Source organism: Dermochelys coriacea, chromosome 26 (assembly GCF_009764565.3).
Source record: "Dermochelys coriacea isolate rDerCor1 chromosome 26, rDerCor1.pri.v4, whole genome shotgun sequence".
NCBI lineage: Eukaryota > Metazoa > Chordata > Testudines > Dermochelyidae > Dermochelys > Dermochelys coriacea.
In genome coordinates, this window is record NC_050093.1 from 1,276,968 (window position 1) to 1,522,044 (window position 245,077).

Genomic DNA, 245,077 nt, shown 5'->3' on the forward strand with positions numbered 1-245,077 from the left:
GCTCGTGCCGCCTCACCCGAGCTCCGCCCCCCGACCCGAGCTCCGCCCCCGGCTCCTGCCGCCTCACCCGAGCTCCGCCCCCCGACCCGAGCTCCGCCCCCGGCTCCTGCCGCCTCACCCGAGCTCCGCCCCCCCGACCCGAGCTCCGCCCCCCGGCTCCGGCCGCCTCACCCGAGCTCCGCCCCCCCGACCCGAGCTCCGCCCCCGGCTCCGGCCGCCTCACCCGAGCTCCGCCCCCCCGACCCGAGCTCCGCCCCCGGCTCCTGCCGCCTCACCCGAGCTCCGCCCCCCGACCCGAGCTCCGCCCCCGGCTCCTGCCGCCTCACCCGAGCTCCGCCCCCCGACCCGAGCTCCGCCCCCGGCTCCTGCCGCCTCACCCGAGCTCCGCCCCCCGACCCGAGCTCCGCCCCCGGCTCCTGCCGCCTCACCCGAGCTCCGCCCCCCGACCCGAGCTCCGCCCCCGGCTCCTGCCGCCTCACCCGAGCTCCGCCCCCCGACCCGAGCTCCGCCCCCGGCTCCTGCCGCCTCACCCGAGCTCCGCCCCCCGACCCGAGCTCCGCCCCCCGGCTCCTGCCGCCTCACCCGAGCTCCGCCCCCGACCCGAGCTCCGCCCCCCGGCTCCTGCCGCCTCACCCGAGCTCCGCCCCGAGTCCGGCAGGCTCCTGCCGAGCTCCGCCCCCCCCGCGCTGCCGCCTCACCCGAGCTCCCCCCCCCCCCGATCTCCGCCCCCGGCTCCTGCCGCCTCACCCGAGCTCCGCCCCCCGACCCGAGCTCCGCCCCCCGGCTCCTGCCGCCTCACCCGAGCTCCGCCCCCCCGACCCGAGCTCCGCCCCCGGCTCCTGCCGCCTCACCCGAGCTCCGCCCCCCCGACCCGAGCTCCGCCCCCGGCTCCTGCCGCCTCACCCGAGCTCCGCCCCCCCGACCCGAGCTCCGCCCCCGGCTCCTGCCGCCACCCGAGCTCCGCCCCCGACCCGAGCTCCGCCCCGGCTCCTGCCGCCTCACCCGAGCTCCGCCCCCCGACCCGAGCTCCGCCCCCGGCTCCTGCCGCCTCACCCGAGCTCCGCCCCCCCGACCCGAGCTCCGCCCCCGGCTCCTGCCGCCTCACCCGAGCTCGCCCCCCCGAACCGAGCTCCGCCCCCGGCTCCTGCCGCCTCACCCGAGCTCCGCCCCCCCCGAACCGAGCTCCGCCCCCCCGAACCGAGCTCCGCCCCCGGCTCCTGCCGCCTCACCCGAGCTCCGCCCCCCGAACCGAGCTCCGCCCCCGGCTCCTGCCGCCTCACCTGAGCTCCGCCCCCCGACCCGAGCTCCGCCCCCCGGCTCCTGCCGCCTCATGGGTTCCCAGCACAATCCGCGACCTTCTGGTCCCCCCGCCTCTCCCCGTAGCTTCCCCGTCTCAACTGCCCCCACCCAACGGCGATGGCACCGGGGGTCAGGGCCCCCCATTTTTAAAAGGGGGAGAGTCACGCCCCCCAACTTTGTAATTTGGGGTTAGTTTTGGGGAGCAGGGTCACCCCTGACCCCTCCACCTGCGAGCCTTTGCAGCGGGCAGCAGCTCCCCAAGGTTTGCCGTTGAGGGGGTACGGTAGCACTGCCTCCTGCCCCCTAGACTGTTAAAAGTGGGGGGCCTGGCCCTCTGGCCCCCACCCAGCTACAAAGGCTACAGCCCCTTGCACCCACTCCCCCCGGAGGCAGCGCCAGCTGGTACCAAGCGTGCTGGGGGGTCCAGGTGCCTGGCAAACCGCCTCCTGCTTCTCACGGGTACGGGGAGCCCCCGCCGCGGCTTTCAGCTGCGTCCCTCAGGGCCAGTCACAGACCCCCTGCCCCAGTGTCGTCTCCACCTCCTCCCAGGCAGCTGAGCCCCTGGTGAAAGGTGGGGCTGGCTTGGCACAGGGAGCCTGTGAGAGGGTGAGGCCACAGCACACAAAAGACGCTAGCTTTGTGCAGGCCGTGCCCTCGCTCTCGCCTCCCAGAGCGTAAGGGAGAGACAGGGCCACCTCTGCTGTCTCCTCTCCCCCCTCAATGCTCGGTCATGCCACAGCCCAAATTCTAAAATTTCCCATATTGCGTATGTAATAGACGGTACATCCGCAGCACTGATTTTAAGGTGTAATTGTAGCGGGGACGGGCCGGCATACCCAACCCAGCTTTAATTTACGCAGCGCAGGTAACAATTGTAGAGAAGATTTAGCATCAGGGGTTCCAGTGCAGATTAGCAACCTCAATACCTAGCCAGGGTCCTCGGTGCGCTTGCACGGGGGCAGCCAGGCCATACTCCCAGATCTATACTCCATTGTTGCCTCGCTCGCTGGATTAAAGCTAGTGCAGGTATACCTACCCCTGCCACAATTGTGCCTGGTGTTAGGGTGACCAGATGTCCCGATTTTATAGGGACGGTCCTGGTTTTTGGATCTTTTTCTTATGTAGGTTTCTATTACCCCCCACCCCCTCTCCCGATTTTTCACACTTTCTGTCTGATCACCTTATGTGGTGTAGATGTACCCTTAGCCAGGGTTCATGGGTATGTCGCCCTGTATATATTGTGTGAGATAGCTCCTTATCGGCATTTAGAAAACTTTGATTTTCCCTTTCAATGTTTGTTTTACTACTGGTTTTAATGTCTCTAAAGGCAGGGTATTAGATTTCTTTTTGCATGATCAAATGTATAAAGAGAGCAGCAGAGGTTTCTTCATTTTGTGGCCACTGAAGGTATAACTGTACTAGAACTGGAATGTGTAAATTCCAGCTCGAGACATACCTGCACTAGCTCTGATTAAGCAGCGTGTTGAAAATAGAAGTGCAGCCAAGATGGTGCAAGGCGCTGGTTGCCCTGAATATGTACTTTTGGTCTCTGACTGGATCATACTTGGAGTGGCTAGTCCTGCTATGGCTACATTTCTCTTTTGAGTGCACTAGCTAGATCAGAGCTAGTCAGGTATGTCTCCGTTACCTGGAAGTTACACCTTCCAGCTCTAGTGTAGACAAACCCCGAGTAAGGCCTTGTTTACACTAGGAGGGTTTTGCCTGTGTACTTATACTAGTATAGCTATACTGAAAAAACCCTCTGGTGTGGATGCAATTATGACAGTCTAAAAGTGCTTAAATTAGTAGAACTTATGCTAGTTTGAGAACATGCTCTGTTCAATTGCCCAGTCTTCAGCTACATGGTTCTCAAATTATTGTATTCGGCAGATCACCAGAAAAGGCTCCTTTCACCTCATTTAGAGAAATATTTAACATCAGTAAAAATAATCCAAGTCAAAATGGTAACATGAACTTCTGGATTTACCTAGCTCAAATAAGATATGTAGCTGTTTCCAGATTAAAAAAAAGAAAAAAAGAAAAAACTTAATTTTGTAATTAACATCCAATTGAGAATTAGATAAGGAGAAGACTCCTCCAAAACAAAATTAAAAGGTTACGAACATTTCCTAGGCAAATTGAGAATCCATTAAAGTTCACAGCTGACGGGCAGGAAGAGAAAATATTCCCCAATTTTCATTGCAATAGCCCACAGAAACAAATATAATGAAGTCAGGTCAAAAAACTACTCAAGTCTACAGCAATTATTATGAGAAATCAAATTACTATCCTTTAACTAAATTATTTAAACTACAGGAATTCCTAAGGGCTTATACATGCCTTCTAGGCACTAGCCTACATGAGGCAGAATAGAAAAGGAGGACTTGTGGCACCTTAGAGACTAACAAATTTATTTGAGCATAAGTTTTCGTGAACTACAGCTCACTTCGTCGGATGCATCGGATGCTGTAGCTCACGAAAGCTTATGCTCAAATAAATTTGTTAGTCTCTAAGGTGCCACAAGTCCTCCTTTTCTTTTTTGCGAATACAGACTAACACGGCTGCTACTCTGAAACCTGTTATGAGGCAGAATGGAGTTCTCACTGGGAACTCCTACATTCCCTAAGGAGGATGCAGCATACTCTCCCCAAATGCTTGCCAGCTCTGCTGGCCAGTGCTTGTGGTGACGCAATCCTGCCTCTTCCGAATCCTCACCTTGTGGGGTTTGCTCCTTAAGTTGTTTATGAGAGAACAGTTAATTGAACACCCTTTTGAGATGATTGTGGGAGCTCAAACCTCTAACACCAAGCTATTGTTTCAGGCTGCCTAGAGTCAGACTCAGAGAGCACTATGACAGGTTTCAGAGTAGCAGCCGTGTTAGTCTGTATTCGCAAAAAGAAAAGGAGTACTTGTGGCACCTTATGTTGATTATATCCGTTGGGCTGTCTTTGCAACTAGGACTAGAAACATCCCACCCTCAAATGAAAGCTTGAATTCTGCAGAAAGTGAAGTAATTCTCACCCCCAAAAGCTTCAAACTCATCATCAGCAAATGGGAAAGTGCAATTTTCAAGCCCTATGACTGGCATGAATTTATAACACTAGCTATAGATCATTAAATATGTTTAATGGTTATGTACAGGAAAATGTACATAGACAACAAATTTAAGCTCAGTCTTTGCTTTACAGTACTATTACTTTTTTTTCTTAACAAACAACAAACCAATCTTTATGGGGGGACAGAAATAGTTAACCTGAATAATTAAAAAAACAACTCCAAATTAAAAGCTCATTATATGTTGCACTGTCCATTCAGAGGTTCCATGCTGGAAGTACTTTGCCATCTGCTTTAAACTGACTGCTTATATAATTTCCAGCCTCTGGTGTTTTTGGCTATACACTGTGGCAGACAGAATAAGGGAAAAAAAACATATTGCTGCTAACAGAATCAAGAATAAATAAAACATAGCAACGTAAGCAAATTATTTAGCTGGGAATTTAACCATAATAAGTATGTCTGTTGTCTGTCAGAAGGCAGACTCAAGCCCACTTCCATCATAAGGTAGCTTTCACTACTACCAGTCTTGCCTCAGACAGCAAACTATATCTGATGTTATAACTGGGCTTGAGTTTACCCTCTTACAGACAGACATATTTATTATGGCTGAATTCAAAAGATACGTGGTGGTGAACTTAAAACAGGATACAGTTCAGGACTAAAAATACAGCAACAGATGACTAATATTGATGATCAGATTAATTTTGAAATAGTTTAGTAAATATCTTCAGACAAACAGTCAAGAAACAGGCTAGATTATTACTTTAATGATAGGGGTGGAGACAACTCTCAGACTGACAGTGTTTGAGAGTACTGTGAACACAGCTTGCTCCACTTTTGAAGGGTGAAGTGTACCTTATCACTCAGCTGTTCAGCAGCGTGCAGGAAGCACTGGAAGGGAAGGGGAGGAGCGGGGCCAGGGCATACTTGGGGGAGAGGGTGGAAAGGGGAGGTTGGGTCTTGGGGAAAGGGGTGGAGTGGGGGCGGGGCCTGGGGCTCAGCGGGGAGCTTGGGGGTCCATGAAAAAATTTTAAATCAAAATGGGGGTCTTTGGGTTGCTAAAAGTTTGAGAGCCGCTGCATTAGGTGCGTATCTGCATCTTTAGGCACCTACATACCTTTAAAAATCTGGCCCAACACCACTATTCTATAATATGGTAGAGGAGCTATTTACAGAGACTGCTAACTTTTCTAAATAATTTAGGGATGAAATTTATCTTTCTTAATCACAGTTGGTAAATTTAAAGAACATGGTTTAACCACACAAGGTCTCAATGCATTGAATTTGATTGCTTATTTTGTTTCTTTCAAACTGTACTTTAAAATCAAGTTGGCAATGAAACGTTTCGATGTGCCTCAAAGTCACATTGCAACTATCAAATGCAGATTTTGGCATGTAAATACTAAGCATATTCTAAATAAAAGAAAACTAGATACATGTTCTACTGCACTGACATGTGAAATTTACCTTGCATTTTCTGACTGATCCATGTCTTCTAATCTAGATTTAGATTATAAAACAGAGTGCTATGAGTAAAGCATACCATACACACAGACTTGTAGCACTTCAGCATACAGTAAATTTATTGTGAAGATTACTTTTACCCAAGTATCAGAGTAGCAGCCGTGTTAGTCTGTATTCGCAAAAAGAAAAGGAGTACTTGTGGCACCTTAGAGACTAACAAATTTACCCAAGTAGTTTGGCTTTCTCTTTAACCAGAGGACACCCTCTCATTCTCGGTAGTGCTAAAATGGCCTTACATTTTCTTCCATGCTTCTCTTTACCTTCCTATTTAGCCCTGTGGGTTTTGGTTGCCTTTTACACTGTTTCAGTTTTTATTGGAACATGTAGGCTTTGTTTGCATCTTGAGTACCATTTTTACTTTCCCAAGTGCTTTTTGCAGGTATTACTGAATTCAAACAATTTTCTTTAACTCCTTTTGCATTCTCAGAGAGTTTTATTTTCTGAAGTCCAGTATTTTTCTCTTATTTCAGAGTAGCAGCCGTGTTAGTCTGTATTCGCAAAAAGAAAAAGGAGGACTTGTGGCACCTTAGAGACTAACAAATTTATTTGAGCATAAGCGTCCGATGAAGTGAGCTGTAGCTCACGAAAGCTTATGCTCAAATATTTTTCTCTTATAATTCTTTCTACAGAAATTCATCAGAATTTACAACCTGATGAAATTATGATTGATTCCATCTTGAGAGGATAGCAGCGATAAGGCCAGCATGTCCCTACAGCCCATGCCGCTTCTTCACAACAACATTATTTTTACAAGGTCTGGGTTATCTGTAGAAACACTTTCTAGTCTCCCATCTAATTTCTCCAAGAAATTAAGAGAACAACCAAGGATCATCTGTTTTTATCTTATTCTTCAATCCAAATGGTCTGTTCTGTGTAACCAAAACACTAATCAAGAATAAATAAATGTATCCTAATGTTTGGGGAGACACAAAAATAGTTGGTATAAACGGGGTTTGGCCCTGGAGTGCAGTAAAGTAAAAGTATCCCATCCAACTTTGAAAACCTCAAGGATATAACTGAGCTTCCATTTAGCAGGGTTGTATAGCATCTCCTTCTGTAACAAAGGTTTCCTGAACTGCAACCCCTCATCTTGCTTTGTTTTTATGCCCCTTCAGTAAACTTTATTTATTATTAATTTCATCTCCCTACTGAATGTCTTGGTTTAACCGAGTCTCTATCATTCTGGTTATATCACACTTCCTGAAAACATTCAATATGCTACTAGCATTTGTAGCAAGCACATTTATCCTTTACTTCTTTCACTCTTTTCTACATTTTTTTACTGGTTTCATTTTACCTTAAGAAAGTTGCCTTTGTCTCTGGACCAACCTTTTGTGTCTCTCTCACATCCACTGCTGAAAGAGTCAGCCTGGAAATTCCATCTATTATGCCCTACACACTTTAAAAAACAAGTACTTTCCAATATGCACCTGTGATAGGCTGTCTACCTCCCTATACAAAGCCTTTTGCTGACAAAACGGGAAGTGAAGGAGTACTTGTGGCACCTTAGAGACTAACAAATATATTGTTGGGGTTTTTTTGCGACTACAGACTAACACGGCTGCTACTCTAAAACGGGAAGTGTACACACTACAAAGCTACTTTTGGTGGCAAAACTCCACTGTTTTGCTGACAAAATAAAACCACCTCAACGAGAGGCTGTGATATTATCTGATTAAAATATGACCATATAGATCATTGTTGTAACCACTGTTATATATTTGCAACAAATCTTGTACAAAGGTTATCAGGTAAGGTGCCTATGGAAAGGTTATGATTTGCTGAATATGATTATGCTATTTGTATGTATCATTTTTGTACTTGAAGTTATGAGTATTGGCTCTATGCCTGTATTTCAAATGTTTGCTCCTGGGGTAATGCCCACAAGGTGTTTAGCCTGCACATCTTGAAGGAACTATTCAGATAGAATGGCCCATTAAAGAACACTTCACTTAATGGGCTTTCCTGCTGTGACTAGGCAAAATCATGCATGGACATGTGACTTGTCCATGTGAATTCAACCACCATCTTGTTACTGTAATTTTCCACAGTAAGAACAATGGGATTCCCTCCACATGGCAGAAGATATAAAAGGCACTGAAAACATCTCCATTTTGTCTCTATCCTGCTCTTTCTTGCTCAAGCCTCTTGGACTATGAACTTATAGTAATGGAGGCATTTTAACCAAGAAATTGAGGACCTTCCAATGATTTGGAAGCAGCCAGAGACTTGACTTAAGCCAGCATTGGTTCACTGCTACAAGCCTAAACCAAGAACTTTGCAATTAATCTATGTTTTTGATTCAATTAACCGACTTTAACTCACTTTTCTCTTTCTTTCTTTCTTTCTTTCTATAAATAAACCTTTAGATTTTAGATACTAAAGGATTGGCAACAGCGTGACTGAGTAAGATCTGAGTTTATATTGACCTGGGTGTGTGGCTGGTCCTTTGGGATCAAAAGAACCTTTTGTTTGATGAGCCTGGTTTTAAAGAACCACGCATCTTTAAATCCAGTGTTTTTGGTGGTGATGCAAGGACTGGAATGCCTAAGGAAACTGCTTTCCCAATTTCTTGTTAGCCAGTGTGGTGAGACAGAAGTTGACTTTCATTGCTGGTTTGGTAGATCCTCTGGAGGAATAAAAAACAGTTACTCACTTCTCGCAACTGTTGTTCTTTGAGACGTGTTGTTCATGTCCATTCCAATCAGGTGCATGCGTGCGCACGTGCACGTTGGCCAAAAGATTTTTCCCCTAGCAGCATCCATCGGGGTCGGCCTGGGCGCCCCCTGGAGTCGCGCCATCACGGTGCCCAATATAGAGCCTTGCCAACCCGCCACCCCTTCAGTTGCTTCTTGCTGGCTACTCCAATGAGGGTAGGAGGGTGGGTATTGGAATGAACATGAACACCACATCTCAAAGAACAACAGTTACGAGAAGTGAGTTACCGGTTTTTCTTCGAGTGCTTGTTCATGTCCATTCCAATCAGGTGACTCCCAAGCCAAATTTAGGAGGTGGGATCGGAGCTGTCCACCGATTGGAGTGCTGCCCTTCTGAAGGCCGCATCATCTCTGGGCTGCCGGGTGATTGCACAATGCGCAGCAAAAGCGTGTACAGAAGACCATGTCGCCACTCCGCAGATTTCCTGGGTGGGAACTTTAGCCAGGAACGCCATCGACGAAGCCTGTGCCCTGGTAGAGTGCGCAGTGATCAGATGTGTGGGAACACCTGCCAGGTTGTAGCATTCACGAATACACGACACGATCCATGATGAAATGCGCTGGGACGAAACCAGCTGACCTTTCATTCTCTCCACCACTGCCACAAAGAGCTGGACCGACTTTCTGAACAGTTTCATTCTCTTGATATAGAAGGCCAACGCTCTGCGGACATCCAGAGTGTGGAGTCTTTGCTCCCTGTCGCTGGAATGAGGTTTAGGGTGGAAAACCAGGAGGAAGATGTCCTGGTTGATGTGAAACTGTGAGACAACCTTCGGAAGGAAAGCAGGGTGAGGTCTGAGCTGAGCCTTGTCCTTATAGAACACATTGTAGGGCGGGTCTGAAGTCAGGGCCCTGAGCTCAGGCACCCACCTGGCCGAGGTTATCGCCACCAGGAACGCAACCTTGTAGGAGAGAGCATGTTGCTAAAGCTCAAAGGGGGGCCCCTCCCATGAGCCTAAAGTGGACCAAGTTGAGGTCCCAGGCAGGGACTGGTTGACAGACATGAGGGTACAACCTGTTGAGCCCCTTTAGGAATCGGCCAATCGTGGAGTTAGCGAAAACCGAGTGGCCCTGTTCGCCCGGGTGGAAGGCCGAGATGTCAGCCAAGTGCACTCTTATAGAAGGCAACAAGAGACCTTCATACTTCAGATGTAGAAGGTAGTCTAGAATGTGCGGCACCAAGGCTAGCGTCGAGGGCAAGTCGCGCTGCGCTTTTCCAATCTGAAAATCTCTTCCACTTCTCAAGGTACGTGGCCCTCATTGAGGGTTTCCTACTGCCAAGGAGGACCTGTCTGACCTGGTCTGAACAGGAAAATTCTGACGGATTCAACCATGGAGCTTCCATGCTGTAAGATGGAGCGACTGTAGTTTTGGGTGTTGGAAACGTCTGTGATCTTGTGTGAGAAGTCTGGGGAGAGCAGCAAGGTAATCGGGGCTTCTACCGACATGTTTAGGAGGGATGTGTACGAGTGCTGATGGGGCCAGGCCGGTGCTATCAGTATGACCTGAGCACGATCTCTGCGGATTTTGAGCAGGACCTTATGAACGAGCGGTATCGGTGGGAAGGCGTATAGGAGAGCTCCTCCCCAATGGAAGAGGAACGCATCCACGGTGGAGCCTGTGCTGTGATTCTGGAAGAAGCAGAACTGCTGGCACTTCATGTTGCGTCGTATGGCGAATCCATCAGGGGAAATCCCCACCTGTGGAAGATTGAATTTGCAACGTCCGGGCGAAGGGACCACTCGTGGCTGTGGAACAACCTGCTGAGGTGATCTGCTAGCTCATTCTGAATCCCGGGGAGGTACAACACCTGTAGGTGGATTGAATGTTCTACACAGAAGTCCCAGAGCATAAGGGCTTCCTGGCACACGGGAGAGGAGCGTGCACCCCCATTTGTTGATATAGAACATTGCAGTCGTATTGTCCGTCATGACTGATGCACATTGTCCGATTAGGTAAGGGCGGAATGTTTGACACGCCAGGCACACCGCTCTCTGATATTGATGTGGAAACGCAGATCTGCTTGCAACCAGAGGCCTTGATTTCTGCAGACCCCAAAATGAGCTCCCCAGCCCAAGTCCAATGTGTCCGTCACCAACAACAGGGATGGCTGTGGGGCAGCAAAGAGAACCCCTGAGCACACCTGCTGGGCATCGATCCACCACCGGAGCAAATCGAGGATAGGGCGAGGCAGGGTCACAATCCTGTCCAAGCTGTCCCAGGCTGGGTGATAAATTGATGCTAGTCACGACTGGAGCGGCCGAAGCCTGAATCTGGCGTGTCATACCAAGTATGTACAGGCTGCCATGTGCCAGAGAAGCGTCAGGCAGTTTCTCGCAGTAGTGGTGGGAAACTGCATGACTCCCCAGATCATGTTGTTGAGGGCTTGAAACCTCACCTGTGGGAGGAGTGCCCTGGCTTGGGTCAAGTCCAGTACTGCCCCTATGAACTCTATCCTCTGGACGGGAGACAGAGTCGATTTTGCTTCGTTTAGGAGCAGACCCAGGTTCTCAAAGGTAGCTCTGATAAACACGACCTGAGTTTCCACTTGGATCCTGGAGCGGCCTTTGATCAGCCAGTTGAGGTACGGAAACACCTGTACCTGATGCCTCCGCAAGAACGCAGTGACGACTGTTTTGCGCTTGGTGAATACTCGAGGCGCTGCTGACAGGCCGAACGGGAGGACAGTAAATTGGTAGTGGGAACCATTGACCACAAATCTGAGGAACTTCCTGTGGTTGAGAGATTGCAATGTGAAAATATGCATCCTTCAAGTCGATGGAGGCCAAAGAGACCATGCGGAACCTGAGTTTTTTCACAAACTTGTTGAGCTCTCGCAGGTCCAGGATAGGCCTGAGGTTGCCTTTGGCTTTCGGTATTAGGAAATACCGGGAATAGAAGCCCTCGCCCCTGTGCTCCAGAGGAATCTCCTCCACTGCCCCTAGTGACAGGAGCGACTGCACCTCCTGTATGAGAGGTTGCTTGAGAGAAGGTCCCTGAAGAGGGACGGGGAAGGGGGGTGGAACAGCGGGACGGCACAGAATTGGATGGAGTATCCCCTCTCTACTCTGCAAAGCACCCAGCGGTCCAAGGTGATACGGGACTATGCACGGTAGAAAGGGGATAATCGGGAGGAAAAGGTAAGGCAGGTTAGATCCAGTTCGTGATCTGGTGCACCGTCCTCAACCGCATCTTCAAAAGGCTGGTTTAGGGCCAGAGGGCGGTTTGGGCAGGCCAGAGCCCTGGCTCGAGGATGGGTGTTGCCTCCTCCTGCCACTCCTGTTCCTCCTCCGAGAACCGTCCTGTCGGTTCTGCTGCTGGAATCTCTGAGGAGGTTGCGGGCGGAAGTGTCTCCACTGCGTGGAGGGGGTATACGGGCCCAAGGACTTGAGGGTGTCTGAGTCTTTCAGGCTGTACAGCCTCTTATCTGAATTTTCAGGGAAAAAAAAAAAAAAAAAAAAAAAAAGTGTGTCACCCTCAAATGGGAGGTCCTGAATAGTTTGCTGGACCTCGTAGGGTAACCCCAAAAACTTGGAGCCAAGCACCCCTCCTCATAGCTACCCCTATCGCCATAACCCTAGTGCTGGCATCTGCATTGTCTAATGCGGCCTGTAGGGAAGCACAGGAGACTAGCTTGCCTTCCTCCACCAAGGCCGTGAACTCAGTCCGGGAGTCCGAAGGGACGAGCTCCGTAAACTTTGCCATTGCCGCACAGGTGTTATACGAATACCTGCTTACAATGGCCTGTTGGTTCGCGATATGGAGCTGTAAACCCCGTATGGAGTAGACTTTTCTCCCCACAAGGTCTAGACGCTTAGCATCCCTGTTTTTTGGGGAGGGTCCTTGGAAGCCCTGTCTCTCATGCTGGTTAGCTGCATAGACCACCAGCAAGTCAGGAGGTGGGTGAGAGTACAAATGCTCGAAGGCATGAAATAATGCCTGGAGGGCACGAAATAATGCCTCTCGTTGTGCTGGGCAGTGGGTGGCAAGGAAGCTGGCGTCTGCCACAGGGTCTTAGTGGTGTCCACAATGGTCTTTATAAGTGGAAGGGTGATACGCGAAGGTCTGGAGGGTACTAGGATGTCCACCATGGGATCAGCCTCCTCTATCACCTCCTTGGCCTTAATGCCCAGACCCTAGGCAGTCCTATGCAGCAACTGCTGCAACACCCTGTTGTCCTCTAAAGCAGAGACTATGGCTGTCCCCGCCAATGCTTCATCCGATGACAAAGAGGAGGAAACATTTACTGAAGTGGAAACTCCCCGTCATCCACCCCTGACGGGTCAAGAGACTCTTGGGGAAGCATTGGTGATAGTGGTGCCACCGACAGTGCCAGGGCTGTAGACAGCGGCGCACACATTGGCCCTGCCATCAGTATGACGGAAGGGAGCTGTGTCGGCATGCTCACAGGAGCCAAGGGAAGTGGAGGGCCTGGTACTGACATCGGCACTGGGGCTGCCGGTACTGGCATCGAGGTCAACGTCGACAACGGTGCCAGAGTGCGAGACGGGTGTGAAGACGCTGCCAAGGGCGGTGCCGAGGTCAGAGCCGAGCACGGTGCCATAGTCGACGACGGTGCCAGAGGCAGAGGCGTCGGGATTGCAGGTGCCAAAGGCAGATGCACAGTGGATGGCGGAACGAAGGTGTCTGAGGACACAGAAGACATCGCAGAGCAGTGACCCTGGGTTCCTCCCTGTCCTTGGTGAAAGGCCCAAGAGGTCCAGAAGGGCCACTGAGGTGGGTTCTGCCGCTGCGGAGGCCATGTCTGGGGCTCTCTCCTGTCTCTCCCGGACCTCGATCTGTGACTTCTGCTCCTCCCAGAGCTATAGGAGTCAGACTCTGACTCTGAGGTCTCTGAGACTGAAGACCACAGAGGAGCCAATCCTCGGTGCCTCGAATGTCGAGAGGTCGGGGAGCGGGTGGGCTCTCTGTCCGAGTGAGTTGGCGCCAAGGGGTAGGGCGAGGGGGAGCACCTCGACATCATAGCCGGCTTCCCCTTCCACTGCACTGGAGAATGGGGCGGGTCCACCGGCGTTGAAGGTTCCTCCCTCCTGGTGGGCGAGAACGGCACCGTAAGATGCAGGAGGTCCCGAGCAGCCTGATAAACTTCTGGCGTCGAAGGGAGCTGTAGCTGCTGTGTAGGCACTGGTGACCAAGGCAGGGCCGGACTCGACTGCCTCACTTGGGGAGGAGTCTACACGGCCCTGGCAGGGGATCCAGAGGAGTGGCCTGCCTGGGGGTCTCACGTCTCTTGGTTTAGCCAGAAGGGAGTGATTGTCCGGCTTCTTCTTTAGAGGCACCGGCAAGTGGGAACGGTGCCTACAATCAGACGGGCCCCGTGAGGAGCCATGTTGGTGCCGAGCATCTCGGGAAGGGTCCTTTCTCGGCACCGAGCTCAACGACGGTGCCGGGGCGCTCCACGTTGAGGATGACGCATTAGGGGTCGGGTTCCCTGAGCCCAGATCGGAGTGGGGGTGTACAGCTGCCTCCACGAGGATCACCTTGAGCTGCTGTTCCCTTTCTTTAAGAGTTCTCTGACGGAACTCGCCGCAGATCTTACAGTGATCTTTTTGATGGGTCTCCCCCAGGCACTGTAAAGATGACAAGTGCGAAACTCTTTGGCTTGCGCTTTGCGCAGGCCACAGTTTTTAAAACCCGGGGACCGCAGCATACCACGGTTCCAGGGAGGGGGGGAACCCCAACAATCTCTATACTAAGAGCATTAACTAACTAACTAACCGTATACAACCAGAGAAAGAATGAGCTTGCTGAGCAAGAGCTAAGGGAAGTTCCAGCCACCATCACTGGCAGTAAGAAGGAACTGAAGGGATGGCGGGTCGCCAGAGCTCTATATTAGGCCTCATGAGGGCGCGACTCCAGGGGGTGCCCTGGCCGACCCGACGGATGCTGCTAGGGGAAAAATCTTCCGGCCAATATGCACACGCGCGCGCACACACACCTGATTGGAATTGACATGAACAAGCACTTGAAGAACCAGCAGTTTGGGGTGAGTCTGCCCTATTTCTCAGCAGTTTGTCCTGAATTTGGATCTCAGTTGTGACCCACAAAGGCATAAAGCTCTGTGCGGCAAAGTGTCAGTGTAGTCACTGCAGTTTGTTTTGTGAACGGAACGGGCTTCCACCAGTATCCCACAATGCCTGCCGTGACTGCTCTGCTCACTGTTTTGATCTCTGTGGCCCTGCAGGCATGCACCCCACCCCTTTCAAAGCTCTCAGAAATACCTGACAGCTGAGCTTGCTGCTTCCTTTGGGGAACAAAGAGCAAATCAATAATGTGGAAGGCTCCTGTTCTTCCCTGCACTAGGAACACAGGAGCAGGCAGACTGCTGCTGCAGGGAGCTGGAGAAGCAGGGGGAGGGAGAAAAGGAAGGAAACGCTGTGCTGCTTCGACATTCCTCTGCACCGAAAGCTCCCAGAGCTGCTCAGGATGCCGCTCCCAGCAGCTGAGGAGATTGTGGGAGAACTCGGAGGGAATCACAGAGCCACAGGCTGGCAGAGCGGGCTGCTTCTGGAGAGACTGCTGTGCCGCGGCCGATGTGGGGAGGTCCCTCTCCCCCGACTCAGAATAGGTTGGTCAGCCTGCTGTCTTCCTGAGCCTAGGCACACCATTCTCCTCTCCCTCCCCCACACACTTCAGGTGTGAAAGTACCTGACAATCTATTAGGATGCCCCTGGAACAATGGGATTGAGAAACCTGCATCACGTAATGTTGTACCTGCCCCGTGGGGCATTGCAAACCCTTCCCAAAGCACCCTGCCGCCAGTTGCATAGTGGGATAATTACCACAGTGCACTGCTCTCTGAGGGGATGCAAGAGCTGTTAGTAGGGATGCACTCAGCTGACACAAGGAGCTAGTGTGGACATGCAACGGCGGTTTAAATTAAAGCGGCACAACTTTTGCCAGCAAAACTTTGTAGTGTAGACAAGGCCTTAGAAAGAGAGGAAGCTGGAAGTAGAAGAAGATGGCTGCAGGGAGGAGCTCTAAAGTCACTCTCTAGAGAAGGGAGAGTTGGCTAAGTACAAGGAGGAGTTCTATAAGGGCTTGCATCCATTGCTGCTCTTCGGTAACTGTAGACATCGGCAGTCGATTTAGCGGGTCTAGTGAAGACCCACTAAAATCGACCGCAGATCGCTCTCCCGTCAACTTCTGTACTCCACCGGATCGAGAAGAATAGGGGGAGTCGATGGGAGAGCATCTCCCGTCGACATCGCATAGCGTGGACCCCCGCGGAAAGTAGATCTAAGCTACGTCGATCTGAGTTACGCTATTCACGTAACTTAAATTGTGTAACTTAGATCGAATTTCCCCTGTAGCGTAGACAAGATCTTAGTCCTTCAATCCTGCCTTGAACTACAGACTTTGGCAAGAAGATGGGAGGGGTTAGGTAAGCATGGGGGAGTGTAGGAAGTACTAGTGTTAACCAAGAGGTAGTCCAGAAGATTGAGAAGAGAGGTAAGAGGGAATCCAGGGGAACAGCAACAGGGTCGGAGTTTGAGCAGACTGTGGTTGCTGGGCATAGAGTCCCTGGGTTGGGACCTGAAGTAGTGGGCAGGCACAAGTTCCCCTATCAGCCACTGGGAAAGTGGCACAGAACTGGATCAGAAGACTGCCTGAGACTTCAGACAGTTTGTCCAGTGGGACTTTGATACCCCTGGAAGAGGAAAACTATAGTGACCCAGCAGGAGGGCTGAGTCACAAATAGAGCGCTGGAGCTGCCACGGGCCAAACGAGCAATGGAAGGAGGTGCTAGACTGATAAGAGCTGATCCCTAGACCCAGCCATGAGGAGGCATCACAACAAGTGTGCACATTACAGCACCACTCAACTATTCCACTCCTATGGTCTTGCTCATGAACTCACCACCTTCCCCAGTGCCCAGGAAGATTCCAGATCCCTAAAAGAAAGGTTAGAATTAGATAGATGAACAAAATAAACTTACTCATCAACTTGTGATTCTTCCTTAGTGCAGCATCTATTCAATTCATTTCGTTTTATAATCATGATGATAGAACAAACAAGGACAGGCAGAAAGAGACAGAAACTTAGCAGAAGCCAGTTCTTCAAAGTGTTCCAGTGAAGTCTGTCAATGATTGCATCTGGCAAGGAAAAAAATATATCACAGATCTTTATGATCTGGGAAGTGGGGCCTCCAACCAGAGGAGACATTATCCTGTATTTACCTGTTAGTGATAGAAAGGAATGGAACAAAAATGTAAATATAGCAGACACTTGAAACCTGAAAACATGAAATTCCCCAAACTGTCACACTTTCAAAAAGGATGCTTTGAACAAGCAAGATACTTTGATACTTTAAGGAATGATTGCAAATAACGTTCAAAACATGATACAATTGCCAGCTGGTATTCAAAAGTAGTTCAGGACCAGAATAGCACACTATTCCATTGTAGGACTGAAATGCACAGCTACGATCAACAAAATCACTTAACATGTAATTGAGATTAAATTTTAAATCAGATCTGTCATAGTAAGAGTCTTAGATTCCACATTGTTACTTTATAACAGCCAGTTGACTGTATGTAATCAAGATAGTACAATACATGATCACTTTCTTGTATCCAACAGCAATTTGTTTATTAAAATGCTGTTATCCATACTATTAAAGTAATAAAATAAAAAGAAAGAATAGTATTGAACTCTTCTCTTCTTTTTCACTTTTAAGATGTAGAACCTCAGTTTATGTATTTCCCCTTACGACTCAAACTCTTAACTGTTCCATGGTATATATTTCAGATATTTTTTCTTTTTTAGTGATTGAAAAGTACAGAGAAGGGCAATAAAAATGATTCGGGGTATGGAACAGCTTCCATAGGACGAGAAATTAAAAGAACTGGGACTGTTCAGTTTATGATAGAGATCTATAAAATCATGAATGGTGTGGAGAAAGTAAAGAAGGGAGTGCTATGTATCTCTTCACATAACACATGAACCAAGGTCACCTAATGAAATTAATAAGCATCAGGTTTAAAAACAAACATAAGGAAGTACTTCCTCACACAACGCACAGCCTACCTGGGGAACTCATATATTTGGGTTCAAAAGAGAATTAGATAAATTCCTGGAGAATAGGTCCATCAGTGCCTATTAGCCAAGATGGTCAGTGATGCAATCCCATGCTCTGGGTGTCCATAAACCTCTGATTGCCAGAAGCTGGGACTGGACGACAGGGATGGATCACTCGATAAATTGTTTTGTTCTGTTTACTCCCTCTGAAGCTTCTGGCACCGGCCACTGCTGAATGACAGGATACTGGGCTAGCTGGATGATTGGCCTTAATGGGTCAGGACATTCTTATTTTCTTAAATGTTGCACTGGGAAAAACACCAGCACCACAGAGTACAGAATTTGCCAAGATAACTAACCACTTCTGAAAGTGCTGTCAATACTCCCTCCATATCCTTTTGATGAAATTTTGCAATCTGGTGGCAGCCAGCCAGACCTACAGTGACAATTTCCTCTGTTGTTGCACACCTGAAATAAAAGGGGGAAAATACTGTTTAATTACTTATTATACTTTCTAGTTGGAAGTCTCAAAATATGGGGAAATCCCATTATACATGCTTTTAGGAAACAGTTTCTCTTCAAGATCTCTCTTCTTTATAACCACATTCTCAGTTCTTAAAAAAAAAAATCAATCAACAGTCTATTTCAGAAAATATATCAAATGTAAAGTACCACAGACTATTGTCTATAAAGAAAACCCTGAATATGACTCTAAGTATCAGGAAAAAGCAAACCAATCAGCCACGGCACGAAGACTTTGCATGCCAAGTGTCAGCCCAAAGTAGCTTTTTCAGTTGACGATTTATAAAGAAAATATCTGCAAATCCAAAATATTATTAATCCAAACAGTCTTATTATAATAATAATGTTGCTGTTACTTACTCCATGGTCATTGCATTTTTTCTTTACATCACAATTATATTTCAGGACAGCAGCATCTCCACATTTCTGGTTCATACAAATCTAAAACCCAAACATACATACAGTTCAAGGTCAACAGAAAGCATGGAAAAAAATTCTCTAGGTTTGAGGGTCCTTTTCAGGCTGTTTAAGAGCAAAAAGCTGTTTACCCGATCCTATTTTACCTCAAAATATTTGGAAATAGTTCTTGGTTAGTTTAGAGTAAATCAGGGGACAAAACAGTTAATCTTATAACTCAGTAAGCCAGTGCGGCTCATCATTGCTCCAATATTAGTAGCAACTTCTAAAAAGTGTATGTTTACATGGAAAACATTTACATTGCTAACCGTTTAAAAAAGATTTGTTACCTTTTGCTTACCACAGACAGTACCATCCTTCACCAACATTGGATCCTTCACTCTAGGCCCCTTCATATAATCTAAAGTTATGCATAAGGAATTCTGCACCCTAGCATAAATGACAGCAGCCTTTTCCTTAATGAATGGTCTACGACTTGGATATTGACAAACTAACTTCCCACATTGGAGATCTCTACAAACATATGAGAAGAAAATTAAAACTACACATTTGGCATTTGACAGTTCAGAATATTAGATATTCAAGCATACCATAATTTCTGTGAGAAGGGTTAACTATATTCTGTACAGAGGGCTCAATTTTGGGGATTCCTTAGGTTTGCTTTGGTCCCTTTATGCAAAACACCAAGCAAAACACCAAGCTTGGGTGGATTCTCCAGGAGAATCCACCTCAAGCTTGGTAAGTTGTTTCAATGGCTAATTATCCTTACTGTTGAAAATGTGTGCCATATTTCCAGTCAGAATTTGGCTATTCAACTTCCAGCTATTGGATTTTGTTACACCTTTGTGTGCTAGATTGAAGAGCCTATTATTAAATTTGCATTCCCCATGTATTACTTAAAGAAGTACTGCTATGACATATATAAAACACAGACAAAGAGACTGTTGCACATGTGAAATATTCCATGCACAGTAAAAAAGGGGTTTTAAAAAATTAGTGTCTAGGCTCCTCCTCCACGTGAAGCACCTTCCCAAAGCATCCCGATACTGTGGCAAAACCAGAGGGACACCTGAGAGAACACTTCTTCCCACATGATACCACAATGATAGCTGATATTTGGGGATTCCTTTGGTCCCTTCCTTAGCTGATATTTTCTTGCCAGAAATCTCTAGATTTACATATCACTGACTGATGACAGGCTGTTCTTACTAGAGGGACCACAACGCTGGAATTTGTTTCCTGTGTTGGCCCAATGAAGCGTGAATTTTACTCCTGTGGGCATTCTGCGCCAAAAAATTAAAAATTCTGTGCAAAAAAAAAATGCCGTGCACAATATTTTAAAATTCTTCCATGTGGGCAGGCAGAGGCTCAACAAGGCAGGATTCAAGTGTGGAGAGGCTTAGTGTGGGGGGGACGCAGGTGTGGTTTGAGAGGGTTCTGTGTGGGGCAATCTGGGTGCGGGTGGCTTTGTGTGGGGAGGATCTGGATGCACAGGGAGGTTCTGGGTGCAGTGGTAATGGGACTCTGCAGGGGGTCCAGAGGAAGGTGGTTGGGGCTCAGTGGGGGGAGGGGGGTCTGGGTGGGGGAGATTGAGCTTGGCAGGGGAGTCTGGGTGGGGGTGGCTCAGTGAGGGAGTCCAGATGCTGGAGGAGTAGGGTGGGGATCTTGGTGAAGTGGGGTGGGGATTTGGGTGCAGGTGACTTGTCAGGGTGGTGCAGGGGAAGTGAGGCTCATCAGGGTGAGTTCTGAGTGCAGGGGGGTGAGGCTTGGCAGGAGGGTCTGGCTGCACAGGGGTTGGGCAGATGGGAGAGCAGCTTCCTGTACAGGGATCCCTCCCCCTGCAATTAAGGAGCTATGGGTGCAGGAAGTGGTGGTGGGGGGAGGAATTTGCAGAGTTTCCTGCAGCTGGGGGAGAAATCTGGGGGTGGGTCTGGCCTGGGTCCAGATCGTGCATGGGAAGAGGAAGTCCCATCCTCACTAGCCCAGCTGGAACTTGCAGCAGAGCACGGTGCAGGGTAGGAGCCACCAGCCAGGTCTTCCCCAGTCCCACGTCCTGCCCCACAGTGATATACCTCTCTACCAGTTCCCTGGGTACCCCGAAACATACAGCTGGGGAGGGTTGCATGACCAATCTTTTTGGCTCCCTTTGCTTCCCCATCAGAAAGTCATTTTTCTGCAGGGAAGCAAATAAATCTGCAGGGGACATTAATTCTACAGTGGCGCACAATTTCCCCAGGAGTAGAATTTGCTAGTCTTGACTCTTCAGGGTATGCTGCAAAGTCCACCAATCTACTCAGACTTCTGCTTGAAATAAAGTGGTTATGTTTGCAAGGACTCTCTGGGTCACTGGTTAGGAATGACGTTTTTCACTTCCTTGTTTTTTTATCATGGTATGGAGTTAGTGGTCAGTTTGTGATTTTCTTATGCAGCCAGTTGTCTGATTAATTGTTTTTTTTTTGCCCACAGGATTAGATAGTGGATATAAAAATTTTAAATTAAAATAAACTGCACCCCTCAGATCCCATTAAAATGAATTTAGAAGCAGATTTTTAAAAAAGTTTTAAAGCATCTTTTGAAAGTATTTTATCAACAATAAAACATTCCAGCTTTAAGTTAATAGTTTTCTCTTCAATTTTAATTTCTGTAGGGCAAGAGGAAATGTAAAGTTTAAAGTGTATAGACTACAAATGTTCTATATCAAAGCATTTATCTTAAAGCAAAAAAGGGTGAACTGAAATGCCTGGCAAGTGAAGAGAACCTACACAAAACAGGAATTTCTGAACCATGGTGGGATGACAATAATCAATGGGATTGATATTTACAATTTGTGTTACGGTAGCGCTAATGCCCCCATTTGGTAATGAGAACCCTATTGTACTAGACACTGTACAAACAAGTTAAAAAAGATAATATCTGCCCTAGAGGGATCACAATCTAGATTTCTGCTGAAGCAAACAGAGAGAAGGAGCTAACAGTAAAACAAGGACATTTTGCATAATAAACAAACAGTCATTAGTTCTCCCTCTACCTAGCCTTTGTCAGACAGGATACTAGGTTTACCAAAAGTATAAACCCTACAGAAGAACAGAATAGGTCAGAGAGGAGAATGAAGTAGAAGTATACTGTGTAACAGGGTTCCTTGCCCCATTAGGGTCCAAAAAGCCTGGGGCTGACCAGCCCTGTTCAATTTTCAGACCCTGCTGAAAGGAAGGAAGTGATTATAAAACCAGCAAGTGGCTCAGCTGAAGAGGCGCTTCAGGTGGGCGAGAGGCTCCTGCAGTAGACCCTGAAGCAGAGGGACTGAAGTGCATAGTGTGTCCTCCTTTCAGTACCGAGAGAACCAAGTGGGGGAAAAGCCTGTAGGAGCTGTAGCCTATGGTGGGCAGAGAAACTGTTTTGGTTTGATACTTTGCCTGAGTTTTCTGCTAAAGAATAAAGCTGTGCCCTGAAAAAAAAAACAAAAAACGTGGGCACAGCAGTGAGCTCTTCCTGAGCTGGGAAAACAGGCCAGTAGCTGTTTACATATACTTAAAAGATTCCATGGTTTTCAATTAAATAACGTCTCTGAGTGGAGAAGACCATACAGATCCTCAAAGATATTTATTTCAGAGTAGCAGCCGTGTTAGTCTGTATTCGCAAAAAGAAAAGGAGTACTTGTGGCACCTTAGAGACTAACAAATTTATTAGAGCATAAGCTTTCGTGAGCTACAGCTCACTTCATCGCATCCGATGAAGTGAGCTGTAGCTCACGAAAGCTTATGCTCTAATAAATTTGTTAGTCTCTAAGGTGCCACAAGTACTCCTTTTCTTTTCAAAGATATTTAGGCACTGATAAGAATGGATGTTAGGTACCTAAATACCTTTGAGGATCTGGGCCTAGAAGCCTAAATCAGCATACTGGTAATCTGCCACTGGGCAAGCAGGCTACTGCCTGTTCCTTTTGGGCAGTAGTGGTGGAATGTCAACTGGCAATCAAGCTGCAGTGAAATTCCTCCACCCTGCCTAATTCTTCTGAACAGTTTCTCCATATGCTGGTATGCTGGTTGGGTAAGAAGACAGAGAACATTTTGATCAAGATGCCGGTATGAGAATTTCTCTTATTACAGTAATATCATCCAGCAATTTCCCGGCTACCTAGTATGTCAGATGAAATGGACCAGCAATCTAGCATGTCACAGTCCAGTGCCAATATGCCAAAGGAAAGTAGGCAATTTAAAGACCACTATCAAACACTGTAACACAGGAAAAATTACTTATTTTTTTAACCACTTTGTTTCTGAACTCTGCTGTACAGAAGCAAAGTTCAGAAACAAAACGGATAAAAATTTTCAAAATCCAAGTTACTTTCAACACAATCAGCCAAGATGCCATGCTTAATCTTGTACTACTCCTATTGGGAGACATTTCTATTTCTCAAAACATACTTCCATTTGCAAGTCTGGTAACCGTCCTGATTGGAGCCGCAGTGTCCCATCCTATCCTTTTGACTATTAATTTCTTCATAACACGCGAGAGAGCCACTTTTTGAAGCTGCAAATACAATAACATTGATTAGACTTTGTCATAGACTTATAGTAGTCAGAGTTGGGAAATGCTTTGTTGGAACATCTAGCACATGCCAGTGCAGAATTGTTCTCTGCCATGTCTTCAGGTGCATTGTCAAGTCTAGTTTGCAGGTCATAGACACAGGGTTGCTTCAAGCCAAACTCAGACTTCCTTCACAGCTATTCAGTCATGGCCTCCTCCTAGAACAAGTGGGCGACCTTCTCTTTTTCATAAGTCCCAAAATGCTCTGCCAAGGCAGACTTCAAAACACAGGCAGTTGCCTAGAGCAGCAAAAATTAGTGGTAGAAAAATGTACAGTAATTATTTATTTGGGTGACTACAGAATGGTAGAGGTATCTATTTACCTAGATCAGCAGAACCTCTAAAGCCAGTCCTGTGCTCTACCATAGGAAGGTATATGTGTCAGGTATGGTACTGAGAGTGTTTGACAACCATTGGAAATGTGTCAAAAACGCGTGTAAGTTGTTTCTGGAGTTAAAGGAATAGGTATGGAGATTTCCTATTAAACAGAAGATAACACACTTAAGGCCACTAGAAACTCTGTTCAGTCACATACATAATAGGAAATGTTCTAATTTACAGGCTAACCTGGAGTATCCGCAGCAAGTTTCTGAAGCTAAATTAGCTTCACAGTGAATTAACCAGGCCTTCATGTGGAATCTGTGATGTGTTCCAGTTAGGGGCAAGGAGAGGGCTCCAGTCGTTATCACCAGAGTCGGCATGAAGCAGCTTTTATTCCATACACCAGGAATAAATAACCTGTCCCTGATGGAGTAGGGGGCCTTGTAGCTGCAGGTTGACAGCATTTTATGAACCAGATCAGCCTGGACAAGGATGGCAAAGAACCATCAGATCATCTCATTAGGGTTACTAATATAGTAACGTTTACAACAACTGCTATAGTTATGCTTGCAAAACTCTTTGCATGATAGCTTTAATGTGTGGTATGCATCTTTCTAATCTTCATAAAATGTGGGTGTAAGATAACACACTTAAGGCCACTAGAAACTCTGTTCAGTCACATACATAATAGGCTAAATTAGCTTCAGAATGAATTAACCAGGCCTTCTAATTGCTCCAAATCAACCAACGCAACTTCACAAATGATTTTAGAAAGTCCATGATATGGTTAAAAAAAACAAAAACTCTTCACACCAAAATACCACTGCCATTATCTCCTCTCCATTCCCCCCAACAAAAATGCCATCTGGACTTAGGGGAATGTGCAGGCTGCTAGGATACAGGTAGTCATGAGTTCTAGTCTCACCCTTTACACTGACTGATCTTAATAAATCTCTGCATTACATACATGTATTTTATGTAGGGAGCTTCACAGCACCACCAGCGGTATAAAATATAGTTATCCATATTTTACCCATGTAGTCACTAAAGAATAAAAAGGTTAAGGGAAATACGCAAAGTCACCTAGAAAGTTTGTGGCTGAGCTGTGAACAAAACCCTGATCTTTGATGCCATAAACCCAAGTCTTATGCAGCAGACCACAGTGCGTCCAGGCAAGTTGCCTCAAGTATCTGTGCTTAATTATGTCATTTGTGACAAATAATAATTATCCAACTTCATAAGGTAGAAATATTGATGATAGCATTCTCTAGAATTAGATTTTGGAAACAAATAACTATCATTATTACCTTTACCAAAGAGTTTTTTACACTGTTTATCAGCAGTTTGGCACACTCCTTTGAAACAATAGGCTGTGTTACGGTTGCATGGGTGTCCATCCATGACCCAGAAGTCAGGTGTACAGTGTGCAGAAGAACCATTGCAATACTCTATTAGATCACACTCATCTTCGCTAGTGCTTCGACATAATGTACCATTTCGAACAAACTAGTAGAAAAAACAACAACCAGAAATAGGGGGCCTGTGCATGATATATAGAAAGTTTATAACTAGAGCTGTGTGGAGGATAGAAATTTGCAAAGGATTTCAAGATTTTGATACCTGTCTTCTGATTAGGAACAACATCCCTACACTTCAAATTTCTCTATGAAAGAAAATAGCATGGGGAAAATCATTTAAAGTTGATCTAAATGTTTCATTTTGATTTCACAATTTTTATTATATAATATAATATCAAATAAAAATATTAAAGACAAAATTGAAATTATATTGTCAGAATTCTTTTCCCTTGTTTTCTCTTTAAATTTAGACAAAATTTACATGATTTTGCAAAGCATTTAGACTTTGACAGAACTGCACTCTCTGGCTGAAAATGATTTCATTGACATTTTTCCAATCAGCTCTAATTATAACTACTAAGGAACAGAATTTATGCAAATCACAATATTTGATATTTATACTGATTAGTCAACATAACCGGAAAACCTAACAACTAGAAACACTTTTTTTAAATATAAGAAAGCTAAGTCTTTCAGCTTTTTGTTTTAAAAAAAAGTTTTTGCTTTGATGACTTGAATATCAAAAAGCTGATCCCATGAAACAAAGTGAAGACCAGCTCCCTTTTTGGTCATTTGAGTCATTGGCCTCTGCTTAACTCCTATGGCATGTGCACACTCAGACAGAGTATTAAATATGTGTTTATACAACTGCTTCCATCAGGTGTCATTTACAATATTGCCTTGAATTATCAACATCATTTTGACAATATTTTAGGTAGCTCGATATGTCAACCGTGACTTGTTCTCTGGTTCTTTCTGTATATAAGTATAGTAAGCAATAATATATAGTATGCACAATTTGCTCCAATCCTAAATACTGAACTGGATTATTCACATACTTAAAGTTAAGCATTGTATCGGGGCTATTGTTAGATATGTGGGTTATAGTTAGAAAATGTGCTAGGTTCTAATCACTCAGAATTTATAGCTTACCCTACATTTCCAACAACAATCTCCAGTGATACATTTGATGTCTCGTCTAAATTTACAGGTGCGTTGGCAACATTGATCCCATAGACATTCCTGAAAAACAAATAGAAACATTATAGATTTTAGAATATACCACATTTTAATCCTGGCAAAAGATATCAGTTTGGTGGCCCTGGAAACTGAAGTCTCCCCACCCCCCCAAGGAAAGAAGTTAATTAAAAGTCCCTTTCTGACACGAGGCGTTTCAAAAACATTCTCAAGGGGGTGGCTTGGAGGAAGTTCCCAAAGCCTCAGCTCATGGCTTACTGAATAATGCCAAGGACCCAGATATCTGAGGTAACTAAGCTTTGGCAGAAGGCTTCTGGAAGTATCAGTAATAGTAGCAGTTCCATAGGTTGCATGCTGTTGAAGTTGACATTTTAACGTCTGCACTTGAGGCCACAGTGATATTTTAATCCCTGTACTGAAGCATGCAACATGGAAAGCACTGATGCGTTCATCTATCTAGACTATAAGCAGAGTTCAAACAGCCACAGCGAACCAGACATTATTTGACAAATAGGTCTTCCACCTCCTGTATGAAATCCAGGTCTCAATTATGAATGCTAAAATACCATTGCGCTGAGACAAAGTTCATGATTTATCAAATCTGTGTACTACTTGTATTGCTATATAGGTCAGAATCCTGGAGCCTCTTGCAGGTAGACTTGGAGCAGCTAGAGGCATTCCATATGTGCTGTCTGAACCAAATCCAAGTACAAAGTGGTTTGACTTTGTGTGAAATGTCACAATCTCACAGAGATTTCACCTTCCTTCAATAGCTCATTATATTCAAAAGCAACATTGCATGCTCTTCGGCCAAGACACCAGAATGGATAAAACCACCCCAGCACAGCATGCTCTCAAACTCTCCATTGACACATGAAGGGGTGTACATCCTGACCTACCCGGCGCCATCCATGAGGCCACCTCAGAAATTCATGGATTCGCATTACTGAGCCAGATCTGGGAACTTCACTATACAATGTCTGGTGTGATGCTATCAACCATGATCACTCTGGCTGGTGCAACAGTCCTCCACAGACTGTATGTGTTTGACCATGATGGTGAAGCTCGCTCCTTCCAGTTCTCCCATCTTCCAGCCAGCAGTGGTTGACAAACAGCCTGATTCTTCACCCAAAGTCTCTTCTTCTAGGGACTCCAAAAGGGAGTGATGGCAGAATAGCTCATCTTCTCTTTATTCAACACACCAATTAGGCCTAGTTTCTGACACTCCAATTTTCATTCATTACTTTCTGGTTCCACACTTCTCTTGTTTGCCAGACATGATCTTAACACAGTCCTTTAATAGGCTTTTTTGTTTGGACTAATTTAGTCATTCTGTCTCCTTTTACACATTTTTCCAACAATATTTTGTTGTAGGCATTATTACATTTTATGAACTTTCACTTCTCACAGTTAAGTCCACAAATAAGGTAAATTTTAATTTGTAGGCCCAATTATTACAACACCTCCTGCATAACACAAGCTATAGAAATTCCCAATATATTTCCTGTTTGAACTACAGCAAACCTTTTAGAAAAACATCCAGTATTGATTTTTAAATGGACAGTGATATGAAAATCCACCATCACTTTTGGTAAGTTATTCTGTAGCAAGGTCGAGACTCACCAGTGTGGTGTCTCCTGCTGGTCGCCCTGGGAATTAGCTCTTTTCCAGCCTTGGAACGCCCTCTGCCAGCCGGTGGCTCAACCTGCTTCTGGTCTCCGTGTCCCTTCCATACCCTGGTGCCCCTTTACCTCGGGGTTCTGCCCCAGCAGTACCCCCACACTCTGGGTCTCCCCTCCCAGGGGAACCCCCAACTCTCTAACGCCACCTTGCCTCAGTGACTATTGCCAGTCATCATCTAGCCCCTGTTCTCTGGGGCAAACTGCGGTCTGTAATGGTCGCTCATCACTGGCAAGGGGGTAGGACCAGCTGCCTCTGCCTATCCCTGGGCTACACCTCTGTAGCCCCAGTCCTTGCTTAGGCCTTAACCAAGGCCTCACCCTGGAGCTCCCCAGCTCCTCTTGCCTTTCCCCAGCACTGTTCTGCGTCAGGTACCCTGTGGCTCCCAGGCAGCTAGACCCTTCTCCCTCCAGGGCTGGAGAGAGACTGTGACCCAGCTCCTCCCTTAGGCCTTCTTATACTCCCAGCCCGGCCCTGATTGGCTGCCTCAAACCCGCACCTAATTGTCTCCCCCGGGCAGCCCTTTCCCAGGACTGTTTTTAACCCCTGCCACACCGGAGCAAGGTGACCGCCCCTGTACATATTCCATTGGTTAATTATCCTCATTGTTAAAAATATGTGCCTTATTTCCAATCTGAATTTATCTGGCTTCAACTTCCAGCCATTGTCTTCAAGACTGAAGGCCCATTATTAAATATTTGTTACTCATGTGGGTACTTATAGGCTGTGATCAAGTCACCCTTGAACCTTCTCTTTGTTAAGCTAAATAGATGGAGCTCCTTGAGACTATCACTATAAGGCATGTTTTTCAATCCTTTAATCATTCTCTTGGCTCTTCTCTGAACACTCTCCAATTCTCAACATCCTTCTTGAATTGTGAACACCAGAACTAGATACAGTATTCCAGTAGTGGTCACACCAGGACTAAATACAAAGGTAAAACAACCTCTCTACTCCTACTCGAGATTCCCATTTATGCATTCAGGTACTACATTAGCCCTTTTGGCCACAGCATCGCACTGGGAGTTCATGTTCAGCTGATTATTCACCAGGCCCCCCAATCATTTTCAGAATCACTGCTTTCCAGGATAGAGTCCCCTATGTAAGTATGACTTACACATTCTTTGTTCCTTGATGTATACATTTACATTTGGCAGTATTAAAATACATATTGTTTGCTTGCATCCAGTTTACCAAGCAATTTCAGCCACACTAGTTTAAGTTTTGGTGAAGTTAGGAGGCGCTTATAATAGAATCGTGCAGTAGCTCCAACCTTAACTACAGAGAGGCTACTGACTCTGAAATAAGCAAGAAAGTCACTACACTGTTTTAAAACTTTAGTACTGGAGAACATTTGCTGACCTAAAAGTATCAAACCAAATACTATTAGAATATAAAAACAGTTATGGTTGTTACACATATAACATACCTAATACAAAAACACAAAAGCAAGGAAATTAAAAGTCAAGTCACCTTACAGTACATATCCTCTACTCTTCTACCCACAGGCACACATTTTATCTTCATCACAACCGCCATACACCACAGATCATGAATGCATCCAATGAAGTGAGCTGTAGCTCACTAAAGCTTATGCTCAAATAAATGTGTTAGTCTCTAAGGTGCCAAAAGTACTCCTTTTCTTTTTGCGAATACAGACTAACACGGCTGCTACTCTGAAACCTATCCTTAAGTCTGTCTCCTCAACCTCCCCTTCTGTGCACATCCTTTTACGGAATTTCCCCATACCAATGCTATTAGTTGTGAATGTCTAATATAGTATATTTTTGTGTTTGGAAGGAGTAGATTAGTAATGGAAGGCTGTCATCCCTAGAAGGGGCAGATAACATTGTGGTAGATGGTCTCTGCTGTATACTAATTGTAGTAGAGTAAAGGTGTGTGCTTGTGGAGGTAGGAATGTTTTGTTGGGAGGGAGGAGGTTGGTGAAGAGTGTGATAGAAAGCCAGTACGTGATAACTGTTTTCACAATGAATTTTTTTGTATATTCATTTCCTAGGGCTTTTATGGGGCTTGATCCTGAAAGGTGCTGAGCTCTCTGATCTGAGCCAACAAAATACTTAATCAAGTGTTTAACTTTAATTACATGAGTAGTTTCATTGACTTTTTCATATTTTTAAAGTTAAGCACATGTTTAAATGCTTCCCTGGATTGGACCTAGAGTACACAGTACCTTGTAGATACATTGAGATTGACACTTGTCTTAACATTTCAGAGAGGAGACAGATGAGTGAAGGAAAGGTATGCCTGTAGGGGTGGTTCCTGGAGCTGTGCAACAGGAAGAATAGCTGCCAAAGGAAAAGATTTTATCCGTCAGTAGCTGCACATAAAACATACTTAGATATGGGATAAAATATGGCATAAAAGCGTAGTTAATGATGGCAGTTTTATCTGTCAGCTACCTGTCGGCGAATAAACTGTCAGTTAAAACAAACAACATTTGTTGCACGAGCTTCCTTCAAGTTTATCCATTTTGAAGATGTCACTTAACAATCAAAAAGGCAGAATGCCATGGTCAAATTTCAACAACAGTAATTTCAAATGCTTTCTATTATAAATTTAAAAAATCAAATAAAGCTACATTTGAAATTCAAAGAGAAATTTCACGTTGAACGTCTATCTACATTTAGAAAAAAACAGAAATTTATGTTCCATTTTAAAGCCCATTTCAGAACACAACCCTGACTATGAGGTTGAGAAAAAGCACCTCCATAGCATTCCAAAGTTGAATGGTTTTTCTCAAGGGCTCCAGGTGGCCTTTCATCCAGAGGTCTTGTTAGCACCTCTTGGACCCATAAGATATCTCTTATTTTTTTAATTTTCTCTTCAGGCTCAAGGTATGGAACTGTGTATTATTTATTCGTATCAAATTTCAGGAATTTATTTCCTAACCTTTCGTGTGCCACAGTCACAGTCCTCTCCTTCCTCCACTATTTTGTTGCCACAGACGGGAGCCCTATAATATGCATTCAGATACGGTTTGTTCAAAAGGCATTCTCCTTCTCCACTTGCAATGAAACTTTGAAAGTCTCCTATACTGCAGTTGCTAAAGGCCTTTGTCCCACTGGAATGTCTAAAACATAAAGTACAATATCGTCGTTAAAATATTCTCCATGCTTTGTAAAATGTATATCCTTTCATGCCACTGAAATACTTTAACAAAAATGACTTTGGTTGCAAAATTAAGGATTTTTAAAAATATGTCAACTGTCTGCCTTGTGGGTGAATGCGGCTATTAACCTGGCACCTTAAGTGCATTCACTTGCCTTCAACATTCTTCTTGGCTGAAATAAATTAAATAGAACTGGCAACCTCAAATTAACATAATTTCTCCAAATTGGAGGCCTCTGACCCAGTATGTCTGCCTCAATGAAAGAATAAATATAATTTTTTAAAATATGTTTGCAAATTTGTGCTAGAATGGTGTTTGGGTCCCAGGTAGACTGCATGCTGCAGCCAACTGAGGGCAAGAAGCAGGCAAAACATGCAAAGGAGGATGCCCTCGTTAAACTAGGGAAACACAAGCAGAGCAGCAAAACCTTTCTAAACTGTTATTGTCTCAATCTCTCCACTAAAGATACTGCAGGCCATTCCTTTTCTGTCTCTTCCAGAACACTTGTTTATTCTCCTCAGTGAAAACTTGACAGCAATTGAGGTTAGTTTAATAGTAATTAACCTATAACATAAATATCAGGGTTTTTTTTCTTTCCTGTCATCAGCGGTTATATTGAATTGAGTGTATTACCACATACAAGCCCACTGAGAGAAATTTGGAGCCCCAGTACATCATGTTTGCTGTGGCCCCATCCCCTCCCATTTCACCCCAGTTCCAGACATTCCAGTTACAAACACTGGGGGGGTGGGGCTGAGCTTATGGGGCTGGTACAATTGTCTCCCCTTTCCCTCCTCTTGTCATCACAGACAATAAAGCATCTCACAAGAAGACAGAACTCTCAGTAAATTTTATTTTAATGACAGATTATATTATACTAATATTAGAAACATTTAGGCCCTTGAGTAATTTTACATAATAGAACTAGTCATGTGAGTAAAGTTACTTACATCCATAAGAGTTTGCATGATTGGGCCCATAGTGAGTACACATCTGTACATAGGATAAACTGGAAAGCTTAAAAAAATGGTGGAGAAAATGGAGAAGTGTGGACTAGTTTTAAACTAAGAGTGATTGAACATTTTAAATTTGATAATAAAAGACCTTATGATCTCTGAAGGTCCAAGTTAGGGCTTTTCCTGTATTCAGTGGCACGTAATGAATTAGTGTATTTAATTTCAAGACTGTAGCTCAGCGGGAATATAGACATTAAAAGTCACATTGTTATCAACAACGGCTTAGATAGAGAAATAGGACTTAAAAGATGAGGGTAGGAGAGAGATTTTGTACTTAAGTGAAAAGTGAAATATTTCCTGTAACTGTTAGTCTCTGAAAGTACGATTTATTTATTTTAGATTTTTAAATTAACTTCGTGTTCATGGCAAGTACCTGACTGACAGGCAACTTCAGACTGAATTACTCCCTTTAGGCACATGACAAGCAGCAACAGTGCAAGCTTTCCTGCACTATGTCACTAATCTGCTTTAAATCTTGTGGGACCATCTCGGAGATGAGAAAGTAAGTCAGTCTGTTGGCTCTTCTGCAGAGATTCCCAGCTGATGACATTTGTGTTGGTATAATTTGGTTATACGGAAACATATCAAAAAAGAGGAGGACTGTGATCTATACCTATATTTATCTAGATATGACCTATATCTATATCTAACACGGCAATCACTCTGAAATCTATATCTATCTAGATAGCCATCCATTCATCTATAGGTCACAGTCCTATTCTTTGTTGGTATGTTTCCATATATCCAAACTATCCCCACACACACAAGTGCACACACACACAACTTCCAGACACTAATGATCTGGGATGGATTTAAAACAGTGATATACAGGTACAAAAGTCTACATACATCCTAATATGGCATTATTTAGAATGATAACACTTGTATGCAGATTAAAATGGTTCTAAATATAATAAATAATGCAATGCTATGTGAGGTACATAAATTAATATTAATTTAAAAAAAACTTACACTGCTTTGGTGTGCATTATGCAGGTGTATCCTGAACACTGACAGTCCCTAGAATCATCATATGCTATTCCCAGACCAAGACCAAGCAGCTGTGCAATGATGACTGAAAATGTCTCCAGTGATATTGTTCTTTGATACTAATACAATAAGAAAGAAAGTGCTAAAAGTTCATTCAACTGTGAAAACAAACTGTGATAAAAATCTAAATTTTTTGTTTTCTGCCCTGCCTAACATACACAAAGATATCTGTACTAGACATAATATATGAATGCAACGCATACTCCATTGTAAGGAAACTGCTCTGTCCCCTTCCAGGACTAGAAGGAAGTTACAAAGAACATGTGTAATCGTGAATTCAAACACTCATTAATGTACTTTTTCTCCGGAGGCTGAATCCTCTGTGCAGTGCCTAGTCTAAGTAGACAAGATGAGTGCAGAGTAGAAGTGCAGGGGCAAGAATCTTTCCATCTGATCCTATGGAGTGGCTACCGAGCCCAGTGGCTCTAATAATCTGTGATGCCTTTTTGGAGCCACCACCCAGAGCAGAAAACCAGAGGACCCCAGACAAGGATTTCCTTTGGCTCCATTCCTATTTCATCATCCCCTGCATGCAGCTCCGAGACAACGCTCCTCTTCTCATAGTGTTTAACCTCTGAATAGCCCTGCTAAATTCTGTGTTCCCCCAGCACAGCATAGCTGCACTGATTCTGTTGCCAGGGGACTCTTCTTAGTAGCAGAGGTGGAGGCAAGATTTGCCCCTACAAGCAAAGATCAGAACTGTAAGTAACCGATACAGTATATTACTTGTACAGGTAAGTAAATTCTATTATATCATACCAGAGCAACCCCTCCAGAATAGTTTCTCAGACACAGCTTTCCTGCAAAAGATGCCCCTACATAATTTGGTTGGTCCCTGTAACTAAAGCACAAAAGATTCTTGATCATAAATATATTCTTTCTAAAAGCAATGACAGTCCAGAAGATTTCTAGTGCATCTTCTTTAATAATAAAGTAATGTTCTTCTTACACAAATAAATATGCTATGTCATGTGGCCGTAGAATAAGATGAATATTTTTCCACTGTAAAAACCTTTGTAATAATTCATCGGCTTCCCCTGTTATAGGAATTTTGTTACTATCTGCCCAGAACTCCAATGAAGACAGCACAATTGTCATATTAAGAGAGGTAAACATCTGAAATGTAATAGAGGAAATACAAGATCAATTACATTATATGCACTGTAGTACTGGAAGATCTATAAGTAATGGCCATCAGTGTAACAAACTATAGATTGGACTGTCACAGAGTGTATAGCCACATATGTCCCCATAATAAAATGTTGTAATCTATGTTAAGGAAAACACAGTACTGAAGGATCCTAAAATCCAACATCTTCGTCCATATCAATCCTTTTCAATCTAGTCAATCAAAATAAATTCTCAGTCAGTGCAGCACAACTGTCAGTTCTTTTTATTAGAGAGACAAGGTGAGTGAGAAGAAAAGGAGTACTTGTGGCACCTTAGAGACTAACAAATTTATTAGAGCATAAGCTTTCGTGAGCTACAGCTCATCGGATGCATTTGGTGGAAAACAAATGCATTTTCCAAAAATGCAACAAAGTACTCCTTTTCTTTTTGCGAATACAGACTAACACGGCTGCTACTCTGAAACCTGTCAAGGTGAGTGAGGTAATATCTTTTATTGGACCAACTTCTGCTGGTGAGAGAGACAAGCTTTCAAGCTTACAAAGAGCTTTTCTTCAGTTCGGTGTGAGCTCAAAAAGCTTGTCTCTCTCACCACCAGAAGCTGGTCCAATAAAGGATATTACCTCACCCACCTTGTCTCTCTAATATCCTGGGACCAACACGGTTACAATGATGCATACAGTTCTTCTTATGACCAAGTTAACTTAAAATAACTAAGATTATGTCTACACTGCAAAAAAAAAACAAACAAACAGGTGCATTCTTAACTCTGGTTAGTTAACTCAGGCTAAAATATCAATGCAGACACAGCAATTTGGCTTTCAACTGAGGTTAGCAGTCTGAGTTCAACCCTAGATCACCCTATATACTTTAAACTGCACTGCTAATCCAAGTTAAAAGTAGAGTTTGGAAAATTGCCCATCTGGGGAATCCTCGTGCCAAGATTGAGGCTCATCATACTACCAATACTGTATATACCACAAACATAACCTAAGGAAGCTTAAAACAGAAAAAGATTCACGGATATCACAACAACAGTAACAAGTGCCCACAATGAAGGTAAAAAGAAAAGGAGTACTTGTGGCACCTTAGAGACTAACAAATTTATTAGAGCATAAGCTTTCGTGAGTTACAGCTCACTTCATCGCATCCGATGAAGTGAGCTGTAACTCACGAAAGCTTATGCTCAAATAAATTTGTTAGTCTCTAAGGTGCCACAAGTACTCCTCTTCTTTTTGCAAATACAGACTAACACGGCTGCTACTCTGAAACCTGTCACAATGAAGGTAGTCAGAATAGTTTTACAATAAAAAAATTCTAAAGGGGGACACATTGCAGGTCCCTTTATTTTCAGATGGCTCAGAGTACCTGGGGTCTCTGATGTCTCTCAGGGGTGAATGATCTAGTCCTGGGGGTGAGGAATATAAAATAGTTTTTAATCTAATTGCTGCAGACTGAGTATCCTGAGGGTGAAAACTCGTATTAAATAATCACCAGAGAATAATATCATCTATAAAATATCTGGACTTCATGTGGTAATAATATTTTCTTCTCCTACTGCAACTTTCATCCAAGGTTCTCAAAGCATTATAAGTCTCACATAACCCTTGTGATGTAGGGCACAGATAAGTATTATATCGAATTTACAGAAGACACAGAGATGTGAGGTGACTTAGCAAAGTCACATACAGCAGGTCGGTGACAGAACCAGGAATAGAACCCAGGAGTCCTGATCCCAGCCCCCTGCTCTACCTGCTAGGCTATGACTACCAGCAAAATGACTCAGAACAGCCACATTTCCCATATGAATATTGAACAGAAAAAGACTGCAACTTACACTATTGACAAAGCCAATAAGCTGGACTATTTTCTCCGTTACAACATCCTTGTCTGAACCCATATAGTCATACTGAAAAATAACACAACTTTTTAGATTACAACAACACATCACTGCTGTGCAATGTTTCTTTGAACGTAACATTTCCCTTAGAAACTGATGCAGTGTCCAAATGAGTTCTTTCTATTTGTGCCATTTCCAGATTGTGGTACCTGCCTTAAAATATTCTCATCCACTTCTCAGAGAAACTTTATCTGTTTTTCTTCACATCATATCCTCCCAGATCATTTGGTAGAATGGACAAAGCAGCCATCATAAGAACATGAGAATGGTCATAATGTGTCAGGCCAATGATCCAGCTAGCCCAGTATCTTGTATTTCAACAGTGGCCGGTGCCAGATGCTTCAGAGGAAATGAACAGAACAGAGCAATTTATCGAGTGATCCATCCCCTGTCATTCAGTCCCAACTTCTGGCAATCAGAGGTTTATGGACATCCGGAGCATGGAGTTGTGTCAGTGACCATCTGGACTAATTGATGGACCTATCTTCCAGGAACTTACCTAATTCTTTTTTTTACCAAGTTATGCTTTTGGCCGTCACAACATCCCTTCACAATGAGTTCCACAGATTAACTGTGCATTGTGTGAAGTACTTCTTTACATTTGTTTTAAATAGACTTCCTAATAATTTCATTGGGTGACCCTGTGTTCTTGTAAAAAGAAAAGGAGTACTTGTGGCACCTTAGAGACTAACAAATTTATTAGAGCATAAGCTTTCGTGAGCTACAGCTCACTTCATCCGATGAAGTGAGCTGTAGCTCACGAAAGCTTATGCTCTAATAAATTTGTTAGTCTCTAAGGTGCCACAAGTACTCCTTTTCTTTTTGCGAATACAGACTAACACGGCTGCTACTCTGAAACCTGTGTTCTTGTGTTATGGAAGGAGTAAATAACACTTCTTTATTCACTTTCTCCAGATCATTCATGATTTTATTGATCTCTATCATATCTCCCCTCAGTTTTCTCTTTTCCAAGCTGAAGAGTTCCAATCTTTTTAATCTCTCACATATGGAAGCTGTTCCATACCCCGAATCATTTTTGTTGCCCTTCTCTGTACTTTTCCCAATTCTAATATATCTTTTTTGAGACAGGGCGAGCAGAACTGCACACAGTATTCCAGGTGTGGGCATATCATGGAGTTATATAGTGGCATTATGATTTTTTCTGTCTTACTGTCCCTTTTCTAATGTTTCGTAACATTCTGTTAGCTTTTTTGATGGCTGCTGCACATTGAGCACATGTTATCAGACCACTATCCACAAGGACTCCAAGTTCTCTTTCTTGAGTGATAACAGCTAATTTAGATGCCATCATATTGTATGTGTAGTTGGGATGATGTTTTCCAATGTGCGTTACTTTGTATTTATCAGCACTGAATATCTTCTGCCATTTTGTTGCCCAGCCTCCCAGTTTTGAGAGATCCAATTGTCACTCTTCAGCTTTGGACTTAACTATCTTGAGTAATTTAATATAGTCTGCAAAACTTTGCCACCTCACTATTTACCCATTTTTCCAGACCATTTATAAATATGCTGAACCGCACTGTTCCTAGCACAGATCCTTGGAGGAGCGTGCTATTTACCTCTCTCCACTGTGAACACTGACCATTTGTTCCTACCTATGTTTTCTATCTTTTAACCAATTACTGATCCATGAGAGGACCCTCTTATCCCATCACTGCCTACTTTGCTTAAGAGCCTTTGGTGAGAGACCTTGTCAAAGGCTTTCTGAAATCTGGATCACCCATGTCCACATGCATTTTGACTCCCTCAAAGAATTCTGATAGATTGATGAGGCATGATTTCCCTTTACAAAAGCAGTGTTGACTCTTCCCCAACATATTGTGTTCATCTATGTGTCTAATAATTCTGTTCTTAACAATAGTTTCAGCCAGTTTGCCTGATACTAAAGTTAGGCAATTACAGGCCAGTAAGCCTATCTGTGAGTCATCTGGTACAGAAGCAGATTTAAACAATAGGTTACATACCACACTTAGTAGTTCTGCAATTTCATATATGAGTTCCTTCAAAACTCTTGGGTGAATATCATCTGGCCCTGGTGACTTATTACTGTTTAATTTATCAATTTGTTCCCAAACCTCCTCTATTTGTCCCCTAAAAGGAATGGCTCAGATGTGGGAATCTCCCTCACATCCTCTGCGGTGAAGACCGATGTAAAGAATCCATTTAGCTTCTCTGCAACGGCCTTGTCTTCCTTGAGTGCTCCGTTAGCACCTCAATCATCCATTGGCCCCATGGATTACAGAGCAGGCTTCCTGCTTCTGATGTATTTGAAAAAAAAATTGCTGTTAGTTTTTCTGTCTTTTGCTAGTTGCTCTTCAAATTCTTTTTTGGCCTGCCTAATTATATTTTTACACTTGACTTGCCAGAGTTTATGTTCTTTTCTATTTTCCCATTTCTGGTTTTTGAAAGATGACTTTTTGTCTGTAACTGCCTGTCTCTGTGGATAGACTGAGCCCAGCTCCCCTGGACTTCAGCAGGTGAGCCCAATCCAGCTAGTTAAAGAGGGCTGGGCTACACCTCAGCCTGTAAAGGGCTGCTATGCTAATAGGCACCTGGAAGGAGGAAGGACTGAAACAGGCTGAACCCTGGGGAGGAAAAGCCACACTAGAGTGGGAGAGGTCAGAGGAGCAGAACTGACTGAGGCTGGGAGGCTACCAGGAGCTGGAGTGCCAGAGACCTCTGGGAAGGGTGGCCCTGAAGCCTGGGGCCAAGGATGGAGTTAAGACTATTTTCTGTTTGCTTGATAACCTCTGTTTAAAGAAATAAATCTCCTTGAAAAGACTGGGTATCACACACATGCTTTAGAAGTGGGGAGAAGCAATGGCCCTGGTGATCTGGCATCTCTTACTCTGTTGTTTAGCCATGGTGATATTTTTTGGTCCTCCTACAGATTTTTTTTTTTTAATTTGGGGTATACACAGACTTTTGAGCCTCTGTTGTGGTGTTTCATCCTCATAGGGGGGAAAATACCAAAGAAACCCACCACAGTAATATTTAACTTCTAAAAGGGGAACTACACAATTGTTCTCTAAAGCATGGAGGATGCCATTAAATGTTTGTTGCTGGGATTAAAAGTACAGTGACATTGTGGTGGGGGAGATGACGTACACACCTGGCCACAAGCCAAGCAAGTGTTAAGGAACTCCTGTGGTCATAATCAACCCCACCTGTCAGGCTTTTGCACTTGTCAGGCCTGAAGACAAGCCCTTGAAAGAGAGGAACTTGTTGCAGTTGCAGTGGCACTCAGAAGCAAGCAGGCCCTGGCTCAGGCACCAAGACTGGAGGCCCTGTGTTACTAACTGACCTATAGTTTGTGAATGCTACCTGCCTAAGCCCTCTGAGAAAGGAGACAGGTGGGGCTGATTTTCCTTGTTGAAATCCCACCAGGATTAAGCCCTGAGCTGTGTTCCCTCTAAGCTGCATGGTTGGGCAGCCACCCAGTAGTGATTCAAGGGCCGTGCACATCCAGCAGTGTATGTTCAGGTGCCCCTCCTCCCTATTACTTTGCATTCACTTTGCTCCTGTAGCTGCTCCCATGACCCTCCTGCTGGCTGTGCAAAGTGGGGGGGGACGAGAGGGTGTGGATGTCAGGGTGTCCTCGCCCTCTTTCCCCCATCTCCACAAAGCCGGGGAGAGGGAACAGGGCCCAGGACTCAAGCAGGAGAGAGCTGCTGTGGTTGGAGGTCTGAACTAGCTTTCGGGGTGAGTGAGTGTGCCTTAAAGGGACAGCACATGATCTCTGAGACTTCCCCAGCAGCCAGCTCACACAATTTCTGTCTCTGTCTCTCTCCTGCCCACGTACTCCATCTCTGCAGAGTCGGGGAGGGAAGACAGAGCCAGGAGACCTTTCAGTGAGTGCCTTAAAGACACAGTGCATGGTGTCTCTCAGAAACTTCCCCAGCAGCCAGCGCACACACAGTCTCTGTGTGTGTGTGTGTCTCTCTCACACACACACACACACACACACACATAGAGTCTTTCACACTTCCCTCCCAACACATACTTGTATGATTGTTGTTGTTACTTCTTGGTACTTCCTGCAATGCACATATATTCTCTGTAATTTTATTCTTTCAAAGTGTGTTGTTTTAGTTTTTGACTGGTCTATGCATTTCATAATGTTTTATTTCTCTCTTACACTTACATTTAATTCTTTGAGTGGTGAGTTCTAAAATGCCTAACCTGTCCTGGCTGGAGTAATTATCCCTATGGTAACTTTTAAAAAATATATATTATATCTAAGTTTTTTGTTTCTACTGGTGGCGCACATCCGCACATACCTTGCTTCACATAACAAAATTTATTCCATGCATGGATGGAAAAACTCAGAGGAAACATTGGCCGTGACCTTTATTTGCACTAAGGACTGGGAACTGAAACTGTCTGAAAGACTGCTTCCCTCTCCCTTGCACAAGGAAGAGGGGCAGGTAAATATTTTCCTTAGTTTGGATTGTTTTGTATCCCCTGAAAGGGGATGGACTCACTAAAGGCACAGCCAGAAGGCTGTACCCATACCCCAGAACGAGACCACAGGGCTGGGGCTGCCCAGAGAACAATATAGGAGTTAAGTGAGGTACCTGCTCTCTCTGCAAGGGGGCAATCTTGGGACATTAACCTTAGACCGTCATAAATATGCATCAATTTTTGAATCTGCCATAGGATTAATCAAAATGCTTAAGTCATCAGTGGGGGTAAGAAAGAAGCCATGTCTACATTTTGTAAAGTGCGCATGCTCCTACTATATGCTGTAGAGACAGAGAGGAAGTTTCTAGAGCTGGAATCAGCTTTTGCAATAAAAATTAAGACAATACTATAGGAAAATATAAATGATTAATTAGTTTAGACTTACCAGATCCTTGTCCAAAATCACATGCATTTCCAGATATCTGGAGTATCTGATGAAACTCTGTTTTGACTTAAGGAAAAAAGTATATTAAGGAATTACTTCTACATTATATCTCTTGTGCTCATTACTAGCAGTGTGAATGAGACACATAGAGCAGAAGTCACAAAATAAGTTAGAGTGAATAGCCAAGCTTAAATTAGTGCTATTCAGAAACAATTAAATCAATCTGTGGAAATAGCCCTGGACTTCTGAAAAGTCACAAATTAAGGAATGTACAAGATTCTAAAATCATCAACAGAGTTGGACTTCTCTTAGTTACTAGAATTTAAAAAAAGGAGAATAGTAATGGGAAAAATTAAATTAATAAGTGATCTCACAGCTGAGAATCCCTTTGACAATGACATTCACTCTCCACTATTAGCAAAACCTCTGAACCAAAGTTGCAGAAGCAACATGTACAGCTGGTTCAGACCAGCAAAAATCTATCACAGACTCTAGAAAAGTGAAAAATCTAGTATTTTGGAGCCAAATTTGTTCAGTCAAAGATTACTTGAACTGGTCCCCCCTGCCCAAGGGAAAAATTATGTGAGGTCAAGACCGTAAACTCTAAACATCTGTGCGGAATCTACACATCCCATTTGGCCTAGATCCATATTTTGCCCTTTGAATGCCACCAAAACACTCTCTCTGGTGGGATAGTTAGGTGTCCTGCCATGCATACTGCACTGGCAAGTCACTGGCACCACCACCATTTAATTTCTCACCTTAGTTCCCAATTTGACCTAGTAATTTGGATCAGCACAAAGTCTGAAGAGATAAAGCTATATTGTTCTCTGAGGGCACGGCTGAAAACCCTTCTCCTAACCAGTCGTGTAGGGGCATTGATGTTGAGAAGTGAAAGTGGGAGGTAGAGATCCAAAAATATCAAAGAAGACTGTCTACATATGTATGTGTACTTAGACTCACACTTTACGTCTAGAACTATCAATTTTCAGGTGCCCAGAGCTATGTCAGGTGCTGAATAGAGTGAGGATCCAGGGAGAATATTTAGGAGTCTAATCTTCAGCCCACTATGTGAGGCCTCAGCAGTGCTGTCCCACTGGTTGTTATTGGGCTTGTGTGCCAAAAGCACTCCCCATCGAGATGGAGATGTCCCCTTTAGTAATATTACATCTCTGAGCAAGGTGGTGACATAGGACATCATGATCTCTCAAACCAGTTCAGGGCACTGGATCACATTCCCACAAGCATCCAAGAATCACTGCTTCCCAGCTACATTCTTTCCTAATAAAGCAATGGCTTCTTCTTGCCGTGGAGCAGCTCCGGTGCTTCAATCCACGGTCCAGGAAGATAATGTGTGTTATCACAATGCCCAACCAGAAGAGGCAAAAGACTGTTCTTACCACAACTGAGTTGTCCAATGTCTAAGTATCAGACATACTGAATAAACCAAAATTACCACCGTGTAATAGCTTTGCCCTGTCCTTCAGACAAAACACAAACTGACAAATTCTGCCCTCGGTAACATCCTCGCAACCCCACAAACTTTATTGAGGATGTACAATTGTAACTGAGAAAAGAATTTGGCTAAAAATACTTGGTGTAGAAATTGTAAAGTAGATCAGATACTAACATATTAAACATTTTCTCAGCAAAGCAAACAAACCAGCCAGCACCTACTTTTATTCCTGTATCCAGCTTTCGTGTCATCCCTTCACTCCATATAACAGAATCATTTTCTACAAAAAGCAGACTCTCTATGTTTTCATTCCATATTTGATAAACTAGATGCTGAAATCCAGGCGTAGAGTCCAAAGGTTCAATTCCATAGCTGACATTCTTTAACTGCAGTATCCCTCTGAAAAAGCCAAAATTATGTGAAGCTATAACATAGTTTGAATGAAACCACAGTCAGTCTGAAAGGTAACAGATACTGTAAACGCACAAACACCTTCTGAATTATTTAATTTCTGTATTTAAATAAAAGTGATGCTATTACCTAAGTCCAGAACAGGTGCTGAGTGTCACAACTGAATTTGGAAAACCTGCAATATATCCTTTGTAGAAACAATCACGCTAGAAAAAATAAGTAAAGAAAAATTAATGGCTTACTCATCAGTAAGGGGAGTTCACCACTCAAGAGCTGGAAATCATTTCAGTATTGAAAAGGACATGCTCCCAATGAAAAGATTCAAAGTATATGGGGACAAGGGGACTACAGTCTGTAAATGTGAGTAGATATGAGTGAATTGGAAAACTCTAAATGATCAACTTTTCTGTCTTTGTACACCTCTCAGGGCTAAATTAACCTTTTGTGGACCCCACCCCGCACTGAGCCCCTGCTCTGCATCTTCCCTCAAGGCCCCGCCCACCCCTCAAACAGAGAGGGGAGGGAGCAGAAAAGAGGGGGGGCAGAGAGGAACAAGCAGTGGGTAGGGGTGGGGTGGAGAAGAACAAGCGGTGGGAGGGGTCTTGCGGGGGAAGAGGCTGAGGGGGAGCGGAGCCTAGGGGCAGAGCACAGGCAGAGTCGGGGGCAGGGCCACAGTCCAGGCACCAAGGCTCCTTCTGAATGTGAGCCTGACGCCACTGTAAACCCAGTACTGTTCCCTCTACTGCAGGGGTCTCCAACGTGGTGCCCCAAGAAAGGTTGGGGACCACTGCTCTACTGAACTGCACTCTTCGGGAACTATTCTCTGTTTATCTTAGGTACTTATATGGCCTCCATCACCATAGTATCTGAGCACCTCAATGTATTTATCTTCGTGGCACTCATGTAGGGTGACCAGATGTACCGATTTTATAGGGACAGTCCCGATATTCGGGGCTTTGTCTTATATAGGCGCCTATTATCCCCCACCCTCATCCTGACTTTTCACACTAGCTATCTGATCACCCTACACTCATGTGAGGTAAGGAAGTTCTATTATCCTCATTTTACAGATGGAGAATTGAGGCACAGAGAGACTAAGTAACCTGCCCAAAGCCACACATGAAGCCTGTGCTGAGGAGAGACTTGAAACTGGGTCTACCAAGTCCTAGACTAGCGCCCTCATCATTGGACCATCCCTCCTCTCCAATATTCCAGTACTATGAGCAAGTACTTTGAGAAGGTACTGTTAGCCTGTCGACAAAATTAAAGAGAAAAGCTTAGGGTGCATGGCTCTTTTGAAACTAGCATCTACCATTGCCACTAACTGCAGATTAAATCCTACTTTGGGGATCTAGGGAGAACAGTTTATGGATAATAAGCTAATGTTATCTATAGTGAAATGCTCAGGATTGTAAGAAACCCATATTTCTTTTACATCTGTGTTTTTCTTTTGATATTACATACAATTGAGATCTTCACAATTATGCTATTGATTTTTTTAATTTCAAAAATGTTCAGCATTGGCATAACTCCACTACAACTAACTTTAATGGGAACAAAGTTAGGTCAACACCAACATCTTTAGAAAATCCCACTCTAAAACTCTGTTATAGTGCCTTTACCACAGATGCTTTCTTGATAAGGCTGTTAATTTAATACAGTTCTAAATTTGAAAATAATAATCTTAGTAATTCTAATGGATATTTGCACCTTTCGCTGAAGAAGCTCATACCAGGATTAGCATAAATAAGAAAAGTCTAAGGTATTTTCCAACAGGAGAGTCATTTTAATACTTAAAAATACAAGTAAAATCCCCAGAGAGTATTTCTAACAGCGAATCTATTTTGAAAAAGCAAAACCTGCAAGACACAGTAAATAAATCTTACCTTAATATGTGGGAAATCAGAATTAACAGACCCCTCTTGGCTGTAAGTATACACCCTGAAATTATTGGGTAAAAAAACTCTATTTAAAAAAAAAGAAAAAAGTTTGAATTTCAAAATAAGTATTATACAGTCCTAAAAAATTAAAGAGCACTCACACTTATTTCACCATGCTGCAATGATTTTTTCCACCCTTCAGTTCAGTTTCTTGAGTGATAATTTAATGTTTTATATTTTCTTTCCGATTGGAAAATTGTTGAGTTACATGGGGTGACAGTAATGATCAGCCTTCAAGGTACACAGCTACAAACCCTTTTGAGGATTCCAAGTTCTTTTCTTGTTTGCCTGTCAGCTTCTCAATCTTCTCCTTAAGGCTTGAAACTCAAGGATCTGTGAGAATATTTCCTACTGAAGAATCTTAGATTCACCAATTGTCAGTGCATACTAATAAGAATAACAGGCTAAAGCAACAAGATGGAAAAGTATAAGTTTGGACTCTTACAGACAAAAAATAACTAAAGATTGGAAAACAAAGGGAAGTTAAAAACAAGTCATCCAATACCAGACAGGATTTATTAGAAACATTTATAATAACAGATCACACAGTACCCAGCCTAAGGGTGAGGAAGAAAGAAAATCACTTACTGTTGCTTCAGGTGAAGGGTATATGAACTCTCTTCTATTGTAATGACATAGGACACCTGATTCTAACGCATTCAGAATGACAGAGAAAAAGAGATTTACTAACACAGTATTTTAACTGGCTCAATAATTCTGCATTTACTAAACATGAACATAAATTTAAAGTGCTCGATGAAGAAGTACACTGCAAGTGTTTCTCAAGAGAAATGGACAAATTGACATTAAAATACGCCAGACCAGGGTTGGCCCCTTCTGACATCTACCAAAACATATTGTGTTGTGCTCTTCCAAAGCTCTATGCAGTGCAGAGTGACTCAATCTTTGATTTCTTAAACTGAATCATATGTTCCTTTTAAAAGTTCCTTGTCTATAAGCAACCACAGCTAGAAAAATGTTAAAAGAAAAAACAATATAACAATTCAAAATATGTAGTTACAATCAATAAACTGTGTGAAATCCTGCTCCAATTACCACAGGGGACAAAGTCATATATCAGTGTACACTATATAATTTACAGGAATATTGTATGTAGCAATACAATTTCTATACAAAATGATACAGCATGGAAAGTTATTTTCATGGAAGCCAAATAATTATACTGGTTGTGCAAGTGAGCACAAACCCACCAGGGTTCATAATATCATGATGTACAGCTATCACAAAAGTGACTGTAAAACCATTTAAAAATAATTAAATACACTCATCAATAAAAATTATTTGATTTTAAAAGACAAGTAACATTATGTGCAAATTATTTACATAAGAATTGCCATAATGATTCAGACCAGTTGTAGTCTAGTCTATTATCCTATCTCCAGTAATAGCCTGTACCAGATATGTCAAAGGCAGGTACAAGAAGTATAGTGGACCATTATGGAATAACCTGCTCATTAATTAAATTTATTCCTAGCCCCCTTTCATTAGTGTTTGGATTATAGCCTGAATAAGGAGTGTTTATATCCCTTATAAAAATTATGTTATCCAACAAAACTTTTGTTTCCTTTTAGCAGTCACATATATGTTGCCTTTCATTTCCACTGAATATTTCATTGTACTTGCTCTTATTTTATACATATCATCATCATGTCCCCTCTTGTTCATCTTCCTTCTCAACTGAACTCTCCTAATCTCTCCTCATACAGAAATTTTCCCATGTATCGAATTGTTTTGTTGCCCAACTCTGGACCTCTTCTATTTCTGTAACATTTTTCAGAGATAAGGTGTCTAGAACTGAATACAATATTCCAGGTGAAAGTGTGATATCCGTTTGTGTAATTGGCTAATAGTTTCAGCATTATTTCTATCCCATTATTTATATACACTTTATTTGTTTTTTTGACTGGAGCTGCACTCTGAGCAAATGATTTCAATGAGATATTCACAATGAACTACAGGGATCTTTCTCCTGAAGCATTACATTAATTTAAAACACTTCAATACATGCAAATAGTTTAAATTATTCCTTCATTGACAAGACTAAGACTTGCATTTGACAAGACTAAGACTGCCAGTACATTTCAAGCCGATACCTGTAAGATTTTGGAATCTGAAACTTTTAAAAAAAATGTTGTTCAAGAGATTTGCAGCTCCCCTTTAAATCTAAAGGTTTAAACGCTCAAGCACTCGGCCATATCTAGCTTAGTATATCAAGATGGTTGACTGTACAATATTTCATGATGGTACACTGAAGTTATAAAAGCCACAAGAATTTGTGCATGGAAGGATTTCTAGTTGTATCTTCAGCTAAGCAAAATTATTATATTCCAGTCCATAATTTTTTAATAATTAAATATCTTAATTATAAGCACTAGTACCCGATTTCCATTTTGATTTGATGTCATTGACCATGGAACCATGATTTGCATAAATGTTCGTTGAGAACCTAGAGAAGAAAAAATCTTCACTAACTATATTTATTAATATTCCCCCTGTCATACATCACCCTTCACTATCTGCCTAAACTGTTCCTTCCTACCCATCCTCCCGTTTCAATTACCAACCATGGCTTCCTCTCCATTTCTGAATGCAATATAAAACTGCCATCTTGGCGTTTGGCATGCTTGACTGACTCTCTCTTCAATCTGCTCTGTGTCCACACCCACCTTATTCCCCATATAAACACACACTACTCCCCTAATCTTGGCTTCCTCTCTTTCCGCTTCATTCAGCAAACTGGAGGAAGCTTTTAAGCTCTTTTGTTTTTGCTGCCTGTTTACCTGGCACTTTCTCCCTCTGAGCCAATCAAGTTTCTTCTTCAAATGCAGGTTTAAAACTTTTCCCTTCACCTTGCTAAATGCCTTGCTCCCTTCCTTGAATTTGTGTCCAATGTGAAATTGTTTTATCAATGCCCTGATTTCTAGCTCTCCCCTTTTCTGCAGGCCCTTGGCTCATCAAGCCCTGTCTCACTGGCCCCAGTTCTATGGTGTCGCTTCCCTTACGGCCTGTTGCTCTACACTGCTTGGAGATATGCAACACAAATATCTTTCCTGGAACATATAATGATGAACCCTGGGTGAGAGAACAAAATCTGCCAGGGCCTGGGACCCAGGATTCAGCTCCCTGAGTACCGGTAATTTGCCTCAGAGGCCTGGCTCTCCACCCAGCCCCTCCCTGCTTCTCTTAGCTGGAGGGTCAGGGATGGGGAGCTGTAGAAGGGGCAGCAGAGGGCGGCTCTTGAGGGAGCAGTGACATGGGGACAGAGTTGATGTTTCTGGGGGTGAAGTGGCATGGAGATGTCTGTCTCCAGGAAGCCAGTGACATCAGGAGAGGTCTCGCAGCACCCACCACGTCGAATGACACGGGGGTCGTTATCCCTGAAGGGGGGGCAGTTGCCAGAAGACCATGCAGTGAAATGGGGTTCTCTCTCCCTGGAAAGAGGGGGCAGTGATATAGGGTAGGTCTCTTTTCTCTGGAATGCAGGAGAATTGGCATGGGGGAGTCTCTCTCCTTCAGTGGGGGGAGAGGTCTCTCCCAGGGGGTCAGTGATGGGGGGTGCCTCCAAGGGGGAGCAGTAACATGGGGGTCTCTCCTGGGGGTTATTGATGGGGGCAGTGACATGGGGGGGGTCTCTCCTGGGGGAATGTGACAAGGGGGGGGTGTCTTCCTGGCAAGGGGAGAGTGATGGGGGCAGTAACATGAGGGGTGTTTCCCTGGCAGGGGGACAGTGACATGGGAGGTCTCTCCTGGGGGGATGTGACGGGGGGTCTCACCTGGCAGGGGCAGTAATATAAGGGGTGTCTCCCTGGCAGGGGGGCAGTGACATGGGGGGGTCTCTCCTGGGGGATGTGATAAGGGGGATATCACCTGACAGGGACAGTAACATGAGGGGTGTCTCCCTGGCGGGAAGGGAGACAAGGAGGTTAAATGGGGGGGGGTCTCTCCCTGGGGGGGCAGTGGCATGAGTCATGTCTCCCGGAGGGATGGGGGACAGTGACAAGGGGGTCTCTCCCTGGTGGGGGCAGTGACATAAGCCATCTCTCCCTGAGGCGTGGGGGGCAGTGACATGGGAGGTCTCTTCCTGGGGGGCAGTGACATAAGGGGGAGGATCTCCCGGAGGGTGGTGGCAGTAACATGAGGGGGTCTCTCCCTGGTGGGGGGCAGTGACATGGGAGGTCTCTCCCTGGGGGACAGCGACATACAGGAGAGGTCTCCTAGAGGGGTAGGGGACAGTGACTGGAGGGGTCTCTCCCTGGCAAGGGGGGCAGTGACTGGTGGGGTCTCTCCCTGGTGGGGGCAGTGACGGGGGGTCTCCCAGAGGGGCGGAGGGCAGTGACTGGGAGGTTGCTCCCTGGCAGGGGGCAGTTACTGGGGGTCTCCTGGAGGGGCGGGAGGCAGTAACTGGGGGGTCGCTCCCTGGCAGGGGCAGTGACTGGGGGGGTCTCTCCCTGGCGGAGAGCAGTGACATACGGGGGTCTCCTGGAAGGGCGGGGGCAGTATCATGAGGGATCTCTCCCTGGTGGGGGGCAGTGACTGGGGGTTGCTCCTTGGGGGGCAGTGACTGTGGGCAGTTTCTCCCTGGCAGGGGGGGCAGTGACTTGGGGGGTCTCTCCCTGGGGGCAGTGACATATGTGAGGTCTCCAGGAGGGGCGGGGGCATGACTGGGAGGTCACTCCCAGCAGGGGGCAGTTACTGGGGGGGGTCTCCCGGAGGGGTGGGGGGCAGTAACTGGGGGTTGCTCCATGGCAGGGGCAGTGACTGGGGGTCTCCTGGAAGGGCGGGGGCAGTAACATGAGGGATCTCTCCCTGGCGGGGGGCAGTGACTGGGGTTGGTCCCTGCAGGGCAGTGGGGGTCTCTCCCTGGTGGGGAGTCAGTGACTTGGGGGGGTCTCTCCCTGGGGGGCAGTGACATATGTGAGGTCTCCAGAAGGGGTGGGGGCAGTGACTGGGGGTTGCTCCCGGCAGGGGGCAGTGACTGGGGGTGTCCCGAAGGGGCGGGGGCAGTAACATGAGGGATCTCTCCCTGGTGGGAGGCAGTGACTAGGGGTTGCTCCCGGGGGGCCAGTGACTGGGGGGTTATCTCTCAGGGCGGGGGGAACAGTGACTTGCTCCCGGCAGGGGTAGTTACTGGGGGGTCTCCCGGAGGGGTGGGGGGCAGTGACTGGTAGGGGGTCGATCCCTGGCAGGAAGCAGTGACGGGGGGGTCTCTCCGTGGTGGGAGGCAGTGACGGGGGGTCTCCGTGGTGGGGGGCAGTGACGGGGGGGTCCCGGAGGTGGGGCAGTGATGGGGGGTCTCTCTGTGGTGGGGGGCAGTGACGGGGTGTCCGGGCGGGGCAGTGACGGGGGTGTCTCCATGTTGGGGGCAGTGACGGGGGTGTCGGGGAGGGCGGGGCAGTGACGGGGGTCTCTCCGTGGTGGGGGGCAGTGACGGGGGTGTACGGGAGGGTGGGGCAGTGACGGGGGGTCTCTCCGTGGTGGGGGGCAGTGACGGGGGGGTCCCGGAGGGCGGGGCAGTGACGGGGGTCTCTCCGTGGTGGGGGCACGGACGGGGGGGTCCCGGAGGGCGGGGCAGTGACGGGGGGGTCTCTCCGTGGTGGGGGCAGGGACGGGGGGGTCCCGGAGGCGGGGCAGATGGGGGGTGTCTCCGTGGTGGGGGCAGTGACGGGGGGGTCCCGGAGGGCGGGGCAGTGACGGGGGTGTCTCTCTGCGGTGGGGGCACGGACGGGGGGGTCCCGGAGGGCGGGCAGAGACGGGGGGTGTCTCCGTGGTGGGGCAGGGACGGGGGTGTCCGGGAGGGCGGGGCAGTGACGGGGGTGTCTCCGTGGTGGGGCAGGGACGGGGTGTCTGGGAGGGCGGGGCAGTGACGGGGGTGTCTCCGTGGTGGGGGCAGTGACGGGGTGTCCTGGAGGGCGGGCAGTGATGGGGGTCTCTCCGTGGTGGGGGCAGTGACGGGGGGTGTCTCCGTGGTGGGGGGCAGTGATGGGGGTGTCCTGGAGGGCGGGGCAGTGATGGGGGGTCTCTCCGTGGTGGGGGGCAGTGACGGGGGGGTCCCGGAGGGCGGGGCAGTGACGGGGGGTGTCTCCGTGGTGGGGGCAGTGACGGGGGGGTCCTGGAGGGCGGGACAGTGACGGGGGTGTCTCCGTGGTGGGGGCAGGGATGGGGGGGTCCCGGAGGGCGGGGCAGTGACGGGGGGTCTCCGTGGTGGGGGGCAGGGACGGGGGTGTCTGGGAGGGCGGGGCAGTGACGGGGGGGTCCCGGAGGGCGGGGCAGTGACGGGGGGGTCTCTCTGCGGTGGGGCAGGGATGGGGGGTCCCGGAGGGCGGGGCAGTGACGGGGTGTCTCCGTGGTGGGGGCAGGGACGGGGGGGTCCCGGAGGGCGGGGCAGGGACGGGGGGTGTCTCCGTGGTGGGGGCAGTGACGGGGGGTCCGGGAGGGCGGGGCAGGGATGGGGGGTCCCGGAGGGCGGGGCGGTGACGGGGGGTGTCTCCGTGGTGGGGGGCAGTGACGGGGGGGTCCGGGAGGGGGGGCAGGGACGGGGGGTCCCGGAGGGCGGGGCGGTGACGGGGGGTGTCTCCGTTGGGGGCAGTGACGGGGGGTCCGGGAGGGCGGGCAGGGACGGGGGGTCCCGGAGGGCGGGGCGGTGACGGGGGGTGTCTCCGTGGTGGGGGCAGTGACGGGGGTCCGGAGGGCGGGGCAGGGACGGGGGGGTCCCGGAGGGCGGGGCGGTGACGGGGGGGTCTCCGTGGTGGGGGCAGTGACGGGGGGGTCCGGGAGGGCGGGCAGGGACGGGGGGTCCCGGAGGGCGGGGCGGTGTGGGGGGCTCACCCAGCGCGGGCAGGAGCTGGCCCAGCCAGCGCCAGGACGGGTCCCATGGCGCGGGCGGCGGCGCCGGTTGGAGCCGGGAGCGGTCGGGGTGAAACGGCCCCGGGGCCTCGAGCCGCCGGCAGCGCGTGACGGACACGGAGCCCCCCCGCCCCCCCAGAGAACAGTCGGGGCCCTGCGGGAGGTGGGGCGCGGTAGGGGGTGTCGGGAGGTGGGCGGGAGGTGGGGGCACTGGGGAGAAGTGTTGGGGGCAGTATGGGAGGTGGAGACGGGGGGTGGGGCGCGGTAGGGGGTGTCGGGAGGTGGGGGTACTGGGGAGAAGTGTTGGGGGCAGTATGGGAGGTGGAGACGGGGGTGGGGGTGCGGTAGGGGGGTCGGGAGGTGGGGGCCTGGGGAGAAGTGTTGGGGGCAGTATGGAGGTGGAGACGGGGGGGGGTGGGGCGCGGTAGGGGGTTCGGGAGGTGGGGGCACTGGGGAGAAGTGTTGGGGGCAGTATGGAGGTGGAGACGGGGGGGGGGGCGCGGTAGGGGGTGTCGGAGGTGGGGGCACTGGGGAGAAGTGTTGGGGGCAGTATGGGAGGTGGAGACGGGGGTGGGGGTGGGGCGCGGTAGGGGGTCGGGAGGTGGGGGCACTGGGGGAATTTGGGGGCAGTATGGGAGGGGGAACGGGGTGGGGAGGTGGGGTCAGCATCAGGGGTGTCTGTGGGATGCCAAGTGCTAACACGTGCCTGTCTCCCGCGATGTCGGCAAGCCTATGCCACATCCACCGCGTGTGGGAAGGAGAACTCCCCTGGAGCGACCTGAAGGCAGGAACGACGCTGCACTTTACGGACTAGTGATATTTTATTCACCAAAAGGAAAACAGCTTATAAAATACATCACTGCAGCTATGATCTAGTCTCATTTTTTCTTCCCCAGGAACCACGATGTCGGCTTCTTTTCCTAGCTTCGGTTTACGCCTGGTCCATTTTAGTCTTCAGGTCTCTGCCAGCTGTTGCTATTACCTACATACTGTGGCAGAAAAGGATGAAGGGAACAGACCTATCACTGCATACAGCAACAACAAATAAATAACCACCAGACCAGACTCTTCAAAAGGGAATTTTGTTCGTTTGTTTATGCATTTCTTAAGGTGTATAGTTTAGCATTAAGCACAAATAGTTTTAACAAAAGGACTTGATCAAATACACTGCATGCCACTGATTATTTATAAAAATATGTAACCATAATATAACATTATGAGGTTTATATTTTTCACCAATACAAATATAATTATGGATATTCCAGAGCAGACGTTTAGAAAACCCTACTGCATAATGAGTAGATAGTATTTTGAAGAATAAACTGGTACGTATTGAAACTACACCACTTCTGACCAGCTTTCCAGAATCTGTGTTTTATCCTCTTTCCTGAATTGTGCTTAACACAATAGGATCCATCCTGATTACAGTCTTGCAGTACTTGTGTAATACTTGTGTAGTACTTGTGTAAATGGTAAATGAGAGAGAGTGTGCTACATATTTGAAACTTACCTTCGATTATCTGATAGGCTCAAGTCTTCTGATCTAGATTTAGATTTTTAAAAAATGAGAGAGAAGATGATTTAAAACGAATTAAATGCTTCACATAGTCTCGAAACTACAGAGTGTATTCAGTTCTGTCTCTTTAAAATTCCAGCAATCCAGAAGAGAATTTCTTGCTATCAAAGGTGAATTCTACTGACGAATCAGAGTTCCTATACAATACATTATTTTCCTGCAGGACAGGAAGACTTTTAAAGTGCAATTTCTGTAAAAAAATATTTATTAGGAAAATGCCATATATTGATTTAGGCCTGTCCTGCATCAGGTTCCAGTAGTCCAAATCCCTTTGTCCTGACTTACATGTAGCCTTGGCAGAATTAAATTTTTGTTTTTTTATAACTCTGATGGATAATATCAATGTTTACTTTTATCTATTTAAATGTTCACAGTTGTGCAATATTATGGGTTTTAAGATTTTTTTTTCCAATCTGTATTCATTTACATTTTCACAGTTCTAGAAAGTTATGGTGGAGGTCAGGCAATAATTATTTAATGACAGCAGACACTGAGATTCAATAATTTCAAACTTTCTGACCATTAAAACAAATTGTCAACATCACATGTCAAACAGCCAAATTAAATACCTTTAAATCACAGCCTAATAACTTCTCAATCATTTTCCTTACTTTGCCTATGGGCAAATTTTGATTACCAGTGATGGAAGTTTTTGTTGTTGTGTGTTCCGTGAAAGTGACATTTGCTGACACCAATGAAAATTTAATCCTTCCAAGCCTACTTACATGGGCCTGAGACACAGGTATAAGGGTCCAAGCAAGTAGATTGAGAGTCACAGTTTGGCTCCATCTTTCGAAAACTAATTTGCACATCTCTCTCTCTCTTCATACAGTTTAAATGCACTTAGTTGTCTCCTACACTGCTCTTCACATTTCCGCTTAGACTGGTAGATTTCATTGCCTTTCAAGTTTTCTAGTTTTCACTGGCATATGGAGCCACAGTTGTATGTATCTTAAATATTAATTTTTCCCTTTTCTATTGCAATTTTCCCCAGTATTACTGAATTCAAGCCAATTTTCTTTAACTCCTTTTACAGCTACAAGCCTGACTTTCTGAAATCAATTTTTTCTGATACTGTCCTTTCTAGTACAACAGCGTATTTTAGCAGTGTGTGTCCATTATTGCCTAGCTCACTTGTTTGCTTACGAAACCGTCTCAGAAGTAAAAGCATACAGTTCCCAATGCACACCATTGACTGTACATTCAACCATCTCATATTCATGATCTTGTTCATGAACTCATCACATCCACCACTGCCTAGAGAGATCCCAGATCTGTAAATGAAGGCTTGGAATTAGTTAATTAGGTGAAAAAAATATTTACTCATCAACTTGTGAGTCCTCCTCCTTTGAGCAGAATCTAGTCAATTCATTCCATTTTACGATCATGATGATAGAACCAAGAAGGACAGGCAGAAAGATACAGAAACTTAGCAGCAGCCAATTCTTCCAAGTGTCTTGGGCAGCTCTTTCTAAAACCATATCTAGAAGGAAAACACATAACAGATTTCACAAGTCCAAGCTGCTCAACTCCCAGCATTCTGTGTCGTTTATAAAGGAGAAAGAGAGAAAGTTATCTGATATTATAAAAGCATACAGTCCTTTCTAGAATAAAATATTGTTTCCATTTGGTTAAAAAATGAAAATTGTGATAACTTTCTGTACAAGTTTACTCATTTCCTGAATGTCCTTTATACTCATGGCTTAATAATAAATGAGGGTTACTTACTGGAATGAAGTCCTTGGAGTATATTGCCTCTGCATATCCACAGTCTGTGGCATAAATATTTAGAGCAGTAAAATTGTTGGGACCACATACAACCACCCTCATAGGGTGACCAGATGAAACGGACAAAATATCGGGACACAGGGGGGAAGCAAAAAAGCCGCCGAGCACCCAAAGCCGCAATATCGGGACAAATGGCATCCTGACTGCGCATCGGTCGGGATGCAGGAAAAGAACTAAAAATCGGGACAGTCCCGATTTTATCAGGACATCTGGTCACCCTACATCCTCAGGACCTAGCATTCAGGACTGAGGTTACTGAAAGTTGACAGACTCACTCGTCCCTTAGTTCCACTCACACAGTTGTAAGCCTGATTGAAAACTCCAGTGAAGTAGGGTGCATGAGTGTGGATGAGCAGAGGAACTCCAGTAACCTTCATTTCTTGTTCATGAAATTGCATAGGCACATCCTTGCTCTTGGAAGATTAATATGCAGTTACTACCCAATTAAAAGAGTATGGGGTAGGATCAACTGAGTGGAAATTGTAATACTGCTCTCCCTAAAGGGGCATCTGATAAAGCTTCCAACTCAAGAAGTAGCTCATATTTCAAAAGGCCTGAAATATGTTTTCCTTGCTTTTTTTTTTTTAGTATATCAGGAATATAAAGTCTTCTGTCCCTCTCCCTTGTTTTTGCTGGAAGTTTCACTTGGAGGACCCAGAGCAGTGGATTTGGGAGCTCAGGAGGATGTTGAATAACAAAGAGTTTTTCTTGTGAATGTTTGTTAGGTGTTTGAAGTAAAGTTTTAAATAGTTTGAATAGAGTCACTTCTGACCAGTCAATCATATTTCACTTCCTTGACATCTGTGACATCAAATGTACTTGGTCATCAATAGTGTCTTCTAGGAAAAACAAGGCTGGTAAGATCTGAATTTCTGGCATAAATTAAAAGGAAAAAATCCAAATCAAACAAAGACCCACCATACACTAACATTCAATTCCAGACCGTCTTTATACATCATAAAGCAGAATTAAGAACCAAGCCCTTTTTTTTTTTTAACCTTTGCAGGTCAACTTTAACATTGAGCTTGTGAAATTTTGACTCCCCATTTGAGACTATATGGTTTAGAAAAAAAACTGACATTATAATAATTGCGGTTTAGGTCGAATTCAATAATCATCTTCAGTAAAAGTTTTAGATTCACAGCAGCACCAATTTCTCCTTCCAGACTGAAAGCTTTCTAGTGCAGAAATTATCTTTATTCATGTACCTTGTACAGGGCTGAGCCCATTGACAATGCTTAACCAGAAAAGAAAAGAAAGAAAATCTGTAAAATGGGGGATTATGCAGTAAAGCTTGGATATCACAGACCCTCCTCACCAACACTGGAATTTTTTACCCAGCTTCTGTTTCAGTTTTGGTTGCAAGTTTTAATTCCACACAATTGTTTTCCCTAAAGTATTTTTTTTTACTTTCTTTAGACTTAACAGTTTTGAAATCAAAGTCATGCATTATGTTTTAAAATTAACTTCAAACAAAGTGAATATTTGTATTTTGTAGTTTAAATATATAGGGATCAATTTTAACAATGAAGAAGAGAGAAATGATTGTGCTAACTAAAATGGACAGAGTGCAGGCAGGGATTATGAAAGCTTTCCATGCAGTCCTATCCTCAGATGACAGATATCTTCCAGATCTCAAAAACATGGTACAATATGGCTTGAATTGAAGAACTAGGCAGTGTGTTGAGAGAGATGATTCAGATCCTGGTGTATTAGCCCAGTGTGCCATCTATCTGCCAACAGAGGCTGTATATTTGTTTATAAGATAATACAATACTTCAGCATTTTCTCAATACAGACACTATTCTTATTATTATTTGTATTATGGTAGTACCTATTATATAAGTAGGTCAGACTCTGCTCTCAACTGTGTCCGTGTAAATCAGAAATAACTGAGGACTAGAATCTGATGCTATGTCATTAAGCAAATGAAGTCTAGTAGTATTATTATTTATTTGTATTTATTAAAAACTAACAGAACATATTGGGACACTCTGGAACCTCAAAAATTCCAATAAATAAAAAAAAATCCCAGCAACCTCAGAGTAATATATTAATATTTAGTAAGCACATAGTACAAAAAAATAATACCCAAATGCCTCATTTCCTGTATTACAAATCTTTTCTTTTTTCACAAAAATATAGAATTTCAGTTTACAGGTTTTCCTCTTAGCTACCCCATCACTGGTGGTGTGATTTTCTGGATATTATGATCGTATGCTTATCTGAGATGCCCATCCCCAGAGTATCCTATCCCCACTCTTTTTCAAAAGAAAAGGATACTTGTGGCACCTTAGAGACTAACAAATTTATTTGAGCATAAGCTTTCGTGAGCTACAGTTCACTTCATCTTGATGAAGTGAGCTGTAGCTCACAAAAGCTTATGCTCAAATAAATTTGTTAGTCTCTAAGGTGCCAAAAGTCCTCCTTTTCTTTTGTGAATACAGATTAACACAGCTGCTACTCTGAAACCACTCTTTTTTCAGTTAGAGAAGAGTCTCTGAATTCAGGTCAGTGAGATACAGGGCATTTGATTTACCAGATTTACTTGGATTACTAACCAAAGTCCAACAATCGAAGCCCACTGTCAATACTTCCCCCCACTGGAGAGCCTTTCGTTTTGCAATCTGGAGGATTCCAGCCAGGATGTACAATGACAATGTTTCTTACTGTTGCATACCTGAAAACACAGGGGAATGTAGCAAAATTACTCATTTAGTGAATTTTCCTCAGAGCTTAGTACTGTTAGGTACCTTCTAAGACAGTGGATTTCAACCTTTTGTCATTGTGTGGACCCCTAGAAAATTTCAAAGGGAGGCGCAGAGGCCCTGTGGAAATTTTAGACATAGTCTGCGGACTCCCAGGGGTCTACGAATCACAGGTTGAAGGACTACTGCTCTGAGATTACACTTTTCTTGTCAACCTCCTTGTTCTAGCTGAGACCTGCTAGAACTCATCCTGCTCCCACTGATATCAATATGAATTTTGGCATTGACTTTAGTGGGACAGGGTCAGGCCCAAATATTACTGAATAGTCTGACACTTCAGAAATACACCAGACAATGAACTGAAAATAAGACAGGCATCTAACCGCCTCAAAAAACTGAATAAATATAAAGCACAAACCCCTTCGAGGCAAGTATGCTATACTGTACTATTCCTTGCACCAGAGAGGTGGACTGACTTGCCCAAGGTCAACACCAAAGTAATGGCAAAACTGAAATTAGAACTCAAGGGACTTCCTAGTTTTCCCTGCTGTCCTCAATCCACTACACCAGAATGGTTCCTCCCATTATCTGCAGCCATGTTAATTTTTTTTATAAATCTACACTACTTTAGGTCATGTGCAGCTCCCTCCTGTTCAAAGATACAGATCTTGGCCCTTATTTGATTTTTTTTTTTTTTTTTTACTAATCTGCCCACGCAATTCATTTCATAGTTATACTGTGCATAACAATCTCTTCTCTCACATTCTAATTTTGTTACTGGTTCTAAGAAAGAAAAATGGCTTAAATTATTTTACTCAATTATTCCCATAAATAACTGACAGTAGCATAGTGATTTTGGACCCCAAGTGTAAGCCCAGAAGGGCTTTTACAGCCAAACCATAGACACTACAAAATGAGGTTTTATAAGAAAGAACTTCCTGAACAATATTAATAGAAGCAGTAACATCAAAATAATAATATTATTGTTACTTACTCCATGACCGTTGCATTTTACTTGTGGATTACAATCATATCCCAGGACTGCATAAAACTGGCATGTGCGGTTTATACAAACCTAAACAACAAATAAACCCACAGCATAAAAAATTCCAATTCAAATAAGTCTGACAATCTTAGCATTCAGTATACGTGCTGCATGCTCTGAAAAGAAGCCTAGGATGGAAAGGCCATAATATTACAGCTTTGTGGAAATACTCTAATGCTTGCCAAAAGGTAACTGGCAATGCAGAATGAAGACAATTTTATTGTTGCTGTCTGTATTCTATAGGAGTTGCAGATTAAGAAGGAGTTGCAATGAAAGAAAATATACTGTTATAACCACATCTACAAATAGCATGTATGTTTATACTTTTAAAAACAAGGCAAAAGCATTTTGATTTGTCAATACATATGTTTTCTTAAACTGAATACTACTGTAACTGCTGGTGTTCCTTCCCTCCTCTGGTATAGTTTATGTTCCATAGGCTGCTGAGTCCATTGCTAAGGGCCACTTTGTGCCTTGCCCTTAGAGGGGTGCATGAGATGTGGGAGGAAGAAAAGGTGCTTTTTTTATTCTGTTGTGCAGCTCCATTATGGGCCACACAAAACTGCAGTTGCTTGCAATGCCGAGTTGGGGAAGGGAGTCAAAGAGTCCAGGGACTCTCTCCTCCTTGCAACCCTGGGGTACATCCCAAAAGGGAAAGAAGGCCATAGCCTCATACCCCCTCTGCAGTGATCTGTGGAGAGAGACTAGTGCACAGGGCAAAAGTGTGGAAGAATATGCTGCACCCATGGGATACAGTAGCAGGCAGCTCCCATGTGCATTCGGGAGCTTCAGGAATTCTGACTCTGAGCCTCCCCCTGGGTGGCATGGATTAGCATCACCCTTTGTTCTGGGCTGTGTTCAATTTCTATCTTTTTTTATCATGTCCCCTCTTATTTCGTTTCTAAAGTAAACAATCCTAATCTTTTCAATCTCTCTTCATATGACAGTTTTTCTTGCCTCTAAATACTCTCATCACCCTATTCTGAATTCCTTCTAATTCTGTAATATTCTTTATGAGATAGGGTGACCAATGCTTCACACAATATTCTAAATAAAGGTTTACCATCAGTTCATATAATGGCATTATAATATTTTCCATATAATTTTCCATCCTATTCTTTATGCATCCTAATATCTTGTTCAGTTTTTTGACCATAGTTGCACATTAAGCAGAGGTCTTCAATAAATTATCCAGAGTGATGCCCAGGTCCCTTCCTGAGTTGATACATTTAATGCAGAACCATGCAGAGTGTATCAGAAGTACATATTTTCCCCACCAATATGTTTTGCTTTGCATTTGCCAACACTGAACTTTATTTGCCATTGTGTTGCTCACTTACATAGCTTGGTTATGTCTTTCTGAAGTTCCTCACAGTCTTCTCTGGTCCTGACTACCATAAATCGCTTTGTGTCATATGCAAATTTGCTACTTCTTTGCTCACCCATATCATTAATAAATATATTAAACAAAATTGGACCTAATACAGAACTATGAGGCATCCCACTGTTAATCTTTTGCTGTGATTAAAACTGCTCTTGCTTCCTGTCTTTTAGGCCAGGTCTATACTACACATTTTTTTTCAACGTAGCTCTGTTCAGAAGAGTGATAGACTTTGGTTTGTGACTGACATACCTACACCAGGAAAAGCTCCTACTGTAGATGCAATATCTCTACTGGCAAAACTGTGCCAGTTTACTTTTGCCAGTAAAGTATATTTCGCTCAGGAGGGTTGGAATAACCTATGCCTGAAAAAGCAGACTTTTGCTGTTATAAGCTGTTTCTACAGTAGGAGTGATTTTTTACAACACTTTGCCTCAAACCCTGTGACTACTTATTATCTTTAGTAGCCTCTTGGGAAGGACTTTGTCAAATTTAAATAAATTATTTCGGCTAGTTCTCCTTTATCCACTACTTTACTGACACATTCAAAGAATTCTAATAGGTTGGTTTTCCTTTGCAGAAACAATGTTAGAGTCTATTATCTCATGATCTTCCAGATATTTTACTATTCCATCTTTAATTATAATTTCAGCCAATTTATCAGGTACAGATGTAAAGTTTACAGGTCTGTAATTCCCCTGGATCACACCTAGACTCCTTTAAAAGCCGCATTGCTACTCTCTGATCCTCCGGTTAGTCGATGCGGGATTTTTTTGAGAGAGATAGCAAATTTTTATGAGCAGCTCAGTCACATTGTACTTGAACTCCTTCATAAATTAGGCCTCTTTCAGTGCCTGTGTTGGCCAGAATTCTGTCCTCCATTTGTACCACTGCTTATTATTTTAGTAAATATTTGTTTTTCAATTATCTTCTACTCTAAAACCACATTTCAACCTAGATTTTATTTTTTATGTTGGTGGAGGAAGGAATCAAAATCAGGCTTAGAACATGATCATGGTCGTACCCTTAAGTAGGGTAACACTATTTTGCAGCTCCCTAATGACAATTACTTAGATTGTAAGCAATTTGTGGAAGGGACTGTCTTTTTATATATGTTTGTATAGCACTGACCACAATGTGAATAGGACCTCTAGGCACTACTGTAAAACAAATAATAATGATGATTAAGTAGTAATAAAGTAATTCTCTAACACAGTTAAAATACATTATAGTGAATTAAAACAAGGCACAGGGATTAGTCATGTGGCGAACACTAAAGGTCTACAATAATCATCCATTAATCACTCCAGACTGAAAATTTTCCTCTGGTGTTAAATGAGAAAGTAAATAAAACATCAGTAATGAATAACCTTGAACTATGTTGCCAAAGGGTAAATATTTCTAAAACTTAATCAAGTTTATAAAGTCCAAATACATACTGACATTTTAGATGCTTATAAAATATTTCCTTACTTTACCAGGCCCACACTTTGTGCCTTCTTTAACCAGTAGAGGGTCAGTCTCTGTGGGTGGCTTCATATAATCTAAAGATATACATACATGCTCTCGCACTTGAGCATAAATGATAGCAGCTTTTTCTTTAGTGAATGGAATGCGACTTGGATATGTACAAACTAACTTTCCACATGTGACATCCCTATAAATTTCAATAGCAAAGGAAAATAAAATGATACATGTGACATCTGATTGATCAATACATTAGAAAAACGAAACTGCAGAAAACAAGTGGGGTATTGCACATATTAGATCGATATAAAGGTCATAAGCAGAGCAAGGAAGGCAGAAGACTGATCTTTGAAATAAGGAGAAAACTGATGCACATCCACCAGATTACTCTTGCCTGCAAATGGGAATGAGGCCACAGTGGGGCACACATAAGAACCTCAGAATGGCTATACTAGGTCAGACCAAAGGTCCATCTAACCCAGTAGCTGTCTTCCGACAGTGGTCAATGCCAGGTGCCCCAGAGGGAATGAACGGAACAGGTAATCATCAAGTGATCCCTCCCGTCACCCATTCCCAGCTTCTGGCAATCAGAGGTTAGGGACACCATTCCTGCCCCAATAGTTATGTGCTTCATGGACATGCAAGGATTACACTTAAGGTCATGGTTTTTTTCAGTTATGTTCATTCACGGCCCATGTTGGATCATATTAAAGAAGTTCTGTATTAAAATCACAAATGAGTTTGATTCCCCCTAGTTTAAATTCCAGGGTATTACTAATTAAGAGGTCTTTTGGTTTTTGGTACTGTTTCTCTCCCTCTCTGTGTGAAACTTGCAAGCTGCTAATTGCGTTAGTATATTCTAAGACAGAGTCAGTTCTCAAAGCAATTCTTTGTAACAACAACTACTCACACAGAGAGAGACTCAAAGCAATACTCTGTAACAACTTCAGTTCATAGCACCCAGAAACAGCACCCGCCCTTTTGTTGTATTCATCTCGCTTGTTAACAATTGTGATTAAAATAGAGATAGAGGATACATGTGGAGAGATGCTTGGTGTGGATAATAACTGAATGATCAGGGAGGTGTCAGCCTAAGAATCCAGTGTCCATCGGCTAAGAAGGAGTCAAGTGGAAATAACCAGAGGACCCCCCGGATGGCAGACTGGAATCTCAAGAATGGGAGAACCAAAGAACAAGATAACATCTGGCAGCACGGAGCCATCAGGAATGTGCCATCTGCTGATTGATTCAGCAACAGCATGATGAAGCAATTCCCACAGACTGGCATAGGAAGAAATTCCTATAAAAATGGACTCTAGAAAGTGAGAACTTTGGGGTCTGATTCTGCAAACCAATTTCCAGGAGCATCAGATGTGCATCTGACAAGGCCCTGCTCCCTCCTCATGTCTAGACCACCTGGCCAGTGGCTTGGCATGAGCAACTCTAAGGCTGGTAACTATGATAACAACCTTGCAGAATCTGTGTGTGTGTGTGGGTGGGTGGGTATGTATGTGTATGTATGAATGAATGAATGTGTGAATAAATATGAAATTGAATGGAATGTTATAGCTATAACTAACTGCTTACTATGAAAGAAAAGGAGTACTTGCGGCACCTTAGAGACTAACAAATTTATTTGAGCATAAGCTTTCGTGTGCTACAGCTCACTTCATTGGATGCATTCCGATGAAGTGAGCTGTAGCTCACGAAAACTTATGCTCAAATAAATTTGTTAGTCTCTAAGGTGCCGCAAGTACTCCTTTTCTTTTTGCGAATACAGACTAACACGGCTGCTACTCTGAAACCTGCTTACTATGATTCTTTCTGTATTCACAATAAATGTGGCATTTTGCCTTTTCCCCTTTAATAAGATCCTGCTGGTTTTTATTTTATTGGTATAACATCCACACCTCAACCTTTGTGTACCATGTGCTCTTCTGGTGGAAGAGGAAGCAGGTGTGCAAGGCACTGAGGTCTATTCTGTCCAGTGTGGAGCATCACACCTAGTCAATAACCTTACTTGGGTCCAAGCACAGCTTCTGCTAATCCTTGCATTTCATGCTACAGGATCACGGTCTAGATGCTCACCAACTGCACATTCTTTGAGAGTGGCCAAGGCTAATGTATACAGAACACCTGAGACTAGAAGGATATCTTATAAAGAAATTAAAGCAGCCTTACTACTGAACAGATAGTAAACGTTTGCACCGTACAGTAGAGGAAAGCAGAAAAGAAATATGTTTTTTCCTTCAAAACATACATCCAACTACAGATCTGAAATCCTTTCTTCGGATCATTCCCACAGTGTCCAAACCTATCTGTTTGACTATTGATTCTTCATAACATGCAAGAGGAGCATTTTAGAACCTGTAAGTTTTGAGATAAGATTGAGTATAATTAAAAGGAACACTAAATCATTTATTAATCTATTAGTACTTCTAACATGCCTATCATTGCTGTACCTAGATGCTACACATGGATTAGAGAAAACCAGGAAGGATAAAAATCTGTATTAAAAAAATCAGATATCTTTCTGTTCAAATTGTATCTTTATTTAAATTAAATTATGTTTTTAGAAAGAAAAACGTAACTTATTTTAAAATTAAATTTCAAATTGTAACAACCTATCTTAATGCCTAAATTTACTATAATCTACTAATCATTTAAATTAAATACAAAATAATATTAAGCAGTACATTTGCTGCTGAAGTTTTAAAGAAGTCAAACCACTGAACTGGTGGAAGTCACTGACTAAGCACCTGAACCAGAGTTTGCTGAAGTCTTAAACAAGCTTTAGACAGCAGTAGCCTCTTCTTCAGGTGCAAAGAGAATAATTTATACATTTCAGTTTATTCAATTAGTTCAGTCCCATAACTAGTTCATTCAAAGTTGAGAAACCAATTGGCAGATGTAAAAGCAGGAAAGCTTGTTTCCTCTTCATATCTAAGAATAAAAAGTAGGTGTGAGAGGATAAGATCTACTAGATTCTAAAATCATGAAGGAAATGGTGACCTGAAGCAATCAATTTGATTCACTAAAATATTTTCTTTGTTTAACAAATCCATTAGTTTTAAAGTAAAACATGTTTTGATAAATTTCTTGTGTATCCAGCACATTTATGGTTGTTTTATTTAACTAATTTTTAAAAATTGTAAATGTTGGTTTTGTGCAGTTTTAATTGAATTCCAATTTTCATCCAAATAGAGCTTGACACAAATCAGAAATAAAAAATTAATCACCATTTATTTAAAAAAACCGAAATGCTCATTCATAATTTCTAACAACAAAAAAGCAAAAATAAAGAATCTGAATAAGTGTATATTATAGCTATATAACTGCTTAAATAAATGTACATATATTGTACATCGCTCCTGATTATCAACAGGTAGTACCAAAATTCAAAGTAAAGGCTATATTTAGTTGCAATTCAACATGTTTTAATGGTTAAATCAGTGAGAAGCAACCCTTCTCTAGGAAACAGTGGAAAAAGTACAAATGCAAAACGTGATTAAATTTGATTATTTAGATCAGGTTTCCTGCTGCTGATTTGAATAATGATTAAATTAAACTACCCTGCAACAAACGTGAGATCTGTTCAGAATTGGTTTTTAGTCTGCTATTTGGTTAGCAAAAAAGAAGACATATTTTACAAATTAATTTTAATTTATAGTCACCACTTCATTTTACTTTACTTCTATAAAATCTAAGCTTCTGGATAACCTCCATGCCTTTATAACAATGTGTAATATCACTGACAACTTCAAACAAGTATCCTGGCAATTCTGTTCCTCATTTCCCCATCATCAATAAAAACGGAATAAACATGGGTTAATAACTGCTATATGCGTTTGGATTATGATGGAAGTGGCTATGTAAGTCTTTATTATTAATGATTATTATTATTATTATTCAGCATTAGTGGAACTGGATTTTAGAACAAATTAGAACATATTGTCTCCTACCTTGCCATAGATCCTCTGACACGCTTTATCAGCAGACTGGACAACGTCCTTTGTAACAAAAGGCAGTATTGTGTTCGCATCTGTGTCCATTCTGAACATAAAGATCAGCTGGACAGAATGCAGATGACCCATTGCAGTACTCATTGAGATCACACTGACTATCAGCCATGGGTCTACATTTCTTATTCTTTGCCTTAAACTAGAAAAAAGTAGAATAAGGAGACTGTGCATGGTTTACAAAGATTATGGTCTATAATGTTTAAATAACAGAATTTATGTAAAGCACAAGAAAAGATACTTACAGCGAATAAGAAAATAAGTAAACACCACCACCACATATATGCTGTTTAATGGGTTGTCACTGACTGTGATGATGTGAGAATTCTTTGTAAAATTCTTATATACTATATGTAGGACTCCAGGTCACTCAGGGTTCTTTTAAATCATTTTCATCAATTTTTCCTTGTCATGAAACATAAATTGATAGACTGCCAGCCCTCTGACAGAGTGGCCCTGGTGATTTAGCATATGGTACTCTTCCCCTACGGCAGTACAGAAAAAAATGTCCCACCATGATGCCAGGAGACATCATACTGTTAGAGGTGTCATCTTTTGGATGACATGTAAAAATATGATCCTTAATCTCAGAAATATTTCATTTTAAACCCTAATCCTGCAAAATTATGCACATGTTAATTTTACACACGTGAATAGTTCCGCTGACTCTGTCTGGAGAACTTGTTCCACTAGAAGCGCAGAAGTGGGATATATACCAATCTGAACTTCAAAGAAAGGAAGAGATCATCAAACCCTAGTGCTAAGGGAACCCTTATGTGGGTGAAGTAAGGGAACTGAGCGGAAGCACAAACTGTAGATAAGGCACTGGACTGGGACTCAGGAGAGCTATGTTCAATTATCATCTCTACACAGACAGCCTTGACCATGGGCAAGTCACTTAATCTTTCTGTGCTCTGTTGCCCCAGGTATAATATGGTGATAATACTTCCCTCTCCAGCCTTTGTCTGTCTTGTCTATTTAGTCTGTAAACTTTCTGGGGCAGAGACTAGCGTCAACTATGTTTTGTACAGAAATCTGTATAATTAAGATAAACACAGAGGTGTTTGCACTCCTTGTGCAGTACTGTTCTCTTATTCTTTAAGTTGTAAAAACTTTCACATAGCACTTCACATTTTCAAAGAAGGCAGGATTATTTAGTGTCATGCAGGAGACTGTGATTGAGAAGATTTGTGTTATAATCCTGGCTCTGACTGGTTTATAGTGTGTCACGAGACAAGCCCATTGTAGCATAGTGCTGACTCACCACCATGGCACTGCCTGCGGGTCATCCAGGAATTAGCTCTCTCAGCCCGGAGTGCCCTCCATGTGCCAGTGTCTCGCCCTCTGTTACCTACCCCTCTGCAGTCCCTTTATCTCCCCCACATGTAGGCCCCACGTCCCTCCTGAACTAGGGTGCCCCTTACCTTGGGTGTGCTGCCCCTCACTCAGGGAACCCACTCCCTGAGCCCACCTCGCCTCAGTGACCCACTGCCAGTCCTCATCTTGCCCCCTTTACTCAGGGGCAAACTGCAGTCTGCAATGGCCACTCATAATTGGCTAGGGGGTTGGACCTGCTGCCTTTCCCCCGCAGCCCCAGTACCTCCTTAGGCCTTCCCGTCAGGCCTCAGCCAGGGAGGTCACCAGGCCTGAGCTCCCCCCTCAACCTGCCCCGTCCCGTCCCGTCCCGTCCCGTCCCCCAGCACTGCTCTGTTGAAGATAGATACCCTGTGCTCTGCAGGCATTTCAGTCCTTCCCACCCCAAGGCTGGAGTGAGACTGCCTGCCTCCTAGCTCACAGCCCTCTTTATACCAGCCCTATCAGGCCTGGATTGGCTGCTACCCCTGCCTCCCCTGATGGCTCCTTGGGGCAAGCCCTTTCCCAGAGCTGGTTTAACCCCTTTCTCTCCAGAGCGGGGTGCTCACCTGCTACACCCATGCAGTACTCAGGAGCTCCAGTGGAGCCCACTGTGGCACTTAAGTTCTACCAAACCCATGGATTTGTTGAGCTTTGACAAAGCTGATGAACTTCACCAGAAGTTTCTAGGCCAAGACATTGACTAAAAAAAGGAATAAAGAATTTTCAAAATAATATTTTTCCCCAAACATCCATATCAGAAAAGTGTTGTCTGACTGAAATTAAAAATGCTCATTAAATTGCTCCCTTTGGCCAAAGACCACCCAGGCAAATGTCAAGTACAAAGGCAGTTTTTCACAAGGTGCGAATATGGGTGCACACAAACGGAAAGCTGGTTTTCATCTTTAACTATGCAGTGAACAGTCTCTCCAAAATTTAGAATTGTGTTAAGCATCTCATAATCCTGAATATACACCTTACCTTACAGTTTTGGCAACATAATCCAGTACCACACTTTGCTCTTGGCTTAAGTCTACATTTGTTAGTACAGCATTTATCTTTTGCACACTCCTGAAAAATAAACCATAGACTCATTAGATATTCTAAAATTTTCCTTCTCTAAAGAGTCTGTCCAAGATTCTCATCCCTTAAGAATACAACTTGAAAGATCCCCAAAGAAAATGAGTGTCAAGCTACAAGGTTAATACCAACATGAAAACTGTTTATAAATATAAGTAAGATCTTCAGTGACTTTCCTAAATTTCAGCTAGGTACTAACTCTCAAAGCACCATTCTTCTAAACTGAGAACAGTGGAATTTTACACTACTTAGGCTTTCTGGTGTTGAGTACAAACCTTTGCTGAGCCACAGTCACACTGCTCTCCTCTTTCCACAATACCATTGCCACAGATTGCCCTCTTGTAGGACAGATTCAAATAGGGTCTGTTAGAGAGGCAGTCTCTCCCCTATGTTTCATAAAACTTTTGAAGTCTTTAATGCTGCAACTGCTAAAGGCTTTTACCCCATTGGAATATCTAAAAATAAATTATCAATGAAAAATTATACCAATTGAAGATATTTAAAGATCCCAGAGTACTTAATATCATTAATGCTACTTTCCAAAATATTCAGCTGAGGGTCTTTCACTTCATTTTGTAAATCTGTATTCAAATAATATTTTAAGAATAAAATTGGCAGAAATTAGCAACTAGAACATCATCCTTTTATTTATTATTGAGAAAGATATTAATATTCCTTCATCAGAGATATCGGCTAACTTAATTGTGTCTTTATCTTTCCAGGTAAAACATGGGATACCTAAATACGTTAGGGTTATTAACAGATAATGGAAATACATTTTCATTTATTTTCTTATAAACTAAAACTTTATGGGAAATATTAACAAAATCACATCACTGGATCATTTATAATTGCCTTAGTTTCCTTAAATCACATATACACAAACATTACATAAATTATAAAGTGTTACAATATCCTGAGCCATTTTATCAATATACAGATCAAATCTCCCTGTACTTGAGAAAAATAAACTGAAGTTGAACAATCTCATTGTAGAGCTAGATTCTGGTGATGGTTTTTGTAACACGGGCATCTAGCCCTAGATTTCAGTAAGGCATTTGATACCGTGCCACATGGGGAATTATTAGTTAAATTGGAGAAGATGGGGATCAATATGAACAAAGGTGGATAAGGAATTGGTTAAAGGGGAGACTGCAAGGTCCTACTGAAAGGCGAACTGTCAGGTTGGAGGGAGGTTACCAGTGGAGTTCCTCAGGGATCGGTTTTGGGACCAATCTTATTTAATCTTTTTATTACTGACTTTGGCACAAAAAGTGGGAGTGTACTAATAGTTTGCAGATGACAAAGCTGGGAGGTTGCCATTCGGAGAAGGATCGGGATATTATCCAGGGATCTGGATGACTTGTCAACTGGAGTAATAGTAATGGATGACATTTAATAGTGAGAAGTGTAAGGTTATGCATTTAGGGATTAATACAGAATTTTAGTTATAAGTGGGGGCTCAATTAGAAGAAACGGAAGAGGAGAAGGCCCTGAGTCTTGTTGATCATAGGATGACTACGAGCTGCCAATGTGATATGGCTGTGAAAAAGCTAATGCGGTTTTGGGATGCATCAGGAGAGGCAATTCCAGTAGGAATAAGGAGGTTTTAGTACCATTATACAAGCACTGGTGAGACCTCACCTAGAATACTGTGTGCAGTTCTGGTCTCCCATGTTTAAAAAGGATGAATTCAAACTGGAGCAGGTACAGAGAAGGGCTACTAGGATGATCCGAGGAATGGAAAACTTGTCTATGAAAGGAGACTTAAGGAGCTTGGCTTGTTTAGCCTAACTAAAAGAAGGTTGGGGGAGATATGATTACTCTCTATAAATATATCAGAGGGATAAATGCAGGAGAGGGAGAGGAATTATTTAAGCTCAGCACCAATGTGGACACAAGAACAAATGGGTATAAACTGGCCACCAGGAAGTATAGACTTGAAATCAGACGAAGGTTTTTAACCATCAGAGGAGTGAAGTTTTGGATTAGCCTTCCAAGGGAAGCAGTGGGGGCAAAAGATCTATCTGGTTTTAAGATTCTACTTGATAAGTTTATGGAGGAGATGGTATAATGGGATAATGGGATTTTGGTAGTAATTGATCTTTAAATATTCAGGGAAACAGGACTAATCCCCCGAGAGGGGATATTAGATGGATGGATGAGTTACCCAGGAAAGAATTTTCTGTAGTATCTGGCTGGTGAATCTTGCCCATATGCTCAGGGTTTAGCTGATTGCCATATTTGGGGTCGGGAAGGAATTTTCCTCCAGGCAGATTGGAGAGGCCCTGGAGGTTTTTCACCTTCCTCTGTAGCATGGGGCATGGTTGACTTGAGGGAGGCTTCTCTGCTCCTTGAAGTCTTTGAACCATGATTTAAGGACTTCAATAGCTCAGACATAGGTGAGGTTTTTCATAGGAGTGGGTGGGTGAGATTCTGTGGCCTGCGCTGTGCAAGAGGTCGGACTAGATGATCAGAATGGTCCCTTCTGACCTTAGTATATATAAATCTATGAATCTATCCATTAAAAACTAGAAAAGATATGCTATAGCTCAACAGAAGTTATTGATTTGATGAACAATTACCAGGTGAGGTTCTATGGCCTGCGTTATGCAGAAAGCAAGAATAGATGAGCATAATATAGTTCCTTTTGGATTTATGAACTCATTTCATAAATTAATTGCCACCAGCTTCTAATGATTATTTGTCACAATTGACCTAGGCCCCAATACTGAAAACACTTCAGCGTGTGAACAATTTCACTGAGTTAGTCACAGGCATCTGTTTCCATAGGGCCCTTTGGCTGGATTTGACTGAGTGACAGCAGGGTTCCTATTGAGAGTCCCTGAGCCACTGGTTAGCTTATTGGCTTGTGAACACTTTCAGAAGATTTCTAGAGTAGTACAGAGTACCTCATTTTTAGCTTGTCTGATCTGATCTGAATTGACTATATATAAGTAATGTCTGGTAAGACATACGTTATTGAAAATACAATTTGAGGCTTAGTCATATGACCTTGTATGTTTTATCCAAAAAATAATTAAAAGCAGTTTCCTGGAAAAGAGCAAAGTAATGCCCAGTGAATGCCATGGGAAATTTTGCATTGTTACATGCATGCAATCCCACAGATTTCAGTGAGATTGCCCCCTTATTGCGACTTGTCCAACAGAGTTTAGACTCTTTCCACCACTTTCAAGGGTTGGAAGGATTTTAAGCACATGACTGCCAGTAACTGTAATGATCATGCCAAATTTTGAAAATTAAACCTTTCCATGCAGAATCACACAAACAGAAAACTAATTAATAAAGCATTACAAAAATATGAACAAGCCAACAATGAATTCTGTTCCACACAAAGCTGATTAATACAAGGAAAAGGTCAAAAATCTATAATCAAAGCCTACTATGAACCTTTCAATAAAACATGAATAATGTATACTTGCATTCAGATGTGAAAAAATTACTTTCAGATATGTTCTTTAGAAATTAGTTTTTTTTGGTATGCATAACTGGCACCCAGACTTCCATTGTCAACAGACAATTTGAAGAATCTCACACTTCACACAGAGCGACCTCACACACACCTTAAATAATCCATGGTCATTATAATGATTGAACTTGCCACAGGAAAACAGTTCATAATAAATAATAATATAATAACGTCATGTTACATGAGGTATATAAATAAAAATCTTACACTGCTTTGGTGTTCATTATACAGATGGATCCAGAACACTGACAGTCCCTAGAATCATTCATATCCTATTCCCAGACTAAGCCCCAGCAGCTGTGCAATGATGACTGAAAATGTCTCCAGTGTTACAGCCCTTTGATATATAAAGAAAAATAACTGAAAATCATCATCAAAGTAACTCAGTTAGCAACAAAAACTATGATAAAATTCTAAACCTTTCTGCTTCCTGCCCTGTAGTCAGGTCATATTTTATAAAAATGTCCGTACTTTTATGTAAAGAATCAAGATGCTTGTCTCAATACAAGGCCAAAGTTCATGCTGACTTACATTGTGGAAACAACTCAAATGAAAGCATGAAGATGCCCAGGGTGTGAAAAACCGTGCAGAACTTGATATGCGATATGAAAAGAAATGCATATTGTATTGCATATGGTACTGTTAAGATTCAATCCTGCAAAATGCTAATTTCTGGCCTTGATGTAGCAAAACGTTTAAAATTGTGCTTAACCTTAATTCATGAACAGGTCCCAAGTTAATGGGACTGCTTAAGTTTTGCTGGATTAGTGCCAGAGTACTCAGCACCGTGCAAAGTAAAGCTCTAAAGTACTTTAAAGGGCTAGGAGGGGACTATAGAGCAAGTAAAAACCTAACCTTCAAAGTTCTACTGCAAATTTTTCTAACCAGTGCCTAAAGTCAAGCATCTAAATGCATATCAAGGCATCTAATACAATGAGTTTTTCACGGTGCTGAGCACCCACCACAACTCCTTCTGAAACCATGCATCCAATGAAGTGAGCTGTAGCTCACGAAAGCTTATGCTCAAATATCTGTTAGTCTCTAAGGTGCCACAAGTACTCCTTTTTTTTTTTGCGAATACAGACTACCGGCTGCCTCTACATCTGAAACCAGGGTTTACAATGTTCACTAGCAATTTAGACCATAATACTATACCAGAGCAACTCCTCCAGCATAGTTTCTGAGACAAATCGATCCTGCAAATGTTGCCCCTAACATAATTAGGGTGGTCCTGTAACTAAACACAAAAACAGATTCTTGAATATACTATGTTCTTCGTAGCAGTGTTTAAAAGAACAATGTTGTTTGTGTCTTATAGTTTAACTTTTACTTTCTATTGTTTACCACATAAACACTCTGAGAAATCTGAAAATATTTTGTAAACACAGTACATCCAGAATTATATTTATAATAATTCATAGTATCTGTTCTATTACTTTTACAAGAGATGTTTGTTGGTCATGTGGAATTGTGTTGGTCCATGCTATGACAGTCTAGAAGATTTCCAGTGTGCCTTTTTAATAATAGAGAAATGTTTTTACTTACACAAAAATATGCCATGTCATGTGGCCGAAGAACAAGGTGAGATTCTTTCCATTGTAAAAACCTTTGTAGTATCTCATCAGCTTCCCCTGTTGTGCGAATTTTATTATTATCTGTCCAAAACTCCAAGGAAGACAGTACAATTGTCATATTAAGGGGTGTAAACATCTGAAAATACAACAGAAGAAACAGATGTTCAATTACGTTTTATGCATAGCAGTATTTCAATTTTATAAAGAATAAGCTAATGGCCCAACTTAGCAAAATGGACATCACACAACAGCTCTTGGTTGCGGGGACACTTCTCTCCAACACCTGTAAAACTAAAAGGGGAATGGTGAGAGAAAAATGCAAGCAAAATATATAGTGCTTGCCCAGCAGACCAAACCCAACAGTTCTGAGAGGAGGGTTTCTGTAAATAAAGAGAGGATTCATAAGTAAAGCATATATTCAAATAAATAACAGGTTATAAGCCCTAACCTTGATCATGTCCACAACACTACAATTTCAGAGGCAAACAAAAACTTTCCTTTTTTTTTTTTTTTTTTTTAGTACAAAAGGCTGAATGATGCGGGGGGAAGGATTTTCTGATTGGCAGCTGTTTAATAAGCCTAGAGATGCATCAATACAGCAATCTCTTCGAAGCTCCTCCTCCTTTGTGAGACATAAAGAAAAACTGAAAACTGGAAGCACTGAGGAGCAACCCTGGCTGGTGTCAAGAGTTTAGTAATATCAGGGCTCTGGACCAGTGATTACAGAGTGGAGATCTGTTACTGTTTGTATCTCTGGAGAAAAGCAGACACCTAGAATCAAAATGACTTATGGCAAACAGAAAAAAAGATAACAAAGCTAGACAAAAACTTTATAAAAGAAAAATACAAATTAGAAACCAAAAACAAAAGAACCAAGTGTCAAAACAAATGCTAAGAGAGGAATAAAACAATTTTAGGGCTTGTCTACAGGGGAAAATTTTCCAGTTATACTGTTATAATTATACTGGTATAGTTAACAGTATAATACCCCTGTGTGGACACTCATATCCTGGAGTAAGGGTGGCTTTTTTCAGTTTAGCTTAAACTGCTAATAAACTAAACCAGAAAAAGGGACTCTTATACCAGAATAAGAGTGTCCACTTTGCGGGGGGGGGGGTTTACACTGGCATAACTTAGTGGTTTATATTCACATGTCACCTTATACTGGTATAACTTCCCCATGAAGACAGGCAGACAGATTTTCACTTTCCTGAGGAACACAAATGGACAAAACTGGGGACGGTATCCTGCAGAGTTCCTATACTCCCAGATGGATGAGAGCACCAGGGTCTGTGGGTGGAATCTAGGGTTGATTATGATTGGCTAACTTTGTGAAAGAGGCTAAACCTGCCCACACTAGGTGCTAATGTGTTTTTAAACAGCACTGAATTAAAACATGTTAAATAACATATCTGTCTGAGGCAACAAGTTTAAAAAAACCACCTTTTTAACCAATCTAGACAAGACTTCAGAGAAATACAACACAAACTTGAGGTGAAGCACTTAAACATTTTTTCTCTAATTGCTATAAAGATCTCCTGGCTGTCATTAGCCAAAAACTTGAGAGCCAAGAATTAAAATCAAGACTAAACAACTCCCTGGAGAAAATGAGAAAATCTAGAAAATCTTTGACCTTTAATAACATTAAAGTAAAACATCCAGATGTCAGTTCAATATGAAACAAAAAAGGCAGTAACTTACACTGTTGACAAATCCAAGAAGCTGGACTATTTTCTGTGTTATAACATCCTTGTCTGAACCCAGATAGTTGTACTGGAAAATAACACAATTCTTTAAATAACAGCTAAAAATCATTACAATACAACATTTTTTTGGTCAGTCATTTCCCGGATGAAGCAGTGGAATGTTCACATGAGCCTCAACTTCTGAGCATTTAAATGTGTCTAATTATTTTAATTCTCAGTTTCCTTCCAATTCCATAAACAAAATATGCATCGATCCTTTGACAAAATGGATACTATATATCTGATCATTCCAGATTCCATTACTTTAACCGACATCCATGACTTCTTTGGCTTCAGCCCGCCACAGCAGCAGGGCTGGAGTAGCTGTCAGCCCCTGCCCAGGAACAATGGCAGGAGAGTGGCCTGGGGATGGAGCAGTCCCCAGGGTCGGAGCAGCAGCCTGGGACATGAGCAGTTACCTCAGGAGCAGCAGCTGGGTCTGGAGTAGCCCTCAGGGCTGGAGCAGTGACCAGGCTTGGTAAGACCCCACTGCAGGAGCAGCTGGGGTTGGAGCAGTGGTAAGCAGTCAGCCCCCGGTGGGGCTCTGACTGTTAGTCCTCCCCACCCTTGAAGGGTATTTTTAGTAAAAGTCAAGGAGAGGTCACAGGCTTACGTGAATTTTTGTTTATTGCCCATGACCAGTCCGTGACTTTTAATAAAAATTCCCAAGACAAAATCTTAACCTTACTGATTATTACATCCCAGACCTTTAGAAGGACAGCCTTATAACGATGCATTTTTATGACAATCTTTAAAAACTAGTGGAGATATATGAAGTAAAGCAAATTTGACTGATATGGACTTACCAAACCCTTGTCCAAAATGACATATGTTTCCAGGTATCTGGGGATTTAGTGACATCTGACATTGACTGAAAAAAAGCCTTCAACATTTTGTAATTATTTCAACATTTTACCTTTTGTATCACTTATTAACACTGTGAATATGAGGTACATTCCTTAACACTAGATTTTTAGCCTGAATACCTATGCTCAGCTGTGCTGCTCAAAAACACCACCATCATCCTTTCATGGAACGAGTTCTATATTTCTGAAAACAATCATAACCTTAAAAACGTACGGTACATTATTTGTTAGACTAAAAGATTCAGTAATACAAATAACAATAACATTCCAAAAACTTCAGCATAATTTGGTCTTAAAATTTCTGTACCACAATATTAAGAAATAGAGATGAGTATAAAACAAACAGACTACACAACTGATAACCCCTTTGATAATGACACTCACTCTTCATTATTAGCAAAACTTCTGAACCAAGGAGCCACAGAAGTAATATGCACAGCTGGCCAAACCAGCCAAATTCCATCACTTTCCAGATACTTGAAAAGTGAAAAATTGGATAGTCTGATGCCAAATTTTAGTCTCAATCAAAAAATTTCCCTCCCACTCCACTCTATGAATTGGTCTCCCTTGTCCAATGGAAGCTTCTAGGGGACCAAGGCCTTAAGCCCCAAACATCTCTGGAGAACTTCATGCCTCCTATGCCATTTGGGTCTTATTTTTGCCCTTTGAAATGCCACCAGTTCTCTGGTGGGATAGTTAAATGTCCCTCCAGTCAGTCTCCACTCTCAACCACTGGCACCAGAAACATCTTGTCTGTTGTCTCTGTGGTCCTCAATACCTTCTTTGACCCAGCAAATAGGATCTACACATGAAGTTCTAGGAGAGGGATTTTTCTTCTGTGGAAGACCAGGATTGAAAATCCATCCTCTAAACAAGCCACGGTAGACAGGCATCAAGAGTGAGTAGTTAAAGTTGAAGTAGGGAGCCAAAAATAAGGCATGACTGTCTACATTTGCAAGTGGAAATTAGACCTGCAGTTTAATGCTGTCAGTGAGACTCCTACTCAGGGAGATTTACAGGCGTTATCCTCATTCAAACACCTGAGGCCGGAGCTGTGCATGTGTGGTTAAAGCCATCCTGACTGAGATAGAACTATTCCCCTGAATATGGGTCGCTATTAGTAACATTGTGTCTGCAGATACCGTGGTGACACAGAGCATCATGTTCAGGCTAATGGATCACACTTCTTTATGAATAACTTATTTCCAGTACTATTGTTTCTTACCAAAGTTATGGCTCTCATATGCCCACTTTCTGCGTATCATGCACATAATTAATAATTAAATCCAGATTCAAGACCATCACAGTGAATTTCCTGTGCCCTGGATTTCAGGTTAGACATAATCTCTATCATTATGATAAAAAGCGGCACTCACTTCAATATCTGTATGCAGCTTGTAAGACACCTTTTCTGTCACCTTTTCTCTCCCTATATCAGAGTAGTTGTTTGCAAAAAGTGGACTCTCAATGTTTTTATTCTTTATTTGATAAATAATGTGGTCAAACCCAGGTGAAGAATCCAAGGGTTCAATTCCATAGCTGGCATTCTCAAACTGCAATAGCCCTCTGAAAAAGCAAATAATGTAGGTTACATAAAGTTATAAAATGATCTGAATTAATCTGCCATCAGCTTGAAACCTTAAATGTTAGATACGATAGTGGGGGCACCATTAAAAACTCAGCATTTTCCAACTGTTACCACACAGTAGTGTCTGGGATACTGAATTTTACTAGAGGTATTATTATAATTAATTATATTAAAATATTTCATTACTTGAGCCCAGAGCAGGTGCTGAGTGTCACAAGTGAATTGGGAAAGCCTTCAATATCCTTGGTAGTAGCAATCATCCTAAATTAAAAAAAATGAAAAATCAAAGAAAATGAATAGCTTGCTTATCAATAAGTATAGTTCTCCAACCAGGCCATCTCTACTTATCCATACATTTTGGAGCTTCCACAGACACTTATATGGAACTTGAAACCATCTAAAAATAGAAGTGTGGAGGTAGAACACATCTCAGTATTATGACGCAAAATCTGAGGTCAGTGCCTGCCAGAGCAACTAGGCAGGGAGCTGGAGAGATGAGTGAGGGACTATAGGAGGAGGAACCTTTCCCCAAGTCTACAGAGTGGCTCCACAGCTGTTCTGCACAGGATACTTCATCCTAATGGTGAAAGTAGTCTCTGCAAGGCCTTTACATGTTTCCCTGGAAGGATAGGAGAAAGGAGCTGGGAAGATCTGCATTACAGATCCCCCAGACCATTCCCCAGCATGTTCATACTCACCCTGGACTCCTCCCCACTTTGGAGAGACGCCAAACCCGTAAAAAGAGTCTTGAGGAGAAAGGAAAAAGATTAAACACTTTAAAAATTAAATGGAGGTGAGGGAATCTAGATGAGATGACCCAATGGGAGAACAACTAGTGACTCTCTTTTCTACCTCTCGGGATCCTTTCACAGATCCACCCTGGAGACCAAAATAAAGCAGTCTGAGAGAAGGAATTAAAGGACCCATCCGGAAAGATGCTGCACTTCCTCAACTCCTTTTGTTTTCAGAAAAAGCACATTAACCTGTGTGAGGAAATCCTAATAAGTTAAGCAATGGATTACATTAGGAGAAAAGGCAGCTAGTGTGACACCAGCCCCAGCTAAATCCTGGAGTGGAAAATCTATGGGGGACAGTTTATGATGGAGGATCTAAACATTACCTTACGTAAATGTATAGGACAGTAGAAAATCCCCAGTTTTCCTGTCCTGGCCTTCCCCTCTGAGTTTAAGCACAAGTGATATGTTTGCTCCTTTAGTGTCCATTCTGCAAGTTAACTACTGTAAGCACATTTCAGTCTAACTAGTCGTTTCTTTGAAAAATTTGGTAATTAGCCAGCCAAAATAAACTTGAAGTAAGTAATCTTATTGTTAATTCTCCATGGAGAATGTTTCCTTGAAGAAATCTCATGCCAAAATTAGTAGAATGTCAGCAATAAATAAGTAAAGATAAGGAGAGATTTTCTGATACTTAAAAAAATGTAAAATCCCCAGAGAGTATTTCTAACAGGAACTCTGTTCTGAAAAAGCTAAGAAGCTGCAACACAAAGTAATTAAATCTTACCTTAATATGTGGGAAATCAGAATGAACAGCCCCCCCTTTGCTGTAAGTATAAACCCTGAAATCATCAGATAAAAATAGTCTATAAAAAGAGAATAAAAAATGTTTGCATTAAAAAATAAAGATTACACATCACTGCAAGTTTAAAGAGCACCCACACTATTTTCAACATGCTGCAATGATTTGCATCACCCCTTAGTTTTGTTTCTTGAGTTACAATTTAATGTTTTATTGCTTCTTTCAGACTGGAAAATTGCTGAGTTATATGCAGCCTTCAGATCACATAGCTACAAACTCTTCTGAGGATTCCAAGTTCTTTTACTGTTTGCCAGTCAGCTTCTCAATCTTCTGCTTAAGTCTTGAAACTGAAGAATACATGGATCTCTGAAAATACTTTCTACTACAGAATCTTAGATTCTCCTATTGTCAGTGCACAATACTAGTAATAACTGAGGCTACAGCAAAGAAGATAGAGAAGTGTCAGCTTGGATTGTTACAGACTGAAAATTATAACCAATGATTGGAAAAGAAAGGGAAATTGAAGACAAATTATCCAATATTTAATAAACCTTATTAGAAGCTTTTTTGAGCCACATGACTGGCTTATAACAGATAAGAGACAAAGGGTTAGGAACAAAGTCAATCACTTACTGTTGCTTCAGGTGAAGAGTATACGGTGTCCCTCCTATTGTAATGACATAGGACACTTTGTCCTAAACCAGCCAGAATGACAGAGAAAAAAAAAGAATTCAGTAACACATATTTTACAAAGCATAGTAATTCTGCATTTATTAAACATGAACATAAATTAAAAATGCACCACAAATGTTTCTTAACGGGAAATGGATGGACAGTAACATGGTTATCAGCGTAGTTTTGACATCTCGACAGCTACCAAAGCAACTGCCCTGTATCCTTCCAGTACTCTGTGGAATGATTGTCTGTGGTTTCTTAAAAAGGCTCATCCACCACTCTCCCTTTGACTGACATACACTGTATTCCACATGTTCAAGATGTGTGTCTATGTTTTATGTCAAACACACAGGAGAATAATTTAACAGCCAATTCCATCTCAAGATATCCAGATGTGTGCAAAGGCAAAAAATGCCAGTGATAGTGACCAGGTGATGGACATTGCAGTGAATAAAATGGGAACTGATATGTCAGAGCCTCAACTGGTGAGGGAATTTGCTGAAAGTATTATAGACCGCTGAAATCTAGAACCCGGAATCTAGTAGACAAATAGGATGGAAGTAGAAATAACACATTTCACCCAATTCAGAAAAGCATCATTCTGAAGTCACATGATGGAATTCATCATTTTAGAATCAGATGCTGCTTCTTACTTTTGTGAACAAACACTTGAAAGCTCTTGTTAATTAGGGGGGAGAATTACTGAAGATTATTGTTCAAGTATAACATGATTTAAGGCCCCTTCCTTAATCTCCAAGACATGTATGTAAATATAAGTTTTCACTGCCACTCTCTATTGTTATTAATACAAATAAAATGGTGTATGTCAACAGAACCTTTCATCCCAGGATCTCGTAACGGTTTATAAAAATTCAAATAGAAAAACTGAAGCACAGAGGTGACATGACTTGCCCCAAAACAGACTATACAATGAGAATTTAGACATTACATGACCCAGTTTGGGAATATTTTAATGAAGTTCCTCTTCCTGTAGCATGCATGCAAAATGCAAACAGTGCAACAAAGAAATGCAAGGCCTGGCTGCCCACATGAAACAACATCTTAAGAAGTGTTCCTTCTCAGGAGGAAGCTGCATTGAAGATGATGAAGGGAACATGTCTGAACATGGTGATGCAGGATCTTCAGGTTGTGACTGAAGATTTTTTTATTTCATACTTCTTTCCAAGGACTGCCTGTCTTCCTTCTGGACTATTCTTGAATTCTCATGTTGGAGCAAAAATATAGTTGTTACTCTTTGGTACTATCATTTTAGATGCAGCTGTGATAAAAAATAAATAGTTGAAATAGGCAGATCTTCCTTTTACAATTTCACCTTTAAAGTAGTACTGAATGTCAGTGAATGCAGAGTACTAAATGAGCAGTATGGTAATAATAATTAAATAACTGCATTGACTTATTTTGTTTAGGAGAATCCATCCTCAACATACAGGATTCTGAAGACTATCCACCTTCAAGATCACCATAATTTTCTGTAGTTTCAGAGTTATCTGCCAATGATAGTGTTTCAGTCACATCATGTACGTCACATAGCCATAGTATACCACCTGTAGCAAAAAGAAAAAAAACACACCCATCATCCAGAAACAACCATAGATAAATTTGTGATAAGAACCAGCAGATTACAAAAAGAGGTAATTGATGAAAAAATTGCCTGGTTTGTTTATGAAACAAACTCTCCTTTCTGTATGATTGAGAACCCACACTTCATTAACATGGTTCAGTCATTAAGACCAAGATACAGTCCACCCAACAGAGCAGATGTTGCAGGCAAATTGCTGGATAAAGTGAAAGAGAAACTGAACAGTGTGCAAGAAGTCTAGAGGATGAAATTGTTAACCTGAGTCTTGATGGGTGGAGCAATGTCCACAATCATCCTATGTATGTGCTTGTGTAACAACAGAAGAAGGGAATGTCTTCCTTACAGAAACAATTGATACCTCAGGAAATGCACACACAGCAGAATACTTACAAGAAGTAGCAGTAAAAGCTATAACAAACTGTGAAAAAAAATTAAAATGTCTAGTATGCAGCTTGGTCACAGACAATGCTGCAAATGTATCCAAGATGAGAAGAAATTATTTAGAAGAGAGTGAAGAGCGTCCCAAGCTAATAACATGCGGTTGCATTGCTCATTTGATGCACCTCCTAGCCAAAGACTTTGGTGTTCCAGAAATAAAGGCTAATGTTGTTGAAATTGCAAACTACTTCTGTAACAACTACTTTGCAGCAGCTGCTTTGAAAAAAGTGGGAGGAACCAAGCTAACTTCCCACAAGATGTTCGATGGAACTCAGTAGTGGACTGTTTTGAGCACTAGATCAAGAATTGGCCTAATCTGATGACAGTTTGTGAACAAAATTGTGAAAAAATGGTACCGTCACAGCCAAAGTTCTCAACACTGGACTTAAGAGAAATGTTGAACACGTGCTGAGTACCCTGAAGCCTATTTCTGTAGCCTTGGACAAAATGCAGGGGAATAGCTGTTTTATGGCTGATGCTGTTGAAATTTGGAAGGAACTGAGTGAGATCTTAAAAAGAGTATGCAATAACAGAGTTAAATTACAAGCATTAAACAAACAAATGGGACAAGCACTATCTCCAGCTCATTTTCTTGAAAATATTCTCAATATTCGGTACCAGGGTCAAACCTTAACTGCTGAAGAGGAGGAGTTGGCTATGACATGGACATCCAGCAATCATCCCTCCATAATGCCAACTATAATGAACTTCAGAGCTAAGGGTGAACCATTCAAGAAATATATGTTTGCTGATGATGTTTTAAAGCAAGTCATACCAGGAACTGGTGGAAGTCACTTAAGCATTTGGAGTCAGAGACTGTTGAAGTGATAATCTCACTTTTAACAACAGTAGCTTCTTCTGCCAGTGTAGAAAGAATATTTTCTTCCTTTGGACTAATTCATTCCAAATTGAGAAATCGTTTGGGACCTGAAAAAGCAGGAAAGCTTGTTTTTCTTTTCCAGATTACGAGCAAACAGAAAAATGAAGGTAAAGACAACTGAGTTAGCTGCAAAAGACAATATTTTAAGTTACTCATGTTGACCTGGCTGACATCGATTTAATTTTTTTTAAATTCATTGAACTATTTTAGTTAAAAACAATTTTAACAAAAACAAACCTGATTTTTAAAAACTTGAATGTTTAAGTAAATTCAAAAATTCATATGCTCGTTTTGTTAAAATATTATATGTTTGCTGTTGAAGAAAAAAATCCAGAATACATAATATGTTGTTTTAGTTAAATAAAACAATTTAAATGTCTGTCTGGTGATGTTCTCCTCCTAATACAGAATGGCAAGAAATCCCCCAAATATTAATGATTAACCTGTTGAATTAGAGATAGTTCACCTCCCAATGACTTCATAAATATCTGCTTCAATTACCTTTGGTAAATGAAATAACCAAACAATCATTCATTTTCTGATATAATTGTAAAACTAATCTGAAAAGTTTCAAAATAAATCATTTTAAAAATGTATAGTGTGTACCTTCTAGAAATGAAACCTACATCTATCTCTGAATTGGAAGAATATGTATTAAGGTTATAACAACCAACAAGAATGCACTTGTATGTAGAAATCCATGATTAAATCGAGTCTTCCTGACTTAATTTCTGCAGAAAAGAACCTAGGGGTTACAGTGGACGAGAAGCTGGATATGAATCAACAGTGTGCCCTTGTTGCCAAGAAGGCCAATGGCACTTTAGGCTGTATAAGTAGGGGCATTGCCAACAGATCGAGGGACGTGATCGTTCCCCCCTATTCAACATTGGCGAGTCCTCATCTGGAGTACTGTGTCCAGTTTTGGGCCCCACACTACAAGAAAGATGTGGAAAAATTGGAAAGCGTCCAGCGGAGGGCAACAAAAATGATTAGGGGACACATGACTTATGAGGAGAGGCTGAGGGAACTGGAATTGTTTAGTCCGCAGAAGAGGGGGCGATTTGATAGCTGCTTTCAACTACCTGAAAGGGGGTTCCAAAGAGGATGGATCTAGACTGTTCTCAATGGTAGCAGATGACAGAACGAGGAGTAATGGTCTCAAGTTGCAGTGGGGGAGGTTTGGTTGGATATTAGAAAAAAAATTTCACTAGGAGGGTGAAAAGAAAAGGAGTACTTGTGGCACCTTAGAGACTAACAAATTTATCTGAGCATAAGCTTTTGTGAGCTACAGCTCACTTCATCGGATGCATTCGGTGGAAAATACAGTGGGGAGATTTATATACATAGAGAACATGAAACAATGGGTGTTACCATATACACTGTAACAAGAGAGTGATCACTTAAGGTGAGCTATTACCAGCAGGAGAGTGGGGGGGGGAACCTTTTGTAGTGATAATCAAGGTGGGCCATTTCCAGCAGTTGACAAGAACGTCTGAGGAACCGTGGGGAGTGGAGGGGGGGGGAATAAACATGGGGAAATAGTTTCACTTTGTGTAATGACCCATCCACTCCCAGTCTCTATTCAAACCTAAGTTAATTGTATCCAGTTTGCAAATTAATTCCAATTCGGCAGTCTCTCGTTGGAGTCTGTTTTGAAGTTTTTTTGTTGAAGGATAGCCACTCTCAGGTCTGTAATCGTGTGAGCGGAGAAATTGAAGTGTTCTCCGACTTGTTTTTGAATGTTATCATTCTTGATGTCTGATTTGTGTCCATTTATTCTTTTACGTAGAGACTGTCCAGTTTGGCCAATGTACATGGCAGAGGGGCATTGCTGGCACAGGATGGCATATATCACATTGGTAGATGTGCAAGTGAACAAGCCTCTGATAGTGTGGCTGATGTGATTAGGCCCTATGATGGTGTCTCCTGAATAGATATGTGGACACAATTGGCAACGGGCTTTGTTGCAAGGATAGGTTCCTGGGTTAGTGGTTTTGTTGTGTGGTGTGTCGTTGCTGGTGAGTATTGCTTCAGGTTGCAGGCTGTCTGTAAGCAAGGACTGGCCTGTCTCCCAAGATCTGTGAAGCACTGGAATGCCTTACCTAGGGAGGTGGTGGAATCTCCTTCCTTTGAGGTTTTTAAGTTCAGGCTTGACAAAGCCCTGGCTGGGATGCTTCAGTTGGGGATTGGTCCTGATTTGAGCAGGGGTTGGACTAGATGACCTCCTGAGGTCCCTTCCAACCCTGATATTCTATGATTCTATGAAATCAAATCCACCCTGCCTGCAGGTTTCACCACCTATAACATTTATGGTATTGTGACTCATTACAGGAAAGACACAGAAACCCAAATTTAAGATTTAACGAACTTGAAGAAAAAACTATTTTCAAACCTTATGTAGCCCATGCTGCCAAGTTACATATTTGAAGCCTGAGCTAAAGCAAGTCAGTAAAGAGACTCCCATTGACTTCAATGGGTTTTAGAATGTGCAAAAGTTATACACATTTAAGTCTTTGCAAGAGTGGTGCCTTAAATTGTACATTTATTTATCAACAGATTGTAATAACTTGCCCTTTTATTTGTAGTTTTGAGTCCACATGTTTTATTATTGATTTAGCAACCAAATTATTTTATAAGCATTTGTAGTTCCACTTTAAGGTTACTGCTCTGAGTGCCAAAGCACTTTGCCAAATATACATCCCTTCTCAAAGACTCATTGGCCCAACAAGGGACTGTAGGATGTTTCACTGCAACACTGGAAACACCTTACACACTATAGCCACAAATGTGCTACAAGGCTTATAGCATTTAAAGGATTTTAACAGATTCTCACTGTACTTCCATCTGCACATATTTAGGTTATATAATTTAATATCTAATTATATATAGGGAACAACTTATTCCTTAACTACAAGTACCAGATCTTCAGTTATATTTGAGGATATCCTCTGTGGATCTGTGATGTGCAAAAATATTTGAGAACCTAAAGGAGGGAAATATGTTAGTTATTATTTTTATTTAATAATACCATTACAAACATACCTAAATATCTGAATCAGATTCAAACCTCCACTGTGCTAGGGGCTGTACAAGCACAGACATAAATAGGTTCCTGCCCCAAAGAATTTATCAACCTGCAAAGATTTACATGCAACAAAAATTAAGCACGTGTAAGTCTTGGTAGGATCAGGGCCTAAAAAGATAAATGATGGGTGCGGGAAAGATACATTCAAATTATCCACTTGGTAAATATATTTGCTTTGAAAATGTATATCTATAAATCAGTAAACAGCTATCTATCCTCCAATGCCCCTCACTTTAGGCTGTGTCTACAGTACTGCCTATGTTGGCAAAATTTGTCATTCAGGGGTTGAATATTTCACCCCTGACCGATACAAGCTACATTGACATAAGCACTAGTGTGCACAGCACTTTAGTGGCAGGAGAGCTTCTCTCCTGTCCACACAGCTTCTGCCGCTTGCAGGGGTGGTTTTTTTATGCCGATGGAAGAGCTCTCTCCCATCAGAATAGAGTGTCTTCACCAGATGTGCTGCAGCAGCGCAGCTGCATTGCTACCGCTGCACTGCTGTACATGTACACATAGCCTTAGTTATCATTAGTTAAGTTTTCATATAAATGCTGCATCAGAAGCAGTCTTAAAGAGAACAGTTTTACAGACGATCAGCTGTCATCCAGCATGGCAGAGAATACAGTGAGAGAGAATTGTCGGAGAAGCAGACACACTGGTCAGAGAGGAACATGGAGGGTGCGATACTATTTATACCATCGGAATCCTCCCACCCTTCCTTCTCTTTCACTGGCACTGCAATAAATAACTCCCAGCCTGTGTTAAAGAGTCTCCACTAACTCCAGTCCTCCCTCCCACTCTGCTCTAGCTCCACACTCACTCACTCACCTTCCCCCCCCAGGGGTGTAGGATTTGGGGGGGGCTTTTTGGGACAGGGGGCTCAGTGAAGCAGGTGACTTTGGAGGGGGAATCTCTCCTTGTTAGCAGTATCAGTGTGTGGGGATGGCTGGGAGGGGGGAATCTTGCCTGGATTCAGAGTATCCAGGGGGGCGGGGGGTTGGTGAAGCAGGTAGCTGTGGGGAGACTAAGCGATGGATATTTCCCAGCTGGGGGTGACTCTGGGAAGGTCTCTTCTCTTGGGGGCTATCATAAATATAAAGGGAAGGGTAACAACTTTCCTGAATACAGTATTATAAAATCCCTCCTGGCCAGACGCACAATATCCTTTTACCTATAAAGAGTTAAGAAGCTCAGGTAACCTGGCTGGCACCTGACCAAAAGGACCAATAAAGGGACAAGATACTTTCAAATCTCGGGGGGCGGGGGAAGGGGGCGGCTTTTGTCTGTCTGTTCTGTGTGCTTGCCGGAGAGAGATCAAGAAAGCAAGCAATCCAACTCCATTAGAATTAGTAAGTACTAGCAAGGAAATGCATTAGTTTACTTTTGTTTTGGCTTGTGATTTTCTCTGTGCTGAGAGGAAGGCGTATTCCTGGTTTTCTTTTTGTAACTTTAAAGTTTTTGCCCAGAGGGAAATCCTCTGTGTTTTAAATCTGATTGCCCTGTGACATTAGCTTCCCTTCTAATTTTACAGAGGAGCTTCTTTTACCTTTTTTCTTTCTAATTAAGTTCTGTTTCTTTTAAGAGCCTGAATGATTTCTCTATTGTCCTAAGACCCAGGGGTTTGGGTCTGTGATCACTTTGTAACCAACTGGTTAGGATATTATTCTCAAGCCTCCCCAGGAAAGAGGGTTAAGGGCTTGGGGAGATATTTTGGGGGAATAGGAACTCCAAGTGATCCTTTCCCTGATTCTTTGTTAAATCACTTGGTGGTGGCAGCGTACCCCCAAGGGCAAAGAGTTTGTGCCTTGGGGAAGTTTTACCCTAAGCTGGTAGAAATAAGCTGAGGGGGTCTCTCATGCAGGTCCCCACATCTGTACCCTAGAGTTCAGAGTGGGGAGGGAACCCTGACAGGGGCGACTGTGGGGGAGTCTCACATTAGGGGAAGCGGGGGTTCTCTCCTAGTGGAGGTAACTAGGGAGCATCTCTCCCAGTTTGGAGTGATTGTGTGAAGGGGCAGTGAAGCAGGTGACTATATGGCAGGGGTCAGTGACTGTGGAGGGGATCTTCCCTCTTGGGTGGCTGGGGGGGGGGTGTCTGTGAGGGGGTCAGTGCAAGGAGGGTCTGTTCCTTAACGGATGATGTGGGGCAATGCAGGAGTTGATCAGGAACTGCGGGCTCAACGCAGGGGGGTCTCTCCGTTGGGGAGGATGGGGGATCAGTGCAGGGGGCTGTGGGGTGCAGGGCTGTGGGGGGCAGTGCAGGTCTGGCTGGGGGGTCTCTCCCTTGGGGAGGTGATGGAGGTCAGCACAGGGTTGACGGGGCTGTTGGGGGTCAGCATAGGGGGTGTCATGGTGTTGTGGGGGTCAACAGAGTGGAGACAAGGGCTGAAGGGGGTCAGGGGGCAGTCAGCGCAGGGGATCTCCCCTAAGGAGGTGATGGGGTGTCAGTGAAGGGGGTGATGGGGCTGTGGGGGCAGTGCAGGGGACGTGGTGGAGGGCCAGTGGGGGGGTGACAGGGAGCAGGGCGGGGGGGTGACGGGGCGCAATGCGGGGCTGACAAGGAGCAGGGCGGGAAGCAGCGCGGGGGGTGACGGAGCAGGGGCAGCGCATAGGTGACAGGGATCAGGGTGGGGGGGTGATGGTGCGGAGGTGACAGGGAGCAGGGTTGGGGGTTGATGGGCGGGGCAGCGCGGGGGATGGCAGGGCAGGGGGCGGGGCGGTGACAGGGAGCAGGGTGCGGGGTGAAGGGGCGGGGGCCAGCGGGGGGGACAGGGGCAGGGCGGGGTAGGGGCAGGGCAGCGGGGTGACGGGGCGGGGGGCAGCACGTGGGGGTGACAGGGAGCAGGCGGGGGCAGCGTGAGGTGACAGGGGTCAGGGCAGGGGGGTGACAGGGCGGGGTCAGCGTGGGGGGTGACGGGGAGCAGGGCGAGGGGTGACCGGGCGGGGCAGTGCGGGGGGGTGACGGGGAGCAGGGCTGGGGCAGCGCGGGGGTGACGGGCGGGGCGGGGCGGTGACGGGGAGCAGCGCGGGGGGGCGACGGGGAGCAGGGCGAGGGGGTGATCGGGCGGGGCAGCGCGGGGGTGACGGGGCAGGGGGGTGACGGGGAGCAGCGCGGGGGGGTGACAAGGTGGGGAGCAGGGCGGGGGTGATGGGGGGGCAGCGCGGGGGGCAGTGAGGTGGCGGGGAGCGGGGCGGGGGAGTAGCGCGGGGGGGGGGTTAGCGCGGGTCCCCCCGCCCTCACCGGGCCCGCCGAGCAGGGCCGCCAGCAGCGCCAGGCGCAGCCCCAGCCCCATGCTGCGCGCGGCCGGCGGGTAACGGGCAGGCCCGGGGGCAGGGCGGGTCCCGAGCGCGAGGCGGGGCGCGCGGCGGGGGCGGGGGCGGGGCGCCCGAGCGAGGCATGGCAGCGCGAGGCAGCGGTTTTTACAAAACTGGGATCTTTAATGTTAAAAAACAAACCAACCAACACAAGCCCCGGCAGGAGCAGCACCTTCCGTGGAGCTCAGCCCTTAGGAAAGCAACTGCGCCTCCACCGCGCCCGGTCCTCGCTCGGACCCCCTGTGCACTGCAAAGGTTGAGACACGTGCACTTTACAAACAAGACTAAGGCAGAAGTTCTGATTGCTCCGAATATGATTTGAACAGAGGGCGAAGCGTTAGCATGAAATCAGAAGTCATCTTCAATAGTCACCCTGTATTTAAGATTTGAGGAGCTACTTCATTTCCATAAAAACAGTGATCTCCGAATTAGGTTTTATTGCATTACTGCCCTCTTCTGCACCTAATATTGCTAATTGCTATAATACCACTGCTCAGGGTAGGCTAGAATGGGAAAACTCTCTTCCTATTACAGGCACACACTTTAACACAGTTGAGCATAGGCATTCACAAGTTTAAATACAATTAAGCAGGCCTTTCTCTAGTGATATTTTCCTAACTGAAATTCCCCTCCCCCGTCCATTGAGTCATTCATGTCATGAACTGTCTACAAAAGACCTGGGAAGAAGCGTACCTTAGGCAGACAGAAAGCCTGGATAACTTTAGATAGGCAACCCCCATGAGAGAGAAGAGAAATAAACCAATGAAAATCCTAAAAAAAAACAAACAACCCACCTTGCGATATCTTTTTGATAAACTTGTACATATTTTAATAGCGTTTAAATCTTATTCTTTATGTTTATGGGGAACCACAGTAGTTCAAGTATTTTATTATTACAAATACAAACTTTATATATATTTATATAAGAATATATACACAGATTTTTTGGCAAATATGGAGAAATTTACAAAATGAGTTTATGCTAAGTGGTATGAAAACGAGAAAGCTTAGCATTATTTTTAACAGTAATTGTTTTTCACCTTCTGTAATTTGTGTAACACATCATCGTGGCAGTCATGCATCGACACTGGGTCAACATAATCTAGTGGAACATAATCCAACTTCACCTTGCTTAACATACCTCAACTGACATCCAAGCATCTTTTTTCAGATACAGATTTAAATTGGATTTTAAAAATAACATGCTTTAGCCAGTGTCAACATCCTGACTGACACTAAAATCAAAGTTTGAAAAGTAGGTTAAAATTATGTACATTGGGGTCAGCAGGGTGCTAGGGTATAAAGTGCTCAAACAATTCTCAAAGGGCCTACATAAACAATACGCATCATTCCTCTTAATATTTTGCAATGTCTCTTGCTGTCAGACTGTCTATAACATAATCAAAACTCAAGAGCACTCCCTTCCTTAAACAAGAAAAGGCTACCATTTTTCGTACCTTTATTTTAATATCCCATTTAAAGTATTAGTGGTAAATTAGTAGAGGTTTCTGGTCTAGTTACTTAAAATTGTGTTTTAAAAAACATTTAAATTAACTGCCCTAGTATCCTTTATTGTCTTAGTGCCAGTCAGCATGAAGTTAAAATTTTCTTTGTTGTTTAAAAAGTGTGTTTATATTAAACACACCAGTAAAAACATATACACAAACATGTTCATAGGGTAAAAAGAAAAGGAGTACTTGTAGCACCTTATGATACAGTTCACAGGGTAGTTCATCTTCCTTTCAAAATATACTGACATCTTATTTCACTTGTGCCTTTAGTTGTATATACAGGAATAATGGTTTCTAGTCCAGGCAAAACAAGAACATGTAAACAATATTTTGTTAAAATCAAGTGGCCTGATTTTCATGGTTCCATTTTTTGACACCTGCCCGGGTAATAGGTTTTTACTCTTCATTATGCATATAGAAAGACAATAAGCTACATGGAATATTTAATGATTGTGTCTCATCATAAGATGGGGGAAACAAAAAGTAACTCCCAAGTGCTGTACTTTAAAATTATTTTACTGCAGACTGATCCACTTCCAACTGGATAGTCCAACTTCAGTTTGCAAAGCCACAATACTCACACACGGAGCTAAGAACAGACTTGATGTATTCCGTTCCTGTAGCTTTGGTAGAGGTATCTTTGTTTAATATCTTACATTCCTTGTGTTTCCATCTCATTTTCCATATCCAGTACTGCAGAATGACGGCTCTCTGGGATAGCATGGGCCATTTGATGCAAAAAGGATAAAGAATTTCAGCTTGGTTTTAGTGAACAGGTCATCTCGTGAGAGGGTAAAAGAAAACTAAAAACTATATGGGAGGTAAAGGTGCAGGTCGAGAAGGAAAATAGCGTCCCTGAGGTACGTTTTTCTGTTGTGGTGGAGGCGGCCTGTACAGGGGACAAAGATGTCAGTTTAGATTATTACATCCATTAAATGCAGATAGAGAATGATCCCTCTTCCTCCTGCTCTCTCTCCCCTTCCCATAATTTCAGCTACCACTTCTGCACTAATGACTCCCATCTAACGCTCTCTCTCTGCACAGGCTTTTTTATTCTATACTATATGAAGCCTCTAACATTTCCCAAGTCACACTGCTTTCCCTAATTAAGCATTTTGGAGTGAATTTTTCCTCTACCAAAACCAATTTAAAAACACAAATTACTACACAGTACAAACTATTTTATACAAGTGTCTGTTTGTGCTTTATTAATTAGCACTTTAAGGACACATGCATCAATACAACATTTTACATTTAAATAAATGGTTAAACCAAAAAAGTTGTGTATATATTATATATTTTTAGAGTGAAACTAAACAAAGATAAAACTGGTGCTCAAAGCTGATAGAAAGCACCCACACTTTTTGTAATAATGTACCTACCATCAAGAGTGTAAGAGGTGTCATCAGAGAACATACATGTTTTATAAATTTCATTGCACCCCTTTTTTATTGTGGCCCTTTCATTCACATGTGTAGCTTTATTATTTGGTGTATACATGATATGAGAAAAGGCCTTACACACATGAATCCAAAGACAGGGTTAGAGTCAGAATGACAAGCTATGAGTTTCCCCAAATTGTGTGCTCAAGTTCTCAACTTTACATTTGCACTGATATATATTATAAAGGATTTTCCCCAGAAACAAAATTGTCATTACAGACCTTGCAGGTATCTTATACTGCTGCTGCTCCTGGTGTGGCTGAGGATAATTGTAAGGCTGGTGATAAGCTGGTTGATGATGATTAACAGCATAAGGTGGCACAGTGAATCTGTTTGCTGGCATGTCCTATGAGAAATAAAGATCATCATCAGATATTTAAAAAAAAAACACACAAACAGGAACTGGAGGAAGATTTTATTCTTTAGTAATTTCTCTGGAATGTTGGGCAACTCACTAGCAGATCTGGAGATGTAATGGGGAAATACAGAAATGCTATTTCATGCTCATCAGCTAAATGGCATTAAGTCAGTTCCGGACAGCTTAAAAGTGACAGAAGTTTCGAGTACTGTAGTTTGAAAATAGAGAAATGCTGATCAAGAACATGTGGCTCTCTATCTAAGAGACAGACTCTGATGACCCTATGTCATTTAACGGTACTTTGATTTACCCCTCTCTGAAATGGAGATAATGCAGAAGGGGAAACCTGAGGTGCAGATGAGTCTGCTCTGGGTATGGTGAGCCACATTGAAAATGAAAGAGTGCTGATCAGGGACAAATTAAAATACTTTCTAGACTGCTTATGGTTTCAGAGAATGCACTTCCAGTTGGCTCTCAAAGACAGTTTAAGCAACATAAACCATAAGAGTCCCATTCCCCCTCCCTTAAATTTAACTACTAAGAAGTTAAGAAAATAATCCATTTCTTCACTAGCAACACCCCTTTCTACTACAGATAGTAAGTTACTACATTCAATATGTAGTTGGCCTATCTATTGATGTTACAAAATGGCAAATCCTGATGTGCTTTAGAAGGTTGCTGCTTGAGAAATGTTTAATGGATAAAACTAAATCATCTAATCCTAGTCCTTCCCACCACCCAAAAAAACTTTTACTTTGTTTAAAATAAAAGCCTCCTGATTAAAATAATCTCATTTCCTAGCAACAGTCTGATGTGATATGTAACAAAAAGAGAACAACATTACTATATTTTGATTTAAGACTTTGCAGTCACCTTTAATAGTTTGGCACAATTAGGTGTAGGAGTGCATTACAGCTCAGTAGAAAAATCTAGACAAGATGTTAGTATGTACCATCTCTATTTTAAAGCACATTTTATATAGATCTTAAACATTTAATGAGACTGCAATCTCTCAGTTGTGCTTCCAAGCTGGTATTTTTACTGTAGCTTTGCAATATCAATAATGCACTATACTTGGAATTACTTATACATTTTCTTCTTTGAAAACTTTTGGGCTTCAGAGGATCTTCCTCATCATTATTATTGGTTGGTTATACAGCACCATAAGGAGTACAAACAAATAAGAAAGGGATTCATCATGCATAGCCTATATATAATTTAAAGGCTATTACTGTAAAATTTTAGGTCCTACAGCAAGCATAGGCATTAGTATTTCTTACAATGTATACATTACACATGGGGGGGGGAAAGAGGGGAAAAGCTGAGAAACTAGATTATATTGCTTTAAAAATCAAAACAAAAACCCACCAACCAAAAATAGGTAGCAATAGTTTTGGATGGTTTCAGAGTAGCAGCCGTGTTAGTCTGTATTCGCAAAAAGAAAGGAGTACTTGTGGCACCTTAGAGACTAACAAATTTATTAGAGCATAAGCTTTCGTGAGCTACAGCTCACTTCATCGGATGCATTTGGTGGAAAAAACAGAGGAGAGAGTTTTGGTAATTCTTGCTTTTATTATCCATTTACCAATTCAACCTTCTATCCACTCTATTACTTTCAAAACAGACAATAATTGCTCTCCAAGACTGAAGTGAGAAAAAGCAAGTCTCACCTACCATGGGTACACTCCTCGAAGTGTAAGGCATGTTCCGCTGGAAGTTTCCTGGGTCTGTCTCTGTGCGAGGAGCTGGAGTTGGCACGCTTGTATGTGATCTGGAATTAGATTTGTATTGACCACATTGACTGGTCAAGCATCTTACTATAATTCAATAGGATCATCATCAACATGTTATGACACTTCTTATAGATACATACTGGCTGGATTTAAGTGTGTGTTTAAAAACTATTATTTTATTCCCTAAATTCGTCAGTAAAATCTATGTCACTCTTTACAGGTGCGTATGTCCAGACAGATTGTCAGCCTTTCTCTTCCAAGGAATAGATAAATAATGTTCCTTTGTCCAAAGAATGTGCCCAGAAAACATCAAATGACACTTATCAATGGACCTCAGGCCATTTCTTTATCAGGTCACTTGCCTCCTGTACTGCAACCGCATGAAATAAACCTGCCTGATCTCCACTCGTGGGGATCTCAGGTTTACATCTCAGGACTACTGACACTCAATTCTTTGGAATCGTCTTCTGTAGAGGACTCTGTGGTCAGTTTATGAAATATCAGCATAAGGGGTGGGGGTGGGAAATCTATTTACCGATGACAGTGTGATATCGTTCTCCTGAACCATTGCTTCAGCGCCTTTCTCTTTGCAAGTGCCACAGCAGCAGCTAAAAGGAGTGGAAGAACCAGGAAAAAGAATACCAGCAACCCATCTCTCAAGGAGGTGTCTTTGTCTGGTAGGGAGAGGGTGAGAAAGAAAATCCGACAGAATTAGTTTTCATAGTACTATCACTACTAAGCACTGCAATAGCGCTGGGTTTTGATAGGACTGATTCTACAATTTTCCTCCATTCTGTAGAAAAGAAAAGCTAAAGTTGAGTATAATTGTGTGCGTGCCCAAAGTATTACTTTTTGGTGGTCATTTCAAAAGGGACAATATGTCAAAGAAGAGTAAAGCATACGTTCTCCAATATCCCTGTGTTATAATAGTGTAGCACAGTAATATAGTAGTAACAGACTCTCTTCGATGTATCATCCGGAAGGGCCTGTCACCAGCTCAAGTTAAATGGGGCTGATACAGAGCTCCCCTCTTCCCCACTCCCCTCAAATCCTCTTCACATCCTCCCTTCTTGATTGCTGTGGGAAAGACCACTATCCTCCCTTAGCTCAGGTTCACAACCTTAGAGTCATCCTCCCCTTCTCCATTCATCCAGGCTGTCCCCAAGGCTTGTGGCATCTTTCTCCACAACAGTTTATGAAAAGTCATAGAATCATATAAATGTGGGACTCAAAGGGATCTCAAGGAGGTCACTAGTCCATCCCTCCACACGGAGCTTTTATGCCCCTTCCTTTCCCTCCTGATAGTTCAGACACTTTTCTATACTCTAGAGTGTGATTTTTCAGCTCAGTAACTACAACTGACTTCCCCTAGACCCCTATTACTCCATCCAAAAGAGCTGTCAATGTTATCTTCCTGACCTATTGCAAACCATGTCACTCCTGTCCTCATCTCTCTCTCTGCTGGCTCCCCATTGCTTACCATATCAGGTCGCTCCTTGCCTTGAAGGTATTGCACCAGTCTGCCCCAGGCTACAACTTGGATCCTGTTTCCTACCACATTCCCCTTGCCCAGCCATGCAAGCAAGCAAGCTTCACAACTCTCTTCAGTTCTTTTTCCAATAGTCTCTTTTACACATGAAATGCCCTCCCAACCCCAGTGCACCAGACTATCACTCTTTCATCATCCATGTCCCTCCTAAAGACATATTTTTTCTGCTAGGCTCCAAACACTAACCCATGTCTGTCTAAACCCTCCAGGAGAGAGATTTCACAAAACAATAACCAAAAAACATACTAAACTGACCATAAGATCTTTGAGGCAGGGACTGTGTTATATATGTTTAGTGCAACACGAAACACAGTCTGCACACAGATGATAAATGCTAATTAAATGGTAATGTAGTATGCTGTGCACAGTACCCCAACCCCCCTTCACGAGGCGTAAGTCACACATTGACACTGCAGGTATATATGCCTGCAGGAAACAGAACATTAAACACCTCCCCGCCCAAGTATTATGGGTGTTTACTCAGACTGTGCATGCCATTGTACGTAAAACAGCTATTTCTATCTGCCGTTATTTCTAGAAACAGGCCTTCACGTTTTGAATGTATAGACTGGAATCGACAGATTCAAATTGGCCCCTCCTTACAAATTTTAGTTCTAGGTTGGATTCAAAACTGGAATGGGTCCCCACTTCCAGTTTGGACACAACTACTCTTGAAAGATTTTGGCCCAGGATGACAGAAGTCATCTAAAAACAGCTGGGATTGCAAGATTTCCAACATTCTAGAGGACGGAAGTCTCCAGCACTACAAGATCCAAAGCCTAAGCTCTTGTGCTCGAAAGAAAACTCACTGCAGTTTCAACCATCAGCACTTTAGCCAGTCTCATTTCCCAGGACAGCCAGACAACTAGGCACTGTATTTGCACACTCTGTCCAAATAGCACCAACAGCACGAAGGGCATGCTGCCCTGAAGTCACCTCATCACTACTTGCCATTATAAGGAGGTCCACTGTCTATGCTTCCTCCGTATCCTTTCGTGTCACAGTAGGGAGGGGCCCAACCTGAGTCACAGTGACAGTTCTTGTTGCTATTGCACACCTTTAAATTAAAAAAAAACAAAAAAAACCCACATATTACTGCCATTGTGACTGTAACTCCACATAAGACTGATCCAGCAACTGGCAGAGGAAATGTTGCAAAGTGTCTTCAAAGGTTACAGCTCAACTTCTAAAACAGAAGGTTCCAAAAAAAGGGAAATGACTGACTGAAAAACAGCTACTGCATCAAAAGAAAGGATACTTACCTTGCCGTTAGAGTTTTTTGAGATGCATGGTCCCTATGTGTATTGCACGGTGGGGTCCACATGGGCTTCGTGGGTCGGGGACTGGAAAAATTCTTGGCAGTTCATTGGTCTGCACCTACACCCTGCGCAGCTTTGTGCTCCAAACAGAGGGTATAAGAAGTCACGGACCAACTAACTCTCCAGTTCCTTTCTCTAATGCAAATCACTCTAGATAGGATACGAAGCAGAGGGGAAGGAGGGCAAATAGAGAGAAATTGGAGGGCATCCCCTAATGCTCTTGGTTCAGAGTACAAGGAGGCAGAGGCGTGGACCAATGCACACTACTAGCATGAAGTGTCTGGTCTCAAAGTGCATGTGTGCCCCACAATGGAATACACACATAGGGACCATCACTTGAAGAAGAACTAGTACTTCGTTTCTATACACAGAATCTTTCCCCACAACCTGCTCAATGTGATCTTAAAACCAGAGCAGTTGTACTGGACTGAAAGCTGTCCTTGGTGCAGCAGTAGGTTGTGAAATGCTCCCACAGCCTCTAAGTCACCCCCTCCAAGACTGTCATTCCAGCAGCAAATGACACTGTAGCAAAGGAAGGTTGTGAGATAAATTATAAACACGTTATCTGTTTACTATACATTTGTGAAGCACGGGGACATAATCTGCTGATAAACCAACATTTCTGATTAAATAGGAGAAGGACTGAGAAGGCAAAAACAGTTGCAATGTAGACGAGGAGTTTAGTTTAAAAAGAACTAAAAATCCTCAAACCCATGCCCTTCAAAAGCTTTAGCCGCTGTTACAGTAACCCAGAGTACTAGAACTTCTCTTCTAACAATGTGAAAGTCCCTGCTTTCCAATCAGTTCTGCATGCTCATGCCTATTCTGAACCAGACAACTGCACTTTCAGCAGCAAGTGCTATGCTTATTAATACAAAGGCAACTTCCACTTCGATGACGAGGGTTATAGTTATGTAGCTAGTGAGATAGTGGCAGACATTTCTCAAAACTTTTTAAAAAATTCGTTATAATGTTCATTTTTATACATAAATTTATTTTTGTTCAGTAAGTGTGTATCTAAGTTGTAACAATTAGTCTCTGAGGTTTTCAGAGATTTTAAGGCCAAATGGCATTGCTGTGATCATCTAGTCTGACCTTGTACATAACACATGCCAGAGACTGTCACCCAGTAATTCCTGCATCCAGCCCAAGAACTTGTGGGTGAGCTACAGCATTTTTTAAAATCAAGATTGAGCACCTTTCTAAAAGATTTCATGTGCTGGAAAATCCACCACATCCCTTAGGAAGTTGTTCCAATGGTTAATTACCCTCATTGTTAAAATTTTGCGTCTTATTTTCCTTCAGTGTCCATCCGCAATAGTAATCAAACTATGCTGGCCACACGGGGTTGGAAACCTGTTTAAACACTGTTTTACCTGCCAAGTATAAATAATCTTAAAACTCTGTTTTATAAAACTCTGTTTAAACAAAATCATTTCTGGACTAGGCAGCCTATAAACAGTTGTATTAAAAAAAAAAAAAACAGTTTTGTCAACAGTAATGCTTGGGTTATACTAGCCAGACAAAACATTGTATTAAAACAGGTTTTAAAACCTGTTCAGCTCACATTATTTAATAGCCAGCGAAGATGGAACATCAAGGTGACTCATGTTAACTGCACGGAAAAGCAACTTTGCATAATAAAGCCCGCCCTTTAGGGCTTTCAAACAAAAAGCAGCATTTCTACATTAAACAGCTTTCTGTTAGTTCAGGGTGGGCAAACTTTTTGGTCCTAGGGCCACATCTGGGTATGGAAACTGTATGGTGGGCCATGAATGCTCACAAAATTGTGGGTTGGGGTGCAGGAGGGGGTGAGGGCTCTGGCTGGGGTGAAGGAGGGTGCTCCAGACTGGGACCGATTGGTTTGGAGGGCAGGAGGAGGATCAGGGCTGGGACAGGTGTTTGGGGCACAGGAGGGGGTCAGGGGTGCCAGCTCTGGGCGGTGCTTACCTCAAGCAGCTCCCAGAAGCAGCAGCATGTCTCCCCTCTGGCTCCTATATGGAGGCACGGATAGGCGGCTCTGCACACTGCCCTGTCCGCAGGCACCACCCCTGCAGCTCCCATTGGCCATAGTTCCCAGCCAATGGAAGCTGCAGGGGTGGCGCTTGGGGCAGGGGCAGCATGCAGAGCCCGCTGGCTGCCCCTACGCACAGGACCCAGAGGGGGAGACATGCCACTGCTTCTGAGAGCCACGCAGAGTGGGGCAAGCCCCCTACCCCGCTCCCCAGCTGGAGTGCCAGATCAGGGCAAGCCCCAGACCCTGCTCCCCGCGGAAGCTTGAGGGCCGGATTAAAACATCTGGAGGGCCAGATGCAGCCTCCAGGCCATAGTTTGCCCACCCCTGTGTTAATTACATTCTTTAGGTAGATATCAATGAAAGGTTTATAGCACTAAAACAGCTAATTATTAAACACAAGTTACTGGGCTGAATACAGAGGTGAGTGAAATTCCATAAAACGAAGTCAGACTCGATGATTTAGTGGTCTGATAACACCTTAAAAATCTACGAATCTGAGCTGTCTTACTGAAGAGCATCCCGAGAAAACGATATTGCCCAATACAAGAAATACCCAAGAAATACTGCAGGACTTTCAGGGAGGAACGTTCAGACCAGGCTGGATCAGAATAGAAAGGGACCTTTATGCCTGACTTACCCCATGTCCATGGCATTTTTTCTCCACATCACAGTCATAGTTCAGAACAGAGACACTTACACACTGGAAGTGCCTACAGATCTAGGGAAGTAAAAAGACATAAGAGTACGCCCAATCCAAATAAGATGGTTTTGGACTAACTAATATTATCACCTCCCACACCTCCTCCCTTCCCGTTCTCCAACACCTGTTTTACCCTGGACTCTTGCTCAGTTTATGAGTTCACTGCCTGTACTACTTCCACGCTACCTTCAATTACTGCTGCACGGCAAGCTCACACCACTTGAAGAATGCACACTCTTCTCTCACCCTGGAAGCTTTAAGACTGATATAAACTTGTTTGCTGTAATAAGGAATTTATAAGGTTTGCTGCAAATGAGCTGCATTTTCATCTAAAATCATTCCCACAAGGTCTTAATACAGAGCAGTAGTATCAGAATCATCCATGGTACAAATGTACAGATAGCAAGGTACCATACCATTGCCGGGGAAGAGTTGGGTGCAGCCCCTATGCTGAACTATAGAAGGAAATAGTTCTCTCTCCTTTTCAGCCAGCTTGATAATTACAATGTATGGATGCAGACCTGAATTTCCACCCATTGCCTGAAAAGCAGTTTTTGTATAGCTAGTTCTTCTTAATCACCGATTTCCAGAGATCCTGGGTCTTAACCAAACTTAACACTTGCTTTTGTTTCTTCTAAAAAGAACTTTCCTTAAAAGGAATTTATTCACAGAGTCCATTTCCAAGGAGAGTGTTACTCATTTAGCGTTGGGGAAGGAGGAGATGGGGAAGTAATGAATTGTTAAGTTTGGCATTAGTTGCATGCACCAACATGAAGGTGAATTAATATGTATGTGTATGCATGTAAACAAGGAGCTGCAAATGATACCACACATCTAACAACTCATTTAGGTTTTTCCTAGGAATATTTTAAAGTTATTAATTTGTTATTGCTTACTTTTCCAGTATCACATTTTGTGCCTTCATTCACCATTCCAGGATCTGGAACATCTGATCCTAGCTGGAAATCCACACCCCAACATGTAGTGCCTCTGATGGGGGTTTGAATAATCGCAGGTTCAATCCCAAAAACAGGCATAGTTTTCACATTCTCACACTGCAGCTTCCCACACATGGCATTCCTACAACAATAGTACAATTTAACGACTGTTATGATTCTGGTGTTTAACTCGTATAGAGGAAAGGATCTTTCTGGCCTTCCTTTCCTAATGGACGATTATTAAAGATCAGATGAGATACACTCCCAAATACTAACGTCACGCTGAAGTGAAGAGCAGAACAAGAGTGAGCTGTGCATCAGTCTAAAACCACAATGAGGATATGGATTTATCCCTTTTCTTGGCAAAAGTTTGTGATCCTCAAACAAAAGCAATACACCCTGCACCACCATTATGTAGCTAATGAAAAAAAAGTCAGCGAAAGAGCATGTCTACATGACACCATTATTCAAAGTGCTTAGGGTGGCAAAAGAACAATAAAATGCAGGTTCGTTATTTCCAAGATGCCTCTTTTTATACATTAATTTATAAACTTTACAGCAAGAACTGTTTGAAAATTCATGCCCATTTAGGTAAAGACTAATATTATAATAGAGTTATAAAATAATTTGAAATTTTTTGTACATTTATGTATTTGTACCGAAGCTCCAATAACCAGATTCAAAATTTAAGGCTTTAAAAGAACTTTTCTAAGCTACTCTATTTTGGTTTTTTGAAAGACACACAAAGCATTAGTGAAGGTAGATTATGGGTGTAGTGTGTGTCTATGACAAATCTCTATTATCAAACTGTGCTATGTATAAAGATTTGACCGCGGGATAATTCTAAGGCCTCTGAATGGGATTTTTGGAGACTTTCTGAATGATACCTGTATACATTCCCTCCCTTATTAACCCAACTCACCAGCTGGAACACTTTTTGTAGTCATAGCCATGGTACCCACAGTTGCCAAACCTGTCGCCTTTGGAATTCACTTCAGCAAAACAAATGTTAGGGGCAGCCTTTGCTCCTGCAAAGACAGAGGGGGGAACTAGGTCAGCTAACAGAGAGTCAGAGAAGCATCTCACACTGTGCACATACTTCTCTCTAGCCCCAAAACCCATGTCACATCTGCAGCATGAATAATCTGAAAGCTTGACCAAATACACAAATGGGTAAACTGTTGGTCCAGACAGGTTCCAAGCTAACAGTACTGAGAGAAAATACAGTCACTTAGAAAAAATTATTATTAGCTGGACATTAAGTGTTGATGAATAGATTTAGCCTTATAATACAATCTGACAACATGAGTGTATCATAACAAGGAAATTAGTAGTACTTGAATCCACAGCACAGCAATGAATTTCATGGGACAATAGAGTTAATTTGCCATAAATGCCAGAAATAGTTTTAAAATCCTTTGCCAATTCCATCTGTTTTTTTCTTATAGACTAAAAAAACCTAAAAATCCATATTCGTTAAACAAATCGGGTGTTTTCTCTCTTTTAGCCCTGGCCCTCCGAAATGTTACAATCATCATCCTTACTTGAGCCGAAGATATCCTGACACTGCGCATTCGTAGTACTGGCAAATCCCATTGTAACAATAGGCCTCATCATTCTGGCATGGGTACCCATTCTGAACAGACACATCTTGCTGACAGGAACTGGGAGGTCCCATTGCAGTACTCTGGGAGATCACATTCATTGGTACTTGCCCGGCACACAGTGCCTCCTGGAAGAACCTGGAAGGGGAGGAAAAAGGAAAAATAAAATCCCAAGTGAAGATGTAAAAAGCTATACATCAATATACATTCTGCAAATAAATCCAAAAACGGCCTAACAGACTGAACATGCACTTTGCTGAAGTCGCACTTTTGTGCTGGACACATGCAAAAGTCTTCCCAGCTCACAGAGACTACTTCCCTCCTGGACCCACTAATCAAGCCTGGCACGCCTTTTTCCTCAGAGTCAGTGGAGAATGCTTTAAGACATGAGATTCTTCCAATACCATCCTGGGATCTCTTACCTGACATTTTTTACAGCAGTCGCCATACGCACATTCAGCCCCTGCTCGGAGTTTGCAAGTATCTGATTCACAGCACGGATCACTTTCACATTCTGTAAATTAAAGTAGTAAGAGTAATTTAGTGAATGATAAACAAATCATATCTGCACCCCTGCAGCAATGCAGGCAGACTGCGTTTAACATAGAATCACATGAGCAACATTGGTGAACTGTCCCAGTACTAACCTTTGGTGAACCACAGTAACACTCCTCCCCAGCATCCACCAACCTTGTTGCCACAAAATGGGATGCTATAGTGGTTTCAATCAGGGGTTGGGAACATTAAGCAGGCAGCTGTCCACCTTTGTTCAGAGTTAACTTCTCAAGTCTTCTGCACTGCAGCTGCTGAAATTTCTGGACCCTCTGCAACAGAATAAATTAGCAATTCTTTACACTACGTCTATTTAGGATTTATTCTTGACCAGCATTCTTGTGCTATAAAGAGTCAGTCTAGCAAAAATTAGAGCCAACAGCTAGAGACAGATGAGGACAATATATTAAAGATACTCTAAATGTGGAATGAGACATAAATCTTTCTGTCATTCATAAAGCAAAATCTTTACTTAAAGGAAAATGGACCACCCCTTAATAAAATATTAAATAGTACCATGAGTTTCAATTATAATAACCTCCTGATGACAAAATAACAAACAGAGTCAAAATCAGAAAAATATACAAGGGAATAGGTGTCATCTAAACAAGGTCTGGGAGCCATGAACTCCGAGTTAAGTCATGTAACCTTTCAGTTCCCAAACCAAGGATAATATAGGGTTGTCCACATAGCAAGCTAATGAAAAGATGCTAGGGTGTGAATTTAAAGTGCAAAGCTATTCCATACTAGCTCCCCATGTGGACATTTCGTATTCTGCCACTAAAAGTGCCTTTGTGCAGTTTTACTCCTGGTGGAATTCTGCACCAACTGCACATGCGCAGAATTTATGTCCCGTACAGATTTCTTTGCTTACCCCACAGAAAATTACTTTTTGACAGGGAGGCAAAGGGAAGCCACAAGAGCGGATTCATGACCCTTTCCAGCAGTACGCTTCGGGTACCTAGGGCAGCCGGCAGAGTGATAGATCACTGTGGGGCTGGGAATGGGGACTGGGAAAGTCCCAGCTGGTGCATCCTACCTGCACTGGGCTCAGCTTGCTTGTCCCAGCTTGGGACTGGGGAGCGACTTGACTTTCCTCTTCCCCTACACGGCATTTGGGGCTGTGTCCGAAGACACACCCCCAGATTTCTCACCCACTGCAGGAGCTGTCCTCAGCTTCCTTCCATTGTTCCTCAGCTGCAGCGGGGGGGATCACTTGTACCGGGAGGCTGACTCCCGCATCTGCCTCCACCTCATACTCAGACCCTCCGCTGAGCCTCAAACACACCCATGCCCCGAACCCCTGACAAGCCCCACTCCCCAGCATCTGGACCATCCAACGAGCACTCGACACCCAGGATCCCACCCTACCGAGTCCCAATCAAGCTGCACCTGGATCCCCACCCCATTGAGCCCTACTCCCTCAAGCATCTGGACCGCCCCCATTGAGCTTCCACCACACCCAGACCCCCCTGCCAAGCTCTGTCTCCCCCCACCCCACACACACACAGACAGACCTCCCCATTGAGCCTCAACCACTTCACCTGGACCCCCTACAGAATCCCATTACTGTTGCCACCCAGACCCCTCCACAAGGCCCCTGTGAATCCAGATCCCCCCCCCAAACACCTGCATCCCCCACTGAGCCACCCCACCCAGATTGCCCCACACAGAACCTTCTCAACCCACACCTGGTTCCCCCCACACTAGCCCTCCACACTTGGATCCTGCCTTGCTGATCCTGCCTGCCCACACCTGGTGCATGTGGCACAGAAGGGCAGGGCCCTGGGGTGTTTCTGGGCAGGCCGGTCTTTGCGCTGTGTCAGGGTTGGGTGCAGCCTCCCGTTAAGTCCATGTTCTGGGGAGGGGAGCTGCACAGTGGCCTGTGCTCCCCAATGCCATGCTGGAGCCTCCCATTATTTGACAAATAAAATTTGCCGAATTTTAAAATACTGTGTGGCAGAATTATAATTTTGGTGCAGAATGCCATCAGGAGTAGCAGTGAGCTTAGTCCACTTTAAGTGGACATCTTAGATTATTCTGCATTAACTTCATGTGTAAGATAACCCCTAATATTTGCCTTTCCTCCTAAGCATGTTGTGAAATTTAATTAGCTGTTTATAGAATGTTTTCAATAGTAACGGTGTCCTATAAATCTTGTTCATCATCTGTGAACATATCCTCCAACCTGGCATAAAGGAAAGTTACTTACGATGCTCCAGAGTTCATAATACAGTTTTCTGCTCCACACTGACAACTCTTTCATCATCATGGTTCATTCCCAGGTTATGACCCAGCTCGTGAGCAACAATTGATGCAAACATCTGCACACTGATTTGCCCAAATACACAAGAGCCAAAACAAAGAGAGAGTGGAATTACCGTCGTGTCTGTACTAGACCGAAGCCCATGTTCCCCCAGCCCCTTCCGAAACTTAGTAGCAGCTTTAGTCACTGCATTAACGTGATCTTCAGAGTCGGGTACCTAGATGGATTATGCTTTCTAACTTTTACAAGTACCATAGCTGACCAGTAGATTGGTAATAGAATATAGTGCCTTGTGTCTCTAGCTTAATGGTTCTCTAGCTCTGGTCCAGGAACTGTGGTGGCCTGTGGAGCACCTACTTGTCTGTCACACAGTGTTCTCTCTTCTCTGTTTCTAGCTGCTACACAGCATTACAGAAGCCAACTATGTCGAATAACTTACTATTACTTTTCCATATACACCAGTCCCAGAGATGTCATGTGATCATGGATGGGCGGAGTCATCTTCACTCTATTAGATCTGGTGCATATTATGGGAACGTTTGAGATCTCTGCTCCAAGTCAACAGTTTGAAAGGCAACTATGGCTAATTTAGTTGCCTACTGAAATAAATTGGGAGATCCCAGTTCAATTTCCACTGGGCAGGTATCCACATTACAAAACCTCAAGGGTGTCATTTAGTGTCAATTGTGATTGTTAGTAGAGAAGCTACCTGAATGTAAAGCTCACAGAGACTGAAGTGCATGAGCACTAACAGAGGAACTGAACCCTACTGCAGCTACAAGGCTGTTCTATAAATCCAGGAGTGACACCAGTTAGACTAAAAACACATGTGGTATCCATCTGCCACCACGTCTGCACTATGGCACAGCTAAAGTTCCAGAGCACCGGGCATTGCTGTTTACACCAGTGGTATCACACCTACCCCTGCAGAATTAGACAGATCAGCCGCCACTGCACTACTAGCCCAGGAACTAAACAACTGCCTTTCTTCACCCCCAGACCAATGCACACCTCCTTCATAACCACACAAGCAGCAATTTGAGTATCTCTGGTGCAAGTTTTCTGTAACTATTCCAAGGAAGTGAGATTGCACAGTGATGACTTTGGTGCTGGCAAACTGTCTAAATGAGGAGTTCTGTTAATTGACTCCTTATTGAAATCTGCTCCTGCTGCTGCTTGTGGAGTGGCTGAAAAGCCCCATCTGCATATCGCTTTAGTTTCTCACAGTCATAGTGCTGTGAATCTCTAATTTTCACAACAGTGATACTGAAGTTACATTGCAGTTTTCATGCAACAGGATAGTTGCCTAGTTAAATCCTTGCCCTCTGATTTGGGAGTGCTCTTTGTGAATCCAAAGGTCATGTACAGACTTGGGGATAGATTTCTAGGGAGCACTCTGCTGTATTAATTTAGATGGGATATATGGGTCCAAAGAGTGAAAGGTGTTAATACAAACCAGGCACTGTCAACATTAAAACAGTATTAAACAAGGTTCAGAGTGGGGTACACAGAGACCTCAGCCTGCTCAGTACCATTGCAGAAGTCCTTCTAATTTTTTATTAAAGATACAGAAAGGAAAGAAAAACAGTTAAAGCACTTGAAATGTGAAGTATTAAAGACGACATTCCTTTTAACATCATTCCTTTTTTTTCTTCCTTTAAGCTGGGTAAAGTTTTTAGAAAGAGAAAAAAACCCCTTGTTTGACAGTCTTTCAGATAGTATGAAAAATGGTAATAACTAACTGTCCTTTTTGGGGGGAAAAAAGAAGTTAATTAGATGGGCTGGAGCGGTCGTTGTTGTTGTTGTTGTTAAAGTCCCAGTCCCATTTCCTAGAAGGCAAAACAAAACACAACGAAGGGAGAGAAAAGAACAGCAAAGATAGAAAATGCAGTTTCTGTCTTTGGTGTTGTCTTTCACTTGCAACTTCAAGGCTGGAAAAACACAGGTCCAGCTCAATTTATTAGCCACTCTGAGACCTGGCAATTTTGCACCAGCATTGGGTTGTTTACAGCACTGCTTTTAGCTGCTTCTTTCTGGTTACTGGCTTACAGCAGTATTTCAAAATATAGTTTTGGCAACCTAAGCCAGACTTATGAAACAAAAGAGGAAAGAGACAGAAAAGAGAAGGCATAAGGTGGGGAAGGAAAAGAACACACAGGGGGAGGGGTCAATGACAAACTTTCACATCCCAGGGGGTGTTGGGGATTCAGCCAGAGCTGATGGAGGTGGCCAAGTCATCTGGCTACTTCTTTCTGGCCCAGGCTGGTCAGGACATCTTTCAGGATTGGGAAAAAGAAAGGCTGGGGCCCGAGGATACAGTTGAGTTGGTAGCCATGATGGCGAAGCTCGCTCCTTCCTCTTCTCTTTCAGTCAGCCAGCCCAGTGCTAGCCAACTTTCCCTAGCAACCTCTCTCTCTCTCTTTTTTTTTTTTAAGGCCCCCACCAATTAGGTCTAGTTTCCGACACACCAATTTTGGTGAATTGATTTCCGGTCTCATACTGTTCTTGTTTACTAGACAAGATCTAACAATGTCCTTGAATTATACCAAAATACCTTTTTGTTTGGACTGATTCAGTCTGTCCCTTTTTTGCACCTTTTCCCCATCAGCATGTTAGTACAAGTTATTGTGACATTTTCTGAACTTTCACTTTTTACAGTTGAGCTCACAATTAGGGTAAAATGTGTAGATCCAATCACAACAACCACCCCATAGCTCCCACTGACTTCAACCAGAGATATGGGTGTTCAGTGTCTCTCAGAAAGGAGCAAGGCCTTTGATACTCAATGCTGCCTGCAGAGGAAGGGCACTGTCAGCTCCTAAAGTCTTAGGACATGACCTAATCTAGGACTCTGAGTTGCAGTATGTATACAAAGGGGAGAGTTAAAAGGAGGCAGAAAGCAGCAGCTAGTAAGAATTCTCTCGCTTCTAGAGGTTAAGTCAGATCCTTAATATTGTCTCCTTTGATATTAAAGATACAGAGTTCACATTAAAGTTTTATTTAAAGGGGTATTAAAGATATCCTACCACATTAATCCCTCCTGCATGGCTTTTGGAGCATACTGTTCCAACATAGGCCATTCCTGCAGTTCCACCAAACCCCTTCTTCCTAGAGCACATTAGAAAGAAAAAAATTAAAAGAGAGTCAACATAACTGTGCTGGAGGCATGACAGCCTACAATACAATGACCATCTGTGCAACTGCTCAGTGCATCTTTCTGTGCCACATAAAAGCAGTAGTGATACTGCTTCTGCTTTCAATTATCTAACAGGAAGTACAGTGCCATGAAAGTATGGCGGATATTAACACCATGCATTTATTTAGACGGTGGTTTATTTTTTAAAATTGGGACCATATAATTTGGAGAGAGTCAATGCCCACTCCACCCCAAATTATAAATGTAAGTAATATACCAGCCCTATTTTTTTTCTTTATGTTTCTATTGTAGTGGCTGCTTTGTTATTCTCCATTAATTTCCCTTTCCTCCGCTTCCCCTTTGGGTCTTTAAATTTTGTTTCTCCAACATTCTTGTAAAAAGTCTGAGTGTAATAGTACAATATGTACAGTGTTTAACCTTGCATAACAGGCAAGAGTACAGTGAAGTCTTAATATCAAACTTTATCATATCAAGCTTTTTTTGTATGAAATAAATTTGCTGGAAGGAGCTACTTGCCAAACTGCCTTCTGACACATTGTAAGTTACCAAGCCTACATCATGTGATCTCAGTACAGTATGCTACAGATTATTTTAGTAACAAGAATGTCCCACATGTGGCTTCCAAATATTAAACAAACTCCAGCTTAAGAAAGTGATGCTAATAGTGAAATGATGCAAAAGTGCTAGTGACATGGAGAAACAAGCTAATTCTACACAGTAGGGCTCAAACCATGTAACTAGCTTCTGGACATTGATTACAGAAACAGCTTGTGCTCCATTAAACCACAACATTCAACACTCCAAGGGTCTTCAAGGGAAAAGCCCTAGATTACAAGTCTATCCAATAAATGATGTGACAAAGGCTTATCTGTGAAGTCACCCACAGCTGTGAGCCTTGTAATAAGAGAAATTAAGCAGCATCAAGTTCGGAACAACCCAAAAATTGTTCTAATTTTAGTAAAAAGAAAAGAAGTAGTTGTGGCACCTTAGAGACTAACAAATTTATTTGAGCATAAGCTGTAGCTCACGAAAGCTTATGCTCAAATAAATTTGTTAGTCTCTAAGGTGCCACAAATACTCCTGTTCTTTTTGCGAATACAGACTAACACGGCTGCTACTCTGAACCTCTAATTTTAGCGATATCCCTATTTGTCAAGAACCAGATGTTTGTCTTCTAGTGGGTGGCAGAGGAAGCTTCTGAAAGATGAAACAAGTTGGTGCTGAATGTTCTCACTGCTTCAGTAAACACCACGTGCAGCAGATTGTTTCTAACTGCTCATAGTAAAGCCGTTACCATGGAATCGTCACTTAATGTAACCCTTTATGTCTGCAGATACATGTTAATACAAGCAAGCAAACTCTCCTGGCAAAGCCCTTTCCTAAAATTATTTCTGGATGGGGGAAAAGATTCCCAGCACTTACAGAACAAACTGGGCACTGTCATGTCGTTGACGCGTGACAAGATTCTTCTCTCGCCACTGTACAAAGTTCCCCAGCACATCGCTTGCACTTCCGTCTGTGCTAATCAAGTTTTCATACTTCCAAATCTCCAAGCCGACCAGCATGATGCGAATATTCAGCATAATGTACATCTGAAAAGGCAAAGAAAAGGGGAATGCAGAGCGAAGCTGAGGATGGTCAGTTCTGAGCATGCCATAAGGATAAATTGTTTTTTAATATTATATATAATCACAGTGCCAAAATCTAATTTTTCAGTTTTCCGATGTAATATGAATGTCAGTTTTCCAAATTGTATATGTCCTGCTAATAAATTTTAGTGGGCTAACGGACTAGTGCCTGTACACCACAGTGATAGGGTGCTATAGAAAAAACAAAGATAGACAAATAGAAAGGATCCTGAACATGAACCAATAATGTCCCCAGCAAACCAAAGTCAAATTAAATCAGAGCACAACAGACCTATAGTTCTTAAGGCCGGAAGAGACAACTGTGATCATCTAGTCTGACGTCACCTGGATAATACAGGTCATCACTCTTCCCTGAATTAATTCCTGTTTCAAAACCAATAGTTGTGGTTGAACTCAAGAATATCTTTTATAAAAACAAACAAACAATCTTGATTTCAAGATTTCCAGTTATGGAGAATCCACCTCAATCCTTGGTAAATAAATACTCCCACCACCTTACCGTTCCCTCTAGCTCCACGGTGAGATGATGTTGGTTCAACAGTGACATAAACATACAGCTAAGGGTAGCATAAAATCCCTCCTTTACCTACAAGGGGTTAAGAAGCTCAAATAAGCTGGTTGGCACCTGAACAAAAGGACCAATAAGGGAAGAAGATACTTTCAAATCTGGGGCGGGGGAAGGGTTGTTTGTGCTCTCTTGTTGTGCTCTCTCGGGACAGAGAGAGGGACCAGGCAGGAAAAAAACATCTCCTAAACCCCTACCTGAAATAAGCATCTAAGATTACAAAAATTGTAAGTAAAGGCAAGGAAATGCGTTAGATTATCTTTTGTTTTAGCCTGTGAATTTTCCCTATGCTAAGAGGGAGGTTTATTCCTGTTTTAGTAACTTTGAAGTTGAGCCTAGATGGGAAATCTTTTATGACCGTGTTTTAAATCTTTTTATTACCCTGTAAAATTACCTTCCATCCTGATTTTACAGAGGTGCTTCTTTTACTTTTTTCTTTATAATAAAGTTCTTCTTTTAAGAACCTGGTTGATTTTAGTGTCCTAAAAATAAAGAGTGTGGTCTGTACTTTTATTAAAGGCAATTGGTTGGTATATTATTCTCAAGCCTCCCCAGGAAAGGGAGTGAAGGGAGTTGGGGGGATATTTTGGGGGAAATCGGAACTCCAAGCGGTCCTTTTCCTGAATCTTTGTCTAAATCACTTGGTGGTGTCAGCAATACCGTCCAAAGACAAAGGAAGGATTTGTGCCTTGGGGAAGCTTTTAACCTAAGCTGTTAGAAATAAGCTTAGGGGGTCTTTCATGCAGGTCCCCACATTTGTACCCCAGAGTTCAAAGTGAGGAGGGAACCCTGACAAACGGTCACTCCAAGGGAAGAGTGCTTCCCACTGAATCATCAACATCACTTCCAACAGGACACTGGATTTCCCTTGTTCATCTACTTACTAACCAGGTCCTGATCCTGCCTAACAGGATTCTGACAAGAAAACAGACCAAGGTGGTCAGTTTATGAAATTAAATATTTAAGTTGCAAGGCTACAACATTCAATATTATTGCCAATTTAGACACAGTATAGCTTTAACTTACACTATCCAGGTAATTTGCTAGATGCACCATCTCTTCTCTCACAGCAGTTTCACTCCTACCCAACAGCTCATACTGCAATATTAAGAGATTTATTAATGGAAATAAGATGTGATTGACATGATTATAAGACACAAGAGGAAGAACAACATATTTTAAGTATTATCGTCAGGCTCCAAGTTTCATGTTTGGAAGATACAGCCTGGAACTGCTGTCAGAAAAAATGCACTAGAAGAGGGCAAACTAGTAGGCAGCACATTTATAGATGCAGTCAGATCATCATCTGTTCAAGAGAGGCGGAACAGGAAGGGAAATATTCTCCTTTGACCAGTAGAATCCTTGACTGTAAAGCTCTGACCCTCTGAAGTTTTACTAAAAAGAAAGGAGTACTTGTGGCACCTTAGAGACTAACAAATTTATTAGAGCATAAGCTTTCGTGAGCTACAGCTCACTTCATCGGATGCATTTGGTGGAAAAAAACAGAGGAGAGATTTATATACACACACAGAGAACATGAAACAATGGGTTTATCATACACACTGTAAGGAGAAAAGGAGTACTTGTGGCACCTTAGAGACTAACACATTTATTAGAGCATAAGCTTTTTTCTCCTTACAGCTTTTTTATCCTTACTGATAAACCCATTGTTTCAAGTTCTCTGTGTGTGTATATAAATCTCTCCTCTGTTTTTTCCACCAAATGCATCCGATGAAGTGAGCAGTAGCTCATGAAAGCTTATGCTCTAATAAATTTGTTAGTCTCTAAGGTGCCACAAGTACTCCTTTTCTTTTTGCGAATACAGACTAACACGGCTGCTACTCTGAAACCTGAAGTTTTACTGTATATCCTATTTTGCAATGGTAGTAACATTGTATATATTTGAATTGTCTAGGTTATGTCTGGTATTGTCCTTTAATAAATCCATTTGTAATAATGAGGGCTGAAAGAATGTTTTAGTACAAAAAGGTACATTATTACTCTGCCTTAAAATGTTTTATAATTATTTGGGGTGCGAGTGTTTAAGTTACTTGTCCCTCCACCATAAGCAAAGAACTAAAGAAAAATCAATATATACTCCTACCCTTTCTTTGTCCACAACTATGAACAGCTCCACATATCTTGTCTGGGGAAGTATAGCTCTTTTCCTCTGCAAACAGGAAGAAAAAAACACATTTTCTTTGTAGTCAACAAGTTCATCTCTATAAACAAAGTGAGCTCATCCTAATCCATGCTCATATTTCACACTCAGTAAAACAAGTGCTTTACGAATGTAATCATAGAAGACTAGGGTTGGAAGAGACCTCAAAAGGTCATCTAGTCCCACCTGCTGCTCAAAGCAGGACCAACCCGTACTAAATCATCCTAGCCAGGGCTTTGTCAAGCCAGGCCTTAAAAACCTCTAAAGATGAAGATTCCACCACCTACCTAAGTAACCCATTCCAGTGCTTCACCACCCTCCTAGTGAAAAAGTTTTTCCTACTATCCAACCTAGACCTCCCCCACTGCAACTTGAGACCATCGCTCCTTGTTCTGTCATCTGCCACCACTGAGAACAGCCGAGCTCCACCCTCTTTGGAACCCCCCTTCACGTAGTGGAAGGCTGCTATCAAATCCCCCCTCATGCTTCTCTTCTGCAGACTAAATAATCCCTGTTCCCTCAGCCTCTCCTCATAAATCATGTGCCTCAGCCCCCTAATCATTTTCGTTGCCCTCTGCTGGACTCTCTCCAATTTGTCCACATCCTTTCTGTACTGGGGGGCCCAAAACTGGGTGCAATACTCCAGACGTGGCCTCAACAGTGTTGTGGCCTCAAATCTCTTCCCTTGATCTGCTGGCAATGCTCCTATTAATGCAGCCCAATATGCCGTTAGCCTTCTTAGCAACTAGGGCACACTGTTGACTCATATCCAGCTTCTCATCCACTGTAATCCCCAGGTCCTTTTCTGCAAAACTGCTGCCTAGCCATTCGGTCCCCAGCCTATAGCAAAGCATGAGATTCTTCCGTCCTAAGTGCAGGACTCTGCACTTGTCCTTGTTGAACCTCATCAGATTTCTTTGGCACAATCCAATTTGTCTAGGTCACTCTGGACACTCCCTACCCTCCAGCGTATCTATCTCTCCCCCAAGCTTAGTGTCATCCACGAACTTGCGGAGGGTGTAATCCATCCCCTCATCTACATCATTAACGAAAACGTTGGCCCTAGGACCAACCCCAGGACACTCCACTTGATACCAGCTGTCAACTAACATCAAGCCATTGATCTCTACCCATTGAGCCTGCCGATCTAGCCAGCTTTCTATCCACCTTATAGTCCGTTCATCCAATCCATACTTTTTAACTTGCTGGCAAGAATACTGTGGGAGACCGTAATAAAAGCTTCGCTAACGTCAAGATATATCATGTCTACCAATTTCCCCATATCCACAGAGCCAGTTATCTCATCATAGAAGGCAATCAGGTTGGTCAGGCATGACTTGCCCTGGGTGAATCCATGCTGACTGATCCCGATCACCCTCTTCTCCTCCAAAATGGATTCCTTGAGGACCTGCCCCATGATTTTTCCAGGGACTGAGGCTGTAGTTCCCCAGATTCTCCTCCTTCCCTTTTTTAAAGATGGGCACTATATTTGCCTTTTTCCAATCGTCCGGGACCTCCCCCGATTGCCACGAGTTTTCAAAGATAATGGCCAATGGCTCTGCAATCACATCAGCCTACTCTCTCAGCATCCTCGGATGCATGCATCCAGGCCGATGGACTTGTGCATGTCCAGCTTTTCTAAATACTCCTTAACCTGTTCTTTCGCCATTGAGGGCTGCTCACCCCTCCCCATACTGTGCCGCCCAGTGCAGCAGTCTGGGATCTGAACTTGGCAGATGTGGTCACTAGGTTGCCTCTCCCATTCAGTAAGAGTCCCAAACTTTCCCTGACCTTCTTCTTGTTGCTAACATACCTGTAGAAACCCTTGTTACCCTTCACATCCCTTGTTAGCTGCAACTCCAATTGTGCTTTGGCCTTACTGATTACACCCCTGTATGCTCAAGCAATATTTTTATACTCCTCCCTAGTCATCTGTCCAAGTTTCCACTTCTTGTAAGCTTCCTTTTCATGTTTAAGATCACCGAAGATTTCTTTGTTAAGCCAAGCTGGTCGCCTGCCACGTTTGGTATTCTTTCTGCACATCCAAAACACACCCAAAAGACAAAGCCAACTAAAAAAACCTCGTGCAAACTAATAATTGCTCTGCATATGTTTTTGACTAAAGACTGGCCACATAACCAGTAAGTCCTGCTAAATTTTCAAAGTAAGGGATTTTTTTTTATTCCCATTCATGTTTTTTTAGAAAGGCAACACATATTTCTCTGCAGATTAAGCAGGGAAAATGGCAGTAGCTGTGATAAATAGTAACTGTTAGTAGCTGCTAACAAATGCTGTAAAGAGAACATACATACATGTTTTTCACATGCCTCACACATTTTATCGCTCCCATCTTTTTAGTCAAATTTAAACTAAGTGAAACAAGAAACCCCAAACAAACTTTGTTACACCATTCTCATAACCATCAAAGTAACAGTCCCAGTTTCAGCAAGGCCAATGCCATTCTGGCTTCTGACACAGAACTCTGCTGATGAGCCTCAATCCGGACAGCAGCATTCCTGCCCTCATCATCCCCCATCATGCAGCTCTGTCAACAAACTTCAATCTATCCTACAGCAACCTTGCTACTTCTTTTGTACACATACAATCTGGAGGAAACTGTAACCATTTTGTTCAAATATGATAGATCTATGGAGTTCTTACAGAAGGTAGAAAAATGCCTGTCAGAATCCTTAACTGTGGTCAGCTCTGAGAGAAACCCGATACACCATTTCCATCTTATTAGTTGAACAGTCATAAAAGCAATTCCAAATTGCAGTGTAGAGAGGACACTAAAATACTCACTCGCAGCAAGTGAGTCATGCTGGGAGGATGCTCATCCTCTGTGTATTCTCTTTCAGGGTCTGTGTTGTTAACTCCACACATCATGGGCTCCTTCTTCACATTCTCCATTCGATATATAATGTGTTTGAGGCCAGAGGAGGAATCCATCGGCTCAATTCCATATGTGACATTTTCCACTTGCAGCAGTCCCCTAATAATCGGATGAATACACATTACCGCCAAGCAACTACTAGACTAAATCCAGAGGCTGTCGTTATCCAGACGTTTGGATGGATGGAGGCGGGAACAACAAACATCTTACAGAAAGAAATATAGAACAAATCTAGGCCCCACTCCTGCAGACACTTGTGCTCTATGCTTAACTTTAAACATTCAAGCAGCCTCATGACTTCAGTGGAACAACCCACGTGTGTCATATTAAGCATATTCATAAGAGTTTGCAGTATCTGGTCTGTCATAAATATAAAGGGAAAGGTAAACACCTTTAAAATCCCTCCTGGCCAGAGGAAAAGCCCTTTCACTTGTAAAGGGTTAAGAAGTTAGGATAACCTCTCCGGCACCTGACCACAATGACCAATGAGGAGACAAGATACTTTCAAAGCTGGTAGGGGGAGAGAAACAAAGAGTCTGGGTCTGTCTGGGTGATGCTTCTGCCGGGGACAGAACAGGAATGGAGTCTTAGAATTTAGTAAGTAATCTAGCTAGAGATGCGTTAGATTATGATTTCTTTAAATGGCTGAGAAAATAAGCTATGCTGAATAGAATGGATATTCCTGTTTTTGTGTCTTTTTGTAACTTAAGGTTTTGCCTAGAGGGATTCTCTATGTTTTGAATCTAATTACCCTGTAAGGTATTTACCACCCTGATTTTACAGGGGTGATTCTTTTTCTTCTATTAAAATTGTTATTTTAAGAAAACTGAATGCTTTTTCATTTTTCTTAAGATCCAAGGGTTTGGGTCTGTGGTCACCTATGCAAATTGGTGAGGTTTTTTTTTTACCAACCTTCCCCAGGAAGCGGGGTGCAAGGTTTTGGTGAGGATTTTGGGGGGGGAAAGACGTTTCCAAACGGCTCTTTCCTAATAAAAAAAACCCAGTTAGACGTTTGGTGGTGGCAGCGAAAGTCCAGGGGCAAAAGGTAAAATAGTTTGTACCTTGGGGAAGTTTTAACCTAAGCTGTAAAAGTAAGGAGGTTTTCATGCAGGTCCCCACATCTGTACCCTAGAGTTCAGAATGGGGAAGAAACCTCAACAGGGGCCTTAATCACAGACTCTGAAAACAGAAATGTTTCAGTTCAGTTAATGTTGCCATTTACATTTCTGCAACAGCAAAGCGGTAAAGAACAGTGACGTGAACATCAATAATGGACAAATCAAGAAAATCCTAACAGTGCCGAAATTATCTCAAGTCAAAGATTTTTTCAAATTGAAGTTGATCATAAAACACTTTAAGTGTAAAGTCTCAGTAAAATTGCTAATCAAGATTTTATTTAAAAACTCCCTAACACTAAATGATTGCATACAATACAAAAATGATCATTTAAATTAATTTTCTATACAAGGTTGTAAAAATACTAAGAACAGATGCAACAATTTCTGTTGGATTTACTGATGGCTGAACAGTGAAGTCAGTTGTTTTGGAGGGGTGGGGAGGAATCCTGGATTGGAATTTTTGAGGACAAATGGTTATAGTTCCACCAATCAAATAATTTTGTCTTAATCAAAGTATTTGTTAGTTTTGTAATAACAAAAGACTTCAAAAACACGATGGTGTTAATTAAACACAATACTCTCATGCAGCCCAGTACCAACAGATGAAATACAGTTTGGCTCAAAACTAATTAAATCAAAGGGAGAATAATATTCTGTTTCAGAGAACTGAATTATAACAATGCATAGTTATGATAACTACATACACAAGAAGAGTTCTGTTACCTGAGTCCAAAGCAAGTGCTGACAGCAACAATGGAATCTGGTATCCCCTCCACATATCCCTGATAATGGCAGTGATCCTAAGGGAAAAAAATAAATAAATGAATTATGTATTATTTCTATACATACACAATGCAACTGACTACAACTGCTGCTGCTATTGTTCACCTTGCTGCACTAATGGTAGGAAGAGATCATCTTCTCTAGCCTGAAGAAATGTGTGCATGGGATGGTACCAAACATGTGTTTATCCTCCACATAGGTAAACATGTGGAGTTATTAATCTAAATACCAGATACTCTAGGACTCTTGTATTATTATTAAAACACAATGAAAGCCAGCCTCCTTGTACCATAACTGCAGGTCCATTTCACAGACCTACAGGACCAGCAATTCAGCACTACTGAATTGTCTAAGGGTACATGTATACTTAAAACACTACAGCAGTGTAGCTACATCACTGTAGCACTTCAGTGTAGACACCACGTACAATTCTCCTGTCAGTGTAGGCAGGGCTTAAATTCAGCTGGAGCTGTGTGGAGCAGAGCTCCGATAAATATTTTCAACTCCCCTGGAGTTTACATGGCATGGGGAGGGCTCTAGGAAACACTCTATGAGAATTTAAGCCCTGGGTGTAGGTAATCTACCTCCCCAAGAGGCAGCAGCAGCTAGATTGATGGAAGAATTCTTCTATCGACCTAGTGCAATCTCCACAAGAACTTTGGTCAGCTTAAATACTCCATTCAGGCATGTGGATTTTTCACACCCCTGAGCAACGTAGTTATGGCAATCCAATTTTCTAGTGCAGACCAGGCTAACTCCCACCCCATTAGCTCGCTTACCTGAACAGTAGCAAATATATTCTTAGGCCTGGCCTCCACTAGAAAATAAGGTCAGCATAACTACATCACTATGGGGTGCAAAAAAATCCATCCTCTAAGCCAAGTAGTTAAGCGAATCTAAGTCCCTGTGTAGACAGCGCTAGGTTGATGGAAGAATTCTTCTGTCAAACTAGATACCACATCTCAAAGAAGTGGATTAGCTACACTGATGGGAGAATCCTACCTGTCAGTGTAAGTAGTGTCTACACCAGTGGTTTTCCATCTATGGCCCCTAGACTCCTTGGGGTCTGCAGACGAGGTCTAACATCTCCAAAGGGGCCCGCACCTCCATTTGAAATTTTTTAGGAGCGTGCAAATGAAAAAAGATTGAAAACCACTGGTCTACACTGAAACACTAGAGAGACACAACTGTAGTGGCACGGCTGTGCTACTGTAGAGTTTTAAGATTTTACAGGTATGTCTACACTGAAGTCTACTCTCCTAATGTCTGTTCTAATATTAATCAACCAGGCTCAGAAACACTATCCGTGAACAGTCTCTGGACTTGAAGCTGAGCTGTCCAACTTCAACGTTGTTTGTTGTCCCCTTCCTACCCCACCCCCAATAAATATTTTAAGCTCAGCCCAGTTGCTGTGAGCCAGTGAGCAGGGCTTAAATTCTCCCCAAGCATTTTCTGGAGTCCCAGGACACTGAGGCTCCTGAAAATATTTACTGGAGCTCCGCTCTGGTCAGCTCCAGCTGAATTTAAGCCCTGCCAGTGAGCCATTCAGCCTTCCAGGAATGAATTGTGCATGATACACCCTTTGGCTTGTGTATAGCCTCTCTCTGGCTAGAGCGAGGTAAACATCTGCTATTATTGCCAATGGACAGACACTCTGTGCTGCCTAAACATGCCTCGACCAACACTGACGAGGCACTGTCAGGAAAACAGAACAATGCCAGATGAAAGCCATTATCCATTGACTTCCAAAGAGATCCCAGGACAAGACACAAAAACGATCCATTCTAATGCAGCATTTCGCTCCCCTGGAAGCGAAACATGTGATTTCACAGCTGGCTAAATACACAAGATTTACATCACGCTCCCATCACAAAAACCCATACAGAAGCATGTCCAACATGCTCTGTACTCTACCTGGCCCGGTTTTCCAAATTATGCTTGGGGGCAAGTACAAGGCAAATGCATTTCATTCTGTGCACACCGAACGTTCACTGCATTGCAGCTGTAGCTCTAAGGTTCTCTAACAGACATATTTTTGGATACCACCATAGTTGTCAGGCAGCTGAAATCATTTGTTCTTTGGCCTGGTGCCTTACAAAGTTCTTAAAGCATGTAATAATCCCCCAGAGCAACAGGGCTTGTCATGGCCTCTGGCTGAACTAAAGCCTCATTATAAGCACAATTGTGTTCCTCTGATTCAAGTACCTGCCTTTCCATAGAAAGGAAAAGGGGGGGAAAAAAACCCCAAACACTCAACTGCTCCATTTCCAAGCAAGAGATACTGTACATCTCACCAGACACACAAACAACAGAGCAGACTTATTTTAAACAAGGGGAGGGTGGAGAAAGTAAAATGTGCATATACTTGTTATGACATGAGGCACCATTTGTGTTTGTTCCATGAAACCAGTTAATCATTCTTTGAAAATGTAATGTCTAATGGTCATGTGGTGAAGCAAGGGGGGTGGAAGCTGTCACAGCAGCAGCTTGCCCATATGGGGAGAAGAGTTGTGCACCCTTTATCTAGTTAAGCAGTTCTGATTATAATGCAGGGACCACTAGTGCTATAAGATCCCAAACATTTAATGATCCAAGCAGTTGAGGGAGGAGTATGGCTAGGAGGGAGACAGTCCATGGAAGTCATCATATTCTATATCTGGTTTTATACTGCATCAAAGTGCCATAAAGAGTTGTATCTGAGAGTCACTAAAGTGAACCAACAGGGTGTTTGGCCCCTTGATTGCTCTGACACCTGGCAGACAGGACTAATGCCCTGCAAAGGGGAGGTGGCATTCAATGAACATTAGAAACATTACGTTGCTCTTGTATTTACAGTTTTGAAACACTAGTAAAACCAAAAGAAAAGACACTCAATGGCTAATCAAAACAACCATTTCCTTTTATAAATTAAAAAAAATTAAGATTGTTAAAAAAAACCCCACACACACAAACAGGAAAAATTCAGTTTTTTTAAATAAAATATGAGCGCACACCCATTCACCTGCCTACCCTCCCGCCCATCACAGAAAAGTGTGATTTTTCTACTGTTACGTGCCAGGGGCCAAATTCAAGGCATCTTCCCAGATGAGGAGTGAAATGTGTTGTGCATTTTGCAGATTAGAACCTACTTCTTTAAAAGACGCTCCAGTCAGTTTCATAATACATTACTCTTTAGCAATGCAGCTGTATGAAGTTCTAATCATCCTGCTTCAACAAGGACACAAAAGAAAGGAAACCCACCTGCACGTCCAGATTTTCAGACTGCAACTTCCCTTCCTCGCTGTAGGTATACACTGTGAAATCTTTGGGTAAAAATTCTCTGAAAAAAAAGAGGGGAGGAGAGAAATACAAAAATGTTGATGCAACAAGAAAACAAATATCCTCGTCAACAGTGGCAGTATTGAAAAATCTGTATTGAAATAAGGAAACTGATATTAAAAAAACCAAACCCATGAACCACTGACAAATTATGCAGTTACTAGGACCTATTCCTCTATGTAACTATACTATGGCAAAACTCAAGGTACTGAAATAGGATATTTAATGCAAGAATCTACCACCTCCTCAGGGATGAAACACAAAAAGACAAGAGGAAACATCAAAACAGACAAAATGCTCACTAGCTGGAAGCAGGGAATAGAAAAGTGCAGCAGTCAGAGGCCGACTGGCTGCAGCTGGCTTCTCTATCTCCAGTTTTGGAGGAAAGCATATTGGGAAATATTTTTTTAAAAGGGTGACCCAATACTAAATTCAGAGATGGCCAAGCAGCCAGAAAGCAGAGAAGTCAAATTCCCATGCTTCTGAGGACCAGGTATCTGATGAATGACAGCCTGAGACCCCACAGCCTAGTGAGTTTGACCACATTGCCTCTTTTGTTTATTATTACAACATGTTGATTATGAGGATCAACAACTTAAAAAAACACTTCTGACTGATTTTAACCTATTGTTGTTACTAGTAATCCTTAAAAATCACTGTACAAGGACTAGAGAAAAAATCTCTCTATGTTCAGTGTAAAAAGAAAAGGAGTACTTGTGGCACCTTAGAGACTAACAAATTTATTAGAGCATAAGCTTTTGTGAGCTACAGCTCACTTCATCGGATGCATTTGGTGGAAAAAAACAGAGGAGAGATTTATATACACACAGACAGAGAACATGAAACAATGGGTTTATCATACACACTGTAAGGAGAGTGATCACTTAAGATAAGCCATCACCAGCAGCAGGGGGGGGAAAGGAGGAAAACCTTTCATGGTGACAAGCAAGGTAGGCTAATTCCAGCAGTTAACAAGAATATCAGAGGAACAGTGGGGGGTGGGGTGGGGGGGAGAAATACCATGGGGAAATAGTTTTACTTTGTGTAATGACTCATCCATTCCCAATCTCTATTCAAGCCTAAATTAATTGTATCCAGTTTGCAAATTAATTCCAATTCAGCAGTCTCTCGTTGGAGTATGTTCAGTGTGTGTTTACTCTGAACATTATAGCATTGTGTGTATAGCCAGTTTCCTCATTTGTGTGGATCTTTAGCACAGCAACTAGGGAGAGAATTTAAAAATAAAACTGTAGAAGTCACAAGCCAGCAGCTAAAAAAGGTAGGTGTTTTGTTTGTTTGTTTCTTTGAAGTGAGATTGTGTCCTTTTAATCCCTGTCCAGATCCCTTTTGGGCAAGAGTCACTTCCTGTACTTGAGACTGATCATCAAAGCAGCTCAGAAAAATGTTTAGTTGGTACCCTACTGTGGGGAGATGGGAGGGAGGGAGACTTAGTCCACTTTCAATTGTTTTCCTGTACAGGTTTAACAGAGCCAATGTGCAAACACACTTCTGACACACCACCTCCGGGACTGAAAACAGCATGTTACCTGGAAACAGCATCCAGGACTGGAAACAGCATGTATAAATCTAATGCAGTTGATAGGAAGTGAATAATCCCAGGGCAGACTTACCAGAAGTCAGAGGGAAAGACGAGTCACTTACTTGTTTTTTTCTAGGTGAATTGTGTGTTTCCTTCCCTCTACGTGAAGGACATATGACACCTTGTCCTGAACACAAAAAAGAGAACACTTACACATTGTACTAACAAAAACACTCTCTCAGCCATCATCCAAAATCCTGGAGTAAACAGCACCCACATGCCCAGTTATTCTAAATGTGCCACTAATGTCACCGCCATCAGCCATGCCATTAACGCCTTATATTCAAGCTGCTATAACTCAGCCATGAGGGTTTACTTAAGGTCATCACTATGCACATTCATTCTTAGTACACATACATTTAGTTCCCAAACACCCGTGAGGCAAATTACTGCCTGCCTTGGCCATTTCTACACCCACAAAACCCAAGAGACTGAGCTAATAAAGACAGGTTTCAGAGTAGCAGCCGTGTTAGTCTGTATTCGCAAAAAGAAAAGGAGTACTTGTGGCACCTTAGAGACTAACAAATTTATTAGAGCTAATAAATAATAAATAAGGTGCCACAAGTACTCCTTTTCTTTGAGCTAATAAAGAAATTCCCATTCTTATTCATTCTGCTGATTTCAGACTGCAGGCATAAACATAATACGGGTGATCCTATTATGTCACATGACACTCCAGACACAAATCCCAGTGTGGTTCTAACTCACTCATTTCAAAATTAGCTTTCTGCGTTTAATTATTCCATCAATAGCATGATTCTAAGTCTCCTGGAAAGAAGCTTAGTGCTTTTCATATAATCTCCTCAGCTGGGAAAGGACAATGTGGTTTTTATTACTGCATTCTTCAGCATGTATGTTCTGGTTCTTTATGGCCTATTCTCTCCACTGCCTGGTACTATCCCAGTAGGTTTGGATCTGTTTATTTAAAGGGACAGTTCAAATTGACTTGTGACTACATTAATTATCACAACATGAGCATGCACTGGCTTACCACTGCAGTCAGCTGCAAGGCATCTGTGATACAGCATCATGCCCTGGTACAGAAATCCTGTTAATCCTGACAAAGTGACAGTTTAAGCCTCGAGTGCCTTAAAGTGCACAGACTCTGTCCTACTCTGGGCAAGTTACATGGCTTGATGGGTCTACGACACACTAACCACCATCATCTGAAAGCCAGCACAATGTCTTCCATATGTTGTGGGAGGCTGGATACTTGCAATCATTTGCAGTTACATTGTTCAGGGGATGGACTAACTGAATTTAGGGCCAACTTTAGACGGAGCTGATTCAGAAGCAGAGAATGATTTTAAACACTTCCAAGTACCTGTACTGAGGAGGAATTGGAGGCTGCTCGCCGCTCTTTTGTTAACCTCTGTGGATGTATAATTTCAAAGGAAGACAAATGAGAGGTCTGCTGGAAACCTAGAAAAGACAAAGCAAATGCTACCACATTCATGTCACTAAGGAAACAAAACAGACAGATCATGCTCGCGGAACAAAACAACTTCTCTTTGGAAGGATGGTCCACGGGTTAAGGTGCAAGTTTGGGATTTGAGAGACCCAGGTTCAATTCCCTAATCTGCCACAGACTCCCAGAGTGACCTAATACAAGTCACTTAGCCTCTCTGTGCCTCAGTTATCTATTGGTAGAATTAGGACAATAGCATTGCCCTACCTCCCCTGGGTGTTATGAGGATAGACACATTGTTAGGTGTTCAGATACTACAGTAATGGGAGCCATAAAAAGTACTGTAATAAACGAAGTGGGGGGTAGCTTCCTTTTATGAACACCCAGCCAGTCAGTTAGCTGTAAAATCCCTCTTGATCTCTGTTCTCTGCTTGCTTTACCTGTAAATGGTTAACAAACCCACAGGTAAAAGAAAAGGAGTGGGCACCTGACCAAAAGAGCCAATGGGAAGGCTAGAATTTTTTAAAATGGGGAAAGAAACTAGTCATGTTAAAAGAAAAGGAGGACTTGTGGCGCCTTTGAGACTAACAAATTTATTTGAGCATAAGCTTTCGTGAGCTACAGCTCACTTCATCGGATGCATTCAGTGGAAAATACAGTGGGGAGATTTATATACACAGAGAATGTGAAACAATGGGTGTTACCATACACACTGTAACAAGAGCAATCAGGTAAGGTGAGCTACTACCAGCAGGAGAGCGCGGGCGGGGGGGGGGGGTACACCTTTTGTAGTGATAATCAAGGTGGGCCATTTCCAGCAGTTGACACGAACGTCTGAGGAACTGCGTAGGGGGGGCGAGGGGGGAGATAAGTTTCAGAATAGCAGCCATGTTAGTCTGTATCCGCAAAAAGAAAAGGAGGACTTGTGGCACCTTAGAGACTAAAAAATTTATTTGAGCATAAGCTTTCGTGAGCTACAGCTCACTTCATCGGATGCTCAAATAAATTTGTTAGTCTCTAAGGTGCCACAAGTACTTCTTTTTGTTTTCATGGGCAAATAGCTTTACTTTGTGTAATGACCCATCCACTCCCAGTCTTTATTCAAGCCTAAGTTAATTGTATCGAGTTTGCAAATTAAATTCCAATTCAGCAGTCTCTCGTTGGAGTTTGTTTTTGAAGTTTTTTTTGTTGAAGAATTGCAACTTTTAGGTCTGTAAATCGAGTGACCGGAGAGATTGAAGTATTCTCCGACTGGTTTTTGAATGTTATCATTCTTGACGTCTGATTTGTGTCCATTTAATCTTTTACGTAGAGACTGTCAGTTTGGCCAATGTACATGACAGAGGGGCATTGCTGGCACATGATGGCATATATCACATTGGTAGATACGCAGGTGAACGAGCCTCTGATAGTGTGGCTGATGTGATTAGGCCCTATGATGGTGTCCCCTGAATAGATATGTGGACACAGTTGGCAATGGGCTTTGTTGCAAGGTTAGGTTCCTGGATTAGTGGTTCTGTTGTGTTGTGTGTCGTTGCTGGTATTTGCTTCAGGTTGGGGGGCTGTCTGTAAGTAAGGACTGGCCTGTCTCCCAAGATCTGAGAGAGTGATGGGTCGTCCTTCAGGATAGGTTGTAGATCCTTGATGATACGTTGGAGAGGTTTTAGTTGGGGACTCAAGGTGATGGCTAGTGGCGTTCTGTTATTTTCTTTGTTGGGCCTGTCCTGTAGTAGGTGACTTCCGGGTACTCTTCTGGCTCTGTCAATCTGTTTCTTCACTTCAGCAGGTGAGTATTGTAGTTGTAAGAACGCTTGATAGAGATCTTGTAGGTGTTTGTCTCTGTCTGAGGGGTTGGAGCAAATGTGGTTGTATTGTAGAGCTTGGCTGTACACAATGGATCGAGTGGTATGATCTGGATGAAAGCTGGAGGCATGTAGGTAGGCAAAGCGGTCAGTAGGTTTCCAGTATAAGGCGGCGTTTATGTGACCATCGCGTATTAGCACCCTAGTGTCCAGGAAAGTGGATCTCTTGTGTGGACTGGTCCAGGCTGAGGTTGATGGTGGGATGGAAATTGTTGAAATCATGGTGGAATTCCTCAAGGGCTTCTTTTCCATGGGTCCAGATGATGAAGATGTCATCAATGTAGCGCAAGTAGAGTGGGGCATTAGGGGACGAGAGCTGAGGAAGCATTGTTCTAAGTCAGCCATAAAAATGTTGGCATGCTGTGCGGCCATGCGGGTACCCATAGCAGTGCCACTGATTTGAAGGTATACATTGTCCCCAAATGTGAAATAGTTATGAGTGAGGACAAAGTCATAAAGTTCAGCTACTAGGTTTGCTGTGACATTATTGGGGATACTGTTCCGGACGGCTTGTAGTCCATCTTTGTGTAGAATGGTGGTGTAGAGGCTTCTACATCCATAGTGGCCAGGATGGTGTTTTCAGGAAGATCACCGATGGATTGTAATTTTCTCAGGAAGTCAGTGGTGTCTCAAAGATAGCTGGGAGTGCTGGTAGCGAAGGGCCTGAGGAGGGAGTCTACATAGCCAGACAATCCTGCTGTCAGGGTGCTGGAAATGGCCCACCTTGATTATCACTACAAAAGGTTCCCCCCGCCCCGGTAATAGCTCACTTTACCTGATCACTCTCGTTACAGTGTGTATGGTAACAACCATTGTTTCATGTTCTCTGTGTATATAAATCTCCCCATTGTATTTTCCACTGAATGTACCCGATGAAGTGGGCTGTAGCCCACGAAAGCTTGTGCTCAAATAAGTTTGTTAAGTCTCTAAGGTGCCACAAGTCCTCCTTTTCTTTTTAAGGTGCCACAAGTCCTCCTGTTCTTTTTGTCCTTTCTCTGTTGTTCTCTGGAGAAGCAGGGACAGAGCAGCAATGCTATAAGCAGTAATGCTGTGTAAAGTTTGAACCAGGTATGAAAAATTATCTTCCATACCTAGAAGGAATCATTTGGACAGGGCACGTTTAGATAAATGCGATCAGGTTTATTTTGGCTTGTGGATCTCCTCTGTGCTAACCCAGATGCTTTTGCTTGCTTGTAACCTTTAAGCTGAACCCCAAGGAAGCTATTTTGGGTTCTTAATTTTTGGAATTGCTCTTTTAAAATCTAGCAACAATCTAAGTTCCAGATGTATTTTTTTCCTTTTTGTTTTAATAACATTTACCGTTTTTAAGAAGGATTTGGATTTTTGTGTCCTAATTGGTTTGTGCATATGCTGTTTGATTAGCTGATGGCCACAACTAATTTCCTTTGTTTTCTTTCACAGCTCTTCCCTGGAAGGGGCGTGAAAGGGCTTGATGGTACCCCACAGGGAGGAATTCCCAAGTGTTCCTTCCTGGATCCAAGGAGGGGTTTTTTTGCATTCGGATGGTGGCAGCCAAGGTCAGAGAGAAGCTGTAACCTTGGGAGTTTAATACAAGCCTGGAGTGGCAAATATTAATTTTTAGAATCCTTGCCGGCCCCCACTTTCTGCACTTGGAGTGACAGAGTGGGTATTCAGCTTTGACAAGTACCTATGATAAATCTGGAACCAGACTGACTCTTATAACTGGCTTTCTATCTAAGACACTTTATTTTTAAATTGATACAAACAAAGGTATCAACAACTGACAGCATACTTAATATCAGGTATGGTATCGTCTTCATACAAATATAGGATACTATCCAACCTTATGCATCAAAGAGGGACAAACTGGGAAGCTTATACTCAGCATTTAATGACCTGTCTAGAGGAAGAAAATAAATTCTGCCAACCAGCCTATTGTTCATGAAAGTATTGTACTACCAAGGCAGCAACATATCTTTAAAGAGATCAACACCCTTCTGAAGAGGGTGCTTCTGACAAGTGCAGGGGAGCACAGGTGAGAACACCACCCACCCAGATAGAAACTTTCAGGCCACAAAATGATTTCCAAATACGCACTGCCACAAAATACAGTGATCACCTGAGAAGTGGACAGTAATAAACTAAGTTATCCAGACTGTCTCAAATAAGAAGCTCATTCAAGATGTGACAATCCGATAGTCTCTTAAAATACAAACAACACCTTACACCTTTCATCATGTTTCAAAGCACTAAACAGAAGCATCAGTATCATTAGCCCCATTATGACGACATGTGGGGAAAATGAGGCACAATGAGGGGTAGGAACTTGCCCAAGGTCACCCAGCAGACCAGTGGCAGGGCTGGGAATGGAACCCCCCCACAACTCCTGAATCCACGTCCAATGGTCTTTCCACTAGGCCACACTGCCTCCCTAGATTATACTAGAGAGGCTCCTAAAACTACTTTTCTCCCTCCCCATGGTGTAGCAGCAGCAAACCCAGGCAGCAAGTCCTACAAAAAATCAGCAATGCCAGTCAAAGCTTTTACATGTTAAAGGCTGTTAAGCACAGTAAGTCACGAAAGGGCATTTTAAGGACTTACTGAATGCATGCAATATATAATGAAAATGTAGCCTCTGTCATGAGAGAGTCTAGCACAGAATATTGTTGTTACATACAGGATTTAAACCAAAAAAAAAAAAAAAAAAAAAAAAAAAGGATTATTTGTGGCACCTTAGAGACTAATTTATTTGAGCATAAGCTTTCGTGAGCTACAGCTCACTTCAGCATCTGATGAAGTAAGCTGTAGCTCACGAAAGCTATGCTCAAATAAATTTGTTAGTCTATAAGGTGCCAAAGTATTCCTTTTCTTTTTGCGGATACAGACTAACATGGCTGCTACTCTTAAACCAGGATTTTTACAGGAACCCCCGCAGCACGATGCAGATGCTTACTGATAAGGACTGCTGGACAACTGAGCTGTTAAGGAGAATCAGTTACACACCAGTTGTGGGATAAAAGCTTCTAATGCATTTACACTATAAAATAAGGTAGCACATGTGGGTTATGATCAGCCAAAAAAAAAAAAAAACAGGGTCTGTGCTTAAGCCAATAGCCACTCCCCTTGGAAAGATGGTGATGGGAGCTACAAAGGGTTTTAAGTACAACAGATTTTACTGGCAATAACGGTGGAATCAATGACCTCACCAGAAGGGCACAAGCTTAAAACCTAAAATAAAGAGGGAGGGAAATACTTCTATTTCCTGTAACAATTCATCTCCAAAACTACATTGCAATTCTTGTAGTTTATCATCACTGAGGATCTTCCACAAGCTACAGTCCAACTGGAGCTCACACTATCTGTTTGCCACAATGGAAGGAAAAGGAATAGAGCAGCTACTCACCAATACACAGCACTTATTTTAAAGCAGCAGCTCAGCTTTGAAGAACAACTCCACTTTCTACTACAGATGTATTATTGCTTTGTACGTCAACTTTGGGTCATCACCATGATTTAAGCACTCTCCCACTGGAGGCCTGCTCCATCACTTGAGAGTAGGCTGGAATTTTCAAAAGGCATCTAACAGAGTTTGAAATTCAATGGGACTTGGGTCACCAACTCTTTAGGCTCCTTTAAAATACCATCCCTCATCATCATCAGTGCAAGCAAACTGCACTGAAATTTAAACATCTGGGGGCGCTCTTTGCTTGGCCACTTGCTGCAGAGATTTTGAGGAAGTTGGGTAAGACAGCCTCTCCACCAGGGATTCACATTAAAATAAGCCAAAACATGTCAAGTTATTATAGCACCATGCCAGTTTAACAGTGCCTCTCCATGCTAATACTGCACACATATCCCCAAAAAAAAAAAAAAAACATTTATTCCAAGCACTGCAGTCCTGTGGTCCAGCTGATGGAGCTCAGCAGGATCGGTTCTTTAAAAGGAAAGCAAATTTTTAACTCTGGAGTACCTTTCCAGTTCAAGTATTTGGCTCTGAACAAATAACAGTCAGTTTTCGGGGTCAGGGTCCATGTGTGCTATACACAGACTAGTAACATTTTGCATTGACAACACTGCCTTGTGTCACCATGGCTACTCTCTAGATCTAAGTTGGGGGTCCCCTGAGACTGCTCTTGATTCAGCACAGGTGTCCCTGTAGAATTATGAGGGCCCTTCACTCTTGAGCTATGTCTTCATTGACAAACAAGCTGTGGTTTTAACATGGCAGCAGCAACCCTGCTGTCAAAGCATACTGGAGACAAGGCTCTGTAGTTTTACCATGAAGTTAACTAGATGAAATCCATCACAAAGGATATAGGGTTCAGCCTCCCTAGGTACTTTACAGTAAAAGCTACAGGTGCCTTGTCTCCACTTGGTTATCTCACTGTAAAATCCTAAGGCATGTCAGTTCTCATTAAAACCAAGAAGCCTTTTTGTCAGTAAAGAAAACACTTTGTGAGAGTTTTTCTTACGAGTAGATTCCTGCACCCGTCCTGCTGTTCTCTGACTGCTCAGAGCACTCCCGCACTGTACACAGAGAAGGACATGGATCTCTCCTTCATGGAGCTCTGTCTATATTAACTTATGCAGTACAATTCAGACATTTCTGACACAAGCCCGGGGGGTGGGGAATCAACTTACCCATGGTGCAATTTTGTGCTTCTCTCTAGTGGATCGTTGTTGAAAGGGTTGCCAAAAAAGAGGGCGCCCTTACTATGAGATGCTTAGCTCTGCCTTGCAAACCTAGAAAGGAACTGTACCATATGTTTAATAATGGATACTTCACTGAGAAGAGAGACACGAATATATCCAAGTCTGTTTTGCCCACACAAAACGATACTCTGGACATCTTTGGCCTTTTTAAAGTGCTCTCGGATAGATGGGTTCTTGCCTCTCTGTACAATGGCAACTAGTTAATTGCTAAATTAAACTTTGGCTTCCATGGCCCAGACCATCTTGTACTCCTCTCAGTGTGTCGACGGGGTCTGGCTTCAGGCAGAGAATAGCTGAATACATCTCTCAGTGGACTGTCTGCAGTTGGCTCGGCCCCTCATGGGAGAAGAGATCTGAATGTGAGGGACTAATCTCAGATCCAGGACTCCAGTCCCCCACAAGGCAATACCTCAAACTGCCTCTAGACTGACAGGCCAATCCAAATCACATTTGTGATACTGCCATTAATAATAAAATCTAGCTCATCAGCAGATCTCAAAGCCCTTTCAAAAGAGGTCAGTATCATTATCCCCATTCTACAGATGGGGAAACTGAGGCACAGAGAATTGAAGCGACTTGCTCAAGGTCATCCAGCAGGCCAGTGGCACAGCGAGGAATAGAACCAGGTCTCTCAAGTCTCAATTCAGAGGTTTTAAACATTACCAGAATCCCATCTTATTCTACAATAATACTGTATCCTGGAAGCTAACTCTCCATTGTACTGTGATCTTGTGAACAAAGTGCTGGTTAAATTTGCCATCAGTAAGACCCTACATAACTCCAGCCCTGGCTATATATTTGTCTACAGCACCACTCACCCTCTCTGCTGTCAGCAATGCCAATCTAGATACCCCCATTCATCTACTTTTCCCCACAGACTCTTCCGTGCATTCTTTACTGCTTTCCCTAAGCCAGGGACACCCTCCCAGCTCCAATCCACTGAGCCACCCTTTCAGATCTCTCCTTAAGACTCAGTTTTTCTCCAATGCTCATGAGAGGGGACCCAATAAATCAGCAGTATATTTATTGGTTTATAAAGTCTTCAAATGTGCACACATCTAAACTGAGCCACCACATGATCCTAATACAGTAGCCTTTATGGAAATACTGCTACATTTCCTCATCCCCTCCTCTTTTCCTATTTTTAATAGGCTTGCTCACGTCTAGATGTATTGGCTTTAAGCTCTCTGGTTTTGTTTCCGCAAGGCATCTCGCACACCTTTGGGCACAGTTACAAAACTAAAACTAACAGTGATCTACAAAGGTACTGAAAAACAAGTCCACACAAAAGAAGACCTGCTTTGCCTATCTTAGGTGGCAAACAGCATCTGGAAGACTCTTCATAGCCCTGAAAAGCTAATCATTTTCCTCACCAATAAATGGACTTATGCCCAGAATTAGTTTTAAAGACCAGACAGGTTCTGTATGGACACTGCTGCAGTGACAAATGAAGACTGGAGCCCAGGGCACTTTTCCACCAACAATATCTAAGTAAAAGCAATTAGAGTATTTTCAGTTCCGGTCTCCCACACCCTGCTATCCACTCAGAGAGTTTCAAATCACATTAGCAAAGTGTAGCCACTCACAGAGCTACAACACTTCTTGGGAAAAAGGAAGGTGTACTGCAGTAAAACACTCTTTAGTTACTCTGATTTATTGATTGGAGGATATGCCAGAAGACTATAATCCCAGCTCACAATAGCCCTTCTTCATAAAGTCGAGAGGGTAAAGAACATCCGACAGTCACATCCTCAGTCAGAAGATAACAGAGGGAAGGGGCCACTTCCTTCCCTGGGATAAACCACCACAATCTACACCCTCACAAGTGACAACTCCCTACTTGCCACTTCTAGCACTTCCATTTTCAATTGCAGAGAGATTCTTTTTCACATCCTGTCCCAGATTTTTGTAAATAATTACTGTCCACTGTTAAACAGTTTCCATATCCCACACCAAGAGGTGGCTACATTGAGTGGTGGGTGAAGGGAACCCCATATACTTTGTGGAACATTTTGGGACTCCTTCAGGATAAAACATTAAGATTCCATTAAACATGGCAGATTTCACAATGTTGCATGCTATGCTGAAGGCACCAGTTGTGCACATAGAACTGAAAGATGAGGGATTGAAACGACGAGCAGAGCTAGAGTAACTGAAGGACGTTGGTGGACATGCGACTCTCGTGGGAAGCTGCATCTCAATGGATCTGAAGACGAGGAGGCGGCAATAAGAAAGGATGATATAATTTTCTACTATATATCCCAATAGGCACTTCTCTCCCCTCACCTTCTGTTCTCCTTCCTCCCCACATCACTCCCCAATTTAGAAATGTATCTTACATACACTGCACTAACCTTCCCTCCCCTATCTACTTTGAAAGGCGTGTATTTTCTGTACAGTCAGTCATAAGAAGTTACGTTCTTTTATTCCTGTCTAGCAGAGTGCTTACTATCAGAACAATGTAAAATTAAAAAAGCAAAAAATTATTTTCAAACAATTGTACAAAAATAAACAAACTGAAATCTCTAGAAAAGACATATTATAGGTGTTATGATGATACTCACTCTCTAATATAGCCCACGAAAGCTTATGCTCAAATAAATTTGTTAGTCTCTAAGGTGCCACAAATACTCCTGTTCTTTTTTCTCTAATATGATAACACCCTGTTAAATAGAAAGATATGATTACTGTATTCCTGTACGTCTCTTTAAACAAAAAGAGCAGTTGTAACTATTGTTTTGTTTCTGATATTTACACAGCAAAGATATGTAAACTCGTTAAAAACTTTCTAAATTTAAAAAAAAAGTTAAAAAGACAAAATATTGATGTTTAATTAAATCAAAGGATCCTACTTTTTGGAGGACAGCTTGACATGAACTGTACATAAATTTGCATTAGACTGCTTCTACGCTCCTCCTTCAATATGCATTTCCTCCCACCACCCCAAACCCAGTTTACTCAGTACGAGTTTACTCCCCGTTTGATTTTAAAGGCTCATCCAGTAAAAGACAAAAAAATACACATATCCACCCCTATGTACAAGATAACCAGAGTTTATATGGCAGAAATCTCCTCAGGAAACAAAAACCAACTCTGGATTTGCTGAAAAAGTGGAGCATTTAATCCCGAAGCAATCCCTGAACAAAATAGTTGATTCTAGCACATACAGTCATCACATTTATTCAAACACGTAAAGAGTCTGACTAGCTACTATCTGAATTCCCCATACAATATTCAATAATATTCATACAATAAAGGTGCCACAAGTACTCCTTTTCTTTTAACTCATGTTAGCTAGTTCACAGGTCTGGGCAAACCTTAGGCTCCCCCACAAACTTTACTTTGACCTGCAATTTTCGTGTAAAAACTACAGACTACCTGGTCTCCCCAAGGATTTTACCCCATGCTAGCTAAGAACACACGACTTTCCCCTAATGAAAACAAAGCCTGAATGTTTCTCAGGAAGTGCTTAGGTGCCTTGGAGGACTGAGCCCCAATCTTGACACTTTCCAGCAGACAGATCACTTCCCAGTCACTACCCCTCACAAGAACTGTGCGAGTTGAAGCTCTATGAACAAGTGCAAGTGAACACTATATCTGCCCACTTGTTTTGAATTAGAGAGTTAACTGTGATAGGAAATAAAGGTTGTAGCTCAGAAATTAGTTACTCTCAACTATTTCATATATAAGAGGACTGTGAAAGGGTATAACTACTTTTATAGGTTTCAGAGTAGCAGCCGTGTTAGTCTGTATTTGCAAAAAGAAAAGGAGTACTTGTGGCACCTTAGAGACTAACAAATTTATTAGAGCATAAGCTTCGTGAGCTACAGCTCACTTCAGCTCACGAAAGCTTATGCTCTAATAAATTTGTTAGTCTCTAAGGTGCCACAAGTACTCCTTTTCTTTTAACTACTTTTATACTGTCTCTCCAATGTAAGTAATTTAATGGATAATTTTCTTATTTTTTTTTATAAAGCATCATAATTTGATTGTCTGCAGCACATTTTGCAGTCATCTGCAGCACTGCCTCTGTATTCTTCTAGTGATGTTGCTTCCTGCAATTGGATCAGGCTGTACTGTCAAGTCCAGGGGAGGGCAAACTATGGCCCGCGGGCCAAATCCAGCCCGTCAGGGCTTCCAATCTTGCTCCCAGGATTGCCAGCCCTTCCTACCCTGGCCCCATGCCGCTCCTGGAAGTGGCCAGCATGTCCGGCAGTGGCTCCTGGGGGTGGGGCAGGGCGGTTTCCCGTTCCCAGCCAATGGGAGCTGTGGGGGGCGGTGCCTCCAGGCGAGGACAGTGCACAGAGCCCTCTATCCCCCGCTCCCCAGGGGCCGCAAGGATGTGGTGCCGGCCGTCTCCAGGAGCAGCGTGGGGCAAGGGCAGGCAGGGAGCCTGCCTTAGCCCTTCTCTGCTCCACTGCCACCCCGGAGCTGCTCAAGGTAAGCGGCGCCAGGCTGGAGCCCGCATCCCGAACCCCTCCTGCAACCCAACCCCCTTCCCTGAGACCCCTAGCCCCCTGGACCCCAACCCCCTCCCACACTCTGCACCCCCTTCTGCACCAACCCTCTGCCCTGAGCCCCTTCCTGCATCCCACACCCCTTGCCCTGAGCCCCTTCCTGCACACCACACCCCCTCCCACACCCTGCACTCCCTCCCGCACCCCAGCCCCCTGCCCCAGCTCTACATTCATGGCCCTGCATACAATTTCCCCACCCAGATGTGGCCCTCAGGCCAAAACGTTTCCCCACTCCTGGTCTAGTCATTTGTACCACACTCCTCATCAAACCTAAGCACCTGTTTTGGTCATTCTTTCTTAAGTGTAATTTCAGTTGTGCCCACATTCCCAAGCAGAAGAGCAGTTGCACCCATTGCAATTATTTTGTCTCATTAATATTATCCTAATGACTTTTTCAATTAACCAGGCTCCAATGGCTAAGTGGAAGATGTGGGAGGGGAAGGTGAGCCACAAGAGGAACTTTGCAAGTGGTCCACCGTGTGTGAAAGTTTGAGAACCATTAATATATAGGTTTCAGAGTAGCAGCCGTGTTAGTCTATTCGCAAAAAGAAGAGGAGTACTTGTGGCACCTTAGAGACTAACAGCAAATGCATCCGATGAAGTGAGCTGTAGCTCACGAAAGCTTATGCTCTAATAAATTTGTTAGTCTCTAAGGTGCCACAAGTACTCCTTTTCTTTTTTCATTAATATATAGCACACAATCATATAAGCTCTGTACAGTTTTAAGGCAGCATTTTAAGTAGTTAGGGCCCACTGCTCCAGCAAGAAGATCTGTAGATGATAACTAGTATCATATGACTTCTTCCACCCCAGCCTTTAGAACCTAGACACATTTACAGATCTTTCTATGGTTTAATTGCAATCAAAACTACAATACAGCATCATATAGTCTGTGTCTACATTAGACGATATGCCCTGACTGTGACATACTGCCAGTGTCTCCCAACTTCTCCCCCGTTCCCTTCAAGTGGTGTTAAAGACCCTGGTGTGAACAAAAAGTCAGCTGAAGCTTTTCTATGATGGGCAACAACTAGCAGTTAAAACCAGATCGTTTTCCTAGCATAGGTCACATCAACTGTGTGATCCATTAGTTCAGGCTGCTGCTAGCCAAATCAGAGCAATAAAGGCAGGTAAAAAACTCACCCCACCTCTCCAAACAAAGAGATCAATAGATGCAGAGATTCTGTCACTGAGAGAAGACCCTACTCCTGGCAGCATCCCTGGATCCAGCAATGCAGTGGAAGGACCAGCAATAACTGTACTGCGTGACTCATGCACAGGGCTCCCCTTTTCCGGGAATCTTTTGGGTCCTGCTGTGTGGATTTATGTATTTAACTATGGGTGGATATATCACCACCTCTTAAAGGGAGAGAAGAGACTAGACTTTGACACCAGCTGATTTTGCTTGCTCCTTCGCATGGTTATTCTGAACTGTATGACACAGAAGACCTCCATTAACACTGCAGCAACTGGGTTTCCCTACTTCAAAGTATCCTACTGAATTTCCAATTCATAATACTGAGCCTTCTGGGAGAAAAAAATTTCATATGGAAGCACATGCAAAAACAAACAGCGTTGTTCAGATGTGCATTGGACTTGCTGTGGGAGTACCTCCAACCCAGGAATTAGCTCATTTACCATAAACTTGAATGACTCAGATACACAATAAATTAAACCTACCAACTCAGAAAACATCACAATTAGCAATAATAATGAGTTCTAACCTACTCAAGATTATTAAAACACATTTATAAAAAAAGATACCTATTACTGTAGTTCCTGGATGCATTAAATACTTAGAAATATAATTAATTACAGTGAGTAACAGGAAAGGTGAACCACACAATCCATTTTATGCTCATGCACAACAATCTTTTCCGTCAACAACATTAAAGCACTGTGGGGGCGGGGAAGGGGAGAGGCCTTATAATTTTACTGCATTCAAGGCCTTCTATGGGATTAGAATACAAAGAGTGTACTTCACAGCAGAAGCAAGTTTACATATTTCATGGCTTTGGGGAAATTAAGATGCTTCAGCTTCGTTTTGAAGATATTGCTTGGGCTCACTTACGTATTATTAGAGATTATACAAACCACATCCTCCTTAATGCAAATGCAAGCTGCGTGGGAGAGCTATACACAATCTAGGATGCAGACCCAGAATGCTGAGAGTTTAACCAGTGTTGTTGAGGAGCCTATGTGTCTCGTGGTCTTCAGCAAATGTGCGATCAGTCTACAGAAATGCACGTAGCATGCAGGACTGTGGTATGTGCGGAACAAGTCTACCGCCAAAGATTCGCCTGTTTCATTTAAAGTCACCAGCTTCCTGCAGCCATACTGATCCCCGAAGCTCACACTTCATAGGCTAGACTGTGCCTAACGCTTACGCAGTGCTGCTCTATCTTCAAAGCACTTTAGAAATAAGTCAGGTTCTCCCCGTGCCAGAAAGAGATTCTTCACTGTCCCCTGCCCTCAAACTTTAATTTTTTTATCCTAGACCAGAAATCTTGGGAGTCTTCCCTGACCCAAAACTTTATTATTTCTTGCAGTATTTTCCCTACTCATATTTTCCTCCTTCAGAAATAATGCTAATATCCATCTTTACCTCACTCCTGCTGAAATCCTGATCCATGCCTTAATTGGTAATAGTCTAGACTGTATACCATGCCTGCTTCTGGCCTTTCTTAATTCCTACGCTAATGTCCAGAAGGCACCAGATGACTACTCTCTTGTACAGGAAGTGGGACTCTTTGCCACCTTCCCTGGCTACCAAGCCATCTCTAAATCCAATTTTTTTTTTTTTTTAAGTTTTCTTCCTGGTTTTCATAACATACCAAGTACCTGCTCCACTGTCTCTGACCTTAGACAGTCACTCTCCAAACTCATTAATCTTAGGTTTCAGAGTAGCAGCCGTGTTAGTCTGTATTCGCAAAAAGAAAAGGAGGACTTGTGGCACCTTAGAGACTAACAAATTTATTAGAGCATAAGCTTTCGTGAGCTACAGCTCACTTCATTGGATGCATCCATTTCACTAATCTTAGACTCTCATCTCCCCCAAGCCCAACATACTAGTATTTCAAACAAATTAAGTATGGTGGCCATTTTTGGTTGCCAAAACAAACTAGACTTCATACAAGTTGAATCACAAGAGAGGATATACACCAAGATATTTAATGTTAACCACATAACTGAAAGTCCCATAAAGCTCAGGTAAAGCCGGCAGTTACGTTTTTCCAGTGTCAAACTACCATAAAGTAAATTTTCAAAGTTCCTTTTTAAAAAAAATAAAAATAAAAATAAAAAAAGCACTGAAAGATCCAATGTTAGCTATTTTTAAGTTTATTCTTCCTCCTTTTATTCCACTACAGGGGAAAACAACCTCTTATCCCCTGACTCTTCTGCTGAGTTCTGTCCCCATATGTGTTGCTGAGATGGAGGGAGCTCTCTAAGGCAGCTCAGCAATTTTCACGTGTTAAACAAGAGAATTCTCAGAACTGAAGATTGCAACTGCCAGGAAAATTCAGAGCATAAATGTTGAGATGCGCTTTGAAAATAACTTTTTAAATTGATAAAATATGTAGTTAGAAAGTCAGAATTGGTATAAGACTCTAAATATCAGGGAAAAAACTAAACCCTGAAAGTCAGAAACTCTAGTAAGCACAAGGCATAGCTCCTCTCCCATGCAATGTTAGAACATTTTATTACTATATTAGACTAATACTTGATCTTTCTAGGGATACAGGTAGGGAAAATAATGCCCAATATACATAACTGATGGCATTTACTAATTAACATACATCTTTTTGTGAAAATAGCTTCCTCAGTGACTAATCAGTTTCCGAGTGACGCTCCAACTTTCGTCTATTTATTGGGGTGTTTTCAAAATAATCATAGAATCATAGAATATCAGAATTGAAAGGGACCTCAGGAGGTCATCTAGTCCATCCCCCTGCTCAAAGCAGGGTCAATCCCCAATATTTGCCCCAGATCCCTAAATGGGCCCCTCAAGGATTGAACTCAAAACCCTTGGCAGCTGTGCCCCGGGAGTCCCCATGGTAGGGGTGCTTCTATCACAGAAAGCTCCCCCTTGACCAAAGTTTTAGGTGTCTACATGAAGTTCGATGTGTGTGTGGGGGGGAGGGGGGGCTTGCTTTACAAAATGCTCCCCTAGCCAGAGATTGGGGAGTGCCAACGGTGGGATTCTGATACATAGTGCTCCCCTAGCTGAGGATTTAGAAGTCTAGATACTAGGGTTTCCCTGGAGAGGGGAACTCCTGTCACTGAGGTCTCCCCTTTGCCTGAAGTCTGCATGCCGAAAGCACCTCCAGGTTGGGAGGTGTGACTGTAACAATTCAGTTCAATTTTATTAGACCACATATGACATTATGTCTTTTGCAAATACAAAAGAAACATACACAAACTAAAAAGGTGACATCCATGTCATACTATTAAAATATCAATCAGAACGCAATAAAAACTCTCTTCTTCAGCACAATGCTAAAAGGGCAAAAAACTGCCACCTATTTAATTACTAGCAGGGACTAAAATACTAAAAACATTACCTTTTGAGAGGATGATAAAGATTCTTTTTCATACCAAAGAAGAGGTAAAACCCAGGATACTCTCAGAATTCAGAAAACTCTATAATCCAGAAGATAATGAGGTAGATCAGCAGTTCTCAAACTGTAGGTTGCGACCAATGTTCCCTCTAATTTTTGACAGGTCGTGTGTGCAAAAAATTTCTTCTGTGCAAATTGTTGTGCTTCTGTGCAAATTTCTGTAAGTACAGTGTTTTGCCGCACGCGCAGGGTTTAGGATCTGTGTGCACACACACACGTGCGCAGCTTAGAGGGAACAGTGGTTGCGACCCTGCTTTAATGGGGTCACCAGGGCTAGCATTAGACTTGCTGAGGACCAGGGCTAAAACTGAAGCCCAAGGGCTTCACCCCTGTGTCACGGGCTCAGGTTACAAGCCCCCCGCCTGGGGCTGAAGCCCTTGGGCTTCGGCTTTGCTCCCCACACACACCCGGGGAGTTTTGGCTTTGACTGACACACACACACCTGTCCAAGGCAGCGCGGGCAGGCTCAGGTTTCTGTGTCCCCTCCTGGAGTCACATAGTAATTTTTGTTGTCGCGGTGCACTGAAGTTTGAGAACCCCAAGGCAGAGCGTCCAACGCTCCAGGTTTACATGGGAAAAAAATGCATCCGATGAAGTGAGCTGTAGCTCACGAAAGCTTATGCTCTAATAAATGTGTTAGTCTCTAAGGTGCCGCAAGTCCTCCTTTTCTTTTTGCGAATACAGACTAACACGGCTGCTACTCTGAAACATGGGAAAAAATGGAGATGTGAAGGATCTTTTCCACATCTGCCTTTAAGGACACCAGTTTCCCTGGTTTGAAAGCTTAACTGAGTACCTGCCTTACGTAAATGAGATTTTGACAACTCATTCAAATTGGGTTCAAAAACAAGGGGCCGTTTTCAAAGCGGAAAACCAAAAGGCACATCTGGAACCACGAATCACAGCTAGATCTTTTCGCTCGTATAACCCAAAGGCCTCCCCTTTGTCCAAGGGGTCTCCTGGGGTCCCCGCGCTCTCTGGGCCTGGGCCCTGCTGCCCAGAGCGCACCCCATGCCAAGGGCCGCAGGGCAGCCCCGGGAGCCAGGACCTCTACGAGATGCTCTGATCCCGGGGAAGAGGCAGGGGCAGGCGGCTGCCCCTGACACACGGCTTCGGAGCCCAGAGCACGGTCCGTGCTGGGGCCCCCCGGGGTTCAGGGCCCCTCTGGGCTGCGACCCCCGGGGGCGGGGGGGGGGGCTGCTGCCGCCCAGCACCGCCCCTTCCCCAGGCTGGGGACGCGATGCTGCGGGACCCCTGCGTGCGGGGAGCCCCGGGGGAGGCGCTGCCAGGGCCCCTGCCAGCCCCACCGCGGGCCCTTCCCGGGAGCCGCACTCACCCGGCCGCTCCGCCGGCAGGCCCGGCCCCGCGAGGAGCAGGAGGACGAGGCAGCTCCCCGCGGCCCGGGCCCGGGCCCGGGCCCAGGCCCAGGCCCAGGCCGTCCCCGTCCCCATCCCCGGCTCCAGCTCCAGCTCGGGCGGCTTCTGGCCTGGGGCAGCGGCCGCTCTGCGTCCTATGGAGCCTGCGCGGCGCGGCCCCCTCAGCCCGGCGCCAGCCGCCTCCTCCCGCCGGCCGGGGGTGGAGCCGGGGCGGGGACACCCCAGGGGCAGGGAGCTGGGGAGGGGCCACCCCAGGGGCAGGGGGTCGGGGCGGGGGAGGGGAGGGGAGGGGCAGGGAGCCGGGGCGGGGACACCCCAGGGGCGGGGGAGGGGACACCCCAGGGGCAGGGAGGGGCAGGGAGCTGGGGAGGGGACACCCCAGGGGCGGGGGAGGGGACACCCCAGGGGCAGGGAGCTGGGGAGGGGCCACCCCAGGGGCAGGGGGTCGGGGCGGGGGAGCCGGGGCGGGGACACCCCAGGGGCGGGGGAGGGGACACCCCAGGGGCAGGGAGGGGCAGGGAGCTGGGGAGGGGACACCCCAGGGGCGGGGGAGGGGACACCCCAGGGGCACGGAGCCGGGGCGGGGCCACCCCAGGGGCAGGGGGTCGGGGCGGGGGAGGGGAGGGGCAGGGAGCTGGGGAGGGGACACCCCAGGGGCGGGGGGGCGGGGGAGGGGCAGGGACACCCCAGGGGCAGGGGGTCGGGGCGGGGGAGCTGGGGCGGGGACACCCCAGGGGCAGGGAGCCGGAGCTGGGGCGGGGCACATCCTGGGGGACAGGGTGGATTACACTTGGTAATTTCAGAAACAAATCCCACAAATAAGTGTTGCACGTTTACCTGCCTATCTGTTGAAATTCAGACAGGTGAACTCCGGATAAGAGAAAATCAAAGAAAACTAAACTAAGTCTCAAAGTGTCAGGAAACAAATCGAGGCTCCTTGCTCACCTCTGCAAAACAATGCCTCCAACAAATGGTTTGCTCGACACAGGTAGAAGAACGGATGAATGCGTCTTCCTATGGCTCAGACTTCGGTATTATAACAAAACAAAAATCAAGGGATATGAGAAAAGCATTGAAGATGAAGACTTTGGGGGAAATTAGTAAATATGAAACTAGGACATGTTTAATTTCTGGGTTCTGGGATTTAAATACAGGTTGTCTGATGCCCTCGAAAGGGTGGGAGTCAGAAGCTGGAAATGTCTCAGGGAAGTGACGTTATGAAGGAAATATGTAAGTTAATAAAAGCGCAATGTGCATGTTGGACATATCGTTCCCCCCCACCCCACAGGAAACCATAGCCGGTGATAATATGGAACTAAACCACATGGCATAGTGACTCCTCTACACAGGCAGGTTTTACCATGCCATAAAACGAGAGCTGTCCCTTGCACTATAACCTAGTATAAAGAAAAGGAGGACTTGTGGCACCTTAGAGACTAACAAATGTATTAGAGCATAAGCTTTCGTGAGCTACAGCTCACTTCATCGGATGCATTTGGTGGAAAAAACAGAGGGGAGATCTTTTTGCAAATACAGACTAACACGGCTGCTACTCTGAAACCTATAACCTAGTATGTTTGCTAGCTTTCCTGGACCTTATGTAAGACCCTGACTAACAGCTCAATGTTAAACATTTCTTATTGGTTATGTTTTCTCCCAAAGTGGCTACTATAATTGATTTATTCAGGGGATATTATCTGACACCTTTGAGAGAAAACAATACCCCCTGTCTGCTTTACTATAGTGGGTAACATCCTGGTTATTGGTTGTAGAGCAAGAGACTCCAGCCTTAAGCCTCAAACCTAAGTGATGGCCCAGGAGACCTGAGGATCCAGTGAGGGCACAAGGATGAAAGCATTATTAGATAATTGGATCCTTCACATCCCACAATTGTGATTTTATAAATACTTTAAAGAAAACCTAAGGAAAAAAAACATTTGTATTTCAAATCCCCATTACTGGGTAAAGTGGGGCACTCTCCTGTATGTTCTTAAAAATATTTTTTTACATGAAATGTTAGGTCTTTGGTTTTCTTGGAGGACCAGAAATTAATTAAATCCCTAGCAGAAGCTGTTGCTAGGAAACACCATCAAGGCATGAAGAACACCTATGGCAGAAGAACAGACAGCAGCATATAGTCACGAACATTGACCCTGATGCTGCAGTCATTAATGTGTAATTTAATTGATAAAATAACACAGGAGAGGGGCTAAGGCTTGCCTCTTCACATTCATTAATCAGAAGGATCCTGGCTTTTATTAGATAAACAGTTCTCCATGAGGCAGCCTAGGGAAACTTAGGTGCAAGTATGTTTTAAAACCAGTATGACCTCTCATCATCCTCAAAAAATGGTGATCCATCAGCTAGGTTCAGCTGAGGGATTGAAGTAGGGAGAGGTAGGGCAGGGAGGAAATTAGGGTCCTCTCTACTTTGACACCTCTTGTAAGAAAGCTGTAGAAAGAGTAAGAAAAGGCACATCACAGAAGTTCCAATGATTATAGCTAAGAAGTAAAGCTATTTTATTTTCTGATGAACAGATGGTTCAATGGGAAGCATGCTTCTTTTGGGGTCACTATCTCAACATGGTAGCAGGGGTGCTGTAAGGTGGTGGTCGTATTTATTTACCAACGGTTGCAGTGAAGGATTTGCCTTCACTGGAAATCTTTCCATCACTATTGGTTGTTTATATAAAAAAATATTCTTGAGTTCAACCAGAACTACTGGACTTGAAGCAAGAATTAATTCAGGGAAGTCCTATAGCTAATGTTATGTAGGGAGTCAGACTTGCCAGGGGTTCTTGCAACAAATTTTTTGGTGGCCTCAGAGTGCAGCCACCAACTCTTGTAGGTGGCCACACTGACACTTTTTCCTACAATTATTTATTTTACCTAAAGTTAATAAAATAATATGCACGTATATACATCCAAATCATTGTAATTTATTAATGTAAGGGTTTTTTTTGGGGGGGGGGGTTGCAAACAATAATAAAAATCACGCAGTTATCTCTATTCTTTACTGGACCTAACAGAATAGAAACACAAATAAGGTGCTTTGCACGTTCTTGTCTTTTTTATTATTGTTTCTTTTGCTTTATGGTAAAAGAGATTGTCTGTATAATAATTCTGAAGTAAATTTAAAAATGCTTTGACATAATAGAAGTCCATATAATAATGAAAAACATATCTTGGTGGCTTAGGTCTGGGGAGGGGACGCACGGCTGCGGCTGGCCTGGGGCTCCTCTGGGCAGGTGGGGGGCTCAGGGCTTCAGCCGGCCCAGAGCTCCTCTGGACGAGCGGGGGGCACGGGGAAAGCACACCAGGTTTTGGCCAGCCTGGGGCTCCTCCAGGCAGGTGGGGGGGGTCCATGGGGTTACAGCCAGCCCGGGGCTCCTCCGGCCACAGGGGTAGGGTGCTCAGTGATTCTCTGGGCAGGGGGCTTGTGGCTCCAGGCGCAGGGGGTCTTGGGGCTCCAGCTACTGGGAGGGGAGCATGGGCAGAAGGAGTGGAGTGGGGGTAGCCTCCCCAAAGGAGGGGTCCACCTGCTACCCATGCCCCCACTGCTCACCTCCTCACCCCCCCGCCCGCCTCCTGTGTCCCTCCTCACTCCCCTGCCACAGACACCCCCCGCCCGCCTCATCTCTCCCCTGCTTGCAGCAAGAACCCCTGGCCCACCTCATCACCCTGCTGCTGGCTCGCTGCTTGCTTCCTCACCCCCTCAGCCTCCCTGCTGCTCACCTCCTCACTCCCCCACTCACAGCCAGCCCACTGCCCACCTCCTCACCCTGCTGCTGGCTTGCCACTCACCTCCTCAGTCCCCCACCAGACCCCCCCCACCTGCTGCTCACCTCGTCACTCGCCTTCTCACCCCCTTCCTCGCTGCCTCACCTTGCTCCTTAAGCATTGTGTGTCCCATCCGTGTCTCCAGAGAGGCTGCACATGCAGGAGCAACAGGGATGAAGGGGAGGGGCTGATGCTCCCCCCCTACCCAGGAAACTGCCGTGGCCCCAGGGAAACCCCTGGTGTCCCCATTTGAGAAACAGTGCACTAACTGATCACAATGGTCTTCTGGCCTTAACATCTATAACTCTGTACTTGAATATCTTGGGTACCAGCCTAGAAGAGATATCAAGGACCCACTGAAAGCCCCAAGTCACAGCAAGACTCGGGCTCTGAAGACCCCAGCTGGGCCCCAGGATCAGGGTCCTGGGTGAATGCTATTGACCCAAGTCAAGCTGCTTTGCTTGGCGTGTGGATGGAAAGAGCTTGGGGCTGAAACCTGCCCCACTGTATAGTGCAGACACGACCTAAGGCAACAACCACTCCGCTCACCCAGAGCTTGTGGCCTTTCCCCGCCCCCTCCTCACCCATTGGTCGCCAGGGCCGGAGGAGGAACCAATCGTGTTACCGTGTGCAGTAGTACCGCCCCTCTCCGCCAGCCAACCCACCTTGCTCATGCCTGTCGCTGATTGGCCGGTAATGTGCGGATCTATTGGTGGAGTGGACTATTCGTCTCGAGATCCCGCCTCCTCGGCAACACTCAGGACTCCCATTGGGCGGGCGGAGGTAGGTTGTGCTCTCTCCGGTGTGGCCTAGCCGGCGTGGTTTTTGGCGGTGTTTCCTAGCGGCGCAGGCCGGGTGGGGGCGCTGGGGCGGCGGGCAGGGCGGGCAGGATGGTGCCGGGGGTCGGGTGGCCGGTGAGTTACGTGCTGCTGTGCGGGCAAGCAGCGCTGCTGCTGGGGAACCTGCTGCTGCTGCAGGGCGTGTCCCGGAGCCACCAGCACAACGCGACCGGGGCGGAGAGCGGGGAGGCCGAGCCCGAGCAGCCCGCGGGCAGCCCGGCCCCCGCCTGTGACTACGGGGACCCGCAGGCGCCGCTTGTGCTCTGCACCTACCTGTGAGCGGGGGAGGGCAGCGGGCTGCTGGGGGAGTGATGAGGGAAGGGGGGGACAAAGTGGGGAGCGGGAGGAGTGATGGGGGGCTGGGGGCGGAGGAAGAACAATGTGGGGTAAGGAGAGGGCTGGGGAATGATGTGGTGCTAAGGCGCAGCGGAAAGGGCAATGCGAGGAGCTGGTCTGGTGCTGAGAACAGGGCTCTACTGGGCAAAGAGCCTCCTGCACAGTGGTCAGCAGAAAGGGGCATTCAGAAAGGGATGACAAAGTGGGATGCATGCAGGGAAGACAAGTGACAGACTGGGATAGATGGGGTGATGACAGGAAATGGGGCACATACAAGAACGGGTGACAGGGCTAGGCGAAGGGGAAGATAGGGGACCTCTTATGAATTACCTTATTCTCCCTCTCCCCCGCTTTCAACTGTGTGAACATGATGGGTTTTGATCATTTACAGGCCAGAGGAATTCATTGAATGTGAGGATCCAGTAGACCATGGTGGAAATATTACTGCTCAGCGAGAATTGGGTTACGGATGTGTTAAGGTGGGCTGAAAAAAAGATGATTTTGTAACTTCTCAGAGAGTATTCACACACTGGGGTGGTCTTGGAGACCCTTAGCCTGAACAGAACTTCTCCTAAGAAGCAGTGGGTGGTTTGTAATAATTGCACACCACAAGTGCTATGCCAGCCTAAGGGAATAGAATACCTCCCCCAAGAGCTTTCTGCTGTAGTTCTGCAGCCAGTGCATTTGGAGATGTGCTTCTCCCTCACCCACAGAAGTTTATGGCTTGTGGAAGTTCCCCTCTCCTGGCAGAAGCAATATTCAGGACATGAAAGGAAAAGGTTTCCAAGGCACTTGCTCTTCCTGATCATGGAACTCTTAGGGAAGAGGTAAAGGTGCAGGGTCCACTTTTCTATCCCACAAGCAGTTTTGTGAGGGTGAAAACTACTCTTTTTTCTTTCTCATCCCTCCACGGTAATCTGCTCTGCTTCCCATGGGGAAAGCAACAGCATTAAAGCACTTGAGGTTTTTCAGTTAGCTGATATACAAGGTGATACATTGTGGACTACTGGCCACTAGAGTACAGTTAAGTCTTTGTCCACTGACAGAGAATTCACAGTGATATGAGTGTGTGGGGAGAAGCGTAGAGTGTATATTAATGAAACTTGCAGATCATACTAAACTCAGAGGAGTTATAAACACCAGTGAGGACAAAAATAACGTAGTGACTGAACAAGACTGCAGGCATTTACTGAACCAACAATAAGTATTAGACACTTAGTACTGAGGGCCCTCTCCCCTTTTACTTTGTGATAAGAAAATATCCTTTTAACTGGCCTTTTTCTCCCTCCCTCAGGTAAATAATTTCTCAATTGTGTGTGTGATTTGTTTCCCCTCTGACAGTTTGGTGGCCAAGCCTATAGTGACGTAGACCACACTCCAGTGCAGTGCAAAGCACTAGATGGTATTGAGTGTGCAGATCCTCGGACTTTTCTACGAGGGAATAAACCATGTATAAAGTAAGGTTTATTTCCTTCAGAAATGTACTACATTTTGGAAGATTGGGTTGATAGCTAAGACATCATTGTAACTTGCTGCTTCAGCTGTTGGCTGGGTTGTTGTAACTTTGTATGTATTTTTATCCTTCCTTTACTTAATGGATTTTCTGCCTGCCTCAAGATACCGTGGGAACTCTGTTGTGTTTTATTGGATAGCGTTGTTCAGTGGCCCATAGTTTCATAAGAGTTAATATGTAAATTCCCCCAAAGTCCATTAGAGGGAGCCACACTGTAAAAATTGAGTTAGTTGACACAGCAAAGGCTCAAGTTGATGAAGGGTTTTTTTTTTTTCCCTCCTTTCCTCAAATGAAACTGTATGTGAAGTTTTAATTTATTCATTCTTCATTTATTGTAGGTACACTGGCCACTACTTTATAACCACTTTACTCTACTCCTTCTTCCTGGGTTGTTTTGGAGTGGATCGATTCTGTCTGGGCCATACAGGGACAGCAGTGGGAAAACTACTAACTCTTGGAGGACTTGGTATCTGGTGGTTTGTTGACCTTATTCTCCTTATTACTGGAGGGTTGATGCCTAGTGATGGCAGCAACTGGTGCACGACTTACTGAACAAAAAAAATACTATTTGAGAACTGACAGCAGGAGAAGTTAATGTGGTATCTGTCCCTCTACGACTGGTTACAATTGTTCTGCAGTGTCAGAACAGCCTGTTTTTCTGCATTTTTTTTATTTTGTATAAATATATTCTGGATTTGCAAAGTGAATGCAGTTGCAGAACAATGCTATGCCTAACTTCTTTGTACATCCCTCAAATTTCATTTACAAAGAAAACTACTCACTGTATATTCTTCCTATTAATTGGGCAATTTTTCCCCCAGAATAACAGATTTGAAACTGCAGTTAAGTATTGTACCTTTCCTTTGGATGTTCACTTTCATGCTAATGTTTCAAGATAGCATGCGCTGAAGTGCTTTTTTTAGCCTCTTCACTACAAAGTGTAGCTGTTCCCATTACAGAAGATTTCAGAGGTTCACTGAATTATAGAAGTACATGATGAAATTTTCCTTAATGACAAACATCAGTGTGCTGTGGAAGTGATCACTTACTTAACTCAAAAAGAAAAGAGTACTTGTGGCACCTTAGAGACTAACAAATTTATTAGAGCATAAGCTTTCGTGAGCTACAGCTCACTTCATCGGATGCATTTGGTGGAAAAAACAGAGGAGAGATTTATATACACACACACACAGAGAACATGAAACAATGGGTTTATCATACACACTGTAAGGAGAGTGATCACTTAAGATAAGCCATCACCAGCAGCAGGGGGGGGAAAGGAGGAAAACCTTTCATGGTGACAAGCAAGGTAGGCTAATTCCAGCAGTTAACAAGAATATCAGAGGAACAGTGGGGGGTGGGGTGGGAGGGAGAAATACCATGGGGAAATAGTTTTACTTTGTGTAATGACTCATCCATTCCCAGTCTCTATTCAAGCCTAAGTTAATTGTATCCAGTTTGCAAATTAATTCCAATTCAGCAGTCTCTCGTTGGAGTCTGTTTTTGAAGCTTTTTTGTTGAAGTATAGCCACTCTCAGGTCTGTGATCGAGTGACCGGAGAGATTGAAGTGTTCTCCAACTGGTTTTTGAATGTTATAATTCTTGACGTCTGATTTGTGTCCATTCATTCTTTTACGTAGAGACTGTCCAGTTTGGCCAATGTACATGACAGAGGGGCATTGCTGGCACATGATGGCATATATCACATTGGTAGATGCGCAGGTGAACGAGCCTCTGATAGCGTGGCTGATGTGATTAGGCCCTATGATGGTATCCCCTGAATAGATATGTGGACAGAGTTGGCAACGGGCTTTGTTGCAAGGATAGGTTCCTGGGTTAGTGGTTCTGTTGTGTGGTGTGTGGTTGCTGGTGAGTATTTGCTTCAGATTGGGGGGCTGTCTGTAAGCAAGGACTAGTCTGTCTCCCAAGATCTGTGAGAGCGATGGGTCGTCCTTCAGGATAGGTTGTAGATCCTTGATGATACGTTGGAGAGGTTTTAGTTGGGGGGCTGAAGGTGATGGCTAATGGCGTTCTGTTGTTTTCTTTGTTGGGCCTGTCCTGTAGTAGGTGACTTCTGGGTACTCTTCTAGCTCTGTCAATCTGTTTCTTCACTTCAGCAGGTGGGTACTGTAGTTGTAGGAATGCATGATAGAGATCTTGTAGGTGTTTGTCTCTGTCTGAGGGGTTGGAGCAAATGCGGTTATATCGTAGAGCTTGGCTGTAGACAATGGATCGAGTGGTATGATCTGGATGAAAGCTAGAGGCATGTAGGTAGGAATAGCGGTCTGTAGGTTTCCGATATAGGGTGGTGTTTATGTGACCATCGCTTATTAGCACCGTAGTGTCCAGGAAGTGGATCTCCTGTGTGGACTGGTCCAGGCTGAGGTTGATGGTGGGATGGAAATTGTTGAAATCATGGTGGAATTCCTCAAGAGCTTCTTTTCCATGGGTCCAGATGATGAAGATGTCATCAATGTAGCGCAAGTAGAGTAGGGGCATTAGGGGACGAGAGCTGAGGAAGCGTTGTTCTAAGTCAGCCATAAAAATGTTGGCATACTGTGGGGCCATGCGGGTACCCATCGCAGTGCCGCTGATTTGAAGGTATACATTGTCACCAAATGTGAAATAGTTATGGGTCAGGACAAAGTCACAAAGTTCAGCCATCAGGTTAGCCGTGACATTATCGGGGATACTGTTCCTGACGGCTTGTAGTCCATCTTTGTGTGGAATGTCGGTGTAGAGGCTTCTACATCCATAGTGGCTAGGATGGTGTTTTTAGGAAGATCACCAATGGACTGTAGTTTCCTCAGGAAGTCAGTGGTATCTCGAAGATAGCTGGGAGTGCTGGTAACGAAGGGCCTGAGGAGGGAGTCTACATAGCCAGACAATCCTGCTGTCAGGGTGCCAATGCCTGAGATGATGGGGCGTCCAGGATTTCCAGGTTTATGGATCTTGGGTAGCAGATAGAATACCCCAGGTCGGGGCTCCAGGGGTGTGTCTGTGCGGATTTGTTCTTGTGCTTTTTCAGGGAGTTTCTTGAGCAAATGCTGTAGTTTCTTTTGGTAACTCTCAGTGGGATCAGAGGGTAATGGCTTGTAGAAAGTGGTGTTGGAGAGCTGCCTAGTAGCCTCTTGTTCATACTCCGACCTATTCATGATGACGACAGCACCTCCTTTGTCAGCCTTTTTGATTATGATGTCAGAGTTGTTTCTGAGGCTGTGGATGGCACTGTGTTCTGCATGGCTGAGGTTATGGGGTAAGCGATGCTGCTTTTCCACAATTTCAGCTTGTGCACGTCGGCGGAAGCAGTCTATGTAGAAATCCAGGCTGCTGTTTCTTAACTCAGTGATGTGTGTAAATGGGAGAAGCTTTGAGCAGCACAACTCTAACTTTTTGAACATTGGTTCCTATGCCTTATACACTGCATTGTACAAGAATACTTTAGACCGGTGAACCTTCTTGCCTTCGTAAAAGGTGTAGCATCTACAAGCACAGAAAGTCAAGCAAATGTCTTAAAATAAAAAGTGTGTGGAAAAACAGGTGCTGCTGCACTTAGTTGCTGTAGGGGGTGTCAGTCTGTTCAACCTTCTCTGCAAAGCTCCACTCGCCCTAGTTTAAGGTTCATTAGCTGTAGGGTAAAAATAGCTAAGGAGACTTTTTGCGTGTGTGGGAAGCTGGACTGAAATTAACTATTAAAGCCACTGGAATTAAAGGGAGGAATTGAGGTCATTGGTATATGTGAATGAATTTGCTGTGCTTTTTGACTTGTGCTAAACAAGGTGAAGGAAAGGTAGAACTGTGAGATAAGTTATAGAAATCCACTGCACAAATACAAGCACTGATTTGTAAATTTTGGCTAGGGTCAGCTTCACCAACTGCAGTGGTAACAAACTTTTGGCATTGATTTCTAGGGGAAGCTGCAGCAGGCTTTCTATGCAAGTGTGTGTGCTCTGAAGACAGCTATAGAATTCCACTCATTTTCAAGGATTAGAGGGGAAGGGGAGGAATATACTAAGGACAAAAACAAAAAAGTGTACTTATGGCACCTTAGAGACTAATGAATTTATTTGAGCATAAGCTTTTGTAAGCTACAGCTCACTTATCTGATGAAGTGAGCTGTAGCTCACGAAAGCTTATGCTCAAATAAATTAGTCTCTAAGGTGCCACAAGTACTCCTTTTCTTTTTGTGAATACAGACTAACATGGCTGCGACTCTGAATACTAGGGACAGTACAGCTAAGAGCCCAGTCCAGGTTTCTCTTCAGGATATTTGTAAGACAGTGCAAGTGGAAAAGAACATCTTCCCAGGTGTAGCTCTATTCTAAAAGGCAATATCTCTAGCAACTTGTATGCTTAGTTAAAAACCATGTAGTATGTTAAAGGTTCACAGCAGTGTAATACACAAATATACCACAAGTGTAATTTTGAGGAGGAATGGGGAGGAGGGTACAACTGGTAGAGGAGTAACTGTAAGGCAGGGGTGGTAGGAGGAGGACCACAGCAGAAACTAAGAACACAAAAACAAGCGAGGGAGACATGAGGTAGCATTAAAGAGTGTATGTAAATGGAATCTGGGCATTTTAGTAGTACAGGAACCACTGGTCCAGCCTCTGAAAAGCATTCCTACATCTGTGATTTTACGATAGTCCACCATTATGAACTCACACAGAGTAGCTGATATTTTTAATAGTCCATTCACACCTTTGGAGTCAAACATTTTTTCCTCATACTTTATCAAGTGAGCATGGTCACAGTTTCCAAGAGTGATAGTAACTCTAGGCTACCTCTGTTTTTGAGGTGGATAGTGAAGGGGCCTGACTTCCAGGGAGAGTGTGCCCAGCACTTTCTGAAAATCAGGCTGTTCAGGCTCTCTGTTTGAGCACCCAAAAAATTAAAGCACCTAAAAATCTCTGCTCAATCTTAAAGCTTTAGAAACAAGGAAACAGCTCAACTCTTAGCTACTGATACACTATACATGTGGAAAACTTATCTACTGGAAAGTGCTATTTTTCCAAAGTCAGTTTTTTATATCCACAAAATGTTACAGAAAAGCAAATCTAGAACAAATGATAGCTAACTTTCAGCAAAAGCGCCAACATTAATTCAAGTCCCTTTGACTTCAATCAGAATTTGACCAGCCCCCAAGTTCTCAGTAATAGGCGATCTGCACTTAACTTCAGTAGTATTTCAAGGTTAGACAATAGAGTTAGCTTTGTCAACATTCTGGACTACAACCAGTATTTTTTGGCTAGCTTTAAATATGGAAAGGGAGAAGAAGAAAAAAATCATACTTCAATAGTCACTTTCAAAAATGTTTGAAGTAAAATACACTGGAAAAAATCAGTTTGATTTCTCTTAGAATTTTAAAAAAAATCCTAACTGTCTAAATATTGCTTTCTAGACCACCTGTGAAAGTTTTCCCTACATTATACTAGAAAAAACTGTGTACAGCGTAAGCTTTGTCTTAAGCCACAGAGTGCAGGTCTGACTTTGTTTAATGAAACTATTTCTAATGGAAGTCAGCCTTTAATCAATTTCATCTGGAATTATATTTAAGATCACATCTTCATTTCCTCGACAAACCACAATTGAAAGAACATCATTGTTTTTAACAGCTTCACTTACATCCTCTGTCGAGGTGACTGTTTTTCCATTAATGCTGATAATCACATCATCACCATCTCTCATGCCAGAGCTGCAACAAAGAAACGAGAGACTTTGAATCAGATGATAAAGCAGGGAGTCACCTCCTGCCTTAGTCACAATGCTGAAATCTATGTAAAAGGCCAATGCTGTTTGTGTAAAGATATGCCTCAAAATAGGTCTTGAATACAGGTGGGGTCTACATAATTAAGGACTTTAAAATTCAACAAGGGCAACTTAAGTCAGTCCACTACTCTAGAGGTAGCCACTGTAAATTAATTCAGATAATCTAGTTATTAGAATTACACACAAACAAACGGTATCACTATGCAACTTATACAGTCATCAACTTCTGCATACAAGAGAAGAGGGAGAAGACAACACCTGTAATAGAAAACACTCCATGCAAGGAGAATCTGCTATGTGCTGATTCTTACTTGTCACTTATCTCAGCGACTCCAAAATTCCTCCATTCTAGAGTGCATGCAGCATTCACAGGCTTGCATAGATCACACCTCAGCTTCTAACCATCTGTATCCAAATGTCAGGGTTATTGCCTCAGAACTACAGCATATTTCCTTGAATGATCACTATCTTTTTAGCATACACATTGGGGATGGGTTTATTAGAGTCACTGGGCTAGCCCCAAGCTGCTAGATACGATGCAATACAACCCTCAGAAAAGGCCCTACTACATAGAAACATGGCGTGCAAAGAGCTGTTGGTTGTTAACTAGATACCTATTCAGTGTAACCAGCAGGACTTGAAACAATAGAGAGCTGCATTGTGGTATTAAGTACCACTATGCAGGGGGACAAGAAATTTTAACTAAGGTTCCAATTTCTACTAATTAAGTTAATGGAAGTTTTGACAGATGTGTACACCCAAAGAGGTACCTGCTGGAAAGGGAAGCAAGAGGGGGAGCAGTCCTTTTAGTTACAGGTGATCTGAATTGTCTGCCATGGAGCATGACTCCACTGTAGGACCACCCATGCCCCAATTCAGTGATAGAAGTCAGATGACAAAGCTGGTTCACTTGAGCTCTGCCTTCTTATGGAGAGGTAGAATGCTCAGCTCCACAGTCAGACTCATTAGCTCTGGGCATCAGCGTATACTGGAGTCACAGGACCAGGGGGAAGAAGAGAAGGATGCATAGGAAACACTATCAAATTGGGACTGTGGATGAACTTCTTAAAAAAAACACACACACCACACAAACCACTCCCCCCCCCCCCCAACAGATGGCTGGATTTATTCCCTTGAATTTTAGCATGGGACAGCTCTAGTGTCTAATATTCTTCCTTCACGCCCAGCACTGTTCTAATATAAGCATAGTCTTAGAGAAAGGACTAAAAATGTAAAGTGACATACACACAAAATGGGCAAAAAGAAAAGGAGTACTTGTGGCACCTTAGAGACTAACATTTATTTGAGCATAAGCTTTTGTGAGCTACAGCTCACTTCATCGGATGCATTCCGTTGCTGTAGCTCACAAAAGCTTATGCTCAAATAAATTTGTTAGTCTCTAAGGTGCCACAAGTACTCCTTTTCTTTTTGCAAATACAGACTAACACGGCTGCTACTCTGAAACACAAAATGGGGAAGCTTTCTGACACATATGCTGTAAACACTCTCAGTCAAGTAAAAATGGGAAAGGAAACTACAGTCCAAATCACACAGATCCCAAAAAATCAGACATCATCAATACACGTGCAAGAAGTTCAGCAATTCTTAATGTGAAATAAAACACTACAAACCTTGGAAGAGTTCCAAATTGCAGACCTTCTTGTTTAGCAGGCTAAATTCTGCATTAGTTACTACGGTTGACTTAAATGGGAATACATGGAATCTTAATCAGCCTAGAATTTTGCCCATCATTTTAAATCCTGTGGTTTCCTGTACTAACTTAATATTTCTGGAGAACTGGGTTCAAATCTCATTTAGGTCATAGGTGATCTGAGCATGGCAGTCTTGAACTAGTCCCCTGGTGGTAGGGTAGATGTTCACCTCATAAAACCACCACACAGTTTAGTCCAGTGGAACAACTGGGCTCAGCAAAGACTTGTACTGAAGTAAATCATGTTGCAGGCCAAAAAACTAGGATATTGATAGAGCTGTGTGCATAGGACCATCTGCATTAACACCTGCCCACATTCAGGCTATAGCTGCTGCTAACAGAAAACCTGATCTTGAAAGCCTGCCTTATATGAGACTCCCATGGATTTCACTGAGATTTCTGGCATGTGAAGGACACAGGATTTGGTGCAGACTCACCTCTTTCACTTACCTTCACAGATTATACCTGTTCTACAGTCAGAGGTGTGATTACAGCATGCATGCTTTCTGGCTTTGATCTAGCTCGAGTAACAGCAACAATGTAGCCATGGCAGTAAAGGCATCCACAGAAGCTAGCTTCTCAACACATACCCAGGGTCCTGGGGTAGGTTGTTCTCAGGCTAGTCGGAGCTGGGCAACTACACAGCTATTGTTACTTGTATTCTAGATCAAAGCTAGCACAGGTGGGCCTACACATGTTGTAATCACACCTCCCAATTGCAGTGTAGACATGGCCAAAGAGGAAAGCAGTAGCATTCATGTGGTTTTTTTCTCCCCATGTGACAGATTCAGCACTCCCTTAGCAATTCTTCTTGAAATGAAATTTTGGAAGTCATTTCTCCATTTCTGGTTCAAAGTACAACAGAATCTACTAGTCTTGACATCTAGACACTTAAGACTGGAAATAAGGCATGAACGGTGAGAGCAATTAACCATTGGAACAGTTTAAAAAAGGTCATGGTAGATCTTCCATCACTGGCAACTTGTAAATCAAGACTGGAAGTTTTTTATAAATGATCTGCTCTAGTAATTATTTTGGGGAAGTTCCCTGGCCTGGGTTATACAGGAAATCAGACTAGATTATCATAATGGTACCATCTGGCCTTAGAATCTATGAATTAATATCATTCTACTCTTCTGGTCTCAGCAGTGCCCTGAACACTGGCAGTATTCTGTAGTCAGGGTATACATGTGTACATACAATACATAATTACAGCTCTAATGTGTACGTTTTATGACTTACTGCTAGTGAGCACCACCCTCAGTCTGCTGGAGGTTATAAGGATGAAAAAAAGTTATAAACTATATAAATTCAACCCTTTTCTACTCAAGAACACAATAAGTGATCATCTTCACAGGATGTTATACAAGTCTCAGTATTTCTAACAAAAATACAAAAAAAACCACGCTTGATAAATCTGTCCTGATTTAAGGCACAATCCTCTCCTCAGGCAAGTCTCCTATTGACAAGAGCCAGAATTTTGCCCAAGTACAGAAAGCACAACAGGACCTTTCATCCCAAACGCACCAAAATCATTTGGTCTTTCAGATTTGAAAATGCTCTATGTATTTTTAGAACAAGGAGGGTGGGGGGAGGGGAAATGGATTCCGACTTGAACTGATCTTGTACTTGTGATGGCCGGCCACAGAAAGCCATCCTGGTGTGGACTGTGTGAGTGAGCAAAAGATCAGCCTCCATTCAGAGATCATAGCATTAAAGAAGATTGTATAGATCTCTTATATGAACACTACAACAGGAGCATTTGAGAGGCCCCTGCAATGCCCATGAAGAGGCAGACGGTGCAGCCTTCATTTTTAGGTTCTTACCTTGCAGCAGCAGTTCCTTGAATCACTTCAAAAACAGACTCCAGAGTTCAGGTCCGGGAAATCTTTATCATAGATTTTCAGTTCACGGATGAGACTGAGAAAGGAAATCATGATGATAAAACTCTTCTCATGAAATACTAATCAGCCCATTATTGCCTAATCCATTAGCTTGCAGGAGGCCTAGGAAAAACAGTGTCTTTTTTAATATTGCCAATTCAGAAATGGATCTGTATTATTCTGTCTCGGTATTGGGACAAGACGACCCAACAGATTTTAAACTGGCATAGCTATAAATGCACAAACATTCCTGTTTGTCCAGAAATGCAGACACTTAAAAAATTCATCCTACAGCAAGGCTGTCAACATTCAGGGATGTTTTTTGAAAGCATAATTAATTGATGCTATGATGTTGACAGCGAGCCTCAATGCAAAGTCCTAAATACAAACATTCACACTAACAACTGGATTCTTATGCTCGAAGCAGCTTTTTTAACCCCTTTCAGACAATCTATTTTTAAAAAGTTGTTTTAATAACAACCATGAAACTTATTATTGGTGTCACTTTCCCCTCAGAGGTATGTTTGCAATTTTCTAAACTGAAAATCATGCTACTATTTCCTGCTGATATTTGAAAGTTCCCTAGGACCCTTGGTATCCCTCTGGATTCCCTAGTCACCTGCCTAAATTGCCATTATTATTAATACTGCTGTAGAACTCAGAGGCTCCAATCTAGATCATGGCCTCATCTTTGGCATTATACAGATGCCAGGAGGACAGTGCCTGCCCCCAAAAGCTTGCCAACTAAATGACTGAGGGTGTGGGTCATAATCAATACATATACATACACATAAAGCCATTATATCTGTTCTATTATAAATAGATGAAGTGTTGGCTTACCCCCAGCCTACCTGCATAGGAGCAAATTCCGCTCTGTTAGAGGAAGTCCTGTAAATGCACCAGAATCTCTCCAGCTCCCAAGAAGAAAGTTATGGCTGAACTACTTATTGACTATCTGCTAGGCTGTCTTGAGCTCTCTGTCCTTACAGTGAGGGTATGTGTTTGAGCTGGGAGAGGGGGCTGGCGGGATGACACACCTGCACTAGTTTTGATTGAGCTAGCACACTAAAATAGCATTTAGCTATGGTGGCGTGAGCAGTGGGAGGGGCTAGCTGCCCCTAGAAAGTACCTGTCCAAGATGCTGGGCACAGACTCAGGGCTGTTAACCCATCCGGCTGCTTGTGTCAGAGCTACATTCTATTTTTATTGTGTTGGCTCAATCAAAGCTGGTGAAGGTATGTCTCCTCGAGCTGGGAATAACACCCCCACCTCAAACGATAGACAGTGTGAGAGACTGCATGAACGCTGGTGATGTGTGCAGAAAATAAAGCTTACTTAAAAGTGAGGGGAAGCATTCGGAATCCCATGCATTTCTTCTTGGGTCGAATCGTCCCTAGAAGGACAGAGTCAACATTCATGAAATCAAGTAAGACACAGCAAAACCATACCTCCAGAAACATCAGGCATTTGCTTGGAATGTCCAAGGGGAAAAGGGGGTTTTAGGAGCTGACAAAACAGCTCCAATTTTAAATTCTGTTGGGTCATTGTGAGAGTAACTTTTAGAAGGATAACAATGTTGAATAGAAAAGCCACATTTACTGTATAGTTTAAGTTTGCTAAAATGTTTACATCAGAAGATGGAACTATGGGCCCACTGAAGCCACAAGAATGGAGAACAGCTATGTTCTTCCATGGACTCCAGTGGGCTTTGGTTCAGAGCCTTCAACAGCAAACCTCACCCCGACAGGGGCCTCGGGAACAGGGCTGTGACTGGACATGCACATATGTGTAGGTCACAGGAGATGCACAGTAGTAGAGGCTGCATATAGGGACAAGGAGCAGGATTCTGACATCTCTTTACAAGTCTCTGTGAAGGCTGTCACTGTCCACCTGTGGATGGACTGATGGAAGGAGGTTTCTGGCAGTTCCAGCTGTGACTCACTTATAATCACACTCACACAGTGGGAAATTTTATTCATGTAGATGAGTCAATGAGCTAATAAAAAAATATAAATCCTAGAACCAGCAAGTGAGGATGCTCTTTTCATGTTACATGAGATGGAAACTCCTCAAGAATGGGACAGACACAGAGCATAAGTGGAAGGAGTGGCTTGGTCGGGTGACTCTAAACTAACATGTTTGTGAGGAACCTGCAGAATACAGTATGCAAAAGGTGCCTAATTCTACTAGAATGAGGGCCAGGTTAAACACCAGCCACTAATAGAGCATCATATCTCACTGCAGCACAGAGAGTACCCAACAGGCAGTAGGGGATTGCAATTTTGCCTTTATTCCCATTTCCCACAGATGTCCCGCACAGCAATCTCTCCTCACTTAGCCCCCTCTCCTTCATTCCTCTAATGCAGCTGCCTCCTCATCACCATTCCCAATGCTGAATCCAGACTGTGAAGAGAGGGGTTCCCTCCCTGCCTCCACCTGTAGGGCACAGCATGATGTCTATACAGCGCTCCCAGGCTGCTTAGAAGGGAGGTACCCAAACATCCCTCAATATGTTGTGTCAATTACCAAGCTGAGCTGGGAGCTCAGCTCCACGGCGACAGTGCACCATGCTATCCCAACAGTTAAGCTGGCCCATAACTCCACCCCAGACTCTGAACACAAGTTAGCAGGTTTGTGAACAGTGACCCGAGTGCATTTATTCCAAGGTCTCCATTCCCAAGGGAATTTGGGTACCAGTGAGAAACCACAACGCCCATGAGTGCACCTCAGCTGCAGCTCCATCAACACAATGCTGATGGCACAACTGCCGGTCTGGGACAGCTTGAAACTGTAGTTCTAACATGGCATGTTGCACCCAAATATACGTTTCCTGTGTCCGCCAAGTCCCCACCAGGGCTGCATTCTTAACATCTTACCACATGATATGGATTTGCCCCCCACCCCATAATATGCTATAGAGAAATTTCATGTCCATCTAACCAACCCACATTCCAGTCACTTCCACACAAAGGTTAGTTAATCTGAATTAACTGACACACTGGGAAGATAACGTTCTCTCATTAGGACTAGTAATGTTGGAGAGGATGACTAATGAATACTAAAATGGTATTTTAGTCTGTGCACAGCTCATGGGAGAGACCTTCCCTGTTTAAAGAATATCAAGCCATTCATTGTAATTGTCACCCAGCCATACCTCCCTCCACGCCCACATCTGGGTCAGAGGAGTGGGAGTGTGGATAAGAGATTAGACAGCATCACAAAAGGTCTCATCTGCTGAACACAAACACTCCTACCTTTCATATGCCAGTTGTGAGATTCTTCTAGGAACTGACGGATTCAGTCAGAGGGAATTGCAAAGGAAATGCCAGCTGTTACCTTCAGCGTATTTATCCCTACAACTTCACCATCCTGTTACAGAGTCCAGAGAACGTAGCAAGAGTAACCAGGCCTGGCTTATACAACACCTCTTACTGGGACACTTTTGGTGCAAGGTTTGCAAGAACCAACCACGTACTGTGTTACTGGGGTGACAAACACTTTCACAGCAAAATTGACCCAGTGCTGGCCAGAGTGGCATTGGAAAATTAGTTGATCATATGACCTTAGGGACATATAAAGGGACCAGAGTAAAGCTATCTATACTGCTGAGTTTAACACTAGACAGTGACACAAGTGCAAGGGAAGAGTAACTAACACCGTTTCCCCCACCATTTAATTCCAATTAGTGAATACAAATGTACAATTAAAAAGACTCCAACTTGAAAATAAAGTGAGGAGAGACTTAGATCCGAGGACCCTGGAACACCTAAACACTGGGCTTTGGGAGGTCCGAGTACAGATTGTTAGGGTAAGTGGAAACCATGGTATTAGCAAGTTCAGAATGGTATAACCAGAGTCCAGACTCCCAGCAAAGTGTTTGATGCAGCCTAGCTGGAATCTAACGCTAGCAAACCATGTGCCTGCAGTAAGAATGCAGTGCAGTGCTAATCCTTTCCATGTCTTCGCCCTGCCATTTACAGGGGAGCCATTCTTTCTGCCTTATTAGCACCCAGGATCTCATCCTGCAGAATGACAGACAAGTTCTACTCACTTAATGGGAGTTGTGGGTGCTCAGCACCTGGCAGGACTGAACACATGTGGAGTAGCTACAACAGCATCCTGCCATTGCTTGTACACACCAAGAAAGGGACAGTATTTGAAGCGGAAAGTTTGCAGGTTGTGTTAGTTACAAAGGCTGCCACGGTTCAGAGGGCACAGTCTGTCAGCTGCGCATTAAGCACATTCAGGGCCAGATTTTCTAAACAGCTCAGCACATGGCCACAGATGTCACAATAGTCACTTCTGGGGCTGAGCTCTTTAGTGTCCACTCTGTAGCGGAGACAGTGACAATGGAACAAGTGAGGTACAATACGCAGACTCAGCTTTCTCACGCTCTTCCGCCCATTGGTTCTCACAGGTGCTCCTTGAATTCAGACGCAGAGGGTCTCCCCGGGGTAGAATAACGTTTGTGATGGGTAGCTACATTTTCAAAAGCATTCCCAGATTAAGACAAGGGCTTTCTCAATATTTCACAGAGCAATAGCTCAGTTCACTTAACTCCAGGGTTAAAAACAGACTCATCATGTGTGTTAGATTGTAAACCACAACACTAAATAAATGTAGAATCAAAGGGGAATTCAAATTAGAATGGGGGCAGGGGGAGAGAAAACCTGATTCTCTTCTTGCTTGCCACGTAATCCCACTAGATTTGATGGAGCTATCCCTGATTTATGACACTGTAGGTAGGGCTGGTGGAAAGTTTTCTGTTGAAACTGTTCTTCAAACAGAAAATTGGATTTTCAACGAAACAAAGATTTTTTTCCACAGAAGAGTCTATTTTCTGTGGGAAAAAAAATCTTTTCACAAAGATTTTAGTCAAAATCTTTTGGTTTCCAATTTTTCAGTTACAATTCAGAGAGTTCTATGGAACATTTTGATGAAAATGAATAGGGGTTTTTTTGTCCAAACTTTTCGTTAAAAAAAAAAAAAAGTGAGACCAGGTTTAATAATCCCCCAGCAAATTAGGTTTTATCCATAATTTGCTGGGGGATTATTAAGGAGAATTGTAGACATCAGTGAGAAACTACTCCAATATGTAAGTGCAGAATAATTTAGAAACTGCAAGGCATACAAACGTGAGCCTTCCCTTCTTGCAAGAAACTCCTCCCCCTTGGCAGCTGCACATAGGAATAGTCAGGCCAAAGGCCCTTCTGGGCATCCTTGCCAGGAAGCATAACTCCTTATCCACAGGTAAATGAGTCCTGAAGGCATCAGGCCCTTTAGCAAGGCCATTGTGCAGGTAGAGTCTCTTTACTGATGAACAGATCTCACAGAACTGACAGGTTATGGGAGGGCCTTGGTCAAACTTGCTGCACAAAGATGGTTGCATCTAACTCCCATTCATGTCAGTCACTCATGAGGCATCCCCCAATGAGAAGCACAGACTACAGCGCCAAGACACATTTAGGGTGATAATGGAGTCTGTGTGCATTGCAGCAGTTGGGTGGCCTGGACTCCGCTTTATTTCCAGACACTTAATGGCAGTGAGGGAAGCGAAAGCCACGCTAAACACTTCCCTAATGTTCCTTTCCCCCATAAGCCATTGTTGTGGTTAGCACAGAGGTGGGCAAACTACGGCTCGCAAGACCCTCCTGCCCGGGCCCTGAGCTCCTGGCCCCAGAGGCTGGCCCCCAGCCCCTCCCCTTCTGTTCCCTCCTCCCCCGCAGCCGGCACAAGGCTCTGGGCGGCAGGGCTGCGAGCTCTTGCTGGGCTGCGCAGCTGCAGAGTTGCAGCCTGACTCGGTGCTCTGTGCTGCACGGTGGGTGGGTGGCTGGCTGCAGCCGGGCACACGGTTGCCTGTGCTGGTGCTCTGAGCAGTGCAGCTGAAGCGCCGCCAGCCACTGGAGCTCCAGGCAGCAGGGGGGGTTGGATAAAGGGCAGGGGAATTCAGAGTGGTGGTCAGAGGGCAGGGGTTTGGATAGGGGTTGGGGTCATCAGACAGCAGGGAACAGGGGGGGTTGAATGGGGGCAGAGGTCCTGGGGGGACAGTCAGGAATGAGAGGAGGGGTTAGATGGGGCAGTCAGGAGCAGAGGTTCCAGGGGCAGTCAGGGGACAGGGAGGGGTGGATGGGGCCAGATAGGGGGCAGGGTCCAGGCCACACCTGGCTGTTTGGGGAGGCACAGCCTCCCCTAACTGGCCCTCCATACAATTTTGGAAACCCGATGTGGCCCTCAGGCCAAAAAATTTGCCTGCCCCTGAGTTAGCACATGGATGTGAGGTGAATGCAAACAGGAGAGGCATCCATGAGACCATCTCTGTTAATTACAGTGTGGTTCACACAATGAAAAGTTTGGGAACTCTTTGGGCATCATTTTCTAAGGAACACAGGAACCCCAGTTAAATCTAACAGGAGAACTCTCTGCTGCTGTGGACATGCCTAAGGTCCCCACCCCTGAAGGGGAAGTCTCTAGACTTGGCACTTACATTGATGATGGCATCTGTCTGAATGTATGCCATGTCAGAGTCCTTCAGGCCAAGCTCCTTGCTGCCTCTCTGAGTGCTGCTGACGATTCCTGTCGTTACGGTGTTTTGTAAAGAGAAGGGACTAGGCAGTGCCACCACAAACTCCCCAGGCCGGAGGTCAGAGGATCTTCCCGGCAGTAGTACAGAGAGGGCAGTCTGGGAGGAGGCAGAACAATGAAACTGGTCACCTACTGCTAGACGCTGATTCCTTAGACTAGTACAGAAGCCCACAGGCTCCAGGAGAGGGAGTTTGCTCTGCTGCCTACAGAGTAGATATTCAAGTGTTATTAAACACTCTGAAGTTCAGGATTCCTAGGTTTAATCACTGAATGCTGACATGAAGGAGAGGTCTTCATACGGCAGGGTTCATTCAGATCAGCACATAACATGCCCTCAAGGATTCAAAGTATCTAAGGGCTAATTGATCCTGGCACATGAGCATATAGGAGGCATCAAATAGCGATTGGATACCAGGATGTCAAAAGAAAGATTTCAACCGAATACTTGCCTTCTCACTAACAACATGGAATACTCCTAGCTCGCGCACCTATAGGACTGCGCGGATCAGAGGCAGGTCTACTCAATTCGCAAGTACAAACATAGGTTTAGATGGGTAAAAAGACATTCTGTGGACAATTTCCAAAAAAATGTGACCCTCAATGGGTCCAATCCCATTGCTCCATTTCATCACAGCACTTCCTCTATTAAGCCCCACCTCACATATTTTGCTAGTGGGAAGTCTTTGAAAGAATTTCCTAATGCTCCCTAGGTGAGAGTGACAGATTCCCTGCTTGACCATATTGTGGCTTGGCTTGTCATATGATGGAGTACTGTTCATGGCATCTGACACTCAAACTCTCTTCAATATTTAAAACACCTAGTAAGAGCTGTGTACTGCCTCCAACAGCCCTGCCAGAAATATTAGCCATTCTCTTCTTTTCACAGTTTGGAAAGAACCTCTGCCCTGCTGTCATTAATGGGATGGTTGTAAGTCATTGCACTGCATGCATCACCGCTCGTCTTCACTTTACCAGTATTTCAATGTGCCATGCTGTGGCCATACTGACTCTCCTTTCAATTCAAAGGGGGCGTTCAGCTTAAAACAATCAAGGTCACAATGACTCAAACCAGCCAACCATTCGGGTTCAGGAGTTTTTAAATACAGCTCCAAAGATAGTTCTCTTATGAAAACAACAAGAACAATTCCTTTGGGTAGATTTACTTCCCCCCTGTGGCTTTGCAAGGAAGATAGTTCCTATTTTTTTCTTTTAAGTAAAGAACAAACAGAACACCCCCAACTAATTGCCACAGAGAGTCACAGAATTCCTTACAGACACACACCTCGTACAGAGAGGCCAACTGGGCAGCAAAATGAAAGTTTACTCCAAGCGGGTGGAAGGTTTGGAGTGTTTTTTTTTGTTGTTGTTGCTGTTTTTAAATACCTATTTGGAGTAGAACTAATTCTTTTATTAGTGTAACTAAAAGTTATTTGGGAAAAAAACCCAATAGTATCTTCCTGCAGCTACTAAATGAGAGCCGCTTGTAAACAGAGAAATAAGGCAGGTACTCGAACTGGGCAAGACCAACCTCTCTGCGGTGGGGCAGCTCCTAAACCCTGTGCCCAGAAAGGTTATAACTATGCTTTTTCCAATATCACTATTAGTCTTATGGAGAAAAGACCACTACCTACCGAACACATAAATATACCTGTTTTGAGTTTAAACCCGAGTTTATTTTCTGCTTCCCTATTTGATGGTCCTCTCCAGAGAACTGTCATACTCACATCAGGATATATTTTGATCAGGGCTATGTCCAACTTATGGTCGACATCTTTGACTTTAGCTTCGTACTGCTCCCTGCTCTTGAGCTCCACTCTGATTCTCTGCTTATTGGTGAGGACATGTGCATTGGTGACAATCAGTCCTTCCTCTGACACTATGAATCCGGAGCCACTGGACACAAGAACTTCTTGGCTTGAGTAGGACACCCTGTGCAATGAACGAGTTATGTTGTTGCTGTAAGTCTGAGTTTGTACCAAGTTGCACACTGAAGAAGCGTGCTTTCTGATATAAACCTCACAATAGTAGCGTAATGTTAATCTTGATCCTAATCCCCTCCTTAAAAAAAAAAAAAAAAAAAGGAACAGTACTGGGAATATCTTAAAAGATACAGCACAGGTTGCCAACATGAATGTCCCTTGTTCAAGCAGGACCCTGAGGGAGCAAAAATTCTATGTCACTACAACTACATTAGATTACTAAAATGGAAAGTTTTAAAATAATGTGTATTTCTTCATAGTTTTTTCCATCACCCTCAGCTTGGTCAATGATACTAATCGGCAACACTTTTTAAAAGTCCCATTTCTAATCAATTTTACTTTCTGGTTCTCATTCTGTGGCCCAGTGCTGCAAAAGTTGGACTGGAGATGCTGCAGGGGAATCTTTGAATTTTGGGGGTTTTTTTTCTTAAAGTCATATAAACATTTATATTAGTTTTAGGTTTCACAAGTGCTTGTTTATACAAAACCTAACTTTTGGGCCAGATTTGACAGGAGCGCCCCTATTAATCAAATAGTAAACAAAATGGCATTGCTTACAAGCATCAGGCTTTCTGATCTTGCATTTTAAGCCTCTCCGGTGACATTTCTATAGGATTGTTTTACTGTCCACAGCAACAGCCCAGGACAATCTACTCCCTTCTCAATTTAAATGATGTTTACATGCCTAACAATAATTAATCCTGATGGGAATTCCCTGTGCCAATATCAGGCACATCCAGATGAAGACAATTTTATGGATTTCATTCCTCCACACAGTGGTCTATTTATTCAAATGTTCATGAATGAGAGCTTGCTCTGCTGCTTCTATACCATAGTTCAGAGATATTTGCAAAAAGAGCTCCCAACCACCTCTACCAGCAAATTCATTAGGAAACAGAATAAAACCAACAGCCTTAATTTGGCATCCATACCTGCGAAAGAGCTCAAGATGGACAACAGCTGGAGCAATCTTCTCCACAACATCAGCAATAAAATTAAACTTGTACCTCAGGCTGTCAGGATGAAGGAGCCTAGGGGCAAAAGGTTTTAATTCCTGTTTATCAGTTTCCACTACACATAGAGATCATTACAGTAACAAGCAGCCACTGACTTGCTTCTCAAACTCTCACCATATAAATCACCATCTGCTCACTTTCAAACAGAACTACAGATCAGACTGCAAGCTGTTTTTTTAAGAGAGACTTTGTCTTCATTTACCTAGCAAAACAGCTCTAGATCTTGACTGGGGCTTTGGGCACAATCACAATTTTAATATTCAACAACAACAAGTTTACAGGTTGTATCTCACGCACAAAGGCTTTTGGGAACCATCTGATCACCAAGACCACCCTCTCTCCTTACCCTTCAGTATTCTGCCCCATATTAGTCCTTTATTCCCAGCCACTGACCAGTGTTTATCTGATTGTTCCCCATGGACCTTTTTATGCTAGAACAGATACCCGAGCTGCACATATCACTGCTCCATCTGCTTAGTCTGTGACCAGTTCTCTGCACCTTCTTAAGGAAGATCTACTTCATGATTTTTATATAGGGTTGATCTTGTTAAATACTGAAATATTCTGAATAGCAGGAAATAAATCAGGTAGACAGTTACTTGGACATAAGCAGAAGTTTGTAGCATAGATAGGATAACATGCCAAGGGTGTGTTTTTTTTCCCAGGCATGTGGTTTTACTGGTCATTATGTTTGAGGTCTGGATGGAATTTTCCCTCTCAAGGGAATGCTGGCAAAGACCCTAGGGATTTTTCACCTTCTCCTGGGGCAGTGGGTGAAAGTATCCTGTGTAATTATTAGATGGAAAATATATAGTCATATATGGAAAATACAGCATTCGGTTACTCACTTCCACCATGTTTATTTTAATATTCAATCAAGGCTGGCAGTGAACGGTGTCAAGAAGCATATCGGGATCCTACAGACTGGATTCCATTCAATGCACTGTTGAAGTAGAATAACTGTTTAGTTGAACTGGCCCACCTTCAGTCTCTGGGAGATGCAATCTGGATTCCCCCAAGCATCTTAATCTTCAGGGAGAAGTGGAGCAAAACATGTATACCAAGAGAGACGAGACCTCAAAGAATTCAATTAAAACTTGGCTTTCCTTATTCGCCATGCAATAACTCATTGCCAAAGAGATAGAAAACGGTTTTCCATCCCATAGTTTTATCAGCACCATCGTGTTAGGCTTTTAACTCTCCAAATCCTGCATTTACAGATTAGATAGGCAGTCCTTCATAGGGTTAAACCTAGAAGTGTCTACCCTTCCATAATACCTATTTCAGTACAGATTTCAGAGTAGCAGCCGTATTAGTCTGTATTCGCAAAAAGAAAAGGAGTACTTGTGGCACCTTAGAGACTAACAAATTTATTAGAGCATAAGCTTTCGTGAGCATCCGATGAAGTGAGCTGTAGCTCACGAAAGCTTATGCTCTAATAAATTTGTTAGTCTCTAAGGTGCCACAAGTCCTCCTTTTCTTATTTCAGTACAAGTTCCCATTTGGACATACTTATTCCAGAACAGCTGCTTCATTAAGCATCCAAATGTAGACTAGTCCTGGAGGAAAAAAAGAAAAACAAAAAAACACCCTCTGGGTAACCCTGCCGCTGAGCTCAAAACCCTGTGCTGATAAAGTCAAGCCTCTGGTCCTGCACCTGGCTGGATCCTTCACTCTGGACTTGCCCAATTAGAACCTTAGGGAGAAATAACATTTCCACACCCTCTGTGAAACTTCAGTCAGTCCAAAAGTAGCTGCAGGATCCCTGCCTCACCCAGGAACGAAGGGAAATGAAAAGCAAACCTGGTCTCACAGAGACTTGACGAGAGCAAAACCGAGAAAGTGACAGCTATTGAACCATGGGAAGAAAGGAGGCAGAAGGCACCTAGCAGACGGACGGCCAGTGCAGGAGAGAAAGAAAGGAGAAGGGATGAGAAGAGCCAGTGGCAGCAGAGAGCAAGACCACGGGGAGGAAGAGAGTGAGCGGGCGAAGGGGGCAGGCAGGTGGACGCTGCGTTTGTTAGGACGGGCCGGCTGCTTGGATGGGGGGCAGGTTACAGGCTGGGTAGCGGAGGAAGGAGCGGACTGGTTGGGGCAGCCGGCCGGGCTCGGCGTTTCCCTGACCCAACGCCCCGCAGGCGCGCCTGTGCTCGGGGGCGGGTATCGGGGGGCGCCCCGAGGCGGCGGCTCCCTCACCTGGCTCCCCGCAGCCGCCCTTCCGCACGGGGATGGCCGGGGGCGCCTCCCGCAGCCGCGCCCGACGCTCCTCGGCCCGCAGCTGGCACAGGCTGCGCTAGGTGCGGCCGCCGCAGCCGCAGCCGCAGCGGGCGGGAGCAGGGCCCCGCCGGGGGCCGCCCCCATGGCCGGGGCCGCACCGCGGAGCGGAGCGCCCCGGCTCCCTTTCAGGGCTGCCCCGTCCGCAGCCCTCCCGGCGGGGAGCAGCCCCGGCGCGGCCCCTGCCCAGCTGCCGCCGGCCCGGGACTGGCCACCTCCCGCAGCGCAGCTGGGCCCGGCCGAGCCGTGGCCACTCGCCCCGCGGCAGAGCGGCCCCGGGGGCACTCACGGGCCGGGCTTCCCGTCGGATGCGCGGTTACAGCGGCCTCTGGGCTGCCGGCTGGGGGTACCAGTCTAACAGGTTCTACTGGCTGGTCCAAAACGTGAGCGAGGCCAAACAGCAAAAATTAAGATGTTTGTACACCGATGCGAGGAGCCTAGGTAACCAAATGGAGGAACTAGAGCTACCGGTGCAGGAAGTGAAAGCAGATATTAGAGGGATAACAGAAACATGGTGGAATAGTAGTCATGACTGGACTACAGGTATTGAAGGGTATGTGCTCTTTAGGAAAGACAGAAGCAAAGGTAAAGGGGGTGGAGTAGCATTGTGCATCAATGATGAGGTAGAATGTAAAGAAATAAGAAGCGATGCAATGGATAAGACAGAGTCCGTCTGGGCAAAAATTACATTGGGGAAGAAAACTAGTAAAGCCTCTCCTACGATAGTGCTCGGGGTGTGCTATAGACCTCCGGGATCTAATTTGGATATGGATAAAGCCCTTTTTAATGTCTTTAATAAAGTAAATACTAATGGAAACTGCATGATCATGGGAGACTTTAACTTCCCAGATATAGACTGGAGGACCAGTGCTAGTAATAATAATAGGGCTCAGATTTTCCTAGATGCGATAGCTGATGGATTCCTTCATCAAGTAGTTGCTGAACCGACTAGAGGGGATGCCATTTTAGATTTAATTTTAGTGAGTAGCGAGGACCTCATAGAAGAAATGGTTGTAGGGGACAATCTTGGCTCAAGTGATCATGAGCTAATTCAGTTCAAACTAAATGGAAGGATTAACAAAAATAAATCTGCAACTAGGGTTTTTGATTTCAAAAGGGCTGACTTTCAAAAATTAAGGAAATTAGTTAGGGAAGTGGATTGGACTGAAAAACTTATGGATCTAAAGGTAGAGGAGGCCTGGGATTACTTTAAATCAAAACTGCAGAAGCTATCGGAAGCCTGTATCCCAAGAAAGGGGAAAAAATTCATAGGAAAGAGTTGTAGACCAAGCTGGATGAGCAAGCATCTTAGAGAGGTGATTAAGAAGAAGCAGAAAGCATAGAGGGAGTGGAAGATGGGAGGGATCAGCAAGGAAAGCTACCTCTTTGAGGTCAGAACACGTAGGGATCAAGTGAGACAGGCTAAAAGTCGAGTAGAGTTGGACCTTGCAAAGGGAATTAAAACCAATAGTAAAAGGTTCTATAGCCATATAAATAAGAAGAAAACTAAGAAAGAAGAAGTGGGGCCGCTTAACACTGAGGATGGAGCGGAGGTTAAAGATAATCTAGGCATGGCCCAATATCTAAACAAATACTTTGCCTCAGTCTTTAATAAGGCTAAAGAGGATCTTGGGGATAATGGTAGCATGACAAATGGGAAGGAGGATATAGAGGTAGATATTACCATATCAGAGGTAGAAGCAAAACTGAAACAGCTTAATGGGACTAAATCGGGAGGCCCAGATAATCTTCATCCAAGAATATTAAAGGAATTGGCACCTGAAATTGCAAGCCCATTAGCAAGAATTTTTAATGACTCTGTAAACTCAGGAGTAGTACCGAATGATTGGAGAATTGCTAATATAGTTCCTATTTTTAAGAAAGGGAAAAAAAGTGATCCGGGTAACTACAGGCCAGTTAGTTTGACATCTGTAGTATGCAAGGTCCTGGAAAAAATTTTGAAGGAGAAATTAGTTAAAGACATTGAAGTCAATGGTAAATGGGACAAAATACAACATGGTTTTACAAAAGGTAGATCGTGCCAAACCGACCTGATCTCCTTTTTTGAAAAAGTAACAGATTTTTTAGATAAAGGAAATGCAGTGGATCTAATTTACCTAGATTTCAGTAAGGCATTTGATACCGTGCCACATGGGGAATTATTAGTTAAATTGGAGAAGATGGGGATCGATATGAACATCAAAAGGTGGATAAGGAATTGGTTAAAGGGGAGACTGCAACGGGTCCTACTGAAAGGCAAACTGTCAGGTTGGAGGGAGGTTACCAGTGGAGTTCCTCAGGGATCGGTTTTGGGACCAATCTTATTTAATCTTTTTATTACTGACCTTGGCACAAAAAGTGGGAGTGTGCTAATAAAGTTTGCAGACGATACAAAGCTGGGAGGTATTGCCAATTCGGAGAAGGATCAGGATATTATACAGGAGGATCTGGATGACCTTGTAAACTGGAGTAATAGTAATAGGATGAAATTTAATAGTGAGAAGTGTAAGGTTATGCATTTAGGGATTAATAACAAGAATTTTAGTTATAAGCTGGGGACGCATCAATTAGAAGTAACGGAAGAGGAGAAGGACCTTGGAGTATTGGTTGATCATAGGATGACTATGAGCTGCCAATGTGATATGGCTGTGAAAAAAGCTAATGCGGTTTTGGGATGCATCAGGAGAGGCATTTCCAGTAGGGATAAGGAGGTTTTAGTATCGTTATACAAGGCACTAGTGAGACCTCACCTAGAATACTGTGTGCAGTTCTGGTCTCCCATGTTTAAAAAGGATGAATTCAAACTGGAGCAGGTACAGAGAAGGGCTACTAGGATGATCCGAGGAATGGAAAACTTGTCTTATGAAAGGAGACTTAAGGAGCTTGGCTTGTTTAGCCTAACTAAAAGAAGGTTGAGGGGAGATATGATTGCTCTCTATAAATATATCAGAGGGATAAATACAGGAGAGGGAGAGGAATTATTTAAGCTCAGCACCAATGTGGACACAAGAACAAATGGGTATAAACTGGCCACCAGGAAATTTAGACTTGAAATCAGACGAAGGTTTTTAACCATCAGAGGAGTGAAGTTTTGGAATAGCCTTCCAAGGGAAGCAGTGGGGGCAAAAGATCTATCTGGCTTTAAGATTCTACTCGATAAGTTTATGGAGGAGATGGTATGATGGGATAATGGGATTTTGGTAAGTAATTGATCTTTAAATATTCAGGGTAAATAGGCCAAATCCCCTGAGATGGGATATTAGATGGATGGGATCTGAGTTACTATAGAAAATTCTTTCTTGGGTATCTGGCTGGTGAATCTTGCCCATATCCTCAGGGTTTAGCTGATCGCCATATTTGGGGTCGGGAAGGAATTTTCCTCCAGGGCAGATTGGAGAGGCCCTGGAGGTTTTTCACCTTCCTCTGTAGCATGGGGCATAGTTGACTTGAGGGAGGCTTCTCTGCTCCTTGAAGTCTTTGAACCATGATTTAAGGACTTCAATAGCTCAGACATGGGTGAGCTTTTTCATAGGAGTGGGTGGGTGAGATTCTGTGGCCTGCGCTGTGCAGGAGGTCAGACTAGATGATCAGAATGGTCCCTTCTGACCTTAGTATCTATGAATCTATTTTAGATATATACATTTACATTTGGCATTATTAAAATGCATAGTGGTTGCTTGTATCAAACTTATCATGTGATCCAGTTTTCCCTCTATCATTGACCTGTCCTACTCATTATTTACCACTCCTCCAATCTTTATCATCTGCAAACTTTATCAGTAATGCTCTTGTACACTTCCAGGTAAATTGCCAAAAAAGATAAATAGCTTAGAGTCAAGAACTGATCCCTGCAGGACTCCATTAGAAACACACCTGCTCACTGATGATTTGCTGTATACAGTTACATTGAGATCTATCAGGTAGCCAGTTATAAATCCATTTAAAGTGTGCCATCTTGATTGTGTATCATATAGTTTCTTAAAATATAGTGCAGTACTAAGTCAAATGCCTTGCAGAAGTCTATTACATCAACACTGTTACCTTTATCATCCAGCCTTAAACTGCCTTTTTTTATGAGATTATAAGACCTATTTTCCACAGATCTACATTGCTTGGCATTATTATTTTCCTTTACTTCTTTATTAATAGAGTCCTGTGTCAGCAGTTCCATTATTTTCCGTGGGATCAATATCAGGGCTGACAGACTTATAATTATCTGGGTTATCCCATTTACCCTTTTTAAATATTGGCACAATATTGGCTTTCTTTCAGTGCTCTGGAACTACCCCAGTGTTCCAAGAATTACTGAAAAAAATCAATATTAATTGTTCAGAGAGGTCCTTGACTAGTTCTTTTAAAACTGTTGGATGCACATTATGTGGACCTGCTGATTTTTAAAGTGTCTAATTTTAGTAACAGGGGTTTGACATCCTCATTACTGTTGGATTAGAAAATATTTCATAATTGTGATATACCTGCACCATCTAGCTTTTTCCCAAATACAGAAAAATATTTATTGAATACTTTTGCCTCCTCTGCCTTATTATTGACAGTTCTATTTCCATCTAGTCATGGACACATACCATTGTTAGGGTTCCTTTTGTTCCTAATATTCTTAAATTCCTTCTTATTGTCCTTACCTCTGCTGGCCTTTCTCCTTGTATTCTTTTTCTTCCCTTACCAATTTTCTACAATTCAGAGCTTCTGATCTGTATTCTTTACATCAATGTCCCCCTTCTTCCATCTGTTATCTCTCTCTCATTTATATCTATCATCTATATTTATCTCTCTATATATATGCTTTCACTTCTCTTCTATGCCAGGTTGGGTTTTTTTAAACTAGTGTGGCCTTCTATCTCATTTGTGGCTTTTTATGCATCTAGTAAAACGTTCTTAAACAGTTCCCAATCATTATTCACATTTTTATGTTTAATTTTTTTTCTCCCAGCTGATCTGACCCAATTGTTTTCAACTTTGTGAAACTGGCCCTTTCTAAAAGCACCAACCGTATACGTTATTGCTTTGGACTTTATTCTTTTTCCACATAACAAATGTAATCAAGTCACAATCACTTGCACCTAAGCTACTTTTAATTCTGTGATTAATTACTATTTATCAGTTAAGATGAGATCTAATATAGAATTCTCCCATGCTGGATGTAATACTTTTTGAGTTAGGAAATTGACATCTCTAAAACTTTTAGAAATTCCAAGGACACTTCAATGAGACCTCCAGCATACATCACTCAGACTGAAGTCACTTATAATAACTCTGTTTTTTTCCTACACATTATGGATGGGTGCTTACATATGTTAGCCATTGCATTTATCTGCAAAAGAGTTTAAAAAGTGGTAATGGTAAAATACAAAAACGCAAAGCACATTCTTTAAAGATTTCACACGGGTTTTTTTTTACTACAAAACGAGCAACAAAAATTTTTCAATACAAGTAAAGTGAGAAGCATTGTATCATTAGAAGATTTTTCACGGACCCAAAAGTCATCTTTACACAAGTGCAATTCACAGCTGAAAATTATTGGTGCAAATATCACAATCAAATGCACAAGCAGCTCACAAAAGAATTAAACAAAAGTCCAAGTTCTAGTGATGTATTGTTTGGTTTCCAAACTTCCACTTCATTCAATCTTACCACATCTGTAACTCGAAACTTCACTCTAAGCAACTGCTTGAGGACTGCTAGGAAAGAGGGAAAAATCTGTAGAAAATATTGTAGGCTCTTTACTAATTCTGTCTTCCTGTATTGTGTGTTACCCCAAAATATCTTCAACATCCCAAGCTATGCACCAGCTGCTAGCCTGAAAAATGACTGGAATGTCACATGGAAACTTATTGTTCACACTTTCCTTTGGGAAAAAACCAATCATTTCATCCCACATTTGTTAATATCAACATGTCACATGATCAAGAGGTCTAGTCTCTAGTCTAGGTGCGAGTACCTCTAAGTAGAAGGACCCTCGTCTAAGGGCACTTGAAATACATGGCAAATATTTACAAAAATGGCTGAAGCCATTTTGGTGCCTTCATATAAAATACAAACAGAAGAAAAACGACGAACATTTTCTCACACCATTCTTTCCATTCAAGTTACCTTAACTCTGCACCCATTTGTCTACTAAATCTGGAGAAACTAATCTTTGTAGTCCACACTTCATTTCCCAGGTGGTCCTTGCAAGACCCCGGTGGTAAATAGCACGACTATGCATCTGTACAAAAGCAAAACTCCGCACAGTGGGCAAATGCACATTTTAAAATATATTAGTTATTAATAAGTGCTGCAAAGCTCCACATTGATCAAGCTGTTTGGCCTCTACCATGCCGTCCGTTGCATTTTGTGGGAATTCACTGTATACAAGGGAAGGATACCAGAGCTGGGGTGAATAACATGAGTGATGGTGGCACTATTTTAGCACAGTGAACAGGAATTAGTTTCCAAGACACATTTTTGTCTGCCACTATCCTGTGGCCTTGGAACCAGTCTCAATGCCGTTTTGAAGTTACGGGTGGGGGAGAAGACAGAGAAAAGGGGAAATAGCAAGAGTACTAAAGCCACTGGTAGCTTCTTCCTTGGATAATCAACCATACTTGTGTAATAAACTCAGACTTTGCCATTCCAGGCCCTTGGACTCCTTTGAATAATAATTCATTAGAAATACTTAGCATCTTTATGGAAGTTTACATCTTCAGAGCTTTGCACAACCTTAACTATGGTTCGCCCTGTAATTAATGTTCTCAGACACAGGGCTCCCTCACGGCAGTAAGTCTGAGTGATGCCACTCAAGGCTTTATATTAATCATCATGTCAAATGGTTACATATAGTCAAAACTGGATGTTTTATTAGCTAAAGAGAAGATCAGCTGAAAAAACAAAACAAAACCCACAACAGTATAAAAGAGAAGATCTAGTGCAAATAAAGCCAAAGGGGGGGAAAAAAAACAAACAAAATCTAAATGTAGACTCCTACAATTCAATAATATAACTTTTGCTGTACCATTTACATTGATTCCAATTCATATTCATTGTTTCAACGTTTCCCACTGTCTCCCATAGAACCACTGTTTGAACTGATTGACCTGAAGTGGGGGACTCCATTCAATATTTTAAATAGGTTGACAGGAAGTATACATTTAGTTGTTTTGTCTAGAACGGAAATGTAAAAGAATTAGGCATGGATTCCTGAAATCTGTCACCCCAAGCATGTAACATTATTAAAACATGCTCTGGCCAACAGTGTCCACAAAGACAAAAGGTGCAACTACATTCAGGCTGTATTACAGTCGTGTTGACCTATTTGCATTCACCAGATATTACTTTAAAAATTCTAAAACTGGCCTCTCTCTCCAAAAGCAGTGCATCCTCAATATGACTAGAATCTGAAAATATGGGGCTTAAGCAATGCATGTAAGCGCTACTTTAATTTCATTCTGTGGTGAGTCAGTACGTACGGATTTTCAAGCTATCCTCCCTTCTTATTAGGCAAACCCTCATTTGTCTTTTAAATGTTCATTACAACCCTGAAGAATATGGTGGACGTCAGACACATATCCCTGGTTCCGTCCATTGTTTTTCTGATTCCCCTCCCCTGCTCCAGTCATAAAAATTGTAGCCTATACTTCTAGTGGTCACTTTTGTTAGTATTACTGTTCCCATCACAGTAGCACACATTATGCACACACCTGATTCTGAACCGTCAGGGCAAAGGGAGGATATGACTAACGTCTATACAATCATGACTGGTGTGGAGAAAGTAAATAAGGAAGTGTTATTTACTCCTCATGACACAAGGACTAGGGGCCACCAAATGAACTTAATAGGGAGTAGGTTTAAAACAAACAAAAGTAAGTATTTCTTCACACAACTCACAGTCAACCTGTGGAACTCCTTGCCAAAGGATGTTGTGAAAACCCAGACTATAACAGGGTTCAAAAAAGAACTAGATAAATTCATGGAGGATAGGTCCATCAATGGCTATTAGTCAGGATGGCCAGGGATGGTGTCCCAAGCCTCTATTTGCCAGAAGCTGGGAATGGGTGACAGGGGATGGATCACTTGATGATTACCTATTCTGTTCATTCCCTCTGGGGTACCTGGCATTGGCCACTGTCAGAAGACAGGCTACTGGGCTAGATGGACCTTTGGTCTGACCCAGTCTGGTCGTTCTTATGATAAGAGTCAGGGAAATAGGTCTGCAGACTGTGGCAAAGGTTCCAAGTTAATCTTTGAGCCCTCACCTCCAATCCTGGCTCTCAGCATAACATCGATCAGAGCCTAACCACCACAGCGATGGGTACCCTATGGAAACCTGAGATGACAGATACTCTTGTTCTACACAAGGGTTTTCAGTCTTATTTAACAGCTGTGCTCAAAGTATGGTTTAAACGTGGTTTTGGCCAGGGCTGAAATGGATTTTGGCTGGCCAGTGTGGGTTGCAAAACAAAACCCTTTGGTACAGGTAGAAATGGAAGCAAGAACATATTATTTCAGTTTAGTTATAACATGATTTGGCTTCATCCATACTCATGGGCCAAACCATGATAAAGCCCCATTTGGCCCCAAACCGACTTTGGGCCAAGCTTCCATATAGTTCCCAAAACAGCTAAATCCTGTGCAGGCCAGGACAAAACAAGGGATTTTCTCCAGTGGAGTAATATTAAGCAGAATTTGTAGGGCACATGGCATTGCTTCATACCGCCAATGACAACCATCAGACAATAAAAAAAAGTAGAAATCTTTGCTATCTCAAGACCACTCCAAGAGATCCCAAACCTACAGCTGCTTCAGTATGATTGGAACATTTAAGACAGAGGTTTCAACTTCAATTTATTAGAGATGGCAAGAGCATGCACATGTCTGCTTTAGGACATGAAATTCCATTTGGAGAATTCGGCAGGGTTTACACTAGCCCTTTTTCGCCTTAAAGATCTCTCACACTTGCTAACAGGAAGTGGCTAGCATAGGCAGAGTTCTAGGTCCCCACCAGCTTTTAACCACCTCATCTAACCCTCTTCAGAGCAAGTCTACAGTCCATGGTAAAAATGCTAGCATGGCTTCACTGGGGGCCATTATCTACAGCAGCTGCCTTCTGTTCAGAACGGTCAGTTTCTTGGAGCGTAGGTAGCACTGAAGCTACAAAATAGCTGGAACTTGCAACCCATTCAGCAATGTCTTAATAAAGCAAGGGATGCTTTTAATTACTTACGATGGTTTGAATTTGCTTTAGCCTTGGATATGGGTTTCTAGCTAGATGTGCTGCTTTTTAGATAAGGAGCACCTCATCCTTTGTGCTTACTCAGACAAAATTCCCAAGGAAGTCACTGGTGGTTTTGTCCGAGTAAGGATTGGAGGAGAGAAGGCTTGGTGCAGAAGCAGCTGGACACACAAATGGAAAGAATGGATAGCTTTTCATTCTGGGTGAAACTCCCCCCTACGCAGAGGCTGGCAAAAGGCCTATGAACCACTGAAGCCCTGGAAATAGCGATGCAAGAGGTGCACCTGCCTTGTACAGGCTTTACAAAGTCTTCAAAAAAAAAAAAAAATCACAGAAAAACCTGAGCCACTATTAAAACCCCCCACAGGAAATAGACAGGAAAGAGAGTTGTGTGGTGTCTATCTGAGAGTGATTACTTACCCACTTCTTAGGTGAAAAAGATCAAACACTCTCTCTGCTGTAAATTGCTTTATACCCTTTGTGCATCAGCTTGTTTTGTTATGGGTTATTGCCACGTTTGCATTGCTTAAAAAGAATTCTGCTTATTTATGTGTAAAGGTCAAGAATGCATGCTGGTTGGATGGCCAAATCATCCAAATTTCATTGTAAATATTCTGCTTTCACTACATATTAATTAATACTTCAAGATTCAGGCATTTTAATTAAATCTTTGTGCCCAAGTTGCTCATACCTGAGAATATTCTTGCCACAGATATTCAGTTACACCTAGTCTGCGAAGAAGTGGTGCTATCCTTGACTCACATTTAAAAAAAAAAAATAAATATACCAGGAAACATGTTTGTTATCATCAACGCATGAAGTGTTACCTAGGTCTGAATAAGGAGCTTTTTCCAGAGTCTGACATCATGTAAAGGCAGTGAATAGAAAAGGAGTTACTACAAAGAAAACAGATCTGTTAATACATTGTTAGTTGGCCACTGTGAAGAGCTGGTCTCCTAGAAAACAGTTTTAAAGTTGCAGTGTTCTCTCTTTTTATAAACACAGCAGATTTCCTAGTGTGACTCACTAATTTCTTTTTGGCCTGTATGGGGGAGACTTTCAAAGGAACAAATGGGAAAGAGTTAAGCATCCATCTCCTACTGAAAGTCCATGAGAACTGGGCACCTAACTGCCCTCTGTGCCCTTGACAATATCTTGTCCTATATTTCCTGTATGATTCCCAAGAATTCAGAACCACGGTATTTGCTAAAGGTAGTGCTGTTTTGTCAGGTTATGCACCGGGGGCTGATGCTTCCCAATTTACACCCTGTGCAGTCATCATTTATGCTTGCACAAAGTGAGCACAAAATGGGTTTAAGGTCACCAAGTCACAGGGATGTCCTCCTAATAAAACAAAGAGCTGCCTTTGCTACTGACAGTTCTCATTGCCTTCCTCCAGCAGCTGCTTCACTTCTCATGCTCACCACTGGCAGCGTGGTTGTACACAAAGAAACCAGGCTGTTAAAGGTGGGCTTTTGGCGACGGGTGGGGAGAGGGAAACTGTCAGAAATATGTGACCTCCACTTCCTTTTCTGGGAAAGCAACACTATCAAGGGAAGTGGTTCTACCTAAAGCTCGCATCACGGGAGAGAGTTGGCAAAAACAGGACAAATTCATCCTGGGTAATTAAATGGAGTTTCACCAGAGATTAATCTGGCCCAATGTGCTTAGCACACATATCCACACTTGTACTGAGGAGACCAGCTCTTTCAGTCCAAAATCTGATCAGTTTCAGCAGACCAAGTACGACACATTGCAATGGTTATTACACAAGTGGAGTGCTAGGCTGGCTCGGGCTAGCCGATACCACGACACGTGTCTGGGGTAGAATCAAGGTACCTTTGCATTAAACAGCTATCAACAGAGTTCATCATTTAGAAAAAACCTGAAGGCGAAAAGAGTCTGGGTTTGGTTACACATCAGAGGTCCGGATGTTCTCGTCGTCCAGGTTAAACACAAATGGCTTCTCTTTAATGTGCTGGGGTTCAGATCTGTGCCGTACACGCCTCTGCTGCATGGCTCCAGCATCACTCTCTGTGAAGGAGGGCACCAACACCGAGTCTCTCATATACCCTGGCATTTCCTCGATCACGGGCTGCTTCCCTCCTGGCTGTGGCACTGGTGTCCAAGGCTGCCAGGATGGTGTGGAAGGGGTTTTGCAGAGTGCTTTCCTCTCCTCCCCGGGGTGTCTCATTCGGGGCAAGGAGGGGATCAAGGAGCTTGAAAGATTGGAGCCCCCAGGCCTGCTCATAGAAGAAATGGATCTCATGAAGGACATTTCCTGCAAAAAGACAGGCAGAGCAGAGGGGGAATGGTGGGGGTTAGTTCCTGTAGAAATTGCTCTAAGCATCCTGGAGGATGATTCTAAAGATCAGGACTTTAGCACTGTATATGCTTCAGGCTTCAAGGACAAGAGAATTAAGTGAACTATGCAAATCTGAATTCAATTAGCTTTTGCTGTTGCTGAATCTTTTGCCCAGGCTTGAGGGAGCATTGCTGATATCATAGCGAAGCTCAACTGAATGATTTCTCCTAACTTGTTGTTTTTTAAACTTTTTTTTTGGATGAGTGGTAGACAAATCCAGAGACAGCATGGTCTCATCCTGGAAACTGACTAATTCACTGAACGTTTGCACGAGCCGCTAAATAAATCATATCAGCTTAAAAATAATGGATCTTTAATTGATGCTAAATGTGAAAAGGAAAGGATATGACCTACCCTTGGGCGGCTTTTCAGGGCCTGCATCGCCCCTGTGATTGCTTTGATCCAGCTGTGCATATCCTCAGGGCTGTCTGCCTGCAAAACATACCAGCCAAAAATGAGATTTCTACCTGCATTTCACAAGTCACTTAGAGCAGCAACAGTTTAACCACGCTATCCATGGGGTTTGGCCAGTGCATCTCTGATGTTAACAAGTACCACATATAGAGCATGTGACGAGCTTTCCTTAGGTCATAGATCTTATGACCTTCTAGTTCAGCCCAGATCTATTTTATAACTAAAAACCCTCCTCAATTTCTGTGAAATTGCTTCACGTGTCATTAGGATTTCACCCACTTGGAAAGTCCAGAATGGCTGAAATGTACCAGAAACAGCTTGACTTTTGTTTACATTTATGAGACAATCTTCAGGGGTGAGTAAATCATGCTTAGCCTGACTTCTAAGGTATCCAAACCCAAAAGCTCAGGAAATCAGCACATATTGGGCCCTCAGGAGGCACTCAACACGCTGCAGGATCAGACCCATTATTAGCAGCTTGCTGCTGTAATTCTCCTGCAGGGTGATTTTTGTCTGATGAGACAATACCATATGGCCAACCTCTTTAAAAACCAAAACAGGGCTATCCCCCACCCCCACCCCCACCCCCCGCAAACAAACAAACAAACACAAAATGTAAGTTACAAACCAACTCCACCAGGGGGCAAGAGCTATACAAAGAATGCGGGGAGCAGAGACGTTTCAGTGAGCATGGCCTCCTCACCAGCCCCTTCCCGCCCCCGTGCTAACCAAGGGAAACACAGTCTTTAAAAACATGAGAACCCCCCTGCCCCCGGCTGCCCAGGGAGGAAGCGCCGTCAAGGCTGGGCAAAGCATTAGGAAATAGACTGTAGGGAACCGTCCTGCACCGCCTCTGAAAGAGGGACATGAAGAGACCAAACAGGCCTTTTCTATCTCCGATTGTTACGGTTCCACTGCAGTCCCGATCTGGGCCAGAGGACAAGTGGCACAGTGCTGTATTTTGCTGTCTTGCAGGAGACCGGCATTCATGTCCCACGCTCCCAGGTCAGCAGGGGTTTGGGGCTTTGCAGATGTAGTTTATTCAGTCCCTGCGTGGCAGGAGGCACCTTATGTTGCTTTCAGGGAGCAGCTGGAGACCATACTGGAGCCAAGACGCACCCACATATAAACTAAGGCTGAGCCTGTCAGCTGAAGCAGAAGCTGATAAAGTCCAGTGATTTTCCAGGCCAAACTGAATTCTGTGCTTCTGTGCTGCAGAACCTCTCCCATGGCTCTGCACTGGCAGAGGACCTTCCGGGGGACCCCGAGACCAGGCACTCTCTTGATTACAGTGGTTCCCTCTCTGCCCGGTAAACTCCTTTCTCCCACATACACAAACAATTCCCAGGCTCCCACAGAACAAAATCCTGCACAACAGCCACACGAAAGAGCTTTGCATGCTCAGGCCTTCTGGGTTCCCTGTATGCTATCCCGGCTATGAACAAGGTGGGATCTGGAAGGGTATTTTGGATACCGACGTGTGCACAGAAGCCCGAGGTGGAAAAGGAGGGTGATGTGAACTGGAGAGGCTGAGAATAGCCTTTGCTGGGCCCTGCCGAGCTCCTGCTTCACCAAGCCTCATATTTGGATTCTGGGATAAAAGGATGGTTTATGAGCCTGCACTTTATGCTTCAAAAACAGAGAGGATACAGCTGCAGTCCTCTGGCATTTGGCTTTACAAGCTGAAGCAATAACCAGTCTGCAGAGCAAAATCAGGCAGCTTGTTATACGAGTCTGTGACCTTGTCTATGGGAGGAAACTGCCTGTCACAGCTATTGCAGAATAAGCTATTCTGCAAGAGCTCCCAACTGTAGACTATTCTGGAGCAACAGTGATTTTTATTCCAGAGTAATCAGCCTGCTTCCAAAACACTTACTTCCAAAGCAGAGTAATAATTCTGGAATAAAAGTGACATTTATTCCAGAATACAGTGTCCACACAGGGAGCCATTGCAGAATAGCTATTGCAGAATAGTTTATTTTGCAATAGGTATGCAAGTCAATTTCCCAATGTAGACAAGGCCAGAGAGAGGATTTGATGCTCTGTTCACCATGGCAGCCTGCTCTCCACACGTAAGCATTCCCTAAGGAAGGGTTCACGCAGGGAGAAAACAGAGGATAAAGATGTGCCCTTCTCCAACAACTGCTAGGGATGATTCCCCTCTTGGTAGTCCCCAACACCCGGTACTGCAGAGGGATGCTGGCCAGTGAAAACAAGCCGGGGGTGGTGCTTTCCTGCACGGAGTTGGCTGCCTGTTTGCTTCTCACATGTAGCTAAACACATTCATGCATCAAGAAGGCAACACCAAGGGGTCTCCAGGGAGCCCACAGGATATTTTCTTTTAAAGATGTCACTCGCTTGGTACAGCAAACACACATACTTATCCACTGCCCTAATCCCAGACAGACATCACCAGCCCACACTCTGCCCCAGCCTTGGACTGTAGGAAGCATGAACCAATTGTCCCTGGGGTCAGAGGAGAATGGAGTCTCTCCAGCCCTTGGGCTCTCTGCCAAGATATCCCACACAGGGCTGAGTGGAGGTGGTGATTTCTTTGACAGAGTTGCCTGTCTGACCAGAAATGGGGCTGAGACACATCCTGACTCACCTGACCCAGAGGCCCCCCGCACAGAGATTTCAGGGTGATGGACATTTATCCCTGGGCTGGATGAGGCAAGGAGAAGCTGGTGGGCACCTCTAGGGTGAGTCAGAAGCTCCACAGGACACCCAGCTCTGAACAGAGCAAAGACCCCGGGGTGTCTATTCACAGGGCCCTGAGCAGCGTCTCACATGAGTCGTTCCAGGCAGCGAGATTCCTTGGGGCATGGAAAGCTTCCCTCAGTCGCCTCTTCTCCCACTGCCCCGAGACCTCTGAGGACTCAGTTCTCCTCTCAGTGCCCCTCCTTCACCCATCCAGAGGGGGCACTCGATAGCAACATGGGGCACTTCCTCTCCCCACAGGCTGAGAGCAGCCACTGACCCCTTACCAGCCTGGCAGCAAAGTGCTGAGCAGATACTGGGCTCCCGAACTGGCCAGGCGTAGCGTGGGATTTCCTGTCCTCTTGCAGGGGTGAGTGATCTGGATTTCGTCCAAGAGGCAGCTGCAGCTGGCTCAGACCCGCCTGGCTTACACAGGCATTTGCAATGCTCAGGCCAGATACTGCTCAGTTTGAATTATTTTGTTTTGAGTACTAGCTCAGCAAATAAACTAAATACACCCAAAGCCTCAGAGCCCTGAGTCGGGGACAGGAGGCAAGCTAGGGCACAAGTTGTCAGAGGTGCACAGATGGGGGCTGTGGAGCATGTGTCCCCAAGGGCTGCTGCATCTCTTGAACTGTTGTAGTGAAAGAAGACAGCTGGCTGTAACTGCTTGGTGGGTGTGCAGTACACACTGCTTTGCATGGTCTCTGCTGAAAAAAAAAACCACCCGTCTGAAGGCATGTGTGTACGTGTGAGAATTAGTCTAAAGGTTTGGGGGAGTGAAGTATTATTTTAAACGGATGTTCATTTTGCAATTTCTCTGGCAGATTGAGTCAATGTGTAAATACTACCCAGTGTAGACACACTCCAGCTCCCTACCTGTCAGCCCTTTCTTTCCTGTCACCCCCTGGAGACTCAGGAGATATATGTCTATAGCTCTATACGTACAGGGCCAGACTCTTCCTGGCCGTTTACTTCATGTGATCATTAACACCATTGCAAAGCAGATGTAAAATAGTCCCAAATCGGGATGGTAGTGTTCTGCACTGGTGTAAATGACTGCTCAAAACACAACGTAATGGAGAATCGGGCCAACAGCCTCCCAAGCATTCGTTTTGGCTGGCGTGGAAAGAAAGAGTTAAGAGGGGCTAGAAGTAGAGGATAACCGGCTGCTCTTAGCTAATGTTTGCACAGTGCCCTGGAGAGGGAAAGGCGAGATCTGAGCATTATCATTGTGTTAGGATCAGTATTTGCCCTAAAAAGCAGTTTGCACCGCTGCAAGCCAGCCCTCCGTTCGCTTTCCATCCTCCATGTGGCACTAGGAGCTGGGAATGATCAACAGCCCTGAGCAGTGGAAGAGGGCTGGCCTGACTGACAGCAAATTTCAGGACAAAGAAGCTGCAGTCATGACTTTCTCCACCTGGATTCTCATCTAAGTGCTTTCGTGTCTACATGTTTCTTCCTGCCCACACAAATAGCTGCAATTATAAATATACAGAACTGGAGAACTGAAACCACCAGGCAGTTTTCTTCCCCCCGCTGCCCACTTCTCTGCCCCCCTCAACTGGAGCTTCGAAGCTGAGCTGAGTTGTACACAAATTTACCTACTTGTGTTTTCTGGTTGAAAGCCCATCAGGGAGCATCCTGTTTAGATGAAAGTGACTCACACCAACTGTCAAGAGCTAAATCTACTGCCTAAAAAAGTAAACTCAAAACAAAACAACGGTCCCCATTATGAGCTCATGTGTGGTACAGATTATCTAACAGTTTCAAAGTCCTCTTAAACTAGGAATGATTTTACCTGGATGTAGAATGTCCTGGAGCTTGTTATGATTTCAAACAGATTGTCCCGCATGAGAAGGTCACTTGAAACAAAAGAAAGAGAGAAGTTACCCTGAATTCAACATATACAGGATAGACTATTTCTTCTTTATGCTCATATCTAGAGAGCATTAATAACAAAATATTCAATGCAGACCTTGGATGTCTTCAGTATTGATCTTAAGAAACACAGACCTCAATTCTATACAACTTATCATACACCTTGTTTACACACGCACACTGCAGTCTGCAAGCCAAATGATTCTCAGACCCACTTTATACAAAAGTTCCATTTATAAATAGTTGATAAAGGATAATAAATGATTAATAGAGGTTTTAAATAAATGGTTAATCAATTGTTAAAGTCTAGCAGGTCAAGGGACTGCTTATAACCATAAATTATAACCATCTACAACACCTTCTACTGATGTGCTTATAACACATACTATTCCTGTCTATTTGATTTATTAACTTTTAATTTATTTGGATCCTTACTTTAAAGTGGGACCTAATTCTCTGAGTCACATGGTTTTTAGAATCCTAGAATATCAGGGTTGGAAGGGACCTCAGGAGGTCATCTAGTCCAACCCCCTGCTCAAAGCACGGCCAGACTCGGAGAGACTGCCGAGACTCATCAAGCCCTCGGATCGTTACGCCTTCCTGCTTCTCCACGTGGGCACCAATGATACTGCCAAGAATGACCTTGAGCGGATCACTGCAGACTACGTGGCTCTGGGAAGAAGGATAAAGGAGTTTGAGGTGCAAGTGGTGTTCTCATCCATCCTCCCCATGGAAGGAAAAGGCCTGGATAGAGAGACCTTTGAATTGTGGAAGTCAACAAATGGCTACGCAGGTGGTGTCGGAGAGAAGGCTTTGGATTCTTTGACCATGGGACGGTGTTCCAAGAAGGAGGAGTGCTAGGCAGAGACGGGCTCCAACTAACAAAGAGAGGGAAGAGCATCTTCGCAAGCCAGCTGGCTGACTTAGTGAGGAGGGCTTTAAACTAGATTCACCAGGGGAAGGAGACCAAAGCCCTGAGGTAAATGGGGACGTGGGATACCGGGAGGAAGCACGAGCAGGAGAACGTGAAAGGGGAGGGCTCCTGCCTCATACTGAGAAAGCAGGACAAACAGCAAGTTATCTCAAGTGCCTATACACAAATACAAGAAGCCTGGGAAATGAACAGGGAGAACTGGAAGCCCTGGCACAGTCAAGGAATTATGATGTGACTGGAATAACAGAGACTTGGTGGGATAACTCAGATGACTGGAGTACTGTCATGGATGGATATAAACTGTTCAGGAAGGACAGGCAGGGCAGAAAAGGTGGGGTAGTTACATTGTATGTAAGAGAGCAATATGACTGCTCAGAGCTCCGGTATGAAACTGCAGAAAAACCCTGACTGTCTCTTGATTAAGTTTAGAAGTGTGAGCAACAAGGGTGATGTCATGGTGGGAGTCTGCTATAGACCACCAGACCAGGGGGATGAGGTGGACATGGCTTTTTTCTGGCAACTAACGGAAGTTACTAGATCGCAGGCCCTGGTTCTCATGGGAGACTTCAATTACCCTGATATCTGCTGGGAGAGCAATACAGCGGTGCACAGACAATCCAGGAAGTTTTTGGAAAGTGTAGAAGACAATTTCCTGGTGCAAGTGCTGGAGGAACCAACTAGGGGCAGAGCTCTTCTTGACCTGCTGCTCACAAACCGGGAAGAATTAGTAGGGGAAGCAAAAGTATTCTTGCCAGTAAGTTAAAGAAGTATGGGCTGGATGAATGGATGATAAGGTGGATAGAAAGCTGGCTAGATTGTCGGGCTCAATGGGTAGTGATCAAAGGCTCCATGTCTAGTTGGCAGCCGGTATCAAGCAGAGTGCGCCAAGGGTCGGTCCTCGGGCCAGTTTTGTTCAATATCTTCATTAATGATCTGGAGGATGGTGTGGGTTGCACCCTCAGCAAGTTTTTTAGACGATACTAAACTGGGAGGAGAGGTAGATACGCTGGAGGGTAGGGATAGGATACAGAGGAACCTAGACAAACTAGAGGATTGGGCCAAAAGAAATCTGATGAGGTTCAACAAGGACAAGTGCAGAGTCCTGCACTTAGGACGAAAGAATCCTACACAGTGCTACAGACTAGGGACCGAGTGGCTAGGCAGCAGTTCTGCAGAAAAGGATCTAAGGGTTACAGTGGACGAGAAGCTGGATATGCGTCAACAGTGTGCCCTTGTTGCCAAGAAGGCCAATGGCATTTTGGGATGTATAAGTAAGAGCACTGCCAGCAGATCGAGGGACGTGATCGTTCCCCTCTATTCGACATTGGTGAGGCCTCATCTGGAGTACTGTGTCCAGTTTTGGGCACCACATTACAAGAAGGATGTGGAAAAATTGGAAAACGTCCAGCGGAGGACAACAAAAATGATTTGGGGACTGGAACACATGACTTATGAGGAGAGGCTGAGGGAACTGGGATTGTTTAGTCTGTGGAAGAGAAGAATGAGGGGGGATTTGATAGCTGCTTTCAATCACCTGAAAGGGGTTCCAAAGAGGATGGATCTAGACTGTTCTCAGTGGTAGCGGATGAGAGAATGAGGAGTAATGGTCTCAAGTTGCAGTGGGGGAGGTTTAGGTTGGATATTAGGAAAAACTTTTTCACTAGGAGGGTGGTGAAACACTGGAATGGGTTACCTAGGGAGGTGGTGGAATCTCAACATCTATATTGGTGAAGATCTAGGATTGTGCCAGCATAAGGTGGGGCAAAAATTAGCCCATGGCTAATGCAAGTAAAACCCAAGCTTGGAGTTCACGCACAAACCGTAACTGCATGTCTGCAGAGCTCCTGTTCACTGCCACAACAGACCACGATCCTCCGTTTAGGAGAGTTGCTGTCCTCAGGTATACATCGAATTCAGTGCTCCAAGGGCAGAAGGGGAGGGGATGAATTCTGGCCAGCTGCCAACTCCCCCTGGATATATACGGGAAACTGCAGCCCCACTCTAGATCCCCAGAGGGGCACCCCACCTCTCTTCCCTGAACATAACAGCGGTTTATTCCACCGTTGCAGCCTGGGTGGGTGGGTGGCTGCTCCGCTCGGGAGGGGGTCTCTCTGCACTCTGCTTAACAGGGGTTAAGTGTTCTTGCTCGGGCGGTCCACCTGCAATTGGCTGTGGAATGCATTCCCTTGCCAGCTCCTTCTGGGAACTCAGAGCAGCTCCACCCTCTGTACGTGCAGGGCATAAATTCACTCCTCCTGAAAAAGGGAGTCCCAGCATCCAGGTAAATAGATGGGATTCCTCAGATCAGAGGTACTAATTGAAATGGGATGTCTAGATGCAGCGTAACTTGGCTGGGCCAGCAATCCGGGCCAGCACAGGGAGCTGGGTCCCAACTCCAGACTGATAACAGGAAAACAAAATAAAGGGAAAATTAAAGGTGCTACATACTGGAAAGATGCCCTCTATGAAAGGCCTGGGTCCCAGCCACAAACCAACCCTGAAAAACTGCCTGAGATCAGCAGCAGACCTGTGACACAGGGGAGGCTGTGAAACGTGACCACTGGGGAATTCCAGTGAGACACAGCGTAACTCAAACAAGGAAGGACGAATCTGAGTGGTATCAGAGAACACAAGATCTGAGGAGAAGCAGGTCGTGACAGCCCTGCCTGGGAACTCAGATGTGACAACTTTAACTACAATCTGCCCTTTGCATTCCTTATGTGCCCCTCTTTGTCACATCCCTTTTTCAGGTGGGGAACTGAGCCACGTAGAGGTGGGGTGATTTCCTGATGCTCACACAGAGAGTCAGTGGCAGGGATGGGATTAGGACCTACCAGTCCTCACTCATACGCTGGTACGGTCCTCCCAAAGGAGCCCTATGGGCCACTGTGGATTGGTCAGACTCTCTTATTGTTCCTTAACTTTCCGTTAGTCTCCCCTTCTTTCCTTGCCTACTTGCTCCACTCAGAGGGTCCCCATGTCACCCTCCCCATCCTCCTGACACTGGCTCTCTTCCTAGCTTCAGAGAGCAGACAGACATGCTTGGGCAGTGCCAACCATCTCATGGGCAGAGGGAGATGCGACCGCAGGAGGCCTGGCCATTAGGAAGCGTTTTCCATTATTTCTGACTGTTAAAATGCTCTTAGAATGCCAGGGGCTCTCCAGGAGCAAGAGAAGAAATGGGTCCCGAGAGCAGCATAGCAGCAAGAAACAAGGCTGCAAAACCAGGTGCAACAGCCCAGGATAACACAGGACCCCTTTTCCAGGGCTGGGGCAGCCACTGTGATCTGTTCCAGCCCTGGCTGAAGAGAGAGAGGCCTGTGATCCAGCCTCTCACACCCCTTGAGCACTCTGTGGTCAGAGTAATTTATGTCTCTAAAGTGCCTGAAGTGTTCAGAAAGATCCCAACGCGTTTTACCAAGCATAGTATATAAACCGGTGTTGCTTCATCTACTCAGTCATACGGTCCTCATCACTGCAGTATCTGAGCACACACCCTCATAGCCACCTTATGCAGCAGGGCACTGCTAGCACCTCCACTTACAGATAGGAAACTGAGGCACAGAGGAATTACATGACTTGCCCAAAATCACTCAGGAAGCCTGTGGCAGAGCCAGAAAACGGACCCTGGTGTCCCGAGTGCCCCTGCAAGGCTCTAGCCACTAGCCCATCCACTGCTGGGTTGAAACACAGCACTGTGGGCACGTCTACACAGCCTGCAGCAGCCAGTCTAAGAACTGAGTCAACAGACTCAGGCTTGCACTCCAAACAGCCATGTAGACATCACGACTCGGACTGGAGCTCGGGCTCTGGAGGCCCCCTCCTCCCCCCCGGCTCAACTTCAGAGCCTGAGCTGTGATGTCTACACAGCTACTGTCAGTGCCGTGGCTGTTGGCACACCCGAGCTAGCACCTCTGAGGATAAAGTCCTTTCGTGGCCACTCCACTTCATTTCTAAAGGGACCAAATCCAACAGAAATGCAGGAAAAGACATTACCCAGATTTGACTAGACATTCGTGGGTCTTGAGGACATCCTTGAGAAGGATCGAACGCAAGGGCTCCTTGTCCTGGGGAGACACGACAGAACAGAGTCAGTGGGTCTGCATCAACCTCGCGGGCTGCTCTGGTGGCACTGGGAGCCCACTGTAGTACCCAGTAACTTTGTAAGACCTAAGAGCAACCTTCAGCAAAGCCTCCGTGGGCAGAGTCCTGGCCTTGGCCGCCGGCTGTAATAAGGAGAGAGTTCACTGGGCAGGAGCATTCCCAAATGGCAGCTCCACGCAGAGTCTCTCACCCCCCCCCAAGCCCTAACCCAGGAGCAGAACCCAGTGAACAGCAACTGAGAAGGGGAAAGCAGATGAGCACGGCAAGGTTTTGTGTTTGTTTCTTTTAATCTGTTGGATCACATTCAATTCGCCCTCTTTCCATTCTTAGCTCAGCACCCTCCTCTCCTGTCGGGCTCCAGTCTTTGGAAGTCCAGTGGGCATCTCACAGGTATGAGGGGGCACGGCAGTGTACAGGGAGTGCAGCCTGGCAGGCGTGCATGTGGGACACAGGGCTGGAAGAGCCCCCTGGGTCACTAAGTCCAGACCTCTGCCATCGCAAGCAACGCCCCCGTCATATAATCCCATCTGTAAATTTATCAAACTCCATTTTAAAACTAGACTGATTACTTGCCCTCAGTGATATTCCTCTCAGTGATGGTTAGAAGCCTTCTTCTAGTTTGTCCTCTAAATGCATCCATGGCCAGTTACCGTTGTGATGGTGCATGCCAGCATGTGTGCGTAGGTGTGCGTGTTGGGGGGTATGTTGGGAGGGGAGCGTGCACGCGTCTGCGTGGGGTTTCTTGCTTGCAGAAACAAGACTCAGAACTCCATGGTGGTTCAGGCAGAGGAACAGCCCCTGCGACAGCCAGCTTTGAGCTGCGTTTGTGCCAAGGGCACAGCTCCCCTGCCTGTCCCTAAAACCAGCCACTGCACCTGCTCCCTGCACTCCTGCAGTATGTGGGATCTGTTCTCAGCTTTAGCCCCAATTGTGGGGTTTTCTCCCACAATATTTTCCGTGTTCAACATTTTGATTGATTTTAACAAAAGCCAAAAATGCAGCCTTGCAAATGCCAAGCCCAATAGACCTACGAGTGGAGGGACAAGTGGACAAGGTCACCCAGAGAACTGTGAGCAAGAGGGGGCTGCTTACCTGCTCGCACTTGAAATAACTGATGGTAAAGTCGTCAAGAGCAAAGTATCGGCGTTTCCAGCTCTTCCTCTGAAAAACAGAGAGAACAGTCCCTAATGCTTCCAGGGTTGAGTTCCAGCCTCCCCAGCTCCTTGGAAAAAACAAATGGGTCCTGAGAACCTAGGGGTCGCATCTTCCAAAGAATGAGCATTGGTGAAAGCTGTAAGCCTGCTCCACGGGGAAACAGGAAGCTCAGAGCTAGCAGCTCATAACTGAGGGTACTGAATCACCTATCACTGCTCGGACACCGAGACCTATGCTTCATCAACATGGCCCCATTCCCTGCTCCTATGCAGAGGAGCCGTTCACGCCAGTGTGACACCATGGACCCTGAGAAGTGAAAAGCTCCCCTTTCGGGCACAGTGGCGTGGGGGAAACAAGAGGAGGCTCAGAAGCAATAAAATCAAGCCCCCTTCAAGCCCCCCCAGAGCTCTACTCCATGAAGGACTCAGCGCGACTCTGCAGCACGCACTCACCACATTCCCTTGCTTCACACAGTAGCCGCTCTTGAGGATGGGTGGCCCTGTGGATGGCTTGGAGGCAGAGGTGGGTATGTAGCTCTGGGAGCGTCTCAGAAGAGGGTGAGTGGCCAAGTCGCCTCCGTCTGCTCCTTCCCCTCCATTCTGAAACAAAAAGAAAACAACACTTGGGAACCTGCAAACAGCCTGGGGACGGGAGAGCGGATGGCGCATGCAGGCTTGAGCCTGGCAGAACAGCCGAAGGAATTTAGCAGCCCAGCCTCTAATCTACGCCTGCCCCTTGCCACAAACAAATGACATTTTATTAGCCCAGCTGAACACCACACCTGCCCCATGCAAACACAAGAGCAATGTTTGCAAGTGCCCTGATTTTCAGAAGTGAAAAAAAAAAAATGCACAAGCTCCGCAAACCTTGGCCTCGGGGGTGGGGATCCTGGTAGGCACGCTGCACCTTGGAAAGTCCGACACAGAGCAACACCAAGGAGCTGGCCTTAGTCCCACAGAACACGCGGAGACAGACACTAGAAGGACGCACTCATATGACGTGCACTTTACATGGACGAAGAACGGGCTAATTGACAGATCTCAAAACGTAGTTATCAATTAATCAGCTTCAAATGGGGGGGTTTCTAGTGGGGCTCTGTAGAGGCCAGTACTAGGCCCAATGCTATTTCACCTTTTTACTAGTGATCGGAAGTAAAATAAAGTCACTGCTATAAAATCTGTGGTCGACACAAAGATTGAACATAAGAACTCCCACACTGGGTCAGACCAATGGTCCATCTAGCCCAGCATCCTGTCTTCCGATAGCGGCCAGTGCCAGATGTTTCAGAGGGAATGAACAGAACAGGGAATCATCAAGTGATCCATCCCCTGTCACCTGTTCCCAGCTTCTGGTTGTCAGAGGCTCGGGACATCCAGAGCAGTAGGTTGTATCCCCGATCATCTTGGCTGATAGCCTTTGATGGATCTATCCTCCATGAACTTGAATCCAGTTCTATTTTGAACCCCACTATAATTTTGGCAACATCCCCTGGCAATGAGTTCCACAGGTTAACTATGTGTTTTGTGGAAAAAGTACTGCCTTTATTTGTTTTAAAGCTGATGTCTATTAATTTCATTGGGTGACCCCTTATTCTTGTGTTATGTGGAGAGGTAAATAACACTTCCTTATTCACTTTCTCCACCTCATTCATGATTTTATAGACCTCTATCGTATCCCACCATCATGATTTTATAGACCTCTGTTGTATCCCCCCTTAATCATCTCTTTCTAAACTGAACAGTCCCAGTCTTTTACAATCTCTCCTCATACGGAAGGTGTTTTGTTGCTCTTCTCTATACCTTTTCCAATTCTAATCTATCTTTTTTGAAACAGGGCGACCAGAACGGCACACAGTGTTCCAGGTGTGGGCATACCATGGATTTATATAGTGGCATTATGGTATTTTCTGCATTATTATCTACTCGTTCCTAACATTCTGTTGGCTTTTTTGACGGCCGCTGCATGTTGAGGGAGGTTTTCAGAGAACTATCCACAGATCTCTGTTCTTGAGTGCTAAGGAGTAGGAGCAGGGAGCTGATTTGACCTCTGCTATGGTAGTGTTGGTGAGACCAGTACTGCAGAGAAAAGCAAACAAGAACCAATGGCCAGAAGCTGGGAGCCAGACAATTCAATGATAAATTAGGCACACATTGGTAAGTGAGGGACAAACCACTGAGAGAAGTGGTGCATTCTCCACTTCTCAACTGTCTTGCAGAGGGCGTCCAGGCCATGTTTGCCTTTAGCAAACACATTATCGAGCTCAGTCAGGGATAACCCGGATGAAATTCTATGGCCTGTGTTATACTGGAGAGTCAGCCTAGATGATCTAAAGATCCCTCCTGGCCTACTTAAACTCTGAATCCGTACAATGCAGCCAGCACCACATGGCAAGTGCACGGGGATGTGAAGTGGTTTATTTGCGCCAGCAATGTCATCAGAGCAAGGGGCTGCCCAGGTCCAGATGCTGCCGTCTGCATGTTGCAAGATCATTGGTGCAATATGGGACAACCCATCTGCTGCACCAAATCAAATCTCTCTCATGCAGAGCTCAGTCTCGGCCAGGCCAGTGTCTCTGTCAGGCCTCATCCCATCTCTGGGTTCCCTGCAGGCATCTGACGCAACCTTGCAGCACCCTAGGCCTCTCCCAGCCCCAGGAAAGTAACACTGTGGGATTCAGAGGACAGGATTTGCTGTCCTGCACTGGAATGTCGTTCCTTTCCTAAAGGGCCCTTCTTAGCCCCTGCACCACAGGGACAGCAGGCCCATTCCAACCCCAGCTCCTTAGCCGGACCAGCCACAAGCCATGCACTGGGTGAGCTGGATCACAGAGCTGCACTTACACACGCTCACCCTGCAGCGCCCAGTTGGCACCGTCCCCTGCCATTGGCAGCAGGTGCCATGCTCCCCAGGCCAGCAGGAATCTCGCTGCCAGACAGCTCACAGGAGCAGACACAAAGGGGCCCAGAGCAGAAAAAGCACATCCTGTTGCAGCTGCCAGGTGGGACTCTTATACAGCCACGGGCCCCACTCAGAGAGGCTGATGATGGGGCACGTCAGCACAGCCCACGTGGGCTCTGCTGGTCCTCAGAGCAGCATAGGACACTCAGTGAAACTGGCTGTAGCGTGCCTGTGCTCTGTGGTTTGCCTGCAGCACATCTCACACAACAGCAACACCAGGGCAATCGCACAGCTGGGAGGGAAGGGAGCCCAGTTCCAAGCCGTCCAGCTGCCCCCCTTCGTCCTGCTTGTCCGGGGGTGTGGGGGGACCTGGGTAGGTACTTCCTGAGAGACTCAAAGGGGGGGAAAACCTGGGAGAAGTCAGCAGGCAGACACATTTCCACTGCCTGCTGCCGTGCCATTACTACTCTGCCCTCATTATATAACCTCAAAGAAACAGGCACTCAGCCCAGCCCCTCCTGCCTCCTTCATAAGGCAGAACTGAGGGGGGGGGGAAGAGATAAAATGTAACCACTGTGCACATCTCTCTCTCTCCCCCCATCCCCTCCTTTCAGCACAAGTTGAGGTTAGTGAATTGTTAGAGCAGCGCCCCTGGCTCTTACCAGTTGGCTTGCAGGGCTCGCTCGGGTTGTCCTTATGGCCTTCACGCTGGTGAAGAGGACCGGTGCGGTTAACCAGACAACATGCCCCGATCTCTCACCCTCCACTGTGCACTTTCGCCCCACCCTCCATGACAAGACTTTTGATTTTTCCAGGACCACATGAAATCAATCAAAATAAAGCAACTTGTGCCCAAGCAAGCCCTTCACTTCCTTCCGTGCACCCCTGAGCCAGGCAGGTTCTCTGCAGTCCACTTGGCTGCTAGGCGGGAGAGACGCTTTCGCAGCAGGAGAGCAGCAGCCCCACTCCCCCGTCACTTGCATTATATAGGCCCTTTGCCAGTATTGCAGCGCTTGGTGTTTGGAGAAGGACGGAGCAGAGTGAGGGATTAGTCTCCCAGAGGGAAGAATGGAAGGTGCATATTAGGGACATTCTCTCTGGGGACACGTCTTCCCTACTTTAAAGGAGTACTTGTGGAACCTTAGAGACTAACAATTTATTTGAGCATAAGCTTTCTTGAGCGTACAGTCATTTTCATCGGATGCATTCAGTGGAAAATTCAGTGGTATTAGGTTACGGCTGTAAGGAGCAATCCCTTCAATGACTCCCAGAGAAATGGGCCAGACAGGAGCAAGGCCTTTCCATCCCTCCTATCAATGAGGCCAGGACTCTCCTCTCTCCTGCCTCGAATCACCAAAGCTGCACCTGAGGCAAGGCAGAGAGGCCATGAAGGAAAGGGAGGAAGGAAAGGCCATTTCACCAAGGGCAAGCAAAGAAATGCAGAAAATAACTCAGCAGCTGGCGTCCTTCCCTCAACCCCCTCTGCAGTGCGAAAGCAACTCTAAAGCAAACAGAGGCTGTGGATGGAGATTTAGGCTTTTTTTGGAGAACGAACTAACCCAAAAGCAAACCCCCAGCCCTCTCACATGGGAGAACAGACCAGCATTCACTTGCCACATAAATCACATGGCAAGGTGCCGACTTAACTGCTGCTTATTTGTTTTTAATAGACAATAAGCTTGGCTCCCAAGTGACAAAAGGCCAGAATACACAGCACCATTGTGTGCCCAGCTGCTGCTGCCCTGCTCACTCAGGCTACAGGATCCCTCTGCACTCCACAAAGCAGCTTAGTGTCAGTGCCAGGCAAAGGGGAACCACTGGCTAGCAGCCACCAGGCCGCAATGAGGAGCCAGGAAAAACACAGCCAGAAAGAAGGCTCGATTCTTTCCCCTCGGGTGTCAGGGCTTCACCATGATGCACACGGCTGGGGCCAGCTGGAGCCTTGCAGAGAAACCCATAGAAACAAACAAGACCTTCCCAGAACAGAGATGAAAAATGAGGCTTGGGCAAGGAAGTGAAGCAGAGTCAGAAACCCAGGCAGGACGTCAAAGTTGCTGCAGCTGGGCCTGGAAACCTCCTCTTGGATTCTCAGCATGGACTGCAGCCAAACAGATATAGCGTGGGGAGGGACTGGGCTTCCTGCCAAGGACTCGGTTGCCCAGGGAGCACAGCACAAGGTGCATACACCAAGAGCGTCAGCTGCCCGCCCTGGGGATTCATCTGCACACAGACTAAAATATTCCCAGCGAGTGGGAGTCAAAGGGAGCTGCCAAACCTCCAGGGAGGCAATGCCACTGTGTCTAGGGAAAGGCTTGTTCTCAATGTAAGCCCAGAGGCAGCCATTCGCACCAAACTAGACCGGGGGTTTTTGCACGGAAAGTGGTACCAGACTTGCCGAGCGAGTGTGGGGCCAGTTTCGTTTCTGTGCCTGTTTTCTGTTGTCCTGGTGGAGGCACAGGAGACCCCAAGGCTAAACTCCACGTTCCAGAGGAAATCTCTCATAACCTTCTGCAGTTCTCTCGTGCCTTCCATCCCCAGGTCTCAAAGCACTTAAAAATGGAAATGCCTCCCAGTGCGGGTCTCTGCAGCGAGGATCAGCACCGGGATGCTCAAGAGCATTATCCCCATTTCACAGGCTGGGAAACTGGCACAGACCTAGGAAGTGACACAACCAAGGGTCACAGCACTAAGATCAATTGGTGCAGCCAGGAACATCACCCATGTCTTTTGACTACCGAGCTGGTGTTCTAACCTGCAGGCCAGCGCTCATCCCTACAGCAGTCCTAAAGACATGGTAGGAAGGATGAAAGCGGTCCTTTGAATGAACACTCTCCTACCTTCCTAGAATGGTTGAAATACATCTCCCTATAGAGCTGCTCCACTCAGGTAGCAAGCCCCACACACAACCAGGACTGGGATAGGAGGAAACTGCTTCAAAATGGGAGGTGAAAACACTCCCTGGAAACATATAGATTCATAGAATTTAAGGCTAGAAGGGACCATTAGATCATCTGGTCTGACCTCCTGCAGACACAGGCCAGAGACCCTCACCCAGCGACTCCTACTTTGAGCCAGAGCATCTCTCTTAGAGCAACCCAAGCAACTGGGACTTAAAGTGATGAAGAATCACCACATACTGAGGTGAGCTGCCCCAATGGTCATTTACTCTCCCTGTTAAAAATTTGCACCTATTTCTGGTCTGAATTTGTCTAGTTTCAATTTCCAGCCACTGGATCTTTTCTTGCCTTTGTCTTCTAAATTAAAGATCCCTTCGCTATCACAAATCTTCTCTCCTTGGAGGTACTAGACACAATCAAATCACGTCTTAACCTTCTCTCTGATAAGCTAAATAGTTCAAGCACTATTCACACAGGATGGAGCTGTACAATTGTCTTGCTCTGCTACTTCCTGCCAGCAATCTCCCTTAGACATGTACATGGATAATGAAAACATACATGTTGAGTTAGGAATAAAAAACCCAAAACCCTTGCTTTATCCCATAATCACCCAGTCAGGTCTCTTGCACCTCCTTCTGAAGGAGCTGGTGCTGGCACCATCAGAGACAGGCTACTGGTCTAGATGGATCATGGGTCTGATCCAACCCTGGCAATTCCTATGCTCCAATCAGGCCCAATTCTGCACATGTGCACACTCTGTAGGTCGGGGAAGAGTAAAACGCCTGCAAGGAGAACACCGCAGTGACATAATTCTCCATTCTATTTTAGGCATGACTGATAAGAGCTGATATTAGGCTGTCAAAACACCAAAGGTGGAAGTTGCGATGGTCATGCAATGCACCTCCATGCGTCCAGGGAAAGGGAGAGTGGGACTACTGGAGAAAGGGGGGTCGCCAACCTTCTTTGGCATCTCCCAGCTGCTGTTCCGGAGAGCAGCAGCTGGAGCTAGTGGAACCAACCAGGTGATCTGGCTCAGACCTTCCGTGGGCCTTGAAGAAGTGGGGAATTGAGACAGAGACCAGGCCACAGCTAAGGGGCACAAAAGCTGAGGCAGTTTGCAGCTTTGCATGTGGCTCCATAAACCCCTTTTGACTCACTGCACTTTGGAGCCAGAGAGAAGTGCTGTGTGCAGCTATTTATAAACCCTGAGTGGGAAGGTTTCACAGGCACAGACCTGGTTTCCTGAACTAAAGTGCAAATCAATTCCACCAATAGGGGGAAGTGTGTAATCAGACTGTGTTACTTCAGAGAAGGTCAGACAGCCTCCTGCCTCTTGCCCAGACAGCTCAGAGCCTAAACATCAGACTCAGAGACATGTTCCAGACAGATTCCCCAGGCAACAGATGTCACATAATGGGTTAAACTGAAGCAACGACACTCAGATCCTCCCTCAACAATCACACTGAAGTTCAGTCACTGGAAATGCCTCTCATTTAGCACCAAGTTCTGCCTCATCTCTGAAAAACTGGAGCAAGTTGCACATTTGAAGGTTCATACTAAATTCTGGTGAAAACATTACGGCTCGCAACAGAGTGTGCAGCTCCCCCAGACACACGTGTGCTGAGAGAGATGGCAAGCAGACCAAAGGGGGTGTGACTTAAGTAGCCCAGTTTGGTACTGTCTGAAGCACCTGCCACTCAGTGTGAAGAACTGCTGATTTAGGCTGCGTTTACTGAGGCTGCTTAGACACGTAGCCAATCCAGGACTTTCTGGTCACACTTTCAGCTAAACCCATCTTCCGAGGTGTTTCTGAATGCCAGTCACCATAGTATCTAGGTGTTAGGAAATCGGTGGCAGGGCTGAGTCTCGTGTCACTTCCGCTCTGCGTGCCCCCGTCCCAGAAAGCAAGAGATTTTCCCACACCTTGGGAGGGCTCTGGGTATATGCCAATGACAGATTTCATCCCCTGACATATGCCTGCCTGCCTGCCTAGCACACTTCATGCAGCTCACGTGACACTGTTGCTCCAGAATCTGCCCCAGCTTCCTCAGTTTCCAGGTGGGATCTGAAGTATTCTTGGCCTATAAAGACCTAAATGGTTTGGGCTCAGAACAGATGCAATGTGGCAAGGCGCATGAGCCAACAGTCCCCTGGTTTAAGAGGGAAGGTGTTTTTTGTGAAGGAACCTCAACTTGGACCCCTGGAAACCAGATTTATTACCCTTAGGACTTGCTGCAAGATCCACCCATTTCCTGGGAGAAACACTGGGATGGAGTCGGGGCAGCTGGGGCTCTAGTGGGGGTTATTTGTTGTGGGCCTCATGCACAAACTTTACTGTTGTAGCGTGTGAGTTACTATACAGAGCGGCCTAGCTTGCAGTCTGTCATCTCTGTGGATTAAAAGATATTCCCCCACTCGCTGTACTGCTTCATAGTTCGGGGGTTGAGACAGGCACTTAAAAATGAACAATAATAATAAATGCGGGTTTCCCACCTCTGGTAGATGATGGATAGTATTTGTTGCTTAAAAGGTTGGGGATCCAGGTATAATTTGTTGCAGTTAACTACCACCTGAGCAGTGTTTATTCTGCAAAAGGCAGGATGGGAACAGCTCGTAGAAGAAAACGGATGCAATGCTGTTGGCCTGGTTTACAGCAGAAGCTTTGCTGATGGTATTAGAAGGAATTGGAAGAGGAAATAGGCAGGAAATTGCATTTCCTGCTCAACACATGCTAGCTAGAGCAAGGACCCTGCATTTCATCCCAAGACTGTTTATCCCTCAGTACCATGTTAATCACACACAATTGTTCCATAGGTCTCTGTTATGGTCAGTTAGAGAAATGATTAGAGGCAGAAGCTAGGACATAAAAATGATGAAACAGAGACGCAGTCAATGGCACAGACATGGGTCAAGCATACAGCTGGAAGCCTCCCAACAGTTAAATACAGGAAAATCGAGAGCAGAAAGTGTGATAAATTTCATCACCCTGCTAAGCGTGCAGAGAACTGCCAGCTTTTCCCCCTTACATCCCTCAAGAATTGCTCCTTCTAGCCAGTGAGATGCGACAGTCCAGAACATTGTGCTGGTACCAAGCGTATTTCATTTCACAGCTTGGACACAGAAAGGCAAGGAGCGAAAGTTAAACTACAGATCGTTTCTATTCACCGTCCCCAAATTGCCAACTCTTGTGATTTTATCGGAGACTTGCCGTACTTGGTGCTTTTCTTAGAGCCCAGGCTCCTGGACTCGTGAGGAATCTCAGCTTTCTTTATAAAAAGGAAAGAAAAAGAAGTTTCTAGCCCTCCGGATGCCAGAGAAAAAGCTGCAAATGAGAACCAATAGAACCCTAAGGCTCAGAAAAAACCAGGGGGCAAAGAATAGCGACCTAAAGTTTGTTTTTAAACATTGATGATTTTAAGCCAAGCTCATATTTGGGGGATGGAGGGGCAACTGACTGACTGATTGGGATTTTTATTCACAGAGGTTGCCGATGCTGCATCCTCACATGGCACCTTCTGGTTCCTCCCAATTGAACGCACAATTCAGAACATTCTCTGCTAGCACAAGCACAGATCGGCAAAGCCACAGCACACTCTGCCAAGGCAATGCAACACGGACACGCCCAGCTTACCTGATTGACAGAGTAGGTGTGTGCACAACCACCCTCCAATGATCTCAGTTTTGTAGGCCACCTGTGGTTTCTTCTCCTGGGCTTGGGGTGCAATGGGGGGCTTTGTAATCTCTGTGGCTAGGGGCAAACTACCACTCTTTGGCACCTGTGAACAACAGAAATGGGGGAGTCAAATCTAGCCCCAAACCACCCATCTTGGTAGAAATGAAGACTTAGCAGGTTTAGGCTTAGGGTCTGCAACTGGGACACTGGCCTGTCCAGTCTCCCGTACAAATATAGCAGTGCCTCTTTAAACACCACCACCAAGACACCTCACATCAAGGTTAATGAACATGTGGCTCCATCCCAGTTAGTTTGCAGGAGAGCCTGATGACATGAGGAAAGAAGAGAGGTGGTGGATAATTAAACATCACCTGACACGAGTCTGTGACCTGCCTCTGGAACTCTCCACATTTGTGCTCTTTTAATTGTCCTGCTCTCGTTACTGCCAGACTTAATGATTAGCTTTTGCAGGTGTAAGCAGGTAGGCGACAGCACATCTACAGCGGTGTGTCCCCAGCAGCGTGCAAGGCAGCAGCTGGGACCCAGCTTTGTATTCAGAGCACGCTGAATCATCCCCTTCCGAACAATGATATACCATTAATCAGCAAGAGGTAACAGCAGGACAAGGCTGCTCTACTCCCACTGCAGTAGGGGGAACAGCCCTCTCCGTGTCCTAGGGAAAGGGCACGGATCTGGGCAGGAATCACACACACCGCCTCATGCATTTCCCTGCGTGTATGTGGCCTGTTTCTCTCGCTGTTGTCATTGGTCTTTCCCAAACCGGCTCCTGAGACTCAGGGATGTTCCTATGTAAAGTTACTTGTTCTTCCTTTGGATGCAGATGAGACTGCAAATCTGGCTGCTCTGTCACTCTGCCAATGGGTGAGGCATAATCAGCCACAAACGCTCACAGATCCTCCCCGGGCAGGCTGGATGCAGCCCACAACCCTCTGGCTGAAGCTGAAACCTTGGATTTTTCTGGCTAAAATCAGAGGCTCGTCACCAGAAGCTGGTGTAAACTCAGGATGGATTCTCTGAACAGTGCATGAGCCCCCACATGCCAGAAGGGGCTCCCTCTGGAGCAGGTCTGGTCAAAGTGGGTCACCAGGAGCTCATCCATCTTAACTGGGATGGAAGCTAATGGGTGTGCTTCCTCACTGGCCTGCACTCCGTGTCAAGCATGTGTCAAAGGTGCCCTTTCCAGTTGGGTTGTGTTTTTACACACACTTCACACAGGCTGAGTCATACCACAAGCAGTGGGGCAGGGAAGAACCAGGCTGCGGTGACTCTGTGCAGGCCAAAGGAAATTGCCAACCAGTTCACACGGGGTATGTCTATACCACAAAAACCCCTGCAGCACTGAGACTCAGAGCCTGAGTCAACTGACTCCGGCCCATGGCACTCGGACTGCAGGGCTAAAAATAGCAATGTAGACATGCCTGCTTGGGCTACAAGACCCTCTGCCTTCGCCGGGCTTCAGAGCCCAGGCTCCACTCGGAGCAGGAACATCGACACGGCTATTTTAGCCCCACAAACCTGAGTCAATTGACCCAGACTCGGGGATATGGTGGTGCTGCGGGTTTTCCTTTGCAGTGTAGACATACCCAGAGTTGGGCGGAGGGGCGGGGTTACCTGCCTTACTCAGAGGCTTTTCAGTCACTAGGAATCCAGCCCTTTGACCCTGCGCTTCGCTCTATTTACCCACACTGTTAACTTTGGCAGTATGTTCAGGAGGGAACTAACCCACTTGTGCTAAGTATAGTGCCAAAGGAAAGAGGCTCAAACCCAAGACAACTCCACTTCTACAGCAACAGTTTTGTTATCTGTGTCAACAACCGCTCTCCTCTGCAGAGCTGGTCTAGCACTGGCAGCAGAGAAACTGCAGAGAGAGAAGGGAATGCATCCAGGTCCCTGAGCTGCAATATTGGTATCCAGTTTGTCAAGTGCCTTCACAGGCACAGGTCTCCTCCAGGCCTTTTGGCTCCGGGGAGCCCCTGATTCTCATGCATGATTATTCCTTGCCTTCAGCATCCCCCAGATTGAGCAGAACATCCCACTCTACAGCAAGGGGACGGGACAAAGACACTGCACTACGCACTGTAAGCCAAAGGAGAAGATGTTGCTACTGGAAAATGACATGGAACAGTGCAGGTGTCCTGGGAATGGTTTTCCTCCCCCCATATGTGATTTGAAGGTTTCTTGATTGCTAGCACAGGCTAGAGGAAAGAGCTCCAGGCAAGGTGAAGACAGGCACTCCTGAGCTCTAACCATTGCTCTGACACGGACTTGCTCGGTGACCTGGGGCAAGTTGCTTAACTTCTCTTTGCTTCATTTTCCCTTTCTGTAGAAAGTAGATAATATGAACATACCTTTGCACCAGGGACGTTGGGAGGATGAATTAGTCGAGGTCTGTGCACTGCTCTGAACAGGTCAGTTGCTGTGTACGGGCTAGGTACAACTATCTGGATTGCTTTCATATCAGAAGCGAGCTCATGGAGCTGAGAAACACAGAGTCTCAGGGGATGCTCCTGCTATTCCCCTCACTAGACTCATCATGTACTTTGCATTCAGTGATTGGCCTCTTAACAAACAGACTGGGCCAGTGCGCTAAAGAATTTTTTTTAAAAAAAGAAGTAAATTTGCACTCCTGAAAATAAGGGCTTAGCTACACACATGGTTACATCATTTTTACTTTAGGAGTGATTTAAAACCAGGTTAGTTAAACTGGTGTAAAAGGCTGTGTGGACACTCTTCTTTTGTTTGAGAGCAGGTTTATTTGGTTTAGCTTAAGACAATTAGGAACAGATAGAAGCTAGCCCGAAATAAAGCACTCCAGAAATGAGAGCGTCTTCACACAAGGATGTGGACCAGTTTAACTGAACCAGTTTAACTGAGCTGACTCAAGTTTGTGTGTAGATAAGGATTGAGAAGAGGAGTGAATAGTCCAAGACTTTTCTGGCCAGACCAGAACAGACAGCTACGGTCGCCTAAGGAAAGCGATTCAGTGCTGAGCTAGTCAACTCACTAGTCATACATACAAAATGCTTTCTGTTGAGCATGAAAAGGCTCAACAGAAAGCATTTTGCTGACAAACATATTTTGTCCAGTTAATCTTTGGAGTAATAATCCAAGCAGTAAACTCCAGGCAGTTCTCAAAAGCCAGGCTTCGCTAACCAAATGAAGTAGCCAGCCTTCAGTGGTAAGGAACAGGAAACATGACCATCTTAACACACCATCGCTTCCTGTTTCAGAAACAGCACAGCTGCTGTGACAGAAAGCAACGAGGCAGAAGGTTCCCACACCCACAGGAGCCCAGCACTGTGCACTTTGCCTCAGCAACGTACACCTGTGCAGCATGGTCCGGCGGAACTTTCTGCGGTTGCCACCTTGTGCACCAGGCCGCCGGCGTGACAAGCAACTGGCCAGATCAGAACCTCTTGCACAACACGCCGCCTTTCATCTGTCTGCATCTTCTCAAGCTTCACGGAAGGGAGTGCAGACAAGGAGGTCTGTGCACGTCACGGTTGGAGGAGCTGGCACACATGGCCAAACCAACGGAAATGTTTCACAATGCATACAAAAAGGGAGTGTACAGTAGGGGCCTGAATCTCTGCATGCATTGCTGCTAGGGGTGCCCGTTTGAATCCAGCTCACAGCAATCAACCTGTGACTCAGTTTTCAGCTGCAAAATGGAAAAAATAATTAGATACCTCTCCAGGGTATCTATTGCAGGTAACTGCCCCAACTACTACAGTATCTACGCACCTCAGAGTCTCTAATGTACATATTCTCACCCCCCCACCACCACCGCCACCCCTACGAGGCGGGGCAGTGCTATGATCTCCACTGTACAGACAGGGCTAAGAGAAACCGAGTGATTTGCCAAAGATCACATATGAAGTCTGTGTGAGAGCAGGGAACTGAACCTGTCTCTCAATCCAAGAGGACCTCCCTAAGGGCTGAACCATCCTTCCTTCCCTGCAGTCATCGGCTACCACTGAGAACAGTCTAGATCCATCCTCTTAGGAACCCCCTTTCAGGTAGTTGAAAGCAGCTACCAAATCCCCCCTCATTCTTCTCTTCTGCAGACTAAACAGTCCCAGTTCCCTCAGCCTCTCCTCATAAGTCATATGTTCTAGTCCCCTAATCATTTTTGTTGCCCTCCGCTGGACACTTTCCAATTTTTCCACATCTTTCTTCTAGTGTGGAGCCCAAAACTAGACGCAGTACTCCAGATGAGGCCTCACCAATGTCAAACAGAGGGGAACGATCGCGTCCCTTGATCCGCTGGCAGTGCTCCTACTTATACAGCCCAAAATGCCATTAGCCTTCTTGGCAACAAGGGCACACTGTTGACTCATATCCAGCTTCTCATCCACTGTAACCCCTAGGTCCTTTCCTGCAGAACTGCTGCCTAGCCACTTGATCCCTAGTCTGTAGCGGTGCATGGGATTCTTCCGTCCCAAGTGCAGGACTCTGCACTTGTCCTTGTTGAACCTCATCAGATTTCTTTTGGCCCAATCCTCTAGTTTGTCTAGGTCCCTCTGTATCCGCTCCCTACCCTCCAGTGTGTCTACCTCTCCTCCCAGTTTAGTGTCATCTGCAAACTTGCTGAGGGTGCAATCCACGCCATCCTCCAAATCATTAAGGAAGATACTGAAGAAAACCGGCCCCAGGACCGACCCTTGGGGCACTCCGCTTGATACCGGCTGTCAACTAGACACGGAGCCGTTGATCACTACCCCACTGTCTGGGTCAATGTATTTGCAGGTCTTAGGAAAGGCAACACATTAATTCCCTTGCCAATTTTCACTGTATTTGGTCTTTCAGCGACTGTAGGTTTCTACTCAGCATCCGGCCATATTGCAGCTTTGTCATGGGAACGGCCCAGAGAAGCCAGACCGTGTGAACAGGCAAATGGGAGAAAGGAAGTTCACAGGGAGCAGGTGGGTCAAATCTCACACCCAGAAGTCTTGCAAATATTTTTAGCTGCACTGTCCTTTCTGTAGAAGGCAGGAGACTCCCCTGTTGGATTTGTCTGATGTGCTGAGCTACTAAAGACCCAGTCAATCAGTGAGTGACGCAGGCCAACTAGCCAATCTAGACACGCCAGAGGATCCAAGAAGACCCAGCCAACGTTTAATAGTTTGGGTTTTAGGGGTTTAAAAAAAAAAAAAAATCAAACAGGCTCCTTTCAGCAATAAACAAACACAATTCTTCTAAAAGCCGCATACTAGGGGCTGGATTCGCCAATGACCAGCACCTTGTATCCTCACTGACACCTCTGCAGAAGGAGTGCAGAGTGGAGGTAAAGCTCTCTCAGATCAGAACAGTAGCATTTTACATTAACTTTCCACAGGTGCAAATGACAAAAGTGTAAGGCACAAGGAGAAACAGATCAGTGTCCTTCAAGTCTAGAGTTAATATTCTGCTAGTCACACTTTGGAGGACATTGCCAACAGGGCATTGCCATTCCTCTGGAGCTGATTTGGGGCTTTTACAAGTGTAACCTGCACCCAGAAGTGAGTGGAAGGTGCATATCAGAGCAGGTGCAGCCAAGCAGCTCACCCTCCATCAGGCAGCTACAGGGACCCAGATTTGCATCCTCAGTTCACTTGCAGATACAAAAAGACAAGTGCAACACACACCAGCAAGAGGCAGGCCAGGCCCCAGCCCTTTGGAAAATGAAATCCTTTGTATTTTAGTATACTGCAATATTGTAGATGTACATGATCAATTGAAGCTTGGAGAAGAGAGTTCTTTGCTAAAGATCACTGCTTAACTTGTTCAACATCATTCATCTTGATACATAATTTATAAAAATCTAGGCAATAGACATCAGTATATGAGGCAGTAAAATCCATCTAGCACTGTGACCATTAGGTTTATAGAGTCCTTCAATTCATCCTTTTAAAATCATATGACTCCTTCAATGGATCTGTTAGGTTCTGGGATGTCTCATGATGAGTCAAGCTTCAAGAACCTGAATCAGAACAGACATTCCACCAGCCCATTTCTAGAAATTGAACACTAAATATACTATATATGGACAGCTCTATCATTCTGGTTCACTTTTATGCTTAAATTACCATCAACAACAGGGACAGGCAGCATCTCTCATTGTAAGGAGCATTAAACAGCCAAGGAGAAGGCAAACCAGAAGTCACTGGGCCGCTGTTAACTTATGGCTATATAAATGCACTGGTGTATGAGAGGGAAAGACAGAGACATGTCCAGTCACTTCTCTCCCGTACTGTGTCCCACAATACAAAGCGTTTGCTGTGTCAAATCTCATGAGACCAACCATACCAGGAAGGAGAAAAACTGAATAAGCAAATTACTTTAGCACAAGAAAGAAACCCTTTGATAGCAGCAGCAAGAAATCAGTTACACACAGATCCCAGCCTTCAATAATTACATTAACACAGTGGCACCAGAACACGTAAGGGTGTGTCTATCTCCATTAGAAGCTTCTCTTTTCAAAGGTTTAATCATGGTCACACACAGCAGCTGTGCCTGGGAATACGGGAAGTGAATTTATCTTATCTTTGTTTATAAATATAAAAGTCTCTCCAGATTTAAGTTACCAGAGAAGGAAAAGAAGCCACAGAAATCACTCATCTGAGGCCAGATTTTCAGAATAGCTCACTTACTATAGTTTTCAATGGTAGCTACTGGTCCTAAGGACTTCTGAAATTCTGGCCCACATTGTGGGTGCTGAGCTCAGAACTTAGGAATCCGGCCCTGTGTCTTTTTCCAGCTCTAAACTCTCTTTAGGAAGCTTCATAACCAAAAGACCAGCCCCTTTTCTTGAAGTATTTTCTTTCTTAAATTAAAACCATGCAAGTCATTAAAACTTGCAAAGCAGCAACTAAGCGCAGAGTGTAAATAACTTCTCTGTACGACCCGGGAAGCTGCAGCAGTCTCATTCCTTCCAACGGGAGCTGAGGGAGATCACGTACAGTAATGCTGATGTACCACGATTGCTTTATACCACAGAGCAGCACGATGCTGAATGTGGATGGATCGGAGCAGCTCCCAAGGGGACTGAAGGACAGAGCAGCAGCTAGCTGAGAGCAGGGTTTCAACTCCTTTCCTGGTTTTGTGGTTGTGAATCACAACCTCAGCATTAATAAAACATGACAGACTCAAAAATCTGAGTAGGAATTTCCTGCAGAGCTAGCAGTGCTAACGCCACATCAAGAGCGGCTCAGACTCAGAGCACAGCTGGCTCCACGAGCAGCCCATTTCTGGCCAGACTCAACCATTACCTTTGAGCAGGTTGCAGAAAGGATATGGAGGATGAGGTCAGAGCAAGAAGTTAAATATGGCTTTTCCAAACATTTCTCCGTCAGCCCCACTGCCCAAGAAGGAAGTGGAGAAAGCAGTGACAGCAGCGTAACATACCGTAATCTTGCTGGCACGGTTCAGAGCCTCCACCCAGTCCTGTAGGTCCTTTTGATCGCTGGCTTGTAAGAAATAGCGCTGAGATAAAGCATTGATAACTATCAAAGAGAGGGAGGGGGGGAAAAGAAAAGAGGGAACCCTAGTCAGTGCTCAGCATGGTTAAACTAATTCAATAATAATACCTTGCACATCAGCAGCACCTCTCAATTTCCAATCCCACAGTACCTTGCAAGCATTACCTATTTCAGCCTTGCAACCACTTGACTGGAAAATATGCCAGGAACCACAACTGAGCTGCAGCCACCTCTGGGGTGGAGTATGGCAGCTGTTTAACTGTATGTTGCCACACTACACAACAGTTCAGGATTGGGTGTGAAGAATACCACAATCCAACTGAAACCACAGAGGGAATTTAGGGGGAGAGAATGGAATGATCTGAATTAGAATTTAACCAGGGCACTCGTGGTAACACGCTTACAAGTGCCCTGGGAGCTGTTATGACCGCCAGTGGTCAGAACCACAGTTTTAAGTTTCATCTGCAATGATCAAAGGAAGATCAAATCCTGAACAGGAGTCCCATGGGAGTCTGGAAAGCTCTCTTGGGACACGCATCCCCTCCTCTCCGCCCCTGACTTCTCAGCTAGTGTGGCCTTCTGGCTTGCAGCAGTCGGGTCAAAGGAAACATCCTCAGAGGATTTCTGCATTGAAACCCTTGAGACATTTCGAATTGCACAAGGTTTTGTTGAAACCCGTGCCTCCTCACGTTAGCCATCTGCACTTGCAGTGCCCTGCCACCAATGCACTCTGTGCCGGGGTATCCGGAGTCCCAAGGAGTTAAATCATAGCACTCCCCATATTTTAGGCACATGGGATTCTGTAGCACGGCACAGCAAACCAGCAAGCTCAGTCATGGTGTGGGAATATGCTACCTCCTCTGGGTTTGATACTGATTCATGTCTCCTGCATGCAAGTACAGAAAATTGTGCCACCCCCGCTACCCCGCACTCTCCCCCACCTCCCCAAGCCCTTTGGAGACAGGTATGTGCTGGTGCTGTTGTTTCTGCTGCTTTAACTCTGAGGTGAGTTTAGTGCTCGTGAAAGTGAGGAACTTTTGTGGCTTGGGTAAAGCTGAGGGCCACCAGGAAGGCAAAACAATCCCAAACCACCTCTTCTTTGCAATTACAGGCACGCTGAAAAATACATTGCATAATCCACGACAGCATTAGGGTGAATATGGGGGAAGCCTCCATTAGTGCAGAGAAGCACTAAGACAAGGTTGATCAGGCTAGACAACCACCCACAGTATCCAGGCTGCTGGGGGTGACTGGGAAAAAACCAAGGTCCCCTCCCACCCAAAGGATTCTGGGAGAAATCCATCGCTGTGCAGAAGATGCCAGCACAAGGATCAAGGCACCATTTAGCCCTATGGGTTTCAGAGGGACTTAAGTGGTGCATAGTCCTTTGCACTGACTGCTCTGTACAAGTGCGAATTTCACCCTCTCTGAAAACCTTCTTCCAGCAACATGCAGTATCTCACACTTCTGGAACACCATATACTAATGAACAAAGGTGGCCCAGGGATAATTGCTGTTTATGAATTCTCATGGTTTATAACAGCACCTAACCATCCAGTCCTCCCATCAGAGACCTGTCATTATGTGAGCTCTGGGCATTTTGGTGCTTTCCCCCGCCATCATATGTTACACTCACCAAAGCAGAATGGGACTTTTGGTTTTTGTTTTGGGGTGGCGACGCTGACCTGAAGAGAAACAGATTTTTAAAATAAAGCATGTTAGCAGCAGTGAGATGGGGCAGCATCTGCTTCTGTTAGAAAGGACACATTTCAGAGTAGCAGCTGTGTTAGTCTGTATTCGCAAAAAGAAAAGGAGTACTTGTGGCACCCTAGAGACTAACAAATTTATTTGAGCATAAGCTTTCGTGAGCTACAGCTCACTTCATATCCGATGAAGTGAGCTGTAGCTCACGAAAGCTTATGCTCAAATAAATTTGTTAGTCTCTAGGGTGCCACAAGTACTCCTTTTCTTTTAAAGGACACATTGTCTTCCATTCTTCAGCACTGTAATTAAGGCCATTTATAAATCATGAGGAAATCGAGCGAGCCTGAGTCAAAGCAAAATTAACATGACAAGTGAGAATGGTTCATCAGCACATCCTTTCTCACATACCTCCTTAGTCTCAGTTGTGTCTCACTAGATGTATACCTTCCTCACCATGGGCCCACATGTACCTGGGTCCCATGCAAACATCCCATGGTTAGTGCTAGATAGCAGAATTACACTTGGATTTCTCTGTGGGAGAGATGTATATGCATATCTACACCACTATATGGCTCTAGTAACTGCAGATTTAGTTCATGGATGTGGCTAAAACCTTGCATACAAGATCTATGCCTCTGCTGAAGATGAAAAAGGTATTAGCACCTCGCTAGCAAAAATTGTGCTTTAACATGGTTCTGACGACTGGAGTTAAGAGAATATGTGCATGTTCACACTTGGGCATGCTAAAAGATGCAGATTACCTAGAACGGCTATTTCAGCACAGGGTACACATGCCCTAGAGTGGCGTAATTTCTCTTCCACACCAAATCTCTGATGCTGATACACTGCAGTGCTATTATTTTACTACAACATTTTCTTTGGTGCAGTCGTTTTCTTTTGCTGGAAATAGACCATCGCCGAGCATGAAAAGGACTGCCTTGCAGCAAGCCAAGCGAGCTTCTGTGTTACAAAACCACCACAGATATGTTAACAGGCAAAGTGACAGTTGGCCTTTAGAGGCTCATATATCCTGTGCACATCAGAATGAGATTTATGATGCAAGTTCACCAGCACTGCTACTCACGATGAGGTGCCCCACAACTGAGTTGGCTCTCAGGAACTCATTCATATCAGATTTAATAGAGACCACGTGTGGTAACTAACTCAGCAGCCCCAAAAGAAGGTCACTTCAGAGAGCAGCCTCTCATCTGCTGTCCTCCCTATACTCCAGTGCCAGCCACACTCCACAACAAGGATGCAGATTCTTTCGGGGCCCTGGAAGTATGATTTTCTGTTGGACCGAATGCACTCTGTGCGGTAATTAAGAAAACTGAAGGGAAATAACAGTGGTTGCTCCCTAAAGAATAGGAATCATTTATGTAAGAGTAATATTCCCGGGGGCTCCAGACATGGACTTTATAGAGTATATTTATTTTGACAGGCTGCCTACTTCTGAACCAGACTGTAATACTTTAAATATGCTTTCTCAAGCAAACCTCTATTTCTCTGGCATGTTTATAATTGGTAGTTAAAGCCATTGGTATAACTCAACCCTGCAGTTTTCGACTGAATCCAGTGCTGTAGCAAATTTTCATTTAGTCTAAAATATATATAATTTATCAGTGAAGTTCCTTCTGAAATGGGGAAGACTGCATCCCTCAGCATGGCTTCATTTGAGCTTAATTTATAAATCATGAATCAGCAGGAGCAGAGATCTGCTGGGTCTTTTTCTAACAACAGTAACCAAAGCTGTAACTACAGTAACCCACCCCAGGCCAAGATCCAGAAGGTCGAACTTCCAAGCACATCAAGGTGACATACAATCCCAACTTGCCTGGTCAGAGCCATGATATTAGACATGTGACTCTCTGTCAAGGGATTTAAAGCACAAGGTGTACTAAGAAAGCAACATTTCCTACTGCGTATTGTTCCCTGTGCTGTTTGCACCCACATGGCTCACCTTACAGTCTTTCTGGTGGATGCTGTTCCAGCTAATCTGTCTTGGCCCTGTACCACACGAGCACTGCACATGAATGAAGTTGTAGGAAAAGATGCACATTTTGTAGATAGGCACAGAAAGACTAAGTGACTCACCCAAGGCCACATAAAGAATCTGGACTAGGGCAGAGGTAAGATTTGAACCCAGGACTCCCACATCTCAGCTAGTGCCTTAACCACAAGGCAGTCTTCCTCTGGGAAGAGATTCTCAATGTTTCCAGAACTGTGGCTGCCTGCTGGCAAACACAGAGGCCACCGTGTGCTCAGCACTAGCTCACACCCACCCTTGGACACTAGTACTTGCTATATTAAGGCGGAGAGTGGGGATACTGGCCAGGGTACTAGACATCCCCTCCACTCTTCTCTAAAAGTCCCCTAGTATATTTAACATTCATTAGGCAGGCCCCCAGAAATTAGCAGAAGGGACCTTGGTTGGACATATCCAGAGGACAGTGACTGCTCCTGGCACTGCACAGAAGGAACAACACTGCACCTGAGCCAAAGATCTGGAATGAGGACTTGAACCCACAACCTTATGTCCTCGAGGGGGTGACTACAACTGAAGGGAACAGACACTGAAGACAGACTTGGGGGATCTGATTCTCTACCCCCTTGCTCTCCGGGCAGCCAGTTACACCAGTGCAGAACGGGTGTGCAGTGCTACCAAACATCCAGGGTGGAGTGCGATATGGGGCAAAGGACTCCGAGGGGGCAAAGAAGCAGAGAATCAGGCCCTGAAACAACACTGCAGCCAGCCACACACGAAGAGGAGCAGCCTACAGAATAACAGGTTTCAAAGTAGCAGCCGTGTTAGTCTGTATTCGCAAAAAGAAAAGGAGGACTTGTGGCACCTTAGAGACTAACAAATTTATTAGAGCATAAGCTTTCGTGAGCTACAGCTCACTTCATCGGATGCATATCCTACAGAATGTGCACTTGGAGACCCTGCCCTCTAAGGTAGGTGTCAATTCCACCTGGAGGAGACACACCCATGCTAGCTTGCTGTGATGCAAGCAGTGGGAGGGGCCAGCTTCCCCGGGTACAAGCCCATCTGAGACCACAGGAAGATACAGGGGAAGGCTGGCCCGTCCCATGACTCACACCACCGGGGCCACACAGTGATAGTTAGTGCATTAGGTCAACCGGAGCTGCTGCAGGCAGGTGTCCTTGAGCTGGAATTTACATTCCAGTTTGAAGCACACACAGACCCGAGGCTACATCTACATCAGCGCTGGGGTTGTGATTCCCAGCCCTCGCAGATGTCTGTGCGTTAGCTCTCAAGCTAGCCCACCAAAAATAGCGTAGCCAGGGAAGCAGCGAGGGCTGCCAACCCTCCAGGACTGTCCTGGAGCCTCCAGGAATTAAAGATATAATCTTTAATTAAAGATTATGTCCTGTGATGAAACCTTCAGGAATTCATCCAATCAGAAGTGGCAGCATGGGCTAGTTGTGCCAAAGACAAACCCACCAGAACCCGGTGGGTACGTTCTCAGCACAGCTGTAGCCCGTGCCACCGCTGGCCACTGCCCATGCTACCCTACTTGCACGGCGCTAGCTCGATGAGAGGGCGGGAGCCAGTATCACTCCCCTAGCTCCAAACGCAGACAGACCCACATTTACACAGGAGAGTCCCGCTCAGTTGGATGCGGCTTTGAATCAGAAGCTCATTCAAATCCCCACGGAAGCATCACAGAAGAGGTATGTAGGAAAAAATGCACCCTCTACCGAAGCTCGTTGGGACAGGGACCGTCTCTCACTAGCTGTGCTGCGCCCAGCACAATGTGCCTGACTTCATCTGGGGCCCTCTAGGCACTCCTGTACTACACATTAAATAACCATGACACAACTCCCGAGTCTCAGTGAGAGCCGTGTTGAGCAGTGGGTGATGTTTACATGACACCTTGTTACTCATTATTATTTACTTAAACTAATTACAAAGCTGATAAAATACATAGTTAGGCATGTGAACCAGGTTCAATTGGATGCTGAGCGAGACTGGCACTCTGAGCAATGAAATAGATTTAAAATGCTGTCTTCCAGCCGGGAAGTTTCATCTGCAAATAGCTGATGGCTAGGGCATCAGGCCCGATCGGGACTCTGTACTGGTTGCCCTTACTAAAAGCTTCCGGGTTCTGTGGCTCTGAATTCTTCCTCATTATTGAAATACCTCCTTCCTGCCCAGCAATCCTGCTGGCCTATGTGATATCATTTTAGAACGGAAATGCAGACCTCTTTGCTACACGAGAGACCTGTCACAGTAGAGCCGGCAGGACTCGGAGGATCCGTTTGGCGGGCAATTCCACAATTTCAAATTTTCGAAACAAACAAAAAAAAAATTCAACGTTTCTCAGGAAACAAGTTTCTGGAAAAAAATAATTCGTTTCAGGTCATTTTGTTCCCATTTCCAACTTTTTAAAACATCAACTTTTTTAATACTAAAAAAAAAAAAAAAAAAAAACAAACCACGCTATGAGTTTAATTTTGAAAAGTTGTTTCAAAATTTAAAAAAACTGAAATGTTACATTCCTCAAAATGTCAAGATATTCTAACGTTATTGCAATGCTTAGTTCTGGGCTTTTTCTAAACAAAATTTCACCAAAATCAGTAGGTTTTTCAAAAAATTTTGAGTTCAACAAAAAGGACATTTTTGGTTGACAAACATTTTGAAGAACAATATCCTCACCAGTTCTACCCAGCAGTAGTATATAGAGCGGATATTTCTGGACTCCTATAATTTTCTGTACTGGGCAGGCCATTAGCTTATTTCTAGGTCTAGTTCACCTCCCCCCACTGCAGAGCAGTTCTGAAACACCACCCTCCTATTACCTTGGATATATAGGTCAGCGGCAAAGATCCGACAGCTCCTGACCCGAGAGCCAGATTCTGCAAAACAGTCAAGAATATTAAGAGTTAAACGATAAACAGTCACAAACCAGGTGAGCTAGACGATCATCTTATACTTTGTTTATGGAGGGGCATCTTAATAGTTCTGTCCTCACCGACAGCCTCTGTAAGTCAGCATTTTACCATGGTGTGAGACCCATCACTATGCCTCAGCAAAGCAGTAAGGGGTGCACTAGTTGGTGGGTAGTTTATTGCATGGGGAAAGTTGTTCTGTTCTTTAACATTAGCGAAGAGGCCAGAGATCATGGCACTGGGCATAGATTATAAATGAAAATAAAATAAAATTTGCTTTGAGCTGCGTTTACAAAAGCCACACAATGAACACTCGTCCAAATGGTGACTGGTGCTAGTGCACACACAAGAGATTCCTACAGCTCTCCTTTTATTCTTATTATTTTAATCACTGTAGTAAATGCCACGACCACTCCAGGAGCTGCCAGCCACAACACTCAAGACCCCTGGCTACTGGGTGAGCATATTCTGCATGACCCCATTTCTAGGATGACAGATATTTTAATCATTTTTGTTACTGTCTTTATACTGAGATATGAACTGGAATGGGGACCTAATAATGTCTCTCACTGACATAGTACTTTATCATCTCTTCAGGGAATAAATTGTATAAAATATCATTGGTGTGGTCTAAGAGAGCATAGTATACACAGAGAAACTGATTTGTTGCAGTTTCCTCTTGCAAAGACTCAGCCATAGGAAAGTCTAACAACATACATGGCAGAAAGATTCCTGCATCATTTCATTTCTGAGGCCGCAATTCAACAAAGCAGATGCTTAACTTTACGTATGTGCTTAAGCCCATTCCTGTTCAACAAAACACTTAAGCAGGAGCTTAACATTGAGCACATATGTCTCACTGAAGTTAGAGGGACTTGAGGCGTGTGCTTAAGTGCTCTGCTGGATTGGGGCCTGAAAGTAGATGTGGCTCATACAAAACATTACACAGATTATACTATTTAGCAAAATGAGAAAGAGGAAGATACAGCTCCCCACACCCCGCCCCCATTTGATACAGCAAGCAGCAGGCATTGCTGGCTGATACTGACTCATCAGAATAGCTCCACATTCTAACCACAGTTGTGAACTGCCCTAGTAGTAACATCTGGGAGAGTGACCAATCACTGCACCCCTATGGGTCAGAGCCAACCTTGAAAAGAAACTGTTACCCCACATTCCACCCCCAGCTTTGGGCTGCAGCTGGTTCACCACCATGGAGCCGAATGGTTCACTGGCGGAGACCAGAAGACATTCTAGTTGTATTTGTCTTGGATTCAAAGTCTAAAAGGGTGTGGAGGGGGAATTCAGGAACATTTCTGACACACGGCTCACACATACTGATAACAGATACTATCCAGTCACATTTCAGCTTCCCTCAGCAAGAAAGCATGGCACAGAGTGACCCATCCCACTTGAAAACACAGGACTGCTTCCAGCTGCACTCAGGCTGAACGCTGCTTCAGTGAAGTGACCCAGCACCAGCTTCCCAACAGAAGCCTGATCCAAACACTCTGAAGCCAATGAGAGTCTTTCCACAGATTTCAATGGGCTTTGGATCAGGCCCCAGAAGTGGGAAATTCAACCTCAGAGCAGGAAAAGAATATGAGTGCGCACCATACTTAAAAAAAAAAAAAAAAAAAAAAAAGAGACCACCCTCTATATTGCTTACTGAGCATGGTACAATATATTCACTCCATGTTGTGGCAAGACAGAATATGAAAAGGCACAACAGAATCTGCTATCCCTACCACCACTTCCTTTGAGACACTCTCTCCATCCCATAAAGGCATCTCTTCTTGTGACTTAAAGCATCAAGGAAAATTGGTGGTGCGAGATAACTTTACGGGACACAGCTTCCCCAGAAACAGGCATCAGACAATCTGACACAAATGGACATCCAAATGGCGACTTTCCATTATGACACCCACGAGATTAATGATGGGATGTTTTGTGCCAAAACAACCCAATGATTGAACTGCAGAGAGAATTTCACCTCGCCAAGATCCTGATATTTGCAGTGTTATTGTAGCCACGGTGGTCCCAGGATCCTAGAGAGACAAGGTGGGTGATGTAGTGTCTTTTACTGAACTAACTTCTCTTGGTGAAAGAGACGAGCTTTTCAGTTATAAAGAGCTGAAGAACTCTGTATAGTTTGAAAGCTTGTCTCGCTCACCAACAGAAGTCGTTCCAATAAAAGATCTTACCTCCCCCGCCTTGTCTCTCTGGGATCCTGGTAGACTGTTACGTGGCAGTTTTAACATCAGAATGGGAAATAAATCATTCCAGATTGCTGACAAGGACAGGGTTCCGGGCACAAGGAAACCCCCTTTCTCCAGCACTGAGGTTGTGGTTTCTGCTTGTCTTAACTAGTGCTCGAAGCTGCTGTAATAAAAATGGGGGGGGGGGGGAGAAAAATGTGAAGCCAATTAAAAAACAGGATCCCAGTTTCTAGGATTTCAATAGCAGAATCTGTCTAAATAAACCCTGTTTACTCCCATCATTAGAGTCTGAACACCAGCAGCACTGCGAAGGTGTCCAAGGTAACTGGGGGAAAAGATCAGTGTGATCAAAAGCCAGCTCTAGCTGTGAAATCCCAGCACTGAACTCCTGTAACAAATGCATCCTCTTCTTAAGAGGCACTGAGTGGGAGGGGCAGATGCAGCATAAATCAGGAAGCAGAAGCCCTTTCAGCTGGGAAGTATGAAAGCCATGAAGATCTGCAATGCTCCACGGGGTGCATTCTGGGACCTCACCTGGGGATTGTCCATATACCACAGAAGACAATTGGCCTGGGTGTCCAGGATGAAATATCTTCGCAAAAACTTGCCGCAGGTCTCATTTTCTTCAATGTCTAGAAACCCACAGATACGATTCTGTCGATCCACATAAGGCATTCCGGGCTTCTTGTAGCATCACCCTAGAAAACACAAATGCCTGCCGATGAAGCCAGGGCACTCCCAACCCCTACACTAAGCAGCCATGGCAATGAAGTGTTCTTTCCCTTTTCTAGGTTGACTTCATATTCACACACACCTCCCTTTCCGTTTCCCTGTCTAGAGCCGGGATGACAGCTCAGTCACCAGGTTTGGGCATGCAGGCTAAAGCAGCCGAGCGTGAGGAAGAAGATGGCTGGATTGGGTCACATTTGACACACAGATATTATTCTGTTCCACTTTCACATTTAACTGGCCGTTAGCAGGTTGGTCCCACCACACAGACAGAAACATTTGTGCAAATTCCACCTCCTTGAGGTTGCATATCATTTCACAGCCCAAACGTCAGGAAATTAAACAACAGATACAGGGTATTTAGCTTGGTCTAGAGGCTGAGCTCCTCATCGCAGGATGGTTGAAGTAGGGAGTAGAAGGTTTAGGCCTCAATCCTGGCAGGCTCCCACATCCACGTGGTTGGATTCAATGGAGCTCCCAGCAGGATGGTCAGCTGCAGGACTGAGGCCTTGGATTGTATTCAAACTGTTATCCAAACTTCCTGGTGCCTCTGCTAGGGACAGGACAGAACCAAACCCTACCCCACCTTTGCATGTTTCTGCTACTAGCAGACAGGCCACCACAAACTGAGGAATTCAAGGTCACAGCGAGACAAAGACACCAGCTCAACAATTCTGGACACATTCGGAAGCTGGGTAAATAAAACAGACTAGAGTGACCAAAATAGCTCAGCTGAGGAACTGCAGGAGTTAAGACAGCAGGGAGCTTCCAGGAACTACAGATGGACTTAATCGCTACAAGCTGCTCGCTAGCCCGACAGCACTATTGCAAGAGGATTCAGAACACTTCACTGTTCCCCACCTTGTCACAGCACAAGGGCCACCTGGATGGTCACAGAGCAGCAGCAGGCCAGAGAGAAACAACGGCCCCAGGATGTAGCAAGACATCATCCCTTGCAATGGAGCAGCAGCTGGTGATGCAGGGAGGTCTAGGAGAACCCCACCCCCATTCTACTCCACAGGCATCTAGAAGACAGCAAACTCAAAGGCTAGCAGCCCTTGGCCAAAACAAACAAAACGATAATTACAAAGGGGTGAACAGCCAGGAGAGCTTTATGGCAGGAAAAGCCCAAGTCACTCAGCCCCTGAGAACTGCAAAGCCTCAAATCAAAGCGAGAGCGAGCGTGTGCGTGCACACACACACTCACTCCTAGGGAATGGAAAATAAACTGCAACTCCTGCAGAAAGTATGTGTAGCTGGGATGCAGAGTCAGCAAGACTGCAATGATCAGTCCTCTCTGGGTAAAAACGTGTCACTAAATCCACTCGAGCCACAAACACCTTCCAACACTACCTTTGTACCTCAGGGCCCAGCATCTTCCACCTAATCTCAGGGCTCCTGTGCCCTACAGGAACATTGTTCTGCAAAGGGACAGAGCATGGCTGAACAAGGAGAGCTCAACAGTTGCAGCTTGAGCAGGAACAAACTGTCCCTTTGGAGAAGTTGAGAGTTTTTCCAATCAGAACAATAAGAATCTGGGAAGATTTGGCCCTACGGAGAAAGAACCTCCCTCCCTGCTAGCCAAGAGCTCAGATACCACAGAGAGAGACCCCTGAGAAAGTCAGCGAGAGAGAAGAACAAGATGCCAGGTTTGAGAGCGTGATGGTTAGAACCTAGCAACTGGTCTCTACTAGCACCCTCAACTGGTGTTGGTGCAAGGGAGGAAGATTTGGGACCTAGCTCTTCCTCACCTTGCAACACTGTCATTTACAGTAAGTGCAAAGTGGGTGCAAACCCCCACCATTCTAGAGTGGCAGCACCTCACACCCTGCAGATTGGGTGTGAATAACTGGGGCAATGGAGAATCAGGCCCTTTAAGGTGGAATTCACTGCAGATGCGGTCTATGGAACTGATTCTCCACTGCCTTGCACACTGTCGCCATTTACATACATGCACAGTCGGCACAAAACACTACCCACTTTGCACTGGTCCATGTCCCAACACAAGGTGCAGAGCAATGGAGAATCAGACACTGTATGTAGGTAGCTGGAAAGGCACCATATCTCAGAAACGCCTTGGGCAAGAAGCCTCTTAATTACTGTGACTCTTGGTGGATGGAATGGGAGGTGACCTATATCTTGTAGAAGGGCTGGTTACAAATACACCACAGATGGAATCTGGCTGTGAATTAGCAGGAGTGTGAAAGGCAGCCCATGTAAGCACCACTAAAATAGGCAGCACAAATAAAGGTCTTCTACAGATAAGGAGAAAATACGATTTTTTACCTTAAAAATTGTGATGGGGGTCTCATGGGGCACCCCTGTAGAAACATACTGTCCAGTAGTTAGACAGATGGGACAGAGAATAAAATGTCTACTGTCATCTATTCATATTTTCAGCATCAGCGTTTGGAGCCACGTATCACATTCAGAAGCAGGTGGGAAGTGATCAGGGAGACTTGACTGGCCTGGAAGCAGCACCCAGCAGAGACGGGGGGCTGTTTTGACAAAGGTCACCTCCTAGTAAACTCCTATTGACTTAGGGGAATTTTGAGCAGTCTTACTCTGAGGAGACAAAAGGCTGAATGAAGGGCAGCGTGTGGGTAGTCTGTCTTGCCGGCACGGGTGAGAGAGAGAGAAGGCAACACACCGAAAATTATGAAGACCTTTGGATGTCATTAGAATCAGATTAGCCATTTGGCCCAGACAGAATAAATGATACTGTGAAATAGATTTGGAATCAATGTTAATTATTAATATATTAAGCCATTGCCTCTAGACACATGACAATACATATCATAGCAGAGAACTGTTAAATGCAAACACTGGGCCCAGGCCAATGCAGGAGGACAGCACTGGTTTTCCCAGGCTCTGCTGACATGGGGAAGCTGTTCCAGTTTAACTAAAGGTATGATTTTAAACCAATATAGTTAAAGCAGCACAAATCCCTGTGTGGACACTTATTTTTGTTTCAGAGCACACTGATCTGGTTCAGCTTAAACCAATTCCTGACTGATTTCAGATCAACAGAAATAAGAGTGTCCACACAGGAGTTTGCACCAATTTAAAACCATACCTTCAGTTCAACTGGTCTGTGTGTGTAGACGGGGCTTCAGAAATGCTGCTGCTAATAAAAAGTAAGACAGGTCATGGTGTTTCAGAAGGGGAGGAAAAAGGAGGGACACACACAATCTGGTGAGGAAGCTGGGAAGATATATGGCCCATCTATTCCACCAGGAACAAGCTCAGGGCCCAGTTCTGCCAGCTTTACCTCATGCTGGCTCCACAAGCCACCCCACTGAAATGAACATGACCACTCATGAAGTAAGGTGCTGAACAAGGGGGCAGGTTAGGCCCAAAATGAAAGAGTTGATTAGCCAGGTGCTATCAAGTTGCAGAGTGTGTACATTAGCAATACACTGCTTCTCAGGTGTTTACAAAGTTGTTCAGTAAGGCCGTTCCCTGACAAGTCCAGACAAGTGACATTCCCATAGTCATGGGGCCCTTAAAACCGTACAGTTACAACTCTGCAGCACCTGTGAGCAGTAGCCAAACTCTACTTGGAAGTGACTATTATAAGGATGCAAATTATTTTATGAATCTCAGTCTTTAGTCAAGGCCCTTAAACCGCAGAGTTAGTATAAAGTGTAAAGAAATCGACTTTACTAACAGAGATAAAGGGCAGCCGTATCACGGTACTAACAGGCAATAATAGATTAACAAAACTCGAGCACCAGGCACTTCTGGGCTGCAGAACCTCTTCCTCTGCAGTGTTATATGAAAGGCTGGTCAAAAATGCTGCCGTCTCTCATGGTTTTGCTCTCTCTCAATTAACCCGAGCTTGATCAAGAATACTCAGATGCTCAGCTCCTTCTGCACAGGAAAAGGTGACAGTGACCAACCTTAGACTGCACTTTGAGATACAAAAATCAGTGGGCAGATGAGATAATGATCACGCTGAGCTTTAAGTTCTAGAATGTACTCTTTTTTAGCATGCTATAGGGAAGCAATCATCATGCAAACCCCTTACTCTGGTTACAGTGATCCATTTGGAAATGCTGCAGGACAGAGGTTGCACGTATCCACCTGTCTCCTTAGAACCATCCACAGTTTCTCTTTCCCATAAACTCAAAATAAGAATAGCATCTGCAGTTTCACTAGGTGGGGGTTTTCCCATGTTAGCTCTAGAAATCCAGCCAGAATCAGGAAGAGTTTTCCCAACAGAGTTTAGTCTTGTTATGGTTCAGAGTAGCAGCCGTGTTAATCTGTATTTGCAAAAAGAAAAAGGAGTACTTGTGGCACCTTAGAGACTAACAAATTTATTTGAGCCTAAGCTTTCGTGAGCTACAGCTCACTTCATCGGACTGATGAAGTGAGCTGTAGCTCACGAAAGCTTAGGCTCAAATAAATTTGTTAGTCTCTAAGGTGCCACAAGTACTCCTTTTTCTTTAGTCTTGTTATAATACTCAGCACTTATGTAGCACCTGACACCTTCAAAGCACTGTACAACTTAGTCAACTGGCTGTACAGTTAGATGCATTCTGGGAAGTTTACACCTTCATATTTCACATTCGACGTTGTTCACTGCTGGAGAGAGAACACTAGACTGAACATACCATTGACCTGTTCTACTGTAGCATTTCCTACCACATGCATATTTGCATAGAAATACTGTTACCCACCATGAGTTTACAGCCCTGAAACAGGTTTAGGACACGTTAATGAGGGAATCAGAGCAGCAGCCGTGTTAGTCTGTATCCGCAAAAAGAACAGGAGTACTTGTGGCACCTTAGAGACTAACACATTTATTAGAGCATAAGCTTTCGTGGGCTACAGCCCACTTCATCGGATGCATCAAACGGAACATATAGTAAGATAGAGCATAAGCTTTCATAGGCTACAACCCACTTCATCGGATGCATTGAATGGAACATATAGTAAGATATATACTACTTACTATATGTTCCATTTGATGCATCCAGTGAAGTGGGCTGTAGCCCACGAAAGCTTATGCGCTAATAAATTTGTTAGTCTCTAAGGTGCCACACATGTTTTTTTTAAATGAGGGAAGAATCACAGGATAAGGCTAGCAGAGTCAACGATGATTTGAAGGCGTCTTAATTCATGGCCAGAACGTTTGCCTGAAACTCAGTAACCAATTACTTCTGTTCATCAATTATTAGAACAAAGAGCTGACAATCACTGGAGCAACCACACAAGCTGGAACAGATGATATATATTTATAATTTTCTGTATCCTACAACAGTGGAAGACAGTACCGTCTGAGACACAAAGAACTGACTGCAAAAAGGGGGAAAAAAAAAACAAAAAAAAACAAAAAAAACTCAGTTGTGCTTATGCTTTACAACTAGTTAACATAATTTAGAACTGCTAATGACTCCCTGAAGGCCTAGCAATCCGAAGAGCATGTCCCATTATAACTTTAGATTACATACATTATAAATTATGAACAGGATAATGATACTGAACACATGAAGTCACAGTTTATGGGAGAAGTTTCAATCTGATTTCTGAAAGCCAGTCTGAAATCTAACACTGATTTATAGAATTTCCCAAGCCTAGCAGTGGAATTAGGCCCTTAGGATCTCATTATTGGTTCCAATTTATGTCAACACAACACAGAATGAAGTTCTCTTGCTTTCTGGGATTCTTTCCTTCTATTGCCTTTTCAACACAGTTAGATGAGCAAAATATTCATAAATTCACCTCCTTCCAAAAAAAAAAAAAAAAAAAAAACACAAAACCAAACCAAAACCAAACAAACAAAAAAAAAACACACCAAAACCCCCCCAAAACAACGCAACCCTGGCCTGGTTCAGCTAATGTGATGACACCAGTAAAGAAGTTACTGGAAAAGATTTCCAGCACAAGGCAACCAACCTCTCTGTTTTCCACCCAGGATACAGGAAGAGTATGGCACCGCTCCCTGAATAAAACAGCCTCACCAGGAGTTATAAAATGGAAAGGGAATCATTCAAATCACATTCAAACCCAATTATAGTTACTGTCAACTCAATGATCTGTGATGCTGCGAGGGGGCAGAGTTCCCAAGAACTGAATCCCAAAATCTCAGTTATCAAAGAGAGGGATGCTTTTCCCTAGTTTTGTCCTGAGATGCAATGTTACAGGGGTTTCTTCACTTTTTCATCCCGCTTCAGCAGCGCTGAACAGCAGCATTATCAATGCAACTCTTAGAGCAAAAAGCATATTAAGAAAAAATAAATCTTCAGACCCAGTGTTCCTAAAATGATAGTGCAAAGTAGCCATTAGATAGATTAGGATGTGTCTACATGTACATTAGAGAGACAAGGTGGGGGAGGGAATATATTTTATTGCACCAACTTTTGTTAGTGAAAGACAAGCTTTTGAGTTTACTCAGAGCTCTTCTTCAAAAGCTCAAGAGCTTGTCTCTCTCACCAACAGAAGTTGGTCCAATAAAATATATTACCTCCCGCACCTTGTCTCTCTAATATCCTGGGACCAACATGGCTACAACAAAACCACATACATGTGGATATACAGGAAAATTACTCCAAATTAATTAAGGGTGTGAATTTGAAGTGAATTAGTTAAACCACATTAAATCCCTGTGGGAATACCATGATTCAGAATTAAAGCGGCCTTCACTTCCTAAGTGAATTAAACTAAACCAAATTAAAACACCATCCACACAGGGATTCAATTCAGTATAGCTAATCCACCTCAAATTCACACCGTTAGTTAATTTGGATTAATTTTCTGGATGCCCCCATATAAACAAGCCCTTAGATGGTCCAGTATGACACAGCTAGGTCAGTCTAGGGCACAGTGCAGGAGATAACACTGCAAGGGACCATAGAGTTTAGTGATTTGTAAATGGAAGAGTCATATGCTGTGCAATAAATGGGTATTCTGCTGGCACCAGACACTGAGAGCCTTTGCACTTGGTATCCTTGAAAATAATGGGAACCAAGATACTGGATCAACTCCAAGGAAACAGCATCACTGTCAACATAGATCTACCTTTCTAACTGTTTGTACTGAGCTTGTCACCTCGATACCTGGATCTACAGCATAGCCAATGCTTTTCTTACAGACAACAGAGACAGTTTCCCTCTCTCAGGAGTTTAAATGTGAGATGACACAGGACTACTTTAGCTCCACTGCTGTCTTGGGCCACCAAATTATATCCACTCTTCCACAAAGCGTCAACAGTTCCCAAGGCACCACCTAGTACACAGTTATTAAAACATGCTACGCTATGATGGATGATCGTTTATACCTTTTATGACATTACCACATCTGCAAACTCCACTTCCTTTTACCTATGCTCACTAAAGAGAGCTCACAAAATTCTCCCCATTAACTCGTAGAATGCTGACAGTTTCCAGAGGAAGGGCAGGTGAACAGATGTAAATATTGTGTGGAATAGGTTCAGCAATAAAACTCATGTTAATTGCAAACATTTCTTTTTATTAAACAATTAACCGGCTCCAAGGAAGGCCTGACAGTAGTGAGGTTAAACTATGTCATTACAGCATCATTCTGTTCCTAAAAGAATTGTCAGAGGCAACTTGGTCTAGTGAAACTAACCAGGAGACTGGGATTCTGGACCCATGATCTCATCCTGCCTTTCCCACTGACCACATATTAGTCACTTAGGCCCAAAATTTTGGGTGCCAACAATCAGACACACAAAAGTCAGTGGACACCATTGAAAATGTGGGCCTTAACCTCTCTGCTTCATTTTTCCCACCTGTAAATATTCTGCGTTCGGAAGGTTAGAGTGCAGCAGAAACACAACCAATTGTTATTGATTATGAATCATGAAACTGCAGAGGTCTTTCACTATGGATTCAGGCTATAGGTCCAGGAGCTGCTAAGAAAAGGTTCTTGCAATATTCCAAGACTGACAAACCAACCCCATCCTGACTTTTCCCTTTTGGGACAGAACCCCATGGGAATGCTGACGGCTTCCTATGTATACAAGATAGCAACATACTGAAAGGAGACCAAGACACATACTGCCTTTAACTCCCATTAGTGCTAATGGCAGTCAGGCACTTGCAATTCTTTCTATGGGACAGACCCAAAGTCCTCTGAAGTCATGGAAAGACTAGTTCGTACACATGAGCCCTCTTTCAGACCCAAGGCAGGAATACAGTGTGCAGAATAAGGATCAGAATAGACCACATGGCTGACTTAAAACCTTCACAAGGATCTTACATGGTCTTCTCTGACCATGCATGAACATACATCTTAAGACGCTAAACCAAAAACCCCTCTTGAATTCCAGTTCATAACCAGGCACCGTTCCCTATGGAAACCCCGGGCAGCATACGGAGCCCATTGCAAGCTCCCTGAAGGATGCCAGGGCATAAAAAGCCCTTTGTGGGCTTCAATGGGCCACGTGCACAGCGACAAACTCTTCTGAGAATCAGCTCAAACTGCAGAGAGCATCGAAGAGGCAGGACTTTGTCTGGGAGCAGAGGCACCGCGGGGGCTCCACAGAAATACCCCCAGTGGGAGCCCTTGGCACACAGAGTTATTCCAGCCGCTTTCCAGCTTGAGCCAGGCGTTGCTAAATGAAAACACCGGGGGAGGCTGCTCGGTGCTCAGCGCTCAGGGAACCCAGGCGGCTCCGCGATGCCCCGCGGACACAAAGGCCTTTTCCCCCGCGGCCCGGGGCGCGCAGAGGCACCTCCTGGGGCAGGCTCCGGACAGGCAGCGCCGTGCGCCCCGGGGATGTTCCGTCCCCAGGAGCTGCAGCCAGGCGCTGAGCTCCGACCCCCCCAGCACCCAGACCCCGCCCCCAGGGGCGCTCGGCCCATTGCACCCCCCTTCCCGGGGTGCCCCCAAACTCTCACCCCTCCCGGCAGCCCCGCGTCGCCTCCACCCACCCCCCGGCTCGGGCACCCTCCCCGGGGGACGCTTCTGCACCCTCCGGGGCGCCCCCACTCACCCAGCGGCGTCTGCGGGCGGCGTCCGGGGCTGGGGCTGCGCCCCCGGGGCATGGCCAGCGGGCGCTGCGGGCTCCGCGCTGCTCCGGCGCTTCTATCGCACCGGGCGCTGGGGGCGGGTGGCTCCGGCGCCTCGTTTTTTCCGGGTTAATTTACGTTTCGCGTTAGCAGCAAACCCAGCCCCGGATGTGAGTGCAGGGGCCGGGAGCCGGCTGGGGGCGCTCAGGGTGCGGGAGCGCTGCGAGCCCCGGGAGCCGGGGGCAGCGGGGACCGGCGGATGGGGCTGGGGAGGGTGCTACAGACCTGCCCCCGCTCTGTGGGGCAGACCCAGAGGCCCTAGCCGAGCCCGCTGCCTGCAGCAGAGCGCGTCGCCAGCCGGGGGCGGGGGGATTTTACAAATACATTCTCACCCCTGGGCAAAAAAGTGTAGATTTGCACCAACTTTTTTGTCATGCTTGTCCCGCGCCTTCCGGCCCGGGTGCAGGCAGTGGCGTCGCCCTGGCTTTTCCCTGCATGCCCCAGACCACACACATATCCCTAACCAGGATCAGCACCTAAGGCTTTCATTCGGCAGCCGTGACTTTTGGGGGTGTCCCAGGCTTCAGTGTAAATGAGCCTGGCTCCGCGAAGGAAGGTCAGGCTGTTGACATAAAAATCTCAGGACTGCTAAACCCCATGAACCACTTTTGTTTGGGGGTTGCTGTGTTTTGTTTTCCAAAACACTTTTCACCAATTCTTACAGCTGTGTGCTGCTCATGTCATGAAAGATGTTATTGTGATGCATAAACAGAAGGGGGCAGATTTAAAAGTTGCTATGGGAATCTCAACTCATCAGCTTCCTGACTTGTGCATGATTCAAATCTCAACCTTAATGATGCAGTTACATTTTGATACATAATTCAGGCACCAGTCCTTAGAAAACATTAAGGTACATGAATAGTCCAATCCAGGGAATGCACATAAAGTTAATCAAGTGCTTACACCTTGCACAATCATGGCCTAAGGTTCCACCTGACTTTCCTTTAAAAGCCACTGAGATATATATATCAACCCGCCGCAGAATTTGCAGGTTGCATCCGCAGATGAAAAATAATTCTATAACAAATCATTGAATCATACAAGGGGTTCTTGAATCAGGACCCTCCAAAAATTATATGGTACTGTGATATTGGCTGGCTGCTTGAAAGGCAAACAAAAAAAAACACCCCAAAAACCTGTCTAGCATATTACGTCAGCAAACCGCCTGTGATGTTATGGGGCCAGTATTTCCCTAGTGTGGAATTGAGGCCCATAAAGTTTTACTTGGTGACAAAATGCAACTAAAAGGCAAAAATGACTGGGATTATTTATAAGATTGCTCCATGTTGTTGTTCATGAAAATGGGGCTGGAAGAGTTAACAATGTCAATATACCTGGTTGGGTAGCAGTGAAATGCTACCTAACATCACTTTTAATACACCCCTCTACTGTCATTCATGTGTACTTAATTAAAATGTTGCAAAAATGCAGTTTAGAGTGGACATACCTGTGAAAGCAGTTTGAGTCTCTGTGTTCCTTTATCCATGAAGTAATGGGCCCATTCCTATCTTCATGAATCTCACTGAACAAAGCATTCTTCCCACCCCACCCCCAGAAAGCTTTCCCTGTTGTTTGTAAACAACAATACATGGCGATACATCATGTATAAGGCTAGAACAGTTATTGAGCCAATGCCTAATTTGCCCTAGACACTTCCTCCACTACGGCAAATAACCTTTCTTTATGCAATTGAATAGATCGGTTCCTCATGCAGAGGGCTCCTGGTTCTGTAACGGCCAGACTGAACTTGCACAGAAACTGTGTGATAAAAATGTTTTCTTTCTTAGTGGAGCAGTTTTGCAGAGACCCAAGTCAGAAATTCCGATGAGATTTTGAGTATTTTTCCAAGCAACGTAAGTAATAATCTCCAACTCCCCACATCTGACTTTTTTAGAGAATGGACAGTAGTTTTGAAAACCTATTATGCACTATCTGGAGCACATTAGATGAAATCTTGTTATTACTTAAAATATTTGCTTCGCCCCTAGGCATTTCCTGTAGTCTGGATCATTTTTAGAAAAAGTTTTTTCCCTTCCATGCTGAAGACATCACCCAACTGCTCTTACGGCAGGCAACGGTGTGTGTTCATTGTTGTCTGACCATATTTGGCCTTGCACTTCCTGAGAGGCAGATAAGAACCACATTGGCTGCAATCAAGAGTAGGCACTGACCCATTGCAGAATACTGCAGAGCGAGGCACGGGCCCTGTTCAGCAGAGCATTAAAGCATGTGCATAAGTCCATCCCTACTCAGCACCAAGCACGTGCTTAAAGTTAAGCCTGTGCTTGTGTTGAATAGGGATGAATTGGGTATCAAATTCCTGCAGAAACATATGCCCTATTCAAGCTCTTGAAAAAGAAAACTCTTTTTGCAGAGACTCAAGATAAACCCCCTTTATCTCTGGCTGGGTGAAATACACCGCCAGGGAGAGGAACAGCACGTGCCTAAATGCCACTTAAGACTTCCACCTCCGCACAAGGTTGCACCCAGGGAGCCCAGCCGTGGGTGAAGGAGCTATTGTTTTCATAGCCTCCTTTCAAACCACACATTAAATGAGATTATATGGAACATGCAACTCCTCGGCAGTTTCACAGTCCCAGCCACGGATACTGGCTTTTGCCTACTGGCCATGGCAAAGCCTTCAAGCCGTGAGTTCCTCTCGATGCCCCTTCCAGCGGCGTGAGCTTTTCCTTCCTGGTTTATCATCTCGACAGTTCCATCCTGTCACAATTATTTTGCTGTTGAGATAGAGCCCTGCAACAGATCCAAATGTCTTACGGAAACTGTAACCCAGAATGTGTTATTAAATCCGGAGAGAACCGCTGCGCTCCCTCCCCAGCTCTCCCTCTCAACCACCCCCGAGAGCTGCTTGCAGGAGCGCGGGATCCTAGATACCAGTTCTATGTACTTCAGCGCTGTTACACCAGACCTGGATCTGGGCAGAAGGATCTTGTTTGGCTGCGTGCAGTTAGAATGGGGTGGGCGTCTGAGATGAGGGGCAGTGATCAGGAATTAATCACGCCACAGCAAATCATTCAAAGAACTGTATTTTTTTCTCCTTGCTTCCCCTTCCCCCAGCTGGCTGATTCGTGTCTGCCTCTGGACATCTTCTCTGCCAGTGACAGTCAGAACGAACCACCCCTCGCCTACTTCCTCCCTCAGGAAAACTCAGAATCGCCATCAGGGCTTGCTATTACAGTACCCACACAGAAGACAGCCCTTGCTTGTCCCAAGAAGCAGTGCGAACTCACAGATAGAGAACATGCACCGACTGGATGTACATTGGTGGACAGATTCACTACCTGGGATAGTCTAAATACGCCAGTCAGGTCCCATAGCCTTTTCCTCACTGCAGGTTTCCTTAAATAACAGACGCCGCAAAAGTCTCCAGGTAAGTAAAACAGCACATTTAGCCTCAGAGACTTAGCCCACTTTCTCCAAACTGGGGAGGGCACTTCCCTGCCCAATAGGAAACCTGTCCCAGCCATTATAGGACACCCCACCTTCCATGTCCTAGCTACATCCCCCACTATTGCCTCTATTTATAGCAGGCATCACTGCCAACCTGGAGTCACATGACCCCTCTGTCATGTGCTCCCTGAACTCAGTCCCCTTGGTCTCAGTAGCCCACGCCTTAGGACAGGAGACCTGTGCACTGTTACCCAGGCGTCAAGGGGTCTGGGTCTCTATTGCCATGCACCTTGTGGGTCATTTATAACAAGCGCAAAGTGGATATAAAAGTCTACCAGGGTGACTGGGTAGCCTTTTACATTCCCAGTGCACTGGGGTACACGACTGTGCAAGGTACAGGGCAGTGGAGAATCAGGCCCAAGGTTTATAGGGGAAACTATTACATCACGGGTTGTAAAAGGGGATAAATGCCCAAAGCCATGCTGCCTAGTGAAGGGTGCTTATTCAACCCAAGCAGGTGACAGGTTTAGAGGCACTTCATGATACCCTTTAAAATGTCTTTTTAGGTGGGTGAAAGGTGCTGCAGCTTCCGTTACCCTCTGCTTCGGTGGCTCCTTTTTAGCTCACAAGGTCATGCTTCCTAGTCAACTAGTCACCAAGCTGTGATTGGATGCATGGTGGTGAACACAGATTTTATCATTTCTGTCGCTTAGTTGCAATCATAAATATGTGTTCATAATGCAGCGGCAGTATGCAAACTTTCTGTGTAGGAAAAGAATTGGGTAAACTAGTCTCAGTAAACAATTTATCTGGTGAATGGAACCTCTTTTTCTTTAAGTGAATTATCCATGGCTGGATTTGGCTTTTTCACAGCTATTTTTCTTGTTTTGAATGATCTAATTGCTAGTTTATGTTAATGTATTTCAGCCTGTGGGCTGCTTGCAAGCTATTTGCCATTCTGTATAATTGTTCACCTAAGTTACATAGGGCCAGATTTTCAAAAGCTCAGCTCTCATTAAGGCACCAAATTAAGTGGCTAGCTTTTCAGAAGGGTTGGGTCCTAAGGCCTTTTAAAAACCTAATTCTGGGTGCTAAGCACTTGAAAATGTGTCCCATGCTGTTGTTACTGCTTTTTGACTGGCTGTCTCCCAAGTTCTCTGGGAGATTCCAAGCGAGTTGCCTGAATATATCTGACATGAATACTTGTGATCTTGTGCAAAGGCACATTTACACGAGTATTTACGATCCTTCCCCTTTCTGTGAACAAAATGGTGCTTGCACAGATGGTAGAAAGCAAAAAGTAAACACAAGTAAATACATGTGAACACCCTCAAAATAAATTAATGCCTTTTATTCAAATGAGACAAGGAGGGTGAGGTTTTTCTTTTATTGGACCAACTTCTGTTGGCGAGAGAGAGACGCTTTCGAGCTACACAAAGCTCTTCTTCAGGCTTGGGAAAGATGCTCAGAGCGTCACAGCTAAACACAAGCTTACACAGATAGTTTAGCACAAGCAGTTAGGGCATATTCTAAACGTATGTCTACACATCAAAGACAAAGCGGCCAGCTTTTCAGAAGGGGTCAGCACGTTGGGTCCTGAGGCCTTTTAAAACGACTGTGGGGCCCAGGCTAACGGGATGTTTCATTGCTATGCACTTGTCTGGGCTCGGGCCAGAGCCCTAGCTCTGGGACCTTCCCACTCTGCAGGGTCCTAGAGCCCGGGCGCCAGCCCAAGCCCAGATGTCTACCCAGCAATGAAACAGCCCTGCAGCCCGAGGTGGCTAGCACGGGCCAGCTGAGGGTGTCTAGTTGCTCTGTAGACACATGCACCCTAAGAGACCAGTCTAATTCCTTGTGCTAAATTACCCATTTGATCTTGTGTTTAGCTGTGATCCTCTGAGCACCTTTCCCAGGCCTGAAGAAGAGCTCTGTGTAGCTCGAAAACCTGTCCTTCTCACCAACAGAAGTTGGCCCAATGAAAGATATTACCTTCCCCACCTTGTCTCTTTAATATCCTGGGACTGACACAGCTACAACTTCACTTTTGTTTGTATAAACGTGTGTAACAAACAGTTAGACCTCCCAATCTGTGCTTTTTCATTAGTCTATCCAATGAGTTTGTCTCTTCTAATTATTCTCTGCTTTCCACTCACTTCCCCCCTGGAAAGTGCTGGTTGATGTCTGTTAGTATTTCAGACACTGTGCTGGTTACACTTAGCAGGAACGTCTTTGGATTCTGCTCTGTTAAGCAAGGCTCTGATCAGCCTTCTCACAGAGGCAGATACTTTCTGCTGGATTTCTCTTTCAATATTTCCACATGCAGCACAGAAATGGCATTTTTCACTGGTGCGCTCAGACTACCCCTGCCAACTCTTTTTTCCTTTTTCTTTCTGGCTATTTTGCAGCGATTAAAACGTTCCATGGAGTATTTTTAGATCGGGGCATCTTTTGCAGACCTTGTGACTGCACTAAGGCCTGGGTCTGAAACAGTCCTGTTTTCTACTAGCAAAGTCACACGGGAGCCGATCACGTGGGCGCTCCTGTTATAGCTATAGAATCTGGAGCTTTTTCTCTTTTGGCCCATATCTGATAGGTTTTGTTGCCACTACGGCTTACTATCCCACTCTCCAAAGGGAGTTTGTGTATCTACATATAACTGATCAATGATCCCATCGCGGCACCAAGCCTCAGAGCCCCCAGCTCCCCCTTCTCCAGCCACTGGGGCTGAGGGAGCAGAACAGGAACTCCCTGATAAGGGTGTTGTGCCAGCCCCCTGGAGCAGCAAAAACTTCCTCAGCAACAGCTGGGATCCGTAGCAGGGCAGGGAGAAGCCCAGCCAGAGCCCCCTGCCTTCCTCAGCACTCTCAGAGGTGGCTGCCCCTCTGGAGACACCAAGTCCAAACTCCCCATTTCCCCTTCCTCCCCCCATGGATTGGCAGAAACTTGGGGGGTGAGGAGGCATTGGAACCTTTCTCAGCAACAGCCAGGAGGAGCAGCAGGGGCAAGCAGGGCAAATCCCAGCTGGTGTGACCTACCTTCTCCTTCCACCTTCCCCATGCCATCCTCGGCCCTGGGGCACCATCGGAATTGCCAGGCTGGATCAGACTAGCGGTCCAGCTAGCTCAGTATCCGGTCTGCGGTCAGCACCAGATGCTCCAGAGGAAGGCACAAGAACCCCACAGTCAGCAGATGTGCAATCTGTCCCCATCCAAACTCCTAATAGACATTGGCTTAAGCCTTAAAGCAAGAGATTTTATATCCCTTCCAAATTTTTTATTAACATTAACTGTTATAACTCTGGATAGTCTTGTTAGCCATAGAAGTGTTCAGTTCCTCTTTGAATCTTGCTCAGTTCTTGGCCTCAATGGCATCGTGTGCAGTCAGCTCCACAGTTAAGTATGTGTTGTGTTAAAACATTTTCTTTTCTCACTTTTGCATTTGCCACTTTTTAGTGTCGGTGCATGTCCCCTTGTCTTGAGTTCTGAGGCAGGGAGACTCAGCAGACTTCACTACAGTCTGAGCTCTGGACATGATTTTTTGTCGGCCCCATACTCTATTCCCAGCCTCCCTTCCCCTGCCCTCCATGCTTCCCGCCATTATTATTACTGATTATTTGTATGATTACAGCACCTCCAAGCCCCAGTCATGGACCAGAACCCCACTGTGCTAGGCACTGTACAAACACAGAACAAAAGAGACAGTCCCTGCCCCAAAGAACTTACAGTATAAGACTAAGACGAGACAACAGCTGGATACAGACAGAGTACAAGGAAACAATGCGACACTCTTGGGCAGCGATCCAGCTTACCCTCTCACCTTTCTCTCTCTCCCCTTCCTTGTTTTTCTCTTTGCTCCTACTCACTTGCCCCTTTACCTTATCCCAGTCCCATCATACAATAATAATGACAATACAATAGATACAATTCACAAAGAAAAGAGAAATGGAGCTAAGAAAACTTACTGCCATTCCAGTAGTGCCAACTCCAAAATGTTCACAAATCGTAAGTCCGCTTTCACTTCAAAATCATTAATCAGTGCCCCCCCCCCCGAGATTGGCTTAAATATGATGGGATTTTAAACAATAATAAATATGGGGGTGTGGGGGGGTCTGTTTGTTTGCCTGCTTGTGTCTTTAGGGTTCAAGTTTTCAAGCTTTTCCCCACAATCACGATGTCTAGAGATGTCCCCCCTTTTAAACAGCAGCTGAGATTCTAAGATAATAACATGACTCCAGGAGATGGGGCTTTAATACAATCCCCAAAATCACAAGTGTTGGCACCCCTGTCATTCTCCCCCAGTCACTCTGTTTGCACATTGTGCTGCTTATCTCCACCGTGGGTCGGCTGTTTGTCTCTTTTCACTGTAAGCTGTTCAGGACAAGGCCTGCACTGGCCTATGGGTTTGTGCATCACCCAGCACAATGGGGCCAATAGGGCATCCCAATAGGGCATTAAGTGTTACCACAATATAATAGATAATAATAGCCACATGCTGCATGCAGAACACACCCTTCATTATGGGTTCAAAGGCACAGTGTGGTGGGAAGAGGAAAAGCGAGATCTCCCAGCAGGGCTGATTGTAATAAGCAGAAGCTGAATTAGTCACCATGAAAGTTTAATCTCTTTAGTCTCTGTGGACACACAAAGTGCTACTTGTTCAGGGCTGTGTAGCTCATATGACCACGTAACATGCGCTTAGAACTGATGGTTCAAGCTCCTTGCGACGAACAGCGTCAGCTCTATGAGGCCATCTGGCTCTGGCTGGGTGGAGGGCACAGCAGGGTCACATCCTCTAATGCAGCATACGGTGATGGGTGTGCCCAGAGCAGACTCAGGGGCCATGATTAGTTCATACCCAGGTCTGGGTATATTTATAGTCTAGCCCAGGCCCACAGCTATACAGTCAGGGAAAGATAAACCCATCCTCAAAATCCTTGAGTAAACCTGAAAGAACATCCAGCTCTGCATAGGGTTGGCCAGTCAGGGGGCCAGGGGATGATCAGCCAGGGGGCCAGGGGCATCACCCCAGTGAGACTCACCTCCCTGGCAATGCCCAAGGCCTTTGCTGTCCATGGCTGACATTTGTCCTTTTTATTGATTCATTCTAGAGGAAGGATGTCCAGTGGTTAGGGTACTAGCCTAGGACTTGGGAGACCTGGCTCCAGTTTCCTGCTCTGCCAGAGACTCCCTGTGTGATCTTGGGCAGCTCTGATGGTATAAACTATGCCCATGCTGTGGGTGCTTTGCTGGCACACTATATGGTCTAGCACTTCTCATATAGACCTGGCCTAAGCGAGCTCCTAGTTGCCAGGGAGGATAGGGAAACAACTCAACAACTTACTCAGGACCTGTTATATTGCTAGCTTATGGCTTACCTGTGAAATGAAAAGCAGTATCTTTGAATGTGCTTTTCAACTGCAGAGTTTATTTGACTTACGTCTGGCTTGGTCTCTTGAGATTTAAACAGAAAACAATCTGATATCCTCTGACTCTAGGGCAAAAAGAAATTAGGGCAAACGTATCAGCTGCTAAACTGTTAGTTTTAACAACATCCAGCATTACAGTGTTACAGCTAGCAGGTACGCTGGTTTAACAGCTACTGGTGTATTTCACATTTCCTTTATTGTTGTAACAGCTGAGCTTTTGTAATGAAAAGCATGACACTGCACGGCATCACATCACAGGGAACTCAACAGCAATTTCCCAACAACAGCCACTGCAATGAAAATGGGATAGTGAAACTGTGTTGAATCCCCTGCGTTCTTCGTCCCAGCGCTGGAGCCTCTCTGGGGCCCATTGCAGTCATCACTGAAACAGCATTCCAGGGTGGCCCCGCTCGCACTCCTGTACCAAGCCTGGTCACAGAAGGACTTGTAGGAACAAGACTTAATGACACTATCTGAAAAGAAACACACGCGTATAGGCGGTTACATATTGTCATGGCAGTAGGCTACTGGATTGAACAAACTCCTTTTCCTGGGTTAAGCTGATATGTCAAGTCCCATCACTGAGTAAACTAGAGATCTCCTTTATGCTTGAGAAGTGGAGTAAAAATGCCACCTTCCCTGCCCCAGAACTGACTCTCTACCAGGAGATACATCAGCTGAGACAGATGAACAGCAATGCAGTACTGCACAGTGAGCCTGGGGAATAATCCACAGAACTGATATGGGTACAAAGCCCTCCAGAATCAACTCTCACCATCCCACTATGCAGTAGGTGGCGAAGTATTGTTCACAGCCACACTGTTTGAAAGGCCAAAGCTACACAGTGAACCAGTGGCAGAGCCCAGGTTAGAATTCCAGCCCATCTGCCTTCCAACTCCGTGCTCTCTGCTCCACACCACACTGCTGTCCCTCAGCTCCTGGGTTGGAGGGAACTTGGTCTTTCTGGTGTCGGACTGTTGTTTCTGGAGGACCAGAACAGCACATCGTAAAAAGGACTTTCTCCGGGGCAGAAAATTCTTGAGATATATCTCAGACCAAATGTGATTACTTTACAGGATGTCAGTGCCCTGTGCACTCACTGCTGAAAGCAGAGAATGCCACCAATACCCACAGCAGCTGCTACCTCTTAACCAGAAGTCAGCATCAGAGCTGCGTCTGTGGGCAACAATTATGGAAACTGCTGGGAAAAATCCCAGTTCCACAAAAAGCAAAACGTTTTGGAGTTTTGCCTTAATTTTATCTTTACTGTTTCCTGCAAACCAACAGGTGATTGCACACAATCAAGCCCAGCACATCTCTGCTTGGGATACAATTATGAAAATGCATAAGATATGGAATTCTTCACTGACTGGAGTTTCCCCAAAAGAAAATCTAGGGGAAGATGGTGAGATTTTATTTTTGACCAAATTCCCATTAAAATATCAGTTTCTGCACGCAGACATTCTCCAAGTGAGGATGGATCATTTTCCCCAGCTGTCCTCTGGTGACCTTCAGAAATTCCTATGGCTTTTAGGCTGCTTTCATGCCGAAGGATTGGAAACATCACCACTTGAAATAAACTGTACATATTTCTGCATAAGCCAGCAAAAAATAAATACATTAATTTCCTTTCCAGTTATGAAAACAAACAGTCTGAGCAGAAGAATCTCCTTGAGCCTGGACTATTTTACGTATTTTATTTATTCACCTTTATGCTTTCCTGGAGCTCTCATTGCTGTACTCTCTGAGCTCCTCGGATATACTAATGGAGTTTTCTGCACATCTCTCAAGAAATACTTTCTCCATTAAACTGAGCCACAGCGAGGGTAAGGCTCCGATTCTACAATGTACTGAGGTACTTAAATATCTTTGAGTATCTGGGCCTACATGACTTGCTGAAGGTCCAGCAGTGAATCTGTGACAGAGATTAGAATGGGGCCCAGCTCCTCTGAGTTCCTTACCTGCAAGCCAGCCCATCCTTCCTCTGACTGGTGAGTTGTGCTAACAGTGTTGCTTGATTTGAATGGCTCCTGACAAAGGCAAGTCCCAGTGGAATGGTATCATATTGACGAAAGCGCCCTGTTTTTATGCATGGTTCAGTAACGGGAAGACTTTTAAACAGCCAGGCTAATTAGCCATTGGTAAGCCTACTTACCTAGGGATGTGGTGGATTTTTTTTTGTCACTTGGAGTCTTTAAATCAAGAATGGACATCTCTCTAAAGGAGGGGCTCTCGCTCAGCCAGAAGGTCTGGGCTGGATGCAGGAACCACTGGGTACAATTCTCTCGCTCGTGCTATGCAGGAAGTCAGCAAAGATGCTGAGAACTGGTCCCTTCGGGCATTAAAAATCTCTGAATCTGTGAGTTTTGGCTCAGCATAAACAAACCCGCTGATTCAATGCAGACCAAACCTCATCCTTGTTAAAGCTGAGCTGTGAACTAGCCACCACACACTTTTACTACCTATAAGCAGGCTCACCATTCTCCTTACTTACCCTGTGCAGTGAACAGAGTCTAAGGCCCCTGCTGAGCACTCTGCTTATTCCCTCCCAGCCTAGGAAGCCATGTTAGCTGTTAGGCCATTAACACTTCACTATATTGCTTCTTAGTGGAAACAAAGTCAAACCAATTCCAGTACTGTTTCTGGCAAGTCTGCTTAGCCCCAGGAGACCGGTTGGCTGTTTGCTGTAGCATTTCAGCAGATTTCTCCAGCTTGAACATTGACAGCAGCTAGACATCTATTTAGATGTCTCACACGGGATCTATGGACTTCCGGGATGGCCCAGGACCCAGGACGGCTGTTTTCCATTTGGCCTTCACTGTGACTTTTACTCAAAAGCTTGGAAGCCTTTGCTGAGTCCTTCCTGCACGGCTGCTGATGCTGAACTCCCAGTGCCACAGGAGCAGGATAAACACATGCAGGCTCTGCCAAGCCTCAGTTCTTTGATCTTGCAATCTGGACAAAGCCTCCTGCTAGGACTGCCTCTGACAAGCCCTTTTTGTGCATCAGCTCCCCTCTCAGCAGCAGACTCTGGACATCTGCAGAGAATCCCCTTGGGGAGAGTGCTGCTTCTTTTCCTGGAACCAACTGAAATCTAAAGTGTACATTTTAAAAATAAACTCCTCGCTGGGGAAAGTTTCCCCATCTCCGTTTCTGAGCTCTTCCTCCTTAGGTTCTGCCGGGGACTCTTTCTCCTCTATAGCATGTATCCATTATTCTAACTTCTGCTCATTTTGTGGGGACTATTTTTTTCTGTCCAGAGTCATCCCCATTCTCAGTCACCTTTGCTGGCCTCCTAACCGCATCCCCCCAATTCTCCCACCTCCATCTACTGCTACCTACTCCCCTCCTTCTCAGCACTGTCTGCCCCTCCCATCTTACTCCAGATCCAATTCAGAATTGCTCTAATGCCTTTGGAAACAAACTCTGCCTCACTCCAATTCACTTCTTCAAGCCTGGATCCATCATCTCTCCTTCCTAGCCCTTCACAGGTGATGACTGCACATTCCTGAATGCTCCTTCATGTCCCTAAAACTCGCTCCTCTTCCTCCAAGATGCTGTCTTTTCCTTTTAAAGTCTCTTTTCTCTTTAGCTTGCAGCTGACTTTTTTAAAGAAGTAATTGATACTGCTGCATGTGAAGCATTATGTTCCTGGTATACGCACACAGAGAAGTTAGATAAAAACATAAATGCTCTTGCTGGAAAGTTGCAATGTAACATGACTTTATGTCTTAGAATTCAGAACAACAACACACAAGAACCCACAAGACAACAACACACAAGAACACACCAGAGAGAGACAAAGCAGGCTGCTCCCTAAAACACAGAGGCACAACTCACTCCACCATACCTTAGGTAGTAAGGCCCAGATCTCACCTGTCCCTGCAGATCTTTAGCCTGTAAGCAGGCCCAGAACCCACCCGACACCTGGCAATTTAAAATGATAGCCTACAATTATAACAGAGTTTTCGATACACCACATGAAGGTCACATTGTAGGGAAAATGTGCGCTGCTCTGCGGAGCCTTTTGGGTCTGACTGTGGGCTTGCTCCCCTAGACGCTATTCACTAGCGATTGTTTTGTACTTGTCCATAGGGACTTACCTGTTGCAACAATGGTAGAGCAGGCATCTGCATAGTGAGGACAGCCATGGGATCCCTGCTGGTTGCAATCATCCTCATTCGATGCAATGCAGCTGTGGCACTTGAGAGCCTTCCCTTGGCAAAGAGGACAAGAGACGAGCGTGAGAGGAATTGGGTTGCATGTCCTTCAAGCCCAGCCTGCTTTGTGTTGCTTTTCTGATCAAACAGCAAAAGTATGTATGAGGGTTGTACTGCCACATTGCACATCCACAGGAAAGCTTGATCATGGGTCCCTCTGCCTGACTTGTCAGGAACACTGGGGTTCCCATACAGCATCAGAAGTCATAGATCCATCAAGTCTCATTGCCTGCCTCCAATGACCAATAGCTAATGCTTCAGACAAGGGTCCTCTTTGATCCCTGTGGTGATTGGTTTATGCCCTGATTCAGGAGAGCCAATTTATGCATTATTGCTATCTACACTCATTAGCAATGCTCATTAAATTATCCTGGCCTTTTATCTGTAAGCACCTGGAGAATAATAGGGTTATAAGGAATAGCCAACATGGATTTGTCAAGACCAAATCATGCTAAATCAGCCCAATTTCCTTCTTTGACAGGGATACTAGCCTAGTGGATAAGAGGAAAACAGCAGATGTGATATAGCTTGATTTTAGTAAAGCTTTTGACAGTCCCACGTGACATTTTCATGAGCAAACTAGGGAAATGTGGTCTAGGTTAAATTACTATCAGGTGAATGCATAACTGGTTGAAAGCCCATACTCAAAGTATAATTATCAATAGTTTACTGTCACACTGGGAGTTTCTCTTTTGTGTGGTCCTGCAGGGGTCTGTACTGGGTCCTGCACTATTCAATATTTTCATAAATATCTCAGATAATGGAGTAGAAAGTACACTTATAAAATGTGCTGATGACTCAAAGCTGGGAGGGGTTGCAAGCACTTTGAAGGACAGGGTTAGAATTCAAAACGACCTTGATAAATGGGAGAATCAGTCTGAATTCAGCATGATGAAATTCAATAAAGACAAGTGCAAAGTACTTTACCTAGGAAGGAAAAATCAAATGCACAGCTACAAAATGGGGAGTAACTGGCTAGACAGTCATACTGCTGAAAAGGATGTGGTGGTTGTAGTGGGTCAGAAATTGAAAATGAGCCAACCATGTGATGCAGTTATGAAAAAAAGTTAATATTCTGGAGTGTATTAGTAGGAATGTTGTATGTAAGACAAGGGAGGGAATTGTTCTGTGCTACTTGGCACTGATGAGGCCTCAGCTGGAGGACTGTATTTAATTCTGGGCAGCACACTTTAGGAAAGATGTGGACAAATTGGAGAGAGTTCAGAGGTTAGCAACAAAAATGATAAAAAGCTCAGAAAACCTGATCAATGAGGAAAGGTTAAAAAACTGGCCATGTTTAGTCTTGAGAAAAGATGACTGAGAATGGACCTGTTAACGGTCTTCAAACACGTTAAGGGCTGTTTGAAAAAGGACGGGGATCAATTGTTCTCATGCCCACTGAAGGTAGGACAAGAAATGATGGGCTATTTCTGCAGTAAAGGCGACTGAGGTTAGGAAAAACTCTCTAACTCTCAGGGGAGTTACGCTCTGGAACAGGTGGTGGAATCCCCAGCACTGGGGCTGGATTTGATGCCCTTGCAAGGGCCCTTCCAGACCTACATGTCTATAATTCTATGATTTGATTCGATTGTCTCCCACTGCAGTGCATTTATGCAGTAACCTTGTTATCACACAAAACTGTGCCCATAGTAAAGACAATTCTCTCTGCTATGCCACATGCTTGATTCTGTCAATCAGTGATTGATTGGGAAGAAACACCTGACTGGTGCTTAAGTTAATTAACTGTAACTTTTCTTTGCAGAACCTATCAAAGGTGCTGCTTTCAGGAAGCAGTAAAGGGGAGAAAGTACGAAAGATCATTTATAGCACTATTAATGTGCAGGTCCAGTAGGTAAGGGCCTGGCCCGGGAGTCAGGAGATGTGGGTGACCTTGAGCATGTCACTTCACCTCTCTCTGTGCCTCACTTTCTCCTGTGTGTGCGAGGGGGAGTGCTTTGAGTATTGTGGTGGACAGCTCTAGATTAGAGCCAAGTCTCTCTCACACATGCAAAATATATTCAAATAATCTTCCAGAAGTGACTCAAGCTGATGAGAGCAAAGCTAAATCTGACCCCCCTGTTCCTTCCAAGTTCTTGTTCTGCAAAGTCTTCCTGACATTACTCTTTCCCCTATTCCCTTAAACTTACAAATCATCAAAAAGAACATTTTAATTTAAAAAACAATTAAAATAACCATTTATAACTCTCTGTGGCCTTTTGTGCAAAATTCTGCTCTGTTTCTGGTAGCATTTTCAGACACTGCGGCAACAGGCACGATATACAAACCTGAGCGGCACAGACACTCTTGCAACCAGCAGTTTTACCCAGAAAATCATGGCACAAGAACGGCTGTGATGATGCCGTGGCCTCTGCTGCTCTCATAGGAGAGTAATAGCTGTAAGAAACGATTTAGCAGGGGGCCCTCATGCAATTCTGGTTTCCAACCCAAGCGCCATGCTATGGGAAAGGCCCACGCACCACACAAACTACTCAGGAGCCTGAAGATATGGGTTAATCCAGCCTGTTAGTATATAAGCATGTCAACTTGGACTCCAACACTGGGGAGACCTGTCCATTACTCTAACACATCTCTGTGAGCTCCTGGGGCAACCCTCCCATGCATCACCCTCAGGCTTTTACATGGTGCCTTCCAAACAGCAGAGAAGAAAGCCTTGTGCTAGAGTAGGACGTGCCATGGGTTGAGGCTCTCTGCTTGGAGAATAGGAACAAAGTCCCTCCGTACTTCACCTAGCAATCGGTGGTGCTCTGGTTGCAGCTTCTCTGATCTCACACCCCCACAGGGGCTCTAACTGCCACCTCCAGAGTATTCTTAGCTCCTGCAAGCTGTGCACACAACAGCATGTTTGGAACTTAAATCCATAACCCCAGGGTTGGCCCAGCCACGGACACGCTTGCATGAGGATCTACAGCATACACATTGGATATGTTGTGCATTTGAATGAATGAAGCTCTGTTGCACGTAGCACCTTGCCTATAAGGTGCATCCCAGTGGGCTGTACAGGAAGGGATTAAACACAAGGGTACCAGACAAAGTAAATGGAGAACATGATGTTAAGAAGCAAGGCACAACAATGATCTTTCGATTTCGTTATGAAGAGGGCCTGGAGAGTTAATGAGGTGACAGATAAGGAAAATAGCCTTATTGGCTGGCTTAGGGCTCCATTTATCTGGGGCGATAATGTCAATAGCAGCTATTTGACCCACTCCTTTCCCTGCGGAGCATCACCTGACATAGACCCGCTGAGAAGGTGTTAACATGTTTGTGTCACTTGGGGACAACAATAGACTTTAAAAAACAACACTGGTTTACAACACCTGCAGACCAAAAACCTCAATAAAAACTCGAGAATCCCGTTTGTGTCTACGGGTGTTTGATATTGAACCATCCCTACTGAGATATCATGTATGTGGTCGGCTGTGCCTCATGTTGGTACCCACGTTCTCAGCTGAACAGAGCCCTCTCGTGGCCAGAAAAAGAGCTCTGGGTACCACTGGGAGAGCAGCTGGGTTTGAATAATCATGGCTGCCTATTTTTTTGTTGCTGATGATGTATTACAAGGGTCACCTCAAAGAAAGCAAGGGACTGGATTTCACAAGGGAAACGGGACAGTAAAGGGGCCAAATGACAGTAAACACTAGCCATTCTTTCCAAGAAACAGTACATTCCAGTTCATAAAGCCCTGGCTCGTTCCATGTGGTGCCAGTGCAGTGCGGGTGAGTCCTGAAAACCCAACACTTCTGCGTGAAACCATGTGGAGGATTGGTGGTGCCACCCTCCTGTGAAATGGCAGTGTGAGCACCCTCTCTGTCGGGGAGCAATTCCGTAGTCAGTGAGAGCTTGGCTTGTGTAATGACCGAGTCAATATTGAGTATGGACATCAGGATTTGGCCTTATAGGCTTGGATATGCCCCTGACCTGTGCACCTGACTGTATCCTGGCCCCTGTATATGCACTGCCTTCCCCTCCCCTGGCATGTGCACCTGGCTGTATCCTGCCTCCTCACCCCCCAGTATATGAACAGATGGATACTACACCCCCTCCCCCCAGAATAGGCATATTTCTATGCTGGCCCCACATGCACATGTCTATACTGGTCCCGCATACTGCACAGAGATCTAAACCTCTCCTGTCTGAGATAGAGGAGAACATTTTAAAATATCAGCCATTGCAAATCACAACATTTCTACAACTTAGTGCACAACACGAACAACCATTATGGCAGTAACAAGTTTCCATCTGCAGTCCCAGCCATCCCTTCTGAACACTGCGGTGTGAATCTGGTTACATTTACAGAGGCTCTTGCCTCATTGCTTTAAGGTGTCACCCGCTCGCAAACCAACAGCTCCTTGATTTCTGAGTATCTAATTGTATCTCCCCAAGACATCATCGTAGAGCTTCTCCTAGCCCACCGAGATGACTTCCTGCCCAGTCTAGGGAGGCAGAATGAGGCTTCCAATCCTCCACCGGAGAAGTGGTCAGATAAGACTCCCCGCCATCACTGCCTGAATGGGAAGGGAGCTGGCAGGAAGAGAGGACTCTTGACAGGGGCCTTTCCTGCTGGGAGGAGAAAACATCCTTGGAAAAGGTTCAGAACAACCTCTAGTGAATGAATAAAAAAACGCCAGCATCTGTCTTGTGAGGTTGTCTAACAGCTAGTCTTACCCTTCTAGCCTTAGAGACTAACAAATTTATTTGAGCATAAGCTTTTGTGAGCTACAGCTCACTTCATCGGATGCAATCAAGAAGTGAGCTGTAGTTCACGAAAGCTTATGCTCAAATAAATTTGTTAGTCTCTAAGGTGCCACAAGTACTCCTTTTCCTTTTGCGAATACAGACTAACACGGCTGCTACTCTGAAACCTTCTAGCCTTGTTGCCTTTGGTTCTGCCGAGAAGCAAGTCATAAGGCTGCACTCGACTATAGGAGCCGTAAGTCTATATAACAATGCACTGTACACCATGGCATGGCACCTTCAGCAGCAAAACAGATTCTCTGCCTCCCTGCTTCAAAGTAGCTTTTCAAAGAACTGATACCAAAGAGCTATGTTTTAAACTTGCAACCAACATCCTGGCAATGAAAACGTCATCCTAATCAGGGAACAACTTGGATGATCTAGATCTCCAAAATACAAGGAACCAGCCATCTCTCTTGGGAGAAGCTAGTTCTAGAGTTCCCATATGGTGCAATGTGGATTTTACACCTGCATTTCAAACACGCTGAAGAGGAAAGTGTGAAGGGGGGTTATTTCCCTTTGAGCCCTTTCCAAAAGAGAAGGCACTTTCCTCTGAACGAAAGTGAATGCTCTGCTGAGGAAGGAACGCACTGTCCGACAGGTGAGGTACTATGCTCTACAGAGATGAAACAACAGGGCATAAGACAGATAGATAAGCTGGCAGCTAACAAGCAGTGCAAAGTTATGCCAAGAGCTGTTTCTTCTACCATCGATTTCCACTACATGGCACTTACTTTCTGCTGCCAGGCACATGAAGATGACCAGTGCCAGGAGGGTCTTCATAGCAGACATTTCCTGGAGTCTCTGGAACGTTCAGGACAGTTTCTGGTTTGTATTAAGGTCTTCCAA

General features: G+C 44.5%; 5 protein-coding genes and 1 pseudogene across 8 annotated transcripts; 1 reads left to right on the plus strand and 5 right to left on the minus strand.

Moving 5' to 3' along the window:
• Positions 1-4,407: 4,407 nt before the first annotated feature.
• LOC119848663 (disintegrin and metalloproteinase domain-containing protein 32-like) lies at positions 4,408-48,020 on the minus strand. 3 transcript variants are annotated; one of them, XM_043503122.1, is made up of 15 exons: positions 47,022-48,020; positions 45,211-45,272; positions 44,569-44,647; positions 42,812-42,888; positions 42,493-42,670; positions 40,816-40,881; positions 25,997-26,086; positions 24,794-24,992; positions 23,003-23,108; positions 18,908-19,091; positions 18,522-18,602; positions 17,999-18,107; positions 16,558-16,714; positions 5,824-5,856; positions 4,408-4,698 (listed from the first exon to the last, which is right to left on the minus strand). In XM_043503122.1, exons 1-15 carry the CDS (start codon positions 47,070-47,072, stop codon positions 4,692-4,694), a joined length of 1,479 nt encoding a protein of 492 aa, XP_043359057.1. In that variant the 5' UTR covers positions 47,073-48,020; the 3' UTR covers positions 4,408-4,691. The 3 variants fall into 3 exon arrangements, with proteins under 3 accessions (XP_043359057.1, XP_043359058.1, XP_043359059.1); XM_043503123.1 differs by lacking the exon at positions 5,824-5,856; XM_043503124.1 differs by lacking the exons at positions 4,408-4,698; positions 5,824-5,856 and adding an exon at positions 11,614-12,024.
• A 4,274-nt stretch (positions 48,021-52,294) lies between these two features.
• Positions 52,295-88,675, minus strand: LOC119848557 (annotated as a pseudogene).
• A 646-nt stretch (positions 88,676-89,321) lies between these two features.
• Positions 89,322-140,593, minus strand: ADAM9 (ADAM metallopeptidase domain 9). The gene is given in 27 exon segments (XM_043503126.1): positions 89,322-91,097; positions 91,872-91,996; positions 93,683-93,779; positions 94,277-94,415; positions 96,242-96,347; positions 99,264-99,344; positions 100,223-100,406; positions 101,187-101,292; positions 101,809-101,836; positions 101,838-101,924; positions 101,926-102,006; positions 102,291-102,382; positions 102,512-102,557; positions 102,559-102,594; positions 102,596-102,692; positions 104,633-104,678; positions 104,681-104,765; positions 107,713-107,794; positions 109,266-109,435; positions 111,084-111,155; positions 112,162-112,227; positions 115,021-115,210; positions 116,953-117,029; positions 120,253-120,331; positions 121,993-122,057; positions 123,255-123,352; positions 140,368-140,593. Coding segments are annotated over 27 exon segments (2,529 nt in total). The 5' UTR covers positions 140,483-140,593; the 3' UTR covers positions 89,322-91,018.
• Positions 140,594-145,035: 4,442 nt separating this feature from the next.
• Positions 145,036-147,830, plus strand: TM2D2 (TM2 domain containing 2). Its single transcript, XM_038384810.2, has 4 exons — positions 145,036-145,300; positions 145,753-145,840; positions 146,703-146,818; positions 147,213-147,830. Exons 1-4 carry the CDS (start codon positions 145,077-145,079, stop codon positions 147,424-147,426), a joined length of 642 nt encoding a protein of 213 aa, XP_038240738.1. The 5' UTR covers positions 145,036-145,076; the 3' UTR covers positions 147,427-147,830.
• Positions 147,831-151,041: 3,211 nt separating this feature from the next.
• HTRA4 (HtrA serine peptidase 4) lies at positions 151,042-176,359 on the minus strand. The gene is given in 10 exon segments (XM_043502909.1): positions 151,042-152,569; positions 156,181-156,216; positions 156,218-156,274; positions 157,573-157,630; positions 159,492-159,606; positions 162,722-162,916; positions 164,544-164,748; positions 165,731-165,826; positions 168,007-168,385; positions 176,338-176,359. Coding segments are annotated over 10 exon segments (1,332 nt in total). The 3' UTR covers positions 151,042-152,400.
• On the minus strand, positions 173,471-226,590 carry PLEKHA2 (pleckstrin homology domain containing A2). Of its 2 annotated transcripts, none has more exons than XM_038385005.2 (11): positions 226,345-226,590; positions 217,188-217,351; positions 214,345-214,401; positions 209,453-209,501; positions 207,743-207,840; positions 191,320-191,466; positions 190,805-190,873; positions 189,605-189,675; positions 184,595-184,658; positions 180,034-180,111; positions 173,471-179,595 (listed from the first exon to the last, which is right to left on the minus strand). In XM_038385005.2, the coding sequence occupies exons 2-11, from the start codon at positions 217,326-217,328 to the stop codon at positions 179,227-179,229; spliced, it is 1,143 nt and encodes a 380-aa protein (XP_038240933.1). In that variant the 5' UTR covers positions 217,329-217,351; positions 226,345-226,590; the 3' UTR covers positions 173,471-179,226. The 2 variants fall into 2 exon arrangements, with proteins under 2 accessions (XP_038240933.1, XP_043359062.1); XM_043503127.1 differs by lacking the exon at positions 209,453-209,501 and adding an exon at positions 215,604-215,715 and having other exon boundaries at positions 226,345-226,515.
• Positions 226,591-245,077: the final 18,487 nt, after the last annotated feature.

Excerpts from the sequence above, each read along its gene's own strand:
- LOC119848663 (XM_043503122.1), bottom strand. The coding sequence starts at position 47,072 with ATGCAAATCATGGTTCCATGGTCAATGACATCAAATCAAAATGGAAAT. Across the intron at positions 42,671-42,811 it reads AGCACCTGTTCTGGACTTAG|AGGGATACTGCAGTTAAAGA; the intron begins GTAATAGCATCA and ends TGGCTTTTTCAG. Across the intron at positions 5,857-16,557 it reads GAAGAATCACAAGTTGATGA|ATTAGAAGACATGGATCAGT; the intron begins GTAAGTTTATTT and ends ATCTAAATCTAG.
- TM2D2 (XM_038384810.2), top strand. The coding sequence starts at position 145,077 with ATGGTGCCGGGGGTCGGGTGGCCGGTGAGTTACGTGCTGCTGTGCGGG. Across the intron at positions 145,301-145,752 it reads CTTGTGCTCTGCACCTACCT|GCCAGAGGAATTCATTGAAT; the intron begins GTGAGCGGGGGA and ends GATCATTTACAG. Across the intron at positions 146,819-147,212 it reads GGGAATAAACCATGTATAAA|GTACACTGGCCACTACTTTA; the intron begins GTAAGGTTTATT and ends CATTTATTGTAG.
- PLEKHA2 (XM_043503127.1), bottom strand. The coding sequence starts at position 217,328 with ATGCCTTATGTGGATCGACAGAATCGTATCTGTGGGTTTCTAGACATT. Across the intron at positions 191,467-207,742 it reads ACCGTGCCAGCAAGATTACG|AATGGAGGGGAAGGAGCAGA; the intron begins GTATGTTACGCT and ends TTTTTGTTTCAG. Across the intron at positions 180,112-184,594 it reads CCAGGACATTCTACATCCAG|GCAGACAGCCCTGAGGATAT; the intron begins GTAAAATCATTC and ends TATGTTTTGCAG.